This window comes from Ascidia mentula, chromosome 3 (genome assembly GCF_947561715.1).
Source record: "Ascidia mentula chromosome 3, kaAscMent1.1, whole genome shotgun sequence".
Classification (NCBI taxonomy): domain Eukaryota; kingdom Metazoa; phylum Chordata; class Ascidiacea; order Phlebobranchia; family Ascidiidae; genus Ascidia; species Ascidia mentula.
This window is the reverse complement of record NC_138568.1, coordinates 7,071,230-7,315,235: the sequence shown is the minus strand read 5'-3', so window position 1 is coordinate 7,315,235 and position 244,006 is coordinate 7,071,230. Positions and strand designations below refer to the sequence as shown.

General features: G+C 40.3%; 24 protein-coding genes and 1 pseudogene across 30 annotated transcripts; 16 read left to right on the top strand and 9 right to left on the bottom strand.

Moving 5' to 3' along the window:
• Positions 1 to 7,135: 7,135 nt before the first annotated feature.
• Positions 7,136 to 19,123, top strand: LOC145894178 (phosphatidylcholine:ceramide cholinephosphotransferase 2-like). The gene is made up of 10 exons (XM_082982669.1): positions 7,136 to 7,234; positions 7,420 to 7,541; positions 7,857 to 8,033; positions 8,312 to 8,453; positions 10,828 to 10,920; positions 12,149 to 12,341; positions 14,465 to 14,582; positions 15,927 to 16,080; positions 17,640 to 17,806; positions 17,990 to 19,123. The coding sequence occupies exons 2-10, from the start codon at positions 7,422 to 7,424 to the stop codon at positions 18,173 to 18,175; spliced, it is 1,350 nt and encodes a 449-aa protein (XP_082838795.1). The 5' UTR covers positions 7,136 to 7,234; positions 7,420 to 7,421; the 3' UTR covers positions 18,176 to 19,123.
• A 2,807-nt stretch (positions 19,124 to 21,930) lies between these two features.
• Positions 21,931 to 25,531, top strand: LOC145894742 (uncharacterized). Its single transcript, XM_082983389.1, has 4 exons — positions 21,931 to 22,215; positions 22,829 to 23,005; positions 23,206 to 23,577; positions 24,037 to 25,531. Exons 1-4 carry the CDS (start codon positions 22,013 to 22,015, stop codon positions 24,296 to 24,298), a joined length of 1,014 nt encoding a protein of 337 aa, XP_082839515.1. The 5' UTR covers positions 21,931 to 22,012; the 3' UTR covers positions 24,299 to 25,531.
• Positions 25,532 to 25,796: 265 nt separating this feature from the next.
• On the bottom strand, positions 25,797 to 44,657 carry LOC145896188 (putative ammonium transporter 1). The gene is made up of 11 exons (XM_082985069.1): positions 44,336 to 44,657; positions 36,784 to 36,852; positions 36,447 to 36,536; positions 34,782 to 34,912; positions 32,484 to 32,694; positions 31,583 to 31,737; positions 30,892 to 31,129; positions 29,224 to 29,367; positions 28,103 to 28,224; positions 26,744 to 26,954; positions 25,797 to 26,303 (listed from the first exon to the last, which is right to left on the bottom strand). The coding sequence occupies exons 1-11, from the start codon at positions 44,631 to 44,633 to the stop codon at positions 26,206 to 26,208; spliced, it is 1,767 nt and encodes a 588-aa protein (XP_082841195.1). The 5' UTR covers positions 44,634 to 44,657; the 3' UTR covers positions 25,797 to 26,205.
• Positions 44,658 to 46,180: 1,523 nt separating this feature from the next.
• Positions 46,181 to 72,765, top strand: LOC145894203 (uncharacterized). 4 transcript variants are annotated; one of them, XM_082982701.1, is made up of 29 exons: positions 46,181 to 46,410; positions 48,261 to 48,424; positions 48,850 to 49,067; positions 49,390 to 49,477; positions 49,872 to 49,942; positions 50,380 to 50,596; positions 51,004 to 51,152; positions 51,879 to 52,070; positions 52,297 to 52,430; positions 52,543 to 52,648; positions 53,017 to 53,145; positions 56,392 to 56,565; positions 57,497 to 57,706; positions 58,111 to 58,449; positions 58,847 to 59,424; positions 59,501 to 59,616; positions 59,778 to 59,865; positions 60,114 to 60,189; positions 65,573 to 65,618; positions 65,894 to 65,956; positions 66,699 to 66,738; positions 67,866 to 68,098; positions 68,715 to 68,898; positions 69,050 to 69,576; positions 69,774 to 70,006; positions 70,118 to 70,202; positions 70,388 to 70,475; positions 70,797 to 71,041; positions 71,413 to 72,765. In XM_082982701.1, the coding sequence occupies exons 1-29, from the start codon at positions 46,353 to 46,355 to the stop codon at positions 71,965 to 71,967; spliced, it is 5,406 nt and encodes a 1,801-aa protein (XP_082838827.1). In that variant the 5' UTR covers positions 46,181 to 46,352; the 3' UTR covers positions 71,968 to 72,765. The 4 variants fall into 4 exon arrangements, with proteins under 4 accessions (XP_082838827.1, XP_082838828.1, XP_082838826.1 ...); XM_082982702.1 differs by lacking the exon at positions 65,894 to 65,956 and adding an exon at positions 66,162 to 66,188 and having other exon boundaries at positions 59,495 to 59,616; XM_082982700.1 differs by having other exon boundaries at positions 59,495 to 59,616.
• Positions 72,766 to 78,273: 5,508 nt separating this feature from the next.
• On the top strand, positions 78,274 to 82,659 carry LOC145894280 (vesicle transport through interaction with t-SNAREs homolog 1A-like). The gene is made up of 7 exons (XM_082982817.1): positions 78,274 to 78,479; positions 78,624 to 78,682; positions 79,011 to 79,121; positions 79,432 to 79,518; positions 79,633 to 79,788; positions 80,661 to 80,722; positions 81,003 to 82,659. Exons 1-7 carry the CDS (start codon positions 78,386 to 78,388, stop codon positions 81,094 to 81,096), a joined length of 663 nt encoding a protein of 220 aa, XP_082838943.1. The 5' UTR covers positions 78,274 to 78,385; the 3' UTR covers positions 81,097 to 82,659.
• Positions 82,660 to 83,621: 962 nt separating this feature from the next.
• LOC145895477 (retinol dehydrogenase 13-like) lies at positions 83,622 to 85,618 on the bottom strand. Its single transcript, XM_082984285.1, has 6 exons — positions 85,471 to 85,618; positions 84,965 to 85,175; positions 84,456 to 84,580; positions 84,143 to 84,356; positions 84,016 to 84,061; positions 83,622 to 83,825 (listed from the first exon to the last, which is right to left on the bottom strand). The coding sequence occupies exons 1-6, from the start codon at positions 85,616 to 85,618 to the stop codon at positions 83,622 to 83,624; spliced, it is 948 nt and encodes a 315-aa protein (XP_082840411.1).
• A 1,375-nt stretch (positions 85,619 to 86,993) lies between these two features.
• On the top strand, positions 86,994 to 87,868 carry LOC145894464 (winged helix repair factor 1-like). The gene has a single exon (XM_082983059.1). The coding sequence runs from the start codon at positions 87,013 to 87,015 to the stop codon at positions 87,826 to 87,828; it is 816 nt and encodes a 271-aa protein (XP_082839185.1). The 5' UTR covers positions 86,994 to 87,012; the 3' UTR covers positions 87,829 to 87,868.
• A 65-nt stretch (positions 87,869 to 87,933) lies between these two features.
• On the top strand, positions 87,934 to 88,956 carry LOC145895476 (GPI alpha-1,4-mannosyltransferase I, stabilizing subunit-like). Its single transcript, XM_082984284.1, has one exon. It carries the CDS (start codon positions 87,934 to 87,936, stop codon positions 88,954 to 88,956), a length of 1,023 nt encoding a protein of 340 aa, XP_082840410.1.
• A 173-nt stretch (positions 88,957 to 89,129) lies between these two features.
• LOC145895475 (uncharacterized) lies at positions 89,130 to 92,300 on the bottom strand. Its single transcript, XM_082984283.1, has 10 exons — positions 92,234 to 92,300; positions 91,806 to 92,050; positions 91,389 to 91,496; positions 91,207 to 91,297; positions 90,978 to 91,099; positions 90,771 to 90,903; positions 89,793 to 90,709; positions 89,583 to 89,640; positions 89,432 to 89,490; positions 89,130 to 89,240 (listed from the first exon to the last, which is right to left on the bottom strand). The coding sequence occupies exons 1-10, from the start codon at positions 92,298 to 92,300 to the stop codon at positions 89,130 to 89,132; spliced, it is 1,911 nt and encodes a 636-aa protein (XP_082840409.1).
• Positions 92,301 to 93,288: 988 nt separating this feature from the next.
• Positions 93,289 to 101,545, top strand: LOC145893967 (DNA excision repair protein ERCC-6-like). The gene is made up of 23 exons (XM_082982386.1): positions 93,289 to 93,443; positions 93,611 to 93,698; positions 93,763 to 93,950; positions 94,091 to 94,129; positions 94,191 to 94,577; positions 94,769 to 94,850; positions 94,927 to 95,094; positions 95,531 to 95,689; positions 95,749 to 95,884; positions 96,112 to 96,282; positions 96,503 to 96,679; positions 96,847 to 97,059; positions 97,355 to 97,573; positions 97,683 to 97,793; positions 97,866 to 97,939; positions 98,181 to 98,321; positions 98,689 to 99,371; positions 99,425 to 99,541; positions 99,895 to 100,054; positions 100,290 to 100,399; positions 100,852 to 100,983; positions 101,169 to 101,236; positions 101,296 to 101,545. Exons 1-23 carry the CDS (start codon positions 93,368 to 93,370, stop codon positions 101,446 to 101,448), a joined length of 3,852 nt encoding a protein of 1,283 aa, XP_082838512.1. The 5' UTR covers positions 93,289 to 93,367; the 3' UTR covers positions 101,449 to 101,545.
• Positions 101,546 to 104,656: 3,111 nt separating this feature from the next.
• On the bottom strand, positions 104,657 to 106,266 carry LOC145895264 (uncharacterized). Its single transcript, XM_082984040.1, has 2 exons — positions 105,454 to 106,266; positions 104,657 to 105,172 (listed from the first exon to the last, which is right to left on the bottom strand). Exons 1-2 carry the CDS (start codon positions 106,255 to 106,257, stop codon positions 104,915 to 104,917), a joined length of 1,062 nt encoding a protein of 353 aa, XP_082840166.1. The 5' UTR covers positions 106,258 to 106,266; the 3' UTR covers positions 104,657 to 104,914.
• Positions 106,267 to 107,233: 967 nt separating this feature from the next.
• LOC145895131 (uncharacterized) lies at positions 107,234 to 109,527 on the bottom strand. Its single transcript, XM_082983889.1, has 3 exons — positions 108,688 to 109,527; positions 107,947 to 108,256; positions 107,234 to 107,587 (listed from the first exon to the last, which is right to left on the bottom strand). The coding sequence occupies exons 1-3, from the start codon at positions 109,489 to 109,491 to the stop codon at positions 107,493 to 107,495; spliced, it is 1,209 nt and encodes a 402-aa protein (XP_082840015.1). The 5' UTR covers positions 109,492 to 109,527; the 3' UTR covers positions 107,234 to 107,492.
• A 3,017-nt stretch (positions 109,528 to 112,544) lies between these two features.
• LOC145894416 (uncharacterized) lies at positions 112,545 to 118,825 on the top strand. The gene is made up of 10 exons (XM_082983000.1): positions 112,545 to 112,663; positions 112,812 to 112,960; positions 113,430 to 113,498; positions 113,908 to 114,023; positions 114,267 to 114,417; positions 115,222 to 115,369; positions 115,543 to 115,693; positions 115,929 to 116,062; positions 116,160 to 116,305; positions 117,438 to 118,825. Exons 1-10 carry the CDS (start codon positions 112,571 to 112,573, stop codon positions 117,562 to 117,564), a joined length of 1,284 nt encoding a protein of 427 aa, XP_082839126.1. The 5' UTR covers positions 112,545 to 112,570; the 3' UTR covers positions 117,565 to 118,825.
• A 3,951-nt stretch (positions 118,826 to 122,776) lies between these two features.
• Positions 122,777 to 130,146, bottom strand: LOC145894709 (uncharacterized). 2 transcript variants are annotated; one of them, XM_082983354.1, is made up of 5 exons: positions 129,961 to 130,146; positions 127,333 to 127,338; positions 123,652 to 123,961; positions 123,312 to 123,415; positions 122,777 to 123,174 (listed from the first exon to the last, which is right to left on the bottom strand). In XM_082983354.1, exons 1-5 carry the CDS (start codon positions 130,114 to 130,116, stop codon positions 123,043 to 123,045), a joined length of 708 nt encoding a protein of 235 aa, XP_082839480.1. In that variant the 5' UTR covers positions 130,117 to 130,146; the 3' UTR covers positions 122,777 to 123,042. The 2 variants fall into 2 exon arrangements, with proteins under 2 accessions (XP_082839480.1, XP_082839479.1); XM_082983353.1 differs by lacking the exon at positions 127,333 to 127,338.
• Positions 130,147 to 139,619: 9,473 nt separating this feature from the next.
• Positions 139,620 to 145,162, bottom strand: LOC145895091 (uncharacterized). Its single transcript, XM_082983843.1, has 3 exons — positions 144,997 to 145,162; positions 144,092 to 144,184; positions 139,620 to 140,299 (listed from the first exon to the last, which is right to left on the bottom strand). Exons 1-3 carry the CDS (start codon positions 145,128 to 145,130, stop codon positions 140,125 to 140,127), a joined length of 402 nt encoding a protein of 133 aa, XP_082839969.1. The 5' UTR covers positions 145,131 to 145,162; the 3' UTR covers positions 139,620 to 140,124.
• A 1,228-nt stretch (positions 145,163 to 146,390) lies between these two features.
• LOC145893939 (uncharacterized) lies at positions 146,391 to 148,368 on the top strand. 2 transcript variants are annotated; one of them, XM_082982345.1, is made up of 6 exons: positions 146,391 to 146,724; positions 147,136 to 147,225; positions 147,288 to 147,396; positions 147,463 to 147,501; positions 147,931 to 148,238; positions 148,311 to 148,368. In XM_082982345.1, exons 1-6 carry the CDS (start codon positions 146,564 to 146,566, stop codon positions 148,366 to 148,368), a joined length of 765 nt encoding a protein of 254 aa, XP_082838471.1. In that variant the 5' UTR covers positions 146,391 to 146,563. The 2 variants fall into 2 exon arrangements, with proteins under 2 accessions (XP_082838471.1, XP_082838470.1); XM_082982344.1 differs by having other exon boundaries at positions 147,931 to 148,368.
• LOC145893935 (cadherin-23-like) lies at positions 148,342 to 181,696 on the bottom strand. The gene is made up of 46 exons (XM_082982340.1): positions 181,573 to 181,696; positions 178,858 to 179,027; positions 178,700 to 178,750; positions 178,448 to 178,633; positions 178,001 to 178,131; positions 174,546 to 174,657; positions 173,979 to 174,342; positions 173,728 to 173,888; positions 173,293 to 173,422; positions 172,796 to 172,967; positions 172,409 to 172,574; positions 172,201 to 172,321; positions 171,873 to 172,036; positions 171,437 to 171,542; positions 170,924 to 171,054; positions 170,689 to 170,866; positions 170,473 to 170,624; positions 170,078 to 170,258; positions 169,748 to 169,881; positions 169,369 to 169,572; positions 169,168 to 169,293; positions 169,005 to 169,112; positions 168,781 to 168,913; positions 168,442 to 168,726; positions 168,172 to 168,356; positions 167,842 to 168,081; positions 167,547 to 167,663; positions 167,245 to 167,470; positions 166,922 to 167,112; positions 166,381 to 166,518; positions 166,176 to 166,295; positions 165,929 to 166,106; positions 158,420 to 158,634; positions 158,173 to 158,330; positions 157,774 to 157,913; positions 157,053 to 157,260; positions 155,691 to 155,973; positions 154,746 to 154,906; positions 150,727 to 150,887; positions 150,200 to 150,393; positions 149,690 to 149,820; positions 149,437 to 149,526; positions 149,277 to 149,315; positions 149,085 to 149,160; positions 148,781 to 148,867; positions 148,342 to 148,463 (listed from the first exon to the last, which is right to left on the bottom strand). Exons 1-46 carry the CDS (start codon positions 181,694 to 181,696, stop codon positions 148,365 to 148,367), a joined length of 7,227 nt encoding a protein of 2,408 aa, XP_082838466.1. The 3' UTR covers positions 148,342 to 148,364.
• LOC145893937 (uncharacterized) lies at positions 152,249 to 154,875 on the top strand. Its single transcript, XM_082982342.1, has 6 exons — positions 152,249 to 152,597; positions 152,664 to 152,829; positions 152,890 to 153,023; positions 153,178 to 153,289; positions 153,666 to 153,835; positions 154,472 to 154,875. Exons 1-6 carry the CDS (start codon positions 152,290 to 152,292, stop codon positions 154,557 to 154,559), a joined length of 978 nt encoding a protein of 325 aa, XP_082838468.1. The 5' UTR covers positions 152,249 to 152,289; the 3' UTR covers positions 154,560 to 154,875.
• Positions 160,468 to 166,383, top strand: LOC145893936 (uncharacterized). Its single transcript, XM_082982341.1, has 13 exons — positions 160,468 to 160,591; positions 161,539 to 161,569; positions 161,754 to 161,837; positions 163,262 to 163,625; positions 163,787 to 163,865; positions 163,925 to 164,002; positions 164,084 to 164,389; positions 164,459 to 164,524; positions 164,691 to 164,897; positions 164,961 to 165,122; positions 165,291 to 165,385; positions 165,464 to 165,597; positions 165,674 to 166,383. The coding sequence occupies exons 1-13, from the start codon at positions 160,540 to 160,542 to the stop codon at positions 165,837 to 165,839; spliced, it is 1,824 nt and encodes a 607-aa protein (XP_082838467.1). The 5' UTR covers positions 160,468 to 160,539; the 3' UTR covers positions 165,840 to 166,383.
• LOC145893938 (uncharacterized) lies at positions 174,918 to 177,989 on the top strand. Its single transcript, XM_082982343.1, has 7 exons — positions 174,918 to 175,035; positions 175,320 to 175,460; positions 175,646 to 175,795; positions 175,848 to 176,077; positions 176,331 to 176,396; positions 176,466 to 176,621; positions 177,879 to 177,989. Exons 1-7 carry the CDS (start codon positions 174,972 to 174,974, stop codon positions 177,987 to 177,989), a joined length of 918 nt encoding a protein of 305 aa, XP_082838469.1. The 5' UTR covers positions 174,918 to 174,971.
• Positions 181,697 to 185,035: 3,339 nt separating the features above from the next.
• LOC145894872 (monocarboxylate transporter 14-like) lies at positions 185,036 to 192,675 on the top strand. The gene is made up of 9 exons (XM_082983538.1): positions 185,036 to 185,296; positions 188,222 to 188,365; positions 189,482 to 189,645; positions 189,906 to 190,031; positions 190,399 to 190,568; positions 190,634 to 190,761; positions 190,889 to 191,013; positions 191,551 to 191,764; positions 192,115 to 192,675. Exons 1-9 carry the CDS (start codon positions 185,074 to 185,076, stop codon positions 192,270 to 192,272), a joined length of 1,452 nt encoding a protein of 483 aa, XP_082839664.1. The 5' UTR covers positions 185,036 to 185,073; the 3' UTR covers positions 192,273 to 192,675.
• Positions 192,676 to 194,689: 2,014 nt separating this feature from the next.
• On the top strand, positions 194,690 to 197,462 carry LOC145894250 (uncharacterized; annotated as a pseudogene).
• An 11,886-nt stretch (positions 197,463 to 209,348) lies between these two features.
• Positions 209,349 to 220,114, top strand: LOC145896057 (CD166 antigen homolog). 2 transcript variants are annotated; one of them, XM_082984862.1, is made up of 18 exons: positions 209,349 to 209,533; positions 210,014 to 210,112; positions 211,071 to 211,232; positions 212,080 to 212,202; positions 212,363 to 212,446; positions 212,775 to 212,966; positions 214,231 to 214,419; positions 214,815 to 214,915; positions 215,229 to 215,388; positions 215,673 to 215,795; positions 216,081 to 216,235; positions 216,452 to 216,530; positions 216,649 to 216,746; positions 216,835 to 217,012; positions 217,282 to 217,318; positions 217,466 to 217,526; positions 217,867 to 217,946; positions 218,935 to 220,114. In XM_082984862.1, exons 1-17 carry the CDS (start codon positions 209,491 to 209,493, stop codon positions 217,942 to 217,944), a joined length of 1,962 nt encoding a protein of 653 aa, XP_082840988.1. In that variant the 5' UTR covers positions 209,349 to 209,490; the 3' UTR covers positions 217,945 to 217,946; positions 218,935 to 220,114. The 2 variants fall into 2 exon arrangements, with proteins under 2 accessions (XP_082840988.1, XP_082840989.1); XM_082984863.1 differs by lacking the exon at positions 217,867 to 217,946.
• A 1,383-nt stretch (positions 220,115 to 221,497) lies between these two features.
• On the top strand, positions 221,498 to 241,428 carry LOC145896056 (structural maintenance of chromosomes flexible hinge domain-containing protein 1-like). The gene is made up of 43 exons (XM_082984860.1): positions 221,498 to 221,694; positions 221,853 to 221,931; positions 221,992 to 222,156; positions 222,224 to 222,306; positions 222,414 to 222,547; positions 222,740 to 222,884; positions 223,031 to 223,150; positions 223,223 to 223,383; positions 223,450 to 223,543; positions 223,878 to 224,082; positions 224,250 to 224,358; positions 224,981 to 225,080; positions 225,786 to 225,944; positions 226,228 to 226,353; positions 226,543 to 226,656; positions 226,924 to 227,113; positions 227,617 to 227,808; positions 228,200 to 228,338; positions 228,529 to 228,657; positions 229,179 to 229,278; positions 229,668 to 229,806; positions 230,066 to 230,187; positions 230,564 to 230,707; positions 231,352 to 231,475; positions 231,739 to 231,851; positions 232,039 to 232,184; positions 232,585 to 232,789; positions 233,283 to 233,447; positions 233,795 to 234,000; positions 234,617 to 234,774; positions 235,327 to 235,439; positions 235,632 to 235,797; positions 236,448 to 236,557; positions 236,773 to 236,931; positions 237,275 to 237,395; positions 237,529 to 237,683; positions 237,984 to 238,157; positions 238,348 to 238,449; positions 238,867 to 239,065; positions 239,370 to 239,440; positions 239,652 to 239,823; positions 240,291 to 240,449; positions 240,863 to 241,428. The coding sequence occupies exons 1-43, from the start codon at positions 221,563 to 221,565 to the stop codon at positions 240,940 to 240,942; spliced, it is 5,979 nt and encodes a 1,992-aa protein (XP_082840986.1). The 5' UTR covers positions 221,498 to 221,562; the 3' UTR covers positions 240,943 to 241,428.
• A 377-nt stretch (positions 241,429 to 241,805) lies between these two features.
• Positions 241,806 to 243,287, bottom strand: LOC145895258 (protein NKG7-like). Its single transcript, XM_082984031.1, has 4 exons — positions 243,059 to 243,287; positions 242,728 to 242,796; positions 242,334 to 242,471; positions 241,806 to 242,026 (listed from the first exon to the last, which is right to left on the bottom strand). Exons 1-4 carry the CDS (start codon positions 243,279 to 243,281, stop codon positions 241,806 to 241,808), a joined length of 651 nt encoding a protein of 216 aa, XP_082840157.1. The 5' UTR covers positions 243,282 to 243,287.
• Positions 243,288 to 244,006: the final 719 nt, after the last annotated feature.

Here is a 244,006-nt window from a genome sequence, read left to right as displayed (position 1 = left end):
GAACCGCTGGGGCAGTGTTCCCAGTACGGCCCTTCAGAATTGTGAATGCACCTGACATTGTCCCACCCCAATAAAACGCCGCAGTCGGCGCCATATGTTCCTCCAACCTTTTTCGTTGACTGAGCGGAGAAATGATCGATTCGATTCCAATTAGTTTCGACGGCGCCGTCGTCCAAATCGCAAAATAGGGCGTTGGGTCACACAGATGCGTGGACCTGGTCTTGACTCGGGTCGATAAATCGGCTGAAGAGTTTGTGGTAGGCCAATGCCTTGGCACGATCTTGTAAGTGTGTGTGTAGTTAAATGGCGTGGTTTTGATATGCTTTCCAAGCTTGTGCTTCTTTGGTAGAGCTTTCTTAACATTTGAACATTTTCCGTGACCCCACATGTTGAACAGTATTGCTTAGATATTTCATTGCAACAGTAAACTGCCAAACCTCTCGGGAGAGTGTTGTACCCTCTACAGGGTCACACTTACCGGTTTAGTATGCCTTGAATATCTTTTCAATTTTCTTTACTGGGTATTACAGACAAAATGTACAGTGAAACACTTAATAAAGTCACACACGTTTCAAAGAAACCTCATTGGTCAATTTGCAACATGAAATTTGGTTGTAGAGACTTGGATTGATGGAAGTTTTTTCGTACAGATAAGGGAATAATATCAGCCCATATATCAAGTCAATTTAACTTGAACCCGTGTAACTCCTACTAATTTGTTTTATATATCTTTTCTAATTCTCTATATCTTAACTGAACGGTTAGCGGGACTAATATAACCGATATAGGTTAACTAGGTTTGTGACTATTTAAAGGTTCGTATACAGTTTATGCGCTATCGAAATCATTAAAGACGTCATACTACCACCAGTAGATTTATAGATAAATGACTATATCCTGCATTCGTACAGCATAAGATTGTGGAGATGTGCGCTAAAATGACTGCTGGTAACAAAAAAAAAGTCGTTGCGAAGGACCAAATAGAAACTGCGAGTTAAGGAATGTTTGTGACTCATATGGTTCTTATACTGGTTCTAATGTAATTTACCTAAAAAATAACATACCTATTGTTCACGTAGTCTACATGGCAACCTCAAGTTTAGCTCGAAATAGGGCCTGTGACTTATTTTAAGCAAATCATAACAAACCTATGTAACACATCACACAACAGTATGGAAAGCCCTAATAATAAAACCCAATAAGTCGCTAACAAATTTTCCAACAGATTAGTTGCCGACGTTATTTTTCGAAGAAACGCGCTTTGTTTTGATGAACGACTATGTGGCAGTCAGGATCTATTAACAGTCAGCATTTACAGTCATTTATAATGTCATATGTTACACCCGACCGACTACCAGTCACGTAAGTAACGGGCATTCGTTCGATCAACTTTCTGAATGTTGAGTAAAAGCTGCAGAAGGCATAGTGCAAATAAAACAACAATTTTCTTATCAGCGTTACAGCGTGTCGGTGAAAAAAATACAGTTATGATTTCTCTTCCGAATGACATTTATACTGTATGCACTGAAACTGGATAAGTCACGTTGAAGTATGGGTGGAGGAACATATGATGTCTATGATTTTAATTAGATTTAAAATGCGACAGGAAAAACGTTTGCTTTGTTGCTTTTCTTGTTACATTTGAGTGAAACAATTTACATTGCAGGTAAATGCAAAGTAGCTTTAATGTATGTGAACTTAGTTTGGTGATGACCGAGAATATTTATTACAGTCTATATCTTTCATGATAAAATATATTGCGTCTTTTATGGTTGGACTGCCGTGCAGCTGTGCAACATAACCCAAACATACGGTAGAATAGACAAGCACGAATTACGAAAGGAATGTAAAGCTTTACGCAACTCAAATAGGTACAAGGGCCAGGGACAAAGTTCGCATCGGTGACACGTGATACAACTTTAAAGCAAACAATTGGCGCCCAGCTGGGTGCAGATGCATGGCTGAGAAGAAACGCCCCAGTAATGTCTGCGGTGCAGGAAATCCTATGGGTGTTTGCTTTCGCATGTCGCAATGTATTAATAGCTGCCAGTTTGATTGTCGTTGCTGCCGACTCGAACTGGTAATATAATTGCGAGCAAGAAGAGCATTGAGGTACATTCGAGTTGTACGTGCAAAAAGGTGTGTTTATTTAGATTATTTTGTTTGAAAGAAATACAGCTTGATAAGTGGTTGATGTGTAAATATTCTAGACATGTGAAGCATTCATATAAATGTATAATTATAACTTTGAATTGTGGACAGAAGAAACATTTTCAACGTTTTACGCTGTAAAAGTCTGGTTGGTCGTTTAAGTTAGGACTTCACCACCATCACGCGATTCACAATTTTGACAAAACGTTTGATGAAGAAGCGTGTTGCAAGAGTTAAAATCAATTCGGATAATCAAAATCATAGCCTGTTATTTATATTCGGTAGATTTTAATAAGATGTTTTTGTGCCTTTATTTTTTATTTCTTATTTCCCCACGGTTGTTTAAAAACTCCTTGGTCGTGTGATTATATGTCTGGTGAAGTGGCAACAGATCAGGAATCGTGTCTAACATTGTTTTCCTGTGCAATTTGTTAGGCGCAATCAAAACTCGTCAGTCGCCCATTTGGACTTCGCACTCTGACACAAGGTAACCTCGGGCTACGCGTTGCTTTCGCAATTATACCGCAACAAACACAGTATTGCTTAGTCGGTCGATTTTTTGTCGCGATGTTTTTCGTTTTGTGGAAAATTGCGATGTGGTTGAATAGAGGGCAACAACTTGAAAGCAAAAGAATGTTGCAAAATATTCATGTGTGTCTGCTTTAATAGATGTTTGAATACAGGTTCAAAGCGCATGTTTACTGTCGACAGCAAACAGTTGAATTGCATTTAAACTTGTTTTTGAGTGAAATAGCTCCGTTTGGTGTAAACAGTTAAATCGTCTGGAGTGGTTGACGTGACGGGCTGGGGGCGTTGTTGCGCTGTAAAGTTGTTGGGTTTTGATTACTCTTAACAGGAAAACGAACACCAAGCAGTTAATTGAAAATTGGCAGGGGTTAGAATTATACGGCCAGCAACCATTAACGATCAAGGGGAAAAATAATGAATTCGGCATGTCGGAAAATGAAATTTGATGACAAATCGTTCTGACGCACTTAAATCGCTTTGACAGTCGACGACGCTTTGGTCGCCTTGGACGACCCAGTCAATGTTTGCTTAGACAGATCATCTGATGTGGATGTTTTGCGTCTCGTTGAGCGTTTAGAATGACTGATGAACAACGTGCCGTTAGTTGACTGTGAACTAGTGTAGGCGACAAAAGGGGGCGGAAATTGATTATTTCCTGTAACAACAGCGAGGCCGCCAACAGTGCCAATATGCGAAATACATATTTTAAATCAGTTTGTTCAATCAGCTTGGATTTAGATATCGACTTTTTGTTGTGTTCCGCACTGTGTGCTATACAGAAATACGTTACGTAAACTTTAGCCCCTGCTCGATTTCTGAAATTCAGAAGTTGCTGTAAAATATCACATTTAAAAATAGTCAAAGTGAATACTGAATTTTTTTATCACGTAAATACAATGATTTTTTGTCAATACACGTGAAGGAATTCGTGTTATGACGGCATATTAATGCTTTCTTACTATCCCAAACCATTTACTGTAACACACATAAAAGGCACAATGATCACAGTTCAAATCCATCACAAAACAATGTCAAGAAATTCATCATTCTTGGGGAAAATAAATAAAACATCACAACATTGTGTACATACAGATGATGATCACCCGTATTTTACATATGACCATGATAACTCGACAGCATGTGAAAAACACTTTGCAAATAATTTGTTGAAAGCGACCCAATTCCTACTCCAAACCGTAACCCCCTCCTGGGAGATGACATTTGAGTGCTCATGTGCATGATTTATATTCTTGGATATTGCAGTATTTCATTACCTATGCTGTATATGCCTTTCTTAACAATACGTACTTCAAACATACTTTTATAAGCTGCCAATGTTCGATTGCCAAACTACCTGTGTTATCCTGCTAATTTCTTGTCCGAATACCCTTTAGTATATTCATGTACCGAGCCATGTTATTGTGTTACTTTGAAGCAAATTGCAATTGTGTATTATGTTGAACACCCAGGAATTGTGTCATAACATTTTTATAGTTATGGGAGGAATGTTGTGTTTATCTGTGCAAACAATACACCCAGTGTTCTATTCGATTGAATTCAAACAAACAATAGCAAAAAGCATCAACAATGTATATTTTGTGTGATGTCAAGTCTTTAGCACAGAACTATAGGGAGCGAAACATCATAGCATGGACGCGGGTAGAAAACATACGGGGTGTTTAAATCCGGCGTCGATATTTTTTCGGCAGATGTATCCACAGGTACAAATTTATTAGTGAGGTTTTTCTGATATTCAAAAGATGCAGTAAAAATAAGTGGACTATTTGTTTTTCATATTGCACTTTTCTGGTATTGGCACTTCTTGAAAGACTGATCTATTTAGCTTCTGAAAAGCAGCAGCTTTCGCGAGTTCCTCTCGCTTCACAAGGTATAAAAAAATTAGCCTTTTTAAAAGTGCCCATACCAGAAAATTAGGGTTTAATACGACTTATGAAATAATTTGATGTTTTTAATACACAACTATTCTTCGTTTTTCACAGGCGAAGGGGGTTGTGTTGCAATTTACGTTTCGTCGTTCGATCTCTGCCCGGATTAAGAGCGCATGCCCTGCGGGAATTGGCATTTTCGAATGCACGCACAGTCCTTTGTCCGCGTCGTTTCGCGCAAAAAAGGCACTCTAGCTGTCACGGATGACTGACGACGAAGCAGTGGCTGCTTGCCATTTCTGGAATAGAGCAACGAAGGCTGCAGGCTCGGTCTACGTCGCATTGTCTGTTGAATAAGCTTGTGTTTCTATCCGCGGTGTTGTAAAATGAACGCTGCGGTTTTGATGTCTATTCAAGGACGTTCCTCAGGCCTTTGTTGTCGATTTTGTGTTTTGAGGCACATCGTTTGCCGTTTCATTTTGTGTTTCTACGGACATACGTCGCGTTACGTTAGCAAAGAAAGAGTAAATTCATTACATTTGTGTTGTATCTGTAAGGCATGCTGTTTTGTTGAGAGCTCAAGATCATGTCATCAGTGAGCCTTGTTGAAACAGTCTTTGTTAGTGATGATAAGAATGCTCATATGGTTATTTGTTTCAAGAATCCATCTCAAGTAAAACATGAAGGATTTCTTATTCTGAAAAAAGGAGCGGATGTATAAGTTACGTAATATGTTATGATACAGATGTTTGTACCAAAATGTGCCCTCCCTAAAACAAGGCCTGTTGGAGAAACGCTGTTTGTGACCCACTTCATTTCCAGGGGGACGTAGTGATTGGTCACGCACTGCCGACAGAGAAAAATCCACCAGCTTCGCACAATGTGAAGTAACCTGGTTTGACGTTGAGACGGCCTTAGTTTGCAAAACTTTCGTTCCGTTGAATGCCGCTGTATTTTTTCAACAAAAAAGCAGCAAAGCTCTACAGAAAACTGGCCAGTCGTTCCACAATGTGATAAGGCAACATTCAACTTGGCACGTGTGCAGGCCTTCACAGAAAGCGATGCGCCACAAAATATGCTTGTTACTCTATTTGTTTAGACTCAAATTCCGAGGTACAGTCACTCATAATTGAATTTGAGACGCAAATACATAAGTTACCAAAGACCCCTGCTTGTTTTACTTAAACTTGCATATAAAAACTAGCAATTAGCGTAGCAGTGAAAGCCATAAAATCGGACCAACATCGGCCGTAACTGTGATGTGTGAATGAAGCCATTTAGCCCTTTTGACTTAGAACGAAATCTAAACGCCTTTGTCGTTTAATCACGGTTCTATTTCAGCGCAAGCTGTAGCAACAAAACCTTTTTTTGCCTCTTCAGCACTGTGAAGTACTACACGCAGTGTTGCCTACTATTGATAAAAGCTAAGTTAAGAACGAGTCTGGGCAACATTCAGTTGCTGTACATGAACCAACTAGACAGAGAGGAAGGGTTTTGTAGTTCAATGTGATTTTTCTATTTTAGAATACTAGCATTTGCAAAACATGTGTATCTTTGGTACTAGGATATGATATTAGCTGCGTTTTCTCAGTTTTAAACCGTAGCGTAAACAGACTGGCAGACAGACCTGCTTAACAACAATCAATGATAAAAAGTTGTGTAGCCGCTTTTACAGTAACTGTGCACAGTTTATTTTTGGTATATGGTGACCGATACAAACACATTGTATTTTGGCGTGCATAATGGGGAAGACCGCTTCTTCACTTTCGTCCGCGTTGAACGTATGCGCTTGTTGAAGGTACTTAGTTTGGTGTTAGGTTACACAAGTGAGAAGAAGCCTAATATGAAAGTGTAAATAATTTATACGTTCGTGGCTGCGAAAGTCCATGGACATTTCTTGTTTCTGGTTAGTTTGAAGACTCCTTGCATTAACAGTGAGTGGTTCAGTAACATAAGTACCTGATACATTCGGACTTGCATCCACTGTAAGGGCAATGTCGTTAAACTTGTGATAAGGCTTGAATGTTCTTTGGTGCCATCACTATAAACTCGTTGTGTCGTCATAAAGATCATTGTAACGCCCTGACCTAATTCAATGAGCAATAGTCAAATAGAATGGGTAATCGCGGTTTGTATGTCTAATTGCAGCTTACCAGCCTATAATCTTTGTTCGACACAGCATGAGCTGCTCCGTACAGAGCAGAATTCTCTCAGTGGCACGTCGAGCAGCCCAAGAATGCCATAAGAATGTGGGCGTAGTGTAGAAAATCAGCAGTGGAGTGATTAACTAGAGCTAAGATGTGGTTTGTAGCGGAAACTGCCCACAGATCGTACCAAAACCAAAGATAGAAACGGCGGAATATAGCAGTGAATTCGACAAGTGACATGTTGGATTTACGTGTAGTAAGGAACTGTTTATGAAATATCATCGGTGATGGTCGAATTATTTATTAGCATTGCTGCTTATGGGCCTGTTTCTCAATTACTACGTGACCGTTTAATCCGGTCAATGCTTTTTTACTGTAGTATTGTGATCTCCCAGTACGCCATTGACGTTTTGTTCTTCTTATAGATCGCATTGTAACGTAAATGCGTCAGCTGACAGTTTAAAAGGCAACTGCATGCCAATTTATGTTTGAAGTGTTAAGCTTTTGGAGGGCTTGCATCAGGTTAGTATGACTGCTTGTTTGTCAATTGTTTAATTAATAGGACACTGCAAACAAACACACTTTACCGCATGCTGTTTTCGTTACAAACAGTGTTGTATTGATCCAATGTGGCACACTTGCGTCCTAAATGTGGTTTAATGTGAAGTATGGCGGAACGATTCCAAAATTTTTTTCCCTTTGTTAAGGAATGTCGAACCATGCTATAATAAATGTCCAAGAGGATGGAGTAGTTAGAGGTGACGTCTCCCATTGGACACCCACCCAAGTGGCATCATGGCTACGTCAGTGCGGATATCAAGAATATGAGGTATAAGAACACACGACCTGACAAGTTTGTTTTTTACTTTTGCAGTAAGACAGAATTCTTGTATTTTACTTATTCCTTGTCTGTCTACTACTCACTAAAAATCCAATGCTCGGTATTATGAACTTCCAAGGTAGAAATGAGGTCATATGTTTGAAGATATACCAATGTCCAATTGTCCAATGACAAAAAAAGCAAACCTTCAATTGCTTGTTGCTTTCAACCTTATTCCCTTCTTCGCTCTAGTGTCTGACAATGACATGTGTGTCAAGCGCGTCCCTATCTGTGCCAAGTCAGTTCCATACCATTTTATTGCAGCTTGGCGCATTGAATGGTCAAATCGACGGCGAGCGACTGTTGGCCCTTACAGCGAGTAGCCTGAAAGAATCACCATTTCACGTTTTGGACAGCCACGAAGCGGAACACTTACACACTTGCATCGAGACGTTACGTAAAAGCCAGATGACGAAGTACATGAAAAAGCTGGAGCAAAACGTAAGTTGCCGTTGTACCGTCATGTACATTTTTTCAACAGCATTGCCTTAAACGTGCTCAATGCAATGATATTCCTAGTAGCCTGTGTCGTTTGTACTATCTTTAAAGAAAACCTGAACCGAAAAATCAAAAGATTAATGATAAGTGGTAGGCTATAAGCTTTGTCAGCCCATACGATCATCTCATTGCTTTCGATTTACACATATTAAAACGAAGATGTCAAGGCACAATAGACAGTGCCGGTTCAATGTCGCCTTTTAAACGGTTTATATCCACAGGGAGTGCGGAACGGTTACAGACATTCAGAATCAAAAGAGCACAAGGTCTCAAATGGAAGACTATCCAACGGCTACGCCCATTCGCCGCTCTCGCTGGAAAGCGGTGATCAGTACACCAGCATAAAAACACCCCTTTTGTCCGGTAAGTTGGTACCAGCGATTTCCCACCGAGTCCAGTTTCGTCGGCTCCATCAGTTTGCCGTTTAAACGTGGCTTTATTCGTTGGATTTACATAAAGAGGCGCAAGTTGTTCGGTACTGCGTTGCTCGAAATCCCCACCATTCAGCGATTTTGTTTATCGATGAAACAAAAACGAACGGTTTTATTTCAATGAATCAAAAACCTTTGTGTGAAAGGATACGCTATCCCAGCAATGAGAATCTTTTAACGTGTAAGAACCCGCTTTGTGAAATGGCGCGCCTGAGTAGGTCCGGTTTTGCATACAAGTTTGTCTATTCAGAGAAGTGTTTCGGAAAAATATTGAGGAAAAATTTACTTACATGTTGTGCTTGTCTAACGACGGTGTTAGTTGAGCAAAATAGTAAGAATACATGGCAACCCATGCCCAGCGCGCTCTGTTTATTAACTTTTTGACCGCACAGCAGACATGTCGTCATCGCAGTGATGTCATTCCTTTCTCTCTCCTGGTTCAACCCAAAATCGTTTGAACGTAGTGAACGGAACATAAATTTTTAATTTGGTCGCAAAAAAATGTGTCGTCGATCCTGTTGGTACCACGATCACGCCACACCTAACTGCTATATAGGTCCGGCGGAACGCCTTGTTAGTTCAGGTTTGGTAGTGATTTTATTGCATGTTTGTGTGTGAAGATAGGTTTATATCGCAGTATGACTGTAGGTTTGCTTAATATACTAAGTGCAAGGTTAATCGGGAGTTCATCGTTTTTGTGGGTATTCGAAGTTTTGCATAAGTATATACTTGTCGTTTCGACCGTGGAATTATGTAAATTTTACTCATTTGGCTAATGAGTTGCATATGGTTCTACCGGAATTATTAGGTACTGTCTGCATATCAGTTTAAAAGTAGTGTGCATCAGAGCGTAAATGGTAACTTTTTTTGTGCGCCAGTGATGTCATTGTTCTCTGTGTCACTGTGGATAAACTGGAAATCCAAATACAGCCAGGCGTCGTTAATCCGGACCGGTAGTTTTCACATAACGTTGGCTCTTGATAAATACCGTTATATTTGTTTAAGCCATCGTACACGTTGAATTTCTAATGATGCATATGTACGATATTCGGTGTTTTTACTACAACAAAACATAGTGCCAGGTGGTTCAAAAGCATGACGACCGTCGTTTTATTGATATTATGCAGCATTGCCAAGACACATTAAGCCAATTGGTTTTTCGTTTCCTAGTCAACTGCAGTTAGGTAAGGCTGATCGTATACGGCCAATCCAGGAAGTATCAATCAGAAAGCCAATTGCTCCAGACAAATCACACTGGGTTGAGCTTTTCTTGTAGCGCTTCCAATCATGTGCTGCTCAAGGCACCGACTTTCCTGCTCAGTCTGCTGCGAATTTGGTGAGATTGTGACGTCACAATGCTCTGACGAACCGCCCTCTGTGATTTTAGAGGAAAACCAAGTAGGTTCGTAGACCATTTTCACTCGGTTGCGTTGTTTTAACGCAGCTTCTTGATCCCCTAGACCACAATCTTGGTCACTGTGTTATTGATTGACAAATTCCACCTTCACCTGTTTTGTGTTCCGTTGAGATGGAGTATATATATAGTACGCTTCTGCTTCTGTGTGTGAAACCGCACGACCTGTTTGGAATTTAGACTCACGAAGGTTTATGTTTGGCAAAAATGTTTTTTGGTCCACGGACGGTTTGTTGTTGAGTCAAGCCAACTTTTTTCGAATCCTGTTGCTGAATAAATGTAGCGTTGTGAACTACTTTCGGCAAAACAACATGCACTTTTTTTACGTGAAAACTTTCAATTAAGTCGTGTCGAGACCATCCGTTGCCTTCTGGTAGTTTAAGAGAGCACACAGGTTCAGCACAATGCCATTGCGGTTTGAAACGACGTCAGATAAGTGCGCGACAATAGGATATGCCGCTGTTAGACTGTGATACTCCGCAGTGCTTCCTGCAATGAAAGACTGGCGGCCAAATAGTGTGGACGAGCCCAAGCTTTTTCCCGAAATAGTCCTTCATCAAAGGATGTTTCATGTACACACGCTTACGCTGTAATATATTCTATTGTATTAATGGGTGTTGTTTGGTGATAGTCATACCGACAATGCACTAAGCGGAACATGTCCATTAAAAACCAGTACAAATCGTTATTTTGTCCCCGTCTTGATAACTTATTCTGTTTATTTTTACCACATCGTTGCGGGTAGAGTCCAGATTGTGATGTCAGCCTTTGTAATTTATTTCGTCCGTAAATATGTCACGCTATATGTAGCAATTCAAACATATGAGTTGGAACTTGAGTATTGTACACTCTCTTCCTTCAGCACAAGACTCACTCCTTTGTCTTTCAATAGGCGATGATACTTCCGGCATTTCCCACGCTTCCAATGAACAATTCCCAGCTGAGAAGCTAAAAACGCTTGTGGGCCTCGCGTACATGATGTTTGGTAAGTGTGTGCTCGGTTTATCAGCTTTCTACACTGGCAAGGTAACGTTTCCACTGTTGGGGAATCGCACTCGTTGTGAAGCACTGAAACTGTTGGCAAATATGGATGTATTTAAAGCATAGTTCACTGATCCAATACATCCATCATTGAACCAAACAAAGTTTCTTATTAAACATTGATAAACGCATGCAAGCAATACTATTTGTTACAAGGTCATAAATCAAAGTACAGAGAAAAGTCGTGACTAATGTTGACGCTTCCGTCTGTTAACACCAAGTGAATTTAAGTGTTAAAACCAACTCGCCATAAACTCCAGAGGCATTTTCAAACCCGGAAAATGGTACGCCAGACGAATAAAACGTTCACGTTACTAAGTTTAAGGTGAAGGAGCGCTTTACGTCCGGTCTGATCTTATCCCACACAAAACATACACACAGTGCGAGGTGTCTCACATCCTTAATACGGTAGAGATACATTTGTGAAGTAGTGCAAAGTGCTAAATTCGCCTTAGTGGATGGAAAGGCCGCTTCAAATTGTTCAGTCCTTTTCCATCGGCCGCCAGCTAAAGGTGTAACGCTGTAGTGAATGTTTCCTGATGGTCAAAACGCGACCCAGTTTTAAAAATTGTTGCATGACGCGACCATCGTCATTGGGCGACTTCCCTCATTTCTAGCTATTTAAAATGAAATAGCTACATCTAAGCATTTTTGATCGTCGAGACTTCTTCCTGGTGCGTGACCTAATCACACATTCCGAGGTTTGCTAAATAACAAGTAACGACATGTGAACACTACATGCATGGAATACGAGCCTTGGTAAACGTACGTGCGTATACAGATAGCGTATGTCGTTTCAATCATCAAAAATCAACCGTGACAAACAAAAAACAAAAGTTTTTTGTATCCATGTCGGATTGCATTCGAGTTGTAAGCTATCACCCAAACCTTTGCATGCGGATTTACACCAAATATCTGCTTTCAAAAGGGCGATCGCGCCAGTTTAATTTGTTGGTACGGAAGCTACTAAATTTCCTGCTTTGACTAATAGGGTATCGTGTTGCATTTCTACACATTTGAAACCTGCTTGTGCAAATATGGTGTCTGCCCTTTGGCTTAAACATCCCCTTAACGTAACAATCACCCAGCGCTGTCACATATTTTTGCATAGCCAATACACATGACATTTAAGATTATGGAGCAACAAGGTAACCACGTACATTCCATTGCAGGTTTTGTCGTATCCGTGCTAATGCTGCAAGTAGTTCACGACCGCGTTCCCGACATGACTGAAGAACCTCCCTTACGTGACGTTTTCTTCGATATCGTCCCACGGCGGGTCGAAGGGGCGTTCAGCGTGTGTGAAAGCATAGGAATGCTGCTCACAGTCATTGTAGCCCTGCTATCTGTATTCCACAAGCACAGGTAATGTTAGTTTAATTTAAGCACAGTGTCTACCAACAGTGGCCCACAACGCAGTTTTCGCGTTGCCCACGGAGATAGGTTTCAAACAAATATCAAGTTATAATCAGATAAAAAGATTTTTCTGTTAAAACGAAATCGCTGATTTTATTCGACGTGTAGATTGTCATGCAACAAGTCGGCATTCTGCGACCGAAACTTGTAAACAATTAGAGATAGATTTAAACTTGACTTGTCACAAATGCGGTGAATCTTTTCAAAATGCGTCGCTGTAGAAACAGTTCCACCACTACATTAAATGAATGGAAACTTGTTGGATGTATAGATTTCGGGTAAAGTGCTAATAAATGTATTTTGGATAAGGTAAACAATGGTCGTGGTATATAACCAGCATTTTTGCAACCTTACATGACTGGTTACGTCCGCAAAGTACAATTGAATGGATGAAATGTATATTTAATCTTGTAAATATATACTGGAGTACTATTGAATGTTCAGCTTCTAAAAGCGACTGGGAGTACAATTGCGCCCTAATAAAACATGTTGGTACAAGTTCATACTTTACAGCTACAGGAGCAGCACTTACATCGTGCATTGTAATGTTACTGCGCTTACCAGCTAACAGCTATGCGATTGTTAGCATGGTAACGCATTTGACGTCTAACCGCACGTAATTCAAGCTTGTCAAATTTCGACAGAGCGAAACTGCGTTACGCCTATTGGTAATAAACCATATTCGAATCGTTGGGGCGAAACGAACGCCCACTCCAAAGATAACACGGCACGACCAACGAAAAGGCCTAAAATACCTGCGACGCGAAAAGTGTGCAATACATCTTTCCTTGTGGGTTCTCCGAGACGTGCTTTTTGGAAAATGTAAATCTGCTCGCACATTCGCACCTTCCCTATTGTCCGAAACACCAGTGACTTGATCAAAATCTAAGCGTATTGATTTTGCGCCTAACGATTGCGGCATATATAAATGGCGATCGTGGACATTACAGCATCGTCGTAAAGCTTTAATAAAAAAAGTTGTCTTTTTTCTCATGTCGCTTGTGTCGTGGTTGTTCACAGCCAATTGCAAAGCCAAAAAACAATTAGGTCAACTGGTCTAGCCCATCGCTGTGGAGTTTCCACTGCACCGAGCCAGTCTTTTCAAATTGAAATTTAATGACAACACAAACGTGGGCCGTTAACTTTGTTATTTACATTCAACGCAACGCACACCTATGCCCCACGAATTAACTTGGAAGCCGAGTTTGGAACACAACCAAAGTCCAACAACCTGCACGCCCCGCACGGCTGCAGTCTTTGCCCACGATTTATCGACTTTTACAGAAAGTTATTGCATTGCGGGGTATGATTTAAATACGCAATGGATCAATCGGCCGTAAGCTGTGTAGACAGGCTTTCACAAACGCGGACCTTGCTGTTCTGCTAGAACAGTCTTGGCGTACATAGATTTGTCTTAACCCTTTGATAAACTATAGTGACTTCCTGATACGTAGGTTCCGATCATGTGACTATCCTTACCTCTCATTTCAACACGTATTAGGTTATTGTCATGTAGAACATGGCTTCTTTAAACCGTGTGTCGCGACCGCATTTTTTGTCGCCAAATGTAATTTTAGGATCGCGATACAAATTGACTTTTGTAAGGAAAATGTCATATTTTCAGTTGTAGTTGTTTACTAGGGGTCGCACAAGAAATTGTTTTTAATGGGGTCGCATACAAATTTCACGTTTGAAATACAGTCGCAAAACAAAGGCGTGAGAAGCTCTGGTGCTGTTGGCCTATGCGCGGTCACCAGATTTAATATTGCTGTCGTGTGCACCTATACCGACCAGCCATCGGTCTTGCAGCTAAAACATCTATATGTAGGCCTGTACGAAAACTTGGTGTGTCGTATGTACTCGCATTTTCCTGTAACGTCGTAAGAAACTGGAAAACTTCCCCCGTGGTTGAAAGTTTATCAACATTTGCCGCATAATGAAAGATTAAGAGGAAATCCTGGGAATACCTTTCTTTTGATACCCTTAGTTCTGAGATATGTTAACTAACGTAGAAATGTTATATGTTGACACTGCGTTAACGTTGTGCATCATCTCAATCTCTCTGCATACAGGTTCATTATCGCCAGACGAATCTTTTTCATTCTCGGCACCTTGTATATTTATCGATCCTGCACCATATACGTCACAACTCTACCGGTGCCTGGTCTCCATTTCAAGTGCGCTCCAAAGGTAATGCATTCCCTATATTATGACGTTTTTGGCAGGACAGGTATATGCCTTTAAAGAAGCAGAGATATGTCATGATTTGTGAAGAGTCGTTTTGTCATTGTTGGATGTAAGTCTTTGTGTTTGTAAGAAAAGTAGTTTCTTACATAACACCAAACAATGAACTCTAATCTATGGTCAAAATCTGGGCTGTAATGCCTGTGTATGCCAAGTAAACGCTTCAACACCTCGCGTTTTTCAAGGAACTTGGGCAGTCAACCATGCAGTTTCGAAAATTCGTGGTTGGAGGGATAAAAATAAAAAAAGAGACAATACTCTGTTGGTGATTTCCAGTGTCGTTACGACCTCAAATCAAATAAGGCAATTTCATTGGAGCTTGAGGACAAAGGCCTTGTCTACTTCTAAAGTTTGATCGCTTTTATTCAACGGTTGTTAATGGATACTTCATTCGACGGCGCCGGTTTCAAAAGACCCCGACACAGCCACCTTCTGTAAAAAGCAGCTGCCATTTGTTCTTTGACTTCACGTTTGAATACACGTCGTAGTTGCTCAGACCCTCTCATAGACAGCTATACAAACAATGGCTTGCAAGCAGTTCGTTTTGGGTTTTATCAATGTGTTGGCCTTGATATTGGCCTTTACTTAAGCCTCTTGGACTGTCAAGTTGGTTTTAAATATATTTCATTGTTAAATTTACGGTCAATTTATCTAGTTACGCGTGATTATAGTGGATTTAACTCTTCAAACACGACGATAAACTGGGTTTTATATGCGTCGTCATTCCCTTTGCGCACGAATTTACGATTTTTTCGCAAAATCGTAAACCGCCGTTGACGTACATTTCCAAGCTCTCCAGTCTAATTTCAGCCATCTGTGACCACGTGTTTCATCACCCGAAATGTGGCGGACGTTGCGAAAACTCTCAATAACGATAAACACTCATATGGGTCATCCTTTCCTCCGATTGGTTCGACTCATTCGTCGTGGTCGACTTTGACCCGTGACGACGTCATACCCGTTAAACACGTTTGCTTCGAAATGACTTTGGCGTTTCTTTGGATGGTTGTTTGAGTATGGCAGAGGTACGAAAAAGGCCAACATTTACCGTTGTTTGAGGCAAAACATATTAAAAACACGAACGCCTGTGTCTAAAATACCTTGTAAATGACTAAAAATGGACGCCTTGTTACGAATAAGGTCAAGTCTTAAAACAACACAAGAAATCGTGCGGTTGACAATTTCACTGGAAAGAGTAGAAACTCACGTTACCAGCGATGGCATTCTTTCTGTGGTTGCAACGCAATTCCTTCACAAGACATGTTTAACCGGCTGTGCGTTGTTCCACAGTCCCACGGCAGCATATCTGTGATGTTGACGAGAGCGGCCGGACTCCTTTTCGGGGGAGGTCTCAGTGTCACTGGTTCACACCACCTTTGTGGAGATTATCTGTTCAGTGGCCATACCATCATCCTCGTCGTGTCATACCTCACTATCCACGAATGTAAGTACGCTTTTGTTGTTACTTGGACATAATATTTGACCGGATAGGGCCAGGGCGTTAATTTTTTATTGCGTGTCGAACATGGAGAGAAAAGTTATCGTGGGCATCGAACAGGAAAAATATCGTATTCTGGTAACTAACACATGAGAACGGCCTGGCGTAGTTTTCAATCCAAACATTGCATGTCTTTTAGCATTAGATTGAACGAAAAATGGTACTAGTTTCGTAACAGGGCATTTGTTCGGTAACAATGCCACGTGTTCGGTAACAATGCTCCATCTCTGGAAACAATGGTCAGTTTAAGCACAACGCGGTTTTTCGCTGAACTTTAAAAAAAGTGCTGGTGTTACAACAAAAAAATAATTTTTTGACAAAAATGTAATTTTGATTGCGTTTGTTTGGAGCTATCTAAACAGAATAAAATATTTCACAAAAGGGTAGATTACTTACAACCCCTACATACGCCTAAGCTTTTCACGAAAAATAGAAGCTTTCCTGCATGCTTTTATTTTTTTGGAAACGTAACATAGTATCTCAACGATAATGGAATTAAGCTTTTAACGCTGAGTAACCAAACAGTTTAATGCTGTTGTTTGATAATGACTGAAAATAAAAATTTCTCCCAAAATCATTGCGGTTTGCAATTCCGACTTACAAGCACCAACGTCTTCGTACGTGGGTTTTTTTTCACTAAAAAAATTCTGTTAAATGACCTAAAAGCCAGCAAAAATTTTGGACATTGTCAATTCATTTTGGTCATTTACGATATAATGTTTTCGACCGTCGTCCGCTTGAAAACGATTCGCCGAGAATTATAAAAACGACGTCCGGGGCAACACAAAGGGCATTTTCGCCTAGCCATGAGACGCTCGAATAATCTACCAGTCAATTTCCTTTAGGACATTGCGTCCGAAACGGCTTTTATTTTTTGTGACATTTCCAAAAAAAAATAGGTTAATGACAGACAAATAACACAAAAAAACACCCAGCTTCTAACTACTTCTGCCACCAGCTTCTACAGCAGAAATTTACAACTAAATGTCAATAGGAAAATCGTTGGCGCCCAATCTTTGGAAGTAGGAAAATGCTGCAGGATTTGCGTGACTGATATGGCTTAATAAATTCACAAAAAATTATTATTGTGTAAAAGAATATACAGTAGTAGTTCAATTTATGGAGTTTGGTTACAATAGAGTTGGTGTGTTCGTGATACTGTATACCGTATAACTTAACGTTTCTTTATTGATTGAGCCACTGTATAACTTAACGTTTTTCACGCCGCTCGTGTCGAACGCTTAGAATGCCTAAAAAAACAAAAATCAAGGCCCTGGTTACGAATACAACCATAGCCTACAGGTAAAAAGATTTTGATCTATATGGTTTCCACGTGTATACCATAGGACCCGTCATAAACTCAGTTTGTCCATCAAAATAGTTATATAGGGTACTTTCCAGTGTTAAATACGGCCTATAAACTGAAAAAAAAGCGTTTTTAACCCCTGACACTGTACTTGTTTTTTGGCCGATAAAACGTAATGTACATCTTTATTACGTCACAGACACGCCGAGGCGCTGGTGGTGGTTGCATTGGGCTTGCTGGCTGCTCTCAGCTACCGGAATAGTTTGCATCTTGTTGGCCCATGATCACTATACGGTGGACGTGGTTGTGGCTTACTTGCTAACAACGCGAATTTTTTGGACCTACCATTCCATGTGCAACATAGCGGTAAGTGTTCGTTGTTGTGGTTTAGTTACACTGTCATGTAACTTTTCTGATAAAAACCACATGCGCATTAGCCATATACCACTATTGGGAGCATAACTGCTTTGTATAAATTTGTAAAATATGGGAGGAAAATGCAGTTGTTACCGTAATTTGTGTCAATTTTTAAGTGTTGATATTCTGTAGGCGTTGAAGGAAGAAACGAACACAAACATGCTTTCTCGAGCCTGGTGGTTCCCCATTTTTCGCTATCTCGAAGGCAACGTTAGCGCGTCCGGTGTTCCCCGCCAATTCGAATGGCCCCTTCCGTGGCCCCGCAAACTGCGCAACAGCGCCATCTCTGGTCGGCGGTCACCTATCAAAGGCGTATGACCTGGAATGAACTATGGAAAGCCGATCGATGCCACAAACTTAAGGCTGTTGCTCCCAATACGACATTGACGTTCTATTGCGACGCTCAGGGGTTTGCTCTAGAGTAACCCCGACGCGGTTCACTACAGGTCAAAATCCCAGTCCTGTTACACTCACTGAATTCATCGATCTCGTGCGCGTCCAATTATTGCTTTTGCTTGTCCCGGCAGGAAAAGACTTCATTTTCAATGTGAATTGGCTTTTCAATGTGAATTGACCTCGTTAAAGTTGTTCGAAGACGCACGAAAAAACGGTCATTAAATCGTTTGACGACCTTCCGCTACTGTGATAACTTGAAAATGGCCGTTTATTCGCGTTTTATCGTTTTTACCTGTGACTTAGCCCTTTTAGCGTTTGTAATTTGTCTTAGTTTAGTTATGTTGTTGCTGGCTGCCAATATGTAGGGAACGAAGTTATTTATTTTAGAACCAAGCTTTCCGCGTGGGCGTTGGTCATTCTTTCCGAATACTGTTGTGTTTGTCCTGATTCTGCGGCCAACGTCAGCAAAAAATTATTCCTTCCATGGTTTTGCCCAGCAAAACTTCCGTGTGGATGTGTATTCTGAAAATGACTTTACGCCGATAGCAGTATTTCTTCGACAATGCTGTTTCGACAAAAGGATTCAGTGTTAATGTGGTTTCCACCAAAATACCCGTGCTCTACTCGCAATTGTAACCTACACGTAATACTGTTCGCAAAAAAACCAGTTGCTCTATCGCCTCCAAGCGGAAACAAAATTCACTGGCTAGTCCGTAAGAGGGCGGTATTGCTGGTTTGCAAAATTAGGTTAATGGTGCACCTGCATCAGTCTTATGTTCTTTGTGTGTTGAGTGCCGTTTTTCATTCGCATTTTTCTGTATATAAATCCTAATGGCTGTGGCATTTTATTTCGCAAACAAAGGTCTACCAATTTTGTTTATGTGCGTCTTTGTGGTCTGCCTTTTGATCCCCAGGATCTGTATGCTATCCCCAAGATCTGTATGCTATAAACCGATGTTGTAATGCAAGGGTCGGCAAAGTTTACCCACGTACCAGAGGGCTAAAGTCAAACTCTGCTATGGTCTAAGCAGGCCCACTATTTTCCCACAGACAATTCTGTTCCATTCACTATAGTCTTCTTATTAAACCTTGTGGATTCAGGGCATTATATTGAAATTATCTTATAATTATTCACCATAATATATTACACTCGTCGGACCACACAGTTTCTGCAATTAGTAAAGCGGCTGCGGGCAGGATGATTTTCTGTAGGTTGACGACTCAGCAAACCAAGAAGATGTTTACTTACTACTAAATAAAACATTTAATTACAAAATGGCTTTAACGGAACACACGGAACTTAACATAAGAACGACTGGCAAAAGAATATGATTGTGCTGCAAGATTATATTTTATGGAAATTTGAACATGGTGGATTGTGTTACCAAGTTTGAGGGGTTGACGTCTCCCAGCCCTGTTATTTCACACAACTTATCCAACATTGATCGAGCTAAAATACCTAAAAAACAAAGCTATTTGTAACAAAAAGGGACACAATTAGTTTTAGGACGTTCACTCCAAAAGTAAGGACGATTCTTAGAAATCTAGAAAAATATACATAGGTATAGCAGCACTGGAAATAATTGATACAGTGAACACAAAAACCGCTATCTAAGATGGATGTGAAAATACAGTTCAACCAGTCGTTAGAAAACATTACCTACACTGCAAATGCACGCAAAGCTGTTGGCAAATGTTGTCTATCTGAGATTAATTAACGCTACTGATGGCAATGTTTCAACAGTAAATATTGTACTTTCTTACGAAAACGCCTTGTCACAGAAGCGTAACAGTTTTCAAATGTGTGACGTAATACTGGCCATTATGTCAACAGTGCGGTTCACCGCTTGTTTAAGCCCTGTCAAAGCCAGTCGCCTAACAGACTGCCTGGAACAGTCGTTTCAATGAATGTTTTGTTTGCCGGTCATTAATGTTTAACGCTAGTGCCGTGGACTACAGAAAGATTATGTAAGTATCAGGAACGCTCTATATGTGGGTAATGGGTGGCAGCTTATCTAAAGAGTGGCTTCCCTTCAGCTGATGCTTTTCGATCGCGCGGTGGTTGCTGATATGAGCTGTTCGCCGTATCATTTCCTGCTGGCAGCTCATGCATATCACGTTCGCAGTGGGACAGAATTAAGCGAGTTTTCAACTGGGTTATGCATATTAGGTACGTTTTAGGTTGATATCGTTTCGAGAGGATTTTAAAGGACCGTAATATTTGCTGATTACGACAGGCTGGTGCTTATTGCGTATATTGATTACTGAACGAACAGCCATCAATCGATGATTGTTTTGTATATCGCAACATACTGCCACATAGCCATGTGCAAAAGAACGGAAGCTATGGATAGGACTTATAACGTAAGCCAGCAACTTAGGCAAGGTGTGAAAAATGAGCCAGCTGCTGTATTGGTGTTAAAACGAAAAATGGGGTTGAAAATTTGTTCGAATTTAAGTCAGTCGGGCAAGGTTGACTGGAGCTAGAGGGTGCTGAATTCGTCAGTAATGTAATTAGCTTTGTGACAAGTAACGTTTCGGGATATGAACTTATTAGTATGAATGAGGACCGACCTTGGCGTTTGCGCTATTATTAATAAATCATTAGATTGCTACAGCAGTCCCTAAGGTCTTAGCATTCCTAAACGTTCGTATAGGCAACATGCAAAACTTTAAAAAAAACGTTAGTAGCAATGGATTGTACGGTTTGGTTAACATAGGTTTAGCCGTATTCCAGCGTATAGTCGCATGGGTAATCACGCTTGGCCTGGCTAGAAAAGAGAACCTTTGCCTAGTCACGCCGTCGGAAAATTTCCGCTCAAATACGTGGGTGTCTGTTGGCTGATCGTTGGAAATAGTGTTTGCTCATTCATGGCGTTCTCGTAAAAATTGTGACACAGACCGAAAACAAGTCACATGGCGGCGTAGGTTTCATCGCATGAACGATAAATAGATGACGGCGAAAAGCTGCGTTTCACCTTGCATGGCGCCAAGGTCAGCTAGACTGAAGCAAGCAGTGTGTTATTTTTGGTAGTGTTTGTCAGTAGCAATCCACTGATGAACGTGTTTGGTTTTTGAGCAACGTTGCTTATGTCAAGTTCAACTGACAACTGGCGTTTGGTGAGCTGAACTGATTTTAGGCTACTTGGTTCTAATGTATTACAATGTACTGTGATTTTTACAGCACACTAAAACGCCACAACAAACGTTAACTCGAGAAACAGCTAGGCTTTACCCTGTATGTGATATGTTTAGCAAAACTAAAAGTAGTTAAATAGGTGGTTGTTCTGCTCCAGCAGCAAGAAAACGTGCAATGATGCGCTTGAAAAGGTTTCCACAAAAACCTAATGTCTGCGGTTGGTATTTTTGGAAGCCATGGGTTTTACGCCATAAAGCAGACCTACTTTCACGCGGATCAAAAAAACTGGCTCAACACCTATTGACGTATACATCAAAATGACATGAAATAAAGCATCGTTCAAGTAGTGTTTTAGTATTTGGAGAACCTTTACAATATGTGAAATCCTCGACGACTGTACTAGTACGCCAGATCGAAAATCAATGTCACGCCGGTTTTACAATTAAAGTCCAGCTTGCAAAATCGATATACCAAGCGCTGGCCATGAGCTGTGAAACCCACCCCGTTGACCTTATTACCTGTCGCATTCTGCAGGTTTGGGAAGGCTGTTGCACAAATGCTTCTGTTTTTAACAGTTAGATTGGCCATGTGACATAGTTTAATAAAATTTAGCACGGAATATGGAATTTAATCTTTGGATTGTCGCTGTGACATTGGCTTGGACCCACAATGCACTTTTCACCAGTGGCAATGTGGCGCCGAGTCACGGGACTACTCCGTCACTTCCGTTTTTCACAATCTATGGAAGAGACTTTCTAAACACTCAAGTTTCTAGGACATGCTTGCTCGCCAGAATGGAAGCCTCGATATCTTTAACCTACAGGTTAGTATACATTGTTGATAATCGTATCGTCGTTAACTTGAGAGGAAATCAAATAAAACACGCTGCAATATATATAATATGTAAAGGTTTATTGTATGCTTTATGCATTATGGTAGAACGCATACGTCACAAATACATTGATAATTTGTTTTGAAAAGCTGCAGGCTGGGTGTGTACACGCCTGTAAGGTCTCATCAGTGCAGCTGTTGACAGTGGCACTGTGCTAGCTTTTACACTAGCGGACACACTTGTCAATGTGTTTTGGCATTTCCTTCTGTTGGTGAATTGTGTGTGCACAAACTTGTTGAGTGATAAACCATATACTCCTTGCTGCACTTATACGGTACGTGTCTTGGTGAACATCCGCCACACACACTGACGTGCAGTAAACAACGTTGATTAATGGACGTTCTCGTTGTGCCATTTAGTATCTGTGTTGTAATTCGTTTCACCGTCGCTTTGTCTTAACCACTTACGACGAAACATAAATAACGCCTGATTGTGTTTCGCTGTTCTTTAAACTCTCCAAAGGCACTGTTGTTGTCCAATGCCAGTGATAAACAGGAAGTCGGATAACAATCAACCAAAGCCTTAACCTTTCCAAAACTTTCAGTACTGGGACACACACGGTGCAGTTGGTGGTGCCAGAGAGCGCATCAACCGTGGGAAGTTTCTGTGACAACAACTTTCAATCTTTGCTGAAATTGCACTTTTCCGGGGTCACCATGTGGATGTACATGAACAGGACGCACGCAACTGCCGCGACCGCCCAAAACCAGTATTGCCTGAGGTTGGTAATTTGAAGCTCTGTTTTGTGTGACATGGACCATTGCGTTTGCTCAAATATACTGTTTCAATGTACAATAAATATGAAACTACTACGTGCTGTTTTGGAATATACTGTATTTCAAAGCGTAATTTTAGCTTAAATCGATAAAGAATTCAAAGAAGTCACGTTGAAGCCATTATTTCGTCAACTTTCACTTACAGGTGCGACACGGGTAACTGGAAAATCAGCAACATCACCATAGAAATCGCCAACGTCACAGCGTCCTTTCACGCAGCCACCGGAGTACATCTTCCACCTACAAAAATCGTGGCCTCGACGAAAGTCATGCCACAGTCGTCGGGTCCTTTGCATAACGGCGGAGTCAGCGTTCAACGATCCTACCGGTGCAACACAACAGTCGTGAACGTCCCGCTGGTCATATCTACCAGTTTCGACTACCACTCAAACGGGTCAACCTTGCCATTGTGGAGCAGTACACTGGTGTTTAAAAGCTTGGAATTGGAACCATTTTTGGTTACAGAGCCATTACACACTGGCGCCGCGCCCACGTTTAAGGACCCGCTTCTTTGCACGTAAGAATTTTTTGTTATCTTTTTATATCCTTTCCATAAAAAGGCTGCTGCATTTATCTGGTTTATTGTAATCACATCTTGAGCAAACAAGCGTATATGGTGTATGTATCTTATGTAAATACCCTATTAACATTGTCAGTGCGCCAACACATTAAAACCAGAGGTTTACATCAGATCGCATGAAATTTAACTTGGTCTGTTAGTAACTGTTTTGTCTCTATTACATCTTCATTAATATCATAATATACCACTTGGTCTGTATAGCATAATATTTGGACTTAAACGCGATAACGATTACGTGATACTTTTTTTTATATAAGTTTAAATCTTTCATATTGGTTAAAGTATTTAACGCGCATGTGTCGCTATCAGCCTAAAAAAAACACATCCTAACATGTGGAAAGTAACTTTCTTTTAAAATCTCATACTCAATTCGTCAAAAGTGTTTTTGTTGCGCAGCGAAGTCACCATTTTCCACGTGTTGGTTATCCTTCTCCCCATCATTTACTTCACCATCTTTGTGGTGGTTTGCCGCGTCCGAGAAAAATACGGGTGTCCTCCGGACTTCAAGAAGGGAACCGAGAAGAAGGAGCTTCTTGTAAACGAGGAGACATGCAAACAACCTTTCTCATCCTCATCTGCTCCTCCAGGACCCCAAGGCAAAAAGAACATCCTTATCACCGTAACGGACCCCGATAACACCCATTCCAGTGCTGTGTAACTCCAATTAATCTGCATGAGTCTTTGGAGGGTTTGTTCAATTTCAGGACAAACTTTTTGATCTCGATCGAGTCGCGTTTTTTGAAGTTGATCGAGCGTGCGATTTGTCGACTAACCATGACTTTGCACTTTACCAGTCGCGACGGTATTGCTAAATGCCCTCTTAATGAAAAAGCTAGTATTGGTTTAGTTGGCGAGACGTACGTCGAAGCTCGTTTTTGAAAATTTTTATGAAACAGTTCGTAAAATTAGTATTAAACTACATTGGGTTTTTGCTATGCAACACCACACAATCATTTCCTAAACATGTTTGTGATATTCTGAGATTCACTGCGACAGTTTTTCGTTCTCCGAATATTTGCGGCATTTAACTGAGGAAATATGCGCTCCACAGACGTGTGTAAAACATAGCTTACGTTCCATGCACAACGTATGATTCCCCTGTCCAAGAGCACTAACTTCATGCGAGATACAATAAGCGATTAATAGTTGCAGCACAAGAAACTCCCATTGTCGGCCTAATTGTTTTTTATTTAATTTTAATCTTTTTGCAGTTTTATGTTTACCAACAGTTTGATTTATGTTAATTGGCTTGTGCTGTAATTTACTTCAAGCAACTCGCCTAAGATTTTAGCAATGTGGGATTTCTCGTTAGCGCCTTGTAACTTTTGATGCTTGTTTTGCTTTAAACTGTAAGCATTGTGACGTAATAATGGTCACATAACACCTTATCTTTTTCGGGCTTGGTAACTTTACTCAAGGTAAACCTTGACGAAATGCTTCAATCATACTTTGGCTTACTGAAATGCACTTCAACCCATACGATAAAGGGGTATTAGAGAAGTAGCCACTTTAGCAATTAGAAAATATAACACTGCGAATTCTCTGTACCTTCACTGTTTATTGCTAAGTATTACTTGTGTTCCACAATCTGTTTTACGTTTTTTGAACTTAAACCTGTTGCAGGATTCCGCTATATTTCGTGTTGCAGAATTCCGCTAAATTTTCGTGTTGCAGAATTCTGCTTCGTCTTCGGTACAGTTTTTTGAAACCATTAATATGGTGACTATAATAACAACTTTAAACCATAGCTCTGTGTGGAAAAACGCCCATGTGTTGGAGGCAGTATACCGAATCAATGTATTTCTATGCACTTTTAATGATGTTGATTTCTGCTCTGGCAATGCTGTCTTTGCTTTTCTGTACCCAACGGCCAGGATCCAATAAACAAAAGACTAAGACCTGGCGTATTTGTGCTGTGATATTGCAAAACATTCCAGTAGAATTACATTGGGGTTGACTCGTAAAGCGATGCATTTATAATTTTGTTGACATAGCGGCACCTCGGGGAGAAAAAAAAAGCGGACCAAATGATTTGCCAGACACTTTTAGGAATGAATCAGGTTTACGTTTTCTTTTCCGCAAGGTGTCGCTATGTGGTAAATGAAAATCGTGTTTTTATGGAAACTTTATTCGATTAAATTGACTCCAGAGCTAGATTCCACGTGGTTTAAGGTTTATTGCGTTTCTGTACTATTTTCGTAATAAGCAGCAAAGTAAAGCGATATATAACAACATAATCTATATAAGGATATGGTCCAGGAAAGTAAGAACCTTTCTTACAACATAACAACATAATTTATATGGCGCAAGGGAAAATTTTGCAAGAAGCCACTACAAAGCATTTTGGGCGAGAAAGAAATGGACAACCCGGCTAGAGACGAACGAAGCAAAACTAATTCCAATTTTCAAAAGTTAAAATTTTTTTACAAGGTGCCCAAACGGTACTGCATGAGAACACAAACAAACAAACAAACAAACAAACAAACAAGTACACTTGAAACACAGATAAAAGAAACAACCTCGATATCTTCCCAAAGCTGTACAAAGGATAGAATCATTCCATGTTTACACCATGTTGTTCAAGCCCGTATCTCCATTAGGGCGTGGTTCGGTTTTCTTCGGCTCAATCGGCTCCTTATTCTCAATAACCATTTCTTGACAGCCTAGGGCGATAAGAGTTAATTAACAAACGCCACAACTTAGGTAGAACTGAGCATTCGTGGTTGCCTAGGGCGCTACAACCGAAACGTATACTGCTTATTCTGTTCACTAATTATTGCACCATGCAGTGCAATCTTATCGTTACATTTTGAAAAATTTAAGAATTAATTTGCAATCATTCCGGGCGTTGCTGTAAAAGAACAAAATTTGTGTTCAATGCTTTCAGTTATGTTAATATATTAATGTTTCTCAAGTTGAAAGCTTGTCAGAAATTTGGTTGTGGCACGACCAGTGCGGTTTTAAACGCAATGAAAGCCCCGACATGCTTGGAAGGCAAAGCATTTTACCCATTCTTTAGCAGTCAAGCAAAAATCATGGAGACAACACACCACCGCACGCAACGTACAAAAACGCCACCACCCCGTTATAATCCCCGTTTTACCATTGGAAGTGCTGTGTGGGTGTTCACCAGTGAAATAGCCTTCCATGGGGTAGGCCGGCTCCCCGTGCTTCACTTTGTCTAAGCCGGCAAGTTCCACTCTTTCGCTCACCCGCAGGACACCCAGGAGGTGCATGGCACCGAACAAGATCGCACAGGTTCCTGCCGTCCAAGCCATGATCGAAACAGCCCCGAGGAGATTCCAGCCGAAGTTCTGAAGTTAAAAACACACACTTTCGCCTAAAATGTGAAAATAGTCTAATTCCAACTGGTGTTATACGTCAATTAGCTTCCTAGCTTCCGCGCGGTCTGGCTTCAGCAAACACAGTTAAATTGTTGTTGAACGTTTTATTTCACAAATAACCCATATTCCATAAACGTCAAGGATTCAATCAATGTCGTTCTTTGTGTATGTCAAGTATTATGCATATTTGCCATGCAAGCACAGACACCTGTCGTTTTGAAAGCAGGGATTGTTGCGTTAAAGTAGATTGTTTACTTGTGGAATGAAATCCCGAAGCCTAAGGCTTGATGACTTGCTTATTAAAATGTGAACTATGGACTTAGTGGCTCACATTTACAGCAATCTAACCATGATTTGGCGGTTTTCCATCGGTGTTTTAATGCTCTCATTTTGTCTATTTATAATCGGCCACAGTGAATTCCGACCGCAAACGCACGTGAGGTAAGCCAGGAAGGCAAACTTATATAAACGAAATTTTCTACTGTCTCATCGTAAGTCTGTTACAATGCGGTTAAAATTATTTATTTTTATCTGCGAGATGAAAACGCGTAATTTTGACTCACGTAACGTTTTCAACTGTCAGGCCTTGTTCAAAGTTAAGGTATTTTTAAATGTCCTCTCACCTTCAGGCGGTAAAAGAACAAGGGCTTTGCACTTTGGCGTTAGGTGTGCAATTTATATTTACAAAATTGTGGGTTATGACGCATCGGACATGAAAACAGGCAAGCATCCAGGAATTTTTATCCACTGGAATTTAAAATCATGTTGGTCCAGAAAACCTGCTGTGTTCAACTAAGTTACAAAAATATATTCAGCAATAATTTTTCTATACAAGGAACTGTATTCCCCGTTCTGTAAACCCTGAAGAAATTTTGACAGCCATTGTTTTTATCAACTGGTCGAATAAAAATGTTTCATATTGCAGGTTATATTTCCGTGTGAAGTGAAAACAGCAATCATATTGACAGTTCTTTTGATGGTAAAACGGAAAAATTTATAACGCCTTACAAATCATCATCAGTTTCCGCAACTGCCAAGGGTCTTAAAGGTCCGTTGGACAAGAACATTTTGTTCGCTCATACAAGGCAGAAAAGTCGCAATTTTCAGAAAAGATTTACCTTAAAAGCCATCGGATGAGCCCCGTATATTATTCCACCTACAGGAACATCGTTCACAGTCAGACCCTTGATGGCGAAAATGGGTCCCATGATCACGCCGGTCAAGCCTCCGCCCAAATGCACTGTAAAAACAATGTTTGGTCAACTTTCGGTACAATTAATTTAAAATGTAGTAAATAGTTAATTTTTCTGTTCATATTTTGTCCTCTCTTCAACTGTAGATGAGCATTTTACTGAGCATTGTGAATTAATTTTTCTGCTTGTGATTAAAATTCAAGTCTTAAATTAAATGGAACTTTCCATGGTTTGAATTTACTCCTGGCTTTTTTAAACTGGGGTTCAACAGGCATCCGTTTGCTGTATTGCAAATATTCGTGACAAATCATCGAAATACACGATCCGAATTAACCTCATTCAAATCCACGTACAAGCCACAGGCTTAGTGGCAGGATTTAACCTGATGTGAGGTGACTATCTCAAACGTAAAACCCCTCCCCAACAACACGAAAAACACCACCTTGGGCAACACAACAGGGGAAATTTAAGCGTCGTTGCACGTTTTCCAGGCTGCCACAATGCTAGATCGTAAAATATTTAATCAGCTTTATCACACACACGCCCTGGAAAGCCTATTAAACAGAGCGCGACACTTCGGATCGCATTGTTGTCATTAAAAAAAAATTGCGGGAATCTTTTACCGCAGCAAAGAGATGTCAAACACTGGGCTCTGTGTGTTGGGTGTGCTGCGGGATATTCTCTGACGTCGCTGATACTTACGAAGGCAGCATCAGCTTTAGGTTATTGTGGTGTGTTGGGTTTGGTTTATTGGTAAAAACTGGCATTTTTGTGGTGCAGTTTAAAAGCTATGTTGATAGTCTTATTCTTAACTTAAAGTGCCTTCAAAATGTTGTGTAGCAAATTCAACAAATGCAAAATAAGCACATCAAACGATATGTGCGGTAACGCGCTATTACATTATCACAATGCGCGATAAATCTATCCCCGACAACGCCAAACCCACTCGTTAAGTGCTTTGACGTCAAGATTGTGGGAATTTAATTTCATCCCTTAACCGGTAGCAGCTGCGGGAATGCTGGTACCACCCGGGACTCTGTACGAACCTGCCACGGCGTCCAAGGGGTCGTCGATCTTAATCTTTAGCATAAGGTGATGCCACCCGATATAGGAAAGGCCAGCAGCGAAACCAATTACTACGGCAGCCCACGGATAAAGATCATTGCAACTTGCACACATGGATACCATACCTGAAAACAGGGAAATTAATTATGACTGGTTGTTTTAAGAGGAAATGGATTAACCACAATTACTGTAAAAAAGTTGATTTTCCAATTATACTGAAAGCTAAGGCTTTCCTACTGATAGCTTTAGGCTAAATTGGAATTAATATCGAATTTGCCGCAACTCCACGTCTGCCGTCCTTTATCACGTTCCGAAAGTCAAAATAATTTTTTAAAAACTAGTAAATATATCTGAGTATAAATAGACTGGCCCATATTGTTATTAACACTGTCATGTTAAAATAAGACGTTTCGACAAAAACTTATGTCATCATCAGTTTGACTTATACGAAAACCCGTGAGTTGGGATCTAAATATATAATGTGTAGGTATTGCCGACAAATTATCAATAAAAAATGCGGTGCACCCCTTGAAGTAGTCAAACATGGAACAATTTACAACACCTGTACTCTTCACGCAAATTGACCGTTCGCGACGCAATTAACCCTAAAGGGGCGTTTAATTAACCAGCTTGTACCGCACAGCCTCCGTTAATGAAGTGCAGCAAAAGGTAGAATGTTAAAGATAAGATTCCGACCAAAATTCTGAAAGGGTTCGTTTCGCTCGAACAATAAACATTGAACGCGCGGAACACGAATGTTCACCAATAGGAGATGTGGTTTTGACTATGATAAGCTGGCGAGGATAATCCAGTTTGAGCCCAAACACCATAAAATTCTAACCTAAGCCACAGGCATTAGTTCCAGAAAAGGCGAAGGTTTATGTGAAGTGAAGTGAAGATTGTAAAGATTTAAGAGCACTGAATCATGGAGATGGAAAAACATAAACAACTGCTAGGCGTATATTATATTTAAAACAAAGGTGTGCACGATATATATGTTTAATATCTACTGATGCTGCCAGGCATGTTTTATTGCAGCAATACGGCTCTTCTGGCAATAATTGTCCACGTTGTATTATTCACATTTTTACACCCTAACGAAGACTGCTGCGTGAAAAAAAAACGTTAATTACAATACAACTGACTGTTTTTTAATTTAATGTAAAGATCCCCGAAACGTCGATATATAATAAAATTATTGTCAGTAGAGTCGTATTGCAGCAGTTAGTCACGATTGCTTGACTAGTAGACCGCCTATGATTTATCAGTCATGTTCGATTCTGGTGAGACATTCGACTTAAAATGTTTATGTTTAGAAACACTGATTGCCTCCAGGTGGCGAATATGCTTATGACTTCGAAAATTCATAATCTGGCTGTATGCGGAAACCTTTACATTGTAGTATTCAGCTACCGCAGTTGTAATATACATAACACGCTGGAATTCGAACAGAGAGTTAAGTCTTGGCCAGTTACCAACAAAGACAATGTTGAATCGTTTGTAACACGAGTTTTGCCAAAGACCCGAATCGTGTAAAATGGAACTATATTATGTTGGGATTCAAACCCACGTTTCTACTGGTCATGAAACCTAATTAAGATTTTTACTTGGCTTACGTATGGAGAGCGCATATAAACCGAGGTTCTTACCGGCCAGTCCGCCGTTGATTGTGACGATCAACGACCAGTAGTGATCCTGTCCTCTTATCACGTCAGTCATCTTGTAAACAATCATAGCGGTAATGGCAGCGCTCGATCCACCGAGCACGGTGTTCATGACTGCCATTGCCACGACAACACCATCGCCATCTTTGGATATGGAAAGCTGGGAGCCACCGTTGAAAGCCAGGAACCCCACGAACAGAATAAAACCGCCAAGAGCTGCAACCTGTATAGGGCGATTGTATGTGGATGAGGGATTGCAAATAGTTGTGTTTACTGCCTATCTGTCTGTCGCGCGCCCCGGGCTAAGTTCAAACGCTTGTTTGTAGTCAAACAATATCCCAGCTTCATTTACATATAGGAGTTTTAGTCAAAAACACACCAAACTACATTAACTTCTTAATTGTGAAAAGTCCAAGTGGTACAAACAATTTGTTCTAAAGGGTGTAATAAGGCAAGCTTCGCAGAAAAGTGGATATAGTGTTTTGTCGGAACACCCATCTGTTAATAATTAACAAGTTTTTTGGAATAACAAAAGTAATTCACGTGACCTCCCATTTAATAATAATTTTGAGGAGTTTCGTGGTGGCTGAAAAAAATTTAAAAACGGCGAAAAGTGTTTTATCTTCCGCTTACATCGCACACAGATTTTTGTATCAGTTTCTAGAGATGTTCATACCGTGACAGTATGACCGGGAAGGTCATTAGCGGTTCCGTCCTTGTTGAAACGGCCAATCCTGGGTCCCAAAATGGCCGCCCCGACCCACGCGGCTGTCCCGCCGGTGATGTGGACCACTCCGGAGCCAGCAAAATCCTTGTATGACAACCCGGTTCCTAAACACATTGTTTGCTTTAATTCCCGCTCTTAAACGTGAAAGTTCAGGTTCATTCAAGCATTAAAAGCTTGCTTTCATCGCAAAACCCCCGGGTCTGGATACACAATGGCATTTACATCACTCAACACGGCATGAGCCGGGATTAAATCGTGATATCGGTTATTAGCTGTCAGCAATATTTTCTAACTCCTTGACATCCACCTATAATATTGATTTAGCGTTTCCTTTCTTTGTCCTATACGCTAAAGTGAAACATCGGCTTTTACAACAGGATGATTATTCTATTATGTTGCTATCGTATAGTGTATTTCATTTAATCTTCTGGCACAAATAAACGTATACTGAAGCAAAGTATACGTTGAATTGTGCTCGAAGATTAAATGACTATTCTATCATTAATATTATTTTAAACGTTTAGGAATAAGATGCGCACAAGAGGGGATAAACAGAAGGTGTTTTTGAACCACTGTCGATTTGATTAACAGATTGAAACACTTGGTTTGTCACAGTTTCTTCATTCCCGTATAATTTACCGGTGTCCATACAAGCAGAAACTCTACAAAAATATTTGTGCACACCAGGCATACAGTGGTACTGATTTGCACTTTTGTAACTAACTTTTGTCTTTATTGAACATGAATCCACGCCCAATTAACGACGCGACTCTTTTTGTCAGTAAAAAGAAACCAGTCAAATTTTAAAGATTCCTAAGAACACCCAAAACTTTTCCTCAATCCAATTCACCTGAACCAGTAAGTAGCCACCCATTCTCCGCCCAGCACCAATGCGAAACCACCGGGTATATGAACGCGGTGAGAAACACACAGTAGACCATGTACGTGACGAATTCGGTGCGTTCGGCCATTGCCCCAGACACGATGGTTGAAGCTGTGGCAGTGAAGACGAATTGGAAAAACCAGGCTCCGTAGTACGATTCTGGGGTTGCAAATGCGCCCTGCAAAAGACATGGTTGATTTTCAAAGGGAAAGATTGGGTTTGTACAGCTTTGTTCTGAAACATAGCTGTACAAACAGTGGTAAGAAGCTGGGGTATAATTACACATTGTAATTTTTTGTTTTAAGCTTGTCTAGTCAAGTTTGCTGACACATGCTGAAATAATGCATAATCCGAGCACAAACGGCTCCATCGAATACCAACAAGGTTAAACCGAAAAAATACGACTAAAAGGAATGCGAGTTATCTTCGCTGGTGCTACATCAATGGCGCAAAATTATATACATCAACATTTTGACCCTTTGTGGTCGGGTCGTGGAAAGTGCTACACGAAAATATAAGCAAAAATAAGCAAATTATTTAGACGGGCTTATCAGATGAAGATTTTGATCAGTCAGAGGCGCGGAAAGTCAATCGTGCGACATCGAGATTTCCCAGAAAGAAATGTCTAAATATAGAAACTATTGACTCATTTGCATGCAGGAGACCTATGCGATTTTTCGGAATTCTTGTGATACCTGGTTTGGTTGGTTTTTGAGAACCAACAGTTATTTCGACTGAATTCGTCTGCAATCGGATTCGCTTAACACAAAGACTTTGCGGAAAGTGAATCTGAGACGCCGAAATACCGAAATACGATTGAGTCTGAAATTTTTGGCTGGAGACTATTTACTTCATTTAAAATTTCCTAGGACTTAAATTTAAGAAATGTCATAATGGTTTTGGATCAAGCCAATAATTTTGTTTACGGAGTTTTTTCCTCGGTGAGCTGTGTGACAACAAGTCCTTTTTTCTAAAAAATATTAAGACGCATACTCTCAAAACTTATACTTCTTGCCTATCGTTAATCAAGCGTGCCAACGCTCAATGCAAATGTACAACTTACGGATTTTAAATCAATGTTTAAAATGTATTCCTTTGGGGTCGATTGCTCGAGACCTATTTTCACATTTTCCTGCTATGAAACGTGATGTGGCAACTCGAAAGACATAGGTGAACCGTGAACCTTTAGGATTTTCTGTTAAGTCGCAACAGATTGGTTGCTTGGCAACATTCCCTCAATTTTGTCTCGTTACCACGAAAATTCGTAACCCTTCGAACGCCCGATACGACGGCGGTGTTTCAATAGTAATTTCAGTTGCTCCCTTACCGCTTCCTCTGCAATTAAGTGTAACGAAAGAGCGACAACTCGGTTGTTATCGTTTCGGCGTGGCGTTTAATGCCCACCCTAGACCTAGAATACATAACGGTACACCCGCGACATGTCGGAATTTAATCACAACTACACAGTACAATCCGTGAATACCCAAAAGCTGCTGATAAACAACTGAATTAATATAGAGTCACGTGACATGTTGTTTCGCGGCCGCGGGTGTTAATTTAAGCAGGGTCGTTGCATCACAATAAATATGTTAAAAAACCTAATAAAATGCTCGGTTTACCTGTTGAGAACAAACATAAAGCAAACTGCTAACATATACAAAAGATTGGTCTTGTTCACTTTCAAGGTATCCTTTACACGAGAACATATCACACAATTGTTTTCCAGAGGTGTTTGCTTGTATGTACGCGTGCAACAGGAGCTATAGCCTTATACGCAGTCAATCTTCATTAAAAGTTGGAGCAAATTTTTCGCCATACTATAAGAGATTTGGCTATATAAATATGTGTTTTTATCAGAGAAAGAGTTTATGTCGAAAGGAAAAACCCCGCTTTAGCCAATTTTATTTGTATGCCTTTAGCTTTGGGAAGTTTTGTGTGCCAAAAATGTCATCATGTATGAATTACTTGGTCATGGGTTTTAAACCGTAAAATTTCAAGGTTTTCTGTCAGCCTTACACTGCATATTGAACATGTTGAAACTTTAGTTGTAACGTTTCCCATGGACAGGTCTGAACATTTATGCGAGAAAATATACATCAGCCAAAATAACCGATAGTAACCCAAACATTGAAGTGTTTCCATGAGACTCCCATTAGTAAAATGATGGTAGCACAACAGCAAAGGCAGGGTTTATATTTCAAGCCAGGATGCACGCCACAACACAAAGTAGATTCAACAAGCATTTTCACTTTGTTTAGGACTTACCGTAATGGTTTCGTTTGGTCCAGCAATTCTCACGTTGCTTGCGAAAAAGTAGTTGTTGCCAATGAAAGGGTTTCCCGGCCTGCCATAGGCAAAAGCGTAACCGACAGAGTAGTAGCACATGGCCCCGATGACTGCAGAGAAAATAGAAACGGTCAAACGAGGTTACATCCTGTTTGTGTCCGGTTTTGTGTTGTTATTTGTGGTTGTACGTATCAGTGCCTTAAACACAAAGACGTATGCACAATTTATTTCGGATGTTGTTTATATAACCTTGCAATTCCGGTTACGAATTTCGTTCCGCCAGCGACCACCATGCAATGATTCATCAAAAAAATACGGCAAGTTGTCAAACTTTTTGGGCAAATTACATTCGTGATACACGCGAAATTCTTTCAAATAGAACGGCAAGCGAAGGGCAAATTGTTCATCAAAGGCTCTTTCTCGTTCATTGCAAGCAGTTTAATCGCACCCGCCGGCAATTTTGGTTGATCACATGACGCATTTGTTCGGAAACAAACTGCCGGTAAATTTACAATTCCTCTTAAAACCCCGGTGTGTAATTATACCTTATGCGCAATTAGTACCGCTGGTTGGGAAACAGATTATGAGGTCAGCACCTCGAGCGTCAAAAACTAAAAGTTGCATTTACCAGGAATACCCTCTATCGGCCGTTGAATTTCGGGATTATTTTAATTTTTCCGTGAAATTGAATTTTTTCTTTGGGGCAAAAATGAAACAAAAGTTAAATTTATTTGTATTCGGGTATTTAAATAAGTCAACTTGCTCGTTTAAACTTGTTTTCAACAATAGGTGTCATCGGTGTTTAATCATCTTAAGTACAAGAATGGTATAAATCCGTTCTTCCTGACATTTTGGTCCAGACAGCACAATCTCCAGTTTTACCTTTTATTCGCTTTAGCTCCTAAAGTACGGCACAGGTTCGGCAGTAAACATGTTTATCATGCGGTGGGAAGTCCGAAACCAACCCCAAGGAAGTGGAAACAGGACAGTTAGCCTATTTTGACATTTTATTATCTTGTTTTTGATCGGATACATCTCAGACAACGTCTCTTGCAGTGCGTGAATCCCGTCGATAGAATTGCGAGCATCAGTATTTTGCTTTACGGCGAGTAATTTCATTTCAAAGGCCGTTTGGTAAAATTGGTGCCCTTAGGTGACTACAATGCGTAGAAATGGCAAACACCGACTTTAGTCACTTTACTATTATGCAATCGGGCCGAAGATTGCGCCCTGTGAATGTTGTGACAAGACTACGGACCGCTTCGGGGCGGTTCATCACTTGTCAACAAAAATTCGCGGAAACAAGGATGGCTTGTGGCATCTTAACGTGAAACCGGACAAGTTCTAAGTTTCCCGGACATTTGTATCATCGATAATCGCCGAAAATCCATAATTTGTGAAACGGGCTTGGGTACCTTTTGTGTCCTCATATTATTATAGTGTATATTGAGAATAATGTTATCGATTGTGTGTCAAAACGGACTTTAGTAATTTACTTCAGCTCCGAGGTGCTGTATTTTATTTGAACTTTCTTCCGCATCATAGCGTGTAAGTTTATTTTCCAAAAATTTCGCATGGACATTTACTGGCAAAAATCGCAGTCGAAACTGCAAAACCCCGGTTGCGTCAGAAAATTAAACTTACATATGTCCAAGACGTTTTTCATGATGATGTTAGTCGTGTTCTTGCTGCGAACCGAACCAGCTTCCAGGAAAGCGAATCCGGCCTGCATAACTGTGAAGAAAACAAAAACTTAAAGGCGGTGCGCGGTGAACTGCACTGGCTGACATATCTCAATTCGCGGGCGATCTTGAGGTCAGTATAACGTGGGTCGTGGCCGATCGTAACATAAACAAAAAGGCCTTGGATATTGGAAACCTGTTGTTCATGTTTAAAATGGCTTTAAAAAGAATAAAATTTACACGCTCTTCAAAACAATATGAATAAACATTGTATAAATAACGAAACGACAAGGACTTACACAAGACGAATATCCCGCAAATTACCAAGAAAAGCTGGTCGACATTTGTTTCTAAAGTGAGTAGTTGCTCTTCTAAAGTTTGGTTGCTCATCGTGAACTTTGTCGCCAATAAAACTTTTCAAAACAAACTGTTGTCCTAAAAGTCTGTGCCGAACTGCCTGAGCACAGAAGCTATACAATGTAAAACTTACCCTACTTTTTTTAAAAGCAGATATTGTAATGCAGATAGGTTAAAAGAAAAGCATTGACGCCACACTTATACGGCAGTCAAATATTCGTGCTTTCTACATGGCCAACGGAGGTTTCTGACAATGATTTTCGACGAACGGGGAAGATATAAGCGGCCACAAGCGATACAGTATTACCAGTGGCACGAAAAACGCGCGACCGATGGCTGAAGTCTACATCAATGTCACCATTTGACCAATTCAACTTTGAAAACCGCCCAACATTCTATTATTTGTTCCACTGTCATGACTATACCACACGCATCATAACAATTGCGAATCTCAACGCAGACAGGTTTAAACGCAACGTCGTGACTACTCAATTCGATATTTAATCGCGTTTTGTAGTACATGCGTTCGAGAATGACTGTACTTTGAGTACATGCATCACGAAAGCTCGCGTTACGTTAGTAAAAGAAAAAAGTTTCGGCCCACGAGAAAATGACTAATATGCAACTCAGTAATTTTTTCTGCTAAACCAAAGTGTCTGTTGTTGTCTAATCACAAATTCCCTCAACGCAAGCAATAAATTCTATCACGCCATGCGATAGAGCCCAAGCTTTATGTATTGAACATATCATTGGGTATGTTTCTGGAAAAATTTCCATTTTGTTACTAAGTCGTAAGCATTTTTAGTGCAGGTGTAAGGCTGTGACCACAAGAATCAGTAGTGTTTTGGTTCGCTTAAATTGTATCTTGCTGTGTGGTTATTTAACCGTGCGTGTTGCACGAAGTCGACAATTGCAACATTTCGAAGTACTGCCTCTCTTTCTTGTGTTTAATTTAATAAACAAACAAATAAGCAAAGTATTTTTTTGCAAGACCCAAACTGAATTTCAGCAAAAACATTCTAATTCGGGCATAGACAGAGATGAAAGATGTTAGGTCCAAGCGCAGTGCAATAGCATAGGTTACGTATCTTTGTCGCTTGCGCCAACTAGCATCGCAGCCAAGATGAAACAAAGTCACTTTTCCCTTCGCAGCGATTTTAGAGTTGTCCAGACAATGTTTTCCGTGGCTTCTGTGCCACTTCAAAGCGCTGTTTCCATGTGGCCGCCACAACAATGATGTCGTTTGTAATTCTTTGGGGGTATGACAGAATACACTACCCTTTTAGTCTTTTTAAGCTTCGGGTAAATTCACAGTGCAATTCGTGAAGGCGGCGTAAGTGTCCTGAGAACGCTAACGTATTGAACGCTGGAAGTTTGTGCGATGGTTTGCTTAGAAACCGACGACTCACGGCCGTTGGTTTTACAAACTTTTTTGTATTAAAACCGACCTCCTATAGTTGTTATACTGAAAAGTCATTGCACACTTGCACAAGGATACAATCAGCTTCACGGATATTGGAGACTGGATGTGTGGCAAATTTGCGTTATGTATGTGGCGGCCGTAAACACTTTGAGATAATATGGTTCCTTCCGTCTCTCGTACAACTACCTATTTCGAAACTTACAGAAACTACGGTTTTTACGTAGCAACTTACCCGCACGCAAAGAACAATACGTGTAGCACTGAACAGAACAGGCTGATTCCAGTCGTCATATAGACATTTTACCTTTAATGTACTTTTGAAAAATCGTTTTTATGTTACGTAACAAAAACGATTAGCTGCAATTAGAACATACGGTTGGTGACGGAACGTTATGATAAAGCGTGCTGGTTGATGGCAGTTGTATAAATCTTCATGCCACGAAGGAGCTTACAAATGTCGGTCCACTGAGTTCCAGAAAAACAATGCAGTTGTGAGATCGCGAATTCGCCACGAAACTTCATTTCCGACAAAAAAATCGAAGTCCATTCTGATTACACAGTTGGCGTAATTTTGACCACACCCGGGACTCGCATCAAGGATATCCTGGCCACGAATCCCGATCAGGTTTTCTGCTAGGTATACGGGTCGGACATTGGGTCATGGCCCTGTGCCGCCACTCATCGATCAAATAAATATATGTTTATGAAATCTTCAATATAGGCCTACACTCAAAATGCACGTTGGGTAACGAGATTTTTGTGAAACAGCTTTGTCACTCAGGCCGACATTTGTTACATTGCGTTATTATTGGACTTAACTTGTTGACAATCAATCTGTAAAGTTATGTAACAGTTCGTAAAACTGTGACAAGCTCGTGCTCTTTCTTCAAAAACGATTAGCTGGTTAGTGGCAGTTATATAACAGTTTATGCCACGGAGGGGGCTTATACAAATGTCACACCAGAGTTATGACCACGCGATTTCGTCACAAAATGTAATTTCCGCCAAAAACATCCAGTCTGATTGCATAGTTGGCGTAATTTTTATTTTTTACCACACCCAAAATTCTAGCTCAGGTTATCCTGGCCTATCTCGATCAAGTCTTTTACTGGTTCGTCCAGTCCAATGTTGTCCATGGGGGCATTGTGACTTGGCCCTGTGGCGCCACTTACCGAAACAGCAAATATATGTTGATGAAATCCTCAAGCCTATACACTCAAAAAAACCTTGGTTTAAGAAATTTTTGTGAAACAAGTCGCTCAGGCCAACATTCGTTACATTGCGACATTATTGGACTTAACTTGTTGACAATCAGTCTGTAAAGTTATGTAACAGTTCGTACAAACCGTGACGAGCTCGTGCTCTTTGTCCCACATACACGAAATACATGAATTATGAGAACACATTTTACAACCAAAAAAAGTTGCTGGTCGAAACATCAGACTATGTTCTATTTGTAATGCTAAACGAAGCTTAATGTTTATTATTTGTTGGTAAGCAAGCTGGGCGAGTCACAGGAAATGATTGTACGATTACAAAAGGAATGTGTGGCCTGCATTTCATCAAAAACACGTCTCAATAAGATTTAGGCATCTTTCGTCGTCATGACAAAATGCCCCAAACCGGTCAAATGCTCCTTGATTTCTGCTGGCAAGCAAACTTGATGGTAATCAAATTCTTCTTATTTGGACTAAAAATTGCTGCGCATAGGAGCAGTAAACACCAGAATAAAATTGCATGGGTGCCGATAAAACCATGGCAGTCACCAGTTTTTGCCCCCATGTAATGGTGATTTCCGTACGGAGAACGATCACGATAAGAATTGCAAGAATTCAGAAGCCAAGATAACCAACGAGACGCTATAGTCGACAAAACTTTTTTTCCAGTCGACAAAACTTTGAACGCTCATAACTTTGCCGTTTCTTAACAGATCTCGATGATTTTTGCACAAGTTGCATGGAATGGCATGTAGTTTCAAAAAATATAAAAAAATTAAAAAAATTCTAACGATTTATGGAACGAATATTAATGTATATTGTCATAAATCGGTCATAACTACTTTTATCGAACCGCGGCCATGACTTTTCATACACCGTTGAAAACTACATTAAAAACCCTTTCCAACCATACCAAACTTGTCTAATTGTCGCACCTGAATGTACGTCTACTGATCAAATATTATTCATAACCGTCATAAAAATATACACTTTTTCGTTTATAAGTCTTTTCACAGTTTCGGGGCCACGACTATTCATACACCGTTGAAAACTACATTAAAAACCCTTTCCAACCATACCAAACTTGTCTAATTGTCGCACCTGAATGTACGTCTACTGATCGAATTTTTTTCATAACCGTCAACAAAAATACACTTTTTTTACATTTTTTTTTAGATGCGATAATTAGACAAGTTTGGTATGGTTGGAAAGGGTTTCAACTCAGTAATTTTTTCTACTAAACCAACGTGTCTGTTGTTGTCTAATCACAAATTCCCTTAACGCAAGCAATAAATTCTATCACGCCATGCGATAGAGCCCAAGCTTTATGTATTGAACATATCATTGGGTATGTTTCTGGAAATTTCCATTTTATTACTAAGTCGTAAGCATTTTTAGTGCAGGTGTAAGGCTGTGACCACAAGAAACAGTAGTGTTTTGGCTCGCTTAAATTGTATCTTGCTGCGTGGTTATTTAACCGTGCGTGTTGCACAAAGTCGACAATTGCAACATTACGAAGTACTGCCCCTCTTTCTTGTGTTTAATTTAATAAACAAACAAATAAGTAGTTTTTTGCAAGACCCAAACCGAATTTCAGCAAAAACATTCTAATTCGGGCATAGACATGAGATGAAATGATTTGAGATCAAAGCGCAGTGCAATAGCATAGGTTACGTATCTTTGTCGCTTGCGCCAACTAGCATCGCAGCCAAGCTGAAACAAAGCCACTTTTCCATTCGCAGCGATTTTAGAGTTGTCCAGACAATGTTTTCCGTGGCTTCTGTGCCACTTCAAAGCGCTGTTTCCATGTGGCCGCCACAACAATGATGTCGTTTGTAATTCTTTGGGGGTATGACAGAATACATTTCCTTTTAGTCTTTGTAAGCTTCGGGTAAATTCACAGTGCAATTCGTTAAGGCGCTATAAGTGTCCTGAGAACGCTAACGTATTGAACGCTGGAAGTTTGTGCGATGGTTTGTTTAGAAATCGACTCACGGCCGTTGGTTTCACAAAATTTTTTGTATATTAAAACCGACCTTCTATAGTTGTTGTACTGAAAAGCCATTGCACACTTGCACAAGGATACAATCAGCTTCACGGATATTGGAGACTGGATGTGTGGCAAATTTGCGTTATATATGTGGCGGCCGTAAACACTTTGAGACAATATGGTTCCTTCCGACTCTTGTACAACCACCTTATTTCGAAACTTACAGAAACTACGGTTTTTTACGTAGCAACCTACCCGCACGCACTGAACAGAACAGGCTGATTCCAGTCGTCATGTTGACATTTTACCTTTAATGTACTTTTGAAAAATCGTTTTTATGTTAGGTAACAAAAACGATTAGCTGTAATTATACGGTTGGTGACGGAACGTTATAATAATGCTTGCTGGTTAATGGCAGTTGCATATAACACTTCATGCCACGAAGGAGCTTACATATGTCGGCCCACTGAGTTTCAGAAAAACACTGCAGTTATGAGATCGCGAATTCGCCACGAAACTTCATTTCCGACAAAAACATCGAAGTCCATTCTGATCACACAGTTGGCGTAATTTTGACCACACCGGGGACTCGAATTTAGGATATCCTGGCCACGAATCCCGATCAGGTTTTCTGCTAGGTATACGGGTCGGACATTGGGTCATGGCCCTGTTGCGCCACTCATCGAACAAATAAATATATGTCTATGAAATCTTCAATATAGGCCTACACTCAAAATGCACGTTGGGTAACGAGATTTTTGTGAAACAGCTTTGTCACTCAGGCCGACATTTGTTGCATTGCGTTGTTATTGGACTTGACTTGTTGGCAATCAATCTGTAAAGTTATGTAACAGTTCGTACAAACCGTGACAAGCTCGTGCTCTTTGTTCAAAAATGATTAGCTGGTTAGTGGCAGTTATATAACAGTTTATGCCACGGAGGGGGCTTATACAAATGTCACACTAGAGTTATGACAACGCGATTTCGCCACGAAATGTAATTTCCGCCAAAAACATCCAGTCTGATTGCATAGTTGGCGTAATTTTTACCACACCCGAAATTCTAGCTCAGGTTATCCTGGCCTATCTCGATCAGGTCTTTTACTGGTTCGTCCAGTCAAATGTTGTCCATGGGGGCATTGTGACTGGGCCCTGTGGCGCTACTTATCGAAAAAGCAAATATATGTTGATGAAATTCTCAATATAGGCCTACTCTCAAAATAAACCTTGGTTGAAGAAATTTTTGTGATACAACTTAGTCGCTCAGGCCGACATTCGTTACATTGCGACATTATTGGACTTGTCTTGTTGACAATCAGTCTGTAAAGTTATGAAACAGTTCGTTCAAACCGTGACGAGCTCGTGCTCTTTGTTCCACATAGACGGAATACATGAACTATGAGAACACATTTTACACCCAAAAGAAGTTGCTGGTCAAAACATCAGACTACATTCTATTCTATTCGTGATGCTAAACAAAGCTTATTGTTTCTTATTTGTTAGCTGGCAAGCTGGGCGAGTCACAGGAAATGATTGTACGATTACAAAAGGAATGTGGGGCCTGCATTTCATCAAAAACACGTCTCAATAAGATTTAGGCATCTTTCGTCGTCATGACAAAATGCCCCAAACCGGTCAAGTGTGCCTTGATTTCTGCTGGCAAGCAAACTTGATGGTAATCAAATTCTTCTTATTTGCACTAAAAGTCGCTGCGCACACGACCAGTAAACACCAGAATAAAATTACATCGGTGCCGATAAAACCAAGGCGGTCAGCAGTTTTGGCACCCATGTAATGGTGATTTCCGTACGGAGAACGATCACGATAAGATTTGCAAGAATTCAGAAGCCAAGATATTCATTTTATGCAGTGTAATAATAGCCATCATGGTTAAAACCATGTTTTTGCTGAAAAGTGCGGTTTAAACAACAGTAAACAGAAAATTGGATTAGGCCAAAAATTACAACTAAAATAATAGAGTAAAATGCTGTTATTTTGTCCTAAATTTAAAAAAATACAAACTGAAACCCCACTTTGTCTTTGATATGCTACTACATGTTCTCAAATAGTTGGCGCTCAACAAACATTTCACATTATTGTGTGTTTCAAATCACCGAAAAAATTGGGGAAAATTAAATGTTATTTTTGGGCAAAACTAACTGATATTTTTCAATAAAACATAAAGTTTGTTACAACATTATGTTGATAAAATGGCACACCACAAAAAAGGGAAAAATACTAAGCTCACCAGATTTGCTAACGAAGCTGTTTGTAAAGCAAGTTACTGATTAATAAGCAAATACACCCAGCACTTACAAACAAACATGTCATTACTGAACATGATCCATAATAGTAACATTTTTGACAAACTTTTGCATCACATTTTGCTAGACAACAAATATGCAAGGCAAATGAAAAATCTCAACAAACAAAAGGAACTGTTTCACAGCAAAATTGACTATTTCGGGTCCAAGTACACATTTCCTAACGTTTGAGGGCCATCAACACCACAACTATCACATACTTTTGATTTCTCATTAAGAGAGGTCCCTATTTCAAGTCCCAAAGCAAGTGAGTACACTCTTGAATCAACCAGAAGTTTATGTTTGGATTCTGAAATCATCTGCTTGAGTCTGCTCAACAGGCCCCTCACTGGCAAAAGGATGATTTCTGTGAATTCACCTTCATCCAAATGGGGTTTGCAGTCTATATTTTTTGGATTGTCTCCATCTATGACAATATTTACCAAAGCAGCTGTGCAGCTCTCAGTACCAGGGTCAATTGAGGTCGGTAAATTGGTAACTGTTTCATCAGCAACTAGTCCAGTGTATCCAGTTTCTTCATACAGCTCACGCAAGGCCACACCTTCCACAGTTTCCCCCATTTTGTCACACATCCCTCCAGGAAACTCGATACAATATTTACCAACGGGTGGTCTAAATTGTTTTACAAACACGAAGCAGTTATGATGAAGATTCCTTTTCAGTATAGCAACAGCCAATACGCTGTTGGGCAGTTCCGAGTTGGACACAGTTTGCACATAACTCGCAGATTCCCATTGGCGTTGGACACCTGTTTGATCCGTATATGTTATAAGTTCAGTCTGAAGCCATTTTCCTTTGTGGACAACTTTGATGTCATTGTTGTGACTTTGGCCTGACATAATCAAAGAGTATTATAGACTACTGAGTCTAAAACAACATGTTAAGAAACAAACTGATTATTTAGGGCATTGTACAAATACCAAATATATTCATGTAAAAGACAAAGTTTCATATTTATTTCATTGGGGGAAATCGAAAGCAGGTGCTGTTTCGATTTTTCAAAACTCCGCATATATAGGCTACATATATATATATGCATATATATAGAATGTGTTTTTTGCAGTTTTTCAGAAAATTCTGATGGACCTTGTCCGATATTAATTATTTTCACACTAAACAACATTCAATTCTTGACAGATACACAGAATTAAAAAAAATATTAGTTCTGGAATGTAGTTTGGCACTTGCTCGAATATGCTGTCACTCCTAGTAGTAAAATGTGTGAAAAGGTCAGTGTTTGAAGTCATTCTTAGACTGGAATACCTACAACCTTTACTGATTTTAATTACTTTCGTGCTAATCAGCATTCAATTCTAGACAGATACAGAAAATTTCAAAAGATTATTGGTTCCGGAAATTAGTTTGGTCCTTGCTCGAATGTGACTTCACTCCACAAAGCAAAAAGCGTTGAAAGGTCAGTGTTTGAAGTGATTCTGATGGAATACCTAACATCTCCACCGATTTTAATTACTTCCATGCTTCACAGAACTCAATTCTTGACAGATATAGAGATTTTCAAAATATTATTGGTTCCGGAAAGTAGATTGGCACTTGCTCGAATGCTAAAAAAATCACTAAAATGGTAATTGTTCGCGAACACCAGCATGGTTATGGGAAATCCCCAAGGTTTGTTTATTTTGATGATGATATTTTTATTTTTTTAGGATTGCTAGGTCATAAATAGCCTTCATTTACTTTTAACCTAACGCCCATTCTGTGCTGATGCGAGTCATTCATTAAGAAGTCTTACCGCTGAACTCAGCCGAATTCCATGCAGTTGTGGACAAATGGCTTTGCCCTCTGCTGTCACCAAACGACAAAAGATTTTCATCTAGTATACGCCAGTGGCGCTGCTGAGGTTAACGCCGGGCAGACGGGAGAAAATCCCGTTTTCTTGACGCAAGCTCGCATGACCCGCGCTTGTTTTCTTTTATCAGGTGTAAGTTGACACAACGGTCTGGTGAGCGTTGTCAACTGTTCGAGCCGGTTTCCTAAGAGTTCTGTTGTAGTTCTCACGATTTTAGATTAAAAGTTTAGTTAAATAGCCATAGCGTTGTTGCCTTTTAGTTAAAACAGGATTTTCAGCAATTTCCTTGATTTCAGCAGCTTTGGGTAACTCAGCAACGTGATAACCCCTATTTAACGTATTTAATTGACTGTAAGGTACTTGTAAGCTGCCGATGCTTTAGTAGGTGGTCCAGTTCCAGTATTAGACTATTAAAATCTATGTTTTCTGCAATGTTCTTTTCATAACTTCATTTCATATATTTTTACGCTTATATTATTGTGACATTATGACTTAGGCCTGCATAAAAGTTAAATATTTTATTTTGTTCCAACATATGTTTGACCTGGTTCAATTATCAATAAATCTGTTTTAAGGCAGGTTAACGATGAATTTTGTGTGTTAATAAGTTTGATGGTAATTTTACAATTTTGGTGAAGAAAGCCATGAATGGATAATGATGAGAACCCTCAGCTTTTCATAAATAAAAACCAATTTAACTGTTAAATGATGAAGCACACAATGACGTCAACTTAGAAGCATTTGCTGGAGTATGGAAGCCATTAACATCTCAAGCTGGGACAACAAACAAGTTTTGGCATGGTTAAAAGGTATACAAACTTAATAACCAAGTACCTTTTAAGTTATTTAATGCAATTTAAGTCACCATGCCAATGGGCAAGCCCTGCGATAAACTCTCATATAAATTATTAAAGGAGTTTTTGTATCTTGTCCATTTTTTCTATTCTTCTTTTGACTTTTTCAGGAATTTGTGTTTTGTCATGGCATTAATTATTTTTGGTGAACAAAAGTAAAATGATGACAGCAGATAAAATGTTGGCTGAACGATCTACTAAATAATGCAGCAAAGCAGTCTGCTCATAGTTTAAATATAAATTTATGTCACTGTTTCGTGCATTTTTAATGTGGTTGTGTCTGCTACCATGGCCTGAGACTCATGCTTGTGGGATATCAACAGTATGTCAACTTGTGTCAACAACTTGGGAATTTTTTTCTAGCATTTAAATGAATAGTATTATATGTTATCTGAAAAATAGGGTTGGTCAGATTTTGGTCTGTAAACTATTGAATGTAATTCATTGACATTGGGGTGTTCATTTAAGCTTCCAATAGTGATAAATACATTGACATTGGGGCTAGAAGAAGATTTCTTCTTTGTTAGTTGACGGCTTGGCGGACATGCGGTTTACCACTTTAGGCGACAAAACTTGCGCACAACGGTATTGATTGCGCCAATATGTTTTTCATTACCTCTGACTCAAAACCTATTATCCTCGGGGAGTTGGGCGTTGATCGATTTACCAAAAAAATCGTATTAAATATGCGACGGCAAACCTTGCCCCAACGCCACATGCCATCTGCTACGTGTTGCAACGACATACCAGGCTTTGTGACGTAACAGTTCATGAAACGAACTGTTTACGCCCCAGCAAGCAGGACATGTGGGCGTTGAATGAAACTGTTTCCCTTTTCGTAGGGATTTGTCAGGGTTTGACAGCCTTTGTTTTTTTTGCACATGTCTTTTGTACCAGCAAACACGGGCCCGCGCAAACAACGTTATGTAGTGTTTGAACTTGATCTATGTAGTGTTTGAACTTGATCCTTAGAAACAACGTGCCCACAATTGACATAGCCATACCCATAGTACTTATTGTCGTCACAAATTTTGCAAAAAAATTCTTTCGAACAGTTCCTGGATGTAATTGGTCCGTTTGGCGTGAACAGTTAAGACTGGACAAGTCCCAACTGCCCATAAGCACATGTGCCACTTTGTGTAAACACCAGCACTTCACTATTCGACCGTTGAGTTAAACTGCTCCTAGAAGGCGTATTTGATAACGTAATGTTTAAAGTAGGACCTGTCGTAGCTCGGCGGCCGATTGGGTTGTTTTTCCGATATGAGCTACTGATATGGCCAGCCGCGAAACCGAAATTACCTCGCTATTACAGAAAGCGTTACTGAAGGCATTTATTGCATATAAAAATGCCTGTTGGCTGTGAAACTATAGAAAATCTTATCTAAAGTCACATTTACAATTACCAGATTATGTTTGCAAAACTTACATATTAAAGTTAACATGCATAAGTGTATCCCTTTTAACAAACCAGCAAAACTTTTTTGTTTTTTTTGCCACTAAGGTTCTGTTTTCATCACAGAAACATGGACTGCGTAATTTTTCACAAAACCTGTGCACTTAAAAGTTTGGTGAACATAGGATACCGAATTTCAGTAGGGTGCAAGTGTAAACAACAGGGACAGTCAACACAAAATTCCAGACATGCACTCCTTGAGACATGTTGACATAGTTGTGCAATCTCTACAGCATTAGCTGGTGGCTAAATGGATTATTGGACAAGTTTAAGTGATATGATTTTGATTGACACAACATGGTGTGTATACCTCTTTCGTGAGCATTAATTTTGTGTTTTCACTTTTCAGGATTGGATATCAGTTTACAACGCTACCAGAAGCATTTTCAGGAAGCCGATGTGCTGGGGGAGCAGCTCCTGTCTCTTACTCATGATGATCTCAACAGTTTACAGATCAGCCTTGTTGGGCACCAGGAATTAATTCTGGACTCGGTCACATTACTTCAGCAATTAGTAAGATAGTTTCCTTTGCTGTATACTTGGTTTTACTGCATTTAAGTAAACTTACTTAAAAATATTCATAAAGTGTTTTTCCATACAATTTTTGCACTATTATCAGTTTTGCATGTTTGAATAGGTAAATCATACGATTGTATCCATATTCTGTACATAAGTTTAAAGGAAAGTTACTAATGTCATTTTATTCTGTTTACTCCAACGTGACCAAATTTAAAAATTGCTTTTTTTAAATGTATATTTTTTTATATCAAACACCCATGATTTCGATCTGATGTTGTCCTTCCTTTTCCAGCTAAGATTATTTGCCTTTGAATTCGAAGGATTGTAATATTTAACATAGCTCCAAGCATTTCAACCTTCGAACACTTTGTACTTATTTTCATTATCGACGAGTATGTTTTCACAATATACATTCACAGGATTATGGTTTGGAATCTGAGACCTTGCAGTCGAGGGCTCTTTGCCTGAAATGTCGCTGCCGGAGTTTAAGGTCCAGTATAACCACTAGGAGGAGAGAGGCGGAGGAGTACGAGTATGATGGAGGGAATTCCCTGCAACGAGGAGCCACTAATCAGCTACTTCATCTCTCGGCAGATCTTTTAGTTGAAGGAAAACAACTAATTCTGTGGTTGGACAGGTTTGCATTTGTCTTGAATTGGTTTTAACTTTGCATGATAGGTTTGCTTTCACTGACCTGTGGCACCAAGCCCAATTTAATTTTTAGTTGTTTTACAATGGAGAAAAGTAAAAAAGCAATTTCTGTTCATATTTTCACTTGCTAAAGTACTGACGCATGCTATAAAAATCTATATTTTTGCATATGCTCTGATACTCCAAAATAAGTTAAAATAAAAAGGCACCAAAGAACACTTCTCACTACCCTGGTATTTGTTCAAGGAACACACACATATTTACCTACTGCTGGCATGTTTTTATTGTGCGGAAATGTTTATTTATAGAGACCCTTTCAAAACAAAGCCTGACTTCCAGTCCCTGAGACACACGATGGTGAAATTGTGCTATGAACTGAGTGTAACCATGCAACAGGTAAAGGGGACTTTGTGGTTTTGGTCCTACATACATTGATCTTTTGTCTGATGAAATAAAAGGTTTTTCACTCAATGAAGCTTTTTGTTTGATAAAAGCATTGGCATGCTTTTTTACCTTATGGTAACAATACTGACCAGTCCTTGAATTTTGCAATTTTTTTAAATATTACAGGGAAAAATGTGAGAAAATGGAAGATTAGGCAGGTTTACTATATGAAAAGTTTTTTTTTTTAATTTATGTTGGATCAAAAAAAATCCTTTATTATTTTGGCTTTCATTTATTTTAAGTTCTACTTCAACATCTTTGTGTTCATTTTCATTCAGCAAGATTAGCAATATTTATTTTCAGTTGGGAGCTCACATTAACTAAATTTTTTTCCCTTTGTTTTCAGAGTGTATTTGCCTGTGTAATTGAAGACGCCACACTTGGTATTTGCACAGAGATTGAAACATCAGCCGACAGGTGAGCAAGAAACAATGCAGTTAAATTTACTACTGTCCTTTGCAAATAATAACTTGAACACCATCAACCCATGACAACCACTTACCAGTATGTTAACCTTCACAAAACAAATATTTGCAAACTTTTTAATGAAAACCTACACCCATACCAGCTAACCAGAGAATGTCCGTATTTCACATTTATTTGCAAATGTGAAAATTGTTATATTGTATGCAAACATGTGAAGTAATATGAAAAATTAAAGAAAGTTGATTTAATGTTTAATAGGCATTTGTTGCATTATTCTATATATATACGAAATATGTATATTTTTTTGGTTAGTACTGACTCTAAGCTTAAATGTGTTTTGTACATAAATTATAATAATTGCTGTTTAAACAACTTCTGTCTACATGTAAAAACCCAGCTCTAACTTTTAAACCCGAATCTATTTGTAGTCTTGTCCAGTCAAGTGATGCTCTCACAATCCAACCAGTGACCCTTGAACTTGTCACTCTGAAGGACGTTGACCCACAAGAGGGCCTCGGCCTGTTTATCAAGGTCACCTTTGAAGGTCACCATGTGATAACAGGCACAAGAGCTGGCTCTATTGCTTCAAAGGCAAAGAGAATTATGGCTGGTGACGAAGTGGTAGCTGTGAATGGAAAAGCAGTGGTATGTAATGGTTTGTAGTTGGTTTGGAAAGAAACTTTTTGCATATTCCATATATTTTGTGTTTGTGCAATGCATACATACTTACTGTCATGTGCTCTGTTATATGAACAAAATATGTGCTAGAAATTTGTTAATGAAGGCATTTTGACAAGTGTATAGTATTAGGCTTTATTTGTTTAAAGACATCCCCCTTACAGTCAAAAAAATGTACATACAAAGCAAATTAACAGTGCTGAATCTGAGTTGTGACTTTCCACACAATTACAAACAATGATTTTAAAGCAATAAAACTCTTCATTTATTTCTATTTCATGCACCTTTGTCAATTTTAAATCTCCAGACATTAATTTTGCACCTTGGCATTCGTTTCACTTTTAATGGGTTTTTGCATTGATTTTTTTGTGCAGATTGGATGGTCCCTTAGCTCTTTGGTGGCAGCTTTGAAAGAACAGCCAAACCAAGTCACGCTACTGATCAAAAAACGCCCACAAAATGCATTTTCTTCGTCATCATCAAACCTTCTGGCTCTAATGCAACGGCAAGACATCACTGACAGGTTGTCTTTACTAAATGCATTTTCATCCATGACAACATTGACATAGATGGACATGATTATCAATCAAAGGCAACGAGCCATAATGTCTGGGACACTGTTTTTTTATTTACTTTTAAAAAACCTTTTTGATGAACTGATATTGTCATTGTAAAAGCAGTACATTTTTATGCCCAATTTGAAATGTTTTTTTTGTATATATCTTAAATAACACTGAAACGTGCACATGAGTTTGTTTTTTCGTCACAATTTACAGCACAAGCTGAAGTTTTCTTCATCTTTGACCCTTTTAAGTCATGTAGGTGGCTTTCATTGGCTCAGCCATTTAATAATTTATGCTAATTGCATGAAGCCCTTGGTGGTTGATCTCCAACATCTGTGCTTGTTTTGCTGGCACGACCACACCACCTGTGGGATATGTTAACTTCTTATTTTGACACTGAACAACATCTAACTTCCATCATCATTATTGTCTGTCATTGTTGAGTAGTAAATGTTCCAAAAAATGTCTACACACCTTATAAATGCTGTTAGATAGCCTTCAGATGTGGTTCCTATTTTTTTTTGTCCGCAGATCCCTGCAAGGTTATTTTAGTCCACTAGAACCCTCACAATGCCACAAAAATTAACATGAGCAGTTTGTTACCTACACCATAATTTTTGGCTTTGTTGTCATGCTTCTGTTACTCAAACTCTTAAGGTTAAAAACAATGTTTCATTTTGCTTTAGATCCAGACAAATACGGACTTCTGCTCCGGTAAAAAGGATAAGCTTACCATTGGGGTCTTCCAACAACCTTTCACTCCACTACCCAGATGTCACACAAGGTCACTTGACAGAGGGGTGGCCTTCGATGTCACATGACCAGCACGGTGACACGTTTTCCGATCGAGGAACAGGCATTGGCAGATATCAGGAATCGTAAGTTTTGTGTTTTGAGTTCTTTCTGCGAGGATATGATAGTGGGTAAATGTTAAGAAGTGAAAGGCATTTGGTAAAGATATTAAGCTTAATTCCTATTATTTTTGAAATGTATAGCAAAAAATAAAAATTAATTATATTATATTTTTTGTACATTTGGCACATATAAATGCAATTATTTTGTGCTTGAAATATGTACATTTTAATTGTGATGTTCCATTCCAAGGAGCTACAACAGATCGATCAACTCACTTGAATCATACAACTCCTCTTCGAATGCCAGATACTCCACATCCTCAAACTCCACTGGACAGAGCAGATCAACTCCTCCTGACAGATCAAGACAGTCAAGTTTAATAAGTATGATACGAAAAAACTTCATAATGCCAAATTAGCTATAAATGTTGCATGGTTTCCAACAAAACTTTGCGTTATGCAATTTTCAGTATGTGTCCATTTGCATTTGTTTTAGGAGGAGGTTCCAATTCCATCATATCTTCTTCCCTCCATGAGGAACCAACGAGTCCAATTGACATCCTTAAAATACCCCCTCCTCCTCAGGAACCATACCAACCCAAGTAGGTTTTATCAATAATAGTTTACGAACACTCATAATCTGTTACATATTCATGTTGTATAGGAAATTAATTCATTAATACTGGAAGTCGTGTAACCATTAAGGCATTTCAATTGAAAAATTTTAGTGTCAGATTAGGTCTTATTCGTATAAGTTGCAAAAATGTTGTGAAATAACTATTTTTTTAAAATGCAGTCAAGGTAATGGTCCGCAAAGTTTTTGTGTGGAACGTTTTGGCGACATTTAGAAGAATACATTAAAGCGGAGACATTCACTCTATACTCTCAAGTTAATTGCACTATTTTATCAGTCACTGTAATATGTTTATTTGAATGTTTGGAAAGTATTGAAATCATCGTGATCATATAGGGTAGAACGCAACAAGCTGACAGTCGTTCAAACCAAACCTTTGCGCGCCCAATCTCCGAACTCAATGCTCGATATTGACCACCAGAGGCGCCACACAGTCATAGGGGATTCGTCGGTCGACAACGTCTGGTAAGCTGAAAACATAACACAAATATAGTTATCTTGTAGTTCCCACAGTCTTTCATACTTACGTCTCTACGCATATTGCGTAATATGTCATTGTTATTTTGCCCAGAAATAGACCAGCGTGAGAGAAGGGTAGATTAGAGGCAGTTACAATCGCTTTGCATTAGCTGATTATGTAAGATGTTGATAGTGCGACCTAGCTAACATTTGTAAATTCCGGTGTACACGAAGGGTTGGTGGTTTGACACGGTGGTTTTGCAGTGACAAGATTGTTGCTTGCGCTGTCATGGTGCGTTAACCCTACATTGCCTCCCGATACGTATAAATGGACCCGTGATTTGCCAAAACGCCAATGGAGTGTTTCACAAAAAAATTTTTATTGACCCTAAAGGTTTTTGGCCATAGCAGGATTTCGTTCCTTTTATACACTTTTCATCGACGAACAAAGATTAAAAAGCTTAAAAAATTTCTTTACACGTATTCGCATCGATTCTACCCCGTGGTTGCCGTTGACTTTGACAAACGGTTTTGCCCCTGGCAAGTTCGACGGACTGGCGACAGAGCGGATTTAATCTTCGTGAGCAGCCAGCACTAAATCTTTTTCTGGCATCGTTATGTAATATCGATCCCGACTGATCTTGAGATACGATGGAAGTCTTGTGTTTGATGAAAAATTCTAAATCTGTTGCAATTCGAAACCTTGATGGACGGCGCATTAGTGAAAAACGTTTCACCGTAAGAAGAAAATCAATAACGCGAAACATTTCATACCGAAATTTTCCAAAAGTAAAAAAATGCTGTCTTGTTTGAGTCCAACCGCAATAGCTGTTCAGTTTGCCCGCACCCTTAATACGTAGAGGCTTTTATCTAAAACAGTAAAAGTTAATTTGTTACTTGCAATGTCGCTATTCTGCTTTAGTTGAGAACTTCTATACTTCTAACCCACGTATTGCGTTCACGGGAGGGCGTGCATTGTGACGTACAAAGCAGCGTGTTGGCGTGTTCTGATCCATGCTAAAATATATACCTTTCATAACGGAACAGTTGAACCCGCACTGACCACATGCGTCACCACATGCCCCACTCTTGTAGAACCACTGACACCGAGAAGTGCTCTTTGCACAGACCAGCTTACAACGAGACCTCAGTCATAGCATGTGGTGTTAATATATAGATTGCCATCTGGGTCGATCTGTGTTTTTGCCAGCAGGCTTTTGATTTCAACGTCGTACTCGTGCCTTTTTGGAAACTTTTTTGACTATTGGGGTAATTGGAATATGCTTATAGTTGATTTGTGTGGTCTTGTGTACTTTAGGTTGGGGTAGGTTATGGTGTGAGCTTTTAACGCATTCGCGCTACATTTGCCCTGATTTGTCCGACACTAATTGAGAAGTATTTATCGCCAGCGTTCAAAAACACGTTAGTTTGCAGTTCATCGCGTTACTCGACTGCTTGCCAGTATTGCTTGGAATAGATTCTTGCGTAATACCATATGAGCATGCAAATAGTACGAGAATAAAGAATTGATACTGAGGCCGAACGTATGGCACGCTGACCGATTGAAAGCGTTTCAAATCCGAACTATAAAGCGCAATTGAAGGCACCATTTACCATTGCCCATCCGCCCATTGTCGAAATTCAGGTCTTAGCTGTTGTGGCGCGCGCCGTGCATATCTAGCAATAAATAAGCCATTGAGTAACCACACTGCGGAAGCATTAGCGTATGAACGCTTCCTTGATGCTGTGGTGAACTGCGGGACCAGCGTTGCTGCTCTGTGCATTGGTGAAATCACCGTCCACCGTGCTTGTTTAGAACATTGCTACATGCCATCTCTGTGCGTTGTCAGTTGTTTACATTTGGCAGTCAGTACCGCTGACTTGTATTGCTGGAAAGGCGATGCTCTTGTTTTGTGTGGACGAGCCGTCATAACTTTTTTATTTGCTTTGGCAGGTAGAGATATAAGACGCGTATTGAGGTTGCTAACCTGACCTAGATCAGTATTTATTGTTTGGTATACGGTGTCGTGTTGGTTGGCTACACGTGATAACAGCATCAGTGCAGCGAGTTTTTCAACGAATCTGGTCAAAGTTAGTTGCGACCCCACTTATGGCCTTACTGCAAGGCAAAACGTTAGTAATATTAAAACTTTAAAATAAAAGTAATCGTTTCGTTGGCAAGTCTGGCAGAAAGTGTCGCCCCCATAACAGTGATTGTAAACCTTTTTGTTGTCAACCACCCCTATGAAATCGCCAACCAGTTGTCTTAAAGTTGTAAAATAGTGTAATTTAACCGGCCCTACACTTGCTAGAGACAGATTTCGCACTCCTTAAAGGCGTGACCACCGATGTTTCAGAATCACTGACTTAAAGAGTGTTTTAATAATTGCCTTCCCGATGACGTAATCTGCATGAACGCCGACTAACTTAAATCAACCGATTTTTAATCAACTGAGTGAATTCTTTTTTTCTAAATACGGATGTTGGTTTGGTGCATGGGCGCCGCATCCTTCGCCTCATTGCTCATGCTTTAGGCTTCGATGTCCTATGACGAGTAAACTGAACGCCAACTAATAATGCTTGCTTGCTATAGTATGGTTGGGTGACGGTGTTCTGAATGTTTATGGAGAGCCATACTGTGACAAACGTCCGTTACTTATTGTTTAGGACCGTGTTACTCAACTAGTAGGCAAGCATTCTGTTCGGTTATGGTGCAGTACAGCAGGTGTTGAGCGAGCCACAGAGCTTGTTGATATATACACTAAAAAGGGAAAACGTGTCTAAGGGAACGGAATATCAGACTACGCAATTTTTACCTCAAGAAATTGGGGTCACGTGTTTCTAAAACACTTAAAAAAAGTGAACCAGAATATTTTTGTTTGTTGCAGAATAGTCGTTTTTCTGTATGGTTCGCAAAAAGGATCAGTTTCAAAAAATGGTTTGTGTTTTGATGTTTCTCGTCGCTCGGGTTATGTAAACACATTCCTCCATCCTGCTTCCATACCTTGTGAGTGACTGTTGTCAGTAGGCAGATGCGGCTCAGCGCTCCACGCTTTTACATGCTAATGTCAACATTTCAGTTCCGCCATTAGAAAGGATGTTTAGATAGAGGCAGACGAAAGGTGTACGTGGCAATACTATTGTTAACATACATGTTTCAATTTGTTATCACATATCTCCAAGTGTGCTATAAATTTTACCTATTGCAGGAGAATCCATTCTCATTTATAACCTGAACTTATTGTCATTCAGGTTTGACGAGTTGCTGACTCAGGTAAATAAGTGCTCTTTCGCGCCATCCAGCGGTCGCCCGTCGCAGGAGCAAATCTCGTCGGCGGAAGACGTTTTCCTCTCATCCGCCACCAACTCATCGGCCTCATCCACTTCCAGGAAGGGCGCCGTTCCGACCGAGCGAGCACCGTACGTGTAAGTAGAAACATTGACTTTTAGAACCCGAAGAAACCTTTGCTGTTGTTATTTTATCCATATTTAGTGTCTAAGAACGTTGGTCTATACATATGCTTAAAAAAAGCTGTTGCTCTGCTTTGCCAGATTGTGGTAGCTGCGCCAAAGAAAGTTGTATAAAACGTAACTTCTCTTATGCCCCCAAAGTAAACATTTAAAACACTGATAAGTAAATAGCTCTCTTTCTCTATATATATAAGTTGTACAACAGCAAAAGAACAATATTCATGAGAAATTGTAGCCGCCATATTGGCAGGCACCAGTGTAGGGTAGAAGTTCAAGTTTTTACCGAAGTTTAGTTTCGTCGTGACGGTGGCCGCGGGCAAAACGTTGCTACGTTGTGAAGCTAATTGTTATATTACCGCTCTTAAACGTGGTTTTGCCATTGTGGTGATCAGCAGACACAAGAGTATGTGACTTCAGAAACGAGTTGTATATTTCAATGCTTTCTTGGGTGTCGCAAACAGTCAGGAAACGACGCAAAAGACGTTTTTTGAGAGCAGATTATAGTTTAGCAATTAGTGTTATAATTTTATGCAGAAGCATTGTTAATATATATCCTGCCAGCATGTCTGCTTTTTTTGTGGTAAGAAACTTACTTGTAGCTCTGTTTTTTACATGCCAGAAAAATCCCAACCAAGCTTTTCGCTGTGGGTAAATGTACGTTTTTGCGTACATTTTACAGTTGCTGTAAATGGGGTCTTTTTTCTGGTCGGTCGAATGTACATCACCACATAGCATAGAGTCTAGATAAACCTTTTTAAGATTTAAAATAAACCGTGCTTGCAAATCAGCGAACCGGTTCACGTTTTATTGAAAGCGTATTTGTTTACGTTCTCCCCCAAAAGATAAACCTGATCTTTGCAATTATCTTAAACCAATATTTTTACAGATCATATCGTCGGCACGCACCGCCTTTCAACAAGCGTCCTGTGTCCATGCCACCGAATTATTACAACAACGCACTCAAGCAGAACGAACCACGTGAGCAGCTTCGACCACTTAACTCCGGCGCACTTCCCGCCCAACAGGGCAGACCACGTACGAATTCCAGCCAATCAAATCACTCCTCCGAGGACGCGTATCGTCTTCGCTATACTAGGTACGACTTTGTTTACTGTGGTATATTGTAGCTGCTGGAATTACGTTGTCAGGCGTGATTGCGTTGGTTCTTGGAATATCAAATCGTGGCAACCCTTAAATTCTGAAGTGAAATAACCAAAACATTTATTGAGATAGGTTAGGGCTTTAGGCGGTGCATTGCTTTAATAAGTCAGTACATTCGTGTATAATGTTTCTGTTTTGTCCAAAGTTTATTCAAGAGGAAAATACCAATTGGTAGGCGATACGTCGGTGAAATTAAAACCCTCGTTAAAATTATGTCTAGAACAACTTCTAGATACAGTATTGCAAATAAACATCGTTTATACCACTTAGTATGTTAACTTTTTACTGGTGGCATGTGAAAGATCAGAAAACGTGCTTGACGATAAAAAACTTACTTAGCGGGAAAAGACGACACCTTCCCTCCAACCAGCAGTGGGCGATAGAAAGCCAACGTCGTCATCGTCATTACAACGCCAACAATAATAACAGCAACAACACCACATCAATTCCACCGAACCTGAACACCCAGTTCCCTGAAAGTGAAAAAACAAACTCCGGGGCGCCATCTATCGAGCGACCAAGATCTTCCACCGCACCGAAGCCACCGCCACGCTCGTCGTCGATATCCAAGCTGACTCATCGTAATTCCGCTGACGCTGCACATTTGCAGCAGGTCTACCATTCGCGTCAGGCATCGTTGCCTGTGCAATCATCGGTTGCGATGTCCGTTAACCTTGAGTAAGTGCTTTATGTGAATGCAGTGATTCCTAAGTTTGCCCAACCCTTAGATGTGCATCAGTGTTTTTATGACCAACCCTGATGATAAGCATCCCCACATTTTTGGCTTATGTTGGTGTTTGGAGGCAAAAAACAATCATTTGACAAATCAGACCAAAAGGTTTTGATTTCTAGTGGCGCACAGACAGTATACCTTTAATTACTAACAGCGATTGCCTTCCAAGTTCCTTGCAGAAACAAACAATAACACCATACACTTTCAAGAGCGACGCCGACCTAATGCATTGTAGTTATAGGAGTTGGGAATTATTTTTTTTTTAATGTTAAGAATGCATTTGTTTGTGTTTTTCCATCAAAATATCCAACTTTTTGGTGTAAAAACTCCAATTATTTCCAGACCTCCCGCCCAACAGAAACCAGCGCTTCCCGATAAACCAACCTCCATACAATCCCTCCTAAAATCCAAAGTGAGCTCCAAGAGAGCAAAAGATAAGAAGAAGAGGTCCAGAAGCTCAAGCACCCCCACCCTTCTCTCTACGGAGCAAAAAGATGACGCTATGGGATGTGATACTCCTCCGAAAACTTCCCCAAAACTTGCTCAAAAGTCCTCATCTCCCAAAGGAAGCTTGGATCGTATCAACGACCTCAAGTCGGAGTTGCGCAACCAAGGAATGAAGATCAGCGTAAAGGCTCCTCCCGGGGTAGCGAAGACCCCTTCTCCTCCTCCTAAAAGAATGTCCTTTCCGCACCAAAGTCCTCCTTCAACTGTGACATCACCGCTCGCTAGAGCGACCCCGTCTCCCATTAAATGGAATCCTCCCTCGGAGAAAGTCCTTTCAAGATCCATAGGTGCTCCGAGTCCTCCACCTGTGGCCATGAAACCAAAGAAGGAGGAATTGAAGAGACCAGTTCCCAAACCCAGAACAAGTCTGAAAAGAAACAAAAGTCTGGACTTTCTTAAAGACGAATCCAAAGGTAAAAAACCCTCCAACTGTTGTGACGCGATAATGTACATTGTTACGTCATAAATACACACTCTTTTTAGCTCAAGCACCCTTGAACCGGTCTCAATCCCAAGACCCCGACATACACCCGATGAAAGTGACGTCACCGGTGACGCGGGATCAACGAATAAACGGAATGATCGAGAAATTAAACCAATACAAAGTAATGCGAATAGTTTATTGTTCTTACTGTTTCTGCCTGCTATAACCTGCTATAGTTCTTAAATGTCACTATTTAGTGTTTCTGAAGTTGTGTAGTATATGCTTTGGTGGTATGGGATAATGTAACTGCTATGCGGTAATGTTGTCGTTTTATATTTTCAGAAGGATCACGACTATGTTAACCAACCCACCTCCCCTGCATCTAACTCTCCGAAGTCAGCCAGAACTTCATACAATGCTGCTATCGAAAGTAAAGCGCTTTTCACGTACTCTTTATGTTGAAATTAGATTAACACTAGAAATGTCAATTAAATAGGTTTTACAGTAAGTCAACACTTGGCCAAAAGCTTTTGGAATATAATTTCTGTCATCAACATTAAAAAAAACTTTCACCATTTAAAAATTTGTCGATTCATAAATTCCATTTTGTGCGTCCTGTTTTAATTGCCGGACTCCGTATTACGCATTTTGCTTCAACTAGCGCATTTTTTAATTCAGAGATGGGTGAGGTGCAGATGTCTTTATCTCCAAAACTCTCTCCTCGTTCAAAGAGTGTTCCGCAATTACATGACAGGTAAGGCACGCACCGTTTTCCGTTCATGCTCAACTTTTATTACTATGCCTCCATATCCAATTCGCAGTGTTTTCGGCCTTAAACCAACTTATAGCCTTTCAAAGTCCGTCTCCCAGTAGATACATGGGTAGAGGTAAAATTTTTCGGTACGTTGAACTAAAAAGCGCAAGCAAGCTTTAAAAACATTAAATTTTTCGATGTCATCGCTTACCAATGATATGGTTTCTTATATTTGTTTCAATTGCCTAGAAAACAGTAGCATTATTTAAACAAAAATTGTATTTGCAAAACTTGTATCGAATTTCTAGTGGCCCCAGTTCTCCTGTTTTTTGAATTATTGATCTACCTTCACAGCACGCGAAAGAAAACAGTTGTGCTTGTCAGTTCCTTCCAGTAGGGTTGTGTGTGTGTTATTTAGACAGCTCCCAACATAGAGAGGTTTAATATTTGAACAGATAATTGGAGAAACCCTGTATTTTTAGGCTTTTAATATTTCATGTTGATATTTTGTGGCGTGGACTGGACTGTTTGCTCGTGGTTTCATATTTTTAGCGAAAATATTTCGCGCTTCGTCAACGCGATGGGGCAGATTCATTTGTTGCAACTGAATGTGGAAATTTGGGATCTGACAATTGAAAATAATCGAAATGTCGCGATTAAAATTAACTAACTTATATTTATGCGCATATGAATAACGCTTAGTTACAAGCAAACACAAAACGTTTTTTCCCTTTCCACTCCAGCACCGAAACACACTGGCAGATTATGAGAATTTTCAGCCTAAAATTCCACATTATCCTATGGTTGTATTTCCGCTTGTTAACGATCAAAGTCACCAAAACGTTTTTGGCGCACAAAAGCGCGAACACAATTGCCCAGTAAGTTCTTTTGTATTCATGCCCCTTGACAGTTAAGGATTGTTTAAACGAAAATCCTTGCTCAGTGTGTTTATTCAGTTCTCAACCAAAGCTGTTATTTCCCTAACAATCCAAAACTTTACCGCCTAAGGACCTTCTTTGGGGACAACCTTTTGTTAAAGCAGAACCACAGTTACTTTTTCTGTAGGATTTGCCTCCACGTTGCACCGCGTACCCGCAACAGTGGAACTAATGGGCACGCGTAGCTGACCTGTCGAGTTTGTACGTTGCGATAAGGAATCTTGAAGATGTTTGCCCGGGGCTACTCAAAGCAAAGTCTATAGCCGTGTACTAGTGCATAGCAACAGTAGAGGTGCTGGTAGCTAGTTGTTGAGTGTATGGGGCGTAGAGACAGTTCTCTAGTGCGCGTTTGCATTTGATTTCAGACAATATTTCTATTGTGCTTATGTTGTGAGCTATGTGCAGTGGCGTACACGGTATACAATTTCAGCATTTTATTCAGTGGAAAAAAGGAACGCGCTGCAAAACGTTTGTTAAAGTTATCCTTGAAAGCCGTCTTCATTGGTTGTTACTTTGGTGCGATCGCATTTACCATTTGAAAGGCTTGTAATTGGGTAAATGCTTTCATCACACTCGACCACCGGTCCGTAACATATCTGCGTCAAACACATAGGAGAAAGGTAGTTTGTTACAGACTCGACGATCCCAGCAGTTTCGTCACGTTTTCTATTTCTATTCACAAAACTTGCGTCGCAGACTGTATTGAAAGGTGTGGTTTTACGTTTGAAAGGACCAAATATAAACCTTATAGGCGAGAGACAGCTCAGATGCCCAAGTTTTCAGCAGTAACAGTGCCTGAGATTAAGTTTGTTAAAAACCAATGTGTTATACTGCGTGTCTATTTTATATATCGGCTTCAGCAGTTTCTTGATGTACGGTTGTTGGCTGTTGCAAAATAGGCGTTGTAGCGACTGTAGCCAGTGTACGGCGACAGGGAGCTTGTGGGTTGTTTCAAGCACACATTTCGCGTCAGAAGTTGCTCATACAAGTTAGCGATTGACAAGGAAATGTTTGAAAGGGGCTCAACGCAACCCCTTCCACTCCTCTTGATGCCAAATGAAAAACAGCGGTTTCTGCTCGTTAAACATTAACTTAAATGATAACTCAGCCCCGTTTCCGCCCAGTATAGTGTGTACCCAAAGGTTTCTGTCTTGTTTCCGCGGCAGATTGATGCAATGCCAAGCTAGCAATGATTTTATAGAAAGATGAACTAAGTTTTTTCGAAGTGAGCCATGTTGTAAATACGAAGACTGGATTTGTAGGCGAGCATTGTTGAGTGTGCAAAAACCCCAGTGGTGTTCTGTGACATTTGCTGGAATGATTCGCCTCGCTGGAGAGCAGCTTGTAAGGTTTCAGCAGTTTCATGTCGTGTGGGGTAGCGAATGGGTATGTGGTGTGATTGCTGTAACCAAATGATTTTCAAAACAAAACAAGGAAAATGCGGAAATTATTGGTTGTCATGTGAATATTGATTCTGTATCATACTTCTAATTGGGGCACAGTTCGTTGTCAGAGCTCCGGTTGATTAAGTCCAACTCCCTCAGAAACCAACTAACTTAACTGTGGCTCAAATTGAACTTCCAGTTAATGAAAAACGTGTAGGTTTACATGTAGTTGCAACAACCAATAGCCAATGGTAAGTTTCACTTTTGTGCTTGGGGTTTTACCGGGTGCTGTACATTTTGCTGCGTGAAAACCTTTACGGTCGATCGGTTTTCAAGTGGAAACAAGTTACACCCTCCGGTTTAAAAATGCCCTGTATGCTTTGTTACGCTCGACCGAACACGTGCGCGCTGCTGGGTTTTGACAGTGTTTCAATTTAAACTTTTTTGTAATGTGGCCTATGTGAAACATTCTAGTTGCAAGTTCTATATGGTCATCTGAAAAGTGTTACCGCAATAATCTGTTGAAACTTTTGCAGAAGAACGCAGGTTTTGAACAAAATAGAGGATTATGTTTTGATTATGGGACATGAGTCGTGGTAAAACCGTAGGCGTGAAAGTTGCTGCTGTTTCAAAACAGATTATGGTTAACAAGGAGTTCAGATCATAAAAACTATTATCATTAAAATTGTTGTTTATTTCTTTAAAATACCGAATATATTCCTCTGGACTTGCTCATAGTGCTAACAAGTCCTTTATAACGCAATAAAAATTTTAATGTACGGAACAATATTGTCGTATCGTGTGCTTACTATACAATAGTACTATGTGACGCGCGTAATTTCGCAAAGCTTGCCTGACAACATGGCTTTTTTCGGTTCATTAAACGGGTTCGGCGTCATGTCATGACCTGCAATCCACTGTCACTTACTGTTTACAGTTACTATTTGGTAACTTTTTCTCGACAAACTGCGATTGAGAGATACTGGTGTAGTTTGTTTCGGTTGTTTGTGCTTTCAAGGCCCAAATGCAGTTGTGTACACCGGTGCACAGGCCTCGCAACACTGGAAGGACAGAAATACATTGAACTGCGAAATGTTGCCGACTTGAATGGAAGTAAAAAACAGTTTGTTGGTAAATGCTTTGGAAACTAGAATACGAAGCTTTGTTGCTTACTGTAAGAAAGTTTTCAAGCAACTTACTTCACGTAATCTGTTAACAGATGTTGTCAGGCATGTTGTTCTGTATCAAGTTATTTGTCATGTCCTGGTGGCAAACCAGCCTTTTGTGACAGTTCTAATTAGAAGACGCGATCAATATGCCAAACAATTTCCGTGCACGAGGCAAACAAAAACACCAGTTGTGCGGCATTTTTGTTTAGAAAATTTATTCGGGCTGTCAGGTTTGAGGGTGGCGTACGGTTGCGTCCCGCATTCAGGTGCGTTGCCATTGGAAACTCCTTCATTGTGTGTCAAGTGAAAATATGATTTCTATTCGCTTTCACTCGAGTGTTCATAAACAGGGTAGATTTGATTTGCTCCTTGTATCAGCCATGTGGAAATTTGATATCGAGTAGCAATATCCGTGTTTCGAGTGTGTGTTACGCCACACAACACCTCCTGTTGGGATTGAAATGCTGTTTCGCTTGGCCGAAAACAATACGGTGTTTTTGTAGAGTAGTCGGTGTTACCAATGAGTGAAATAACGTCAGCTGCATTTTTTGATTTCTATTAATTTAAACGTCATAAACACTTGTCATGTTTTACACAATGTATAAATTTCGTCAGATGGTCTGTAGCTTCCCGAGTATTACTACAAATTTCCTGCTATGTTATTATTCCCAATTCGATGTGTGCGAAACCAGCTTATTTGCAGCAGGTGACCTGTTAGTAACCTAAACCAATCACAAACGTCCCACCAGAGCCACTGCCAATTGAAGTATCAGCACCGTATATAAACATAAGTCTATCAATGCAGACATTTTGACGGATGTCACACATTGTTTTGATTAATGGGACTCCGTTTCTACAGCGCAGTCAGCATTATGCTGCTGTGTTACTTCCGCATGACGCACTGCTTTCGTTCTCTCCGTCCCTGTTGCTTCATGTAAGGGTGACAGTAATTTGGTGGGTAGCAGCATGTGCAGCCTGTAGCTAGAGATCATTTCGACGTGTATAAACCTTAGTCTACAGGTTTAGTTCAGTTTTAAAGCTGTTTGCATATGTTAACGTGTGGATACACGTGGGTGTGAAGTACGTCGTAGGACTGCTTGTGTGCATGTTGTATAATTATTACAGTATTATTGGGAACGTTTGAAGTTGTCATGCGTAACTTGTAACTTCTCATTAGTGCAATAGTGCGGGGTCACAATTTTTGTATTTTAGGCCGTGGCGCTGGTAAATAATCAATGAATTAATTGTTCTGTTGTTGCAAGTACGTCAGCTGTGCAGTTTTGCGCGCAGAAGTTGATCTCTAGGGAATCAGCAGACGATCATGGTTGTTTCTAATATTGTTGTTTTCGGTGATTACTGAACCTGGTTGTCCTCGTTACGACAAACCAAGGTCAAATTTCGCCGGAAAGGCAGCGAAGGAGCCGATAGGTTGTGTTGCATCTAACCTGTACTTGTACACAGCCTTTCTTGCTCTTTATCGTACAAAGTTGTACGTAGTGTATGTGTTTAAAAGAGTTTGTTTTTTAAGGTTTTTCACCTGGTTGTTTTAAATTAGTTGTTAAGTTATGTGCCTGCTCGACTGTGTACCTGTAGCATACCCACGTTTCCTGGTCTATGGACGTTTTTATACTGACTGAATGGGCTAATCGGAAGCATTAACCAAAACAAGCATACAAAGTAATTCCTGTTGCGATACGTTTAGCTGAAAATGGTTTGGCTTATCGTAGGACTTTCCTACTCAATAATTTCCTGAAAGTTTGTATCTGTTATATTTATGAGAAAACATTTGTTTTCTGATTTGTTGGCTTTTTCTTATCCGCGCATAACATAACTGACCGACATTTTTTGCTACTTTATATTCCCAAACATTACCTATATTTTTACTTTGCAGTTTCGACGTTAAAATCGTAGCCGGTGTTCCTGTTCGTCTTCGAAAGGTAAAAAACCTTCATACATTATACTGATACAGTGACTGTAACGTGTACGCCAAAATAATTCACCCGTATTCTGATAGTAGCCATAAGTTCGCCATAGCTTTCTAGCGTTAAGGTGTTTAGCTTTCTAGCGTTAAGGTGTTTAGCTTTCTAACGTTAGGCATAGGACAAATTTTACCTGGCAAGCACTGCACGTGATCGTGAAACTATTGCACGCTCATTCGGGTGGCAAAATGCTGTTTTTTACTTGAAATTCGAAAGCTTTATCGCAATTGTAGCAGGATAACAAGCCAGAGACTACCGAAAGCCTCACACTGAGGCTAGTACTCCCTGAAAATCGCGTAAGTCTCAAAACAGATGGTTTCTTTTTCCGGAATTCCGGGCGTTCGTGTGCGAAAGACACAAGCGCACTAACGGGTGACCGGACGTAGATTTAGGCCGGCGGCGCTGGAACACGTGCTGTCGGATAAGGGTGTTTTTAGTTGTGATACTAAAGGGTCACTTATTTTACTTTTGTGTTTTTTCACGCCTTGTGGCGCTGTGCAGAGCCAGAATCGGAGCAAAAAGTCAAAGGTGCAAACTGTTTTGCATGTGGGCTTCGCTGTCCTCTCAACGACCTGCTGTGATTTCTTCAGTCTTTAGCTTTTCGCCTTTAAAACGCAATGCTCTTGAACCCATTCTAATGACTTACGTTTCATTTTAAACTTCAACTGTATCCATAAATAGTGCACAATTAATTAAAACCGTAAAACCCGCGAAAACGTATGGAAGAATACGCAATAAGCATACGACTTCCTTTAGTATCACCACGCATGACACATGGCGTCATAAACGACGAAACTCACGCTGTTTGAACATCACATAGACTCAAATATTTTTAGTAAAAATATTCGAAACTTCGCTTAATTTCTGTGTTGTTCAGCATGACTAAACTATTATTAACCCTTTCGCTTAGCTTGAGCTTGCATCCTATTTCCTCTTGACCTTTCCAAAACCTTTGGTTGTTAGTGTATAGAAAAGTTGTGTAGCGTGCTTTACTTGTGAGCTGTAAAGTTAAGGTTGTTTAAAACTCCATGTTTACAGGAAACCCCCGAGAAAAGCAGGGTCGCCAACTTTCTTTCAGGTGAGCTCGATATTTTTCAATATTGATTTGCTAAAAAAAAATGATTATATATAATAATCGTATAAAATGCATCGTCGCCCTTCGCTGGTCTGTTTTATAGTATGTAGTATGTAAAAAAGTATCTATAGTGTGTAGCAGTCGAGTGCACAGAAGGTTACAAAGGTACGTGACAGATCTAACTGCAATGAAGCATTACCGGTTTGTGCAGGTCGCCAGTCGTTAAAACCTAAGTTATCGATAGATTTTCCGCCCTGTACGCAGCTTTAATAAGATTCCTTGTCTCACTGTTGGTAACGCGGGAACCGCTACTAATGCGATTGACACAAAGTTTTAGAAAGTTACACTTAAATGTGTAGTTATTGGGATACTTACACAGCTATGCTATAATTCTGATAATATCAGAAAGCTCCACTTGTATCCAAAAAGCGACCACCCCGTTGCTATTTTTTACGAGCATTTTAATTGCTACCATTGGGCGTTGTTGTCTGTAGGCGTATTCCTTGTCTTGATTTGTCTTTTGAAAGTAGAATTTTATTGCAGAGATCACTTTGTTTGTCAGCGATATAACGTTAGGATTAGTTTGAGTTCAATTGACCAGGTGGTGACTACAGTGTGCCGTGTATGCAAGGACTTTTATCGAAGCTAAGGAAAAAGTTGGTAGCATTGGAGATGATCTTGCTGCCAATTTGAACACAAACAAGCAAAAAGAGCCTGTCACAGGCAAGATGAAATGTTGAAATGAATAAAAACTCGAACAGTATGAAGTAGACAAGTTTATCCCTGGGTTTTTAGAATAGATTTTGGTAGTTTTGACCAGTATTATAGTAATAGTAAAAGAATAGGTTTGTATGAAGTTTATTTTATTAAAGTGCCCAAAAAAACTCGATTTACTGAGGAATAAACTAATCTCACTAAGCAGGCAAATCCTATTGTATTTTTAATTTTTTCAATCGACAAATTAGCGTCTTTTAGCATTAGTTATACCGTGCCTTTGTTAATACTTAAATTCGAAACCTTACCGTCACCATCCTACGACGTCACTAAACACCAAACCATGCGCGCTTGGAAACGTATTAGATCCGCTTTTTCCCCATCCGTGCCTTACCCCGTATATTACAACTATAAAGCCGAAATGAAAAGCCAGCGAAGAATCTCCTGCAAAGACCTGGGCAGGGGCGACTGCCAGGGCTGGCTGTGGAAGAAGAAGAACGGGGCGACCACAAGCGGTGGCGGACCTCTGGCTCAGAAGTGGTCCAAGAGGTGGGTGGTAATCAAGGATGGCGCTATCTACTGTTACCGTAGCAACGATGATGACGACGACAGAAGAGCGGAATCCTACATCAGTCTACCCGGATACAAGGTGATGCAGAAAAAGGGTGAAATATGTGTGTGTCATACGAGTCAGTCCTCTTGTAGTTGGTAGGAATTAAACTGCTTTAACAGCTTCGAGGAAAAATCGTGTGACCGTTGTAGGAAATCCTGGCTTATATTGAACAAAACTGACAAATATTCTACGGTATAATTAAACACCATCATTTCCCTGGTTTCAACTTCCCACAACATAGAACAGGGCATCAAATTTATTTACTGACATGGGCCGTATTTACCTACCTAGATTTTATCGGCCAGTCGCAAATAATCATACAATCGAAAAATACCTCATGATCTCGAACCGTTACCTCCCATCAAAATGTGGCGTTATTGACATCATTATGAGCGGAAGTAGTCACTATAAATTATCTATTCGTTGGTAATGCAAGCCCAAATCTAACGTGACGCGGACAACATAACGGGATGTGGAGAGCGGATTTAAATCACGGATGGCCAGTTTGACTTTGATAGATGGACTGTCGCGAAAGGCATTAGAACCATTAATCAGGCGATTCGACGACATCGCTTGAAATACGACTGCATATTATTGCCAGAGTATGGAGGTTGCAGCTATATTAACACGCAAACATATTATATGTCTGTAGATTGCGCCAGCACCGGAATGCAAACGCAAACTGGCCTTTCGAATCAGCCACCAGAAGCGCAAAACATTCTTCTTTGCCGCCGAACGCCAAATGGACATGTCAAAGTGGATGAACAAAATGGGTTTGGCCGCAATCGAATACAACTTTGAAGGAAACCATGGCGAAGGGGAAACAAAACCTCAGGGTAAATTGCAATGGTTTTGAATTACGGCTTTGTTGCGCGTGTCAGTTTTCTCAGTACAAATATACCAAACAAGATAGTAACTAGCTTTATAAACGTATTGGTATATGGGATAATCATTAAATTTTAGTAACACTCTCTGTTTGGTCGACAGAGGACGTTTATTTTAGCGAGAGTGACACGGAAGAATCAAAATCGACGGGCGATCGGTCCTCGGCAGACTTGGAAAAAGTATTGGAAAGTGGGGACAGCTCACCAGAAAAAGGCAGATCTCAAACTACTCCCGATAACATATCGTCCAGCGCGTTGCATGGCAACCACCTTAGCGTCACCAGCGCACAGCCAATCAGCACACAAGTAAACGGTCACGTGCGTTCTCGCAGCCAATCGGAATCAATTAAACGCGACGGAGACGAGAATGTAACTGCAGGGTTAAGCCCCGCTTTGTCGAGCACGTCTTTGTCCATTGGAGGTTCAATGACGTCACTACCTCCGTCGCCGTCACGTGTTCGGCCTAATGTCACGCCTGAGCAACGACGCCACAAAGGTCAGGCGCCGCGAAAGAAGTTGGACAAGACGATGTCGAAGAGTTTGGATTCCCTTTCATTGCGGACTGCCTCGGAAAGTGACGGGGAGGGGAAGAGCAAATACATTAAGGCAAAGGAAGTGGCGGCTGAGAGGGTGTGTTTTTTTTACATTTGTCAAAACGAAATATCCATACCTCTGTCTATTTTTTTACACAACAGTAACAAAACACTTTACAACACAATATTTCAAATTTTTGCAAATAAAAAGTATCATAATGCCTTACTCGTGCACAATTCGCACTTTCGAAACCTGAACTAACCAATTTTTCACGAAATCTTTCGGTTTATCAGGCAAAGGACATCCGGATGCGGCAATCATCAGTTCCAAACTCGCCCAAAATCCGCATCAGCAATCCCATGTCTCCTCCTACCTCCAATCAGGAGGAGACCAAGTCCTCGTCGACGGCGAGCGCCATCGCAGCTCTCTTTACGAGCAAGAGGAAGAAGAAAAAGCGGAAGTCAACTTCCAGCGTCGTCCACAACGATTTCTACACCCGTCCCCATTCAACCGAATTGGAAGAGATGTAAGTGGCTAAACAAAGTGGGCGTGTCGAGGGCGTGACATGAGTCATCATCCCTGTTTTATTTCCCAACGTCGTTAAAATAAGTTGCCTAATAAATCTGTTTGTTTTCAGACCTTCAAAAACGTCTTTGCAACCTCAAAAGGGTTTAAGTCACGCTTCATCATCACCAGCCCTAACCAACCTCTCTACAAATCTGGTATGGTAGTGAGAAGTTATGTAGTACACTTATACTTGCAACTCAGTCAGATACTTCACAGCAGCGATGATGTTCAAAACGCTTGCTTATAATGATGAGCATATTATAGATTTGACTTTTCTATTATGTGTAATCAACTCCCCAAAGTGGTCGTGGTTTCTACAAATTGGTTTGTTACGTCACAGAATCCCTCAACTTTGACGACGAATTCACCCAGGCGTGACGGCGCCGGCCGACCTAAGCTCGTGGGTGACGAATCAACAAGGAGAGCTTGTAAGTTTTTGATGTTAGAGTGTCCGGCTTTTTTTTAAACTGCTTCCTTCCCTTCTATGTACGATTGTTTGACGGGATTACTGTTCACAATGGTTACACTTGTTTCATGTGCGGTTTCCCTTGATCATAATCTACTTTTTTTCTTCAATCAACACCAAGTAAACTAAAACGACATGGTCACCGATTAAACGGTTAGGGGTTATTCAAGTTCGCTTCCGATAAATCGATTCGTCCGACCTCATGGATGACCACCCTGTCGTTAGCCAAGTTGCTGGTTCCGAACGAGAAACCATGCGTTAATGTTGTTCAATATTGTTGCAGCGACTCCCAGCACCAGTTCCAATTCCCCCAACTTGCCATCCAAAGATATGGCGGCGGCGCTTACCGCCGAACTGCATGAAAAGAAAGGGATTGGGGAACTTTTTACCGCCATAAAACATGCCGAGGTCGACTTCCAGGGCAGGGAAAGACGCGCCACCTTGCGTAGGAAAATGACGATGCTTTCGCGTGATCCGGTACGCAACGAGAAGTTGTTGAAAAAGAGGGCGTTACAACGGGAATTGAAGGTAGGTGTTTCATTCGGTATAATTTTGACCACATTGGACGCGCCGCTTAAACCATATACGGAGTAGAAAAGGATAACCTGCTTCCTGATCTCGGTGTGGCCTGATAACAATTTAGGATGTAATGTAATAAATGCGTTTTGTGGTGAAAATGTGACATATTCGTCGTGATGAAGAACTGTTACCCCCGAAATCAGAAATTGAGATGAATAATATTGGACAAAAACACATTTTTAGACGATAAAACTGCTTAATATTATATTTAAGACCTCGCCACATAGCAAAGTAGTAAGTTCCATGATATAGCGTTATCATAATCCGCACCCTGTCTCGTCCCAAATCTCATGTTAAATCAACTTCCAAATTGTCAAAAGGCAAAGGAGCAGGAACTCCAATACTTGGACGAACTCCTCGCGACCCAACAAATCACACCTGACATTCTTCACGACTGGATCAACCAACATCCCTCACTCGTCGCCAACATGGGGACTCTAAGGCGCATGTCGAAGCGACGGCGCCAACGCGTGGCTTCGGCGGATCTATCCTCGCCTCCGGAAGATGGCGACAAAGATGCGGAGTCCCTTTCGAGCAGCGTAATATCCACCGGCAGCGATTCCGCGTCTCTCGGTAACCATAACAACAGTAATAATGCAGTGGAAATGCGTTCGCCGTTAGTAGGAAGTGTGGAAAGGGATAGTAGGCCACGTTCCTGGGCCGTGTCGCATACAAACGGTGAAGAGGACTTGCCCGGGAAAAAAGATGCGCTCCCACCGGAAATCAAAGTCAAAATGCCCGCCCAGCGCATGTCGTCCTCTCCGGTAACTTCAAGTCCGAAGCACAAGCCTCACTCTAAACGTATCGCCTCACACAGGCAGATGAGACAGCACAGGAACTCTTCGCCCAAACCTTATCTCGAGACTGACCTGTAACTTCCCATTCCCGCCCTGTAACAGTGTTGTTTTCTGGCCACGTTTTTCTTCATTCGCATTCTATGCCTGCTTTGCGTTTTAACCAATTCCGTCCCGCTGCCCGTAGGTTCAAATGACGTCATAATTATGGTAATCGGTTAAAAAATGGCTTTAGGGTTGAAATGCTTAAGTGTTTGGAATGCAGTAGGTCGACCATTCGTCCTTAGTTTTGTCACCAAATAACTTTCTCCATTTGCGCTATTCTATGTTACGGCCAAATATTAAGTACTCGTATAAACAAGCTTTTATGTAAACATTATAACCGTCAGACGCTGAACCGTTGTCATGCCAACTCACCTATACTACCACGCTAATAAGTAGTCAACTTCATGGGTGCGCGAAACGTATGCAAACACTCCCGTTGTTATGCACGATCTGGTCGTCTCGTCCCGTTCCACTAAAGCTCCCTATACAGTAGAATCTGTTTTACATTGAAGGTTGTACGTTTCTTGTAACACCGCTCGTTGTGACGAAAACAATTCCAAGTGCTTACGTTCAGTTTCGGCGAGAGCACACGCGCTTCTGTATAAACGCAAGTTCATGTTACAAACCAACAAAACATTCTAGTTTCTATTCTGCGCTGTTGATGTTCGGTTTGATTACAAGATCCAGGCAATGCGCACTACTTGTTAAGGTTTTCGTTTCAGTTGTGATCGCACTTTAACCCTGTGTCAAATTGACTTGTTCTCGTCGAGCCATAGAAACAATGCGAGAAAGTGCAATGGTTGATTGCGAAGATCGGTGTGAAAATAAACAACGTGCACTTGTGTGGTGGGTGATGCTTTTAGTTAATAGCAGAAATAATAGAAAATGGAAATGGAAATGAAGACTTGTATATTGAAAGACAATGTAAACAAACCAGAATACTTGTAGAAGAATTGCAATGGAAGCGCATACAGAAACTCGAAGTTTTAGGGTGTGGTCTTGACTGTTGGGGTTGAGAGATTTGCTTTTGCCCCGTTTTTGATAAAAATACTTAAATCCTAGCCTTCACAGCACAACCACTGAATGTGTGACATTTGCAAACCCTTACTACATACATGCATTTACAATACGGGGTAATTGGGGCGGCTTTTGAGCATTAAACTCTACATTACACATACATTTCTTATGTAGCGAACATCCAAAGGTCTTATTTGGAGTAGTATATGCTTTGCGTGTCCTTTGGTCGTCAAACTTTCTGCGCACACAATTAGTGGACAACTTTCACTTTGGTATGGGTTTTCCTGCGTTGCCAGTTCTTCGGCTATCAGGTAAAGTTTGCACAGTTGTGAAACGTTGAGGTCGGGTGTTACGAGTATTGAAGTTTCGTTATTAAAGCTAACGCGAGAAACCCATGTGTTTCTTGGACTCGCTAATTTAAAGCTCGTGTGGGACTGACTTTCACGTTTCTTGTAGATTTTAGATTGCGATTTTAATATGCAGGGCATGCAGTGGAATAAAATTGTGGTGAAAAAGGAATCAAGGTATGATGACAAAAGTTGAAATATTGGGATCTACCCAAAACTGCAGATCCAGGCCTAGCGATCACTGTAACTTTTTAGTAGTAGTAAGGTATGATGAAGTTTGAATATGTCGAAAGCAAGAAGTTGGTTGTCACGTTTAACTTTTTATCAGACTTTGTTTTGTTTGAACAACAAACCTCCATAACACTTGTTGAACACACTAGTGCAAATTTCAACCACATGTCCGGAAGATAGAAACCTGTTTAGTAATCTTACGATATATTCGGCAGTATTACCAACCATAATGTCTACTTCGCCACGCATTCATATATGAGTATAGTTTTAACAAATTGCCAGAGTCTGGATGTAAAGTATATGTAAGTCTATGGATGTTAAGTATATGTAAGTCTGGATGTGTGCGTTTGATTCCAATCCTAATGATTGCTCTTGTTTATATGTTTGTTGTTTTTAGATACTGATGATGCCGTATGCCGTATAGGCGATATATATATCTGTAAACCAGTATCTTGGATGATTGTGCAATAATCTAGGTCAGTCCTAGTTATCAATTTTTGATAGAATTTAGTGCCACGATCCCAAAACCAATCAAAGTTGTCAGTGGGACATCCATGCTTAATAAAAACATTTCTATGTATACAAAACTCGTCAGTGTTTGTTCTAGCCGCAAAAACAACAGCAAATCAAATCATAGCCACGTGTAAATAAAACACGTCACCGCCACTGCTTGAAATACACCAACACCTCACCCACCTTCTTAATGTGGAAACGAGTCAAAACCGCTTTACTTTCATCTTCCTCTTACCCGCGCAACGAAGCTGAAGAGAAGAAAGGACATCGCATATTGTACAAGGACTTGGGTAGAACAGATTGCCAAGGATGGTTGTGGATCAAACAACCTGGAGGACCAAGCGCTGGAGGAGTGCAGAAATGGTGCCAAAGGTGGACGGTGATCAAGAATGGCGTCATTTATTGTTGCAAACAGAATACTGCGGATGAAACAGAATTCTACATCAGCCTTCCTGGATACAAGGTATTTTAAATGCGATAAATTGATTAAATATCTGATATAAATAATGCATTCCAGGTAGCTGCTGTAAAATTGGTTTGGAAAACGATTCAATAGCTTTTACAATCATTCTCAATGCACTATATAACAAATGTGGGCGTATGGACAAGTACAAAGAGCTATAAGCTATATTGTCCATATCATGTTTTACAAAATTGTGGGTTATATTCCTACGATTAAATCGCGACGTCATAAAAACAAAGAAATATACAGTACACATACATGAAGTCTGTTCTATTTCTCGTGTTTTCCTTGGAGTGGGGTGCACAACAGTGCTACTTAAACTGTGAAACGAGTGCCGGTATCTGTACCCAAGCAGTCGACTAACCAGTATGCGGACAGATAAATGTTAGACGAAGCCGTCGTCAAAATTTAAATCTGTATTGCCCAATATAAAGATATAACCAGAAATGAGAAACTGGTTTTCTGTGAGCTCAGACATAACAAAATGATTCTACGTAACTCCTATGTACTGCGGTGCGGCGGAAATTTGAAAGTTTGAGCTTTATCACTCAGTGCCAGAGTTTTCAAAATAAAAAGAATATGAGTACTTATTACAGCACACATCGTTTTGTGTTTGAACTGTGCAAATGAAGGCGTTGAAACAAGTAAGCCTTGAAATTTCTTCATGTCAGTGCGATATCATGCAGATTGCACCGGCGACTGATTGCAAACGAAAACTAGCTTTTCAAATCACCCACCCAAAGCGCGATACATTCTATTTTGCCTCCGAACAACAAACGGACATGACAAAGTGGATGAACAAGATCGGTTTGGCAGCAATTGAGTACAATTCCGAAGATACGAAACTGGGAAATGCGTCTGTTAACGGTAAATGATAAATTTTGGTGAAAAAAGGGGTTTATTGCTCCTCACTTTAAACCGCATCCGTAACAATTCAAATGCAGGGAACAGGCCTTTTAAATTAATCTCATATACTGGCATATTTTGTTATTTCAATTTTGACGTTATTCTGGACTATAGATAATCTCAGCGATAGTGAATTGGAAGGAGACGTATTCACCACCACACAAGACCCTTCGCCGGCTTCTACAAAAAAGATCTCGGACAATGAAGAAAACTTGCACACAGACGCAAGACTCAGTATATCCTCCAACCAAGGATCTCCTACAGTAGACCTGCTGGAAGACGAGCAGCTGAAAGCAACAGATGATGAACAGCCAATCATTGCGAAGACCAACATTCACGTGAGATCGTCCGTCCAATCAGAATCGATTGAATCCAATGACAGCTGCCAAGAAGAAGAGTTGATTGGTACGTCGTTTTCTACACAGCCAGTCAGTAGTCCGAAGAAGTTACAGCGCCTGCTTAACGTCATACCAAGAAAACACCAGAAAAGGTCGCATTCGTTTCCTACAAGCTCTGAGCCCTCCAACAAACCGAGGGTATTGCTTTTTTATATATGCGGTTTATTTGTTTAACAGCGCCAGAAGTTAAGACCAACATCTACTGAACATGCAATTTCTTAAAACCTATTTTACGGTTTGAGGATCGTCGCACACACGGAAGGAATTAGTGATAAAACTCCTTAAGTTCATACCTAACGTTTGCACGAGCCGTTTTTTAATGATGGCTACAGTCTTCACAACGTGGACTAACTCCTTTAATTGCACGGTTTAAATGACAGTCATCAGCTACACTGATAAGACCGATAAGGTCCGATGCTATTAAACACAGGAAAACGTGGCTCTTTTCGAAATAACGCAACAATTGGCCTGTTTGGATTTGTAACATTGATTTCTCTTGTTAGAAATCCTCAACAATTACCCAGAATAGCGGTGCAACAGGTCACCCCAGTAACCTCGTCGGTGACGGAGCAACAACAAGAGTTTGTATGTTTTTCTTTATTTACCAAAGGCAAAAGAGGCGTGAGTTACTCAGGGCCATCACTGCTAGTATATCTTTATGATAACACAGTCAAATCGTTGGGATGTGAATAGCAAAATGCCACATGGTGTCACCAGCGAGCTATATACCTGAATCAATAGCGCATATATTGGTCAAGCGCCCGACCCATACACCAAGTATAAACCTGATCGGGATTCGTGCCCAGGATGTCCTAGGTTCAAATACCGGTGTGGTCAAAAAAAAATAAAAAAAATAAAAAAATATATTTAGTTGTTTGTTTGTGTCATTTTTCTGTTTTTTTTTGAAAAAAAACAGGTTTTGGTGCAGCGGTGGCAAAAGACGCCTGTGTGACGTCAACAAATCCTGCAACATCAGACAGTCCTGATACATCGAATACGGACACTCAAAAAATCGTAACAGAACCAGCAGTTAAATTTGGGACAGAAAAACGAAATGACGATCTCTTTAGTACAATCAAGCAGTCTTGTTTCGACATCCAAGGCAACGGCACGCTTAGTACTTGGCGGAGAAGAATGACCGTATTATCAAGAGACCCAGTGCGAAACGAGAAGATGCTGAAAAAGAGGGCCTTACAACGCCAGTTGAAGGTGCGATGTTTATAAAAGATATTAATGAAAGAGTATAGCAACATCGGTAACTACTGCATGACGTATAGGTTCGAATTCCTGTGCTAAAAAAATTACTTTGTAAATTTCACCAATGTGTTACCAATCATTTTACTTTTTGCGAGCACAAGTATAATCTACTAACGGTACTGTTCCGTGTCTAAAAAGAAATATATGTGCAACTGGGCCAATGTATTTATTTGTATCCCTTTAGGGACTTTACAGTTTCGCATATTTTGTACGTCACTATTGTAATCTCACTTTAAACAATTATTGACAACACAGGCGAAAGAACAAGAACTCCTTCATGTGGACGAACTTCTTGTGATTTCAAACCTTACATCTGAAGTTCTTCACGACTGGATAGCACAGCATCCCTCTGTCGTTGCAGACATGGAAATAATAAAGCGTTCGTCCCAGAGACAATTACGCAACCAATCGGATACTGGTAGTATCTCCGATAAGCCGGAAGATGACAACAGAGACCTTAATTTCCCCCCTAACAGGACAATGACCACTGACGCCACATCGCCTGACGTGTTCGATAACAATGAAATCAATAACCAGGGCAACATAGCAGAGATGCGCACGCCTGCACCTGGCAATTTTGGTCGGGCCATCAGGCCCAGGACGTGGGCAATGTCACGTACATATTCGCCAGAGTTTGCCAACAAAATTTCCGCCCAGCGCACGTTATCCTCTTCTGCGATGCCCTCAAGTTCAAGGGAACCCGATACCAAACCACACTCCAAGAGTATTACTTCAAACAGGGATTTAGCACAAATCATTAAATCCGCCCCAAGGACACCGGCACATTTTAGTCTTGAGCTGTGAAACCACTGTATCTATACTTTTTATTTTCTCGTTACAAAAATAAATAAATATCAGTGTTTTTGGGATTTGTGAGACGCAAAGCAAAAGAGTTAAAACCGATTTCGTAAAGTTGTCGAAAGTTTTGTAAAACCCTGGCCTATAGTTTGTGGAAACATATAAGCTGATATAGAAAAAAAAAATTTGAACGAATACAGAGAAACTACCTGTTATTTTTGGTCATATATTTAAGTTGAAATACTACCCGAAATCGTAATTTTAATATTCGCTTAGATTTCTAAGTTTGGATTGTATGTGGATCAAGTTTGGAAAAAACTTTGTGACCCGGTGTAAAAGTATCTTCCTTAGTTTGTGACGCATCGTCACGCGCGATTGCCTTTTTCTCTACAACAATGAGTAGTAAGGAAGCCTTCGTGCCCATTGATAGGACGAATGTGCAGTGGCAGTCTATAAGGTCTATGGTAGGTGTGTCTCCTTTTGGGAAGGTGTTGAAGAAATATTGTGGTATATAGTAGCGGGTCATGTCGTCACTAATACAATCCTTCGAACAACAGTTTTCAACACTGACTGCTGAAATAACCCAAAGAATTGGAACGATATCACTGCATCATGGAGGTTACTTGTTATTGTTGTGGAACTTGTGTTTGTGAAATAATTTGAACAGGAAACTGATAACAATTTAGTAACTTTTTGCATTGTATCGGGAATATTTTTGTGATTTTGACTTAATTTGTAATTTTGAGCTCATTTGTTTTGTAGCCGATAAAAAGTCACTTATCAGTTCCATCGAAAGGCAACTTGATGAGGCACAGGAATTGGTAGGTGTCTACAATTATTGAATGTAGGGCTGACAAATAAACCAACATATACTACATTTCCATTATTACATAGTGTAGTGAATACACTGAGTTTTATACCAGATTGGAAAGTTTGTTTTTTGCGCGGAGGATTTTGTTTTGGGGGTTGTTAATTGCGCGGATGATCCAATGTTTTTTCGTATGTTAATGCATTAACTCTATAATATTGCGCAGATTATCGGACGTTTTTTCCAATCTGGGTTGTATATAACCTACTCAATAAATGATTGTTGCTATGCATGTGTAAAAGTGTTGTAAGTATGTGAGTAAATGTAAAGTTTTTCTTCAGCTTGAGCAAATGGATCTGGAAGTCAGAGGTATGCCAATTTCAGAGCGTGGAAAGTTAATGGGACGGTTAAAAAGTTACCAGAAGGAGTTTAACAACCTTGAAGCACAAATTGTAAGATTATGTTACCATTGTGGGTGTTGTAACGGTATATATATATATTTGAGAAGTACAATTATACTTTAACAGTATGGATGTTAAGGCCAAGACTGCAATAAACCAAATTTGTATAAGTTTCGCAATGCAATACCGATGAGTAAAACTACCCCAGAAAGGGTGTTTGTCATGTTTGGCAAGCTTTGCCTTTTAAAGTGACCTGAATCGAAGTATAAACTGCATGTTCTCAATACAATTATTTCTACCAAAATTGTTTCTGAAAATATTATGAAAACCTTTGCTTCATGCTGTGCAAAAATGATTGCAGAAAAAAGCCAAGACATCATCAATAAACAGGGCTAACCAAATGCGAGAGGAGCTACTTGGAATGGATGAGTATGGAAATGACGACCAGGTTATTTTTTATTTGTTTATTACATACTGAGACCTGTGTACAAATACGTATGAAAGAATTCATTTAAAAATTACCTGGCTTTTTGTGGTTTCAATTTAGAATCTTATTTTGCAGAAAACAAGACTTTTGGATAACACCGAAAGATTAGAAAATTCCTCACGAAGGCTGGAAATCGGTTACAGGGTAGCAACAGAAACAGAGAAAATAGGTCAAGACATTTTGGATAATTTGCAGGGAGACAGAGAAACCATCACCAGAACTCGACAAAGGGTAACTTTTCAATTGTTATTCCATACCCAAATAAGAACATGTTTATTTTAAGTTAGTTAAAATTTCTACTTGATGTTATGCTACCTTGCTTCCACTTTTTGAATTTTGTGACCATTAATTGGACTTTTCTATTTTGCTACTGTGCAGGACTTAGATAAAGTAAATTAACTGTCTCCCGCAATAAAGATCAGTGTCTAGGCTGTTTGTAAGTCATGAATATTTAAACGATTGACATTTGTCTGTTCACCAATTAGTATTTTGTAATGGACTCTAGGCCTATGGCACCACTATGTTAATGTTTCAAGTTATTGGTGATTTAACTTACCACAAATGCATAATATTTTCTATTATAATTTACATGATTCATATTATAGTTTACATATAAAGCTGCACTTGGTGATTCTTACCAGCAAATTACTAAACGCGTATTACAGTTACTGAAGACTTATTACAGTGTCCCACCGAATAAAAAAACAGAACAATTTTTGTATGCAAAGTAACCAGGCTTACACAAACAGACAATCCTGCTACGTCGCCCACCAGCATTTTACATATATGTCATTTAAGTTTGCAGCAACACAGGCGAATTGTGCAGTATATATTATTGCTATTCTCATTTGAATATATTCCCATTTTAGATTTTGTAAATTAGGTCATTTTAGTTTTATAGGGAGCAAATTTGAATTCCAATCTAAAACCAAGTGAAAATTAAAACAATTTTGGTAGTGACATAGAAGTAGTCACACCAAAGCTGCACTTTACAGACCTATTAGGTCACAGCCTAGGCCATGTGTGCAGTTCACTAAAAACACATTAATGGCTTTATTGCTCATAAAAGTAATTTTGAAATATGTTTTCTGCTTTGTTTACAGTTGAGAGAAGGAGATGAACACCTTGGAAAAGGTTCCAGAATTCTATCTGGCATGATGAGAAGGTATGTAACAGATCAATTAATCGTTGCTTGGAAAGTGCTTTTTGTATTTGACTTTGCTACACTTACTTGCCCTATCAGCAGTCAAAGCAAGACTAGTTCCTTAATGATTTTCTGACACTCTAATTTACATTGTCTTGATTGCACTGACACTAATTCATAAAGATAGCATTCATTGTAATAAACTAGAACTTTAAATCTATCATTTAAAATATGAAATTCCAGTAAAAAAATTATATGTTAGGCATCCATGCATTTTTCACATAGTCATCTTTGCTTGCAGGATTCAGCAAAATCGGATCATGACCCTGGCAATAATAATATTTTTAATTGTGGTTATCGTGGTTGTGGTTTATGTATCTGCACGAAAGCGGTAACGCATGTCAAGAATTGCCTTTCTCATGGCAATTTTGCATAAAAGTGCTAGTTTCGCTCCACAATGTCTGGGGCTATGGATGCTGAAGGTGCAGCTGAGTTGTTTTTAATACTGTCGCCTCTTTTGCGTGGTGTTATGTGCACTGTGCTTTAAATGTGGATGGTTCCTTCCTGGCAATGAGGGCACGAAGCAGCGAATATATTTTTGTTGCGGTCTCTGCTTATGTGTTACGTGCATCAATGCAATTGCACGGAAAGAGCCATTTAGTCCAAGTTCAACTGTTACCTGCCAGAATTTAAATTATGTGTGTTGAAGAAATTTCAACATTTTTACTTGCTGAATTTCTGATTGGGACACAGTGATTTTTTGGTGCTGCCCTTAATCTTCCATTGCATCCAGTTTTTGATTGTGTTCACCAGGTTTTATATCATACAAAAGTACAGATATATATAAATATATATTATATTTAGTTTGCTTGTGTATCCTAAACTGTATATTTTTAGTTGTTCAGCTTTTTGTTCACAAAATGACCTTCTTAAAAACAAAAGGTCTTCGCACCCATTTAACGAAACGTTCCCAGCCAATGATATCCATTGCACAGTTTTAACGTTTTAAGAACACCGGTGTCTCACCCTTTTCCCAAGTAATACCTTTCCGACCCCCAGCTATTATTCTTTGCATAACTTCTAATGGCAACTTAGCCTCCATCACAAAGGCGATTAACGTGTTTCCAAACCAACGTCGCTGGTTGACCACCTGACGTCAATTCTCCCGGTCAATTATCGACGTTCCGCCGGGCGGGCGCCTATTATAAAAATATCGCCATCGATCAATGCCTGCGTTGCGGTTGTCATAGTAACACTGGGCCGTCCAATGCTTGGAAAAAAATCGATGTTCAACGTCACTGACCTTCTGTCGTCTTGCGTTGTTATCTTCGCTTTCTCCGAGACTTGGTTTATTGTTACGGCTTTTTGCTGTTTAATATGAGGATACTGCACTCGAACAACCACAGTGTAACTGGTGACCCAAATTAAAATGCGAATGGGGACAAATGTAATATACCTATATTGTCTCGGTGTCGTTACCGCTGCACATTTTTACACTTTTGTTTGTTGAAATTTCTCTCCGTGTGTAAACAGTTAAACGCACAAAACCTTTTGTGTTGCGTAAATTTGTCAGCTGCCAAATCACCCAAACTGGTGTGCAAGTTGATGACTAAGTATGTTGGTGTGCAAGTCGTCGCGGGATTTTCGCTTTAACAGGGAGGGCCAACGATTTTTTGTCGCTTTGAACCTTTTATTATTTGAAAGCATGATAAATTTGAATTAGATGAATTTCATTAAACCGCCCTTCGACATTCACCCAAATTTGTAACGTACTCCTGGAAATCTGTTTTTGTTTGTTGTTACAAACAGGCATGCTTTTTCCTTATATAGTGTGCCACAGAGAAATGCGCCATTGGATAGCCACCCAAACTCCTGTGGTTGTTTTATTTTCTACATTTGTTTGTTGCCATTTTTTTGTGTTGTTTTTGTGCAATAGAACGTCCGCTCAACATTTTCAATACGTGTCACCTATTTTAACCCTGTGTCATTCAGTTTAAAGTGGGGACTTCTTTCCCGGACCAAGGATGTATTGTTATCACTCCCTGGACCCAATATACTGCATAATACACCTTCGATCAAGTTCTAAGATACATCTACACATTCTGCAGGTATGCGACAACCAAACAACGCTTGCCTGTTCAGTTTGGTTATTGCGGTTATCAAGTCAAACAAATTTGTCCATGAAATGGATGCCCCGTAAATTATCAGCAAGTAATAGGTGTTGCTAAATACTGCTCTTCTGGCAAACTTTATTTTTATCGGCGTTTCAGCTGTTATACAGCGGCCTTCATCAGGAGGTATGAAATGTAAATCAAGCAATGTGGACAATCATTGATTTACATTTCATACCTCCTTATGAAGGCTGCTGCATTACAGCTTAAACGTGGATAAAAATAAAGTTTGTCAGAAGAGCAGTATTTAGCAATGAAGTATGCCTGGCAGCGTCAGTATAACAATTTATGTAATACGTGTCTTTAAACAACAAATATATTCTTACACACTCCCAAACCTCAAAAAAGTGTTACACTTACCACCGCAGCGTACACACTTGGCCTCATTTCACCACGAGTACGCAAACACAAGCTGTTACGAGTGGCCATTAATCAGCGAAAAGCAGAAAGCGGGTGACGGAAAATGATAAATTGGCATTTATCACGCGCACGTGCCATCTGTGTACATTGGGAAAGTGTAGCACTTGTTTTTACGTCAAGAGTTCGCTATTGCAGGATCATTTTTTGCCTTGCAACCGGTGTTCCTCCTTTGCTGTACAATTACTAGCAAAACTCATTCATACGAAAGTTTATGGACTTTGGCTGTATTCGCATATTGTTGTATTGCCAACTGTAAAAACAAGTGTGCGACCATTGGCAGCTATCCGAACTTACAGAAACACGAAATATACACACAAAAAATATGCCATTTAAAGTGTCGAATCCGTACTGAAAGTTGGCGTAATGCCGGTCAAACATTCACAGAACTTCCAAACCCGCTGAGTCTTCTCTCTGTCGAACACGAGTTCTTGAGGATTGGATTCATTCCAACCCCTAAAAAACTTTGCCGTCGAGTTTTTGAGTTTTCGTGAGAGGGCGCAGTGAAGTACGGCATCACGACTCGCTCCTGGGTTCTACACAATGCGAGGCGAAACAGAATTAGGTGGCAAAACAGCAATAATAATCACTGAGCTGCAATGCACATGAACGATTATTTACTGCCCACAAAAAGCCAATATTCTGGAACTGTTACTGTAGAAACGTATTTTGTTCGTCAACACTTTAATTGTAACATTACATAGTTTACAAATCAATACTTTTTACCTGTCCGGGGTCGATGCAGTTCACCATTATCCCGTCACTTCTTACACTAAAAATCAAACGTTTACTTAAAAAAGAGGAATTAGAATATATAACACTGAAAGCTAACATGCAACAAGAGATTTTTTACCGACTTGCCAGCTCCAACGTAAAAATCGTCTTCATAGCTCGGAGGTTGCTATAAAGCCGACTCCGCGAACGCACCATCAGGATCCTATTCCACAATGCATCGTAAGATAAGTATTTCTCGTCATCCAATATGTTTAAGTCATCAAAGAAGTTTCCAACACCGTGAGGTCCAATGTTGAGTATTCGACAGTCTGGACCCGATTTTTTCATTAGGTCTGCAATTAAAACAGTTTTTACAATGGTACGGTTATTTCGTATGCGATAAAGTGTGATTTTGGGAATAGAGATTTGCAGAAGTAACAAGCCTCGCTTACCTAACAGTAAGGTTGTGAGTAGAAAAGGCCCGAAAACGTTTTCTTGAAAGAACTTCAGGGTGTCGGCATTTGATTTTGACGGGGGAAATTCAACGTCCGCCGGATTGAGTACAATGATATCCAATCTGAGTAAAGTATTCATGTTTTAGCAAGTACATAACTTATCATACAATAGGCCTATGCGCCAGATCCACTACTTTTTTATATTTCTTTATGGTACCGGGAATCCTGGGCAAGACTTTCGATCTCATTGATTATTTGCTAGGCCCTTTACGGGTCGGTTGCTTTTACGAATAACCAAATCCGTAAGGGACGCGACCTATCGTCCTCCAGTATAGACTATATATTATTTTGCTCCACCAGGATTAGAACCCAGCTCATCGTGACCACGAATTCAAATTAGGTTTTCTATTTGGTGTAGTATACCCTATGTGGTCTAAATGCCCATCGCCTCGACCGAGGTTGCCAATCGTCCACCCAATGTATACATATATAGACCATAGACCTACCTTTCTTCGTATAGGTTGATCATTTGGGCAAAGTCTCTAACGCCCTCTACTGAGTCAATGTTTAAGATTCTGGTCAGAACGTTGCGGTCGTTTTGCCCCGAGTTGGCAACAATATCCAATCGAACGAGACCTCCATCGATCATACTGCGGCAGGCCAAGATAACTCGGGCATTGCGTTTTGCAAACCCTAGTCCCAATGCCTTGCCAAGCTCTGGAAGAAAGGAATATTACATCTAAAACTTTTTGAAGACCTGGCTCAATGGTTCAGGATTTCATATATAAGATGCCTACTTGACGCACTATATATTGATTACCTATACTAGGCACGTAAACCTAAAGAATTTCCAAATTTTTTTGTTCCGATAAAATTGAAAATATCCTCTTTTACGCATAAGTGCCGTGGATTTCGGAAAGTTAGTTCTTTTTCTATGTTTAAAATTTTAGACAAAAACGATAATGGGTCATCAATGTCTCACTTTGCTTTCACTGATACTACAGTTACTTACCTGTGTCAGGGTTAGTGATCAGTACAGTTTTTCCCGTCAAATCGACTTCCTCGTCAAAATGTCTGGCAGATTTTCCCAAGTAAAAACTTGCCAATGTTACAATTGGTACACTTAAACCCAGTGCTAAACAGCTGTAGTAATCCCACATGCTTTTCACGCTGGCGGTGATACAATTCCCACTCACTTAGACACGAAATCAAAACAGTAGGTAGCCTATGTTGACAGTAGCCCTGTTACAAATGGCTTAGACGTTGCGCGGCAGTATCATGTCGTGTGTCTTCATCGTTGCTGCGATAGAACAACCTCCGGAAGTCGTGACTAGAATACATGTACGGCATTTACCATAACATTTTAGCTTAATTTGTGACGAAATTACGTTTTGATACAGTTTATTTTATTTTCTGGTCTAATATTGACCCTTTTTGAAAATGAAATTGGTCACGGAAGGCTTGCTTTTACTCAAATCACATGTTTCGTAACCGACCAGCAAAACTATCTTTGTTTTATTTGTTGGAAATTGTTGTATTTTTCTCTCGTTCGGGATAGTTGGGTCGAACACCTTAAATAACACTGCGCGCCAAACTTCTTGTTTACACCCTTTATCTCATATCAAACAATAATTTTGTTTGATCCGAAACTTTCGCATGTAACAATTTCGAGAAAACATTTCAAGTAAATCTGCAGCCGGATTGTTCACAGAAGTTCAGCGTTAATGTAGTAAACGGTGGGGGTAATCCCCCCGCAGAATGTTCCGTAGTGCTTGAAAGCGAATTTGTAGTTTGTGTTTGGTTTAAAAATGGGTTCGTATCAAAAGTCACCGCCAGACAATGAAGAACTGTACAAGGTGCTGATACAGGCCAACTTGGAATCGTACTACGATACGTTTTTGTCGGTCGGAGGCGACGATTTACGGCAGCTGTGCGAGGCGGATGATGACGAGTTTCTCGAAATTATGTCACTTGTAGGAATGATATCGAAGCCTTTGCATGTTCGAAGATTTCAAAAAGCTTTGCAAGACTGGGCCAAGTCGCAACAGGGAAGCGAGAATGGCGAAAATGGAGCAGTTGGAGACGAAAACATGTCAAGTTGACTTTTACGTTTTTAAGGAAGCTGGAGTGCATGTTCAAATGCTCTTGTTTAATTAAACAGATTGGGTATTTTTGAAGGAGTTGTGTAGCTGTACAATATTTATTCCTTTGACTTCAGCAGCAGTAAAGCAGACACTTGGTGATTAATTTCAGAATCCAAGTCCTATTTATTTTTAACTGTCGGCTACATCAAATTCTTGGATTTTTTTCCATTCTTGTCATTAAACTGTTTTACTCATTCAAATATTACTAAAACCCAAATATTACAACTGTCTGAAAATCAATGACATGTGCCATTTTCTGACTTGGACCAACTTTTGTTTTGTTAAATTTGTTATTTTGTCTAATTGTGAACTTGATCTCCAAAAACATTTTACATTAAGCACAAACTGTTTTCTCAATCGCAAGGCCATAATTTTTTTTAGATTGTGCTGTGGACAACATTTAGGTAAAAATGAGTAAACGCATCAGTGCATTTAACTCTATGGCGGGTGGGAAAAAGAAAAAGGAAACAGCTTATGTTCCATGGCAAAGCAATGGATTTGTCCCAAGCAACATTGTGAATGGCTCTGCCCGTGAAGCACTGGTTTATGTGTGTAGCCTATGCTCAAAGTATTTCCAACACGAAAATCTTCCCAAAATTGTGATGAAGCATCAGCTGTACAGCGTAATGGCAAGTCGCACAGAAGTGGACCGAGGTGTCAGCAAACTTCTTGAAACAGGCGACATCAAAATGTTTAAAACCAGTCTTGGTCAGGACCAGTACTGTGTGATGTTTACAACGGATTACATAGAATATATCCAATGCACATTTGCTGAAAATAAAAATGGAACCAATGAAAACAATGGAAAGAAATCGCAAACTATGCCAAAATGCCTGACAAAGTTCCTATCTGAAATTATACACAATACCCACACTGTGAGCATTGACAAGAAGTGCCTGATTGATGGACACAACTTCAAGGACTCTGACATTACCCAACTCGTCAAACTTGGCGTTCTCACTGTAAAAGATGCAGGCACATGGTGGCTTGCAATTCCAGTGGTTGGAAAATATCTCAAGCTTTTGAGGAAAGGACGACAGGGTGTATTGCAAGTTGTAAGACGGACAAAATACAAAGAACTAAGCTGCTCACAACTGACGACAAGAAAACCTCCTGCCAGTGTTAAATTAGGTTTAGAGTATCATATCCATGATCTTGTAGGGGCTGACCTTGTGACATGCCATGAGTCCACAACTGGTGTATTACTAAGAATTGCTAATGATTAGGTTGTGTTCACTGCAAAACAAGTATTGCTTATTGGTACCTTTGTGTTTGTTATCCTATATTTGCCATACGTATGTTTTTATATCTTCTTTGCACATTTTCCAAATATGTTTGAAAGTATATACCCAGGTATTTGTTACGATCAAAATATTATTTATTGTGTCAAATATGCCAATAGGTTGCCAACTCTGCAGGCTATGTCGGCTGTAAGAATAAAGTTTTTGAAGTTGACCATTTTGACCCTTCAGTTCACCACTGTTTTCGGAACACAACAACCCTGCACAAACTTGCCACACCTTACCGGTTTTCCACAATTTGTTGATGGAAGCATTGACAGAAAGACTGTGTTTGATACACCGGAATACTTTCACCAAAGAAGCATTCCTTGGCAGCTGGAAATGACGAGTTTAAGTTGGTTAAAAAAGGCCAAAAACATGGTGGAAAGTTCGTCGCAATGGAACCTAAACAGAACTGTGGGGGGTCTTGGTATGCACAGAGAAATAATGACAACACTCACCACAAACCAGCCCTTTTGCTCAGAATTAAGTTGCCATGTTATGTTTGTTGAGCAAGTTACTACCTCATTTTTCTTGGATATCTATGAAATTGCGAGAACTGCAAAGAACTTGTCTGTGTATTACACAGAGTATATTGACATTGAAAAACCTTCTTACGAATCAAAAAATCACACTGTGTTGGTTTTTACGTCAATGGAAGGTGGTTTGTTAAAAGCACAGACAAAATTAAAGTGGCATGTAAGGTATCATGCGCCGTCAGTATCTGCAGAATATATCAATGTTACTGTGCCAACACCAGATACATACATATATTGCACTGATAATGCTGGTCGTCTATCAGATAAGAAAGATTATGGTAATTCGTGTGACTTTTTTGAAAACTTAAACACTGTGTTGGCTCCTTGCCCAACTGCAAAGCGAGCTCTATGTCCTTGGTTAAAGGTGAACATTTCTTCAGATTATGGACTGGTCTTTCAATGGCCTGTTGGAATTTTAAAACACAAACCCTTGGTTACTTTCATAACAATTGGCACAACCATTTCTGGAGCCTTGTGTATTGTTGTTGTTGCTTTGCTGACAAAACGAATGCAACCACATTCCAAGTCGCACTAAATAAATTTAAAACTCTTTTTATTGTTGAACTGTGATATTATCCACATGAAAAGGAAATGACAATAATGCAAAAAAAAAGAAAAGCAAGATAAACATAAATAAACTGAGGTTCATGAGTGGAGAAACAGCTTTCATGAAAACACGGCACAATGTAAAACAAAAAATTCAGCTTTCTAGGTTTCCGTACACAAATCCACAAGGTGAACTCTTGGCTCCCATCCAATGCTAGGATAACACTTTTGTTGTGCTGGCAGAAGGGTGAAGTCTGGAAAAGGATCCTCGTCCTGAACACACAAACAAACATGACCAATTAGCTAAGATTAAGTTGAAAAAGTGTTATGTTGTAAGATTAAATAAGCTTTGTGAAACAACACAGTCATATTTCATGCAACGGCATGTCTGCGCAGGTCTGTGCTTGGCGATCACTGGGCTGCCAAGCCTGAAAACCTTCTGCTTCGTGAAACAACAAACTCACCATGTTCAAATTGACACTAATGTCGTCTGAACTACAATCACTCTCACTCAGGTAGTCATCTGCAACAAAAATTTAACAAAACAAAATGTTTAAAGCACAATACAAGCACGTTTGGAGGTTTTTATGTTTGAAAATACATGTTACCACTTACCATCATCATCCAATGGCATCAGATCCTCAGAATCATCCACGTCAGGAATCAGGTTGATCTAACATAAATGAGATGTTAGGTGTTTTAAGAAAAACAAGTCTGTCTTGTCAACCAATAGTATTAGTACAAAATAGTGACAAATCACACAAAACTTACTATAACAAATAAATAACTTGTTCTATAAAATAAATAACAAATATAATAACTTACTGAGCTATTATCAGTCTCCATTATTGCTTCATTTCTTTTATGCGACCCAGAATTTTCTTTTTTATGGTTCAGGATTACAGGATTATCTGCTTTGTAAGTTAGCTTCCTTCGCGTCAAAGGCTTTCTGTTACGACTTATTGCTTCCCTCTGGTGGCGACTCACCTTCGGTGAGCTGCAAACTAACTTGGAATCATGGATATGCTTCAGGTGGTGAAAGTTTTTTTGCCATGATCTAGTCACCGGTCTTTCAAGTTTGGCTATTTTCCACTTGGAACATTTTCCCTCAATTCTACTTGGCATGTTTGTTCTATCAACCAACTTATTTTCACAGTTGTCTTTCATTTTCTTTGCACTTCTTAAGTTGTAGACAGAGTCTTTATGGCACTCATACTGATACTCTGATGCATCTTTTTCATTGAGTTCACTTTCAGTAACATTTCTAATCTGGGACAGAGAATTTGGGCCAGATAACTTGTCGCAATCTTCGGTCATCGGTTTATTCCCATTTGTATTGTCAAGACTTGTTGTGGTAACTTTTTGTTCTTGTATTTCCATATCACACACAGTTGCATCATCACCCTCTTGGCCATCATCATCAGAATCTATGAGTAAAAATGAAATAGCATCTTCTGCGGTGAACATCTTGCTTCTTTTCGCGGGTTTAACTGGTTCACTTGGTGAAAGAACGAACTTCCTTTTCCCGAATTTTTTTCCAACATTTTCTTCAGACGGATTTTGTGTCAGCAACTTTGTTTCCGTTGAAGCTTTTCGTTTGGACTGTGAGCCATAAAACTTTTTTGTGGTGTGCAATAGTTCGATAATTTGTTTCTTCACGGCTATTTTGTCGACTTGATCTTCTACCGCGTTTTCAGCTTCAGTTCTATTGTCTGTGTTTTGGTTGCTTAGTGGCTTCATGTCTGAAAATTAAAAAATTGTCACAACACTCTTCAAAAAAGGTATGACAGAAAATTTTCATACCATTAAATGAACATAAAACTGAATCAATTAAATAAATAAGGTCTTCCTCAGATATTCCTTCATTATTTGCATATTTCGACTTGAGGGATTGTATCAGTGGGTTGTCAGAAACACTGGGATCTTGATTAAATATCTGCAATAAAACATAGCTTTCCTTTTCTGTGTTGTGGTATACAAAACAGTTTTTAAAATAAGTTGAGTTTGTACCTTGCCAAGTTTGAGTGCAGGAAAAGTTGATTGGACGAGTTCAATGTATGCAGTTAAATCATCGTCGAGGCTCTTCCAGAAGTCTTTATTAAAATCAACCCACATCTGGTTTTGGATATACTCTACAAAAGTAGGGTGGAGGGCCTTATTAGATTTTGCCAGTTTTGATTTTCAAGTATATACATAGTATATATAAAAACACAAACAACACAAGAGTGGTGAAACATACTGAGTTTTTTTGATTCCTCTTTCAGCAAATTTTCACATAGTTGCCGAAATCCATTTATCTCTCGCTTTAAAATGCTCACCAACCTTTCATTCTGTAAAAGTACACCAAAGGTGAAATGTTACAACAAAGCACAAATAGGGAAATTAACCAGCACAAGTCCACAACAAATAGGGTTTACACACATTTGAGACAGAAATTAGATGATTCACTGCATCCTGGCCAAATCCCTCTTCAAGTTGCTCTTTGACAATGCTGCTTTTCGATGCCAAGCAAATCATATGCATTAGAATCTAAACAAATTAACAGCCTATTAGTAAGAACCCTGTTAAAAAACCAATACAATATGCTTTAAAGGCCCAAAACCAATTGAAAATAAAATATTAGGTTTTTACAGCCAAGTTGTATCAAAACCACTTCCCAAAAAATCATAACGAGATATGAAAAATCAAGCTCTCGAGATTTGAACTCACAACCCTGAGCTAACCAGGTCCACTGCTCTATCAACTGAGCAACAGGTGAAACTGGTATGTTGTGAGTACAACTGGTGCGCAACATAAGGGATCTCTACCACCATTGTCTAAAATAAAACATTAATGTACCACTTTTTGAAGTTTAATTGTACAGAAGGCAAAATGTTTAAATCCTCCAGCCTTCTTCCAATTCGAGCGTATAAATTTGAGACTTCTCAACATTTGAGAAAAAGCCAATATCTCTTCTCCATTGATGAACTGTGCAGCACTGCTTTGCTTGACGTTGCTCCTTGGCATTGTTGCAATTACCAAACGTGTCTGACATAGTGTGCTTAATTCATTTGAACCATCTTGCTGTTGTGATTTCAGAGCATCTAACAAAACAATAATACATGGTCATGGTCAATTCTGCAAAAATTGCATATGTGGGATTGTCTACATACAATGTAGTGATCTTACATTGTACAGATTTGCACAGATGACATAGAATGATAGTTGCTTGCATGCAGTCTATGCAGAGTAATAAACATATACTTAAGTGAGATTATTGAACTTACATTTTACAGCTCCAAGCAGGTTGTGCTCCAAAGCATACATCACAACATCCTGAATAAAAAAATCCATTGCCTACTCTAAACCTGGAGCCTGTATATACGAGTAAACCATTTAGTTTATAAAAAAATGCTACATACAGTTTCTCTGCATAACTAATAATGTATTAAAATCCAAACACAGCGATCTTCAGACAGCTCAGATCGATTTATTTAGAGAAAAATATATTTCGCCTAAAACGGCATCATCAGTTTCTCCATTTACCAAAACTTATACGGTGTGCGATCGACAGCCTGCCAGGGGCCTTTGGTTTTTTTGATCCAGATTTGATTTACTAATCACTCTGCATAACTATTGCTTGTATCATTTTTTTATAAAACACGCATTATGAGTATTTTCCCAAGATTTTCATGGATTGTATTGCTTTCGTTAATCTCCTCAAATAATATAGCCCATGTGTTTATGTGCTTTTATAGCTGTAGTTTATAAAGTGGCTACAAGAAAAAGGCTGTCGGCTAACAAAAAACTGTTTGCACTTTAATAAAACAAATATGTACTTTAGAAGCCATTTGTGATCGATTTTACCAACGTTGGTGGCCTTTTTTCTTTGGATACAACAATCCAAAACGCAAACATCGAAAGTTAAGTTTACATTGTCAGGATTCCGAAGTTTCGCGCTGTTAAATTTGGCGCGTTAGGTGACCTATGACGGCCACATAAAAATATTATATTATGTATTATTGGTCGCACAAAATTGGTAATAGAAGACGCTTTGTGATGTGCAAAGGTAAATGTGGCAGCTTCGCAGATAAATAAACATTTCCGAAAGGTTTAACTTTAGCATTTTACGAAAAAAATATTTAATGACAAATCTTACACTATTTGGCGTAAAGTTACATCACGTAATTAAACTAAAAACAGAAATTAAAGCTTTCGTTTTCAAAATCTTGCATTATTTATTCTCAGCAATCGCTCTATCATTTAAAAAAGTGTCATTTTTATGTTTACAGCATGTGTTGTTACGTCATAGAAATGTTGCGCGAGTTGGTGGAAACTGGAAACAGCTGACTTTGGTTTTACGCTTGTTTACAAATTGACCCTCAATTTGAGTTTTCATTTGTCTCTAATGTCTGCTTATCATGGAGGATAACACCGAAGAATCCTTGTTACAACTTGAAGGAGTTAATGTCTATAATGCTGAGACTCTAGAGAAAGGTAAGTATCCAGTTTGCTATCCAATCGTATCGTACAAGTTTAAGCACGACAGTAAAATGTTGAAATGAACATTGTCTGGTGTAAACATCTTTTTTTGTCCAACTGCATGTGTAAAATTCATGTTTGTTTTACGTGCAAGTTAACAAGGTGTACTTACTTGTTGACAGATGTTATTGACAAGATCAATAAAAATATTCAAGAGAAAGAAAGGGCAGAGCTCAACAAAAAATGCAATGGAATTATAAATCAAATCAGGTGCTGAAAATGTGAAATGCGGTACTTGCCAACATTTAATAACCATTTTATTTATTTTTTGTAGATCAGTGGCTTCATCATTAAGACAAAATGAATCTGCAATAAAGTTCTTTGGTAGCAAGCCACAGTCGGAAATTGTTGTGCAGAAGCTAACTGGTCTCAAAACTCAAAATGGAAAGTATAAAAGTCAAATTTCTCTTCTTGAATCAAAGCTGGAAAATCTAAAAAGTAGACTAGCGAAAGTATCGAAAGGTAATTTTCAAAACTGTTTATTACTTGAAATCAAGCTTTCAAAATAAAAAAAAATTTGCATATCATATGCTTAAACTACTTTAGCAGTCTACACAAACATAAATTTTCTGCATGAAACTAAAAATGTGAAACTTTTTTAGTATCGTCTGATCTTGGTCAACCTCCACCTCTAGCCTATGGTAAGTTTCACCAGCATGTACAGCATCGCATGTGGTAGTTCATAATGCATACTTTTTGTAGACAAGTCAAAGATATCTTCTGCAAAAAGCTTGAAGGAAAGAAGACAGTTGATAAAAAAAGGACTAGCAACACCATTTTCATTGCAAAAAGAGACAGTGGTGAACACTGCCAAAAAAATCAAACCACCAATCAAACTTGATGATGCCTTTGGCAATTTTCTGTCTAGTGGTTTGATAGAAAAGAACAAACCGACAGAAAAACCTATTGAAGAAAATGGAAATGTGCCTGAGAAGTTAAATGCTGAAAGTATTAGCTCCAATTTTGCATCAACAAGCAGAAAAAGACATTCGTTTCCTGTGGAAGATCCTGTTCAGAATAAACAAAGACGTAAAAGTTTGGAGTCTGATGAAGATTATAAGATGCCATCAGATGATGCTGATTTGGAAGGTTTGTAATTGCTTAAAAAAAATAGTTTTTAGTGATTTTATGATATTTCGTGATTTTATGATATTGAAAACATGTGAAAAACTGCAATTTAAGCATTAATTTTCTGGTGCAAATAGGGTGTTTTAAAGATAATTCCTTGCTTTTTGTGTAAATAACTAGCCCAAAAACGTTTTTTTTTTAAATTATTGCAGATTCAGATGAATATGAAATAGACCTCAATGAAAAGATTAAGTTGGAAGTTTCAGGACCAAACAAAAAACGTACAGCCAACAGGTATATATAATATATCCACACAGTAAACCTTAAATGATTTCTTTTAATCAGCATATATATATATTAATTTTATAAGACAGCGCAAAGTATCAGATGATGCCAACCCAAAGGCATACAAAAGACGAATGATTCGCCACAAACAACTCATTCTGCGTGAACAGGCTGAAGGAACAGTCTCACCAAGTGACAAGCATTTGGATGGTGGGCTAAAGGTGCCAGGAAAAACATGGAAAAAACTATACAAGTAAATTTGGCCAACATGAAGTATTATTAATTAATAAAAATCATTCTTCTGGCACATAAGTTTCTGAAGTAATTTATTCGAAACCGACTTCCTCAGGGTTATGTCAACATATTGCATCAAGCGCATAAACACTAAAACGCTTTTCAAAAGTTTTTTATTTTTTCGAATAAATAACTTCAGAAACTGAAGTGCCAAAGGAACGATTTGATTCATTAGTATGCCTGGCAGCAAAAAAAATAGCAGTTTATAAAGTATTACTACACTTTATTGCAACTTACTTTGCCTTGATCCACTTTGTAGCATTACCTTATCAAGGGTTAGTATAGTCATATATATCGAAACTAATACAACTTAGGATAAATGCATCTTCTTGTAGGTTTTAAATTTGGGATGGCCTATTTCCAATTTATTAACAAAAAACCCATGTATAACTAAGGTACCAACAAACTGGAGTGAAGTGGCTTTGGGAACTTCATAGTCAACAAGCTGGTGGAATTCTCGGTGATGAAATGGGTCTTGGTAAAACTATTCAGATCATCGCTTTCCTGGATGCTCTCCGTCAATCCAAAGTTCGAGACAGAGATAGTTCATATAGGTAACTTGATTACAGATGTTGAACATATAATAAGTATTTGTAAAATTTAAATTATTCAGCTACAATGGACTTGGACCAGTTTTGATTGTTTCCCCGACAACAGTCATGCACCAGTGGGTTCGCGAAATCCACCTGTGGGCGCCCCTGTTGCGTGTTGCTGTGCTTCACAACTCCGGAAGTTACAAAGGGGCAAAGGTAGGTTTTGTTTCTGTGTTGTTTTACAGAGTTACTTCGTCGAAAGTGCTAGATAAAAACAATAGTTTGTGGCAAATTATGTTTGAATGTATTGTTAGAAATTGGTAATATGCAGTGAAAAGAATGCTTTATGGACATTTACAACTGTCACTCATCTAATGCTTTGTGATTGTATATTTTTACTTTTAATCTCGATTGTTTTAACACCCATTGACTAAACTTTGCAGGCCGACCTGATTCATAACATTGTGTTATCCCATGGCGTTCTTGTAACTTCTTATGAAAGAATGCGAATCAGTATCGATGCATTGATTGATAAAAATTGGCACTATGTCATCTTAGACGAGGGTCACAAAATTCGTAATCCAGAAGCTGCTGTTACCCATGCCATAAAAATGGTATGTATTCTATATATATTAAAAACAATTTTTTTTAAATTGATAAGAGATTTGTTGAGACGGCTGTTATATTTGTTCCAGTTCTGGAAGAAATATTCAAATTGGCAGTGTTGCAAAACTAATTTTTTTTTTCTCTTTTTTCTTAGTTTTGTAAATATCATGAAAAAGTACAGGCAAATTTCTGTATTTTTAACATACACTGAATTTATACTGCTTTCAGTTCCAAACGCCTCATCGCTTAATTTTGTCTGGGTCACCCATACAAAATAATCTCAAAGAACTTTGGTCTCTCTTTGACTTTATATTCCCCGGAAAGCTTGGTACACTTCAGTGTTTCATGGAGCAATTTTCTGTTCCCATTGTTCAAGGTGGATATGCTAATGCATCAGAAGTTCAGGTAATTATCAGACACTGGCAAAACGAAAATATTACAATAAATGATAAAAAAAAGTAATTATTCTTTCAAGAAGCAAAAAATATTGCTGATTTAAGTTCAAATATCTACAATTGAATCATTGTTGCATTAAAAAATTTTTAAATGACATTGTTTTATTTTTGTAAAAGGTACAGACAGCTTACAAATGTGCCTGCGTTCTTCGTGACACGATCGCACCGTACTTGTTGCGGAGAATGAAGGTCGATGTGCAGAATCACATCAACCTGCCCAAGAAAAACGACCATGTCCTATTCTGCTCTTTGACCGATGACCAAGTGGAAGTTTACAAAAAATACCTAGATTCTGAAACTGTCTATTCCATATTGTGCAGAAACATGAAGGTAGACTTATCCTAAATCTGACACTTTAGGTGCATAGTATGTAAATATAATTAAAGCATTTTTTGCATTACTGCTTAAGTAAAGTTGGTTTATGACCCATATTTTACAAATTTTGCTTTATTCCTGCTTGTTACAAGATTTAAACGCAGAAACCACTCAAGACAATGTACCTACAGTCAATACATTATGGAAATATATAAAAAAGCAAAACCAATGGTTACAGTTCCTTGTACATTTGGTGGCTTTCCAATGTGTCACTTAACTACATTTCTCTTAACACTCCTGTTTATTTTAGATTTTTGTCGGCCTGATACAACTTCGCAAAATGTGCAACCACCCTGACCTCTACACTGGAGGTCCAAAGTTGTTGGTTGGGGAACAAGAACCTCCGTTGGATAGTGACAAGCGATATGGCTTCTGGAAAAGATCGGGAAAGATGATTGTGGTCGATTCTCTGCTCAAGATTTGGAAGAAACAAAACAAAAAAGTGTTGCTGTTCACGCAAAGCAAACTAGTGAGTCTGCCATACCCCTCTGTAATAATAATTGTTCTTTTTTAGAGCACCAGGTTACACACTTATAATACTTGGTTAAAGGTAAACAATTACCCTTTTACACTTGCAGATGTTAAATGTTTTGGAAGATTTTGTCAAGCTTCGAAACTACACGTACATGACAATGCACGGAGGGACTCCTGTGAGTTCAAGACAACCCCTAGTGAAAAGTTTTAATGAGGTGAAATGGCAGTGAGGTCATTCTATAAGTAAGATTCAGAACAGGCTTTGAAACTGTGGTTGTTTGCTGCAGGATCCTTCTATCTTCGTTTTCATCTTGACAACCAGAGTGGGAGGACTTGGAGTTAATCTTGTCGGGGCAAATAGGTTAGTAATGCTTTTGTTTGCTGCAAAACAATATGTCTCTAAACTCACAGTTACCCACAGTCCACAAGACTGTTTTACCTGAGGATTGCCCTCCAGAAGCCTTTGTTTCGAGATATAATTACATAAAATGTGTACCTTTGGCATACAGGAGTGACTACAAGTCCGTAAGAATAAATAAGCTTCATAATCACCAGTTTAAAAAGATTGGAAAACCTTGACACCTAATTTACTTTGTATAAAGGGTTGTGATATTTGATCCTGATTGGAATCCAAGTACGGATTTGCAAGCACAGGAGAGATCGTGGAGGATTGGACAGAACCAGGAGGTCACCATATACCGACTTATAACTACTGGAACTATTGAAGAAAAGATTTACCACAGGTTCTTAACAGTGTTTTCTTAGTATTATGTCACGATGTAACACTATTATCTTTTTTTAATTTGGCAAGTGTAATTGCTTGTTATACTAGCATGCCGATGATGTTTGTAGCTAGCTTCTGTAGTTGAATACAATTTCACGTATATCTTTTGCTCTTTCAAAATAATGTTGAATTCATCACTATGTCTATATTTTACCTTTAATTAAAAAATATATTTTTGCAATTCTTGTAATTTGCACAACATGCATATCAAGAATAGCACTGTGCATAGACATCTTGTTTGACAGCATTTGTGGTGGTTTTGCTTCGTTTCTAACTGTTAGTTTTTTTAAATCTGAATGAACCATTGACCATTTATTTTGCAACAGACAAATTTTCAAGCAGTTCATGTCGAACCGCGTGCTGAAGGATCCGAAACAGCGTCGTTTCTTCAAAACAAACGACATGCATGAACTCTTTACCCTCCAACACCAATCCAAAGACGGAGTGAAAACCGAAACCGCCTCAATATTCGCTGGAACCGGATCCGAAATAAAACCCTGGAAGTTAAAAGCAAAACTGCGGGCACAAAAGGCGCTGGAGCGCCAACAACGAGGTGACCATGACGCCGACACCGCTACACATGCTGCTAACCGTTCTGTTGACCGTTACCTCGACCAATCAATACCCTCAACGTCAACGGAACCCTTTGAAGAAGCGCATTTTTCCAATGAACAACCTACCTCATCTACAAGATTAAGCAATGACGTCATAGGCATTGATAGCAATGACGTAACCAGTACGTCTACTGACTATCAAGACGATGCCAATGTTGAAAAATTGGGCAGCGAACCGATTTCAGACCTTTCTTCTACTGCGCCACCAGATGACGCTAATGGGTCGCCTCAAGATAGTGAAAATGGGCAATGTGGCGTAACAATGGACTCGCGTGGCGGCGGGTCGGAAAAAATCAAGGAGTCGTTTTTGAAAGTTCTGCGTAAGTTCAAAGAATCAAAGCAAAAGTCTGTGAAATCTGAGACAAGAAGAGCAAAAAAGAATGGAAAAATCTTCGGTAAGTCTGTCAGTTGCAGTCACAAAATCGAGTCTTTACGCTTTTGTTTTAAGATGTCGATGGTGAAATGGTTGATTACGTCACGAAGAAGTCGACGTTCAAGCCACCTGGGGAAGAATTTTCGAGAAAAAACTCAGACGAATACGTTTTGCACAAATTGTTCAAGAAAGGTTTGTTTCCTGCTATTGTGGAAGGCCAGTAAACACGCAGATTGAGTGTAGTATATTTGTATACAAACACAGTCAAAACCACACCATGTACTGTAAACCATTGATTCTTAGCCTTTTTCCTTCGGCACCTCTTCGATATCACCATCAAGTGCTCGTGCTCCATTCTAATATGCGTGAATGTAGATTTCAAATCATACAATAAAATATTTATATACAAACCCTAATCAGCATATCCGCACCCCGTAGAAACAGATACCGCACCCTTGGATCAGAACCCCTGCTGCGAACAAAAGCCTATGGATATTTTTGACTGTAAAATTTTAGTTAGCGAAATTCTCCCATTCCCTTTGCAGGCGTCCACACTGCAATGAGGCACAGCACGATCATGAACAGTTCCACGGCGGATTACGCTCTTGTTGAGTCAGAAGCGAACCGCGTGGCAAAGGAAGCGATAAAGAATCTCAAGTTGTCCAGGAAGCAATACCGCTACCCGAGCTCTAAGCCCGCGCAAAGGTGCAAAATCACTTGACTTTGAGCTGCAGACAGTAATGCACATTACTTCGGCCTGTACCTCCTGCAGCTCAATAATAATTATGGCTTTTTTGCTTCAATATGACTTCATTTCGTATATACTCGTTAAACTACCCTCGTTGGTTGCTGGATGTTGGCGTAAATAATCAAAAATAAAGTTTAGTAAAATACCTTTAAGTCGCAAGGCGTTCGTAAAATACATTAATACAAATTTCAGGCCTAGGTTTGGACGAAGCAGTGGCGTCCAGTCGAAGCAAGTTGACAAAAAAGACGAATCTTCCGAGGACGAAACCCCCATGGCCACAGGAAACGTATTCGGAAAGCGGGGTCAGTGCACGTTCATCACAATAATGCGTTGACTTCGTGCAACCACTTTTTGTCCCAAAATATGCTTCTCTATTATGATTTAGTGGCTGGCTGTTAAGTAATTGTACCCCACAGTATATACTTGATATTGAAGCATTGTTGTCGGAATTATTACATTTCTTGACATTAAGATAATTAAAGATGAACAGTTAAGGTTCTGTGCATTGTGTTCAGATAAACGTGATGTACTGATTTCGCTTAGTTTTAATCGTGCTCGGGCAGTAAACTAAGAAAAATGGTGGGAAATTCAATATTCTCTTGATAAATTAAGTTAATCTCCTTTATATCCTGAAATCTTTGAAGGCTGCTGCAAAGCAACCACCTTGCAGTAATCAGTTATTCTCTTTGTGTCACTTTTTATTCAAAACGATAAAAGAGTGAACTCTCGGCATTGAACGCCAACTTTCGTGCAGACGGAAACGGTTCTTCCGCCAACATCCTGAAACAGATCAAGATGAGGACACACGAAGAGGAGGAGGAGCAAAAAGGGAGCGATGAAAGTGATTCGGAAGTGGAGGAAGATTTCCACCTGTTGCCAAGCGACGGTAACTTTAGCTGCAAGTTGAAACAATCGCAATGTTCACGACAAAGCGTTTTTCCGATCAAATGTTTGAACTGTGATAAATGCGGTTCGGTGTTTTTGTTAAAATCCTTTACTCCAGCCTATTAACTAATTTATAACGCGTTATGTTGCATTCTGTTTAAAGAAAAACTGATCACATTGTTTCAGATGAAGACTACTCTGACGACGACAAGCTTTTACGTGAAATTGTCCAATTTCTCAGCGAGGAATGCAAGGTAGAAACTCAATTCACCCCCTTTTCAAACTGCATTTTCAACAATAATCTTACCTTTAGGGCGAAGCTTCGACCGACCGAATCATGTCAAAGTTCAAGAGTCGCGTGGAGGTCAAGCAAGCGCCCAAGTTCAAGGCGATGTTATTGAGAATTTGCGAGAAGTCGAAACGGAACGAAGTTACTCGATGGCGTTTGAAACCGGAATTCTATTGACCTTTTCACCTCTTGCTTTGTTGCTATTTTTTTAATCTCTTGATTCTGGTAATTTTGAAAAACTTTCTTTTTCTTCTTTAATAAAACGGGAAAAATATCTATGCTGTAGCGTGTTTAATCAAGGGTTTCTGGATCTGCCGAAACACAATACAGGACATATTAATGTCAGTCATCGTGATAATTTTTGGGAACATTGTTTTGACAGTCTCAACCATGGAATATCCCTGATGACTTTTTAGATTTTCGATCGTGTATCAGTGATATTTTTTTTCAATTTCCAGCCGTCGCAGTTACGGAATGTTATAGCCTATATTAATTCACCGGCTAATAGAGGTTCCTTGTTTAAAACGCTGGACATTTAGGTATGCATTTTTTGCCGTTTCCCGTTGTGGGAGATTTTATCACCAAATCTGACTGTTTGGCAGCTGGGTTTAATTTAAGCTTGGATTCGTATTTTGTGAAGTCGCAAGCGCAGATGGTAATTCCTTCGAGACGCAAATCTGCATTTATTACGAAACAGTGACGTTTTTCAATACTGCGAAGAGTGCACGCTGTGCATTGAATGCAAGATTTGTTTTTAAGTGTTTTGCATGGAACTTACCGTCCTCGATAACTAATCCAGGTTACGAAGGCTCTAAGGTCATTTTAAGGGGGGGTTGCTTGGGCCGCCCATTAGCCAGTATAACTGTCTTGACAGTAGGTATCCAAACAACAGAGTGTTTTTTGATGATAAGTTTGCAGTGCAAAAATGGTTGCTTTACTGGAAATTGTACAAAGACTCCTTGCAAAAGTCATATATATGCTGAAGGCCGGCAAGGGTGAATTATAAATCCCAATAGTTTGTAACGTATTGCCAGAAAAGCAACCCCCAGACATTGACTTTAAAATGACAAGGTTTTAATAGGTTTTGGAAAAAGTTAATACCACTGTTTTATTTAACTCGTATATTTTGTATTTATTTTTCATCAGGAAGATACTGCTGTCCACTGGATTAGGTTGTTGTATACCATGTCTACCGATTTCAATTTAAACTCTTCAATCCCAGTCAGGTTTCAAACGTTTTCCTTGCCAATGTTTGTTGCGAAACAAACCATCTGGTCAGCCCACGCTTTGCTCGTTTTCTACCTTCTGTGTTCATTGATTATTTACGAGACTCGACGACACAGAATCTATGCTGTTCCAGGCACACCTCACAGCAGCAGGAAAAGCACTACACGAAGACGAAACACAACAGCAACTGGTGCTGTAACCCATAGAAGCGCCTGGGTGAACATATTAGGCGAAAACCCGATGTGTTTATTCACATTGTCGTCCATTGCACTTCGGAGCATTCTCTTGCAGGTAGAATTCAACCACGGTAGTAGCTTTGGATCTTTGTGTCGACCCTTCGATGTGGTTTACACGCTTTTGGGTTCATGCGGCTATCTCGGCGTTTACGTAATGCTGTGGGTACGACAGTGGGGATTATACAACACCGAGCCGTTGGAAATATTACTCACCAAAAAACTTCGCGCATTTAACATAGCAGTGTTGGTAGGACTGCTCGTGGGGCTGTTGAGTCTATCCGTTTTATTCAGTTTGGGATTTACCAAAGTTCAAGCAGCGCCAAATGGATGCCTTTATCAGCAGCCCACTTCAAACAAGACGATAATTTCCGCCTTGTGGGCTGTCATGACCCTGGGGGCGGTGACATGCCAATTGAGCCTCCTGGCCTTAACCTTGTACCCCCTGAGCAAGCAATACGGCAGCGTTTGGTTTTGCTGCAAAAAGAGAGAGACAGGCAATTCTGTGCCAAACTCGTTGCAACGCGTACAGGTTTGCGAAAGTGTATTATTATGATTAGACTATAAGCTTTATCATTTTTATGATATTCATTTTTCCCTTGAATCTATTGTAACAAATGATTACAAATTTATTTATTAATCATGACAAAAAAACGTTGAGGTTTATGTAAAACCCATAGTCGGTCAACATATCCTATCAAACTCGGTTGGTAATTTATTTCAAGATTTTGGTATTGTTATACGGGGTGATGCAGGGCAAAGTTCCCTACTATGGTTAAACTTTTGCCATGTCCTTTTCTCGCCAGAAAGTGGTGCGACGAGTTTTCATCAGCTGTGCAATCTGCGTCGGCAATGACGTCAGTTTCGGAATCGTGGAAATCATTCGTACTTCTCTGGTTAATTACCACACGACCTTTCTGCTCATTTTCTACAACTTCACCGTCACAGTGAGCCTGATAGCTGTGATATTCTCCTTCTGCGACTGGAAAGAGAGGCTGTTCTTCTGGGCAAAGCGCTGTCGTGTGTCTGCTGCTGATGGCGTCCAAACTCACGGAAACAACGGCAGCGATACAAGGGTAACCACCGATGCTGTGACAGTGGTTACTCCATTACACACACCGAAATGTAAGAGAATATGGGTTTGGCGCACTTTGATTATTTGCTTTGGGCAGGCAAAATATTGGGCATGTTATTACGAAACTCCCAAGTACCATATTCATCGAGTATGGGGTTTTCATGAATCATTCCTTTAAGTTTAGTAAGTAAAGAGCATATAGCGGAAAGTAATACATAAAAAATAAAGAAAATGCATCCTGCATTAAGAACGTGTCACGTTATTTGGCAATGTAACAATTCTCAAAAAGCTATACTATGATTCCAAAACTTTTTTTCTGTCCCCCATTTTGTTTTCAGAGCGATGTGGAGTTGCCAAGAAAGTCAACGAAATAATGGAAATTAAAGATTTCCATAACGAAACACTTCCAGATCAACTGAGGACAGAGTGTGTGACGCCCTCAGACAATCCCCGTTAAGCTGTGTTTGGAAGCGTGCTGTTGCGATATTTCTTTTGTGTATGCTGTAGATTTTATTTCAGCGAAAGTTTTTGTAAGCAATACTTTCATCACAAACTTTCGAACTTATTTTTGTTCTAATTATCAACACTACTATAACAAAACAAACTAAGGCGAAAGCTAAAAAAATACACTTTTACTGACCAAGGCTCGTACACAATTTTTGTGTAGTTCTTGCGAACGTTAATAAGTACTGTGGTTTATGCACATCTAATAAAAAGCATAAACCAAACTGTTCATAACACAGCTTTGTCAGTGAAGATAATGTTGGTTTGGGTTCAAACATAATATAACATTCTTTTAGGACTTTTTTAAATGTTGGTTTTAGGCTTTTGAAAACATCTGTCACAGCAAAACGGAACATTTAAAAAAAGTTTCAGAAATATTCGCTAAGTGCACGAAACTGATATCTAGCTGGTCAAGTTCCGATCTGTACAAAGGTTGCGGAAACATCATCGACGCATTTGAAATATGATGGCACATTTTGCTCATTCACAAGCTATAGTTATATCACAAATGGAATCGGTGACAGGGAATGTTACGCGCCGCGTTCATAGAACAGTATGGTCGAAAATAAAAGAACCTGAAAGCAACAAAAGTGCAATGCAATGGTCATTTTGGTTCCACCATAGGTGGTTCCCCTTCCTTGGGCACGGGATTTCGTCTCAACCAGGGAAAAACCCGTTCCTTCCAGTTACCGAAGGAGCCCACCACCGCTATAAGGCTAATGGTTAATTTAAAGTTGTACGACATCAACAGAAAAGTCGTCCTGTCGTCGAAAACCATGACGTGGATGCCCATTCCTATTCCGAACAGGAGATCGGTGCCAAGGCAGATTGCGCAACTGGTAGAAATGCGCCGCACGACTTTCTGTTATGTAAAATTGTTGACTGTTATTTACGTCTTGCAGTGAACAGCAATGAAATAATAGCATTGAAAAACTTTAAAACGTTGTAAAATATAACGTAAGAGTCTTGAGTGCAGTGTTACAGTTGATAAAAGAATATGTTTTGTTTCAATGCAATGACGTGGAGAAAGGTGTAAGTATGTACCTTATGCTAAAATGCATTGGATTAAAAAATATCTGTCACAAAAATCATAAACGTTTGTCGTCCGAAGCCTCGCAATAGATTCTAACGGCAATTACAAACCTGAACTCGTTGTAACGAACTGGACGTGTTCACTTCCCCGTTTCTCTTCTTGCAGCAAAACCACCCTCTTCCATACTGTTTGGTCAAAGGATAAACTGTCAAAGCCAAAAGACAGGCCTGAAAAAAGAGTGAACAGACCATTATGACGGCGGTGGTAACCGTAATAACTGTTTTTTCTGAAGTTGTTTCGTGGTAAAGACAACCGATGGGCGTATTTGAAAACCTGTTGAAGCTGGAAATGAGAAGACCTGTTGTGCAAGATACTGCTACGAGTAGTCCAACAACTACTCCAATGTTGACCACACGCAACGTTTTGGTGAGTAAAGATTTGATTGGTTTGGTGTTGTATAGAACCCACTGCCTCGTCCAAAGCAACGCATACACACCGAAGTGGCCGCAGGCACCCAGCACCGTAAAGAAACTGCTGAAAACCTTGCAAATACTGTTTGAGCTACCACCGTAGTTGAACTCAATCTCAAGAAGAATGCATCGTAGTGCTATTGCACTCAACGTAAGAAGGCACATTGGATTTTCACCGAATATGTTCCACCAAAAGCTTTTGTGGGTAAAACCTCTGGTTCCAGTGATTTTACTAACCGACTTGATTCTGTTTCCGTTTCTGTGAGGAGTTCCAGGATCACTGTGAGTCTTACTGCGCTGTTTCTCAAACAGTATAAGCACAAAGGCAAGGTAGAGTGTGGTTGATACATGTGCCGCCCAAACAGTTTGTTTTATGGCATACACGATTGGCGAAAACACTTGAAATTCTTCGTCTTCGGTAACGTTTAAAATTGAATTGTTCATTTTCAGCCAGTGTCTATAATAGGCCTTAATCTGTGTTTAGACGTAGAAAGTTATAAACATCCAGATCAGTGCATCTTAACTTAAGACTATCTTTCAAAAGTAATTGTAAATTTGTAAATTTAAATAAACGCTTCGTAGTCGCCATTTTTATGCCTGGCAGCAAAATTGTATTTAACTAGGTCGTATTCTCCTTTATTAGAAATCACGTGCTCGCTTGAATTAAACCATTCCGTCAACATTCTGGACCTACACGTGCGCTAAAATACTTCTTTGTTCTATCAATCTAAGCTTTCGGTTCAACTGCTTTTGTTTTGGCTATATGCTGATTTTTTGCGAAAGTTGGTGAACGTGCGTGCAGTGCGTTGTTTCCACCTATGCAAACTAAATGCAAATTAATCAGTGAAGTGTACGTCAGTCAGGATAAGCGTACATTACAGTGCAATATTTATTCAGACAAACGCCACTTCTTCCCGCCAATGGATTTTGTACTAAAGTTTCAGAAGTTTCAACCTTTGCGATCAAAAAATTTATTTTTGTGAAATCGTCCGGCCCACGTGCAAAGTTTTGTGAATTTGATGCAACAAATACAGCATATAATGGGTGATGTTTTCATACTAGTGTGCTTAAGCGCAGTGACTATATTGTGTACACCCCATGCTGCGAGTACACTATTTTCTGTCGCAGACAAATTGTTCACTTGCACGTAAACGTTGCTGTGAACAGTGTTTAATCGCATGCTTCCGTTGCATAAATAACACGTTTTGTTATGCGCTGTTAACGATGTGTCATTTTAGGATGTTTTTCATATAGTTTTTGTAGTTGTTCAACAATTTCCAATGCATAGTCGACTATATCTGACGTCACAAAATGCAGCAACGGCAAAATGTGTGCATGATTTGGTTTATTTACGTCATACACAATAACGTAGCTTTTCACATGAACTCATATTTTGATTTCAGTTCGTTTTTACGTTTGGATTAGTCAAGTTCTCAGAAATTTGATAAGTTTCTGAAATATGCGTTGAAAAGAACAGTGGTAGATTTGTAAAGGGAGATCTATCACAAAACGATTCTGAAAAACACAACTATTCGCAAAATTAATCAATACACTCAAAGTGTGATCCTCGGCATAAACGCAAACCAGAAGGAACAATGTCGTTTTTACCTCCAGTTCATGCAAATCTCAACTTGAATGCTTCAACAACCGAATGTTCAACAACTGTTAATTGTTTGGCTTCAAACGGACGTGGTTTCTTCCATCAATTTGTTTGAAGACTCTGCGACTTCCGAAATATCGTTGCTTTTTGCGTTGATTCGGGTAGCGTTACTTCCTGCACAAAGTCAGATATTATACTGTTACCTGAAGCAATTTTGTTCTTAAAATGGTTTTCAGGATAATGTCTTTCGCATTCTTACGAAATATATGGAGGGAACTTTGAAAAGGAAAGCCGAAGCTAGGATGCTGTTAATCATATTCTGAGTGAACGTTTCGAACTCATACCGGGTTCATCATCAGTTAAGTTTTGGCTTTCCCTTTCAAAGTTATTAAATCCACTTATTTTGCACCCAAATATGGAGGAAAATTGCATCAATTTTAAACATACACAAGCACAATCAGAATTAAACGTGTTAAAACACAATACTACTGTGCTATCAATAAATTTTAGAAATATAATAACAGTATACTCACTTTCTGGCGTTTTTATAGGAGTCACTGCGGTAACACCGTCAGTGGTTCCCCTTCCCTCGCTTGCGGTGCTCCGATATCTTTCGATGCCTGCCACGCGGGGGCGTCTCTTCCAGGGGAAAAGTCGTTCCATCCAGTCGCTAAAGGATCCCACCACTGCTACTAGATTTACGACCATGTTTAAGTTGTTGGACATCAAAAGGAAGGTGGTTCGGTTGTCGTATATCATGGACTGGATGCCCATTGCTATTCCGAAGAGGAGGTCGGTTCCCACGCAGACTGCGCAACTGATTGAAATGCGTCGAACCACTTTCTGATTGAAAAGTTTGAAAAAACGCATCAATTTTTTTTAATAGGGTTCAGCGTGTTGTTGTAAAATAGTCAAAATTACCAAGAATAAAAAAAACGAAAGTAAATTAAAAATGAAATAGGTGGAGACTGCAATACGAAAAAAAATGCCTCTCTGTATAGCAGCGACTCCCAACCTTTTTGTGGTTGCGTACCACTAGGATGTAAACAATTTCGACGCGTACCACCTAGTATAATGTTACACAGTAACCTGATGAAGTAGCGGGAGATGAATTAGCGGACATTTTGGGATCACTTACGTTTTTTTTTCAATTCGAACTATTTCCGCAAAATACCGAAAGGTGCTCGCGTACCACCTAGAATGCCGTCGCGTACCACCGGTTGGGAAACACTACTGTGCATAGGGCTTTGATCAGACCTACAATATTTACCAACCTGAACTCGTTGCAGTGAACTGGACATGTTAATTTTCGGCGATTTCCCTCTACAGCAAAACCACATACTTCCGTAATGTTTGCTCAAAGGGTAAACAGTAAGAGCTAGCAGACAGGCTTGGAAAACCACTGAGCACACGACAAAAACGCCAGTGGTAATCGTAACAACTTTTTTCTCGTCAGATGTTTCCTGATACAGACAACCGTTGGGTGTATTTAAAAATTTGTTGAAACTAAAAATAAACATGCTTGTCATGAAAACCCCTGCCGTTGCCAATCCCACCAGCACTCCAATGTTGACCGCTCGTAACGTTGTTGTAAGTAAGGTTTTTATTGGGTTGGTGTTGTACAGGCCCCATTGTCTTGCCCACAGCAATACGTAGACGCCGAAGTGGCCGCCTGTCCCCAACAATGTGTATATGGTGCCAAAAACCTTGCAAATAATTTTGGAAGTACTTCCATAGTTGAATTCAATTTGGAGAAGGATGCATCGAAGCGCTATGGAAAATAACGTAAGCAGACACATGGGATTTTCGCCGAATATGTTTAACCAGAAGCTTCTGCGTGCTGCGCCTCCAGTACTAGTAGTGTTTCGTCTGCGTGATATCTTTCTTCCACTACTGTGTGGAGTTCCAAGATCACTTCGGTATTTGTTGCGTTGTGTCTCAAACAGCGTGAGCGCGAATCCAAGATAGAGAACTAGCAATGCATGGGCAGCCCAAATACATTGCTTAATCACAAACATGGCCATAGAAAAAACTTGAAAATCTTCGTCTTCTGTAAGGTTTAAAGCAGAGTTGTTCATCTTTTAAAGTTACGATGATACTTATACTCCTTTTGGAAACCTAAAGCAACAAAATACATTAAATGTCGTGCTTTGTACTAAATTTGGCTACAGCTCAAATGGTCAAAAACGTCGATAATATATATGGTCTTGTCTTAGTTTCAGTCCTTAATCATAGACTCTAAACTGCACGCTTGCTTGTTTGATAACGTATCCTGGAAGCAGCGGCTGACACGACATACGCTAATTGTTGATCCTATCCACGTTGGTAGGTATATAACATGCAAAATTTTGTTGCATGCTGATTTTATGCGTTGTGTAGAGAATATGCAGGTGCTGTGCGTTGTTTCTACAAACCTGCAATGATAAACGAAGAATCCTATATGCAAATTAGTCAGTGCTGTGTAGGCCACATCAAACAAAACGTAAACACTGCAAAATCATGCGCAAAAAGCGTTCTGTCTGTTAAAATTAAACTTACGAGTTGTTTTGCTAAAGCGGTTTATGAAATAAAACATCTTTCTGTCGGTAAATCTCTATAAACTGGGTGGACTTGAACCTGGTATTGATACAAATCATATACAAGGATTTGACAATCCTTTCTGTCCTTGATAACGCCTAAATCAAATTTAAAATTTCAATTGAGTGAACTTGACCCACAATAACGAGCGGAACAGAAAAAAAACTAGGACTTAGTCGGAATTGCTCTTCTGTCACTTAGTTTCTAAAGTGTTTATTTGAAACCGACGTTTCGTCTGCCATTCGGCGAGACTTCCTTAGGGTTATGTCAACAATAATGATGCATCAAACGCATAAACAACATTAGTATGCCTTGCAACAAAAATAGCAGTAAAACTAGTACTGTATGAACCTCAACCAAACCTTCAGCAAACAACCGCACTTAGTATATTCGCCAAGCGCGGATGTGACGTAATATGTGACAACAACTTCCGGGGGCCACGTGCAAAAACAGAAAAAAGTATTCGTGTCAAAAAAGTATACGTCAACGGGAAACGAAGGAAGCTGGTCATCGCCAAGTATTACGTAGAATCGAAAATAACATCCCTCAACATTTCCACGAAAACTACCGACAGTGATAAAATGCTGCATGGGTCTGGTTTAAAATCGCTTCAACTTCAACTTCCAGCAACTAAAAATTAAGTGTGACGTATGCATATCAGATGTAGAGTGGAAACAAGCACCACAGTCTAAAGCAGTGGTTCCTTATCACTTTTATCTCATTTCTCGCTTTCAGTTTGAACGGAATCCTTATTTCCCATTAGTATTTTTTTTCTTGTTGTTATATTTGTTATACTTTTTTTATACAAAATATTTCTTTTCCAACTATTCTTGTATATTTCGGTGCCAACTAATTACCCACATACCACCGTATAATTTCCCACCGGTTAAGAACCACTGGTCTGGATAGTAACAAACCGTTTTCTCTAACCCTCTCTGTTCAAAGCCAAACATGTATTCAAGACTCTTAGAACGAAACTACCAATAAAGCTCACACAGACATAGCCTCTACGAAGTTTCGAAGTAATCAGGCATAGACTTTTAATGTCATTGCACGAAATCTTCTTAGCATCGTGCTGCGATCATACTCTCAAAAATGCTAGTCAACCTCAGCGCTATATATACATCAAAACAAATAGTGGTTTGCTAATCTGCTACGGACAGAGAACTTATACTTTGTGGGTGCGAAGACCATACCTAAACATTCAGGCTCGGCAAATAAACAAATGAACAGCTTTGCCGCTCAACTTTGTTATTCTCATACAAAACACTCCACTCAGTCATCAAACATGGAACAATATCCTTATCTTTCTGCATAAGTACGGTGTTATATGTCAACTTTTTCCACACCGCCGGCGTTAAAAGCAAGGACAAGATATATCACCTCTATCTGATTCTTAGGCCAAACATTTAAGCTTCAATTCTCCTGCATACCGTGCTTAAACCAACAAGATCGACCGAACTGTGCACGTCATCAAGTTTGCGGTATTATAATCGTCTCTTCTAAACACTCAGGTACCGCTTTTTCGAAAGAATAATGCCTGGGGAGGCAAACGAATTTTTCGACGGCTACCAAAGCCTCGGAACGTTAAAAAACTGAAGTCCTCACGTATTGAAGAGAAATTGCGGTTAGCGACATAATAAACCTAATAAAAGACTGGAAAATGGGTTTGGTCTTTGCGTCTCAAATTATCGGTCGCGGCAGAACTTGGAGGCGTAGAGTAAAATTTTGGGTTCGTGAAACAAATTCATATTTTTTATTTTAATACCATTTATCTGTATTTATCATTTTCCACATATATATTACATAGAAAAAACTTACGCAAGAGAGGGGCGTATTGCGACCCTGTGGACTTTGACAGACCTTAAACCGTCGCAACCATTGCATTTATGTCAGAATCTGACTTGGTGTGACGGCTAATACATCGGTCATTCAATAAAGAGATTCTTGACGTGGAGAAACCAAATATATTTATATTGGTGGGAATCAAGACCCTGGTACAATAGATGTAACATTTCTTAACTTAATGCTTTGCTGACATGCTTGATTTGAAGCACTACAGTTTGTTATCCCTGTTTCTTGAGAATAAACTGTTTCCTGCCGCAGACAAATTGATCACGTGGGTTGATGCGCTGCTGGGATTTAAATACAGTTTAGTGTTCCCGCACTTCCAGTTGCAGATCTGCCGGGTTGGTGCATCGAGCATGTACAGGGTGTGGTGTGGTTGAAGTGCATTTAGTATTTTTTGCTGTTATGTAGCAGTTATCAACAGACAGTCAACTATTCTGTACGTGGTGCATTGCAATTTGTTTAGCCCATTTGCTTCAGTATATTGTGTGTGGGTTTAAACCATCGGTGTACAATGTATGTGCGAGACTGCGAGTAGGCGTATTTGTTGGCGTTATGATAATTAGTTGATTAGAATCTTACTTAATTTTTATTGTGGTAATTCTACTTAACTTTGCTTGCCAAAATAACGTTTATTTAACTCTTTTTTCCAAAATATTACATGGATGGCTGAGGGTCGCCGGGTTGATCAATATGAACTTGTTGCAGGTGCCCAGGTTTATTTAGGACAACATGACTATTATCATCACCCTCACTGGTGGTTCTCCATGGGGCTTTAAAATGAAAGGTGGCAAGGACTTCCACCAGCCACTTGCCATTGCAAAAGTAAGTGAAAATGGCATGTATAGTATGTACTTGTAGCTGCATTCTTTTAGCTTTAGCAAAGTTTGCCCTTATAACCTTTCTTACTTAATTGCATTGTAATGATAAAATTTTTAGAATGCACAACATAATACAATGTATTTAATATTAGGTTACAAGTGGTGGAAAAGCCTCAAGATTTGGTGTCAAAGAAGGGTATTTAATTGAAAAGGTAAATGGAGAAGAGTTCGCAAATTTGGGTCACCATGAAGCCCAGAATAAAATCAAAAGTGCTGGTGCGACTCTTACCTTGCATTTGAGGTTTGCCAAAATAGGAGTTTTAATCTTGTAATGAATACTGTATGTGGTTAAATATCTACAATTTTAAACCTTTGATGTTTGAAATTGCATTGTTTAAAATGGTATGGTAAACTTGATGCAGATACTGTTGTTTTGTATTATGCTTTGCACTTTTATTGTTACACTAATTGCATCCGACTTTTGTTACTGTAAAGTAAACATTACAGTACGGTGACAACTACTGATGTAAATAATTACATTTAAATAGAGCTTGTTTATTTTACCTACTGAACCAGTCGTACTGTAATTAAGAGAAATGGCCTCCACTTGACAAACATTAATGGTACAGTGCTAACGCTTGTACTGGCTGTGTCCCTTAACCATATTTGGCTTTTATCAACCATAGGCATAAATTCCATTTAACCATAACAAAATATAAACTGCAAATCTTTAAAACATCATTTTACCATGTCATCACCTGTTTTCTCAGCGAGCCTAAGCCTTCCACTGCTGCACCTGCTCCATATCAACCTCCAGCTCAAGACCAACAAAAATCTAGGTTTATATATTTTTTTATCTGTGTACTGTTTAAAACTCATACCTTGAGAAATTGTAAAGGAATACTATTTGTCACAGCCACCTTTTCTAGCACACAAGTTTTGTGGTTTTTTGGTTTCCTTGTGCTTTTGGCTGGTGCATATTTTCTTGATCTCTTGTGTGCTGGGCATGTTAGGAGAACAGTTTTATTTCAATTAAAACATTGATTCATTTGGTCTTTTCTTTTCCCCTTATGTGTAATTACATTAATAAGTCAGGACATTTACCATGTGCAGTAGTGCTAAATCATATGTAATCATTGCAGTTATCTGTGCTGTCTCTGTTCTATTTCTGCCAATGGCATAATTTGATTAATGGTGTTGTCAAGTTTATGATAACCTGTGTGCTTAACTCGTCACTCTGACTTTTAGTGCTGTTGCATACAAACCTGGTGAAACGAGGTATGCTAAATATGACGATCCAGGCAATTGGCAAAAGGAAGGACAAATTCAGCAGTCCAAAGCAATGACCAAAGCTTTATACAAAGGTAAATGTGAAGGATAGAACATTCCTTTTAAAAAATGGCATCTTTAACTTACAAGATATTCCTGAAAAAAGTCATACCATGTATACATAAATATATAAACAAAAGTGGGGCTTAAAGTCATATAAATAAATCTTTAGGTAATAATTGTATCAACTTAGCATGTAAAAAAGACGAACATTTGTTGTTTCTGGCAAATATTTTTGTGTAACACGGTAATGACACTTATGTCTCTTTTTCTTGTAGCACCAGTGAGGAGTGAAGAAAAGAAACCAATTGTGATAACTCCAGAAATTAAACAAATGCTTGAAGAGGAGGAAAAAGAAAAAGAGAAACAAACTGCTCCTGAGAGCATGAAAGCAAGTGTAGTTAAAACATGGCCTTCACATGATACCAGGTACCATGTTTATCAAATACTTGCGTGGTTAACTAATGTACCAACGTTAAAAATGTAGTGAGTTGCTAATGTAAGAAAAAATGTATTAGGAGTATAATCATCAAATACTTGTACCGCATTAACAGTAAGGAACAAAAAATTGTGATGTAATGAGTGAATGTGAATCATACCATGAAGAGTTCTCTTTGTCACAACTGTATATATTTTCACTGGGGCAAAGCCAGTTGTTCAGACTTTCAAATTACCCCACTTGTTTGCTTAGTAGTCACTATTGGAATGTGTTTTGTTTTGTGACAATGCCTCTGAATGGTTGTTTGCATTCCAGAGTGTTGGTGTATTGTTCAATCACAGTCGTGAATGGGCTACTCAAAACTATAATTACCCTTGCGGGGTGTAGTAAATTCCAACAATCCATGTCCATTGTTACTAAATAACAATTAGCGCTTGAAAAGTTCAGGCCCTTTTAAGTTGATAGTCACAAGAACAGTGTGCTTTTTGAAGCCTGTAACATATATGGTTGGTGTTTTGTGTTTGGGAGATGACCTCATCCGTGTGGTTTATACTTTGATGTAGTTCCTTGGGGATTTTTAAAAACCTCAGTGATTCAAAAAGCTTTAATTTAAATCTCTTTTAAAAATAGTTTACCTCCAATTTCTTAGTATTTCCTCGGTTTCGAACTGTGCAACTATTTAAAAATAAGCTAAATTAGTGCTATTTGAAAAAATAAATAATCCATTTTTCGTGATTTAATACGGTTGTTTTGAATTGCGTATCCACACCTAAATGACATCCATTAAAATGCAGCCCAAGTAATGGAATTACCCCTTCTGCTGCCCCTGTTGCTGCATCGGCTGGAAACGGTGATACTGATCGCAATAAAGCAATCGGAAACATTGGAAAATTCTTTCAGGGCTCGGCTGCACCAAGATATGGGGAACCTACATTTGCAAAGGTTAATGTAGCAGAATGTTAAAAACATATGCAGTTTCCTTGTTAAGTAAAAGAATGTTTTCCTTGAATACCTGTCAATGTAGGCATATATGTAATGCTATTTATTTTGGTCAAAAACTAACCTAGGAAAATGCAGTCTGTTGTTCCACATTTTAAATAAAGGTTTTTGTTTAGGCCTTGCAAGATATTTCATCGCCTTTGGGTGACCCTGCAGTGTTGGAAGTACGCATTGGATCCAATATGCCCACTCCTTCTGTGCATTGGTATCACAATAATAAGCCTGCAAGGGAATCTAAGGAAAAGGATATTCGTTTTCTTAGCAATGGTAGGCTGATCTGAAATATGTCAAAGGTTATGCTATAACTAAACATGTGCTGAATTCGAAGTAACCCTAAATGAAAAGGTCTCTGTTTGGCTGGTCTTTAATGGCCAGTTTCATTGATCTGATGGGTCAAAACAATGTGCATTTCAGCTTCCTAAATGTTTTTAATACAACTTTTCAAGTCTTCACTGCGCTTAGTGTGCAAATTTATAACTACTTTTGACTATTGTTGTTTTAGGACCAATACACACACTTGTACTTGGAGAGTTGTCCCCTGAGCTTTTAGGAACTTACACTTGTACAATAATGAACAAATATGGCTCTAAGTCAACAAGATGTCACGTCACTGTTAAGACCGATGGCGAAAATCAAGTGAGTTTTAAAGACCCAAGTGTAAACTTTTACTCATAATCCTTTCATTGTAATAACTACCTATGTTTCTTTGACTGTGATTATTTGCATTGTTTAGTACTCTGCACCACGTCCAAATTTTGTTGCTACATCTAATCCACAAAAAGATGCAAAACGAGTGGTGGCAAGCACCTCCCTTGGATTGTATTCTTCCCAAAATGTCAAAGACACTTACCAAGGTCAATTGAAGCAGTCACCAACCAAGTAAGTGGTCTTTATGCCATACCAATTAGGCAAGGTCTTATGAAAGACATTTAGACAGGAATGAGCTTTGTACTGAATAAAGTAGCAGAAGGGCAGTAAAATTTAGTGATAGTTGAGCTTGTCTCCAGATGAGTGTAGGTGTCGAGCAGGTGTAGGTACAGCATCGGCAGTCACACCAAAACAGCCATCTTCCACACCTAAAACACACATCAGGGCACCCACGCTCTTTGTAACACGAAAATACCATGTACGCTGGGCGTCCCTTCTCATTATTCTCTGCTCAGTATGAAAGTCTTTATAAGGCATTACACGGTTTTATCATGCGGAGTGGGTGAATTGCGTACCGGTCCGATTTGATAAGCATTTCCTGGCCGATAGTTGCGTCATACTTTGCCAATATACCCGTCACGTTACGGGATGTCGTGACTGGCTGTGTGGTGTGGTTGCCGATCGAGGAACAAACCTGAAAGTTAATGTTGTGATTTGTGATCATAAAAATTATGGCCCTCTTCCCGAACATGTGATTTATCCGGCATCTGGTAAACACACAAACCTCGGATTATTTATGTTTATCTTCCTGTAAGACTGACTTTCGTTTAATGGGTTTGGCTGAATTTTTAGTGTTATTCACATGTGTATAATAAATAGTCCTACAGAGGTATTGACGATGGAAGTGCAATGGTGCATTGACAACTTTCCACCCTCAGCGAAGGTGTATGCGTACAAGTATAGTAGTCCAGTGGTGATAGACAAGTTTGGTGTTATAAATAAAAATTTGTGCAGTGAAATTAACAAAATTGTGAAAAGGTTGAAGACAAAAGAAAGTAAAATGTTCGACAAAGTGAATAAGTTGTGTGCATTTTTTTTGCATTCAAACATAAGGATGCAGTGGACAGTAAAGTCAAGATATATATCTGAAAGTGAAGAGATCAGTTGGAAGAAGGACGATTTTGGTAAAACCTGTTAGGAAGTACCAAGTGGTAAGTAGTAGTGACTGCAGCACAGGTTTTTTTTCAGGGACAGAAAAGAAAGGAAGGCATTGCAAATTGTCAGTTCTGAGATATACAGTGCAGGTATAGTGTATTGTCCTTTTAAACCGAACCAGCTCTTGAACATTCCTTCGTTTTTCCAGGGAGGAAAATGAGGAATCTGAGGTTTTGAAAGCTCTGCGCGAGGACGCCCCCCAGCGGAATTATCACCAAACACGATCCATGAAGTTTCTGGAAGAGAGTTTGTTGCCCGAAAGCGACGATTTGTAAAAAAAATAGCTTCAGTTTCTCGTTTTCCTACTTCCACAATTGCAATAACGTCACAAATAAGGGCATTATGACGTCACTACAAATCGTGATTATGACGTACGAGTTGCGTGTGGTTTTAGCTGTTTTAAGACCAAATGTATTTTTCTGTGTGTAAAGTTTCAGTTTTACTTTTTAAAATATAGCAGTTGGCGACCTAAAGTTTCTGTAACATTTTTAAACTTTTGAAACGCGTTATCTCGCTTTCCAATAACTCAATATTTTTCCGTTGAAGGAGACTTATGTTGCTCCTTCAACACCACAGCCTCGCGTACTTGCACTTTCTGTACAAACATGTTGTAATCGTATAGACGCAGATCACAACATTATACATCCTATGCTGTCAGCGCACCTCCGGGTATGCGGACAACACCTTACAGCTCATTAATCAAAGCGTAAACTTATCGCACGGCTTGTCTTTATCTTTAGATTCCGCACTAATGTGCCAAACACCAATCATTTTGACAGTGTTACACCATCGATACGCATTTCTCGCTTTGTATTGACGGAAATCACCTAAACACCCAACAGCTTTGAAAGCTGCCTGTGACCACAATAAACGGTCTCTGCGGGGTCTTGTATAAATCCCGCAAAAAAATAATATGTTGAGAACGTTTTTATTTCTGCTTGTCCTGCACCACGCTGACCACACCAATTCCTTACCAAGTTCCTTACCACCTAGCTTCTAACCTTGCCCCTTTAAACCTTAATCATTCCGAAACCTAATTCCGCCGTAAGACGGCAAATTCAGTGCCTTCTTGTCGCACTATTTGTGTTCCTTTTCACATTTTCACCCAGGGAAACTGGTACAAAATGTGATATTGATTCAAAAATGCCCATACAGGAGGAAACTGCCAGTGAAAGAAACCTCGTTAAAAATTCTACTCGTAGTAAATGTGACTTGTCGCAGCCTCGCGCATTCTGTGCATTTTGATGTTAGAGACTGTATTATACATTGCTATTTTTGTGGTAACTTCCATCTATTCGGCGCATAGCTGCATTTTTGCTTCATGTCGACGATTCCGCCCATATATAAATTTCTACCTATAATTTGCTGTACATTTGTGCATGTGTATGCATCCTACATATATACATACATACATACATATATATATATATTGTCGTGTACAGTCATGTGTATAATTGCTTTTTCGCCGGCACTTTGATGTCTTCTTGTACTGAAATGCGTCACACTGCTATAGATTTGTCGTGCAAACCGCGTGAAAAAAAGAAAATTACCAAAGCTTTTGTCACCAGTTGTTTGAATGCTACAGCAGCAGTGATTTGAATATATCCGGTGTTTAATAGAACCACCCTCGCGTAATGTTGTGAGGTACGAGCCCACGCTTACAATTTCCGGTTCTCGCAGCTTCCGCAGATGTGCCGAATGATGTCATCGCTAATGTAAAAAGGCAAAACCATGCATCTGCCGTACGCATGTAGTTCCTCCTTGGCCTGGTATTGAGCACATGTAGTTTTTGCACGCACGCACGTTCAGAGCGTGTACAATAAAACGCTTTCTTTTCTTTTGCTGTCAGGCGGCATCATACCAAAGTACAAACGTTGTGCACTGAACACCGCGTCAAGCTCGCCACCTGGCGTGTACGGTGGCGTGCACATTTGTCACCCAGGTGGCGCCGTTGTATTGCACATAAGTTTTTTGTGGATAGGGAAGTTGTGTGCACATTTGTCGCCCAGTTCGGGCGATTGGCAACTTACCACAAAGTGCCAAGACTTGCCACCATTCGTGCGCAGATTATCATCTTGCGATGGAATTGTTTACCTTCGTAGAAACGGTAGTTTTATTCCGAGTAGGGAACATTTTGTCTCTGGTAACACGTAAATTTAATACTTGAGATTTTTAAAAGCGAAACTTCAGCAATGAAATTAATTTTCCGATTTTTCCTAATTTAGCGACAATTTTGTAATCAAAAATCTTTGCGAAAAATTTCCCTCTTTGTGGGCATGCATCGGTATAACATTAAGAAACCCCGTGGGATTAACCGTCGATTTTGCACGATTTACCACCGTATTCTTTATCCAAGTTGATCTTCACGTCGAAAAACTAATGAGTTGTTCGATCAATTTTTTGTTACCACGCCCAATGTGGTGGAAAACGATGTGCATTGTTGCTTGCAAGAAATTTGCATGCAAGTTGAGAGCGTACAAGCTACAAAGTTACAAGCTTTTGTACCGTTCATCAATGTCAACTGCCCATAACGTTCGACAAACAGTATGACGTTGATTCTTCGTCCATACAGATGTATCTATAAAGGCGGGTTGCAGCCAAAGGTCAAGCGAAACGAGAAGGGTTAGATCACAGACTGGTACCATTGTCATCGGTTCGCCACCTCGGAGCTATCATATGTCCCTATACAACCAGGTCACGTCTGAACTGGGACGCGCATTTAAATGGGCTCATTGTGTTTGCAGGGCCTTCGATGCCGACATTAGGATTTACTTCACCACATCCACCCCTTACCGCCGTGTTCTTCCCAACGAAGATTAATGCCGCAAAAGCCTGACAAGCGAGGTCCGCTAAGGTCAAATAACGTCATTTGGGCTTTAAAGAGTTGCCGCAAAGTGGGGGTAATTCGTCTCTTTAGGGAACATCAACAAAAGGTATTTTCGGGTACCTTCCTTGCTCTTGTCAATTAGTCACGAAAGAAGACTGCGAAGGAATGACAACAAGCGGGTGTATGTTTTTGAAATCGGACACCAGTTGTAAGCAGCGCCTCCTGCTTTCGCTTTTACCTGTATTAGCTGCCTGGCCGAGCTTTAGATCTCGATCCTCGCATGCCATGCGCGTTTGAACTTTGACTGTCCGTGCCCGGCGGTTTCCTTGCTTTGGAAATACGGACAGCGACCTGCCGGGTCGCGCTGTGCAAAGGGTCTCTAAGCTAAGCTGGCCACGCTCCTGCCAAGAGATCAAAAGCCGTGCTCTCGGCGTTACCGAATCATGTCAGTTCATCTTAGCGTCAACACTGCCCAGAAACGCCATTTATCTTGCTGGCACAGAGTTTGAAAGTTCGGCCTAAAGCGCGTGTGCGTCACAGGTGGTCCCGTTTGAAACTCGATACACGATGAAGCGAATGCTTGGGGTCCTGACAGCAGTCTTCGTTGGCATCCGTACCACCCCCGTCACTTTCATGTCAAGGCTTTTGTCTTTACGCAGTGCATTGGCGAAGTTACGCGCGGAAGGGTTTGAAGGATGAGTCCACTTCATCCGTCTCGCGGATTAAGGTTCTGCACACTGTCGCTACTAATGAGGACACATGCTTCTGGGAAAGATGGATTTCACCTGACCAGGTGCAAACGTCGCTAAATGCGCAACATCGTGGTTTGGGTTGTAAGAAAAGCTTCACTGTGAATTGGGGCATACAAATCTCCATTTGTCATGCCGATATTATGGTCAAACAATTACGTGACGACATTTTGTTAAGACCAAAGTCTAGTTCGGCCAATCAGTGATACTCAGTGCCGGTCTTAGGTAATGCAGGGCGCAGTTGATACATGCAATACACCCAACTAATGGAATTTTTTTTGGGGGGGAGGGGGATTTTGTCATTTCTAATGTGCTAAGGACCTGCCCTGGTAAACTATACCAGCGGTTGTAAACGAACGCAAAAGTCAGCAGTTAATTATTGTAAATGTTTTGTTGTTGCGTTTGTGGGAAATGTATTTTGGCGTTTTGCATCTGCGTCCAGTGTTCGAAGAAAGAGCAACGCATTATTTTTGATGAAACGTTAGCTTTGATGTTGGGAATTAAGACAGGACTGACACCGGCAACAGGTGTCATTTTTTACGCGTTAATAAAATCGCCTGCAGCCAGTTTTATGGCAGATATAAAGGGGATTATTTGTGTAAAACTGCTAAGCGATTGTCGGGTATAGATGTGTTTATGCCTTTGATTGACGCTTAAAGGTGGACCGCGCGCTCATAACATTGACTCCGTTCATTCAGTATGTTAGCTTGATCTCAACACATAAATTTAAATGCGAATTTTTGTCAGATTTTTGGCAAACCTCAGCAGCAACGTTTCATGTATTTCCTTGTAACTGTTTTTTTAGCATCTTGCGAGGAATTTTGAATCTTTTGCATCGTTTAAACCGAACATTTGAACTCCTGACACCCAAATAAGTTCCCTGGACGTGCATATGTTTTTACTTGTGCTCTGCGTGACCCAACCTGCAGGTTCGTGCGCAGCGTTTTTTAACCGCAAAACTTCCCCTGTGTCGGCGAGTTTAAAGCAGTGGGTTGAGTGGAACAATTGACTTTAATCTTGTTACAGATAATACAATGCGCTTGCCACAGCCCGGCGCCTTTCACTGTTCTGAATCGCCCACTTTGTCTGTACCCAGCCGACCCTAACAGATTTAAATTCCTCTCTTTGTTTCGCCATGTTTGTTGCAGTCTTACGCTCTTATGGCTTAGTCTGTACTTGGCACAAACATCAATGCATGTTTGTTTTCTTACAATCTCAATTGTTACGTCACAGTTGTTGGTTCCCCCCAGTTTCCGGTTCCCGTCATTACTCCATATAGGTGGTTGGGCGTTTCAGCTTTTATTTTTGGCTCTATGACTTTATCGAGATTACAGAGGTCTAATGTAAACAGCATTGACACGAAGCCCTTGAGAGCATTGAATCACCTCGTAATGCCATAACGACCGGTGTGGGGGGTGTGAGTAAAAATGTAAGTGCGCTTTGACAGCACTGGGGTTGTTTGGGGTGCGCCCGCCCGCCCGCCAGATCTAGATAACCTATCGCAATGGGAAAAGAACAATTTGTCCGCTCCCATTGTCTGCGAGATGTTTAAAGGTTTAGTTGGTCTAGTTATGATTCAAATCACAATGCCATCATTGTTGACCTAACAGCGCTATTTTGGTTTCGAGGAGTTCCGTCACCGCAGGATATAAACACATTGTCATTGTCGGCTATCATCTCCTGTTGTCATTGCGCGATATACGTGATGGGAGCGCCACTGGGCAACTGCCAGAACCACGAACGTGACAAGACACCCTTTCCCGTCCTTTTGCCTGTTGTCGCGCTATCTTCCTTTCGATATCTAAACATGACACTCATGACAGGCGCTTCCTGGAATACAGGAACGTTTTTTCGGTCGTGTTCACCGCCGTCGAGTTTACGGACAAATAACAACACGGAAGCCGGTCGTGTTTTGCACGATGTATTTCAAAACCTCCATACGCACAAACCAGCGTTTGACATCAAACAGATACACACGCAAACGCAAGAAGAAGAATCAGAATAAAATATATGAGAAACGAAACAAGTGCAAGTCGCCAGTCTTTCGCCGCGTTCTCCTCGACCGTCCGCAACTTTTCCGATATTCCCTCCTCTGTACAGTCATGTCAGTTCGCTCGACCGAGAACTTGCCACGTAACGCCACTGTGACGTAATAATGTCCGTTGCGGGGCGGAATATCACGTGGCGATTTGACAGGTGAAGTGTCGTGGCCTTTTGCTTGTTGACTTTTCGCAGTAGAGCCCTGGTGCACATGGGCAGCGTTCGAAGAACGGCGCCCTTCGTTTTCGGGTCAGTGGAGTCTGACAGACCTGTGTCATAAAATAGCTATTAGCATGTGAGGTTACATATCGCATTTTTACATAATAAGGTATCACATCACTATAGGGGATAGCTATGTAGTTTTCATAGCATGTGTTTGCAAATATGGCGAAATTAGGTAACTCACTTTGCCCGCTGGAATCATCTCCTTGCATATCTTTTTTTTTCTGTGTTGGGCGCAACAGTGTCTTGGTTCACAGTCGCCATCTACTTGGCATTCCTCGTCCTTTTCTGCAACGATACAATATAACGTTTATAAATTTGAGAGTTTCTGCAGGCCACGTATCGATGTTGTGTATTGCAATGTCTTATGCTCCAAAAACCATTGCTATTTTACGGTGTTGATATGAAAGATAGAAATGAGGAACTCGTGTTGGAATTTAAAACAAATTTTACCTAATTTCACCTTTTACTAATTAAAAATAAATTTCGTTTGGTCAGTAAAACCAATAGTAAAAAAAACCTACTTCGTCTTGGAGCCGGTGTAGTTGGATCAGGTTCTGGTGAGCGGGAATTTGAGCCATTGGGCCCAAGCGTTATCGTGGTATCGTTGGGGTCCTTGGGCCTGTCGTTCCACCCCCCGAGACACTTCGCGCTCCTCTTCCGGCATTTCTTTGTTTTTTTCAGGAAGCAGCGGAGGTTGTTTTTGCATCGCCGTTTGCGCTTCTTCTTGCACTTCCTGTCTCTTTTCCTACATCTCTGCAGTTTCTTGTTGTTGATCTTGGGCAAGCGGTGGTGAGCTTCCAGGCACGCCGCACTGCCGCCCGGGCACCGGCTCTGCGAAAACAAAGAGTCAACTGTAAAACAACTGCCGCCTGCATTTTTCAAATCGATCACATTGCTGCGTAAGTGCACTGTGTGCGTCGCTACACAGCAGCGCTGTTCGGATAAGCCAGGATCAAAAACCCGCTTTGAAACGACCTTTCGTCGCGCTCACTGCCACTAAGTCCCACTACTTACTGGCGCACTAATTGCTCTCAAGGAGACACAATTATTCAAATCACAACGAGGTGAGGATGAAAAGGCAACTGTAATGTAGAAGATGATTTCCGGCGCGTCTGTATGTTTTCCAAAGCGCTCGTTTTCTTTCAAATTCCCAGTATCGATTCTGTCTCATTAGCGGGATGCCTTAATCTCACTTGAATGTGGCCCATTGTGCGCCCATGAGATCCCACATGGATGCCGGAGTCTTCTGAAGGGAATTTCCACCGTCAAAGGCTTGGGCGTGGAGCGATTAAAATTACCGGGCAGGTAGAGCAACAATTATCATCACATCCAAAATGGCGCATCTCAAAATCGGCGCCCGGTTCTCCGCGATTATAAGTTCAAAATTGTGTTTGTAAATAACACCAAGCATGTTGATGTGTCCTCGCATTTGTGTGGGCGAGATGAGGAATTCAGTGCAGAGTATAAATATTCTCGACTCTTCAGGTACGCTGACGTAAGCAATATTTACTGTTGCTAAATTCTCCAGCCACTAATATCCGTTTGACCACAAGTCGATCCTAGGCTTGTCACAACAAACCTCCTATTGTTCGCACCCTAAAACATACTTTGTGGTCCAGCGCCTCAGCAATTGAGTTGTTCGCACCCCGTTGGTTGAAAATAAACGAGAGATAGGAATAGACCCAAACGTGTTAGACCAACTCTAAGAATGCCTGAGAATTTGTTCGACTATTTCGATGCCCCGGTATAAAAAGTCTGCGTTTCAGGAAGTGACAAATTTCGGTGACGTTTTTGAGAGTGGTAAGGTTTGTTTCTGATTGTTGTAAAATTATTTTGACATTTATGTTTGGCGGTGAAATTCACGACAGAAAGATCGCCGGAATTGCGATTCCATACAACGCGCAGTTTTAAAATGAACACTTAAAGTTGCGTTTGGGTGCTTTTCGCACGTCAGAAAAAACTTTATTTGAAGTTGACCATTGATGGGTGTGAAAAAATGTTACACATGTTTTCAGAATCCTTTCCTCTAGTTATGTTTGAATTTATTCAAACACTCCGCAAATAAGTTTCTGTCAGACGTGTGATTTCAACCAGGTATTTTAAACTTCCACGAATCTCCAATCCCATAGTTTGGAAAAGTTAAAATAACTACAGCTATGTCGGAGTGCATGTGTGTGTTTTGTCTTCATCTTTCTCTCCAAGAAAAAAAATCGATATCAAACCGAGGAGATTGACATATAAGGTATATATCAAAAACAAATATTTCACCAAAGGTTTCTGACTGTTTTGCTTGCGCAAGTCTTCGCATTGATCAGTTTGTACAGCGACTGATAATATTTATTCTTGTCGCCGAAAGATTTCTTAGCAAACATAAGATTGTTGGCCGTCCACCTGAGTCGGTAAGTGCACGCCATTTTGATTTTAATCGATTCCCAAACTCTGTGATAAGCGTCTGCGATCCAACAACATGCGAGCATCTGTCATATACCATCGTCAATAGCCGGTAAATAAACTATCCGTGTTTACTGGGTGCTTGTTTAGTCGGAAGTAGACTCGATACACAACCTATGCGCAGACACTTGCCTTATCAAAACCGAATTCCCTTTTCAAGATACGTCTGATCAACGTTAACAAGGTCCTTACCCCCTTATTTGACCTGTCTTGCGAAAACAGTCTTATCTGGTGCTGTGTGGTATGCACACCGCCCTGCAACGTGTTTTCTCTGAAGGTCACAAGCGCCTTGTTTTTCCCTTGAATTCATCCCTCCCGAATACGGGGAATAACGCTGGCGATTTTCTCCATTAGCGGTATTTTGTTTATTTTTGTCGTTATCGTTAAAATTCAATGCCTAATATTTTGTTTTCTTTATTTTTTTTATTGCCTAAAATTTCTCTACCAAAAAAATATTCAAATTTCATGCTTTGGTAGTGGGTTTAATTTTTTCGGAACTATAAAGTTTATTTTTGTTGGTTTACTAATATTTCGCTTTCAATATTTGTCAGCCATTACAAGCGTATACTTGGCAAACAGCTTCGAATTTCAGTTTCCTGCATGTAAAAAATATGTTTTGGGAACGGTAGTTAAAAAAATTCTTTCAGTACCCAATTTATTTTGATATTTTCACCGGTTAAACCCGATCTTTCGCTGGGCGGCACAAACGATACGATTTATCGCGCGAAACATTCGAAAATCCCGTCTATCTGTTCAAAGATCGGCACCCGATCCTTTTGGGGTTGCAGCTCGATTTAATGGGATTAGGTCTAAATCGCGAGGTCAACCCGCAGCGGTTTTGCCCGCTAAAAAGCATTTCTGTGTTTGAGCTGACGCAAAATTAGGATGAAATATGTCATTCGAGGAACGTCGCCATTGCCAGAATGCGTCACTGAAATAGTGCGCATGACTGGTACTCCGCACTAGGCGATTATCCTTATTGAAAACATAATAGAAAGAACCGCGATATAACTCGCAGTCCCTTCTACCTTCATTTGAACGCACAGCCCGTTTACGCCGTGGCCCGAAAATCGACTTTAATTCCACCCGGCGATATGACAAGAAAATAAACAACGCGCGTGCGCCAATGGCTTCGTCATTGCTGGGGAAGTTGAGCGCAGGATCCCGAAGCGATAACGAAGATAATCCTAAGTGCTTGCGGGACTCTGTAGAGAGCAATACAAAGCCCGCTGCCGCCAAGTTTATTTACCCAGACCGTCGTACGGGCCACTGGCGCGGGTCCCTATGCAGTAAGTACTGATCGTTCAAAGCGACCCACTTAGTATATGTGTTTGCGTAGCCCCGTGGCCGCTGCGTCACACTATCCAGGGCCTCCGGTTTCGTGAGATGTGGAAATAATATTAGCAACGGTCGGACCTCTTGCTTGGGTGATTAATCGGGTGTATATGCGAAAATGATGAACTGCTCTGACGAGCGCAGGTAGGTACTCGGCACGACTGTGCGTATTTCGAATTCCGCCCTCCTTGCGTTTCGTCGGTTGGACGCGAGCCGCAAAAATTTTGCCCCAAACACTGTGCAAGTGGTAATTTAAGCTAATTTTGAGTCGGGTTTTTCGAGCTGTTATTTGCGCCACAACTTCAAACAAACCGACTGTTGTGTTTAAAAATCAATAGTAAACTCAAGTGCTAACATTTTCACGGTGATTAATCAAAGTTTTTTGTACACACGCAGTCTACGTTTGCACATTACACATGTTCCTATAGTTAGGCATTAAGCTCTGTGGATTTGTAAAATGGGTCTTCAGTTGAACCGTTTGTATTACACTGCTACTGATTTTTTAGCCAAACAACTGCGTGCGCACTTGGCAGACGGGTTACACACTCCGAGCTCAGGTACCGTAAACTACATCGAGCTTTCTGGAGTTCATAGCGGCTCAAGCTGTTTATCTCAAAAACCTGGCATGGACCGCACGACCCTTAGCAGCCCTAATAGCCTGCGATGGAATAAAGCGGCCTATAGTATTTAAGCTTGTTTGAACACCTGCCGTTTTAAAGGGGGCCGTCATATTTATACCCGTAGCGCGCGCGGGCCTGAGCCTGTAAAACCAATTCCGACTATTGGGAAATTCAAATAAACAAAACGTTTACGGCCGCCCGAAGGACGAGGCAGAACTCGCGGCGCAACGGAAATTCCAACGCGCCGAGCAAATATCCGCGAAAAAGCGAAACTCCAAAGCAAAATAACGCGTTTTCCTATTATCGAACAGGTGCCACGTGAGGCGTTGAAAGGCCCTTTCCGGACTCTGCTCTCGGCGCAACCATTTACTCTCCCTTGATCTCTTCGCATTGTTTGAGGAATGGAATTCGGCGATTTCTTTTGCGGAAGGAAACACGCTGTTCGAATCGTGTGTTGTACATTTCCTGTTTCGAGGAGAACAGCTCTAAATATTTTTAAATGCGCGCAATTGGGTTAAGAGATCTGATACAAAGATATTTTTTAATTCTCACGCGTTCGGAATACAAGTGCTGTCACGTTGGGCCAAGTTGTTGGAAAGAAAGTCATAAAAATGGCTTTTAACAATCATAACGCCGATGCTTAGTTTAAAATATGCTTGGGAATTTACACAATTTGATTATATTTATTCCTTAGCCTTTGGGAATGTAAAAAATGCGCCTTGGTTGGGAGCTCGGCGCGAGACATGGTTCTCTGCGGGGAGAGGGGCGGGATTTCGCGGCAAGCCACAAAACTTAGCCACCTGATTACAGGATCAATTTCCCGACAAAGGAAAGGCACTGAACCAAATCAACATAAGGTGTTGTATTTGCAATACCTGCGCATTGACAATATGCTCAACCCGATGTGTTGAAGCGAATTTCTAAAGGCAAACTTTCATGTAAAAGTGAACAGAAATTTTATATTTCAATGGTGGTAAAATAAATAAATTCGTTTCGTTTATATTTTTTTCAAAATAATTTCTTTCGTTGCGACAAATATTGGCATGGTGTTGTTTGGTGCCTTAAACTTGTTACAAGCGAATTCTTCTTCGCTTAAAAATAAGCAGAGTTCTACTAATCCTTTATTAAAACGGGTTTTGCGGCGTCGGCAACTTTCCAAATTATTTACCTACTTCCAGCTCCTCGCTTTGTTACATCACAAGGGGCGCTATGTCTTGTTTTGACACAGTTCATTGTGTGGCAACAGGGCTTGCCGATTATCTAAAGACAAAATCAAACTCTGGGCCTTGTTTGGTCGCACTTGGCGGAGAAAGCGTACACAAAACCGGACAGAGAAAAAAAAAGTAAACCTAATATCCGACCGAAAGGGTCCCTGTGTTGGTTGAAACTGATCAAAGTGGGTCGCTTTATAATCCGCGGTGCCGGCATTGGCTTCAGAAATATTTTTTTCCGGTGTTTCGAACGAAGTTAGTCGAAAGGTGGCGCCATAGAGCGTAACTTCTTCAAAGCAACCGAGGCAACTTTGACGCTTTTAACGACGTTTTTAATGCTTATTAAGTTGCGACATAAAGTATGAAAACAGCACGGGCAGGCGCGCAGTTTACGATCGATCTTATTAAACATGCCCTTTCCCGGTCAGAAATACGAACCACTATTGCTTTTAAGTTTTATATGAAACCGCTTACGACTACATGACCGTAAAATCTTAAAAGAATCCAAAGGCAGTTAAAATGGTTGCGGCGCTTCAAAGGCATCCCATACGTAAAGACGGTTTGAATTTAACGCGAAGTTGTGAAATTGGGTTGTTAAAAAACTATGTAAAAGAGGGTGTTCATGTTATGCGAGAAGCTGGGTACCATAGGCCCATAACCCGTCTACATTCAGATGAGAAAGTTGATTTTCCGAATTCAAAAATGGCTTACAGACAATTATAATTCTCAAATTATTCCCTTCCACCCAACCTAGTTTCAAACGGCAGTTTTGCGCATTTTCAACATACTTTCATCACAGACAGAAAGCGTTTGGCGCAAATTGAAAGTTTCAAGTGAACAGAATTTAAACAAAAGTAAAAATTTGAAACAGAAATTAAACAAAAGCAAAAATTTTGGTCTGAAAAGTGATCGACCTTTTTTTGAAGTCGATCCCTTTAGCAATGTTACAAATTGCTTTTTGTCCTGAATCGAAACTCTCCGATTTTTTGGAGGTGAATCAAGTTTACAAAGCAATCGACAAAATACTGACCATGTTAATATCTATCATTGCATAAATATTCTACAGTAGCGACCATAAGAGACAATTCCCTGTTGGATTTCAACCGGTTTAGGTTGTAAACGGTTACTTGCCAATGCATTGTCAACTATGCAGACATTTTCTCTGAACACGATTTCATGAAAAATGACAAGGAAAGATCCGACAGTAACTTACCAGTGCTGATCTTGGCGTTCTCTGCAATCCGTCTTGGCCAGGACGAGGCGACAAAGCTGACGCACTTTCCATCGCATCCTCGTTCGGCTGACAGTTGCTAAACTGCGTGTACTGAAGAATTATTACGTACAACAGACATAACTTGACGATAGACATCTTTTTTGGGCTCGATTATTCCTTTCAGCGTTGTACAGCGTCTGATGGGCAGCGAATGCGACGCGGCGAACTTTATACGCCCGCACCTTTTTTTCCCTTTTTTCACATCAAAGCTGCTCCACGCGCTTTGAAGTCTCTCTCTTCGTTTTTCTGCTTGGGTTTATCACAACAAGCGAAAGCCTCAAGATTGGTTTTCTTAATTGTCTCGAAGCCGCCTTTCGAGACTGTTGCTGCGACGCGGGCGTAGAATAAACCAGTGTGGTGACGACTCTTGCAAAATGTCTCTATTGTGCATTATCGTTTAATTGTCGCTTTCACAATGGCGAGCTTGTGAGTCAAACCTATAAATAACCAATATACCGTGTTATCTTCAATGTGCAACGACCGCATAAAGGTATACGTAAAAGTGATTTTGCACACATATCAATTGCGCCTTTTTTTAAATTTTTTGGCCCTAGTCAAGTTTTTCATTTTTTTTGTGCTTTTTTATTGTCTGCCTTGTTTATTTAACTCGTCTCAACCTATCTATGTGGCCGATCTCCTGAAATCACCCGCTCACGAAAATAAATCGCAGTTATCTGATGAATTATTCAGTGTGCAGTAACTCTTGTTATTTGACGGTAAACTGAATCCACATTGTCGTGTTTGACAAGCGCGAGTACGTGTTTGTAAACTTGACTTAACGGAGAAAAGTCCTTGTTATTAAAAGCTGGCATTAAAATCGTCGATTGTCAAATAAGATTACTGGACGAATATCATGATGCAGTTTGATAGAGACGAAAATGTTTGTGTGTTAATCGACGTATTTCCGGCAGTTTGGAGACTATAAGCTGCCAATATTTGACATAAACCGAAGTTCAACGTACTTGTAAGTAAATGCTACATGACATTTGTGTAGTCCATAATCATGTTTCAACATAAAGCGGTAAAATTAGAACATGTAATCTCAACTATTAGCATTTAGCTCTTTATCTCCGCTTGAAATGTTTCACTATTATATTTCCCTAATAATACCTCGAACTTAACCTTTGTCTGGACGTTTCGCTGAATTACTCCCAAACACAAGTAAACACAGCTTTGTATGCTAATGGGCATTTTTGTTCTTCAGGGTCAGACACGGCTGCTGTGTGGGTGCAATTGTGAAAGAAAACCTGTCTCCGCCATTTCCTTATATTCCCTAATCTATTTGCATCTATGGAACCTAAATATCAGGAACCCATGGCGGAATGTTACCTGGGACAAAAAATGTGTTAAGCGATTTCTAATTATGTGTGGGTGTTGTCACAATAACATACGGTAGCATGAAGCCCCCAAAAATGTTCCGAAAAAATTAACCCGAACGTATAGACAGACTGTTAATGAGTGTGCTTGAAGAAAACTTGCAATGCTATAAACAACTCCATTGCATTCCGTCCAAACTGTGGTATACTCCGCATATAAGCAACATATAGTATATATTTGTGGAAGTTTAAGTTCAATAGATTAGGGCCAAAATCATATTGCTAAAAACTTGATACAATGTGCGATGTGACTGCGATTAACCCAAACAGTTGGCTTCACATAATTATTCACAGTTATTACAAAAAAAAATCACAGCTAAATTCTTGATTTGAGAATAATCTTTCTTGGTCCGTTTCTTTTCGACAGGCGCGACTTTGTTGTCTCCCCGTTTATTTGACGCGAGATGAAACGCACAGCAGAATTTGTTCCTGTCGCATTATACGGCAAATCCTTGCAGCCGAGGCGGCCAGTTGCGTCGTGTCTTCAAAGCACTGTCCACCGCCTCGCTTCAGGAAGTCTGTTAAGTATTTTTTGTGGATGAAAGGGGTCGCCTAACTTCGCCGACACAACGGTGTAAGACTTCTGGCTGTACATGGCTGGCATTTTTTGTCGGTGCCCGGAAATTACGCACTTCGCTCTTGCCTTTTTCGGTCATTGCGCCGTTGCTATGTGTGTTCCTCACTATCTGTTATAAGAAAGTTCGTCATATGTATCTTTTTTTCATGTATTACTTTAACATTGCGTTCACAACCACGTTTTGAAGCTGAATAATGGGTTTTAAAATGCTTTTCATTACTCCGTAATTGGTGGTGCTTTACACCATCACGTTTGTAAGCCCACAAACAGTGTTATCACAAGACTGGTAAAATTTTGGCGGCTGGATTCCAACTTTTCAAGTAATTACAACCAGGCACTGGTGCGGTTTATTTACATTCAATAATATTTGACGTAACGCATAACCTCCCCGAATTCGACGTTTCGTCTACGTGCTGACGGTCCTCAACCGGACCTCAAGTAAGTGATGAAGGCCGTTTCCTCGTATAGGCATTCGCGAAAGACACCCGACTCGCGCTCGCTTAATTTTAGCCATTTCGAACACTGCGCGCTGACAACAACAGGTCACGCCTCGTTGCACATCAAAGGCGGCGCGTGGCCCCGCTCTCTTTGTCACGCATCGCTGCTTTCGATCAAAGGCGTCGGGCCGTCTGCAACGAGCTGCGCATAGCCATCAAAAACAAAAGCGAGCGCCTTTTTATGACGTAACAACGGCAGCGCTAGTGACGCTTCTGATACAGGAGCGAAAGTGTGCCGAACGTGCAGATTTGCGATCGTCGCAAGGTCGACTTGCGTGCTGTGAGATGTTTGACATCGATGTGACGTGCCTTGTACGATTTGTAGTCGCTCATCACCATTGTCTGAGTTGTTCCTTTCGCATATGTGCGCTGGGTGATTCTCAACTCCATGAAGCGTAAACATATGAGTGGCTTTGGAAAAGTTCGACTGTTTACTTGAGTAAAATGTTTAAAAGAAGCAGTCAATGTTGACCGAGCGTATATTTTAACGAGGTCGTAGGTCAACAAAAAAATGTCAAAATAACTAAATGATCCAACTAATTTCCTTGGCTTTGTGTACTTGGCATTGGTTTGCGATATACGCGACTATTGTATTTCAAATTATTGTAAGCAAGCGGTTCCTTGGTGTTTTAATTCTACAAAACACCTTCTATCATCCAATGATAACGGCAGGCAAGATGACGCTGAACAAAATCTTCTCTTTTATGTTAAATTCTTTGCCCAGTAAGTTTGTACGAGCATGTATGCCTTCTGTGGAAGCACAACTGTAGTGGTTTGATGTCTGTCGTGTCCACGACCAAAAACTCGTGACGAATTTATCCGTAACATCGCTTCCCCTATAGGACACGAAATACGTTGAGGTGGGTTGGCATGCCACCTTTATCGTGTCCGATCGTGATTTTGGAAAATGTGAACGTATGCTTTTTAAACACGGTTTACGAAGCCCTTTTTCGATATATGTGAGCAAGGGGGAAAAGCCGAGTTTTGTTTTTATAGGACTTGCTTTGAAAATTAAATAAATTGATGAATGACTTGGACCATGATTAACCGAATGCTTCCACAAACCCAAGGATCGAGAAAAGTGGAACAGGTGTTATCCTTCTGATGTGAACGCTTTTAGATATGTTTCAATTCAGTAGGTTTAATTGTCTGTAATTGCTAACTCAAGCGACGTCGCCTCGTCGAGATTTTGAGAGGCCAACTGGGCGCAGTCGGCCCACCAAGGTCGCATGCTAGTACCCTGAATCTCGAAGGGGGTCTGCACAGATTACGAAATAAAAGCACAAACACCGCGAAACGGAATCACAATAAGCGCTCCAATAACGTGTGTAATTGATGGCTGACTATGACAGGATTGAGACCCTCCGCGTCGCCAACCCGACCTGCCCCACTCCGGGTTGATGTTGACTCTCGTATTTGCGTTGCCTCTCGACTGTCGCTGCAAGCATACACGATCCTTAGCGTCGCGTCGTCCGCCTCTCGAGGGGGTCCGGTGCGCTCAAGTGTTGAATAATCGCACCTGACATTACGGCCGGCGTTTGGTGGACTTTCCATTCGTCGGGGTTTCTTTCATCGTTACTTCCCGACATGTGGCTATCGCATTGGTTTAATAACAGTTTGATGTGGCATCCACGCGTGTGTGCCCGTCTATTGCAGACGGAAAATCTTGCACCGTGGGAACGCACCGGCCACATATTTCACCAATCAAAAGCCTTTTGCAAACCCTCCTTACGAGGTACAAAAGTCCAACCCGAAATGCGATCATTATGGGTATGTTTGTCCTGGCAAAGTCCCTTGACATCCACTTTGGTGCTCATAACTCCGGCTCTTAATGCTGCTTTGATCGATAGGACTTGAGGAGCCTTGTTATCATGCGAAAGGCAAACCTAGACTTATCCTAATTTCATATTTATTCTGGAGACAAGGCCTCCGAAAAATCCCTTCCGCAAACAGAATTTGCTGAAATGTTTTTCCCTGGGCCGGTGTTGACATTTTTCTGGGGCATATTTGCGTAAAGCGGTTCCAAGATAAAAGACGAATACGAAGAATTCGCGATAAACGCGCGCCCAGCGAGCAGTGGGCGGACCAACCTCTGGACCTCTGATGCTTATGATTGACAGACAACCACGCAAATCTCGGTACTGCGCTATGCAAAATATTCAAAGCCGATTCCCGCGTTCGCGTGTGCCACTGCGTCTCGTCGGCTGGAGAATAATTGACCGCCCGGACAATTAAGCCCCCAGAGGAGCGTTTTGTTTATCCAAGTGCCAGAATTAGTATCGGGCCTGTCGATCTCGACAGACAGGTCCATGTCCATTTCCGCGCAAATTTATTCGAATCCACCTTTATCTGCGGATAATGTTGTGATTAATAGCAGTTTTTCGACGCCTAATAGCCACTTTGGCCGAGGTAATGAGCGCCTATTTTGCCACTGTGGCATCTGCCGGCACTAAGCGACTCCCGGTGCCAATGGAAGGTGGCCTCTGCAACATATTGCCGCCGATTTGCCCGCTTCGGTCGGCAGAGGAGGCATAAACACTCGAGGTAATGATCGCCGCCCCTTGAAAGCAATAGGCAAATTACACGACCATTAGGGTCTGAAGTCGGGTTATTTCGGTCGTAATTGCTCTTGAGATTATGAATTTTGCGGCTTTCCACGTGGCTGCACTGCAAAGCTCTGCATGCGATTGGCGGATGCTGCGGTAAAGTAACATCCCGTACTTATATTTCGACCCTACATCGTAGAGAGGTCGGAACGGATATAATTTGTCGCCACCGTGGAGTCACAGAGGTACTGCTGCTAACTGGACATGACCTTGTCCTGGTCTTGTCGCAACACCTCCTGTCACACCCTCCTTGGGCGTATTTACTCTGCAATTTGTTTGAATTAACTCCCCCCCTACATGAGTTAGTGACGATTCTTCTGTCGCTTTGTTTCAAAGAGAAATCGATTACAGAAATAAATTAAAAATCAGACGGGAATTCCCAATTACGCGAATGATTTAAATTGATTCGGTGGCTCTTGGAAGTTTTGGAAGAAAATTCGTGTACCTACACTGTATAATGCTTTGTGTGTTGGTAGACCTGCATTCCAAACAAAAGTGCGACATTGGCCTGATCCGATAGCTAAGAAAAATGCCAACAAAAGAAGAGTTTGAAAGTTTCTTTGCCAACACAGCTGGGCCCAAATGTAAGCGCGGAATTTACTTGGCACGTGGCAACCGCAAAAACAAAGATATATCGCGATAATACTGCAAGATAAGTCTTTGAAGCCAAGTATTTAACCTTATGGTACATTCGGGTGTACCGTCCGCAGTATACGGGGCTTGGCATTGCTTAACTGCATCTGGCGGCTGAAGATTTGGATCTTGTATACACTGATGATAACGACCTACTTAGAATTCCGCTTCACACGCAATTATAGAATGGACTTCGTGGCATAAGGTTTGATTGCACTGTGGCTTGACGCCTGCTACTCTTCTGCTATACCTTTACGTCTCGTAGCTATATCTCGTGTTGGAATCAAAAGTGGTGCATGCCAAGCAATAAGATCACTTTAATTAACAACGTCTTGTAAAGATTTAATCGTAAAAACACCATGTCACGCCTTGCATTTCTACGTTGATTTTTACACGAGATAAAAGCTGCGGACACACCGGCCTCTTGTTATTGATGGCTAATATACATTGTACATACCACCACTATTTAAAGTGTGGATTTATTAAAAAAAGTGCGCGTATTAAGATCATGCGACAAAGTGCAGGAGTTACATAAGCAATGGTTGTGTGGGAGGAATGCGCTATAGTAGGAAGACAAACATCGTGATTTGTCGACCGGGGCACTCTTCAAATGCCGAGTAATTGTTTACGAAAGTCCCTGCAAGCGAATCAAAACAATTCGATCGCGGCTTTGGGCGTAGAGTCCTCCGACTCTTTAGGCGTGACCCAACATGGATTATCGTTGGGGCGTGGCTGGATAGCCCAAATGTCGACGCTGTTTAATTAACGATCGCAGCTTTTTGCGTGTCGCGTTACCGCCGCGATGGAGTGGCTTTCGCTTGTTCTTTTCGCTTTGTTGCGGCGACAGTTGGCAGAGCATCAAAGGGCGGCGTCTGCTGTCCGCCTGATCCTCATGTCTTGGACTAGACTCACGCAAACCGCAGCACCGTCGTCATTCAGTGCAACTGTCCTGTGGTGCTGAACGTATAGGGCACCTGCGCGACCCGTACAAAACGGCCGTGAAATGTCAACGAGAGTTCGTTGAGTTTCCAGGTGACCCTGTTAACCTCAAGGAGAAAGTTTGAGGCGGGGTTTTCGCACTGATCCATTGGATGGGTTTGTGTTCTCACCACTTTGCATGTGTTTTGAACCTTGTCCCACCCTGGTTTTGCACATTACGATAAAAGTCATCCATGTTCACCCGAGGGTGCAGAAGAAAGGTATTGGCTTAGTGTTAACTTAAGATTTGTTCGTTTGGGAATCCACCACTAGACTTTTGTAAGAACTGATTAAATGTTAAAGCAATTTACGACCGAAATACATGTAACTGTGTATTTTAATTTCCTATTTTCAAGTGGGTTTAAGTGCTTGAGAAACGTCGGTAGCTGTTGGGACCAACTACGTGCAATGCAAAAAAAATTATGTTCCTGCAATGTCAAATTACGTTAACTTTATACAACAAGCAGTTTATATTCATCATAGTAGAAGCATTCTTGCACCGTGGCACGTCAAACACTCAAAAACCACCTTTCCACTCACCGCGATATACACTGCGATGCAGCCTCACGTTTTGCTTATTTACGGATTTAACCTGAGATGCTCAACCGCATTCTCTCTTATTCGAAAACATTGTATCATTATATTGTGATGTAACAGGTTTATTCCCGATTTCAAAAGGTTGGAAAACAATGCAGTCTTGAACAAGGATTTGTAAAACACGATGTCTAATTTAAAGACGCAAGTGTTTCTAAAATTAAACATTTTTTTATTATTTTAAAAGATATTACCATATAGTCTCTGTTTGAATAAGAAACTGACGATGCTTACATAAGCGAAATCGATTTTTTTGCAAATAAATCTGCTGACTTCAATCTGAGCCTTGTTGCTTCATGATATAGTCTCTGTTTGTATGGTTTATTTTGCCTTGGTGTGTTGACTCGAAGGCAAAAGTGTACACGTAACCTACGTACAACCAGTTTGTTTTGTACGTACGCATATTTTTTAGTTGCTAGATTGGACAAGACAGTTTACTTTTTCAAACAGGCTTATCAGTATCATTTTATTATCCCCTACTCCTGTGTTCCTCGCGGTTTCTTCCTCTGCAATATCAAGCTCAGTGTAACTGAGAAATATCAATTGCTCGCACGCGACAGTGTCGTTGTTTTCCAGCACGATTCTTTGGTTTTCAATCTTCGGTCAAAAACGCTATTACGTATTTTCTTATAGTTTTGAGAAGCTTGTCAAAGTTGAATGCGCTGTCTTTTTATTTTTATTTTATATTTTGCACGTTAATGCTGCGAAACTGATAACAAGCAGAAGTAACTGATCATTATGACTCAATATACGGCTCCTTTGCTACTAAGTTATGATAATTTTCTGAAGTTCTGGGGAATTTTGGAGCAAATAAATATAAAAAGGAGCAAAAAATTTTTGGAGCAAGAACACATAAGATTGACAGTTTGAAACCAATTTTGCGATCTGTCACCACGTCAGCGTGTACATTCTTTACATTTTTTGCCATTCAATGTATCCACATATCCACGGTGCGGTGCGTTGGACCCTTCCCTCATGCACACGCGTGCGATTAGAGACGGGATCATCCGACAATCGTTTTCCTGTGGCATGTGGCAAGCACCTGCGTACACGTGTCGCAGTAAAAATCGTGCAACACCTCAGAGCCCAATTACCGGTTCTCTGCCATTGGAATAATAGTAACTCCACGGATAATGAAAAGCTACGTTCATGCTGCTTGTAAATTGCCGTGACATAATACCAGGTTACAGAAGCACGACTTTGTTGGAAAATCTATCAATTACAGTGCTCGGATGTTTACAATTACTAGTACCAGTTGAGTTTGTTTTGAAACTCATGTTGCTTAAATCCGCCAGCGGGTGGTTTGGGTTCGCAACTACAAACGATTGAAAGCAAGGAACACCAATACGACCCTGTGTGTAAATGCAACGTAAGTGTATAATATAGACGACTATTTAGAAACACCAATGCAGCTCGTAAATATTTTTACATTTCTATAAAATACACACATCAAAAGTTCAAATCCAAGACCAATCGAAGTTGTCAGTTGAAGATTCATGCTTTATACATAAACATTTCTATGTAATCATTTGTAAGTTCAATTCCTTTTTTTGAAGGTGCACCTTTCTTGTTTCTATTTTAACCTACTAATGCAAGAAAGGCAGGGGTTCATCTTTGAACCCGCCTGTAATCAGAAACTACAACGTTTTGTTTTTCGGCGCCAGTGCGCTGTTTTCTGTTTGCAGAACTTATGCACAACGAAACCGCCGTCACACTCAAAATTCAAGCAAACAAACGGTCAGATTGCAGTTGAACAGTGCTTACTTTGTGGCTGTATTGTAAACACCCCAGCCACAAGCTCCCCAGAGTGTGGTGGAGTTCAGCCTCCAAAGTTAATGCGCTATTTTTAGTGTTGCTTTTCCGTATGCCCTACAACACAGATCATATGTCGTTTCTGCAAAGCCCCTTTGATGGGTGTTGCTAGTCGCCGTGGAGACCTTTGTGGATGTGCGCCCGTTGTCTGTATAAGGGTGAATGCGTTATGTACTCAGTGGTCTACTTTCACTGGCACTCGATCTCCATATGGGGAGCTGGTATTTCGGCCCCATAGTCACGTTTTGGGGTTCGGTTTAGTTCTGTGGCTAAGGAGTGAAAGTGCATTGGTTCGGTGCTTTTTTGATGTGATCGATAGTTTCCATGACCCTGCACGGGAAAACACTTTAGTAAAATTTATTGGTACTTCTTGTAAGATAAATCAAGCTGAACTGTCAAACCTGTCAAGCAATATGCAATCCTGGATTGTTTGAGCAATCACAAGCAGCGCGGAAACGTTTATTTCTGCGGGCTAAAACCAGTCATCTTTTTTACTCGTAAAAAAAGCAATACAAAACGGGTTGAAAATTAGAAAAGGTTCTCTGCTACTTCCAACAGACTCTGAACAACGCCTGGCACAAGCAACGGATCTGATGAAAACGTCGGGAAACGAGTAATAATAGATAAGAACAACTCGGGAGAGATAATAAGTTTGAAATAAGAATTGATCTTCACTTTAATGGCAGCTATATTGTAAAGTTGATGGTTCATTTAAACTGATCTTTTTTCACGAGACAATTTGCCGAACTTCAAAAGAAATCCATGTATGTATTCAATGCACGCAATAAAGACACCTCGCATCTTGCGAAAGTACTTGGTTACATGAGACACGTAATTTTATACAAAAAAGACAATGTTGAACTACTAAATTCGCGCAGACGGAAAAACATTACATCAAAATTAATTACTGCATAAAACTGGAATAACACTGCATTTGTTTGCTTTTTTGGTAGCTGTTTGGATTGTACAAAATATATTAAGGTAAACAACTGATATTAAAAAGTAAAACCAAAATTAATCGCAGATATAGTCTAGGTCGACTCCACTTTGGAAGGCCACTTCATTTTCTTCTTCCCGCGATACCTGCGGATCACGTGATTGACGTCATAATCGAGACGGTATTCCTCGCGAGCAACCTGTGACGTCAGTCCCAGTTGGAAGTCGACCAATCCGAACGACATCCGTGGGTTGAAATCAAGTTTGCTTCTGTAGGATAAAAAGGCTAATCAGCTTCGCCATGTGAACGTGCGGAAATAGGGGAAAGTGGTAACGCTATTTCTTGTTTTAGCTTTACGAATCTATATATTTTCAATGATTTCGTTGCGGCAATCGTCCAGTTAGACTGCAATGTGGGGCGATCCTGCCAGTCATGCCGCTGTATGAACATTACTTGTCCATTACCAAACTTTTCTTTCGAAAATGAGTTCTTTAGGTGTCTGGCGCTGATTGGTTTATGCCAATTGTTACAATTCTGTGGGAAAAGTCGACCCGTTCCACGGAATGTGTGGGTGGCCGAGCGCCTTCATCACTCATGACGCATAATGGACGCAACAATTGGCTTGGTGACGAAACAAACACTTTGTCAAAACAACACTGACGCACTTAATCAACCGAATGTTTCGCGGCATTTTTCGTTCCTTGGTCCCGGTGTCACATTTTTCACCGGAATGTTGGCACAACATACAAGAAACTTACGCGTAAACGAGCACTGGAGTGCACTGCTCTGAAAACAACGGGATTACGCATCGCCTCGCGTTCCTAAACTACGGCAATTTGAACTGTGACCTCACAAAAGGCAAGTGAATCGCCCCAGTGACGTCAGAGGTCTTTTTGTGGTGAGTTGTTTGATTAAAATTTGGCGCGGAGGTTTCAGACGCAAGTGCGTGTTGCAAAATGGCCAGTGAAACTTTCAGGCAATCCCCTCTCCCCATGCATTTACGTCATAATGCGGTTTATTGCCGGGTGGGGCTTTGACCTGTGGTTGGCCCACCCGTAATACGTCTTAGTTTTTTGACAAGTGTAAACGCTAAAATGTTGCTTACTTCAACGGCTTAGCCACCTCATATGTGAGTGGAACATACGAAATATGTTGGCAAAGGGCGTGAATCTCATTGTATTCGGAACAGTAGCAGTTGCGAATTTAAAGCCTAACAATTTAATCTTATTAACTTGAAATGCTGTTTTTCATACTTCATGCGCAATACATTTTCCAATGGAGATAATTTGTGTCTGTTTTGGTAAATACAGTTGCGCTGGGTTTTGAAATTACACAACGCTAAACGTTTGGAAAAAGGTGGTTCGGTTGATTCAAGTCGACGAAACTGATCAGAAACTGGATGATCTTAATTTCTTTCCAAGAAAAAAATGAAAAACTTATGTTCCTTTATACCACAGGGTTCATGACTTTATCCATTAAGTAAGCATGCGTATCTGAAATCAATGTAATAGCAGATGTAAAATGTACTGTATCTCGTTTTCAAACATCATGTTCAAGGAAACAGTTGGTTGAAAACACGAGGGTGTGTTTTGAATTGGACTCCTCTCAGTTTTATAGAAACATTACGTCATTCCCGTTACAACAACGCCCTTAAAACTCTTCACTGTGAAATACGTCGTCAAATCAGGAGAAATGCAGCGTCATCGGAGCGAGGGGGGAACTTTCCTATCAAAATTTGTCCGTTTTCACGCCGCCACCGGTCATTATCCACACCCATAAAGGCGTCACTCGTCACAGCAGTCGAAGAAACAGGACTTTCGGGTGTTAATTGATCGCAATTTTGTCGCAGGCCTATTTAAAGCGCAAGGGACGATAAATGAGAGGTTGTATTTTGAAAATACTTCACGGACCATTGACTGAAAATCGTGACTTGGAGATTATGACGTAATTCGCTCTAATGGAACCAGAGGAGAGGGGCTTAGTGTGAATATACACAAGCGGGAACATGACCCGATCGCTCGTCATTTACCCCCGTTCGGGTCAGCTGAGTGCCATTACAGAAAAATCCTCAATTGTTTATCCTCTATAGCCCAGCGTTATCCAACTGGTGGTGCGAGAAAGCACTCCGGGTGGTACACGAGAATGCTGTTCAGTGCGAACAATGCACCTCTGAATCATGTTGAAATAAATGAAAAACATTTATGACAACCGTTAATAAACTTTTTTTGTCACTAGTTTATCCTTTTGTTTCCATGCTCAACAGCTAAATATTATATGATAGTTTGGCAGCACCTTAAAGGTCGTTAGGACGAATTTTCCTCTAAACGCAGGTGGTTCGTGGCTGCAGAACTTTGAAGTGGGAAGGTACACGATAGAATTCAGGTTGAATACCACTGCTCAAGGAAAATATATACACATTTACAACCGGGCATCTCAGTGTTTTAGTTATTCATGCGGCTATTGCAAAGCGAAGTCTTGCGCAAACCCGGGACATATATTTTCATGTTGTTTTTAGTGAAGGGAGAAATGTCTTGACCAATTCACGTATGGACTAAATTTACTGCTCAGCAGCACTACACGTGGCCAGTACAAGAAAACAATCCTGCAGCTTGTACGAACCTTGTATTTGTATTCCATTCATTGAAGTGTTTTTCGGGCAACGGACATTGTGACCCCTCCAGAAAGGGTACATTGTGACCCCTCCAGCTACCACCAAAACAAAGCTGAATCATCAGTTCTTGTTAGTGGAACACAAGCACCGTGAATGCTTTACAATGAAACGGGAAAATGGTGGGCACATTTTGCCTGTGTCTGCACTGCCTCCCAGCTAATAACCGAAATCTATCAGAATACTGCGGGTGCTTTGTCTGCGCCACGTCAAATACGATCACAGCACATCAAAGGCGCCCAAGTCACAATCGTCGGCACGACGCCTTTGAAGTAGGCGCGCGCGCGTCATAATTCATGACGTCACAGTGATAGGAAGATCAACGCAGCTGGGAATTCGGGAAAGAGACGTGGCAAGTTGCACGATCGTGATTTAATAAAACGCTCGCAAGCGTTTTTCGCGGCTTTCACAAGGAGCCGTTCGCCTCCCCAGTTACGCCCACTTCTCTTAAGCTAATATTGCCCAAAAAGACGCAATTTAGCGGCATCCGACAGCAGCTCCCGCCACTTCAAAGGGAATTCGCCGCGAAAGCGGTAGGAAGCCGTTGTTTAGGTTCTCCCGATTTTAATTTACTGTTCGCTGCACGATTGGGGGGCGACCTGCGTAAACACTATCCAATGTGGGATCATCAATGAGCCCACTGTAAAATGCTCGCCGACGCCGTAGGAATGTCATGTTGTATTTGAACGTTGTCGGGTCAACGCTTCGTGCGTATTTGCCTTGGTTTTTGGTAGTTTACGTAAGCAGTTTCGCTTGAAATATGTGTATTTTGTTGAATAAAGTTTTGAACCCGTTCGCTTCGGCGTTTTATTGTCGTTTTTTTGTCATGTTCAGTTTGGACCACGCATTTTCAAATTTACAAATTCCAACAGCAACGAAGTCTACTTCCTGCAGAAATGCCATTTATTGTCCTTTTAACGGCTAATAGGTTTGTATATATTTTTTGAAGTTGGTCACAGTGATACACTCCTTTATTACATAAATTAAAACCTGCTTCAAAACCCAACATGACCACATTTAAAAGACTTAAAAACAGGGTTGCTGGCAATTGCCGTCAAAGCGTTTTTCAATTTTATGTAACAGCAGAGATAATGTTGCCGTATACTCCTTTATGAGTTGTGTGAATACTGATACGTTAAAGCATATTCTTAACACTAGCATTATAGGGCAATTCCTGTTTTTTTTTGACAGATTTGCTCTTGGCAAAAAGTGCGCATTTGTTGTTTTGATCAGATTAAAATTGATTAGTTTTACTGCAAACTTATGGCGCCATATTTTGAAACTCAACCAAAACACGAATGATATTTTTTTCAGAAAAACAGACGCTCCAAACCACGTTGCTCTTTACCGTCCTCTGTCGACGGCATTTTTGGTTTATATCTTCCTTGTTCACCTTATTTGTCGTGCTTCTCTGCCGCTAGTGGGCACTGCTGAGTCAAGATGTCCGCTGTTTTTTCGAATAACACGAAACATGGACTTCACCGCCCTGACGACAAGAAATAAGTTTACTATGAGTTGTGCGTAAATGTAATAAACATTTTCATGAACACCACTATGGATATAAGATATGCTTTTTGAATGGTCTTAAAATATTATTGTATCAAACACAATAGAAATAAAATGCCCATACGTAGTGGCATGCTGCATTTAGTAATTGGCAAATACTCTGAAATTACCCAACATTAGTTTTAATTTTATGTTTTATCACAAGTCACCGATTACGTCATACAGCGTATATTGTACAATTCATTGTTGAAAGTGATGGCGAAAATCAATTTTATTTGAATTAAATTACCGATTGTTCAAAATGCGAAATGACATGAACATGATTTTACAGTTCCACAATCCTTTGAACATTCTGAGATACAATTAAACTGGAATATAAAGGTTTGAATGGAAATACCAGAACTTAAAAGCGACATTCAAAACGTTCCAAACACATGCCAGGTTCATCTTTGGACTTAAAGCATGGAGCGCTTGAAATGTGATCAGTTACACCCAGAAGTTTTGTATCTTCGGTGACGAAGGGAAGTGGCGGCTTATACAATGCTTTGAATTATGATAGATCGCTACATTGAGGCTTAGCCAAACTGCTGTCGTAATATTTTCCCTGATTTACTCCCTGTTTAATTCTTGAAGGTCACGATCCTAATTTTTTAACGTGCACCTCGGTTTAATACAGTAGATGGTAAATTTTAAGATAAACCCGGAAATATCTGCTCACAGGAACTTCTGCTTGGGTTTGGTTGAAAAATTGCACTGTTTTAGTATATTTTCTACGATGCTGAAGATTCTCACCTCTGTTCATTGCAGTGCAACCTGAGTGTCTGCCTCTTACCGCTCTCAATAATCCTCAGATTCCTTTCAAGATCTGTCGTTAGACGATCAAGAATGGCTTTTGCGTCTTTATTACGATCCTTATGAGTCCTCATCTCCTTATTCGGGAGCAACCTCCGATAATTGAATTTCCGCCCGCCCACGATTTGAACAATGCCCGCTGTTCTACAATTAATTGATCGCGCGATTGTAACAAAATTGTCGCAACAATGGAATCTGAATCGTAACGCGACACCCCGCGACAATGAAAATAGAGAAATCGCGCCGCCCGACAACAATACGCGGGCGTTCCTGTGATTACCAGCGCGGACAAACACTCGTTTGTGACGTATACCTGGCTGATAACACTGTGGCATTCTTGAGGGAAAGAGCAATATGTTAAGTTGGTTTTGATGGGATTTGTTTGCAGGTGATAACGGTGGAGTTGTGGTTGTAATCATTAGAAGGGTTGGTGTGAAATACAGCTTGACAGGAGAGCCGGCTTGTGTGTCAGAAAGCGGATCTTGTATTGTTGTCAGTCAATGTTTTGCCAATGTTAACAGCGCCTTGTACGCCGGCGCAAGTGTATTTTTGACCCTTGCAAGGGCATTCGTCATACGTTTGCTGCTGACAATAAAATAAAAATTTTCAATCCTCCAAGTGCAGTCAAGCACCGGTCGTAAGACTGGTAACACTCCACAGTAACTTTACATACACTATGCCGTGAGATTTTTATAATTTATAACTGGTTATCCGCCTTTTCACGTGGAAAATTTACTTCGATAATTGCTATTTATGATTAAGTGTAGAAAGGCATGCAGAAACTCGCCAGTCGTGTGAACACTAACATGGCTTTAAATCCGTTTTGTGTCGAAACAGATGCTCCTTATGTTACAATGTTTACTCTATCAACACAAGATGTTAAAACGCCTGGTAAAGTATACATTGTTTCCATATTTGAGGTGCTTTCTTTGTCGCTTTTATGGGACCATTTACGACGGATAAATCATTTCAATTTGTTCAATGTGACAACCAATAATAATAGGTAGTTGCTCTAATTTCGGTTGTGGATTTTGACCAGTGTACGTTTTGCTCACTGTATGAAATCTCATGGGCCACTGAAGCATTTCGCAGGTTTTGGCTTCATTGTCTGTCACAAGTAAATATTAATATGCTTTCTATAACAGCGATAAACCGTATTTTCACACAAGAACCCAGTGATTTTATACCAAATTGCAAAAGTTTGTCACCGATGGATGTCACTTAAAAACTTCATGTTGTAGCAAAAATACATTGCAAATGCATTCATGTTTGGAAGGTGCTTAATCCTGTGGGACTAAAAACTAGCGTCCATCTTCTTTGTTTGCAGACCTGGTTGCGGTATTAGCGCTGCGCAAATCCGCCCAAAACCGCCAGTTAGTCCACTTGTGGCTTGTTAACAAGGTAGTTCAAAGTGCCCGAACCACTTGTGAATACCTCTTCCACCAACCAGCTCGTTTATTTGCACTGTTCCCACTGGAGAAGCTTTCGACATTCGTTCGTTTGTTGCATGATAATGGAGTCACTTGTTACGTCACAGCGACGCAACAATCGTCGCGAGACCCTATTGGTTAGGAAAGTGGCGAGCACGACAAATCCGGCGCTCATCTCTTCCCAGCAAGCGAAAATGCGGACGAGCAAGTTGCAAAAGGACATTGAGCGCCAATTAAGGTGTGATTGATTACTTGTGTCACTTTGGAATTACTTTAGAGTCTAAGGTCACTTTGACGTCGCCCCGAAAGCAATCAATGCGTTTTAGGGTACATATGAAGAGTGCTGCCAGGTTGCTGTACATTTAACGCACTTACAAAGCGATTTTTAAACTAACTTCCGCTAAACTATTCAAAATGCAGCAAGATTGGTTTTATCTCATGAAAAATGTGAAGTGTATTGATAGTTCTACCACTAAAAGACAAAGCAAATGCCGACAAATAGTCATATGTTTTGCGGTGGTTTAGACCTATATTGTCTGCAGCATTTGGAATAATGGCGTCAAAATAATGACCGGTTAACACAACGTGCGCAAACTACCATCTTTTCGCAAACCCCACTATATTCTAACCTCAAACATATTTTCTCAAGGCAACGAAGCAACGCCCAAAACCTTCAGGTATTTATTCGTCTGATGCAAGTAGACCGTTTTATTGACGACGCGGCCAAGGACGCCAAAACGTAAGTGTGACGTCACAATCGAAGTTGCGCAATATTAAGTCGAAAAAATTTTTGCCAAGCAGTCATCCGACCACACCTCCAACCACACCCACTCCTATGATGAACCACACTGCGTGCGATAGTGACGTAACAAGCGATGACGTAGAACCCCGAGCCTCACCTCGACACAAAGTTAGTTGTTGTGTAACTTTTGGAGGTTTCCCCGAAATAAAACACAATGTTTTTTTTTCATTTAAGATGAATAAACAGGTTTCAAGCAAGCCGTCCATGATGCTGGTAAGCATATAACATTTTAACTGTTACTGATACTTAAATGTTTTAAGCCATTTAACCTGGATACTTCGTATTACTTTACCCTGAAACTGCCTTGATGTTGTTTTAACTGATGTTGGTGATTTGCTAGACTTTCAATTTTATATAATGCACAATACTGGAAATATCGTAAAAGGGGAAAACTAGGGGACGTGTGTTATGAAATGAATGACATGGGGGGAATGTTAGCAATACGTGATGAAGTTTCTGGTACTGGCACTTGCGGAGAATTGTCTGCTGAGAAAGTTCTGGGAAACGCTTTATTAAAGCCTCATCCAATACATTAAATGCAGGAAGTGAAATATACATTACATGTACAAAGTGAACGCCACATTCAGCTTTACATTATCATGGCGTAAATATTTTCTAACCCAAAGGAAATACAATTTTAAGAACACTTGGATCGGAAACGACGCGGGCGGATTCAACGATTCGTGGCTGGTGATGCGCGGACGTAACATCCGGTTACAGCACCAGGATCACGTGAAAAGCGCACTGACCGGAACGCGTGACATCAAAAGTGCGAATCCGTGGCTCCAGAACACCAGAGGGCGCACTGGTGGCGCCCTAACGCCGCGTTTGTTGAGCCGATTTGGCACGCCAACTTTCGATCCAGGCCCGAGCGACCGCGAGGTCCCGTCGCGTTGTCATAGCAACGCGTTGAGGCGCCAGGACGACCTCCGTTGCTATAGCGGCAAGTCGTCTTTAGCGAGGCCAAAGCGAGAAGAGTTTAAACCAAATTCAGTGCCTCCCAGTTCTCTGAAAAACCGCAGAACGCCGGAATCGACCAGGTCCATTGTCATTCGAATCCCGGACCCGGGTCCATCCTAGAACGACGATCCGCTATCCGAGCCGTGAAGTGGCGTCAGGGCTTTGTCGCACCCCGTCGCGTGCAGTGTGATGTCACAAACGAATGCGTCGTGCGTCTGAAAGAGACGAACAAAACAGTGACGTCACCGTGTAGGGATTTAGGGCTGGTGTGAACGTAGTTGTGAGCTGTTTTTGACCGAGTTATGTTTGTTTTTGGTTTTCATTTATGACCTCACAATGCCAAGGGTGACATTTATGACCTCACAATGCCAAAGCAAAGTGCAATGGAAGTTATTTTTTCATTTATCAGTGAGAACTACAAAATGGTCAACAAATAATTACATCACGTTTTTTGCCTGCCAAAATTGTGGTCATATGATTAGGAAATTTTGGCGTCACAGTCATAAGCACAAAACAAAAACACATATTAAACCTGCAAATTCCTTCCTTCCATGGAACGTGTTGGCCTTCGTATCTGCGAAGGTGACCACAGGAGGGAGCTAGCGAGCACAGGACCATCCTTGTATTTTGAATGGAAACGATTTATTTTGACGCAAAAGACACGTTTTTTTCGCACGTTATATTGTTTAAATTGCTTTTCATGTATTTTTACACGTAAGGGTTACGGGTGTACTATAATAGTGTTTGTTATATTGTCCAGATTATGACTCCATGAGTACCCTGTAGTTTTTTAACTGCACAAACTTTCATGTGATTGACCCAAAACACCTGCCTACCGTTGTGAAACTTCTTTGAACTCTTCGCGATTCCGCCCCGCCTATCGTCTGTTTTTCCTTTGTGACGTCATCGCAACTGCAGGAAAACCGATTCGTCATGAGGCAAAACTTTTTGCACACAACATTCCACCCCCATTTAATTGTCGCGCAGATTCCCTTAGTTGAACGCAAAACTTTTTCCTCAGGACTTACCTCAGTCCGTCTTTACTTGATATCTTTTCGTCGCTCCTCCTATGACAGAAAAGCAAAATTCAGGTAACAATATCACAAAAACGTTTGCACTCACGTATTGAAAACTATAACTGTTGAACAAAAAACACATTTTTTAGATATAGCAGTGTATGTTCTTTACCTGTCAGCAGAAATTTCGCGCATATTATCGTCTCCATCTTGCTGAGGCGTTGTTGATTCTTCCTGCAGCTTTCTGATTTTATTGCGATACCTGAAAAATAATCGAGTTGGAATTTTCTGTTTTTAGAAACAAGCCCCCATCTTATCTCGTTTCCAATATTTACTATAGTTAGTACATTTATAGCGGGTATATTTTACTGGTGACGCGATTGACGCGACAAAATCGTAGCATTCACACTTTTGTGTTTACTCACGTGCGCCGCATGTGGATCAGACAAGCAAGGAAAAAAACAATCACCAACAGCAACACGATGAACATAACTGACAGACCAATACGCAGTCCCATTACGTCATCGGAAATGACTTTTTCCGTTGTTTGAATTTCCTGCAAACAAGGCTGCATTAAAAAAATACCATATAATACACCGGGACATAATTCGTTGGCATACTTGATACACACAGAAGCCTATGTAACATAGAACTCTGTGCGAACATTAGCGGTTTAAGTGTAGTCTTTTAATTCAAATATATAATCTAACCAAAAATAGCAGGCGTTTGCTTCCTTTCCACCTGACCGTTAACATTCACACAGATTTACTATGCAGGTAAATAAGTAACGGATCTGTGTCCCGCTGTATTAGTGTTTTCCAAGTACGAGATGAGTACATATGACTTGAATTTGCAACAGATTATAAACTAGATAAGGACTAGGATGTCAAAATGTTTTCGTAGCTGTTGTTCGAAAAAATAAAATCGACATTTACGTAAAACGAGTAGTCTCGGAACAGTCGTTTCAGGTCCGAAGATCCCCGCTTCAACTTTTGTGCGATTTGATCCACGTCGTCATCGCCGTCGAAAACACGTATTGTTACGTCACTCTTGCTGACGTCACGTCGTTTTTGGGGTGTCACGTGATGTTGAACTTTGTCAATGGTTACGATCGATCCAGTTAAATTTTCTGTGGGATATATTGACAAGTAATCACAATAGAAACACAACCCAATTTAATCATTTTACGTAAATTAACTGCGTGGGAGCCTTTTTTGTCAAACAGTAGGATTTTAGAAGTACGAAAAAGGCCGGAAGTCTTTCATAAAACATGTCACTATTTTGTGGAGCATGGGCCATCCATTTTTGTTCTCGCGTATAATTATTAGAATTTAAATTTTCAATAAACTGTATTTTATGAAAAGGTATAAAATCGAGACTTAATACGATACAACATAGACATAGGGGCGAAATATTCGACAACTGTAGAAAAGGTTGGACATTCTAGCAGATATTTTCTCACGTAAAATTTCCGTGAACTTTTCTCTTTGCTCGGTCACAACATCAGGTGGACTTTCGACGACAAACTTAAGTCGGCTGCTCTTCTGCTTTATTAACACTTCTAAAGTTGTCACGGATGAAAGATTCGCAGAGTCACGTACCCGTACCTTCATAAGATATCGTCTAGAGACAAAAAAGGGGATTTTTAGCACCACAGTTTGGATACAGAAAAACCTTCATGGTCTATCAAAATTGCCATCAATATATAAATGTCCTATGGTGTATTCTGCGTCGTTAAGTTATTGGTTGTACGTAAAAGAGGTATTGCTTTGACAATCTAGCTGTCGCTTTATTTGGTGGAGAAAATATTTTTTTATTTTTACCAGTGGTGGGCGCTGCTGATTTTGTACATAAATAACGGCGGGAAATTCGGTCGACCATGCAATAAAAGCGACAAAATTCATTCGTTTGTTGTGCGTGTGTGTCCTGGTAGTGCTAAGAGAGCGTTTGTTTGGTGTTAATTGTTTGATTTTCAATGAGGAAGTGGTGGAAGTTATAATGTTTGTGTTAGGTTTACATTTACTGTACATTAGTTGGTATCTGTTATTGCAATGTGATTGAGTGTTATGTTATGGTATTTAAGTCCACAATCTGTATAATGATGTATAGTTTATAGCAGACAGTGGTTGCCAGTATGCAACAGAAAACCTTTGAAATACAAGCATCCTCTGTAACTACTTGTTTCAAATTTGCATTATACGCGCAATTGCCGGCATGGTATAATCGCAGCTAAGATTAGTGGTGCTTTAAAAGGGTTCATTGCGCATTTGAACAGGATGTGGTGGAAACGCACAGCTGCTATAAAAAACAGTGCAGGATCGCATGGCAATCAGCGAGGCCGTTGACTTGAAGGGACTTTCTTTCTCTTTTGTCACACAACCCGATTGTTTGGTCACAATGCAGACTAAACCGCGCTTTTCAGGAGATGAATATTTAAACAGCGTTTAGTTTCCAGTCAACAGACAAATGGGATGGGTTACGTGCTTTGTGTACAGTCTTGTGTGAGTACAACACAGACGTTCAAAATTGTGTTTTACTGCTTATTGTGGGTTATTCGAAAGAATATGTTGAAAGAGAAGTTCACAGCGTTTACAGACTACTATAATAGGCAGCACATTAGACTATTTGCACAGTCTTGTTAAAGAACGTCGTTGACTTCCACTGTCGATTACTTCCAAGAGATTTAAGAAAACTCCCTTTGACAAAGGAGAGGTTATTGAAAATGAAGGGCGCTGGAAACGGCCTTTCATTCACAGAACAACGAGCAATGGCCTGGATCTGTAGGTTGGTGTAAGGCGCTACTATACAATGCTAGGTTTGGTCGGGAAGTCGTCAATAAGTTTAATGTCCGCGAAAACTGCCATCGCTATATACGCATGAAAGGGTGGGAGTTTGATTGCGCAGGCAAACTTTGTGTTGATAAAGCATGGTATGCCGCAAACATACACTGTGTTTAAATGTGTGATTGTTTATGTGGCAGGCCTACTAGAATGCTTATACATATATATTTACATAAATTGTTATCATGTCAGTGACGAAAACTGTGACCAAAACCACTAAAGTCAGTTATGTACAAAATGATTTGGTGTCGCGCCAAACCTTCAACTTCAATTTGATTCCACTGCTTCGAATTTTGACAATACTGGTGATCTGCATCGCATATTACAACGCTGATATTATTCAACATGGTATAAACGTGACGTGGGAGTGGTTACGTCATCAGTGGTGGTACAAGACGGTGTACAACGAGACGTTTTCCGTTCAAGTTTGGACGTATTTTCCCCTTTTTGCTTTTAGAGTGATTCACAATTATAAACTGGCTGAAAAGTACAAGTGAGTGGTTTACCTCTTTTGTGTGTTGTGCTTTAACTTAGTGGTAAACGATTTTTGTTTTGTTAGAATCACAAGCAACAGCGCCGGTTACGAAAGAACATCAGTTTTATTGCAACTGAGGGAGGCATTTGAGTATTCGCTTCCCCTTGTTATTTTGGACACCTTTCACGTTAAGTCGTACGCAGGCGTCGAATCGCAAGTTTTGGTGGAAAAAAAGAACCACTGGTTTCAAGTACAGCACCTAATTGTTTCAATACGTATTTGTAAATTAAAATAAAAACGTTTGTTTCAGACCACACGAGCGCTACCAATCCCACCACCCCAGCTAAGTGACGTTGTACGGCATTTATTAGTAGCGCTGGTCATTTACGATGCCTGCTTCTTTCTTCAACACTTTACCTTTCACAAGAACGCCACACTGTACAGGTACAAAACCTCTGCTTCGAATATTTTGTAACTTAAAACTGTCGATGGCGTGAAGCCAACAAGCATGAAAGCTCTGCGAAGCACAAAGTGTTGCACTCCCAGTTAAAGTGCGTTGTTTTTTTACGATTAAATTACTTGTTTGTTGTTTTTTTAGGCTGTTCCACAAAGAGCACCACACGCACCAGTCTCTAAATGTAAAAGTCACCAACAAACTTCACATGGTAGAAAGGATAGCTCTCGTGCTGTCAGCGAATGCCGGACTAAAAGTACGGTTAATCTATGCTATAGTGCTAAGTTACCATTCTGCATGTAAGAACGAACGATTTAAGAGACCAACATAATATTTTTTTCGCGGTTTAGATGTGCCTTGAGGATGATTTAGATCAGGGCGTCACACTATTTTTTGTTTTGCTATTCCATTTGAAAAGGTAATTTTCTATGCGGCCTTTTGGTATGTATAATCTCTACACGTTCATGATGACAGTGTGCTAATACAGAATAGTCCCATCAACACTCAATTTGTTTCACGGCCCCAAAATTGCATTTTGATAGCTTTGTAAAGGTAGCCATTCAACCAGCATATATTTCCAACAAGCGTGTGCAACGCGACCATCCTAAAATAACATCCCAATGCCCTTGTAGGTTCAAGGTGCCCACCCTCTGACGCGAAGTTTTTTCATTATGTTGTTCGTACCCATATTGCTGGACAACCACAGTGGCTACGATTTTCCATGGTCGTACGACAAGATACTGCCAGCGGGTTTAGTGGCGGGACCTAGAAGACATTTTCTTCACCACGAATACGGGAACAGGTTAAAATTACTATGTATAGTGTAGAGTATAGGGTGTTATTGATTGATTTGCGGTTCGGTGAATCGAAAGTGATGAAATATTTACGCGAGTTTCGGTTCCACCTGGCTCACAAACTCGCTTTCTCTGGGGCACGACTAAGTGGATAACACAGAGTATATAATTAGGCCGCTGACATAGCTGTGAACATTAACGCGCCACATGGTTACGCTTGATTAGTAATAAGCCAAGTCAAAAGATGTAACGATGTTATGATGCTATGCGTATCGGGCATTCTTGTTAACTTTAAGACCGACAAACACAGCCTTTATTCAAAAGCTGCTGAAACGTCAATGTATATTTCTACTAGGACTTGCTTAATAGCCGTAGAGGGATCTAGCCCTCGGTTGGGCATTGTTTAATTATCTGCGACAGCAAATTACTTTAGTTGGTGTAATATTCTATTTGCATAAGAAACTCACGATGGTTATGGAAACCTACATAAGCGAAATCGATTTTCAAAATAAAATCTGCTGACGTAAATCAGAGGTTTGTTGCTTCACTATATATATTTGTACTGTATTTCTTTCAAGTAATTACGCCGGTATTACCAAAACTATGCCCTCATAAGAAATGTTTTTAATAATTTCTTTTGACAGATATTACCAACCTGTCTTCACATACCTTGACGGGATACTTGAATGGCGGCAAAAACGCGCTCGAGACGCAAAATCGCGTCAAGAATGAGATCTACAGTCATGGCAATTATACTTTTAACTTAACTAACAAATTTAATGTACTTGCGCATTTTATTGACATCCCATGCTTACTATACTCAGTCAGACTGAAGAGTGTGCGTCAATGTTTCTGAGTTTAGCTTAAAGTGTGCTAAAATCATGTGTGAACACGAATGTTTAACAAACTATTGCTTACCCTTTGTTTCCCATGATGAGTGACGACGTTCTGATGGCACCTGTTTCACTGTTGATGACGAAATCCCGGCGATCCACAGTTTTGTTGTTGGGTTTTATAAGCTTGCAATTGACCAGGTCGTATTCGATGTAATCGTTTAAATCCGGGTCGGTGGCGTTCATCTGTGGAATTAAAGTGCTGCGGATTATCTTTCGTGCGTTTTTTAGATGTCGCTTTAAATAGACTAATTTTTTTCTCCGCGAGTGGTTTTTCGTGTTTTGAATGCGAGGGTTACCAACCGGACAGGTACCGCGCTCCGTAAACAGTTCTAACCATTAGGAATACAAGTCACATACTTCTGGGGTGGAATAAACACTGTTTGTGAGGCATTTGTAAACGGTCCGTACAGAAAGAAGAAATTGTACTTTATTCAGGCACCAATAAATGCCGCATGGTATTGTCTTTTCCAGGGCTCCGCACTAACATATGCTAATACTGCATTATTTAGGGCTATTACCTTATGTGCACTTTTGTACATTCGTCATTTATTGATGTCATATACATCTGACGCACAAAGACTGGCCCGCAAATATACTACATGCGTTATAAATGATTTGGGATTCCTGCTCTAGCCAATGGGATGGAAGAGAAAAAGTTTTTTGTTATAATTGGTCCCAAACATTTTCTTAGGCTATAATGTCAGTCAGAAAAAGTTTCCCATGGTCCGTTTCGCCATACTTCCACCTGAATTAACAGATTATTTGCTAAGTACGAACCACGCCCGCCTAAGTGCGGTTCTGGTGCCCATTGTTGACTCAAATAAACGTGTGACAAAAATACTCACCAGGCGTGATTACCAATGCACGAATTTACCGCTCTACATATTAAGGATTACGCCGCAGCGTTACGCCGTATCACAATGACTAGGCGAGACGCAACAACCTACTACTGAACCGTAAAACTTACTTTCACAACCACACTACCGCCATGCGCCGAGGCCTCGACAGCGGTAACGTAGCGGTCACGTGCAAACGTCGGCTTCTCGTCGATGACGTCATCCACTTCGATAGTCATCCGCAATAGCGAGCGGTCGCGCGAAGGATCCCAAACTGGGGCGAGGGGGTACGAAATTCGGTTCGCCAGCAATCCTGACGGTTCGCTTGCCTGGCTGACTTCCGCGTCCCAGCGACCGAACGGCAGGGGTTTAGTGAAGTTTGGATTGTTCGTTGCACCAATGATTAAGACATAACTGCAAAACATATATGACCCAACTTAAATTTATTTCACCATAACTCTGAAACCAAGCATTGTCACAAAGCGCCTTGGCTTTTACGAATTACCTTGCACGTTGATGCGACGAGACTATTGCAAAGTATCTTAAATTTAATATCTTTCATAGGAGTCTGTTTTGTTGTAATATGAATTGGAAATGCTGTATAATATATGACATTCCCCGTTTTACCCGAATGAGCTATTTTCCAACCCATTAGTGAAGAAAGTATTTGGGCTTTAAATAACAAACTTTATTGACAAAAGGAAACTCTCTTCGTCCGCCCTTACTGTCACAGTGACTGTGTAATAAAATTTCGAATCGATGGGATTTCGAAATTCTTTAGAAACCTCGCGTGTTTTCACAAGCCAGACAATGCTTGAAGAAACACTAAAAATGCGATGACTATGCAAAATACCGGTCTTCGAAGCCGGTCAGGCGAAAACGTTTTGGCCGTCATCGACTTTTTGTCATCTCAAGGGTCTTTTGTAAGCCTTTTGGGTAAATCGCTGCGTACCAGGATAAAGTGTGTGGTCGAATATGCAGAAAATATTTTAAGGGCGTTTAATTGGACGTTACAAGACCTTGGAAGTTCGTATAGCACTGAGAGGACCTCCAAAATGCTCACAAATATAAACGATATGATTATGCCAGTGCAAAATATTATCTCTTGCCTTGTTGCCAGGACTCATGCCTTGTTATCTGTTTGCCAATCGTTTTAATCCTTCTCTGTTGGTTACATGGAAGTGGCACAGCCTCTTCACGGTGACAATATTTACAAGTCGTTGCTGTGCTCGCACGCAACTTCCCTTCAGACTCATGTAAATGACATAACGTCCGGGGTCGCATTACCGGCACGTATGAAATTATACACAAAACAAAGCGGTTGGTCGTTCCCATTGCAGATCACAAAGAAGAAGTCTTAAATTTCCTGTGTGACTTTGTGCCGTTGTTGGCTGCGGTTGGTAGTTCCCGTTGCAGAGCACGTTTGCGCCGTTGTTTAAAGCGGGCAATACTGCCGACACTACGTACAGCCAACCGTAACGGCTTTTACTTACCGCTCCACCGACTCGCGGTCCAACGCTCCAGTGAGTACAAGTTTGTCGCCACGCATACGAAACATCGGCTGCTCATTGTCGCCATCATGCGTCAAGATGTGGTAGAATATTTTCGCGTCTTTATCGGGGTCGTTCGCACTTCTTATGCGACCGACGGGGTCACCAATTTTGGCATTTTCCGGGACTGTGAGACTTTGGGTGGCCGTGCCTATAATAACATGGGGTTTAAAATGTAACTTTATCTGAAGTGGGAAAGTTGTCGCAAACTAATAGACCATGTTAGAGACCTAGATATTACAACGCAGCGTAAAAACTGAATTACTAATTGCAATACCATGACGACAGAGTGGCAATTAATACCAAGATTACCAAGCGATAAATACCAAGATTTTTTTAGATAAAACGATAGAGACATTTGAATTATTCTATTGAATCGTTGACAACACCGAGACTTCATTCAATATAAATTAAAAAAAAACAGTGTTGAAACAGTGTACTGTCTAACAGTGTTTAACAAATGTTTAATAATTATAGCGGATAGCAAATGTTTGAAACCAAGTGTTTAATTGCTGTCGCTGGTTTTAAGACAGTGCCACATCACGGGCTAGATTCTGTCCACTTTAGAGATTAGATTAACCCGAGGTTTTTATCATTCAGAACCATGAAACAGCACGTCTTTCATGATAATAAATCGCATAGCAATTATTTCAATTAGACACACCTTGAGAGGTAAACATCGGCCTGTTGTCGTTTATATCCCGTAGCTTTATTGTTAGATGTTTGAAGTTTTCCTGTTGCGGAGCACCAAGATCGTGCGCCTCAACTCGCAATAGGTATGACCTCCTTCTTTCTCTGTCCAATCTAAAAACGATAGAAGCAAGTGTATGGTGTTAATAATTTTTTCGATAAATTTTTGTTTTTATTTTTCAAAAAGTTGTATCTTTTCTGTGCTAATGGATGAAAGAGCAGGGACATTGGTAATATTAAAGTGAAATGACACATATAAACTCGGTCACTTTATGGTGAACTATAGTTAAGTTTTATGTTGTATGGTCATGTACTGTGCAAATAAATTTTGCTGTGCTTGTATCTAAAACTGCTTCACAAATAATATTGTCACCTTCTTGACGTCACTATTCTGCCGGTCACGTCATCAATAAGGAAGGCTTCTTCCTCCGTAGAATCGGTGAAACGAATCTTGTACCGAATTTCGGAATTTAATCCGATGTCGTCATCTCTGGCCATCACTTGCGTCACGAATGTCCCACCCGGTTGTTCCTAAATGACGTATGTTGACGTTACGTCACGCGTCCATCATACGAGTAAAGTTTCTCGAAACGTGTACTTGCAATATCCCTGTTATTTACCTCGTCTATCCTTATAACGTTGCTAGTAGGTTGAAGAAACACTGGAGCATGGTCGTTGACGTCAACAATGGTCGCTTGTAACGTCACATTGCTCTCCAGGCCTCCACCGTCAGTCGCAATCACCAACAAGTCCCAGACCGTTGGATGGCGCTTCGACACAACAATTCGACGCGACACAGTGACGTCACCAGTGAAGGGATCGATTGCGAAGTAATCTGGAAGGAAAGGACAATAGGTCAATTGTTATGTAGCGTTTAGTTTTGACGAATTAGAGGCAAGGGGAGGGTGGATTGTAGCTTTATACGATTACCCTGCTTTGTCCAGAATGTTGATCAAAAGATTTATGAAATTTTAGAAACCTAAGGTACAATAAGGATTAAGCTTGGTGATGTTAGTGCTATGAAAATCACGTGCATTTCTACTCGTTCTAAAAGGCTGAGCTCGGCATGGGGCTTAGTGTTTTCGTAAACAGTTGGTAGCTTCAACTTAGCCGCATTTTTTATCGCGGTCCAGTTGACTTTAATAGTGCACCGAACTTAATTCGCCATTGTGACGTCACGAAACCGCGACACTGCGATTGGAATGCGAGACGCGATTCAGAAATGTTGCTTCCGTTCTGCTTAGCCGTGCCAGGCAGCCGATCGCCTACGATTTCTGTAACGCTTTCGAGTTCGCCAATGCAAAAGGCACCGCCAAATCGACGGGCGGGGCTGCATTGTGACGTCACAATTAGGGTCGATTGCGAGAAAATTGCTCCCCGAATCGAGTGGTGTCAAAACACCGCCCTGTAAGCGCGGGAATGCCGTTGGCCCGAAGTTTAGATAAGGCAGTATTAGGTAAGCGGCCGGTGCTCTGTGGTTGTGTGTTCTGTTTTGCTTGTGTGGGAGGTGTTCGGATGACCGGGTGTTTGGTTAGCAATGGAAGCATGTCAGCTCGAGTGGTTTTATTTGAGAAAGCGCGTGTCTCTGGTGTTTGCTTTGCGAAGACTGCAGCAAACGTATCCGGTGTGCACGGGCTTAGAACACCAGTTTGGCTTGTCGAACCTCGCAAGAAGTGGAAATCTTAGTGTGTTTTTACGTTTTTTGCACCCTGTTGAATATCTAAAATCGTACAAAGATTGTTTTACTTTCGAAGAATAAAACCTGCCGGCCAGAGAATATGAGTTAAGGTGTACGTACCGTGACTTCAATACCGTAACCACCGTTAAACCCTTGCATAGTTTTTAACAAGTTTAAGTCTATACGAAAGGTTACGCTGATATGCGGGAATAGATTTGTTTATTCACAAGCTCGGTAACAAACAGGCGCAACGCAATATTCAGTTTAATCAATATCTTTGCGGTTCAAACGCGTGCGTCGAATTGCCCTCCATGAGTTAATTTTGTTTTGGTCCTAAGGCCCGATGTAAGGCTCGGAAAGCTACAAGAATGCTACATTAGCGGAAATGAACTTCGCGCCACTTTCATTCCGATATGTGTTCCACACGTGTGCGCACCCGAAAGGTATACCCGCGAATTAGTTGCATGCTTTTGTTAACTGTTCGTGATGGTATATTTACAGACCCTGGTAATATAAAATGTCTTCAGTAAACCTATTTGGTTTATTGTCTGGGAAGTAAAGGCTTGTCAAACAAGATTGATATAAAAAAAATGTGACACACCCCGTTCTCAGGCCAAAGTGATCTACGATATACGTTATAGGAGAAAGATACGCGCTGCAGATATGCTTCCATAATGGGTCGGTGCCGGTCTGATGACAGTGAAGATCAAGGAGGTTTTTGGTGTTTGAGTGTCGAGGGTTGGAATGTAAACAGCTTTAATGGGACCCCGCGTTGACTCACATATATAGCAAGGGATGTTATTTGTGTTTGTTAGGAAAACAGCATCGAAGGTTGATGGGTTTTTGTTGTTGTACAAATAGTATGTTTATTTACTTTGTGCAAATGCAGCATTTCGTTTTGAAAGAAGCTCGAGTAAGGTTTTGTCAACTGTGTATATTTATGAGGAATATAAGCATGCCTTATTGTTTTATGTTTATGTGCCCTACAACAGTTTTACGCACATGCTTTAGCCTACTGTTAGTCTGGTTTCTTTCGTGAAGATGAACTTTTGACTGAGACAAATGGGAGGTTCCTTATCTACACGTCACGTGAACAGGAATGGGGAGGAGAAGGGTAAGTGGTTTGTTTTTAACAAATTCCCGAAACGTGACCAAGGTTAGGGATGACAACACTGTGCATACTCAATGAAGAGCGTTAACAAATGTCCTATACGACCAACAAAGCTTCGATGATGCGTATTTTCCGCCAAGTGCATACTTGTCATACGTGGCCATATATGGCCGAAAAAATGCATTACGTAGCCATATACGGCCGCCGGGAGAATTTGATGCCATGGGATTTTGGTCTCCAAAGGGGAGATCACAAACAGTCCACAATAACCAACACGTGCGTCGCGACAAAGAATGATGTCATAACATACCCCACTGTCCCCATTGGTACGAATATCAGTTTACAGTGGATGGCAAAAACAGGCGTCAAACGTCTCAAACAAGACGTGATCTCTGGTCTGCCAACAGTCCAGGCCTTTAGTTTAATTTCCGTTATACTGTGGGGGCTCAATGAGTGACGTCGCGGTCTACAGTCATTGAATAGCTTCCTGAGCGGAACGGGTTGTGGTGTTGGGGTTGGCAACAACCTTTCGGGGTCGTCGCGCGTCTTGCTTTTTTGTGACTGGGGGAATTCGAACCCCAGTGTGGTTTGTGGTCGCTCTTCCTCGCTTTGCTTGATGGCAAACGGTTTATCAGCGACGACACACGCATCCTTGTGTTAACTTCCTTCGGCGGGCCGTATATACATGACTGCGTAATCTCACGTCTTGACAAACGTAAGAGATGCAGATGTACTGTTCAATATGATCTGACCCCCTGGCACCAAAAAATAACGTAGACTTCATCCCGTCTCGCCGCATCGCTAGGTCACTTTATTTGAAAATTACGTTACGCCTGGCAGGATCCAGCAGCGCATATGACCACATTTCTACATTTGAACTACTATTTTGACAAATCATTTGATCATTTTGTAACGATACTCAGTCACAAACTGCTTCTTTTGTTCTACAGAAAAAGGACAGAGGAGAAAGTCCAGCGGCGGGTATGTTATAAGAAATAACAAATGTTAAAATCTTATGTTTCAAAAAGTGAATTTGCCTAAAACGAACAATTCCATGCTGTGTAAAAGCCTGTAATAAAGCAAAAATCGTGTTAGAAACGTGATATGACTTTCACTTCTAAATGTGCGCCCCCGAAAGCAAAACTTCCCAAACATGTTTTCCCAGAAATTTCAACCGCAAACAACGTCACCTAAAACAAGTAAAGCGTGACCGAAAGTCGCAACGCCTGACGAAACATCAACTGTCCAGGTGGGTACATGGCGTGATTCTGAACCGCATTCCTGCAGCCTTTGTTCTTCTCTGTTGACCGAACCTCCAAAGCGACACTGGACAGAAGTGAAATTGAGGACTTTTACGGTGCCCTAAACACTAGTTTCGATTTAGGAAAAAGTTGTTAAATTTGTGCTCCGTATTATCCATTAGGATGGATGACTCTACTAACCCATGTATCAGTCGTGTTTGTTTGGCGTACGTTTTGCGAAGACAGAAGCACTCATAAAAAGTCATACACTAAACACACCACAATGGTAGCAACTACCAGTTCCAACATTACTAGTTTAAATGCTCGTCATGAACTATATCCCTTTGTTTGCCAAATGCGTTTACATTGTATCATGAATGTTGCGCAGGCGACTCATGGAAAAGGGTTAATAAGTTCGGGCAATCAACTGGCGACTATTCCCCTGAGGATTCGATTTGAATTAAATTGCAAATTGCTGTGTAGTTGCATCGCCATTAAGTCAATCACCAGCCTCAAGTTTATCAAATCCCTTGGGTGCCATTGTGAACATTATGAACGGTGCTACCCAAGTGGACGGTTCCCCCATTCCGCATAACTATATTCCAAACGAACCATCTAAAATAGGACTTGGATCCAGGAGCCCTATAAATACAGTTGAGTGATTACATATAAACCCTAGTAATCCTTGTTCTATCGCATTTCTGAACAAGACCCTATATTCGAAAGGATAATTAATGATGAAAATTGCAGTGTTGTCCGCCTGTATTCTCCAAACAGGGATTACCAAAATGTCAGGCTTGATGTCCCAAAGGGAGTGATTTCGCTTAATTTCGTGCCCGGATTGATGTGTTTATGAGGTCTGAACTGTGTTCGGTGGTCCCACAGTGTTGTTTGGATAACAGATTCACTTGCAAAATATGCGAAGGAGGTCCTTGATAAGTGCTGTTACGCAAGTGTGGACATATTAATTTGTAATACATGCAGTTTTACGGAGTAAACAACAGATGGTGTTGCACGTCTGTGGTTAACTGATGTGAGTTTGTGACCTCATGGAGCTTTCTGTATAGACGTATTGGTCGAACAATAAGTGGGTGAATCACTTTCTATACCTGTATCTAATTCCTACTCACATACAAGTCGCTTTAAAAAAGGATGAAAGCCCGCACTATGCATAAACTTCCATTTTACCCAACTTGAACAAAAACACGCGCTTTTTTGGATAGTTACAGTAAAAACTACAAGGCGATCCTGTCAACACCAAACACGTTTCTTGTTCTATGTGCTTTACCAGCTCCTTAAGTGTATCAGACCCTCGATGCATAAAGATTAGACAAATGTTTCTGTCTAAATAAGAAACTGGATCATTTTTTCGAGTATTTTAATCCAAGGCATTCTGTTTCATACAACAATACCTATATGTGTTTAATTTCAGGCTTTCAAACGAACTGAGACGAACCTCTTGGTACTTGGGTCGAAGCCTGCACTTTAACGAAAAGCAAGTCCGCAAAGTTCTCGTAAAATACGAGTCAGCACAAGATCAAAAGTACGTCTTCCTCCTCCAGTGGAGGGCGCTAAAGGGGTGGAAGGCAACTGCACAAGCCCTGGTCATTCAGCTGGAATTGGCCGGATACGATTATGAGGAGTACAGAAGCATTGTTGCGTCACAGAGCAATGGGAATCCGGGCGTCTACGAAAAGCCTCCGGAAATAGATAAGCCAGGAAAGGGGAATTACCAGTACGACGATTACGTCGACACCAGCAAATTGAACACTGCCAGAGATAGGGAAGAATCGGAGGCATGTAGATTTTACGAAATTGTTGTGGTTTCAAAGTATTTTCAATTGTAGGACTTTCATCTCTATCCGTGTACATTCAGTTTCAAATGCAATACCTAAAATTAATCTTTACTTTGTCATATGCGTTTGTCCTCAGCCGTTTCATTTAACTTTGATTTCAGATTAGAGATTTTAAAGCTTCAATGGACTTGGCCCATTTTTTGAGGAACAGCTGGAAGAAACCGGCACAGAAGGACAAAGGTAACCTTAAATTATCGGCGACACATTTTCCACATATACATGTTTCTGTTCCGTTTCAGTTCACCTTCACAACGACCCGTGCACTTCCGAAGACTCGGGTATTGTGACGTCACCAAACGTGTCGAGTCACGTAACAGGTAATTAGGGATTTCTCCGCGCTTCTGGGCACAGTTGTTGGTGTTTATCCAAGATAAGAATTAAAATTTTTTTTTTGATAGATTCGACTTCAGGAGAGGTGGAGGCAGACACACCGAAACGAACTCTGACAGTTCGTCGCTGTAGCGACTCCACAGTACCTCGCTCTATTACGTCATCGCCACGTCACAACTCCGAAACCGAACTGAATCGGATTTTCGAAAACGGCCACGCGGTGAAAGTAAGCGCGGTTCCACTTTCCGTTCTCGAGAAAACACCAAAACATGACGTCACACCAAGGCCATTGTTACATCACAGTTCACAGCCCTCTGTGATCGTACGCGATGATGACCGGTTAAACAATCCTCAGTATGACGACATCAATGAAGGTAGTTTATTAATTACCTTTCCAATAAAAAAAGGTGTTCTTTCGTTAAGAAGCTCTGTCATTTTTCCAGGTAGCAGAATGAAGGAAAATTGCATTAAGTTTGGGGGCAGGGGAAAATACCCGAGCAGATTTCGAGGTAATGTAACAACTTTCTAATATTTAGGCGTCGCAACCCTCAGATACATTACAACGCACATATGAGATCAACCAATGTACATAAAAACGCGTATTCGTATGCTGGTTGGATTGAAAGATTATTTGACTTCAACCCATATTTAGTTTCACGTTTCTCACTTTCACAGACAAGATATCGGGACTTTCCCTGACCCGCAACCAGGACATCGTCGTCTCCGACAGCGACAACTTGCGGATACAGATTTTCGATCGATTCGGCAGCTTTAAGCATGCCTTTGACACCGAAAGCGAGCTTAAACCCAAAGGAGTGTTCGTAACAGCTGCAGGCGACGTCCTCGTTTGCTGCGGAAGCGAAATTCGGATATTCTCCATCGGTATGTGTCGGATTGTGACGTCATAAATGGCATTTTGTACGTCACTGTTAAATTGTGCCACAGGCGGCGAGTTGAAGATGACATTCGGACAGGGGACTTTCCGCAACAATTCGTACGGCATTTGCAGCGACGTGAACGGGAATTATTACGTCACCGACATCGTGGGTCACACTGTTTCGGTTTACGATGCGAAGGGTGATATCCGGAAAAGATTCGGCTACTTAGGTTGTAAAAATATACAATTGTTAAATACCAGCAGAATTGGATTTAGTGGCATAATTCATACAGTCCCATGGGCTTAAAAAAGACAAAAAAACGCAAAAAAACATATATGACGTTATTGCATGTTTACTGGTCAAATTGTCATTTTTTTGTCTTCCATTTTGTTCTCAGGCCACAAAATGATGAACTTTAACCAGCCGGTGGCGCTGGCGATCAGCAACAGGGACGAACTCCTCATCAGCGACACACAAAACCACACAGTCAAGGTTAATGCTAAATGGAATTTAGTCGATAATTACTTATTTCTGTTGATGACATTGAAATGACGTCATTTATTACTAAAGGTTTACTCGTTGGCGGGAAGACCCTTGTACGCCATTGGTGGGAAAGGGACGGACGGAGGACAGTTCTGGAACCCTTTCGGTATTTGTTTTGACGCGAACGGGTTTCTTTATGTGGCCGACTGCGGCAATGACAGGTTTGCATAAAGTTTGTAAAGTATTTTCTACAAACTCTTTGAAAGTAGGGTTTACATTATTTATTTTTATCCATAGGGTTTCTCTCTTCGACCCGAAGTACAAGTTTCTTCGTCACGTGCTAACGTCACGTGACGGCATAAAAATGCCCAGTTTTGTTCAAATCACCAACTCGAATCAACTCGTCGTATCCGAGTGGCACTCGCAACAAATCAAAATCTACTCCCTGGAAACGGCAGTATGACGTCACAAACACAGCTGTTACCGAAAACAGACTTTGTTACAAAACCCAATTCTGCCTTTATGATATGTTTGCTATCGATTTCGAGGTACCTGCATCTGATTGGAGGGAATAGGTCACATGACCGTTGACGCCTTTGTCGCTGTCGGTAGCAGATATCCTGGCAACCGCCTTACCGGTTGACGTGTTTTCCAATATGGTTATGGAGCGCGGTCTCGCTTCAGCAAACACGGGGTAATTATCGTTGACGTCGAGGACGGTGATTGTCACCTAAGAACGGGTGATTTATGGAAACAGTGGTTCTTTGTTACTTAACAATGTACTGAAGTTTTAATATACCTGGACGGAGCTTTGACGGCGATTTTCCTCCGCGTCTTTCTCATTGTCGATGGCCATCACCGTCAAGGTGTATTCATCCGTCGTTTCGCGATCCAACTTCCCGCGCACGTAAATAGTTCCCTGTAGAGTATTTTTATCGGTTTTAGCCACAAATATACCTCTCTTGCATTGTAAAAACATTTCTTTACGAAATATAAAGTTTAACCTTTTTCGGTTCGATTTCAAATTTGTCGGTTGCACCTCTCAGCTGGTAAGTGACGTCACCAAACACGCCGTCGTCTATATCAAGTGACTTCACTGACGTCACAACCGTTCCGGGATCGGCATCTTCAAAAGTTTCAGCCTAAACAGGAAGCCATGTGAAAATAAGAGCCAACAACAACTGTGGCTTAATTTAGGTTCTCTTATTAATGCATGTAAGCAAACGAAAACATGCAACAAAAATTGCTATAACCTTGCGGTTGTGCTGTTCCACATCACTGGCACAAAATAAGTGAAGCCACCATTGCTACGGGGTTAGTATCGGTCAGACCCCCCAAAAAGCACCCTGTTTTTTATGACGCAAAACGTTTATACCACAGTGCGCAGTATAACTAAAAATATACATGTGGTTCAAGTAAACACGTTTAAGTTAAAAATTGAGCACCCTAACGAAAATAAGCACGTCTCTGTTGAGAAATTTATACTTTCTTGGACAAGCTCTTGAAAATAAACACAAATCATGAAAAAGGACGCTTCGTACAAACCTGGTAAGAAGACAGTTGGAACAACGGATAGTTGTCGTTGATGTCGTTTACGCGCATGCGCACTGACATCTGTGTAGTGCGTTTAGCTGGCAAGCCAAGGTCACGTGCTATCAGTGTGAAGTTGATCCAACCAAACCCGCCAGATGGCGCTAGTACTTCACGATCGATTCTGGATGCTGATGTTATTAAACCTAAAAAATAACGACGAAACTGCAATCTTGTTTCTGTACAATTTAAAATAGCTGTCTTAAACTCTACTGTCGTAAGGCGGTTTTAATTCCCCAAATTGCCTGATGTATTTTTTGCCTATTTTTGTGCTGTACCTGAACTCGAATCTTGTAAACGAATAAGTTCCTGATGCTCCATCACCTCGAATTCCACTTTTCCGTTACTGCCTTGATCCAAGTCTTTGCCCTCAAACGAAAGTAAAGTTGTTCCAACAGAGCATTCCTCGGTGACGTCAACAAATGTGATGTCACCGTCGATTGTTACGTCTTTTGTCAAAACGTTAATTGACGGAGAGTTGTCATTTTGGTCGTCGATCTCTATCTATTAAGTGGAAATAATCTTATTTGTTATTGTCCCTTATTTTTGTGGTAAATGTAGGAACTGGGGTGTAAGCTACCTGCAAAGTCATCTGTTGTATTGAGGTGGACATTTCTTCTGTGGCCGAAGCTTCGTCGGTTACTTGAAAGTTGATAAATATGGAAGAGCACCTTTCTCTATCAACAGTCGTCTGCGCCTGAATAGTCACAATGATCAACATTCAGTAGATATTTTCTAACAATTAAGCATATAGGTTTTACTGTTTTCTACACTAATCGTAAAAACAAAACAGAAAACAATAGCGATATGTTACTGCGCAAAAAGCCTACGTTTTTGCTACAACCCGAAAACACTGTATTGTGAAAATTTCTTACACTTAGATCATTTGACGATAAAAATATTTCTCCAGTTGTGGTATTGAGCTGGAACCAGTTGACAATTAAGTCGTTTTCCGACTGGCGGACGTCGTCGACGGGCGCTTCCACAGCTAGAGGACGCCCCTGTGCGTCGTATATCGTGGTAGTTGTCATGGAGAACTGAAGGCGCGGTTCGAGGTCGTTGTCAATGGCAACCAGTTGGGTTATTTTTGAGCCAACAGCTGAGTTTTCATCAATCTGGGTGAATATATGAGCAAGTTTTGCTAACAGCATTATAACTATGGAGAATCTTAGTGGAATTTTGTATCAAACGTCATAAAATCGTACCGAAATCCTTTGAAAGTTTGTGAGAAATCTCGGTCTGCTATCATTCACGTCATCAATGATGATTATGACGACAGCCGTCCCAGATAGCGGGTTGATGGGGGCTTGGTCGGTGGTCACGATGGATAATGTGTATTGTGACGTAATTTCTCGGTCCAGTGACTGTCCGGAGGCCAAGAATATTGTTCCTAAATCATATTGATATTTTTAGGCAAGGCAAATTCATGATGGTGGTTTTAAGAAAATTTTATTAAATATTGATGCACATTTTACCTGTTTTGGGGTTAATTGCAAACTTGTCGAAAGCACCACTTTGTATGCGATAAGATATTTCGCCGTTACTTCCTTTATCGGGGTCGGAAGCAGTCATGCGTGCAGCCACGTGACCCGGCTGCACACTTTCCAAGACTCTCGTCCGAATCCTGCGCTTTGCAAAGCGAGGTGCGTTATCATTGACGTCATCAATCGTCACAATGACCGTGGTGTCAGTATATTGGTCGCCTACGTCAGAAGCTCGAACTGTCAATTTGATAACGTCATTGCGTAGTGCTTCTCGATCTGTTAAAAAGGATCTTTAATTGCAAGTAGTTACGGTTACGATATTAAACCAACCAATGTTTCTGGTTGTGTGGATTTGTCCGGGCGTTCCGTCGATTGCGAAGAATGAAGTCGGATCGTGGATTAGTTCATATCTCACTTCTGCGTTTGACCCCTCGTCGCCGTCAATGGCCAAAAGGGGATAGCCCTAAAAATTGCCTTGGGTGTTAAAGATTTTTCCCATACAACTTTCAATCGGCACGATTTACGTATAACGTTACTTATCGGCATAAGCTTACTGTGAATCTCAATTGCGTCCCTGGTGGTGAGTTTTCTGATATTGTCGCAACATATGGGGTTTTCCGCACAAATACCGGTTTCTCGTCGTTGACGTCATCAACTAAAATCTGTAACCAACAACATTAAAAAACATGCCAGAATTCTTTGCGTTCCGTAAATTACCACAACGGTTTTCGTCACGCTTCGCGAGTTTCGAGGATTCTGGGGATTGTCTCGAGCGGTCACGTGCAAATTGTAATCACGTGTTTCTTCTCGGTCTAGCGGCTTTGCCAGAAAAACTTTTCCGCTCTGCAGAAAAGCGGAATTAAATGCGTCACAATGGTGACCTAAGTATAGTGACGTCACAATGATCCTATTACAAACCTTCTGGTTTACGACGAATGCATCGTGCTCACTTTCTATGGAATATTCAATTCTTCCGAAATCATCCGAATCTGCATCTTGCGCCACCAAGTGGAAAGCCAAAGAACCGATGACTGTATTTTCACTCAGATTCACGCGCTTTGGAAGATCCACAAAAACCGGGCTGTTGTCATTGACGTCGTCGACCAAGATGTCTATCTTGAGCTGTAATAAACAAGTAGGATTTTATAATTGAATTTACAATAAGACTCATCATGGACAAACCAGACGGTTAGCAATTCAACCGCAACCATTCAAATGATGATGAAGTTTGAACTAAAAGTCCACTTTGTGCCAAAATACGGCAAGGTTTTTGTCAAACGGATAAAAAAATCCTAACCGTGCTGTTTCGTGGTATCGTTCCTGAATCCACCGCAAGTATCGTTAAGTTGTATGCCGACTGTTCCTCTCTATCCAACTCCGTCCCATGGACGACGCGGAGCTCACCATCTAGTGGCGAGATAGCGAATCGACCTGAAAATGCAGTCAATCATTTTTTTGTCTTCATTTTTTTTGTGGAAAACAATTTAAACCAAAGGAATTAGCTCCATAATGTCCCTGAACATAAAAAACTTGCACTCCTGAGATTTATTTTATCTCAGCAAAGTCATATACCACTAAATTGAACATTTAAAAATTAAAAAAATTTCATATTTTTGTGTTAACATACCCGCTTCGTTCCCATACACAATGTAATAATTGATTCTTCCGTTTTCGCCGCTATCTGCATCCGTGGCTGTGAATTTTCCCACAGCCGGCCCAGCAATATTTTCCAGTACCCTGAACTCGTTTTCAACTCCGCGTACGAATTGTGGTGAGTTGTCATTGACATCCGTCACTCTCACTGTAAGCTGTTATATGAACCGTGTTAGACTATATTTTCAAGAAAAATGTTTATCATTAATTTTACTGGGATATCCTTCGTGCTGAATCATTGAGCGGGGGTTTATGACATGTTATTTCGTATCATAGCAACCAACATGGGAAAATAGTAATATGTTACATAAAGAACATACGGCATGCATCTGTTTAAACAACCAAGTCACACAAGTAATGTTAACAAACCGTAGCTGTTGAAGAAAGACGATTTTCCGAGCTTTGATCTTCGGCCTGTATCACCAGCTCCAGTGTTGGTCCAACTGCTTCGAAGTCCAACGCCACCGTCGACGTGATGTCACCAGTTACGTCATCGATGACAAAGAGGCCGGCGTTGTTGCCTAGTAACATTCAAGCGTATTTGCCTCTAACCCTAATCTTGTCATTGCATTAATGTCCACCAACCTTGCACAATAGCGTATCTCACGACACCATTGTTACCGCCGTCCACGTCACTGGCATGTATTGTGACGTCACTGAGTGGGTTGTTCTCGAGTACAGTTACCTCTTTCGGACTGTTCTTATCAAATACTGGACTGTTGTCGTTGACGTCAGTGATCGCGATAGATAGATCCACACTCGACTGTGACGTAAGAATTCAGTGACGTATAACAACCAATATAGTAAACTCCGCACTTACCGATAAAGGTGGATTGCCGCCATCTTCCGCTGTGATTGTGATGTCATACAGGGATTGAGTTTCGTAGTCCGGTGACGTCCCTGGTTTTGTGGTGACTTCTCCAGTTTTCTCGTTCAAGCGAAAAACTTTGTCTGAGTGTTGAGATAAAAAATGAAAACGGCTCACTGGAAGTATTAGTACAAACTGTACGTAAACTTAAATACTACAAAAAAACAATAGTAGATGCTAAAGAACCACCTCACAGCATGATCGGCATTTCCGATCAACATATATGTCAGTTAAACATGGAAATCTGTGCGAATGTTATTGGCATAATATAATTTATGTTTAGTATAGTATTTTAATTTTAATCGATAATCAAAAACAACAGGTGTTTGTTGTGTTAACACCGAAACGTTAACGTTCGCATATATTTCCATGTTACACAGACTTATACGAGGATCGAAAATGCCGACCTTGCTGTGAGGTGGTTCTTTAGTATCTATACCAACACCATAGTGGTTTAGATCTTACCGAACTCCTCGTGACCCCTGGTGACGTAATAGCTGACTAGCCCGTTATTTTTTGAGTCCCGATCTTCGGCTTGCACTGATCCGATCAGAATACCACCGCCGACGTTCTGTAATTTATTATTCATAAGCGGATTCGATCTTCGCGTGTCGTTCGAGTTTTACCACCCACGATTGTGACGTCATTCGCGTTGTTACGTTACCACCGCAAATAAAAGCAACGTTATCAAATTAAATAACGAAATGTTGCCACAAACAGTATTGTTTTGATACACCTGTTAGTGCAACTACAAGTTTAATTCATTTAATGAGCGCCGTTTTGAGGGATTTCAATATCTTGCAGGATAAACTAACGCTGCCTTTTTTGAAACCAAATAAAAATTATTATTATATATTGGTGGTCGAACCTCACAGTTGTATGTAACAGTACAGTCGGTCACCTCTGTTCCGGTGAAATTTCCGAATAGCAGAAATGCTGGTCTGTGGTCATTTTCGTCCTGCACGATGACCACTAGTGGCGCCGTGGAGCGCAAAAACCCGAAGTCTGTTGCAGAGAGTGTGAGTTCGACTCTTCCGTCAGTCACTGCCTCGAAATCCAAGGGCTCTGCATCATCAAAAGATTTGTTAATTTTTTACGCTCTGAATAAAGATTGTACAAGCAATTGTACAATCGAAACGTTCAAATGAATCTGTGACAGCATTGTAATTTGACTAAGAACTTTACCAAAGTGCGCATTTAGTATAAAGAAACAACAAATGTCTTCTCACCGACTAGGTTTAGGACCCCAACGTTTTCCTTGGTGGTTTCAATTTCGAAATGAGCACTGAAATCTCCTTCCATAATGGAGTAAGTCAGGACGTTGTTAGGGTAAGAATCAGCATCATTCGCCTGCAGGAAGTCACATTAAACTAAAATGTCTATAAATATCATATCATTGCTCTTTACAAGCTGAATAAAACACACTGCAGGTCTCACCCTAATTGTCGCGATATTTCCAATCCGACGATTTTCCACTACAGTTGGAGTCGGTAAGTTCGAGCCAAACTGAGGATAGTTGTCGTTTACGTCTTCTACGTTGATGGTCAAGATTGTTTGCGCACTCTGCTGGTACGGTCCAGAATCTCTAGCAGTGATAATGAACCTGAAATTAAAGGTAACATGTGAGATTGATAGATAACGTGTATGGGGTGTTAAAAATGAGGCAGCACAAATGTAATAGTCCCAATATACACATTTTACGGGTTTCTAGAATGTAATGGAATCTTCTTCTGTACTGATTTTAATAGTAAGAGACCTTTAGTGATATTTTTTCCATGTTTAAACCCTATGTATACAAAAAAAATTGTTTTTAGCATGACTTACTGTTTCCGTTTCTCCGTCTCGTAATCCAACGCAGCAAGTAACTTTACATTACCGCTCTTCCTGTCAATGTTAATTTCACCCCGGCTCGAGTCGACCGAGTACGAAACCCTTCCGTACCTTCCCGAATCGGCGTCGGTAGCTGTGAGCCGAACCAACGTTTGGTCAAGAGGAACTGCGGAAAACACAGAAATGAGACCAGATGACACATGTTGAATAAAATTGAGTGACAAAGGTATTTTTTTGATTCTCATCGCTCGTTAGAAGGGTAATTTGCAACATAGTTTACAAATAATCTGCATTTTTTCTCGTCTTTCGCAATGCTTCCCAAGCGGTGGTGCGAGATCTGTTCTAAAGGGTTCGTGCATGCATGCTGAACGTTTGGGGTTGGTTACATCAATACCTAACTATACGATGGTTATGTGCCGACATATAAAAAGGTCAAGAATTACTTCTTGTACGGACAGACAGTTATTGGAAGAAAACTATGCACTACATACAATTTTCTGATACGTTGACGACATAGTGACGTTGTTCGAATTGCGGGGCGTTGTCATTTTCGTTGATGACCTCAATCATGACGTCACAAGAAGTAAACAGCTTAGGATTGTTGCTCTCATTGGCAAATACCTGGAAAAAACATGTGCAGTTGCCAATGTCATTAGAGCTACTCATAAAGTCTAATAAGACCAGGTGCTTGTATATATTTACCCATTGCCTTAGTACAAGAGCTTCTATATAATTTGTCATGCGTTATTAGGATTTTACATTTTTTTGCAACACACAGCTGAGAAGCCTTGGATTAGTCTAATGTTTTGTAAACCACAAACCGAAAAGAAAACCTGATCGGATTCCCCCAGGGTTTTGCGGGTTTGAATTCCAGTGTGGTTAAACAAATGTTTCGTACACCCTTACATGGCACATACAGTTCTCACCCTAAACTGGAGTCTTCTTGCACTTTCGTAGTCCAAAGGCCTCTTTAAAACCAAAGTGACGTCAGATTGGTGGCGGAAGGTCACTGGACTGACCGTTATTACGTCACTAACCCTCCAACTCACTGACATTGTGACATCGCCATTCGCTCCCTGATCTTTATCTACAGAGAAACAACGAGAAATTTAAAAATCTTTACGTGGTTGTGACGTCATGAAGAGTTTTAACCACAATTTCTTACTTCATAACTTACCTGTAACACGAATGTCTAAAGGAAGCGCCGTCCCAATGGGGAAGTTTTCTGACACAGCAAGGCGGTATGAATTTCGATCAAACTCCGCCCTCTCGTCATTGACGTCATCCACTATGACGTCAAAGCTGACTTCGCGAAAGGCACCGCCTTGAGATCCTTTGGTACCAATTTCGGTTGCACGTACAGTTAGTGAAAACATCCCCGAAAAGCCGGTTACGTCACGATCGATTGGTGACGCAACTCTGAGGTTGCCGCTTTCCAACATGAACGTTCCAGCCTCATTACCGGATATCAGGGAATATACGACGTCGTTAGGGGTCCCTCTATCGCCATCTTGCGCCAAAATTCGCACCACTGTAGCACCCTGAACGGTGACAGACGCAAGGATTGCATTTTGCATACAATGCACACAAAATATTTCCACCCAGCATTGCAAGATAACACGAAGAAAATTGTCATGTCAATGCAACTTCAGACCAAGATCACTTTAAAATAAACTGTACTTTGCGTTTAAACTTAACTTTACAACACAAAAAGTGAGAAATGTAAGCAAAAACACGCGCATACCACAGACACGTCTTCATCTATTCTCCTGTCGTACGGAAGATTCTGGAACACCGGCTCGCTATCTTGAACATCCTCAACGTTTATCATAACCGTAGCGGTCGAAGACAACGGACTGTAAGATAGAAAACACGGTAATCACCACACATACAGCTGTGATATAAATAAAAATATGTAGTAAGGACGCAGTTGCCATACAAACACAGTTTGTAGGACTGTGATCGTTGTTAAACCTGATGCTGTCTGTCAGTGCAAGTTTCAAGGCCCTTATGCATTTACAAACTTGGCGTCTGTGTCGTCATAGTACATCTTATGATGTAACAGAAAGAGATATGACTTGCCTTCAATTGCCTGAGTGTGATATCTAGGATGCATGTTTGGAGTAATTTTGTTTAAATAGGAATTTATGTAATTAAGTTATTACAAAATATGGACCGTCATGAATCACTTCGTGTTCGTTATTCTAGTTTTGACGATTCGGGCTCAGAAGATGGTAAGTTTTGGCGTTGTTGTAGAAAATGTGAGTCAGATTCGAGGACAAAAAACATTTCTCAGTTGGTAAACTGCTGATCCCTTTTTTCTAGTGCGGGGTCGATTTGGTGAAACCGTTCGAATGTTCCCAGTACCCGGCCCAATTTGTTGATTCCAACTTATAGAGTCTGGAGATGTTTTTGTGCAAATTTTTCAATTCAAGCTGTTTCATTGTCTTGTGCATTTTGCGACAGTGGTGAAATTTGCTGATTTGAAATGTTCGATCATATTCGGTATATATTGCAGACTTGGACGACACTTCAACCCAATCCGTCAACAGTTTTTACAAAGTGGAGGAAATAGTTGCCAACCACCCTGTTTACTTCAGGTTAATGAGACCACGTGCACCTAAAATTGAAACAACAAAAACAGAAGAAAAGGAACAAGGTGCTACGTATAAAATAAACCATAGGGAATGCTGTAATTTAGACCTCTTTCGCAAATGAATTATTGACTTTTGCGTAATGTTGTCATGGCAGTATAGACACAGGGCGAAAAATTGTCAAATTACATGAACACCGAGTCACCATGACGTATGCAACAATTGAGTGAAAACTAAGTTTGCTTGACAGAAAAATCGCTGCCCCTAGAAGAGATCGTCTTTAAAGACCCGAAACCACCGGTACGCAGCAAAAAGCGAAGGTTGACGAAGGCTGAGCGTCTGTGTGTTGCATTACTGCGCGAACGAATCGCTGACGTCGTCACCAGCATTCAAACACGAGGTAACAAAAGTTTCCTGATGCGTCCAATCCTTTTCTAAAGCAAAGTTTCCAGATTTCCACAAACGCCCGCAAACAGTAGCTGTAGGAAATAGCGCCAATTGTGACGTCATAACTGTCGAAGCAGAGCGCCCTTCGACGCGCCAGAAACATTCGAGATCGTCTTCAGCTACCAGTAATTTCAGCAGAGAAATCTCAGAGGACGAAAGTCGCATGCTAAAGAAGGTGTTGAGCGACATCCTGCGGCGAAAGGCTTCAAAAAATCCGCTACCGCAAGATGGCAATGTGAGTATACTTGTCAGTGGGTGACGAAATTGTTAATCGGTAGCGACAGGGCGTGAAATCAGTTTTTCTGGTTAAACATCAATAGGTTTGATTGTCAAAGGTCCCGTGGTGTCACAAAGCGTTAGCCGAACTGCTAGTCCATGAAATACGCTTCCACGTCGTACTTTTAGCTGGTTTATATCAGATGACCGGATACGGGTACAGGTCTATGTGGTATAAATGCTAAACTATTGGAATGTTTTATTTAAATCAGATAAACAACGAAAACTTCCAAAATCGACCTTTAACACCGGAACTACAATCCGGAAGAACAAGTCAGGTAATTTTTGTTCGCATAGTTTCTCACCGTGTGACGTCACGACCATACCTTTATGACGTAACCGTGCAGGCGAGTAGCAGAAAATCCGCTACAGATCGTTGCTTGAAACTGATTCACAAGAAGGTAAAAGACAAACTGAAGGAAAAGGCGGAGGCCGTTGTCCCCAATGACGTCACCAGCGGCGGAGATATGAACCGTGACGTCACAAAGCCTTTCGAAATGGAGGTAACAAGCAATTTCTGTGTGGTTTAAAATTTTCACACGATTATAGGGTCACGTGACTAGCAGCGCTGCCACGCTGTTCCACCATGACGTAACAATGTCGGCGAACGATCGCAAAAACAACAAAACTTGCAGCTACAAAAGGTTTAATGAAACGCAAATAACTCGACACATCTAATTACACAGAATGAGGGGCGATTTACGATGTCTGTTGCGCAATAAAGCGTCTTTCGATGCGTCATAAAAGCGTCTCCGCGTATGGCGAGACGTGGTATTACAAAAATGTTACGGCTGATATTCCGTTTTATGTCACGTCATTAGGATATTATGTCGGCTTTTTGCTCTTATGTAGGTAAATAATAAAATGGTGGATTTCGAATTGGTGGGAAGGTGTGCCACGCCCGACCAGGGAACCACCGAATTCACATCTTAATCGGCACACCATATCTCAACAAAGTCAAAACTGTATGCAAAAATCTTGCATAAAATTTAAAACAGTTATCGAAACCCTTAAAAAAATGTTTTATTTAAGCCTTTTCTCTAAGTTCAAACAGTGACCAATTTTGCTTCATTTTGTCTTTGCAATTTACCGCCCAGGAATATCGCGAAGCTACTTGTTGCAAAAATATTACAAATCAAATATTTCCAGGTCTCTTTACCAAAATGGAGTATTTTCAATATATATGGCTCTTGTGACCACTTTCCTTCGCACTAATTCATGCGAGCTAATGCCAACCTCCATTTGCTGAGCAGCACCCTGTACATTAGGATTAAATTCGATTTTGCACATAACAAGCACGCTCCAAAGCTGTCTTTGCTTTTAGTATTTGGCTCAGAGCGACAAGCGAAGCTCGAGAAAAATCAATGAACTTAATTTTTTTAGCTTTAATCGACTCACTTTTCCTACTTCCCTGTATAGTTTAATATGCAGGCCAGGGTTCTTATTAGCGTTGAACGAGCCTGAATCCGACTTGTTTTTACAAATCAGGATCGCATGACCTTTGTTTGATTGTAATGAAAGCAAGCGTCGTGGAACGAAACATGTACAAATATACACCCGCGTGATGGCGATTTGTCTGTCGGGTACATTATCAATGTATTATTCATGAACCAAGAAGCGCGGGCCATGTATATGAGCAATGTGTGTTTATTTGTACTAACCGTTAAAAGTAAGACATTTCAAGGTCGCTTTTTTCACTTGTACAGCTCATAAGGTGACATAAAAGTAAACGCCAATGACTGTGTTTCACATTCTATCAGGTGAATCACAACCAAAAGACAGGACTTGGGTTATTTTCGCTCGCGAGCAGCTCACGTGGTTCCACAGCTGACTGGGTCATCAAGCAGCAGTTTGAAGAATACAGAGCATAGGGGTTTCTTACTTGTTGTTGTCGCCGTCCGTTGCAATCACCAATAATCGATAAGCGTTCGTCTTCTCGTAATCGAGGCTCGCGCGCAGGATCAATTCACCGTTATCCCGACGTAATTCGAACGGCATCGCGTCGCCGACACTCTGTTAGATCAAAAAACAAAAATGTCGATCATGACGAGACATGAATCTTTATTGGCGAGAAATTAATAGCAGACTGCGACGTATATTTACCGCAATAAACGACATTAAGGTTAAAGCGCCAATTTCCATGAGGAAATTTATTGAGGTCACGTTATGCCATAGTTTAATGACGCCATGCTCGTTCAATTATACGTTTAAAGCTCAAAGCGATAAAAACAACCTTTTTAGCAAATCGCAACAATTTTTTTAATGATGACGTCATGATTTCATGGCCAGACATTCATAATCCACGTGATAAAGAAAACAACATCCTTACTTGGGTTTGGGCAAGGCTGTACCGAACCAATCCCCCGTATCCCTGATCGGGATCCGATGCTGAGATTCGGAGAACCTCGGATCCCACTGGGGTGGCTTCGGAAATTCCGACCTCGTATCGATTGAAGTCAAACATCGGAGCATTGTCGTTGACGTCGATCACACGTATTGTGGCTTCTTCCTCCACCTATACGACACCACCATGACGTCACAAAATATTACGTCATATATAGTGTCACTCAATATTACTCACCGTGTTTATACCATCGGAAACTGTGAATTTTGCCGTGTATTCATAATCTACCTAAACAGAAAATAAACAAAATTTCAGTCACAGCTTCTCATATAAATAATAAAGGGATGCAATAAATTTCAGCAACAGAGGTATTCGATTTCAATTTGCAAAGTTACTTCGCGATCAAAAGATTTCTTCAATTTAACTGTTCCCGAATTCGCGTCAACAGTGAAGTATTTTCTTCCGATGTCGCCTCGGACGCCGAAGATCAAGGGGTCATTGTCTTCGTCATAAGCAGTGAGTTCAATGACGTCATTCACTGAGAGCGCTGACTTTGGTTGTGCACCTAATAATGTTTTCATGGTGTTATATCAGTGGTTGTCAATCAATGTAACCTAACGCCCAGGTGCGTTGTTTTGAATTTTCGCAAGCGACGCGCCAACTAATTATCGGATAAATGGAGGGCAAATAATATTTTATGTCTACTATCTGATACTGATAAGATTAATCAATAAATCATCCCAATATAGAACGATAACAAGTACTTTGCAAGTTAGAATCTTTTAAGTGTTTTAGTAACCACTGTTATACTGACATTAAGTTACGGATCTAAAATTCAGAAAAAAGTGTTGTTTTATGTTCAACAAAATTATTCACGGATTTTGAAAAACACCAAGACCAACTGCTACTTATGTGTATTGTGGATCAGCCTGCATTTGTTACGGCATAATTGGGATTGTGATGCATCGCGCGACCTCCAATAAATCAGTGAACTAATTTTGCTTTGAGCTGCCTATTGTTCGATCACAATTGCAATGACGGCCCATAATGCACAGGAAACTGTCGATTGTGGCGCGGAGAGATAATCTCGCAATCAAATATGAGTTCATGAGCATGACCTCTGCGGATTTCAAGGTCACTAAATATAAAGACCTTCGAACGACTTGATGTTAAAGACGCATTACATGACTATTAGTCGATTGACACGAATGAATATCTTAACAGATACATTTTTTTCATTTGTAATCGTTTTGCTCGTGGGAATTCTGATTAATTTTTTTTTTTAAGCAAGATGTTCAAGATGTTGTTAGGTTTGTCTTTATAAGATGAGTGAAACACGGAAAAATATACAGTTGGAACTGTGCTAATTTGCAGTGTAACAAAACCCAGACTACTGATATAGAGTTTGCTGTGAAACGCCATTTATATACACCACTGAACATATGTTTTTGGTCTGTTTGTTACGCCATTTTAACCAGGTATTAGAGGCTTGATAAGACGCATTCTGACACAATATTGCCCGAGAAGAAGTTTAGTGGCCCGAAATCTTTGCTTCAAATTTACACATTACCAATTTGTCCGCGGACATGAATCATGAACCACGTTCAAAATGTTTGAGTTCGGTTTCTGGTATCAAAAGCATTGAAATCGCTTTGTGGCTATTCTTATTCAAGCTGCAAAGTTGAAGCGAACTATTAGTGTGGTTTAAATCAGGGTTGGTGTGACGAAATGACAAACACCGGTAGCTTTCATATCAATGGGGAGTTATTTTATCAGCTCACACAGCATTTTATCGCTGAAACTTAATTTGGACCATTTGGAAATGGCGGCAAAGTAGAAGCAAATGGAAAAACCATTATCGAACCACAGATAAACCCGCTTCGTGGGATAAGGAACAACTTGAATATTGATATCTCCTTTGAGAGGGAATCCAGGAAGCGTGAAGTAGATTGTAAAATAGTAGCAGATTTCAAACACTTGCCCGTCGACAGACCACAAATGCAATCTGCCGGTAATGACAAATGTATCTACTACTTTTCAATCAATTGTGATTGATCGTTTTCACCGTGTTGCATTCAACTAAAGCAGTTGTTTCCAAACTTTTTTCTGAGGTTTCGTGTAGTGTTGTAATAGTTCCACCATATCAATAAACCCTCAAACGTATATGCGGGAACAGACAAAAACCACTTAATATAATAAAAATACAACAAATAGTGTTAGTGAGATGGATGTAAACTCAACAAAATGTCATAGCATGTTTGTTGCTGCTTCACAGACACGCGAAACATAATTGAAATTATCACACAAATGCCCAATGTTGCGTAACAATAAAAGCGCCGTTTCAGCGAGTAACTTGTGAAATCTGCGTGATTTCAGAGCTAATTTTAGGGATTTTTCCGTTCGACATTTTGTTGTATAGGTGAAATTAGTCTTGCTATACAGTGGTTGCTGCATGAAAAAAAAATATGTAAAGTAAAGTGTTATGCTCTTCAAACCGAAAAAAAACTTTATTGTTTTTGACTATCATATTCATAGTACACATCTAAGAAATTATAAACGTTTTTTTAATTATTTATTCAAACCCGAATAAGAATCAACTTGAACAAGATGGGAAATTCCACAATCAATATTTGGGTGGGACAGACTGGAACACTATTTGGCCGTTGAGCATGAGTCACCGACGCCGTCGACTTTTAAACGATTTACAAAAGACGAAACCATGGAAACCAGGGTTAATTGACATCTACCAGTAAATTTTATTTGTTATGTTGAAAAATTACGTTCGCTAAAAATGTTCGCAAGCCTGTTGACAACATGTTTGTCTGATGTTTCGAGTCATTCCGGATGCGATTTACAGGATATATGAAGGACTACGTAACATTATGTGTGTATTACATGTTTAATGATGAATTAGGGCACCGGTTTGAGCGCATATACCTTAGTAGGTTTTTGGTGCAAGTTTGCAATTTCTTGGTTTGTGACTTTGGCTTCTCAATGTAAGTTAATTTTTTGCAAAAAGAGTGTTGTTTTTGGCGCAATCGAGTGATTTTGGAAACATTCGCAGCCCATATTTTAATTTAATCCGTAATAAGAAAACTTCACTTTCTTACCAAGCGAGTCGTTTTCGTTCATCTTCCAGAACCACCCGTTCGTGAAAATGGGCGGCGCATTCCCTTGTGACGTCACAGTGGAAATGCAGGCAAACGCCACGACTGCGAGAAAACAAAACGTCATAATTCCTCGGGATTTGCTGAATCAATAAGACGGCGTCTGTGGCGTCGGGGCCAAAAAACGGGAACACATCTGTCGGTGGGGACACGCGACACGCCTTTATTACGTAATAATGGCGATTAGTCGACGTAAAAAATCGCCTGGGAGGTGCTATAGCTCACGCCAGATTGTTATTTGCAACCTAAATCAATTCTATAGCTGTCTGTTGAAATAAAATAACACTGTTTCCGTTTATGATTTTTTCTTGCTCTTCGGGGCCATACGTTAAGTAGATCCTGAACTTAGAACAACAATATTATACTAAGGGTAGTTTTTCCAGTAAGTTTAAATAAAACAAAACCTGTGACTATACGTCCCGAAAATTACCAACAACAGTAAAAGCAAACACATCAGCTTGTAGGCGACTTTGCTTACAAATCACGATAGCCAACTTAAAACACAGTTACTTCTCAACCATAGTATGCATAATATAGAGCACCAAAAGTTTGGTTTGGTTTAATCTGTAGTGGGAAACATATTGTTTGTTTACGTAAATCGCTTTAGCTTTTTAAGTTGCGCCCTTTGCACGCTGGAAGACGCAACGTAGAGACGATTACGTTGTAGTAACTATCTTCGATAAACAAACGTCAGCCTTTAACTTTTTGCATTCTTGATTGATAACTTTTCTCTATTTGCACGGTATGCATCAAAAACATTTGCCAAGACTTTTGAGCATATAATTTCTTTCTAAATTTGCCAATTCCAAAATGCACCTGAAACTTTCTTAACCAATCATTCTCAATTTGCACCCAAAATGATTGTTCTGGCTACACTGATTTGGCAATCAACAAATTGCTTCCACGAAATGACAAGACTGTTTGAGGCGTAATATTTCGTCTTGCTCTAGTTTTCATCTGCATGGTCGAAAGACGTCTTGGCTGGGTTTTCTGAGAGAACCAACGGCATTGGCAGACTTTCCCTTTTTCTTCTGATTCTCTCGTTTTGACCTGACTGATTGTTTCACCTGTTTAATGAAGCGTGACTTTTATTAACCAGTAAGAGGCCGCTAACTTGGTTGTAAATTGCTACGTTACGTTTTTGATACTTTATTTAGAAGTCATTCCAAGGTCAGGGCAGTTTTGTAGCAAATGCGGTCACAACTCGTTCGCATATTGCTCGTTAGCGACATGAAAATTACAGTTGCTCAGATAGTGCTACAAACTTATAATACGATTGTCACTGAAAATAATGCATTTTCTCATATGTATGATATATAAACTGGACGTTCATAGTAAGCTACATAAGGGTTTAAAGTAGTTGGCGTTAACAAAATCAGTTTTTAACGCCAAAGCGTTAGTCCCGCTTGGTTAAATTCGTTTGCAACGTTAGTTTAAGATAGTAACCAAAACAAAATGCCGTCATACAAAAAACTTGCAGCAACTAAAGTTAGTTTGGCCCTGTTCCAATCTTTTCGTCATTTGCTTCATGTTTTGTTAATTACCGTGAAGCAAAAATTCGACTCTCCTGGAAGAAACCAAACCACGCAGTTTTAGTCCTTTTCTGTATAAAATTATACAAGCCCTCTCCAAATTCACACAAGCAACGTAAACAGCTACACTTTTTCCTTTTAGTCGTAAGTTTATTCAACTCCTGGACGCACCGTAGATCGCTCCAAACAACGAGAAGGGCGAAAGCTCCAAATTCACCAACAGACTTCCTTAATCGTCTCGCGCGGGCGAAAAGGGCATAAATAATTTATCCACTACGACCATCCGACCCTCGGCACTTTCGTCTCTTCTATGGAGTTGCGACTAGCGCCTGTTTATAGAGAAGCCTCTCGTACGGATGTTAATGTTCAGCCGACGAAGCTAAAAGGTAACCGTTAAATTAGGGTCGGCTCTCTTGTTATTTTTGGTCGTGGGAAATTAACTTTGTGACAAACCGGTAGTGGCGATTTTCTGCATTTAAAGTAGTCTGGAATAAAAATTGCACCATTTATCGTTGAGCGTGTAATTATGTTCTTTAAAGCTTTCTTCATTTTTGGGGCTTTAGGAAATAAACTTTGAGTGGATATAAGAAGCGACTATCAAGACCCCCCCTATATTCGGACAGTGTCGCGATGTTTAAACACTCGCATATGCTTAACTAAATCATAAACAACCTTCTCACCACCAGTATTAATTTAAGTTTAGATGCCTAACAACCTCTAATTTCGCAATACATTTAACACTAATTATCTTGCTATTCCAATAGCGTTTTTGCAACTCAATCTAACCTTCACATGTAATTTAGCCTTCGGTGAAATGGGTTTGTTAAATTGCTTTGAGTTAATAGCTGAAGAATTTGTCCAACAGCTTGTTGTCATGTCCCATAATATAGCAGCGCTAATAGTGGCAAACCTTAAAAATATTTTTTTCCGTTGGGTAGCGCTAGAGTAGTCTACATGCTCCTAGAGCGTCGCCTGACAGATGTAAAGGAAGTATTACGCACTAACCAAAACAGCTGTTTTGGTGATTATAGCTATATCCTTTGTGTGTTGTTTGAAACAATTTGTTGTAAAAATTTTGTATGGAAGTTGTTACTAAAAAGTAAGAATGTTTGTGTGTAGTTTTATCATGTACTGAGTCGAAATAAGGTTGTGGCGTGAAGTACATGTTCAGTTGCACAATAGAAGTAATAAAACTGAAGAAGAATGTATAAATATAAAGAAAATTTATGCGCGCAAAAGAGCCATAATAATCAATGAGAGCTGCAGACAGGGTGTATACACGCACTGTTTCGACCTGTAAGGTCTCATCAGTGCAGCTGTTGATGTGGCACTGTGCTAGCTGGTAGACTAGCAGGCACACATATTTCCACTTTGTGGTACCTTTCGGTCAATCGTCGATATGTTGGGTACCAAACTAGGTACCAATCAACACAGACGAACCACGAGGAGCGCACTATGGTCAAAACATTGCGAAAATTGTTTGCTGGGACTGACCTAGATTATTGCACAATTATCCAATTCAATAAAACAAGAGCAAACATTATGATTTGGATCAAAACGTACACATCCAGACATCTGGACTGTTAACTATTCTTTTTCTTTCTTTTATAAGGTTTTTATGCTCGTTTGAAAAAGTGCCTTCGGTAAAAATTTGATACTGACCTATTTTTCGCAAACCAGGCTATAGGGTCATTGGTTTCCGCGTACAAAAAGGTTGGGGAAACCACAGGTTCAGTCACTGGGAACCGAACCGCAATCCAGTGTGAAGAACCATTTCCTTCCCAAGACCGTACGCACGTGATTGCCCGTCACGCGCAACTGAGCACAGGAAAAAAGTTCATCGACACATCGCAGAGTCCAGTCGGTAACAAGTGCTTTGCATCGTTTCGAGCAGTAAGCGTGCGGCTTTACCATGGCCCGACAGGTCACAAGAGAGACTGTTATGCCCTCAGAGGCAGAGCGATTCAACTATAGATGGGTGATACTGGTAGCTTCTTTCTTGGTACGTGTGCTTGTGTTTGGCAGCTTGTTTTCCGTCGGGGTGCTGTACGTAGAATGGCTCAACGAGTTCCAAGTAGGACGTGGTCAGGCAGCCTGGATAGGATCTATTGCAACTGGCACTACGTTGCTCATGGGTGAGTCATCGTTGTTTGTGTGTTGTCTGCTAAAAGGTGACGTGCATGTACAAATAAGGCAAATAAAATTGGTGTTTTTGAGACGGTTTGCTGATGCCACAGTTTAAGTCGCGATGTTTATATTTGGTCTACCGCGTGTTTACAACTGCCATTTTGCATCGCGCAGTAAACATGACCTGTAAGTTTGCAAATTCATGGTGGTTTATTTGTGTCATTCAAATCAAATTTGTTGTAGAACATAATTTTTGAATGGCAACAATTATTTTAATTTGAATTACTAGCTTGTAGCATCATTCTTTGCGCATTGCACAACAGTGGAGCACTCGTCCACCCTAAAAGCATGGTAATAGCTGAAGCACAAGTATTGAGCTGTCCAAAGCACCCGGCTTAGGAAACCACGGCCAAGCTTAGACAAACAGGTCTTCAGGCTATTTTTAGTTGACTCTGTAAATGCGCCCTGGCGTTCTGCGGTAGTCCATTGTCCATTTCAGCCTACCCCAGACATACAAGTAGTGTATTTATTAACCAACAGTCCTGTATTGATCGGGTCAAAGGGTTTTTCATTCAGGTACAATACAAAATTTGGTCTGTGTAAATATGCTTCTGCAGGTCTTTTGTACGTATGTCATGCACATGGTTCTTTTTTTGTTCAACGCTTCATCATAACGAGCATTTTTTATACCAACCAAAGATCGGCTCGAATTTGCTCAACGAATGCTTATTGTAGTTGTAATTGACGCCTGATGGTTTAAGTGCATGTTGTTTGGGTGTGCGATCGACCTAAAGTTAAAAGAAAATTTGAAATACCACTTGTTCGGATTTAACTATAGGAAATTATCAGTCCCTTGTTCGATTAACTGACAAACGCAGACCACGAAGTAGGGGTTAGATTGCCTCTTGATCAATGTCGGTGCCGCAATGCTTTTGTGCAAATCTATAGTTCTCAAATGCAACGGCATGACAAGCCTGTAAAATCCTTTGTTGTGTCCTTGACTACACCGGTTTTGGACACTTCGCAACATCAGTTCCTCGGCCACTGGTAGCACTTGGCTTTTTCAGTTGCTTGAGACTAGGAATATTGGAATGAATAGATACGTTTGAGCACTTGGAAACCGCAAGGCTTCTGCGCATGGTTTGCGGCTGCAAGGCATTTTTTGCAAGACCAATATCGCCGTTTGCGGCTTGAGCAAACGCATTAATCACCAATGTTCGTTGTTTACCAAGCCATTTGCATGTCGGCGAATGTGGCAAGGTATGTGGTAGGGAGTATTGACTGAGTAAAGTTGGTAAACTTGTGTCATCCACCAAAGCCAAATACGCCAACCGACTGTTTGTGGCAATAAACTCGCCATGCAACGTGGTTTGTTTCGCTGGCAATGGTTTTACCGAATTTGTTATACGTTGATTATAGTTTTTGAATGAATTCGGACGCACAAGATGACGATACAATAGGTTGATTTTCTTTCTTCTATTGCAGAGGTTCTTAACCTGGGGTCCATAAACCCCCATTGGGTTCGAGAAGATGCATTTAGGGGTCCATGAAACGAAATACAATTATTCCGAAAATCCACGTATTTTCCTCTGTCCATAAGGTTTCGCTGACCTAATTTCGACATTTGCAATGTGTTTCTTGCAAAGGGGTCCATATATTTTCAAAGAATGTTTTAGGGGTTCGTGATCCAAAAAAGGTTAAGAAACACTGTTCTATTGGCTTGTGGTTGTCATAACTTTCTTTATGTGTTTTGTTTCAATAGCGGTAACGGGGGGAAGTGCAGTTTCATTTGCGATCACAAGAAAAAACGCAGTTTTCCTATAATCCGACGTCCACACCACTGCAAAACTCTTCTAAACAACTACTCTCAAGCTTTTTTGTGCGCAATCTTTCTTCGTTCAAATTTTTTTTTGGAAATTTTTGGAAATCATGGGTAACAGTTAACGTTTGTATCAATGCAACCCCGCGATACGGTATCGGAATTAAGTTGCAGTGGTATGACTGGACTATGACGTATACCACAGACAACCTGGGCACTCTCTTTCACATGTGGTTATCATGGAATGTGATTGTCCGTACTCCTATGTAACTTTCCCGCTAACAACCGTGAACTTTGTTCTGCACCGCTGTATACTACACGTGTTACGTGCATGTCATACAGCGCCAATAAGTTTCAATTTGGATGATCTCTATGGAGATACCGGCTTCTTGTGCAAGTATCCGTGGTAACATGTTTCTACAGTTAATATCCACGGTATCAGGTTCCAAAAGTCAGTATTTATAGAAACTATAGCATAAATATCCAAAAGTTACTGCGGCGCAATACAGTATTTTTAGTGTAGAAATTCGATCAGAATCATTTTAACATTAAGTTTCCACATTTCTATGTTTAGTAACTGGCTAAAAAAAATTTGCCGAAAGCACAGAAATAAAAAAAGTCTACTGATAATTTGAAAAATAGCTTGGACGCCTTGAGTACACGGCAGAAGGGCGCAAGGCTGCATTACTAAATAATGCACAGGCCCGAATTTGTACATCGTGCCCTGAAGATACAACACAAATCCCCCGCGCTCTGTGGTATCAGCGACCAAGCTTCAGGGAACAAAATTTCCTTGGGTCAGACGAAATATGTGTCTTTGAAGTTGGCAGTTGCAGTTAATTGCCACCTTGTTGATGCATAAGTGTTGGATAGGCAATATAGACCACCACACGTCGGTTTTATACTTGTCACATGCAGTATTTTTTCCATTCATGTACACTACTATGTAATATACAAGTTGTAAAGTGTGCCGTAACACGACCTATTTGCTTTACTGTTCTTTTCCAGTGTTTCACGTTGGCACTACACAAAGTGCCAAAACATGAGAAACAACAGTTCTATAATATACAGGTGACGAAATTACTGCACTTCAAGATTTTCTTCACTGTTGTAGGACCCGTGGCAAGCGCCCTTCTTGAGAAATTCAGCTGCAGACAAACGATCACGTGCAGCGGTATCGTCATGACGACGGGACTCGTCATCAGCTCCTTCGCAACCGGGGTGCCGTTCCTATGCGTGAGCTTCGGAATCGTAACCGGTATGCATTGCATTTAAATCACATTTATTCTTTTGCCCCCACAATATTGAAACGATGCATCAACACCATTTGAGGACAACAGGATTAAATTAATGTGGTCAAGGCAGAGGGTGACAAAATCGGGTTAAAAATTTGAAAGGGAATGGACCTTGTCAAAAATAGTGCAACAACACAGTTTCCCCATACAGAAACCCGAACACGAAGATAATTAAACCTAAGTAAAACATGTTGTTATAAATCCTTCACGTCCGTCGGGACAAAATGTTGCAGTTTTGCTTAGACAGTTGAGTACGAAATGTGATTTGTTGGTTTTCCCATTGTGTGGAGAGGCACCACGCCAAAGGGACGACCCTAACCGGCGTGCCATTGCTTTATGACGTCATAAACAACCCACGTGGCCATAAATCCGCTCACGTCAGTCAAGGCAAATAACTATCACCCAATGAGCTCGATTTATGGCGCAGATGGGGACCAGAAAGCCACATTTTAACGCTTTTACGTTCATTCGAAACGGTTTGGGGTCTTGATGACACTAAACGACACCAAGTTTGCTTGTTCACGTGTTAAACAAGTGGAACAGTGTTGAGACGACTTGAATTCGTCAGTTTATAAAACGTTAAAGTTGTTATAAAAATCGTGGCATCTCTTGTAGGATAATTAAATAACGTTTTCACGCCGTTGCGCTATTGGAAACATTCATATACGAACTTAAGCCTGGTTTACTGACCCAGTACAGTTTTTAATATTTTTTCGGACCTAAGCCTAATATTAAATATATTTAAATTGTTTTGCTCTAATTGTTTAGACGCAAGTTGATAAACCCGTTTCAGCAATTCGTTATTAGGGCAGTATCGGTGTTGAAACTATTGACTGATAACAAGTTTAAAATAGTAATTAACTTAAAAACGTAATATCTTTCTGCCCCAATTGTCATTAAATTTGTCTATTGTGCGCGCGGTCACGAGGAATAACATTCTTCATACTTCAGTTTTAAGAGGCTTGAATAAGCACAAATACATAATGCATACATAATTGTATGTCTACAATGCATACTTCTGCTAATGTTCATGAGTGGCAATGATTTAATATACATATAATCTCTACGTTCGTGTTTAGGTTGCGCTGGAGGCATCGCCAACCTTGCTTCAATCGTCTCAATCAACCAATATTTTGACCGCCAGCGCCCTCTAGCGATGGGTATCGGCTCGGGAGGTGTCGGTATTGGGGCTTTCGTGTTCGGTCTGATGCAAGAGCACTTCGTTAAACTTTACTCGTGGCAGGTTAGGCATACTTTACTTAAACGTGATCATTGAATATATTGTATTCTAAAATAAGTTATTGCATATATATTGTTTGTTGCTGGTTCAGGTGAAAATGGACATATTAAAAAGGCATATAATGAAAATTGTGTTGACGTTTTGCAATTCGTATTTTCCACGAACTTAATACTTAATACTTACAGGGTAGATAGGAAGCAATAATTCTTTGAGAACCTTAACACGGGTAATTGTCAAGTTTTTTCATCGGTTTGTGTTTGCAGGGGTCTCTGTTGCTCGTGGGCGCCATCCAGCTGCATGTGGTCGTATGCGGGTTGTTGATGATCCATCCGAAACAATTACGCCATTATGACGTAATAGAGAAATGGCGGGGGAAAGAAATAGACAGGGTAATCAGGTACCGCATGTACACGCTCTATTACAAGATATTTTCCGTTTACATTTAAACGCATTTTAAGTATAGACGCATTTAAGGGTGATTGTACCAGCTTGAAGCACCAGGCTTAAGGCGCCCCTGGGGGGTATTTGAATATTTTGGTAATTTACTTTTTTCGTCTGTAATGTATTGGTTGCACACCCAACCCATATGCCTGATTGTATAATGTTGTGGAGTCTCTGTTTTGGTGCGTATGTAACAGTAAGTTGAAAACGGGCTCAAACTATTTTCATGTTCGTCAACCTTAAGGTTTAAGTTATTTTGGTTGACTCATCATCCCAATATATACGCATGTTTAACATTCGTAATATAATCACAAGGAATCTGGTGAGAGGAACGGTGGACATTTACCGGATGGTGGCAGTAAAGAGCCCGAACTGTGCGAAAAACAAGTTGCGGTGAAAGTTCTGGATGAGAGCTATGCAAATAATACGGATGAGCGCAGACATCGTCGACGAAGCACCTTTCAAATTATCCGATCGAAAATGAGGTGGAAGGCAACGTACATACGGAAATTACATGCTTCACCGTTAACTGTGTTGTTTTGATTCGTAGATTGACTGAGAAAACGGCCAGTCTGATTAAGGACCCTGTGTTTATTGCCTTGTTCGTGAGCGATTTTCTATCGTGGTTGGTTCAATTCGTGCCTTACGTCCATTTACCTGAAAGAGCAAAAATGTTGGGTGCGTTTCATCTATTTTACATAAAAATTTATATATTATATACTTTTATTACGGCCAGGGTTTGGCACCGTCAAATTTCATAAATCAAATCTCTGTGTTACGTGTTTTCTGTTATATTTTCTCACAGGTGTTCCCGACGGTGCGGTACTTTTATCAATCATGGGGATGATGAGTGCAGTGGGCAAAGCTGGTTTCGGGGCGTTTTGCACTCTTTTTAATCTCCCTGTGTTCAAAGTCTATATCCTAACTCAGGTGAATGTTTAATCAAGATTGGATTTGGTCATTTTTCATCCAGCTAAAAGAGTAATTGCAGCTAGTTTGAACCAGTGGTTTCCAAATTTTTGAGCGTGTGATGCATTTGAAAGACTCATCCAACTATTGTGACGAACTGATTCTAAATCTATCAGCGTTGGTTCCTAAGTATACAAATAACAGTCGCAAGCACTGGGGCGCCGCGACACACTGTTTCAAAACCAGGTTAAAGCAAAAATTCGTACATATATTACTACGAAATTGGCCCGTTTGTTCTCCACCTTGTCAAGCCTCGCGAACAATTAGCTTTGGAATTAAAAAAGGTTTTAAATTGATCACAGCTTTGTGATTAAGAGACACTGACAATAATGACTATCGTTCACTAATTTTATTGGCATAAAAATATATTTATTGCTTATGTTTGCAAACTCGAGTGCTGGGTTTCCGCCACAGATACACACGACTGATTCCTACCCAATAAACGAGCACCCATATAAAAATCTGGAATATTGAAACCTTTTCTTCGTTTCTTGTTAGTTTTTCTTTGGACTCGTCACAATCCTAAGTCCATTTTGCGTGAGTTTTTGGTCTCTCGCCGCATTCGCTGCAAGTTTTGGGTTCCTAAGCGGAAATTACGCCCTCATGATGGTCATACCCTCCAACCTACTCGGAGAGGAGCGCTTTGCACTCGCCTACGGCCTCATGTTGGCGGGGGAAGGTATAGGTGTATTCTTGGGACCACCTCTAGTGGGTAAGTAAACATCTTGGCTTTATTCGAAACTTACCCAATTAGTATTTCAAGAATGCCGCAGAGAATGAATGTTTACGTTAGTAGATTATCTTGGGTAGGCCTACCTATTTATATTCTGAAACATATATCCTTCAACACTTTCTGCCGAGTAACGTGATCATAGTTTGTCGCTACCAACTTTTTGTGCCTGTATACTTTAAGTTGTGACGTATCTCACTCCGCGATTTTCTTAATATATAAACTTTACCAATGTAAAACACATGGGTAATACTGATGTAAAGCAAAATGCGTGGAAGACTTGAGTATGAGGAAAACCGTTTAAAGTTACTAATCATATTGTGTTCGTAAAGGGTGGATGTCAGACGCATCCGAATCATACGACTCTTCATTTTTTGTGGCCGGGTCCGTGCTCCTTCTCAGCGTCCTCATCCTCCTCATCAATCCAACCATGAGTTACTGCAAGAATAGGAAGAAAAAACGAATTTCTATCAGACGAGCTTGGACATGAGGCCAAAAAAACAATTTATTTTTTATCCGCTACAGGTCGCTGTTGATCGCTTGCACTTCGGTATTTGAGTCTGCCTTCCGTCACATGCAGAACTGAGTATTAAAAGGGAGTATACTTCTCCTCCATTTATGTACGTCCTACATACGTATTACGTCCAAATTTCGTCCTGTGTTGCAAGACTTTGAGTGCAATATACCCACTCCACCACTGGCTTTTAACAAACATATACTCTTCTTGGGGTTTTCCTCAAAAAAACAAATAAAATTTGTCAGCTTTTCTTATGTGTTCTATTTCAATCAAGTTGTGACGTAACAAAACGAAATACGTCAGTTTCCACCTTTTTTACCAACACACAAGTGCGCTTGTTCATTGATCGTGACTTGGTCATTTTACTTTGCTGTGATACCCTTAAAATAAATGCTTTTGGTATTAAGAAACGAGTATGTGGAACTGCTTCCGCGTGTTGTAATTACTGTTTTGAAAGACATATGTTGAGTTTAGAGCTGAATTGTGTTACTTGTTATTAATTCCTACTTACTTACGCTGGTTTCATATTAATTACTTCCACAACAGGGGGAATATCGGTAATCAATGGGTGTTATCGACCCATACCGGTATGCGAAAGACGAAGAAAATTACCCGTTGTGTATTCCTTTAACAACCACCTTCCTAATGCTGGGAATATTATGCTTGTCTGACGTTCTTTATAGGGATTCAAATTTCCTCTCTCAAATGGATTAGGTTTGAGCCTCGCATAGAAATGGAAACTTACTGAGACCGTGACGAATTAGATGGCAAGTTATAATCTTGTCTATCCCATGGAATAAACAAAAGTTCAAACGAAATCCCTAACACTTGGCAGAGAAAGAAGCAAATTACCAATAATCGGTACAAGTGTATTCTGCGTGCAGAGCAAACTTATGTTTTGTTTCAATATCAATTCAAAATCAAATCACAGAGAATAAAAAGTCTGGCCCATACTGTTGTTAAAATATTCATGTTTCATATAAACATATACGTTAGTTGTTACTCGTGTACAGTTGATGCTACGACTCGTCCAGTAATGTAGTCAAAAACAGCAGTGAATAAACGTCAACCATGGCGTTCGCCCATTTATGATTCCTCGAAATACGTTTCTCTCGCTCCCATCCTCAAATAAACTTGTTCTCTCCCAAATTCGCCTTCCAGTGAGACACGTCACACGCCCATTCAATCGTTACGACGAATCGTCACACCTGAACAAGTTTGTGAACAAAACGGATCGTCGGCGGTCTCTGGGCCTCTTACAATAAACGTGCCCAGTCCCAGAAAGAGCCAACAATTTGGAGTCGGTGGACCGTGGCAGTGTATGCAGAGGTCCCCCAGGTTCGTATTGATAGAAGTAGTTGGCTGGGAAGTTTGCTGTTACGTGCTACCGTAACACGATAGATGCTGTACTAACGCCCAGCTTAAGAAATGTTAAGAGGGCATGTCAGAGCTGTTTACCGGTAAGGGTAGTTAATCGCATGCGGTCGACCACGTGCCAAACCTTTTGTGTTGGTTGGAAGTTTCGGAACGGAACTTGGATATCGAACCCTTTTTTGATATCGAACCCTTTTTTCTATTTTCACTTGTGGTAAGGAAGAATACCCCCAATCCGAGAGGTTGTTTTGCTTAGCGAGAGAAGGTAAAACGCAGTGTAACAATTTCATGTTTATTACTATATGAGCCAAAATATGCAGAAATATTTTGGTTATTTCGTTAGTTTGAAGCTGAGATTGAAAATGTTAAGGATTTGTGCAACCAAGGCTTTACATGAAAAATTTGTGTGGTTTAGGATCAATTTTGTTTTTTGATAAACCTATTATTAGTTATGTGCTACAGTCTATCCAACAAGCGTGGTTTACACATAAACATTAGCTGCTCTTATTTTATCTTTATTTTACTTGAGGCTAATTCTCAACAAATATACAAACAATTCTCAAATATACAAACAATTCTCTTTTCTCTTTTGTTGTATTTTGACAAATTCCTAATGCGTGAAATATCAGGGATGTGTCATCATAATATTTAAATATTACTACTACTATGTAAATTAACAACATTTAAACAATCTCAGTGTGATTGCGAGCGTAATTATCTGCATACGGATTTATCAGGAGGCACAACACCAAATTAATCGAGTTAGCTTCCCGCAACGTAATACCACAGTTTTTGAGATTCAATCCGCGTAATATATCTTTTCCATGGTGACACACCTGTACGTTCACGCACGTAAGTTTGTTATGAGAATCGAGTCTCGTGTTTTTCTTCAGTAAAACCCCAAAAAACAACAATCATTCTGTGTCCATTGCCAACATTGCACTTCACTACGTCATCGAATCTATTGCGAACACGCTCAATAAAGCGCACCTTTTTAAAAGGTTTATTGATGACATAGTTTGAGTAGCGACAGGAGAAAAGACGACCACAAACATAGGTTCAAGCCTCACAACGGCTTTTTCCTCGGTTGGACTACGAATTGTTGTGCGAACAATGAACATCAGAGAGGGGAACAGTTCTTGGAATTTTTGGATGTGTACCATGTCCCACATTCTGAATCTAACTTTGGATTTGTCACAAGAGACTTTGTAAAAGATACGGCAAAGGAACGTTGTTTCCTTCACGGTTCATCATACCATCCAAAACATATACAGAAGTCTATCATCCTTGGAGAAGCTTGTCGGTTGCGTCGCCTAAACGAGACCCGGAACCACTACCTGGAAAGTTTGGAACGACTTTCAAACAAGTGCAGAAAGTCCGGCTTTTCCAAGAAAATTATCTACGCCAGCATCAACGAGGCACAAATCTGGACTGATCGTTTCCGGCTAACAACGAACAAACTCGCGGACACTATTATTGCTTGGGGAACCGCATTCCAGCAGTTTCTAAAACTTACCAATAAAGAGAAACAGTTGAGCAATCAAGCCCATGTTGTTTACAAACGTCCGGCTTCACTGGGTACGTTGTTAATAAATTACAGGCAACTTACATTAAATAATGACAGCAACAATACTGCGGGCAGCTACCCTTGTGAGAGATGCGCGTCATGCGGATATCATGGCGACCACAAGTCCATGGTAAATGAAACCTCAATTTTGGAAACCATAACTGGAAAGGTGTACAAACTGACACAATACCTAACTTGCTTCAATTTTGGTATATATGTAGCAACGTGCCGCACATGCAAAGAACAATATGTCGGCCAGACAAAAAAATAAATTTTCCACCCGTTGGACGCAACACCGGTCCGACTGGAACAGGGCAAGCAGCGATATTGGTAAAAATGACAAAACGGCCCTTCTTTACCATCACACTTCCAAACACGGTATACCAGCTCGGCGCCCACCCATCGAAACCTGTTTCTCAGTGACATTCGTTCAACAACCGGAGACAAAGTCTTTAGATGTTTGTGAGGCCAAATGGCTTCATATGACGCAAGCATCTATAAATATCCAGAAAATGATTTTAACGAGAATAAGATGATTTTTATTGCATTTCGATTTTACCTTTTACTAATTATATCCCATTTTCAGTCGCATTCATTGCTTCTGGCACACTCGTTTGTATTTGAGGTTTTTACGATCACGTATGAGCGTGTTATTTCCTTATCTCCGCTATCACCTACTGTGGGTTCGTTACTAGCGTTACTACACTGTAGTTCACAGTGTGAGCTTGAGGTGATAGCGTAAAGAAAAGACTCTCCGTTGCAAGGGTGATTTTTGTGTGCATTTTATTGCTTTTACTATTACTACTACGTAATTTTTGCAGAAACTGACAATGCTTACATAAGCGAAATCGATTTTTTACAAATAAATCTGCTGACTTCAATCTGAGCCTTGTTGCTTCATGATATATGCGAACCAAAGTAATTTGCTGTCGCAGATAATAAAACAATGCCTAACCGAGGGCTAGATTCCTCTACAGCTACTAAGCAAGTCAAACATACGTTAGTTGTTACTCATGTACAGTTGATGCTACAACTCGTCCAGTAGTGTAGTCAAAAACAGCAGTGAATAAACGTCAACCATGACGTTCGCCCATTTATGATTCCTCGAAATACGTTTCTCTCGCTCCCATCCTCAAATAAACTTGTTCTCTCCCAAATTCGCCTTCCAGCAAGACACTTCACACGCCCATTCAACCGTTACGACGAATCGTCACACCTGAACAAGTTTGTGGACAAAACAGATCGTCGGCGGTCTCTGGGCCTCCTACAATAAACGTGCCCAGTCCCAGAAAGAGCCAACAATTTGGAGTCGGTGGACCGTGGCAGTGTATGCAGAGGTCCCCCAGGTTCGTATATTGACAGAAGTAGTTGGCTGGGAAGTTTGCTGTTACGTGCTACCGTAACACGATAGATGCTGTACTAACGCCCAGCTTAAGAAATGTTAAGAGGGCATGTCAGAGCTGTTTACCGGTAAGGGTAGTTAATCGCATGCGGTCGACCACGTACCAAACCTTTTGTGTTGGTTGGAAGTTTCGGAACGGAACTTGAATATCGAACCCCTTTTTTCTATTTTCACTTGTGGTAAGGAAGAATATCCCCAACCCGAGAGGTTGTTTTGCTTTGCGAGAGAAGGCAAGACGCAGTGTAACAATTTCATGTTTATTACTATATGAGCCAAAATATACGGAAACACTTTTGTTATTTTGTTAGTTTGAAGCTAAGATTGAAAATGTTAAGGATTTGTGCAACCACGGCTTTATATGAAAAATTTGTGTGGTTTAGGTTCAATTTTATTTTTTGATAAACCTATTATTAGTTATGTGCTATAGTCTATCCAACAAGCGTGGTTTACACATAAACATTAGCTGCTCTTATTTTATCTTTATTTTACTTGAGGCTAATTCTCAACAAATATACAAACAATTCTCTCTTCTCTTTTGTTGTATTTTGACAAATCCCTAATGCGTGAAATATCAGGGATGTGTCATCATAATATTTAAATATTACTACTACTATGTAAATTAACAACATTTAAACAATCTCAGTGTGATTGCGAGCGTAATTATCTACATACGGATTTATCCGGAGGCACACCTAATTAATCGAGTTAGCTTCCCGCAACGTAATACCACAGTTTTAGAGATTCAATCCGCGTGATATATCTTTTCCATGGTGACACACCTGTACGTTCACGCACGTAAGTTTGTTATGAGAATCGAGTCTCCTGTGTGTTCCGGAATGCCTTATTTGGTCAACGCTCCCACCTGGCTTGTGACAGTAATTACAACAGATGAGCTCATTAGGTTTTTGTGTCATTCAAGGTAGCTACTATGGTGTGATAAGCTGGGTGAATGTTGGAAAAAATCTATATTTTCAAGACCAACTGTGCTTGTATTCCAACGAAGCTGCAATTTTGCAGTAAATTTACATAACTGTGAGGTCTTGTTGGTAATGCTGTGTACGCGAAGTATTAATCCATCAAACAAATTACAATAATATCAATACATTCGTTTTGTATGTTTTGAGATATATTATTGTGTGTTGTACCTTTTCTGAAATATTAAAAAAGTCCCCAAAACGCTTCTTTGTAAACATACCAGCTTATTTGTATGCTTACATCTAATACCAAGTCATATCAAATCAACGATGTTAATGTACGTTTACCGTTGTGGTATAGTTAAATTATCGAAGAAGCGCAAAATAATTGAGAAATATCACGCAATTCGTACACCTTTTCTTAGAAATTAACAAAAGAAAACAGTACGTGCTTTATATGCTGAAAAGACGACACACCCGGATTTACAACCTCGCCGTGAAAGATCGCACCCGATTACGTCAGAGACTTACGGACCCGTCAAATTGCGTTGGTCGCAGACTGTTGGAATGTCTGAATAAGTCGGTGTGACGGAGGGGCTGTAGTGGTAACCAGAGATTGCCGTCGTTAGCTCGCCGGCCGTTGGCGTTTTTGTTTAACTCGTTTCGTAATTTGATTACCGACGCTGTTTGTGAGCGGAGCAAACACCTTTCCGCCCAATAGTTAAGATGTTTGCAGGAATAACTTTTGGGTTATCTGTGACAACCAATTTTGATCTGACTAAAGAAAGACACATTTGGTCGAAGGTACTTGGGGTTTGTGTGACATTCACTTACCCCAAGCCAATAATTTCGTCCATAAAGTTCTATACGACGATTTAACGAGAGAGGAACAGCACGCGAAAACTGGCGCTATTAAAGTTGTTTTTAAGCAAGCAGTCACAAAATGTGCACCATAATCTATACTGATGCGGCGTACTGCTGCATTTGATATGAAGCTCTATAAAATTAAGTTACAATAATATTTTTAACTTGCAACAGCAGATCTGCTGTAGTGTTTTCTAAACAATTTAAAACATCATACTTGAATAAATATGTACCTATGTCAGTCGGGTGTGTATTGTTACAACCAAAGCATACAGTGTTCTTTGGCAATGAATTTCCATACACTGTTACAACGAGACTTACTGAAAGGTCGACTATCTTACCGAGACAGTCATCCCAAGTGCATGTTCTCCGAACGATATCGCCCGCCCCAAGTTCCTCTGTGACCGAACAAGGACCCTACAGTGACGTGGCAACGTCACGCACGAGCGAGCACGAGCGCTTTTTCCCTTCCCGCCTTCGACAAGACCCGTTTAACCCTGAGAAAAAGAGTTGCGATGGAGTTGATTTACCCCGATGGAGCGACAGCGGTGCGGGGATCGGGGCGCGGGGATCTCATTGTCCCGCTCGTTCTAGTATGGCAAGATGAATAAATAATGAGGTGGCGAGGCAGTGCGAACAATGCTTTGGCGCCATTTTTGTCATTGAGAAGCGTTGGTGCGTGAAACCCTTCAAAATGCCTCGTGGTGCTCGAATCGAGTCTGTGATAGCAAGACCCAGAAACGTGGGAAGGGTTGCAGGTAGTATGGAAATGCAGATAAACTTCTTTGAGCTTGTTGAGTTACCGGTAAATTTTTGTGGTCACATTGTGTCACGTGACAATAAAGATGTTTTTGGTAAAGCTGACGAATTTCCTTCATTTAGGCTGCCAGTCAGTCTCCAGTTAGGCATAAAATTGGTAAAAATAGCCTTTTTGGACCAGCGCCTTTGAAGCATGAATACATTTTGGTCATCAGGGCGATCTGTGTGATGTGTTTCATTATGGTAGTCTTACTTTCGTTTCGACGCTGCCAGATTTTGTTCCTGTTCCGCTTTCTAGTTAATGAGTGACTAGATACAGAAAAACAGATGGAGTACCGTTTTTTTTTGCAACTTTGTTGTTTGCAGTTGAACATCTCTTCTAGGTAGATCACTCTGTCGGAAAAGACCTCAGGCTTTAGTTCGTCGATGACGCAAGTCAGAGAACTTAGAAGTTGCGAGCTAGAGAACAAGAGTCATTTGTAGACTCGACTCAAATTACTATCTCGAAATTTTAGGTTGGTCTTTTTTTTGTGTTTACTGACTGTAAACATAACTAAACTAAAACTTGATAAAATGTTTTTTTATGTTTTTTTTTGGCGGTAACTGCACTTAAAGAAAAGGGTCCTTGCACACAAATGATCAACTAATGTTCATATAACCGTTTCCTTTGTTCAGTCTGGCACCCATAAGCCGACTTGGCGTACTGCAAGATGTCAGAGACGTCACGAATTGTGTATATTTGGACAATCCCAGCGTTGCCATTTCACTACCTCACAAAGTTTTTGTGATTTTTTGTGGGAGTTACGGTTTCTACACTTTTTCTTTAGGAACAAGGTCGATATTTGCACATTACCAGTTAAGCACGGATGTAAAATCAAGACATCTCACATTCCCTTTGTTTGCTGGATCTTGCACCATAAATACTCTGTATTGCGGAATAAGCAAGTTCGTTATCCGGGTTTTCTTGTCAGGGTTGTTGACGAATCAAGCAGTCTGTTGTAAGCACATGGTGTTCGTATGCATACAAGCTCTGTTGGTCGGCCGCATACAAGTTATTTGCCAATCAAACATATTTGTGCATTCCAAACTGTATTTGTGTTCCACGCAATGCTGTGTACGCTCTTAACCTTTTTGAGGCATTTTGTCTAAAACCATGTGGTCCTTATGGTCGTACTAACAATTAAACTCTCGTGTTCACTCCGGAGATAATCTGTTGACCTCGTTTTTGACATTATTTCAGCATTCCGCACATAGTTTCGCCTGATGCGTTGAGGTGCCCATCCTCAAGTGCATAAGGATGTAGTGGTTTTGTAGCAATTCCTGCTATTCTGGTTTCAAATTATCGACCGATGCCAAAGCGATGTTGCGACGACGATCAATTTACTTTTGAACTGAAAACTCGTCAAACCTGACTTAAGTTTGGGATTTCGCCCGTGTGTCACATACTGGATTGGTAAAGGTTTGAATAATCTGTGTAAATAGCAGAAGGTTGAAGTTTCCGCGAAGCAAGAGCATTTGGTGCTTATGTAATAAACTTCGTTTATATAGAACGTACGTCACTGTACGTGCTTTGTTGTGGTAGATATTAGAATGAAGGAACGACCTGCAAGACGTCGGATTAGCCGTGCCAAATTTCCCAAAATCGTCCTCCTTCCAGTATTAAATTTCACAAAAATTGCGTTTGTTCTTAATTTTGGCGCAGCACTTTGCGGCTTTGAGCGCTTGTTCATTGCCAGAAACGAAACAGTTTGCAATCAAAATCAATGCCAAGCCTACGCAAGCGCACATTACACGGTATTCATCAGCGTTGAAGAGGCACGCGGAGCCAGCTTGCCGTAATCCTTGTCTTGTGAAGCGATTACATTCCTTGGCTGACGTTTTCGCCCGCGGCTCCGTTTGCCAGCCAGCAATAGTATGTTCTTCTCGTAGGTCAAGGATGCTTTCGCTTTTTCGGCGCTGAGGAAAATTTACGAATTGGCTGTGGACAAGTTTACGAGCGAAAAGATTCGTTGTTGGACATGAAAACGTGGAATGAAGTGATCGCAGCCCGGGAACACTTGCTCTTTGTAAATTCTAATCGTGTATTATCGGGTTATGTTACCAATAGGAAAAAATGATATATATACTACGAATATTTACTAAAAGACTATATAAGGTTGTTTTTGTTGTATTCGTATCCAAAAGAGATCAGCAGCACGTTTCCTAGAATAAACTGAAACTGACGATACCTCTTCATTGTGGGAGAAATTAATAGTTTCCCTGTTTTTGAAACAAAGGCTTATGCTGGCGCTGATATTCTGCTATACTTTTTACGTTTTTTTCAGATTGCAGATCTGCGTGTTTGATTATCACAGGCGGTCTAACGCACACGATCCGCCCAGTGGGGCGTCTATGTTGTTACAACCGCCAAACCCTCTGCGTTTGTGTACTCACCTTATAGTGCAGGAGCGTAGCTTTATTGGGAGCCGAGTTGGTTTAAGCCGACACTCAGCACCCCGCTGTGTTGCCATACCAGCGTTGGCCAGTCTCTTAATTGGAGTTCCCGTTTTCAGCGAGTTAAGGCCTTTGTACCGCCATTGGCGATTAGGGTTTAGGCCTGAAGAGGCGGAATGGTTTTGTAAACGTCGCTTGGCTGATCGAGAGAACCGTATTTGGGTACGTACGTCCGCATCGGTGAAAGTGCAGCGCTCAGCGAAGTGTTAGCAATAAAAACAGGCTTCTATTTGTCGTGACAGAGCGAGGAACAGGAACTGTGTCACTGGAACTGAGGTGTTCCTTCTTCGTTCCGTTTTCTCCCGCATGGGGGTAAGCTTGGACATGTTGTGTGGCCAGACAAGCAAACAAAGGGGCCTTTGGTCACCGGCTCCTTTGACTGAAAGCTCTGAATTTGTGATTGTAAACTCTTCTCAGGCATTTACGCGATGAGGTAATTGGCTATAGTTTCAGTATTATGATACGGTTGACTTTTTCTTGAAATCCGTTGTAGTTTTCAATGGAAAAATGTAGTGTACAGTTTGTATTGTAGTTGATATAAATCATCTGCCTTTGTCTGTACTTGGTACAGCAGCATACCACACAAAAATGCCCTCAGTCTTGTCACACCAACCGTGAAGTCTTCAAGCGATTAAGCACGCATTTCTATGGAAATATTGTCAAGTACCCGATTGAGCACTACTCGAACGGCGTACGTGTAAACGGTACAAGAGATCAGAGATATGCTCCGTGAAGCGAAGCACCGCCTTTTCCCTGTTGAAAGGCAAGATTGCGTCAGCGGGTTCACTACTCACATATATGAATGCGGATTATTGGTCTTAATGGATTAAATCAAAGCATCTGCTTTCGCCAAGATATTGATTATTGCGAATAAAATCCACTGCTCTTGCGCATGTATGCGACTGTACAGATGAATTTTATTGCGATTGTCAGCTGCAGGAAAGGATGGATTGTTTTAGTTCGTGCTACAAGGCTGGTTGTGAAGCTGTTTAACCATCAAGCTGCGTCAAAATCTTATGGGCAGTTGTTAATGTAGATTGTATTCCGTGTTTAGATTCACATCGGACTTTATCACAGAAAATGAGGCATCTTTGATTTTTGATGTCTTTGACTATGTTTGCTCAGCGTGATTGTGCTCTCAAACACAAGTTGAGGAGCTTATTGAAGTGTGTTAAGAGAGAAACGGCCTGAGAAAAGAGTTGTGGTTTTACCTTGATGTAAACTTTTGGATGTAAACGTTTCCAGTAGGCTATCGTTATGCCAACACAAACAGCAAATTGTAAACGAGGTTATGAAATCATCTATACAGCAGGTGGCAAGTCGTAGAACTGTGTTCAAAGAGTTCTGCACAAAACTATATGGTCCTGCGACTAAAGTCCATGCTGCGTAAGCTAAAAAACAACTCAAAGTGTACCCCTTGCTGCCATAGAAATCACGAGAATTGGGGCTTTACGATTACAACCCAACACCCACGCACAGGTGTAACCTATTACGTGATAGGCCACGTGACCTGTTTTTTTTTAAAAAACTCATTCACGCTTGACTTGCGTGGGCGGGACTGCCAGACGGTGAATTGCGCCAGACCTAATAGCGCTGAAAGTTCAACCAGGCTTAGCGCGATTGTGTATTTTCGAATCGCTTCGAGTGCGATACGGCGTGCTTTAGATCTCGGCTGTGACGTGGTGGTTCTGTTTCAGCCTTTTTGGAGGTTTCGGTCGCCGTAACACTGAAGTAGATTTTAAAGAGTTGTGACATTCCGGGTGTGCAGAGTTTTTGAGATGTATCGATATTGGAAATAGTCTTTCTTGTGAAGGAGAATCTGTGTGAAAGTTTTGGTTCAACGTACACTGATACAATACTTTTTTAAATTTAAAATTTGTGACAGGGAACCGCATTTTGTACCTGTATGTAGGCTGAACCACTTCCAAGTAAAACATGACTTGCACATTGGTAGAGGTAAAGTAACGTATGAGATATTTAAAAATGCCACGTATGTTTCTGTTGCGAAACACATAACCAAGTTGCCTTCGTGGAGCCTTAGGCGATTAACGCAACGTAAAGTGGATTCTATCAAGGAGAAACTTAGGCGAATTTGATCTAGGTTCAAGCTAAACCCCGACTCTTTCTCTATTTTGTCAGGCCCGCAGTGGGTTCCGTAAAACTGTCTAGTGGCTGTTCATTCTCTCTCAGGAAAGGAGGGATTGAAGAGACAACAGATCGATAGGAGGTTTTGTAGTGAAGGCTACGGACGATTATCCGGACGTTTTTCATCGATTTTATGCGCCCAAGAACACAGACAACGGGTCAAGGGGAAAGCGGGCTTAGTGGCTTTTATAAAGTATTAAATCTTTAAGTTTTCTTTACAGTACAATAGTTGTGAGTGCAAGTTAAGGTCAGGTTATGGGGATAAAAAGTTTTGCGATGGTTTACTTAACCAGATTGGAAAGTTTGCAAACTGCGCGGAGGATTTTTTTCTGTCGGTGGTGATTGCGCGGATTGTGCGCGGACTAGCGATTTTTTTGCGCGGATTGTAGTAGATTTTGTTGTTGTTTAGTACACTGTGCCTTTAGTAACAAGCCTATTTTCCCTTTGGCAAAAAATATTGGAATAATGTATTTTTAAGAACCGATTCATAATACTTTAATGTTAATAGCGTTTACTTGAATAAAATTGCACTTTTCACAGATGATTATATGCGCTTTTTAAGCGGCTGTCAGCTACAATGACTTGGCGTAGTTGCCACGGGTGGCGAAAACTAGTTGGAGGGTTGCGGGTTGGAATCCCGTGGTCATAACTTTTTTTTCTCCAGGAACTTATTAATGTTTAATTGGTGTTCTTCTTTCTGGCACGGAGCTACAACGCATATAACGTAACAAAACCATTTGCCACAAACAACTGTGAAGCAAAAACAAGTGTTTCAAAACGTTTTAACTTTATTTACGCTTGATTTGTAACTTGCCAGTTGCCATCACGAAAATTTATGCAAGAAAGGGAAACTTTGGTTCCTAATTTTTTTGTCGTGTAACCACTTTAGAAGCAGCGCCATGCCTATGTTTACTCCGACGACCTTTCGATACGGGGATGAGTGCCATCCCATGTTTCTTGCTGCCTTTAACATAAAGTTTGGCCATCTCGTATAACGCCTCGTCACACTGGATTGCATGGGGCATAGACCAATCAACGATTGTTCTGTTTTTGAGAACTTCAAAACTTTGTTGCCCATCCGTTTCTTGTTTTTCCATTACTCGTAGAATGACTCGGCAACTGCTTCATGCAGTGCCTGTTTTTGCATACATAATATGAAAAACCAAGCAAAATTCCTGACCAATTTTCGCGTATAGCTCCGGGTCGATGTACCTATATGGCGCGGATAAACTTTCTTTCGTTAAATAAGGCAGCATTAAACGATCTTCCATCATCGAAAGAAACTTAAGGTGAACGTTTTAGAAAAGAAGGAAAACTCAAGAAACCGAGTTGTAGAAACATCAATTTTAGAAAATGGCTCTTAGCTTGGGTCGCAATCTTCCGTCTTAATGTGATCAAACATTACGGCAAAGTGAGTTTGAAACATAGGCTAATCCCCAAACTACATCAAGTAAGGTTGACTTTAACCTCCTATATATGCGCGCAGAAAACTCGGCCCAAGAATTCAAAAACGCATGTTTTTCCAAAAAAAGATCAAATGGATTTCCAAATTTGACGAATGTGCGTAATTTCGCCATTATAAAATACAGATGGCAAATACTGCATTCACCCCGCTCGACCTTGTCCTTTTTTCGTTGTTCGTGATTTTCGAGAGAAGGAGAGAAAAAAATCAACGCTCAGGTCAGTAAAGCATATCCAAAGAGCCTTCAAACCGAACATTGGCACAGAACAGTTGGGGTCTTGGGGAAAAGTCATCAGTGTTGCAAGACTTGGAGCGATTTGTGCGCGGATTAATAATTTTTGCGCGGATTGCTAGTAAAATCACGAAAATTGCGCGGATTTTTGACCGATTTTGAAAATTCTGCGCGGAGGATAAATCCTCCGCGCACGACATATTTTCCAATCTGGTTACTTAACGTTACATTCCACATACAATCATCAAATTGATGCCAGCTAGTTAATTACAATAATAAAAAACAACGATATTACCTGCGTATCCATCAGTCTGATTTTGTTTTGTCAGGAACGGATCGGAAAGTCAATTTAAGTGGCATCGTTCACGTGTTTTTTGAAACAATCAGTTGTTTTGTAGCTAAAGTTAGGAAAGGATTGTTTCAACACCAATGTGTTTGGTTTTGGTTAATACAGCGGCCGCAGTGTACTACTGTGGGATTTTAATTTTGTCAAGGAGAAACACATTAGTTTATGCTTTGACGTAATCCACTGAAAAATGACTGATATCAGAAGGTGTGCAGACATTTTGCCCTATTTTGGGTGCAAACTCCGCGTTACCCAATATTAATAACATGTAGCATGTTGTCAGCCGCAATAAATAATCTGCATTCAATCAGTGTCCGAGCTTAGTCCCCACCTTCCTAGCAACAACCTTAAGTCGACTGAATATACACGCAGTTGCGGTAAATTATTTATAACGAACCTTTGTCAAACCCCTATAGCCGAAGACTCGCCCCGTCTATGTCATTGCTCATTAGATTTTCGACCAGGCCTTCAATAGCGGTCAATCTTTGTGACGTAACAGTGCACTTGCAGGTCAATCGAGGACATGGCGGAAAGGCTGTGCGCCAGGGAAAGGCGCACGGCCTTGGATTTTAGCCCCGAGGTGCTGAGGAGAGGCAGTCGTCCGTTTCAGTGTTTGTCTAACCTTTTCGTCAGAAAGGGTAAAGTGTTCTGTGACGATGTATTTAACTGCATCCACAGCTGTTAATGAACCCTGTACTCTTTTCCGCTGTAGAATTGATAAGTTTTACGAGGCCGTCCTCTGTATACGACTAGGCATGCATTATTGTTGTGAATAACGCTATATGTCATTCATCCGGTAAAATGGTTTATTTTCGAACTCAGCCTTACGTCCTGGCATTTGTTATCGGTCATGCCTTGCGACCGTAGTGTACACAAAGATTAATAACTGTCGTGTCTCCCTTGATAAAAGCGGAAGTTCATTCCGCGTCATTGTTCTCTTTCGGTTTTCAGATACAACACGTAATGAAATTTAAAAATATCTCATTCCTTCCGGAAAAAAGCCAAACAGAGGGCAATGTTCCCTCAAGCCGCATTTAAACGTTTTGAGTAATTATGTTGCCACGCAAATATTATGCATATTTTCTCATTGATTACTCGTATCTTAAGGCCAAGTATAGCCCAGCCACACTGGAAGACAAATAGCTCGTCATGCTTCGCTGTTCAACTGGTAAAAACGCACTGGAATGTGTTGTGTCTTTTGTACACAACGTTGTGGCGAGGAGTGATGTTCACATACTTCTTTTAAAGCGCATTCACACCACACCGTTAGTCCGGTTGGTGCGGTGCAAATGCTTATGACACTGCGATGTTTGCCGTACGAAGGTACGGATGATGTGTAAGCAGTGGTGATTCCGGCATTTATTAGTATTACAAGAGTTGGTGAAATTGGAAGAGCTTTTAGGGCTATCAAATACCACATAGAGTGATAAGAGTTTGCTTTTAGTGAAGACGTGACAATCACAACTACTTTCTTTGGTCGCCTCGGAGAAATTGGAGAACGTCGTGAAGTTATACGACCGTTTTTTGATGCTACATTTTCTGGGCGAAAATTTATTGGCTCTTGGTTTCCGTAGCGGGTGAATGGGCCATAAAAAGCAACTAGCAGCCTTGGGTAACTGTTACAACACATCGAGGAAATGAAAACATTTTGGAGGGAATAGTTAATTTTTTACGAAATTTCCTGTCACGTTTGAGGTAATAGACGGGATTTAGTTTTTAATCATGTCTTGCCTGTACGGCATGTTACTTTTAGCTTCTTTTTCTAATAATTTTGCGTGTGTCATTTCTAATAACTTCACGAATTACGCAGAACAACAGACTCGTTTTATTTTAAATAACCCACATCGTAGGCCACAGCGGAAGAAAAAGGCAAATGGTTATTTTTAACACAAATAAACATATCTGTTTGGTCTTAAACTTGATGTTACCAGTGACTCACAACTGCGTTTAATGGCCCACTGTCATCTCAATGTTGGTTTATCGTCGAAAGTTTAACGACGCTTTGCTCTTCCCTTATGCGCTTTGTATGAAGGGTCATAAAGAAAACTTTACAACGTGTAGTTTTGTATGGCAACGATGGTACAGGCGAAAGCCCAGTAATGATCTTTCAGCCTAGATAACTCCATTCTTGTGCTGGCTATTGTTCGAAACAGGTATCAAAGAATGTTAGCTTTGTTGTAGACAATAGCGGGCGTGGCAATGTGACTGTGGCGTTACAATAAAGACGAGTGGCTCGGATGAATATTGAACATATGTAGTAGAAGTGTATGTTTTGTAATATCGTGGTTATGAGGTCATAGGAGGATGGGCAGGTCCTGGTGTTTCGTAATACACTGAACTGTGATTCGTCACCAAGCAGGTATCACCGATGTGGTTAAAAGAGCGTTTCTCGTCACATAATTTGTCAATAACACGTTCGCTGGAACTAAATTAAAGTATGACTTACCGGTGATCAGGTTATATTTGTTACGCATGCAGTGTAGGCCTACTTGTACATTTGTGTAAGAGCATATTTTCCTGACATGTATAGAAACAGCGACTTGATTTTAGCCATTGACAAAAGACACACAAGGCGATTGGCATGCAACAGCTGTTAGCATTTGCTTTATTTGTTTGCTTTTCAGATTTGTTCGCTCCCGTTTTTGAGAAATTCCGCTGCGCATCTTGGTAATCCACATTTAATTTGGAAAAGCCCAATGGGAGTACAATTGCACTTTGATATGGTTGCCCATTGACAGTAAACGCATATATCGGGAAATTGTACTCCCAAACTGTTATTATTTGTTGCTTTTCATTAACGTATGATGCAAACATTTCAACAAGAACAGCTATGGGAGGTTTGAACAGAAAGTGCCGCGCATGTTGAATTTTGTTACGTAGAGTAAAATGCTACTTGTATAAACATCTATTGATTGAATCGGAAATAGGAATCTGTACAAATATCCAAAATGGTCAGAAATTTGCATAACTAAACGCAACAAAGGATTTCTAGTAACTCCTTTTTGATTTTTTAAAAAGGCAAAATAAGGCGCTTACGTAAATGTAAACATTTCTTCTTGTGGGTGCTATCTAAACAGGTAATTATCATAAAAAAAACAGTTTGGCAAAACAAAAAGTCATAGCCCAAGGCAGGGAAAGTGGTTATCTTTTGTAAGCCATCGCCAGACCAGCGCACAGTACAAACTTGGAAAGTGCTGATAAAAGACAATGGGCGAAAATTAAGCGTTTATCAGAAACGATAATCACCACAACTGACCATTGTGAAACAACAATGCGGGCGTTCCAAATCGCGCACCAACAACAATGCCCAGGTCTTAAGGTGCAATTGTGACGTGTGCAAGCATGAATTGTGACGCCAGAAAAAGCCGTATAAGGCGGTGGTGGTGCAGTGCGAAAAAAGAGCACGTATAAATTTCGCCCTGCACGACTGGTTTACGCTTTAGTGGATATCCAACGTTTGAATTCAAGAACCGTAGTTGTTGATCACTGATACGTGACTTCTTGCTATTCAGGCTAGCTTGATTACTGTATTGGGTAACACGCTGTTAATACTGTGTTGAAATTCTTGCGCCGGGAGTCGTCTGAGGAAAAGTAAGAAGAGTTAACTTGGAGCTCATCAGAGACAAGATCGTCATGAACATGGAATTATTTGTAATTGTCGGTGTGCTGCTGTGCGGTAAGTATTACTTTTGGTTACGCGTTAGATATCGCGATGATAGGTTTTCGAATATGGTAAGTTTTATGCTATGCTCGCCTTGACCATTACCCAAGTGTTTTATTGGGAAATGTATGTCGTTTCATTGTGATAGGATACAGTTAGACTTCACCGGAATTTGTGAACAAAATTAAGAAAGTTAAAACTCCTAGAACTATTGTTTTTGTGTAATTTTCATTCGCGTTAGTTGACGCCTTTCTAGAACATTCCCCCTATCTGACACAGGATATCTCTTACGACCAGCGTCTTAGCGACAAAGCGTTAATGCAAAGGAAAGAATCTTCGTCCATAAAGGCGCCAAGCAGTATCATAAACTAGCAGTGCTTGACGTCACTCTGACGTATGTCACACAATTCCCACATTCTATGACTTTCTCAAATTCGTTAGCTTTTGGGAAATATATTGTTTCGCCCCGTTAACCAACTTTTTTTGTGTTTTTAGTGCATGGAATATCAGCGAACCTTTCAACCACCTACATCGGACATGAGTGGTTTGAATTAAATAAAGATGCTGCACTTGTCTGCCAAGTTGACCCAATACGTAAGTGCTTAACCAAATTTTTGAAAGTATCCCGTGCAGGTTTTATTTGTAGTCCTAATGTTAGTTTAATTTGGAAAAGTCCTTCCGAAAATATCGGCTCGTGAAACTGGCGGCAACATTTTCCTGGTGTATTGTTGAAACAGTACAATAGTGTGGAGGGTAATTACATTTTACGACAAGCGCAAGCACAGACCAAAATCCGTAACGAATGGGTTTGTTCGCCACGCCTTCTCTCGCACTGCCAACAGGATACACGTTAGAAGGTCTGTTACTACCACTCTGTAATTGTAAATTCAGAATACGAAACGCCCCAGTCTGTGTAATTACTACTAAACAAGGTGCTTCCCAGATAATCCATTAGTTCTTTTTTTGTAAAGGGTTTGTTTTAAAATTGAAGATTTTTGGTCATGAGGCAAACTTCAAATAAACAAAAAAATCAGTGACGAACATAACGACCGTGGTTTCTAAAAATAAACCCTCTCAATTGAAACTGTATTACCATATTCCTAAATTATGATGATTGTGGTTATATTTATCGTTAAAATGTCAAAATGAAAGCTGTCAACAATGAGAAGGCTTTCAGATTAATACACCAATGGCGCAAACCAACTTCTAAAATCATTGTGTGCATCCTGACAATAGGATCTAATTGCGTAGTGAAATGAAAAGCGGGTAATGGCATCTATGTAGATTTTCGGTTGATCGCATTAGATACGCGTAAAGCTCGAGTTCGCTATGATTAGAATGCGTCCTATGGCTAATGCCCCGGGCAATTTGATAGACAAGGGGTGGCATTTTAAAATGGACATGGAAAAATTCAATCCCGGTAGGGTCGCATAAATCCAGTTTCACTTGACTTTTGTCATTGAATAACTCAACGCTCCAAGACAAAATTGCGCCCAACATCGTTTGCGAAGTGCATGCTTTTTTGTTAAACTTGAATGTTCATTATTTGCAGCGGCACCGAACGGCTTTACTGTGACTTGGCTTAATGAGCAAAGTGATGGAACGAATGCGGGAATTGGTAAAAGCTATAGCAACCAGAACGACTCATTTGTGTACAGCACCGCGCCGGAGCAGCTTAAGAATAGATTCACCATGAGCAGCGCCAACTTTGACTGTAAGTATTTCACTTACAGGTTTTGAATGATGTATTTTACAACATGGTTTGTCCCAATATGTGTTTTACATATTTTCCGCAGTGCATTAGTCATTGACTCGCATAAATGAGATGACATGGAAAAATTCTTACAGAATGCATTTATTCGTGTCCACAAAGTGCACACTTAATCAATAATTAAGAACTCAGACATTCGTCAGTTCACCTTAAAAAAGCGTGCACCGCTAAATGTATTTACAATGCCAGTTCGCCGGAATAACACACGACGTGCTCAAAGCGTGTTGCTGACAAAGGGAAGCGAAGAAAAACCAAACGCAGGCAAAGCATGGGAGTTCTCAAGCAGCTCTCAAAAGCGCACTTTACAAAATACGCCAGCCGGCAGTTGTCAATACATGTTATGACTAAACAGCTCGTTGTCACTGCGGTTCAGACGCACCGGCGCAAGTCCAACACTCACTAAAGCTTTTTAAGCGTTTATTAGGCTCAAATCGAATTGGCAAGCAATTGGCCAAGAAAATGTTTCGGTAACTTTTACTGATTTAAGTTAAAATCTGCATCATAAATTCATTTTTTGACATTGTACGTTTGATAGGAATTTACGTTACTACATTTGTTAGGATACAAAAATACGAATGAACACTTTTTTATGCAATATTGTTCAGTGTAGATTGTTAAAAATGAAATAACGATTAAAAGATGCTTTAAGGAAGGCGCCATGCTGTGGTTTAAGATATACCCGCTGCTCTGGCTTGCTTCAGTTTGCCTTCAGTGATGATACTGACTGATATACAGCAGCCTTCCTTAAAGCAATAAGACAAATAAGCCAACACTCTATATTGTTGTTCAGTCGGTACTGCCGATGCGACCATCTCCGGCATTCAGATTGGCGATGAGGGAATATACGTATGTGCAGCTGAAATCACATCACCCCCATCTTCGAAGCAAGCCAAGTTCCCAATTAGAGTTTATTGTAAGTGTGGCGTTTACAGTAAAGCGTTAAATGTATGTATCGAAACAAACATATCTAATAGTCGTTGGCAGCCAACGGTCGTTTTGGTTACATCTTGTCAAGAAAATATCGAAACGCTAAAACACCATTAGGTATTTGCAATGTTTTTTTCTTTGCAAAGCTACACCGACTGTGACCATCCGACAAGTGCAAGCCGAATTTGACATCAGGCCGCCTATGCCGACCGAGGCCCCAGAAGCCACTGGTATATAAAATGCTTTACAAATATTAATTTAACTTGTTCTACCTAACCTTTGACTGGAAGTTATATACTTATTACAACTAAAATTAACAGCATATTTGTGATGACAATTGGTGCAAAGTAACCTAAGCCTTACAACGACAATGCTGCAAGTAATAGTAAACCTCACCCAATTTGACACTTGCATAAACTTAAAATTATGATATGATCTTTACTATTATGCTGGTAACATAGTAAAATAGGATTTTTACATAATATACGGTTTTGTGTTAGTATCTGGTGTAGAATATTCCAGAAGCAACTTGACTCGAGTTTTTACTCATGAATTCAGAACCCCCGACTGAGGTACCAGGTGAAGAAGTACCGACTGAAGACATTGTGGGCACTGAGTCGACTGAAGCTCCCAGTACCACACCTCCTACCACCACTACTACAGTTCAAACACCAAGTGAAGTTGCCGTTTGTGAGGTCACAAACGCTTACCCTATGCCAGCCAATATCCAGTTTATCCAACTTCCAGGCAGTAAGTTGATGCACTGCCGAATTGGCCATTTGTGTATGATGCTTAGTAGCCTACCTTTGTTATATCCTCTAGGCTGGAGCAAAATAGATGTATTCAATACCTGAGTGTCTTGGAAATAATTCGCATTATTTTAGGACAACGCAGTAATATTTCATGAAATGGCATGATTGGCAGGATCCCCACTGCGCAGTTCCTGCTGTCATGAAAAAGTGGCTGATCCAGCAAGGCTGCATTGCCTGGGCTGCCAAGCCTGCAAACCTAATGTATTTTCGGACAATGTTTTTTTTTAACGAAAAGCATAGAATCATAGACCTATAGATTGCTGTCAATAGAATTCATTCACTTATAAAGATATTACCATATCTTTCGGCAAAGAACAACAATGTGTTTTTGGCTAGTGCAGCTTAGTGCCAGGTCACTAAACCAAAAAAATAAAAAAATAAACTGTTTGTACCCCTCTCCTTACTTAACACTGAAGTAGGTAATTTGCGGTACAAACTTTGTCGGCAGGCATCACGAGAACAAGTTGTTTTTGTTTTTCAACACAAATCGCCGGCGGTCATTGTGTAATATAATTACACCTGTACAAGTATAGTTCAATGCTGACGCAGCATCACTTGACGAATTAGTAATACGAACTTTGTACTCAAAACAGTTTCACGGACAAGTTTTTGTTCAAAACCACCGACACGCTTGCCTGCGTACAGCACTTCGCTCTGGCGCAATATTCAGTCAAGTGTGAACATAAAATTACTATGGCAAAATAGGTTTTTGAAAGCTTTTAAATTACCTCGTAACAGTAGCTTTGGGACTGTTTTTGTTTAAAAAGGTGTGATTTTTTTGAATACTTCAATAGAAAATGTTTGCGTTTTTACAAAGTATCAAAAATATAAGACATTACTTATTTTAGCTTTCTGTACTTTTTTGTGACCACACCGGGATTTAAACCCAGAATATCATGGCCACAAATCCTGATCAGGTTTTCTTCTTTGTATATGGATCGGGCGCTTCAACAATGCTGCCAATTACTGTAACAAATACACGTTAAAGCATTAGCGCCATCTACTGAGAACGATATTTTATGTTGTCGTGCCACAAACCATTTTCTCACATAATTCGTCTTTGTAGGCATTTCGATAAACCTACGTTACAAAAAAATTAGAAAAAGCACAGTTCGGGCATAAGTTTTATAAATCATACGGTCTATCTCATGGGCACATAAAATTCTACAGTACTAGTATTCGTTAACATCTCCTTTTTACAGACCAAATCATTGCTGATGTAGCGGCCGTGGTAAGCAGCGTGGCGAACGCCGATCAAACTTACAACGCCTCAGCAACTCTTAGCTTGGATGTGACTTCAGAACTGGACAAGGCCACCATACTTTGCAAAGTTGTTTTGGCTCCGCAGCACACCTATGAGTCGAATGAAACGCCGGAATACACAGTATATTGTACGAGCGCAAATTCTTTAGTCAACTTAAACTTTAACCATTGTTTTCTTTGTGTAAGCTGCTGACAGATGGCCACTGTTTAGACCTGCACTGATGAGACCTTTTAGGTCGAAACAGTGGCCATCTGTCTGCAGCTTACACAATTTATATTATTGGCTCCACTTTGATTAGTTTTTTTCTTTGCGAATATGCAATTGACATTTCATTGTCTTTTGGTAATAGAAAAGCCAAAGCTATAGTATGCTGTTGATCATATTACCTAAAGTATAGACGTTTCGAAATCTAACTGGGTTCTTCAATATTATAATGAGCTCATATTAATTACCTCCAATTTTTTTGCACCCAAGTTTAATATCTTTTGTACCACTTGTATATCTTCATGTTTTTCTGTTCAGATCATCCAGATCAGGTTCAAGTTCGTTTCTCGTCAAACCGGCCAAGAGAAGGCGATCACTTGACGGTTTATTGTGAAGCCAACGGAAACCCCACCCCTGTGGTAAGCCCGGAATCACGAATGTGCCGCAACGAAATAGAGTGTGTTTTTTTGCTACACGTAACTCGTATACATGTTCTGTCCTTGGAATACCGAGGCCAATGCTATACTTTTGGCCTTTGTCGTACTGTGGGAGTCCCGATATCACTTCGGTCAAATGTGCTTAGCAGCGGACCTACTCATATGTACAAGTCGACTCGCATGTCCTGGAACAATAGGCCTGCTGTTGGAATGTAAATTGTCAACTCATTTTCATGTTCGCATTCCACGTTTATTAAAGCACCCCACTCTCAACCTTGTTTTCATTTTATTTTAGCCCACACTTCGTCTTCCGGACAACACAGAAGTTCAAGTTCGGGAAAGTGACTTCGGCCATCCGTTGCGGGTAACACAAGACCACGCTGGGCTTTACACCTGCATTATTGATGTTTCCGAAGAAACGACCATTGAAGGAAGTGACACTCTGGTTGTGGAATGTACGTAACTCCAATTAATATGCATTATAAATCCAGGGATTACATTTTTCATCATGGTTGACAAGTTGTCTTGGTAGAAATAACTTTTGTGATTGGAATTTAAAAAGTTAAATAATTCGTCTTTGGGTGAGATGAAATTTTGACCTTTTAAAGGCAGATTAGGTTTTCCAACTAAAACAAAAAAATACATGTAAATAAGTTTCATTAATTAAGAAATTTGCCAAAGCATTCGCAAACATCATCCTTTCTGGGGTTCATGAAACAATTCTCAAACTTGCATTTAGGGATGGAAAGGCCAACCCTGACCGGCACTCCACCAAATGGCAAAGCAAAGCTTGGATCGAAGTTGGAAGTTACTTGCGAGACGTCGGGCTTGCCAACACCTACGTACTCATGGAGGAAAGATGGTTAGTGCACAAACTTTCCATATTGATTGGTTTTAGATGCTTGATTCTACTGCCTTTTCCAGCATTGCCATTTTTTTATTGTTGACAGAATGTTACGTCATTGCGTCAAGTTAGGTTTTTAGGAAAATCGTTTACGATTTTGATATATCCAATCTATCTACCTCGAAATTACCACGATAATTTCAATCACATTTAATAAAAAAGGTATCACTGTTTTCAGTGAGGGAGCTGATTTGTGATGCTATCGTTGTTAAAAATTTTACAAAACATATGGCGTAATTTCAGGAACATATTACTCGGGCAACAGACACCTCGTCATCAACAGTATGAAGTTTAAGGATGAAGGGACCTACACGTGCGTGGCAGATGGAGCGATTTCACTTCAAGAAGAGTTTACTGTTGAAGTTACCAGCGGGTGTGCGTTGGAAGCCATACAAAAGGTAAGCCTCCACCATTAGAATGTTATAACACTGAAAAAACAAGCGCTGCGGCGGCAGAGAAGGCGTGTTTTCGGGTCATAATTAGCGTGGTTTGTCTAGAAAATGCCTTGGCTGGTGATTTCGTGTATGAACTGATAATTTATGGCTGATACAATGGATAATAATTACATAAATTACTTTATATATTACCTAAATACAATGTCTTGTACTTCAAAGGTTTCGGCAAGCTCGGTTAAAGGGGGACAAGCACGTGTAGAAATCCAATGCAAAGCCACCGGGAATCCGAAATGCACCGGTGAGTTATTTTGCAACAAAGCCGATTGTGTTGTTAGTGTGATGCAATCCTACGACCTAAGACATAATGGAATTTTTTTCCGGCCTATATAAAACAACACCTTTATTTATTTTAACAGTTACTATGTACGACTCCGACAACAAGGTGATCAGAAGTGGAAATGAGAATGTGACTTACGTTCAAGACTCGGTCCCGAAGCAAATGGTTGCCCCCGAAGTAAGTGCACATGACATGACCAATAAACAACATATAGTAATGGATATGTGAGCTAGACCCAAAAATACCTTTCTGTTTGCGTCCACAGTACACTTGCACGGCTGAAAACGCCCACAACTCTACCACGGTGAAGGTGATCGTTAACGACCAAATGGTTTGTTGCGCTGATCCACAGACCAGCGGCTTGTCGGCGGGCGTGATCGTCATCATCATTCTGCTCATCGCCCTCGTGGTCGTGGGGATTCCCCTCGCTTGGTACTGCATCAGTAAGTGCATCCGAAACGTTCGCCGCCCTCGAGGTGGAGGCATTTCCGCCTGATGGTTAATTTTCTTTTGCTGCTTAACAGCGCGACGGGGTCGCTATGCGATTGGTGTTGAAGGAATTGAGTTTGCTTTTAGTTTTTTCTTTACTTTGTTGTTCGTATAGCTATAGTTACCTGGTTTTCATGTATTTATGTTCGAATGTTGATCAAGGTGTTATTGTGTCGAAAATTGTCACGTTGATTTTTCTTTTTCTAACTGAGTTTTCTTTCAGAAAAACGAAACAAGGGAGCGGATGAGGCTACTGAAAAGTAAGTGCTGGTAATTTAAACATCGTCGTTCAAAAAAAATACGTTTGAAATTCATGATGAATTTCAAATTAACTGTGAGTGAAATATTATGTGAGACTGATGAAGCAAGCATATTTTGTCACCTTAAAGACAACTTTATTCCCGCAGGACTCCGGAAGATCCAGCCGAAGGTGAAAAGTTGACTAAACCTGACGACAAAGACGGAACGGTAAGATTCCCGGCACTCGCTATTGAGCACCACGTTTAACTATTGAAAAGATGTTTAAAGTTAAAACACACCACAGGTTTACGAAGCAGCATGTCATGTCACGGGCAAAAGATCTCGCCTTGTTATCTCTGTTAACATGTTTCGATGCTAATTGCGAAAAGTGAATCTTAAAATACCCGAACATGTCCCACTGGACCAACTTTTTAAAGTAATATGTACTTTTAATGCTGGTTAAACTCGACAATGGATTTTTCGTGCGCATCTTACTTGGCACCAAATTTCATACGTAACAGTGGTCGCTTTGTGATGTAACACTGACGTAAGCTATGACACGTTACAGCCCATGGTGCAGTATCAGGCGCAGGACGACTTCAGGCTTAACAACGCAAAGCCAATGAGAACATTTTCGCAGAAATAGAAGTTAGTTTTGATGACTGGCTAAAAATTGCTGCCTGGCTACGAGCTGAAATTCCACTGTGTGTGTTGCGACAAAATAATCTTTTAATCACATTTCTGCACTTGAAATTAGAACCACTTTTTTATTGTGTCACCGGCTTTGTTTTGTTCTAATTTTGTGTGCGCGCGTGCTGCTAATCTGCACATTGCCATGTAATTCTCACGCAAAATGAAATCAAGTTAATTCTCGTGGTGAAACATTTTCAATTCACATGCAAAACAAGATGCTGTTGCAAAAATTCTCAACGTTGTAGACTCATCCAAACCACAGTATATTTCCTGCTGTGGGCAGATCAACTCCTGCAAACGACTCCTCCAATAGTTTACGTTATATTTAAAAACTACTTTTTCATCATTTTCATTATCGCCACAGAGACTGACAATAAAACGCCTATAAGATAAACACTTTAAAGTTGCAAACCACTGTCAGCAACCACAACATAAATGTGAACGAGCATATTCGTGGTCTGTCGCAAAACACAAGGTGGAATTTCAACTCTTTTTCGCCACACGGTGTCGCACTCTTGGTGATCCGCATGTTTTATTTCTTTCCACTAACGCAAAGGCCTGTTAGCGCATGCGCACAAACCACTAAAGGCTCACACAGGTAACACAGTTAGTTACGTCACGTCGGCGATGGCGCGCCGCGGCGGTGACGTAATGTAGCATTTTTTGTTACTATATACTACTAACAATAAAAGGGGTGTTTTAGTCTAACTTGCATCTCGATTGGAAACTTTTATCAATTGCATGTTTCGTTTATACGCAAGAATTCTATTATGTTCCATTGAAACACGTAATTACAAGTTGCGTTGTAATGGTGCAACAAATTCTACAAATTAATATTTTTTTTTACCGAAACAAAATAAACAGCGAACGTTGGGTGTCCAAAGCGCTGTGTAAGTACAACCAGAAACTCAATTTCAACACTGTACGTCTTATTTCTGTGCAGGTTTGAGAGGCTCTGGTGGAGCAGAGTATGCAATGTGACCAGTCTACACAAGCTTCCAACAAGAAACATAAACACTCTTTGTACAGAATTTCCCAACGAAAGTAACATATTTCATCTCGAATTTTTGGACAGCTAACTTCCGTTGAAACCAACAGCTTAGTTTTTTTCGTTTACAAACAACGACCTTCGCATTTTCTGTCACATTTTACGCGTCCGCGCTTTTTCCGTTTGTTTTTATCGTGTGGGGCTGCTTATAAATAGGTCACAAAATCTAGCTTGATTTGTATATTTGGCTCTTAGAGTTGTTTGACGCCATCCGTGGGGACCTTGTCTTATCCTTAGCTGGCCTTGGTAAAGTCGCTGGTTTCCTCGGTTGTGTGCGCAACGACTAACCGTATTTTGGATAGAGGGTTTTTTTTTTGCTTTACCTGGCGATAGTTGTACACATATGTCGCCACGGTTTCGTCGCTGTATATTGCATCAAACACCCACAGTACAATTATTTCGCTCGTTGCAGTGCGTCGTTACATCACTTTTTGACATCATCTCGCTTTTTTTGAATTGCACAGCTGTTGAGGCGTCCAGTGTACCTGCTGAGCTCGCGTCATGTGAAGTAGTTTTTTCAACGTTTAGTTGTGCGCCGATTTAGCGTTCGCTGCATTTGTGAAAGTCACACCCACTTTTCGCTATGTTCCGCCCACCATTATACCCTACAGTAAATCTCAAACGCGTAACGACTTTTTAGTTTTCCACAGCTGTTTATTTTAGGGCATCATCTATCGATTGTGTGTGTTCCTATTACTTTTAATCAATTTTATAACCACTCGCTAAATGCTTATCGTGTCACCGAACATCCAACTCCTTACTTCGATGATGTATGTACACGCTGATTACTATTTTTGTGCTCTGTTTTTGGCGCACCACAATGCATTGTGATAGCGTACGACTTGCTTTCTTTCGCAATCGCTATTGTATAGATTGATCATACGATGCTGGCGTTTTATTCGTCGAGTATTGTAAGTTGTTCTTGGCCATGGGCATCTCAACAACGCAAAAATGGAAACGTGTTAAAATACATTGTGGGGTTAAATTGATTTGTGCGTTGTAAGCGTTAGCTACTATAGACTTACTCGTGTGGAAGGCTTAACAAAAGCAATCGAATAAAATGGCTTTCTCGGTATATGTGCTGCTTCCTATATTTCTCAGTCTCGTAGTTTTTCAAAGCAACTGTTGGACATCAGTAGAGCGATATAGATATCCCCCAGTCGTAGGAAGTAGTGAAGTGAAAGGTATGTCTATTTATTCTAAATACTAGACAACAAAGAATGGATAATTTGGAAGCATGCACGCAAACAATAAATGGTCGAAACTCAACAAAGCATGATTATGTTGTATACACAGGCTATAAGTTTACTTTTCTTGGGATTAGTTGTTTTTCCATAGTTTTGCTATTTGTGTTTTCATAAACTTTTGAATCGCCTGGATTTGTTTGCGATACTAGAAATTTTTAGGTCAGTTTAAATTTTGATTGGAGTTCTATTTTAATAACAACTACATTTGTTGCGAAATTAGTCTGGTTAGAAATGCAATGGGATTATGGACATCAATTCTATAGTAATCGTGTTATGCTGCTAGTCCAAAACAACCATGAATAAAGTTACAAAACTTTTTTCTCAATTTTTATTCTAAGATTTGCTAATGTTGTTTGCAAATGATCGACCACTGGAATGTTGTCAGACAGATTGAATGTAGCCTGCAAAGCACTATTAAAATTTCATCTCAGTTATACCAGCATTTTTGATCCGGTATTCGAACCCAGGAAATCTTTAAATAGTTTGTTGCTGATGCTGCCAGGCATACTACTTAGTAATTAAAAGCTCTTCTGGCAAAAAGCCTGTTTGTACGACGTTTTCGATCGTTATCCAACAGACCATCATCAGGATAATCGAAGTAAACACGGCGATAAATACCGGCGATAAATAGCCAACACGGCGATAAATAGTCACCCCAGGAAATCTTGTCCACGAATCCCGATCTGCTTCTTGTTATGTGAGTAGGGGTGCTTGACTGATGCACCCAATCGCCCGCCAATTTCACCTATAGGCCTACCATGCTACTAACCATGTACAAATAAAACTGGCACTGTAGTGACATCTACCGCATTAAAAATCGGGCGCTGGTGGAACACTAGGCTTTGGTGGAAAAACGTAACATGGTCGATGACATCCCTTCCGAGATTATTATAAATCTGTAATTGCATCATCATGATCATTGCCAGTGATTTTCAAATAATAATTTGTTTACATAATTTAACATCAAGGGAGGCGGTTAAATAACATTAGTTTTGTAGAATAGGGAGATAACATTATTTGAAAAAGTTATTTATCTGAAAAAAAAAATATCCTGTCAACAGCTTTAAAAATCTTCGCAATCAGAAACAACAAAAAATGCAAGAACTTACGGAAATTCTTTAGCTGGTGATTGCAAGCATGCGGATGATTTTCAACCGCGCGTCGGCGCGTGTCCTTTTATTTACATTCTTTTGCTAGTGTGTATGTGCGCGGGAATTGTTTTTGCAGCATTGTGTTGCAAATTAGAACTTTTACTCTCATTTTTGGATGTTGGGCCATGGATAACGATGAGGAAGATGCGTTTGTGTTCGTGTATGACCGCAGAAATAGCAAGGGAGACAGTGACAAACAGAAAATCCATATTGGTGGAGTCTTTTCATTTGATGTTTTTCTGGAAAAAATTAAAAAAGTTAGTATTGCAACCTAATGTGGGGGGATAGCAACAACAATGTATATATCAAAGAAATTTGTAATTGTATCTGTGCAGCTTTGTGATTGCATTCATAAATTAAATTTTTATTGCGTTGTGGTATTTATAAATTATCATCGAAGATTTTTTATGTGCAGAAATTTTCACTAAGATCGAAAGATTCCTTTCTTATTACCACCACTGGGCGGAATGTGGTTTGTGATGATGATACATTTGGTATGTTGTTATTTTGCATGTAAGAAATAGAATGCTATGTACTGTTTGTTCCACTTTCAGTTACACTCATTGAATCTGGTGACACGCTGTATCTCCTCAAATACTTGGACCAGCCATTAGAAACACCTGTTTCAGAAAGGATTGAATTCCAGCCACATTATGACACTTTAATCAAGAGTGGAATATATGAGTATTATGCAAGCGAAGGCCACATCAATCCACTACGTAATATAGACAGATTGCTTTTGATTTTTGATGTCAATATGACACTATGTACTTTTTGTTGTTGTAGCATTTGCCTTTGCTGAGCTCATTGATAATGCGCTTGCCGCCACAGTCAAAAACAAAGGACCCAGATGCATAGAGTTAAGTTTGGTATGTATGAACACTAGAATGCAATGTGTAAATATAAACATCTGTAAAGTTTTAGGAAAAATATTCCAGGATATGTGCTTATTTGTTTTCTTATTGTATGTTACCAGCACATCAATGAGTCAACTGGGAAACATGCATTGTGTGTTTACGACAATGGAGAAGGAATGTCATCAAGACAGCTGAACAACTGGGCCATATACAGATTGTCCAAATTCAATAGAAAAGAAAGGCATGAGAGGGTGTAAGTATAGCTGATATGTGAAACATGCTTTTGTATCAACAAACTTTATTACTATTTCAATACTGTATGTTTTTGATTGTTGGTTAGATTTTTACAAATAGTAGTATATATATCTTAAATTTATGTGATTCACTTAAAGCGTTTACAAAAACCAGTTGACTAGAAAATGTAATAAAAATCCATATGTTTTAGTAATATCATGGGAAATAATGAGGAAGCTGATGAAAGATGTGAAGAAACCTCACAGGAAGAAACTCCTAAATCACTGAACAGCGACATCTCCTGGTTCGGAGTTGGAGGAAAGCAAGCTATCTTTTTCATAGGAAATGCAACAAGGGTGAAAAACTTGAAAATATCACTTCCGCAAAAAAACCTGCATGACATTTTAATGTAGTTGTTAACCTGTTCTGTCCTCTGTCATGTATTCTATTATTTTTAATTAACTAGATAATTTTTATTGCTATTACAATTATTTTTGTGAAGATTATCACCAAGCCTAGAGGATCTTGTGATGTCCATGAGTTTACCATGTCAAAAGATGAATTCCGTCGAAAGGAACGAAATCGTGAAGCCATCTTTGCTGGATACATCAGAAATAGAAAGGTGTTCTGCGCATTTGGAATTTTGATTGTCGTACGTGTCCAGTAATGTGAAACAAAAACTCTTTACTTTCAGCCTGGAGATCTTTCCCACATTCCAAAGCATGACAACATGACCCAAAACTTTATCCTGTCCGAAGGTGAAGAAGCATTTACGCGAGTTATCGTGAGTGGCCTTACACCAACTCACGCTACATTTGTTAAACATGGATTTGAAGTTTGGACTCGGCAACTTGCGTAAGCTCTGCTCTGTGCTGTAATGTGATCTATCCCACTTAATCCAGTATATACATGTTTTTTTAGTCACATTTATCATTACTACATTCATGGACCAGAAGGAAACACAGCATTATCCCGAAAGCGAAAAAATGTTGGTGCTTTGGATGTTAATATCAAGGTGAGTAACTCCAACAAAAACATTGTCAAATAAATGGTAGCACTGTAAAAAACTATTGAAGTATGTGTAAAACATCCATGTGTTCAAATTAAACTCCAGACCTTTGTATTGTTGCTGTAACTACCCCACAGTATATGAATATAATAGACAATTACCTTATGCATTAAACAGTCTATCAAATCAAATAATTTGAGGTATAAATATTTAAATCTAAATTAGGCACCCTTTTATCTAGACATACTTTTATCCCACAAAAATTCTGTAAAAAAAGCATTTTTCAGTGTAAATTAATGTCGATGGATTTTAGGTGAAATTGCAACTTTTTGTATGTTAGGTATCACTCCATGAAGAGGGACACGAGACAATCTCAATAAACCTGCATGACATTGAGGATGACCTGGAGTCAAAGTACATTCGAACTGCATCGAATTCGTTTGAGTTCCGGGCGATAGCTGATGGTGGTGAGGTGGAAGGTATCATTCGATACCATCCTTTTTTGTACGACAGGGAGACATATCCTCTTGACATAACCAGTAGAGGTATGTATTATAAGTCAACTGCCCAGCTGTTTTCTTTGCATCTACTAAAATTGAATCAACTATTGCTTTTTTTGTTTAAAATGTATTCCACTGTTTAATTTGTCAAGCAGGTAAGGTTTGTGCAACATTTTTGCTTTGATGAATTTTGATTTTTTGTTTTTTTTTAGATGACGAAGAAGAAGCATTTGATGCAAGTGAGCTTCCTGCTCGTGGTAGACGACCTATATTTGAGTGCTACTGGAATGGAAGATTGATTCCCTACACATTTATTGATGAGTGAGTTAATTGCCATAATGGCCAAATGTTTAGTTTAGCATAACTTTCCATGGCTTGCATAACTATGCATTGGATGTTTTTCAATAAAGGCTAGCAATAAGCAAACGCATTTGTGGGTTTAACAACAAAAAGATAAACGAAATAGAACCCACACGTTTTTTAAGAACGAATGTTTTTCGCGTAAAAAGACGGAAACAGCCTGCTGCGAAGGCCCTTAATTGGCGATTTCAGCCATCATGCATTGATTGAACGATCAATGATTAATATATGATTTTCAACGTCGCCTAGGAAAGGCCCTCGCAGAAGGGCGATCCTGCCTTATAACGCCAGAGCATATATTGTTTTTGCGTTTTCTGATTACGTTGGTGAAGGTTCTCTCCATAAAACTAAATGCTTCTGGCAAGTTGTGCCCTTGTGCACAGGTGTATCTGGACCAATGTGTACTGAAAGCACCGAGCTCCCGTTGTGGGCCCGGTATGCTCAAGGGCGTGAGTTCAAATTTCACCGGAGGCTGAGTTTTCGTATCTCGCTCGATAGCTTGACTGTTACGCCCGTGATCTTAATGCAGATTATTAATGTTTAATTGGCATCTCATTCCAAGGTGGTTTATTTTGTATTTTAGTTTTGAATGGTGCCGAATGCCGAAGAAACCAACGACAGCTGTTCCGAGTGATTGCTTCTACAGAATATCAGGCTGTCTGTTTACCAACGACAAGTTTCAGGTGTTTATTTGTTGTTGCATGCCCGTAGGCCAAACTTGACTTGTACAAATGCATCCATGGATCAAATCAACAGTGAAATTCTTGAAACCTCTGTTCATTGATATTTAAAATCTATTTACCTCGAGCTGTGATAGATTTACCTCAAGGTACTTCCATAGTTCGTTACAGTCATTTCCGCAAGTGTTTTTTTATTGAATAGTCAAAGACTTTACACTCTCTCTAACCGCTGTGTTGGGAGTTTTGCTAGTCAATCAAGTTAACTTGTAAAGTTGATTGATTGACGCTTACCACGTAGAAAGTGTCGGAAGTTTGCTGTTGATGCGTGTTGTTCCCAAACTTGTCCGTTTTCCCAATAGGTTCATAGGTATTGTACGTTTTGGTTAAAATATGGACCATGTTTCCATGCCGTTTGTGATTACAACAATCCGGCCGAATTTGCACGCTCATTTCCCTAATGGACACCTATAGCGTATTTTTAGATCACGCCTCCAATACAGCATTAAGTATTGCCACGGGTTAATAACTATAATCATTTTAACAACGCAGCAATGTTTCGTGCAATCGCATGATTGTCAGGGTCGCCCCACTGCGCAGGTCCTCACTTGGCGACCCAAGCTATCGTGCTTAGTCTTCGAAGCCTGTAACCCTAGTGAACTAATCGTTAATTTACACTATATCAGATCTAAATCTGTTCAACTGCTTTAGGTGAGCACCAACAAACTGACGTTCATTGATCTCGACTCGAAACTGCGCGACCGCACCACTAACTTTCTGCAAATGATTTTGGGTGAAGAACAGCACGGACCCATGCAGAGGCAGTTCATGGACTGGATGAGAGAATGCCACTCGAAATACGATAAGCAGGTAGAAATTTGGGTGCAAAATACTTGGAGTTGATTCCTTTGAATAGGAAAGCCAAAGCTAATATGCTATTATTAATCAGGTAGAAATTGTCACCATATTTTCGAAGTATAAAATGAAAAAAAAAAGATTTTGTTTGAGACAAAATTGGGTTTGATAGTATGGGCAACTGTCCCATGTCATTGCGTGTCAAGCAAAACAGTTATGTTATGAAGCAACTTTTTGGGGTTGCTGGGCTATATTGAACGTGGCCATTGCGTTGTTAACATTTTCACCTACTACGCAGATCAAGTTCCTGAAGTTTTCGAGTACGATTATGAGGAGCGAACCTGGCTCACGAAAAAGCCAGACACCGTGGACAGTTTACAAAGCTATTGAGTGGAATGGGAAAGTGTTCGGCAAAGGACAAGTGGTAAGGACCCAGAAACACATTTAGTCAGCAAAAATCTATGTCTTTGAAAATGTGTCGAGGAAATGAAGCAGGAATCTTTTATTGAACGTTTCAGTTGGCACTAAAACTTCGCTTCTTTAATAGGTTTATGTTGCAATACTGATAAATAAATTTCATATTGATGCTTGTTTTAATGTATTTTCTGTATAGGTTCGAACACAGCGGACGATTCCAATCATATGTGGCACAATCCGACGTTTCCTTCTTTGCGGTGATTATGACGGTGACGTCTACGCCGTTGGCGGAGAAATGGAAATAATTCAGGTGGTGAAAATGTTTGGATTAGAAGCAAGTTATATTCAGTGCTTATATCTAAGAATTGTGCTTGTTTTGAAATTAATCTAATTTCGGCATCAAAATGCAGCGTCTTTTTTGGTTCCAGTTCTAATATTACATAACTATGCCGAGTGCTTGAACTAAATAAAGAACCACTCTGAAAGTAGAGTTTGAAAATCGTGTTTTCTTTGCACGGGTTAAACAGCCATGCTGAGCCGTTTTTGTAACAAATAAACCCGAGCCATTCTTGCTCAGGAGCCGCATACACTACACAACGAGGTACGGGTTTACCCCCTTTCAAAACTTGACCGCACGGTGTCCACGGCAACCATCAAAGCCACGATCAAAGAAGAGGAGTCCAGGTTGCCGGCATCACTCAGTATAAAGTGGCCAGACGGTAACAAAGTAAGCGAAGGACAATCGAGTCAGGCTGGATTAAGTATCGGTAAGTCTGTGTTGCCATTTTTCCATCAATTATGATTCGTGTTTTGATGGCTGTATTTGGAGGTATCTCGCATTTGCTAGGTGAGTCTCCCGTATACTTCACTGGTAAAGGTGTCTTGCATAAGTTATTTGCATTGTCACGTGACCACCAGTAAAGTCGGAAGCACCTCCATCTTATAGCAGTGATTCCCAACCTTTTTGTGGATGCGTACCACTTGAAGGTAGAACAATTTCGACGCGTACCACCTAGTTGAGTGTTACAAAGTAACCTCGGGGATGAAGTAACAAACATTTTCAGATCACTTACGATTTTTTAAATTTGAACTATATCCGCAAATTACGGAAAGGTGCTCGCGTACCACCTGGAATGCCGTCGCGTACCATTAGTGGTACGCGTACCACCGGTTGGAAAACACTGTTTATAGTAATATATTGTGTTAACATGACAGAGTATTACAGTACACTTCAACTTAATTTATTTGTTATGTTGATTAACTATCACAGGAAAGATGGTTGTTGAGATTCGAGACCACCACGGGGAAATGGTGAGTAAGCTGCCATCTAGTGGTGGAAGTGGGAAACTGCTCGTGGAGCAGAGACTTTTCTTTACTGCTGTCGACTCAGACAGAAATGTTGAACTCTCAAGTCATGTGGCTGCTTCTAGTAAACAACAGTCCTACATGTTTAAACCTATCGGTATGTTGAACAACGGGTGTTGCAACTTCTGTTTTGCAAAAATTATCAAAATATGTGTTATTGTGAGAAAGTAAAGATTGCCAACTGGGCTGAATGGTTATATATGGGTGCCGGATTGCCAAATTTGATTAATTAAAGGCACATTGTAGGTTAGCCGTAAGGCTTGAAATCAGCAAAAAATGAAAAATACCATGTATACTAATTTATTTAAGACTATATGCTTGCTTGTGCACTGCTTTTATAAGAGACTGACTGTTAAACAACTTTATTCGCATGAGCTTTCGCGAGATTGATCTCGCTTCATCAGGTGCAGCTTCATCAGGTTAATTTATTTAAAAACAATAGTTTGTAACTGATATCTATTCATAACACCATTCGTTTTGCTTTTCAGAAAAGTTGAAGGACATTGGTCAATATTCACTGGTGCTCAAGACAGCCTTAACCGAAAGTGGATCGTACGATTTTGCACCCGACTGCACTCTGCCCTCCCTGTCAATCAACTTCCGCATCAGAGAAGCCCCGCCCTACAAGTCAGTCAAAACCACTGTTTCCATGACGCTTTACGTCATAAACTAGTAAACTCAACTCAACTCGTCGTTGTACTGTATTATTCACTACCTTACAAAATATGTGCCTACTTTATAGTGAAGGCGTACTGGAATCAATTGTAAACTATTTTTACGCATAATTACGTAGTGACCACGGACTCTTTTTTAACAGATTTATGGTCGGTATATTGGAGTCGCCTTTAAGAGTTGGAGAAGGTTTTGATATCCCACTTGATATGCAGGACAAGTACGGCCACGCAACTAGGGCTTCCATTGAGGACTGTCCTCTTTTGGAGTCACAGTAAGTCCAAAAAAACTTATATACACATGATGTTGAATGAAAGGTGCTTTAGTAAAGCCAGTTTTGCACTATGACGACCCGAGGTAATAGCAGTAATACAGCAAACACTAATTCTTACCATTGGACGCCCAGAGTAGTTTCTCGGCTGCTATGTTTGTCCAGTACTGTTACCCTTCACGAGTCACAAATTACAAAAAGTGTTTTGAGAGCTGCAGATAGGTGTGCACACTGTTTCAGTCTGTAAGGTCTCATCAGTGCAGCTGTTGACTGTGGAACTGGACACAGATTTCCACTTTTTGGTACCTTCTGGTCAATCGTCGATCCGTTGGGTACCAAACTAGGCACCAATCAACAGAGACGAACCAGTGGAGCGCACTGAGGCCAAACCATTGCTTGGTAGTCGATAGTGCTACCGGCTCGAGTTCACCCAATTCATATATGTGCAAACACCTGTCTGCAGCTCTTAATGATTGTTACAGCTCTGTTGCAAATAAAAAGTGATTTGTTATGAACCTCCACAGAGGCATGGAACTCACTTTTAAAGGTGTTGAAGCGAAAGGAAACTCTCTTATTATAAAAGATGTCTCAGCAGTTGGGGTGGTGGAATCTCAGCACGGAAAGGTAAACATTAACCTGAATTCACCTTGGGTGTTGCAAATTCTTGCTGGCCTCAGTTAGTGAATATAGAGACTGTAATGTTTTGTATAATTTTGAAACGTAATTTTTGAGAAATTTGTTTTGCAAGAAACTGTATTATGAAATAAAATCAACCAATAAAAATCGCATCACCTACTCAATTTGGCCCCAACCAAAATGGACCCATTGACAAAATAAATTTGTCGATAAATTCGTCAGGTCAGCTGTACAAAGACTGAAACGTCGAGTTTACTTAATACTAAACAGTTAAAAAAAAGATGTTGTTTTGTTCAAAGCGACACGTTTACATTAACAACATGCCTGAAAGAATTAGCGGCCTTACGCCAGTTAGACCCAATTTACATTATTTTCAGAACTTCACGATGACCGTGGTGCTGCCTGGACTGGCTCGACCCTCTCAGACCCTTAAAATTCGGTTATTACCCGGACAACCTGACAGTTTGAGGGTGACGTCATTCAGCGACGGATATGAGGAAATCCAAATTGATGAAGGTAAGAAATTGTTGAACGTATTTTGAACATTGGAATTGAATTTTGTGAGCTTTATACAGATGGCCACTGCATCGACCTATAAGGTCTCGACAGTGCTGTTTGGTATGACAGAAAATTCACATTGCGTCCATGCCTGTTGGAATTGATGTTACTTATAAACAAAGCTAAGACCTGTACTTCCATTGCCTTCTGATTGACGACAATGAAAACCATCACATTGACTTGACTTTCGTCTTTAAAAATTTAATGTTGATTGCAGATGATTTCGATGTGCTATCCACGTTGACTTGCGAAAACATGGCCGAAATTTCACTCGGCGTAGAAGTTACCGACGTCGCCGGCAACGTGACGTCACAGCCCAAGCTCAACGTACAGTGCAAGGTATAACTGAAGGCAGCAATTAAGTGAACGTTTTTTGCAGGAAATTTTTAACTGTTTTAACGTATTTGAACCGAAAACAAAGTAGTTTCATGTAATGGCATGATTGGCAGGATCGCCCCACTGCACAGGTCCTTACTTGGCGATCACAGCTATCGTATCGAGATTATTAGTTTTACAGGCTTCGCAGCCCAGCAGGCATTGCAGCCTATTTGGATCAGCCTTTGAACTTAAAGTTAAACTTTTGGCAAAACCGTATTTAGCCTGGCTATATAGTTAATCATGCCTAATATGGGCGTGTTGGGTGTAGAATGTTTTGCCGAACATACAACGCAGTATATTTTTGTTTCCCTCCTAATTCGAAGCGAATTGTTTCCAGTTTACGGACAGAAAGGATTTGTCAACGTTGTCATGCAACTGCTCTCAAACCGGCTGCGGCAACCTTCAGGGAAAAATACGTTTGAAGAAGATTAACAAGGTGCAAGTGGTGAAAGCAAGGGTGGAAGTGCAAGGAATGAAACAAGTAAGTTTTGTACAAACGTAGGCACCTGCATTCTGCTTCAAGACGAAATTGAAAAGTTTTTTTCACAATGGAAAGCAGTTTACAACCAAACAAAATTTGCGACAATCGTAACTCCGAACTTATCTCCAACGTGTTTCAAATGAAAACCGATGACCTCATTGTTCTCACACCAGGGCTGGACACTTGCACGTTAACCCCTTTACGGTGAAACGTATTTGTAATTTCGCGCAATCGAATAAAAAAGTTTGTATCCTAGAAATATATGCATCAAACGTGGTTCTTTCAGGGGGGCCTCTAAAATCCTATTGTGGGCATTCTGCCTCTAATTATTTCAAATGAGTTGGTTTTGTCGGTTGATAATTATCACATTTCTGTGATCTGCAGACAGATGGCCACTGTTTCAACCTATAAGGTCTCATCAGTACATCTTGGTGTGACCATGCGGTCAGAAAAAGACTTCCACTTGGTGGTGACTATACAATCACCGTCATCCGTTGGGTACCAAACTAGGTGCATCCTTACGAAAAGGCCTTATGAGACCTTGTAGATCGAAACAGTGGCCATCTGTCTGCAGCTCACAGAAATCGTATTATTGGCTTCAATTTACTTGTAGATAATTATCACTTGTTACATTGTATGAACAGATCAGGCCGGTTGAGTGCAAGTTTACGGTAAAACCCTCAACAAAAATCCGCTTCATCGAAGTTCTTCACCAAGACGCAACAGCCTCGGAAGACGAAAGTGAACCCAAAAGTAAACTAAAACCAGGTGGGTGAGTTACCTCCATACTGAAGGTCACTTTGAGTTGCCAATGCTACGTTGTTTTGTTGGGCGGTAGCTGCAAAACACTTGGAAAGTGTAGCATTCTGAAAGTTAGGTTTGTAGATTGAGAATGTTGTCAAGGGAACCATTCTAACCGTGCTTATATTGCAACTTTTTCATTTGATTCGCCTGTTTTTTTGTTTCGGTTTTCGGAAAGCTCGTGTTGCCCAAAACGTACTGTTTTTTTTACCCACATAAACTTCCACCAGGTCAGGACATATATTGGGAAGCTGGTGAAAACATGGACAACTTGAGTTTCCAACTTCTCGACGAGGCCAAACGCATTGTCGAAATCACCGAAAAACTCGCGTCCAGCATTAAGGTAAAGGACAAAAATATCGGTTCTTTGGTATTACTCACCCTTTAACTTTACTTTCGTGCTTACTGTTGCAGTCCCACCGAAACGCATATTCAAGCTACATATCTACATCTATGTTTGTGAAAAGCCTGTGTTCAGTTAACGGTGAATGGGAATTGAAATTGATTTTACATAATGTTTTTGTCATTAGGTCAACTGGACAGCTTCTACGTCACTGAACGAACTTGAAAACAACATCCTTCCTCACGTACCAGTGCCCACCAACGTCAGCGACACTAAGTTCTGTCAGGTCACCTACACCGGCGAAAAAACCGTCGAGTTTTCCTTTAACGTGAAGTAAGTAAATTCGAGTCGGTTGGTTTCTTATGTTTTACTTTAAGTTGTGGCAAATATTTTGTTCGTAAAACCTGCGCACGAGCGACGCAGCTATGGCGGAAACGACGTTTTGGATTGTCTTTCCTTAAGCTTTGTCAGTGTCGGTGACGAATATGGTGTATAAAAGTCGTATAACCTCTACGCTATAGCGTTCTGGTGTAGTTATCCGAAACTGGTTGACAACGTACATATAAAGCTAAAGCGCAATTCTCAAAATACAGTTGAATGCAGAAATCACCCATACTTTTGCGTACTAAACAGGATCGCCTTACTGCGAAGGCCTGTACTTGGCAATCTCAGCAATCATATCACTTGTTAAAACCATTCCCCAATATTACCTAACGAAAAGTATTTTGTATAGACCAGTGGCTGGTGAACCGGCTGGTTTAAAAATCACGATCCACGGCAAAAGAGACGTTCGCATCGGAATGGTTCGGCAGGAACCGGTGTCTGTCGCTTTGCTTGACAGCTTTGGAAACCACCTCCATATCAGGCCGGGGCAAATAGACAAAATATCGGTGACCGCTGATGGTTTGGACGAATCGTTAATTTCGAAGTCTGTTGAGGTTTGTCTGTTTTTCTTAGGACGTTCACAAACTTCGCACAGCGATCATTGATCGTTTCATTATGAGCTGGCACGAGCGTTTGTGTTTGCGATAATAAAAAAAACAGACACCATGGCGCAGAGTGTGTGTACGGATACGTCCTTAACGCTGTTGTTCGGATTGGGACTATCTGCTTTTATAATATAATACTTATAATTTGCAATTTCAGTTTAATATACAGATGTTCCTAAGGGCATAAAAATGTAGTTGTATGATGTCCCAAGCCTAATAAGTAAAATAATTTAGCAATTTTTTTGTAAACAGAGTGGGTTTGGATAACACCATATTTACTAATTCCATAAATTTTGTTTTTCATTATGTGTCGGTGTGTATTTCCTTCAGTTCACAAATTCAAACCTTATTGGTGCGTATACAACAACGTTCAAAATTGCCGCTATCTGTTTCTCTTAGCAGTTTACATACCGACCCACAAGTTGTACATCTGATTTTGCAGAACAATAAAGTGGTTATAAGCGATATACAATTCAACGAGGGGCCTCTCGGTTCAAGAGAGTTGACAGCTACGTATGATGATAACATCAAGGAATACGCGGTGCTCCAACTAGTGGCCGGTTCTCCCGTTACTTTGAGAGTGGAAGGTTGGCCTGACGTCGACAAGGTGACAAAATACATCAGCATAAATATGTTGTTAGGTTTATCGAAGGAAAAAGTTTATAAGTTTATGTTTCTATCTAAATTTCTTTGTTAGTTGCTATGCTTTCTTTTGAAGTTGTGGTTATTTTAATCGCCGTTTGCTTTAATCTTAAAACCTTTTTAAAATGTTTTGCCAGTCTTTTGTATGCTGCCACGTGTTATTAAAACTTCCTGGTTATGCAAATCTTTCTAGTCAAATAGTCTCCTAAAAATCTTTGTTCTGGTATTGTTAATTTTAAATTTGTTGGTGTTTCATAGATTAAGGGTTAAATTGTCGCAAGGACAACTCTGACATTGCGTTTGTCACCACAGGCTGTGTCGGTACTGAGTGGAACGAGACTCCAGGACCAACTCTCGGTTCAACTACTAGACGGCTGGGGAAACCCCTCTCCCGAAAGTGGTGTCAAAGTTTTGTTGGGGAAAGACCCTAGTCTGAAACTTTCGCCCGCACCCGGTGTGCTCAAAACTGACGCAGGGGGAAGAGCTGCTTTCCCCAAGTTTTCTGTCTCTGGAAAATGGTACGATGTTGTCATACGTTTGCACTAAACCCCTGTTTGGTTGTTTGAATTAATATTCTTTCGACATGCTTAGTACTTGGTTACTACCATTTGTAGTGTTAAAACTTGCATTTCAATACTTGAACATATTAAATAACATGCAGAGATTTCTTGCATAGATTTTGCCTAAAAAAGCATAAATGAAGCGAAATTACTATTGCAAATGGTATTAACTGTCAATTTGTCACTTGATGTGTTAAAAAATTATGTATTTATCTGCATTTTAAACCAAAAAAACTAAAGTTATTTACCCAATATACACAAGCATATGTTTGCCTGCAACAACGAAAATTGTATATTTCTCGTTTGTGAGCACAACAATTAGAATGAAACTTGTTGTCTTTGATTATTGCTGTTTTTTCTATCTTTTTCAACGAATTTCATTTGAACTGTTCAGCAGAAATAATTTTAATAATTACGAATACTTTGCCTATAATGTTCCGTCAACATAAAATATAATATACTCCAAAACACGTTCAAGCTAATTTCATTTTAAAATACCGCTGTAATCTTCTTTCCTTGGCAATCCATTGATACGCTTATACCTCGTTTATCAAATTCGAATATTTTTACCCAGTGGTGAATACACCCTCCAACCCCGGGTCGTTTACAACCGCCAGGCGATAGAAGGGCCCAAGTTGACTCTGGCAGTTTTGCCGAACACCGAAACGCCCGTATCTGTCAACGTCAACTGCTTGGGTGAAACCACGGTTGAAGTCGGAACGTCTTGGCCAGGTATATATAGAAAATCCGGTTCAGTTTACTGCGATAAATGTATTATACCAGTGATTTTTCCGTTTTTCCAGTGTACTTGTCATAGACCTTGTGGTCAGTTGCTGCTGTGAGAAGAAGTGTTTTGTTTAAATATAAGTATGGCGCCCTTTTGTCCACGCAGTAGGTTTCTTTCTAATCAGTTTATAGACTTAATACTTAACCGTTAATATGTATTGCTTACCGCATTAAAGGCCATCGTGCTTTAAGACAAGGTAAATGGTTTAATTCTTCGGAAAGACCGGATCTTGTCTTCTATAGCAGCAATGCACATTTAAATTGCCACAGCACCTGATAATTCATCAGTTTTTTTTGTAAATTTCCTTTGTGCTTTATAGTCATCAGATTGCTTGTGATTCTGAAGTTTGTGTTATTCCAGTTGGGGAAGATCAGTCGGTCTGTCCGATAACTGTAACTGTAACTATGATTCTGTAATTTCGAATATAAGATTTTTCGCTCTCGCTTAAAACCGTTTTGGGCCAAAAGTTTTTCTGTCAATAATTGTTTTTCTCGCAGATTTTGAGGTGAATGTTCTAAACGAGGAAGGGACGAATGTCACCTGCAACGTCAACATGAGTATGGTCGTGTGGAGGGGGAACCGACCCAAGGACAAATCAATACCATCCAAGGTGAATAAGCAGCCATGCAGTTAATAAGAATTGTTCTTCTGGCACTTAAGTTACGGAAGCGCTATATTTAATGTAGTAATTAGTGGCACACAGATAGGCTTTTTGACAAGAGCTAAACTTTAATCCGAAAAATACTCAAAAAAGGTTCCAAATTTGTGTAAGATGCCATAATATTTTATTTTTTCGTTGTAGGCTGAATGGCATCGCGCTGTTGCGTCCAACGGTTGTTACGTGTTCGCAAGTTTAAAAGCTTTCAACCAAGCAACTGACTGCACGGCAATATTCGGTATCACCCCTTCCACAAGCGCAAAGTCCTTCACCATGTCCAGCGAATGTTTCAAACTTAAGACAGTTCCAGGTAAACGGGATGTTTAATTGCAACGGAACATTCCTCTGATTAGCCATTTTTATTGCATTGGCGAGATGGGAAAAACCCTGCTACATTTGAACTCACAATCCTGAGCATCCCTGTTTGCGCTGTAGCGAATGAGTCACACAGCGGGTGTATTGCCCGTGTCAGTGGTTCTTAAAACTTTTGCACGTGCGACGAACTGGGAAAGATTCACCGCACTTCCGACACACCAATCATAAATCTATCATAACGATTTGTTTCTATGTTTACAGTTTTCGGTCTGACTTAACTTTTTATTTGCCTGCATTTTTCCTACAAATTTTTTATTTAAATTGTTACACGACGCCCTTGGAAGCTCATAATTACGCACTACGGCGTCGCGACGCACTGTAAGAGAACCTCGGGCCTGTGCAGTGGTAAAGAAAAATCGGAGCGCGATCCACGTTATTTTACGTTTGATGACATCCACTAATGTCCATACCGAAGCAACGCAGGACTTTTGCGTGTGTGCAGATCGTTTCTTGGCAATGCGGTACCCGTCCATCCGTATTGTTTTATAAGTTAAAGTTGCATCACAGCCCTGCTTGACATGTCAAGTCCTACCTGTGCTCGTTGTGCTCCCAACTTCATCGCACACACTGTTATATTTGTCATAGGTGAGGCATCTGCAATGACCCCGGCCACAGAGCCTGGAACCCCGACCGTTTCTAACGCCAAACTTTCCATCAATCGCGTTCTAATCAGAAGCCTCGAACTTCAAGTTAAGGTAAACGTTACTAAAAAGTGTTTTTACTCGTACAGAACGTTATATAGGGGGTGCTGTGTATGTTTTTATTTTACAATAATGTATGTCACCCACGCAAATTAAATAATCAGTTACTTGGAAAAAAAACTTCGTAGTGCTAAAAACAATCTACAGCTTTTCAGCAACCATTTAGATCACGTTTTACTCTTTTTAATCCAACTGTGTCGGTTACCCAGGACAGATACGGGAACCCGGTGGGGAAACACCTAAATGGCAACGTGTCCGTCACCATACAACCCTGCGACCAAAGTCTGAAGTCGAGCGAAGTTCCAGCTTTCGAGGGCAATTCTTCGAGGTTAAATGTCGCCCTGAGAAACGGACAAGTCAAACTACAAGTAAGTTGTACCTTGCATTAGCCGGGGTAATATTGTTCACATTTTTTCGTGATTTTTTGATATTACTGTTTATTTGTTGTGTTGGCAAAGCTGTTTAAATGGAGAAGTAACCATTCATTGGCCCATTGTCACATCATTTGCTGTCGCTAGATGACAATACAGTTTAATGAAGAAAAGATACAGTAGATTATCACTACGAGCCAATATTTGTATGTTTTTGACAAGCTATGTATTTAAGCACAAACCAGCTTGCGTTTTGCACAAACATACTAAAACCAGTATGCAAGACTGCTAATTTATTGTCCTCATTTTGATTTCACAATTAAACTCTTTTTTCTCGTAGAACTTGACACTGCAGGAGAACTCACCGGGCAGCGATGGATCTCAGTATATTCTACACTGTGAAATCGTGTCTCCAAACATCAACGTGCAACCTTATATGTTGAAATTTCTCTTCTACAACGGTATGTGCGATTAAAACTATAGTAAAATTATTTCCCCCCTCAAAAGTACATTTCAAATCGAAACACTAATCACTAAAAGTCTGTATTATTGGTACATGTTGAACTACTAAACAAACAATGTTCCCTAATATAGACGCAAAGAAACAAGCCCAGATGAGCTCCCTGATTAGTCAACGAGATAATCTATCTCACGCTATCAGCATATACCAGGAGACGTTCGACGCCCAACTGAGCCTCTTAAAGGAGGTCAAAGACAACTGTCAGACATGTTCAAAGAAACGGGACAAGGTAATTGAATATCCGAGGGTCTCGTATGTAAAATATTCGAATTAGGCTTTGGATGGTGGAAATGTATTTGTTGTGTGGTCTAATGACGAAATGTGGACTTTTTCCAATGTATAAATGTCTTACAACGGTCGATAACTGCGCTATCAGTAAGACAGGGGTATCAAACTGGCAGCCATAGTCTAGCTGATGGGAATTTGACAGTGACTAAATTAAAGACAATCTTAGTACGAAGGGCTGCATGCTAACTTAGTCCCAACTTTTTACGCCCGAACAAACAACCATAACATGTTTATTCGTCAGCTCGTCATAGATTTGTCTCGCACGGGCGTCCCCGTCTCCAAGCTGCCCTCTAGCGACGAAATCGACAACTTCATCGACCTTTACACAACCGAGCGTGACGTCACACTCCAACAACCGAGGAGACAATGCAAATTAGAGGAATATAACGACGTAGGCAACGCTGTGCTTGGCAAGGTAAACAATACAGAGCTTGTTTACGAATTATGTGATTGCCGTTTTTAATATTGTTGGTGAAAGTGTCTGTAAGCTTGGCTGTACGTGAAATTTTAAAGACCCCTTTCTATGTATTTTGAGGTACGCATTGCGTATAGCCTTGAATGGATTGATTGGTTGATTGATTTTCGCTGTAAAAACTACATTCCAGGTCGGGCATCTCGCTTTAGTGGAAAGTGACGACATCGCAAGAGTTCTTTCCTGGCATATGGGCGGCGACATGGACTGTTTGGTCACTATGACAACGCAGAAGGTTTGTTGTTTCAAAATGTTAAGTCTCTACACCAGGTAGCGCCCATCTTAAGGGAGGGATTGTATTTGTAGATTTCAACGAAACAAATTTACGATGAAGGGTAAAATCCATATCAACTACAAATAACATAAAAATATAAGTTTTCCATTATTTGGCGCACGGTAATCGCATTGCCGTTGGACCTTACGCGTAACTTGACAATTGCAACTCCTCAACATGAACTGGTGTTTTTTTTTCTATTATCACTCACTGAATTTAGTCTACCAGGAGGGGCAAACAAAAGAATTTCTCAAAAAATTGCTGCGTTTAAACACCACTGTATATGATCAAAAACTTTACCGGTCACTCCTGAGTACTTCGTATACATTTCCCATCTATAACCATTTCCATTGTTGGGTTATTTCTGGGTTGTTGCAGGCGAAACAGATCCACAACGTAACGGGTGGAACTCAACAACTTCTACCGCTCGACAGCATTTTCAAGCGCAACGTGACAGAATGGAACAAACCACTGCCACATTTACGAGCTGGTATTAAGAGCAAACACGTCAGTGGGAATCCGGTGTACGCCAGAAAGCTGCTCACCTTTCCCAAGGATGAAGACAGCTGCAAATTAGGTGCGAAATTCACTTGCCGCAACCTGTTTTTAAACCGATTAACTTTTAAGATGAATACATCCTTTATCAAGTATACTTGCAACGGTTCTGGGCCGTACAGGCCGTGAAACCAAACATTAGCATGTATTATAGCAATGTGATTTAGTCGAAACCGGACGGACACACCACAGTTTACCCGAAAAACTAAGGGACATTTCCATATTTTGCATGTTATAGAAGCAAAATCTTTGTCAAGAGTGAATTATTTTTCATGCCTTTGCTTGACCTAAAACTGCGACCTTAACCATCTCTTATCGTGTTTCAGTGTTTGGAATGTTGTTGGGAGATGCCCTAATTATGGACGACCTTGATTCAGCCAACGAGTATAGAAAACAGGTGAATGAGTAACGATTGCACGTTTGTGAGCAAAGCTGAGTTTATTTAAGGTTACTCGATCATAAGACTTTGTTTAAAATAAATGCAACCTAGACTTTTGTCAGTAATTGTAAAGTTGTCCAACCCTGTAGTTTTACAAAACATGTTAAGAAGCGCCTTACTTTGTCCACTTTCCATTCAGTCTCAGCGTAACCAGAGTGTTTTGCACCAGGTGGTAAAACAAACCCAGTGTCCGACGATTCTCACCAAGACAGGAGACCGAATTCGTAGCAACGGAAAGTTCGGCGGGCACCAGAACAGGGCGCCCTTTATCGGCCGACTTGGGGGAGCGGTGTTTGGAGCACCGTTGCCCAAAAAATACACACAATGCTGTGAACAGATAGGTCCGGGTACTTTTGTTTGCGCCGATAATGCCGAAGTACTGTAAGCATACTTTATCATTTTTACGCAGTGGTTCCCAAAATTTTCAAGGCGCAAGGAAAAATTACCCCTTTCTTTGATCATATAGTTTGCCGATAATTTGAGAGATTCCATGTAGAATAAAATGACATGCTGAATACACTTCAGATATGCTTCAAATTTTTTTTCAATAACGAAGCAATTATTTTGTAAAATTGGAAATGTCGTCATGCCTAACAGTTTACGAACCACTGCACCGAATCAATATATATCGTCAGATACGAACAATGTAACGAGCACTTATCAATTACCATGAAAAACTAAAGAAAAAGTAAAAAAAAGTAAAATAAAAAAAATGTTTTCTACAAATGTAACTCACGGTTTTGTAAACTTTTAGATCATGCTTCATATGCTATACTGTTTGTCCTATACTTGTACAACCCATTCGCAGAAATGCTGAACGAGTTGAAGTCGTCGCTGGAGGAACTCGAATCCGCGCAGGAGGAACTCGAACTCGTGGAGGAATCGAGCAACACGGACGAGATGAGGATTAAAGAGGGGGAGCTTCGGGAGGCGAAAGAACGCCACAAGGAAGTGGAGAAGAAGATAGGTAAGATGACAGGTTGTCGACAAAAGAAGAGTGCTTGCAACCAGTGTACCGCGGGGAATGATGTGTGACTCTGTGAATGCAGCCTGACAAGCTTTTTTGTTAAGGGCTCTTTATTTTGGGCACTTTTTATGTTACCGCTGTTGGATAATTTGCGAATGTTGGATAATTCGAAAACCACAGACTACTTCTTTTTAAGACGCCAAACCTTTACATATTTGGTTGAGGCGTAAGTAACTTCTTGTGACAGAAAAAAAATGACATTTTAAGTTACATGTAATAACCACATTATCCTTTTCATATACACGTTAAACCCTGGGGCGTCACACTTGTAGCACTACATACTAAAGGTGCAAAGTTGTTAATGTAGTTAACCCGCATAACCCAGTATACTCAACCTTAAACTTCATTTCCAGATCTTTACAAAACCCGCAATCCGGCTCCGCAGCGCCAGCAAATGGACACCGACAAACCGCGCAAGCGCTTGAGAAGATAACTGTGACTTGATAATTCTGCTTTGTAAATCGGAAATTCTTAATTCGTTTTTTTTACCTTTTAGCTTTCGTTTAAATGGTGCTGCGGCCAAACACAAATGCTGCATGTTTTCTTTTCTCTTCGTTTCTATGCTCTGTTTGTGTTTTTGCCTAAAATGCCTTCCGTCGCCATTCATACATCGAACAATATGCGGTGAAATAACATATGGTTCCTATTTTCAGAACGTGCCTCGATCATTTGCCTGTATTTTATCTTAACAGACATAACATGTAGCATAAACCTTTGTTCCTATGAAAGACGCCTTGCAACTTTTATCGTTGTTTTTGTGTGTTAATAACCGTCATATGAACATCGTGTCATAAGACCACAAGAGGTGGTACTTGAAGCGTTAACGGTCGATTACAATTGTTCGTGTCCGTATGTTTTCTATGCGTTTTTAATGGGTTGCGTTTCTTCTTCAACCTAAGGCAGTAAACAAAGCATCTGACTTTAGCTGTACATTTGCAGTCGTTGTTAATGGCAGTTTTATTCATATTAGCTTTACAGTGGCTTTAACAGGGGTCCAATTTGGCTATTCAGTTAGCTTCCTTTGCTTAGTAACGTGACGACCTAGCGACAGTAATTTCTTCGGCAATAACAACAATGCATGGTAAGGGAGAAATTGTTGTTAGATTCGTTGCTGTAAGGTTAACTATACGTGTTTTCGTCTTCCTATCCTTCGCGTCGAGTTGACTGATTGGTCCCAAAACGACAGAAAGTGACAATGCACAGTACGAAGCTGATGTATTTTTAGGAAACACTATTTGCAAAAATCTATACAACTCTGTATTTACAAAACAAGGCAAAGAAACGAATATTTTCTATTCACATAAAGTCGTCCCCGGACTTGAAAGCAGAACCACAACCTTTCGCCGCACCGACCAATATCGAAGCTGTCAGCAGTTGCAATCCCATCGAAGCCCATCCCAAGAAAAACGACCAACCAAACTCTTGCTTTACATTTTCGTGCAACGGTATATTCTGGTCGCCCTGCTGTAGCAGTATTCGTCCGATGAATGTGCACATGCCGATCAGTGTAGAAATGCCTGTGAATGAGTACAAAAGGTAATAATGACTGATCACCTATATATATATATACTACACCAATAATGGAGTCCTTATTCTCAAATACTGCAATGTAAATCATCGTTCAAACCATTTACATATAGGTAACAGATTTGCATAAGTTTCGTGAAACATTACAAAACTAACCCACATCACTAAAAATTACACTCCAAGTATATTACAGCAAAATCAAAATTATTGATTGAGTTTCTTTCACGAAAATGGTGTGGCTCTCAGTACTGGCAAGTAAGTCTATTACTCTCTGTTCAATTCGCTTTGAAAACTTACAAGAAGCATAAAGAAATGCTCCCGCTGTAAGGAGCGGTGTTTGTCGGCGGCAGATGCAACCTGCAAATCCTAATATTCCCGCAGCCAACATCACTCCACACGCCAGCACAATTGCCGTCACGCTGGTCCTCGCAAAGTCTGTGATACAAAAACAAGAATCACTACCTGTTAAATTGAACATCATTTCATAATACTCATAAAGGGGAGTATAAGCGAAACGTTGGTGGAATAAAATTCCGTCAATTTTTTGACTGGAAATGTTAAAAAAATAATATAGATCGACGTTTCGGCATTTTGCACAAACCAAACATTTCAACAAATCTGATGCAGGTTACGCATGAAATAAAGGTTGAAAAATATGAGCACAATATAAAAACTTTTTTGGCTACTATACCTTCAATGCCGTTCGTTTTGAAGTTGTAGTCCAGTACACACTTCTCGCGAAGCAAATCTTCCTGGCGTACTATAAAAGAATGAATTACAAACTTCGTCCGATTGAAAAGTTGGTTTAGAAAAGTGTTTTCCAAACATTTTCCTGCTGTGGGGCAGATTTATGTTCTTAAAAGCTCTTTGTGCAGCAATATCTCGTTAACTTAGCTACACTGATTTTTGTGTTCAAACATATTCTTCGCTCACTAACCCCTGTGGCCCACTCGAAAATTGCACTGAGGCCAATGGCTCAATGGATTAAGAACCGATTTTAGAGTCGTATACAAACAACTCACCAGTGTCTGGAACATTTTCTTCGTAGCAGGTAAGCCACAGACCCATGTGGAATGGATAAAGGAATTCATCCGTGTCGGTAGCGTTAACAGTAATCGTTACTTCTGGCTCATGGCTATGATGGTGAACCATGAACCAAAATTCTGTGCCCGCCGCTACAGCCAGGCATACTAAACCGCATATCCCGAATATTGCGGCAAATGAGAAGCAGCAGGTGGCGGACATGTTGCCAATCACCGCTTTTAAACGCGTACTGTTTTACTTCAACCCGGGGGGTGAAAAGCAACGGGTATACGCGTAAGCTGTAAAATTTGCCGAAAAATACAGAAAAAATAAATGATTTTATTTTATAAATAAGTTATTTTAAACATGTTTTAATCAGAAATAAACTTTCAAAATAATGAACAACCATGATGTAAAAGTATTCCTTGAAAAGTTTTTGTAAAAGTATTCCTTGAAAAGTTTTCGTAAAAGTAAGTTATGTTATAACTTGTTCCCTAAATTATAATCCTCAGCATAATTTTTACACTTGAAAATACAAGCTTTATCTTTTATCCTATTTCTGAAACATCCAAAACTAAAATAATAAACCAAACTGGCCAATCTAGGCAAGCGTGCGATGTTATCGTATCTTAGACTCTTTGCTATAACAATCTTTATTTGTGTTCGCGTGGGCGAACTTCATTCAGCATCATTCGAACGTTATGGAGGCCTCTTGATTTTTAAAGTGTGTGCGAGATTTCAAGGGTTTGTTGTTGAATACGTAATGGCCCTTGTTGTCATTCGTCGTGTCGCAAGAGTCACAACTTCAATTTTCCACTCGAGTGGAAGCTTAAATTCGCAAAAACGTTGTCATCGATTCCTTTGTATATTTTGTATGTCCAGGTTTATGAAGCAAACGAGCTTGATCATTTTTTTCAGACGATTAGAGCATTTTAAAACGTGTAGCA

Excerpts from the sequence above, each read along its gene's own strand:
- LOC145894178 (XM_082982669.1), top strand. The coding sequence starts at position 7,422 with ATGTCGAACCATGCTATAATAAATGTCCAAGAGGATGGAGTAGTTAGA. Across the intron at positions 10,921-12,148 it reads CCTCGCGTACATGATGTTTG|GTTTTGTCGTATCCGTGCTA; the intron begins GTAAGTGTGTGC and ends ATTCCATTGCAG. Across the intron at positions 16,081-17,639 it reads ATACCTCACTATCCACGAAT|ACACGCCGAGGCGCTGGTGG; the intron begins GTAAGTACGCTT and ends ATTACGTCACAG.
- LOC145894742 (XM_082983389.1), top strand. The coding sequence starts at position 22,013 with ATGGAATTTAATCTTTGGATTGTCGCTGTGACATTGGCTTGGACCCAC. Across the intron at positions 22,216-22,828 it reads TCGATATCTTTAACCTACAG|TACTGGGACACACACGGTGC; the intron begins GTTAGTATACAT and ends CAAAACTTTCAG. Across the intron at positions 23,578-24,036 it reads AAGGACCCGCTTCTTTGCAC|CGAAGTCACCATTTTCCACG; the intron begins GTAAGAATTTTT and ends TTTGTTGCGCAG.
- LOC145896188 (XM_082985069.1), bottom strand. The coding sequence starts at position 44,633 with ATGTCAGGCCAAAGTCACAACAATGACATCAAAGTTGTCCACAAAGGA. Across the intron at positions 31,738-32,483 it reads GTGGCTACTTACTGGTTCAG|GAACCGGGTTGTCATACAAG; the intron begins GTGAATTGGATT and ends CAATGTGTTTAG. Across the intron at positions 26,304-26,743 it reads CCCACACAGCACTTCCAATG|GCTGTCAAGAAATGGTTATT; the intron begins GTAAAACGGGGA and ends TTATCGCCCTAG.
- LOC145894203 (XM_082982700.1), top strand. The coding sequence starts at position 46,353 with ATGGAAGCCATTAACATCTCAAGCTGGGACAACAAACAAGTTTTGGCA. Across the intron at positions 49,943-50,379 it reads ATTGAAACATCAGCCGACAG|TCTTGTCCAGTCAAGTGATG; the intron begins GTGAGCAAGAAA and ends ATCTATTTGTAG. Across the intron at positions 70,476-70,796 it reads CGAATCAACAAGGAGAGCTT|CGACTCCCAGCACCAGTTCC; the intron begins GTAAGTTTTTGA and ends ATATTGTTGCAG.
- LOC145894280 (XM_082982817.1), top strand. The coding sequence starts at position 78,386 with ATGTCGTCACTAATACAATCCTTCGAACAACAGTTTTCAACACTGACT. Across the intron at positions 78,480-78,623 it reads GATATCACTGCATCATGGAG|CCGATAAAAAGTCACTTATC; the intron begins GTTACTTGTTAT and ends TTTGTTTTGTAG. Across the intron at positions 79,789-80,660 it reads TCACCAGAACTCGACAAAGG|TTGAGAGAAGGAGATGAACA; the intron begins GTAACTTTTCAA and ends CTTTGTTTACAG.
- LOC145895477 (XM_082984285.1), bottom strand. The coding sequence starts at position 85,618 with ATGTGGGATTACTACAGCTGTTTAGCACTGGGTTTAAGTGTACCAATT. Across the intron at positions 85,176-85,470 it reads GATCACTAACCCTGACACAG|AGCTTGGCAAGGCATTGGGA; the intron begins GTAAGTAACTGT and ends CCTTTCTTCCAG. Across the intron at positions 84,581-84,964 it reads ATCAACCTATACGAAGAAAG|ATTGGATATCATTGTACTCA; the intron begins GTAGGTCTATGG and ends TACTTTACTCAG.
- LOC145894464 (XM_082983059.1), top strand. The coding sequence starts at position 87,013 with ATGAGTAAACGCATCAGTGCATTTAACTCTATGGCGGGTGGGAAAAAG.
- LOC145895476 (XM_082984284.1), top strand. The coding sequence starts at position 87,934 with ATGTTTGAAAGTATATACCCAGGTATTTGTTACGATCAAAATATTATT.
- LOC145895475 (XM_082984283.1), bottom strand. The coding sequence starts at position 92,300 with ATGGATTTTTTTATTCAGGATGTTGTGATGTATGCTTTGGAGCACAAC. Across the intron at positions 92,051-92,233 it reads CCTGCTTGGAGCTGTAAAAT|ATGCTCTGAAATCACAACAG; the intron begins GTAAGTTCAATA and ends TTGTTTTGTTAG. Across the intron at positions 91,298-91,388 it reads ATCTAATTTCTGTCTCAAAT|AATGAAAGGTTGGTGAGCAT; the intron begins GTGTGTAAACCC and ends GTACTTTTACAG.
- LOC145893967 (XM_082982386.1), top strand. The coding sequence starts at position 93,368 with ATGGAGGATAACACCGAAGAATCCTTGTTACAACTTGAAGGAGTTAAT. Across the intron at positions 97,794-97,865 it reads TAGTGAAAAGTTTTAATGAG|GATCCTTCTATCTTCGTTTT; the intron begins GTGAAATGGCAG and ends TGTTTGCTGCAG. Across the intron at positions 99,372-99,424 it reads AAAGAATGGAAAAATCTTCG|ATGTCGATGGTGAAATGGTT; the intron begins GTAAGTCTGTCA and ends TTTTGTTTTAAG.
- LOC145895264 (XM_082984040.1), bottom strand. The coding sequence starts at position 106,257 with ATGAACAATTCAATTTTAAACGTTACCGAAGACGAAGAATTTCAAGTG. Across the intron at positions 105,173-105,453 it reads GTTCGTTACAACGAGTTCAG|AAAGTCGTGCGGCGCATTTC; the intron begins GTTTGTAATTGC and ends TTTACATAACAG.
- LOC145895131 (XM_082983889.1), bottom strand. The coding sequence starts at position 109,491 with ATGAACAACTCTGCTTTAAACCTTACAGAAGACGAAGATTTTCAAGTT. Across the intron at positions 108,257-108,687 it reads GTTCACTGCAACGAGTTCAG|AAAGTGGTTCGACGCATTTC; the intron begins GTTGGTAAATAT and ends CTTTTCAATCAG. Across the intron at positions 107,588-107,946 it reads TCCTATAAAAACGCCAGAAA|GAAGTAACGCTACCCGAATC; the intron begins GTGAGTATACTG and ends GACTTTGTGCAG.
- LOC145894416 (XM_082983000.1), top strand. The coding sequence starts at position 112,571 with ATGACTATTATCATCACCCTCACTGGTGGTTCTCCATGGGGCTTTAAA. Across the intron at positions 112,664-112,811 it reads AGCCACTTGCCATTGCAAAA|GTTACAAGTGGTGGAAAAGC; the intron begins GTAAGTGAAAAT and ends ATTTAATATTAG. Across the intron at positions 114,418-115,221 it reads TGGCCTTCACATGATACCAG|CCCAAGTAATGGAATTACCC; the intron begins GTACCATGTTTA and ends ATTAAAATGCAG.
- LOC145894709 (XM_082983354.1), bottom strand. The coding sequence starts at position 130,116 with ATGTCTATCGTCAAGTTATGTCTGTTGTACGTAATAATTCTTCAGTAC. Across the intron at positions 123,416-123,651 it reads TACACCGGCTCCAAGACGAA|AAAAGGACGAGGAATGCCAA; the intron begins GTAGGTTTTTTT and ends GTATCGTTGCAG. Across the intron at positions 123,175-123,311 it reads AGATGATTCCAGCGGGCAAA|GTCTGTCAGACTCCACTGAC; the intron begins GTGAGTTACCTA and ends TTTATGACACAG.
- LOC145895091 (XM_082983843.1), bottom strand. The coding sequence starts at position 145,130 with ATGAGGACTCATAAGGATCGTAATAAAGACGCAAAAGCCATTCTTGAT. Across the intron at positions 144,185-144,996 it reads TTGCACTGCAATGAACAGAG|GGCGGTGAAGTCCATGTTTC; the intron begins GTGAGAATCTTC and ends TCTTGTCGTCAG. Across the intron at positions 140,300-144,091 it reads AGAGAAGCACGACAAATAAG|AAGCAAACTTGATTTCAACC; the intron begins GTGAACAAGGAA and ends TTTATCCTACAG.
- LOC145893939 (XM_082982344.1), top strand. The coding sequence starts at position 146,564 with ATGATAATGGAGTCACTTGTTACGTCACAGCGACGCAACAATCGTCGC. Across the intron at positions 146,725-147,135 it reads GACATTGAGCGCCAATTAAG|GCAACGAAGCAACGCCCAAA; the intron begins GTGTGATTGATT and ends TATTTTCTCAAG. Across the intron at positions 147,397-147,462 it reads GAGCCTCACCTCGACACAAA|ATGAATAAACAGGTTTCAAG; the intron begins GTTAGTTGTTGT and ends TTTTCATTTAAG.
- LOC145893937 (XM_082982342.1), top strand. The coding sequence starts at position 152,290 with ATGTCAGTGACGAAAACTGTGACCAAAACCACTAAAGTCAGTTATGTA. Across the intron at positions 153,024-153,177 it reads AAGAACGCCACACTGTACAG|GCTGTTCCACAAAGAGCACC; the intron begins GTACAAAACCTC and ends TTGTTTTTTTAG. Across the intron at positions 153,290-153,665 it reads CAGCGAATGCCGGACTAAAA|GTTCAAGGTGCCCACCCTCT; the intron begins GTACGGTTAATC and ends ATGCCCTTGTAG.
- LOC145893936 (XM_082982341.1), top strand. The coding sequence starts at position 160,540 with ATGGGAGGTTCCTTATCTACACGTCACGTGAACAGGAATGGGGAGGAG. Across the intron at positions 161,570-161,753 it reads AGGAGAAAGTCCAGCGGCGG|AAATTTCAACCGCAAACAAC; the intron begins GTATGTTATAAG and ends ATGTTTTCCCAG. Across the intron at positions 164,525-164,690 it reads ATACCCGAGCAGATTTCGAG|ACAAGATATCGGGACTTTCC; the intron begins GTAATGTAACAA and ends TCACTTTCACAG.
- LOC145893938 (XM_082982343.1), top strand. The coding sequence starts at position 174,972 with ATGGACCGTCATGAATCACTTCGTGTTCGTTATTCTAGTTTTGACGAT. Across the intron at positions 175,036-175,319 it reads CGATTCGGGCTCAGAAGATG|ACTTGGACGACACTTCAACC; the intron begins GTAAGTTTTGGC and ends TATATATTGCAG. Across the intron at positions 175,796-175,847 it reads CACCAGCATTCAAACACGAG|ATTTCCACAAACGCCCGCAA; the intron begins GTAACAAAAGTT and ends CAAAGTTTCCAG.
- LOC145893935 (XM_082982340.1), bottom strand. The coding sequence starts at position 181,696 with ATGACGTTTTGTTTTCTCGCAGTCGTGGCGTTTGCCTGCATTTCCACT. Across the intron at positions 166,107-166,175 it reads GCCGTCAAAGCTCCGTCCAG|GTGACAATCACCGTCCTCGA; the intron begins GTATATTAAAAC and ends ACCCGTTCTTAG. Across the intron at positions 149,161-149,276 it reads TCAAGTAAAGACGGACTGAG|TTGCGATGACGTCACAAAGG; the intron begins GTAAGTCCTGAG and ends GTTTTCCTGCAG.
- LOC145894872 (XM_082983538.1), top strand. The coding sequence starts at position 185,074 with ATGGCCCGACAGGTCACAAGAGAGACTGTTATGCCCTCAGAGGCAGAG. Across the intron at positions 190,032-190,398 it reads GGGGGAAAGAAATAGACAGG|GAATCTGGTGAGAGGAACGG; the intron begins GTAATCAGGTAC and ends TATAATCACAAG. Across the intron at positions 190,762-190,888 it reads TGAAAGAGCAAAAATGTTGG|GTGTTCCCGACGGTGCGGTA; the intron begins GTGCGTTTCATC and ends ATTTTCTCACAG.
- LOC145896057 (XM_082984862.1), top strand. The coding sequence starts at position 209,491 with ATGAACATGGAATTATTTGTAATTGTCGGTGTGCTGCTGTGCG. Across the intron at positions 215,389-215,672 it reads TGACACTCTGGTTGTGGAAT|GGATGGAAAGGCCAACCCTG; the intron begins GTACGTAACTCC and ends ACTTGCATTTAG. Across the intron at positions 217,527-217,866 it reads CTGACGACAAAGACGGAACG|CCCATGGTGCAGTATCAGGC; the intron begins GTAAGATTCCCG and ends GACACGTTACAG.
- LOC145896056 (XM_082984860.1), top strand. The coding sequence starts at position 221,563 with ATGGATAACGATGAGGAAGATGCGTTTGTGTTCGTGTATGACCGCAGA. Across the intron at positions 223,384-223,449 it reads GTTTGGACTCGGCAACTTGC|TCACATTTATCATTACTACA; the intron begins GTAAGCTCTGCT and ends ATGTTTTTTTAG. Across the intron at positions 231,476-231,738 it reads CAAAAGTAAACTAAAACCAG|GTCAGGACATATATTGGGAA; the intron begins GTGGGTGAGTTA and ends AACTTCCACCAG.
- LOC145895258 (XM_082984031.1), bottom strand. The coding sequence starts at position 243,281 with ATGTCCGCCACCTGCTGCTTCTCATTTGCCGCAATATTCGGGATATGC. Across the intron at positions 242,797-243,058 it reads AGAAAATGTTCCAGACACTG|TACGCCAGGAAGATTTGCTT; the intron begins GTGAGTTGTTTG and ends ATTCTTTTATAG. Across the intron at positions 242,472-242,727 it reads CAAAACGAACGGCATTGAAG|ACTTTGCGAGGACCAGCGTG; the intron begins GTATAGTAGCCA and ends TTTGTATCACAG.